The 282,065-nt window shown below is 48.3% G+C and overlaps 6 protein-coding genes, 4 long non-coding RNA genes and 2 pseudogenes across 72 annotated transcripts in view, besides 12 other annotated features; 5 read left to right on the top strand and 7 right to left on the bottom strand.

Moving 5' to 3' along the window:
• Positions 1 to 90,734, bottom strand: part of LOC105371750 (uncharacterized) — a 115,553-nt gene extending 24,819 nt beyond the window's left edge. Inside the window, exons 1-5 of one of the 3 annotated variants that reach the window (XR_007065730.1) lie at positions 90,641 to 90,734; positions 64,969 to 65,143; positions 15,185 to 15,490; positions 13,466 to 13,569; positions 5,456 to 5,508 (exon numbers count right to left, since the gene is read on the bottom strand). This is a non-coding gene — a long non-coding RNA (uncharacterized LOC105371750). Of the gene's footprint in view, positions 5,509 to 13,465; positions 13,570 to 15,184; positions 15,491 to 23,247; positions 26,103 to 64,968; positions 65,144 to 90,640 lie in introns of those variants that run through there. The other 2 variants (XR_002958156.2, XR_001752870.2) reach the window with 2 other exon arrangements.
• Positions 74,467 to 75,990, top strand: LOC105371751 (uncharacterized). Its single transcript, XR_001752873.2, has 3 exons — positions 74,467 to 74,546; positions 75,301 to 75,527; positions 75,661 to 75,990. It is a non-coding gene; the product is annotated as an uncharacterized LOC105371751 (long non-coding RNA).
• Positions 82,826 to 83,325: an enhancer, noted in NCBI's record as "H3K4me1 hESC enhancer chr17:35021739-35022238 (GRCh37/hg19 assembly coordinates)". NCBI's record gives its function as "activates a minimal SCP1, AML or CMV promoter by ChIP-STARR-seq in naive and primed H9 embryonic stem cells {active_cell/tissue: H9 hESC(naive and primed)}" and the evidence as "EXISTENCE:reporter gene assay evidence [ECO:0000049][PMID:30033119]".
• Positions 82,826 to 83,442: a biological region, named in NCBI's record as "H3K4me1 hESC enhancer GRCh37_chr17:35021739-35022238".
• Positions 83,268 to 83,442: a silencer, noted in NCBI's record as "fragment chr17:35021622-35021796 (GRCh37/hg19 assembly coordinates)". NCBI's record gives its function as "represses an EF-1alpha promoter that drives an FKBP-Casp9 reporter gene in an ReSE screen in K562 erythroleukemia cells {active_cell/tissue: K562}" and the evidence as "EXISTENCE:reporter gene assay evidence [ECO:0000049][PMID:32094911]".
• Positions 86,070 to 86,275: a silencer, noted in NCBI's record as "fragment chr17:35018784-35018989 (GRCh37/hg19 assembly coordinates)". NCBI's record gives its function as "represses an EF-1alpha promoter that drives an FKBP-Casp9 reporter gene in an ReSE screen in HepG2 liver carcinoma cells {active_cell/tissue: HepG2}" and the evidence as "EXISTENCE:reporter gene assay evidence [ECO:0000049][PMID:32094911]".
• Positions 90,609 to 91,145: an enhancer, noted in NCBI's record as "H3K27ac-H3K4me1 hESC enhancer chr17:35013913-35014450 (GRCh37/hg19 assembly coordinates)". NCBI's record gives its function as "activates a minimal SCP1, AML or CMV promoter by ChIP-STARR-seq in naive H9 embryonic stem cells {active_cell/tissue: H9 hESC(naive)}" and the evidence as "EXISTENCE:reporter gene assay evidence [ECO:0000049][PMID:30033119]".
• Positions 92,528 to 93,237: an enhancer, noted in NCBI's record as "VISTA enhancer hs362". NCBI's record gives its function as "enhancer in: limb[3/5]" and the evidence as "EXISTENCE:transgenic organism evidence [ECO:0001131][PMID:17130149]".
• Positions 94,227 to 94,724: an enhancer, noted in NCBI's record as "H3K4me1 hESC enhancer chr17:35010359-35010858 (GRCh37/hg19 assembly coordinates)". NCBI's record gives its function as "activates a minimal SCP1, AML or CMV promoter by ChIP-STARR-seq in primed H9 embryonic stem cells {active_cell/tissue: H9 hESC(primed)}" and the evidence as "EXISTENCE:reporter gene assay evidence [ECO:0000049][PMID:30033119]".
• Positions 95,588 to 95,788: a silencer, noted in NCBI's record as "peak2825 fragment used in MPRA reporter construct". NCBI's record gives its function as "represses an SCP1 promoter by STARR-seq MPRAs in K562 erythroleukemia cells {active_cell/tissue: K562}" and the evidence as "EXISTENCE:reporter gene assay evidence [ECO:0000049][PMID:32103011]".
• Positions 105,915 to 106,789: an enhancer, noted in NCBI's record as "H3K4me1 hESC enhancer chr17:34998295-34999169 (GRCh37/hg19 assembly coordinates)". NCBI's record gives its function as "activates a minimal SCP1, AML or CMV promoter by ChIP-STARR-seq in naive H9 embryonic stem cells {active_cell/tissue: H9 hESC(naive)}" and the evidence as "EXISTENCE:reporter gene assay evidence [ECO:0000049][PMID:30033119]".
• Positions 113,930 to 147,045, bottom strand: MRM1 (mitochondrial rRNA methyltransferase 1). Of its 6 annotated transcripts, none has more exons than XR_934554.2 (7): positions 146,276 to 147,045; positions 145,982 to 146,075; positions 140,826 to 140,958; positions 140,610 to 140,729; positions 116,984 to 117,084; positions 115,207 to 115,988; positions 113,930 to 114,890 (listed from the first exon to the last, which is right to left on the bottom strand). XR_934554.2 is itself a non-coding variant. In XM_011525275.3 (6 exons), exons 1-5 carry the CDS (start codon positions 146,815 to 146,817, stop codon positions 116,990 to 116,992), a joined length of 984 nt encoding a protein of 327 aa, XP_011523577.1. In that variant the 5' UTR covers positions 146,818 to 147,045; the 3' UTR covers positions 113,930 to 115,988; positions 116,984 to 116,989. The 6 variants fall into 6 exon arrangements, 4 of the variants coding, with proteins under 4 accessions (XP_011523577.1, XP_011523578.1, NP_079140.2 ...); XR_007065467.1 differs by having other exon boundaries at positions 115,207 to 115,888; XM_011525275.3 differs by having other exon boundaries at positions 113,930 to 115,988.
• Positions 121,324 to 121,824: an enhancer, noted in NCBI's record as "H3K4me1 hESC enhancer chr17:34983260-34983760 (GRCh37/hg19 assembly coordinates)". NCBI's record gives its function as "activates a minimal SCP1, AML or CMV promoter by ChIP-STARR-seq in primed H9 embryonic stem cells {active_cell/tissue: H9 hESC(primed)}" and the evidence as "EXISTENCE:reporter gene assay evidence [ECO:0000049][PMID:30033119]".
• Positions 147,046 to 147,823: 778 nt separating the features above from the next.
• Positions 147,824 to 156,749, bottom strand: DHRS11 (dehydrogenase/reductase 11). Of its 4 annotated transcripts, NM_024308.4 has the most exons (7): positions 156,472 to 156,749; positions 153,448 to 153,657; positions 150,371 to 150,465; positions 149,578 to 149,707; positions 148,865 to 148,957; positions 148,591 to 148,656; positions 147,824 to 148,466 (listed from the first exon to the last, which is right to left on the bottom strand). In NM_024308.4, the coding sequence occupies exons 1-7, from the start codon at positions 156,616 to 156,618 to the stop codon at positions 148,425 to 148,427; spliced, it is 783 nt and encodes a 260-aa protein (NP_077284.2). In that variant the 5' UTR covers positions 156,619 to 156,749; the 3' UTR covers positions 147,824 to 148,424. The 4 variants fall into 4 exon arrangements, with proteins under 4 accessions (NP_077284.2, XP_005257715.1, XP_011523535.1 ...); XM_005257658.4 differs by lacking the exon at positions 148,865 to 148,957; XM_011525233.3 differs by lacking the exon at positions 153,448 to 153,657.
• LOC107985031 (uncharacterized) lies at positions 151,614 to 153,441 on the bottom strand. Its single transcript, XR_001752869.2, has 2 exons — positions 152,595 to 153,441; positions 151,614 to 151,797 (listed from the first exon to the last, which is right to left on the bottom strand). It is a non-coding gene; the product is annotated as an uncharacterized LOC107985031 (long non-coding RNA).
• Positions 156,750 to 158,779: 2,030 nt separating the features above from the next.
• On the bottom strand, positions 158,780 to 203,709 carry GGNBP2 (gametogenetin binding protein 2). Of its 7 annotated transcripts, none has more exons than XM_005257689.4 (14): positions 203,531 to 203,709; positions 202,811 to 203,009; positions 193,728 to 193,808; positions 191,292 to 191,545; positions 187,757 to 187,855; positions 180,852 to 180,965; positions 170,436 to 170,645; positions 169,209 to 169,383; positions 167,090 to 167,284; positions 163,178 to 163,328; positions 162,663 to 162,788; positions 162,430 to 162,578; positions 161,383 to 161,631; positions 158,780 to 159,420 (listed from the first exon to the last, which is right to left on the bottom strand). In XM_005257689.4, the coding sequence occupies exons 2-14, from the start codon at positions 202,901 to 202,903 to the stop codon at positions 159,217 to 159,219; spliced, it is 2,100 nt and encodes a 699-aa protein (XP_005257746.1). In that variant the 5' UTR covers positions 202,904 to 203,009; positions 203,531 to 203,709; the 3' UTR covers positions 158,780 to 159,216. The 7 variants fall into 7 exon arrangements, with proteins under 7 accessions (XP_005257746.1, NP_079111.1, XP_011523568.1 ...); NM_024835.5 differs by having other exon boundaries at positions 170,442 to 170,645; XM_011525266.3 differs by lacking the exon at positions 180,852 to 180,965.
• Positions 173,283 to 174,206, top strand: RPS2P50 (ribosomal protein S2 pseudogene 50; annotated as a pseudogene).
• Positions 203,710 to 203,812: 103 nt separating the features above from the next.
• On the top strand, positions 203,813 to 252,992 carry MYO19 (myosin XIX). 37 transcript variants are annotated; one of them, XM_047436823.1, is made up of 30 exons: positions 203,813 to 205,502; positions 206,463 to 206,547; positions 214,524 to 214,675; positions 215,947 to 216,101; positions 220,426 to 220,564; positions 220,929 to 221,077; positions 221,172 to 221,264; positions 223,287 to 223,400; positions 232,638 to 232,770; positions 233,446 to 233,515; positions 234,080 to 234,182; positions 234,903 to 234,999; positions 235,123 to 235,199; positions 235,745 to 235,754; positions 235,849 to 235,970; positions 237,173 to 237,269; positions 237,711 to 237,882; positions 239,493 to 239,566; positions 240,704 to 240,825; positions 241,116 to 241,229; positions 241,489 to 241,665; positions 242,020 to 242,172; positions 243,224 to 243,331; positions 244,608 to 244,678; positions 245,428 to 245,531; positions 247,393 to 247,559; positions 247,669 to 247,798; positions 249,468 to 249,553; positions 250,069 to 250,362; positions 252,222 to 252,992. In XM_047436823.1, the coding sequence occupies exons 4-30, from the start codon at positions 216,090 to 216,092 to the stop codon at positions 252,375 to 252,377; spliced, it is 3,144 nt and encodes a 1,047-aa protein (XP_047292779.1). In that variant the 5' UTR covers positions 203,813 to 205,502; positions 206,463 to 206,547; positions 214,524 to 214,675; positions 215,947 to 216,089; the 3' UTR covers positions 252,378 to 252,992. The 37 variants fall into 37 exon arrangements, with proteins under 37 accessions (XP_047292779.1, XP_024306723.1, XP_047292782.1 ...); XM_047436824.1 differs by lacking the exons at positions 203,813 to 205,502; positions 206,463 to 206,547; positions 221,172 to 221,264 and adding exons at positions 213,760 to 213,867; positions 216,759 to 216,960; positions 217,561 to 217,652; XM_024450955.2 differs by lacking the exons at positions 203,813 to 205,502; positions 206,463 to 206,547 and adding an exon at positions 213,173 to 213,378.
• On the bottom strand, positions 209,325 to 213,641 carry PIGW (phosphatidylinositol glycan anchor biosynthesis class W). Of its 3 annotated transcripts, none has more exons than NM_178517.5 (2): positions 213,027 to 213,641; positions 209,325 to 211,534 (listed from the first exon to the last, which is right to left on the bottom strand). In NM_178517.5, exon 2 carries the CDS (start codon positions 211,524 to 211,526, stop codon positions 210,012 to 210,014), a length of 1,515 nt encoding a protein of 504 aa, NP_848612.2. In that variant the 5' UTR covers positions 211,527 to 211,534; positions 213,027 to 213,641; the 3' UTR covers positions 209,325 to 210,011. The 3 variants fall into 3 exon arrangements, with proteins under 3 accessions (NP_848612.2, NP_001333683.1, NP_001333684.1); NM_001346754.2 differs by having other exon boundaries at positions 213,036 to 213,641; NM_001346755.2 differs by having other exon boundaries at positions 213,574 to 213,641.
• Positions 214,394 to 215,069: an enhancer, noted in NCBI's record as "NANOG-H3K27ac-H3K4me1 hESC enhancer chr17:34889386-34890061 (GRCh37/hg19 assembly coordinates)". NCBI's record gives its function as "activates a minimal SCP1, AML or CMV promoter by ChIP-STARR-seq in naive H9 embryonic stem cells {active_cell/tissue: H9 hESC(naive)}" and the evidence as "EXISTENCE:reporter gene assay evidence [ECO:0000049][PMID:30033119]".
• ZNHIT3 (zinc finger HIT-type containing 3) lies at positions 249,316 to 261,947 on the bottom strand. 7 transcript variants are annotated; one of them, NM_001281432.2, is made up of 5 exons: positions 261,843 to 261,947; positions 261,662 to 261,693; positions 255,729 to 255,815; positions 254,622 to 254,702; positions 249,316 to 251,022 (listed from the first exon to the last, which is right to left on the bottom strand). In NM_001281432.2, the coding sequence occupies exons 1-5, from the start codon at positions 261,926 to 261,928 to the stop codon at positions 250,862 to 250,864; spliced, it is 447 nt and encodes a 148-aa protein (NP_001268361.1). In that variant the 5' UTR covers positions 261,929 to 261,947; the 3' UTR covers positions 249,316 to 250,861. The 7 variants fall into 7 exon arrangements, 4 of the variants coding, with proteins under 4 accessions (NP_001268361.1, NP_004764.1, NP_001268362.1 ...); NR_104009.2 differs by lacking the exon at positions 249,316 to 251,022 and adding an exon at positions 252,806 to 253,405 and having other exon boundaries at positions 255,729 to 255,810; NM_004773.4 differs by lacking the exon at positions 249,316 to 251,022 and adding an exon at positions 252,806 to 253,405.
• On the top strand, positions 257,306 to 257,429 carry RNA5SP439 (RNA, 5S ribosomal pseudogene 439; annotated as a pseudogene).
• Positions 261,293 to 262,226: an enhancer, noted in NCBI's record as "H3K27ac-H3K4me1 hESC enhancer chr17:34842246-34843179 (GRCh37/hg19 assembly coordinates)". NCBI's record gives its function as "activates a minimal SCP1, AML or CMV promoter by ChIP-STARR-seq in primed H9 embryonic stem cells {active_cell/tissue: H9 hESC(primed)}" and the evidence as "EXISTENCE:reporter gene assay evidence [ECO:0000049][PMID:30033119]".
• On the top strand, positions 261,949 to 272,710 carry LOC105371749 (uncharacterized). 3 transcript variants are annotated; one of them, XR_934710.4, is made up of 3 exons: positions 261,949 to 262,041; positions 266,059 to 266,167; positions 272,031 to 272,710. It is a non-coding gene; the product is annotated as an uncharacterized LOC105371749 (long non-coding RNA). The 3 variants fall into 3 exon arrangements; XR_934709.3 differs by lacking the exon at positions 261,949 to 262,041 and adding an exon at positions 262,150 to 262,238; XR_934708.3 differs by lacking the exon at positions 261,949 to 262,041 and adding an exon at positions 265,518 to 265,637.
• Positions 272,711 to 282,065: the final 9,355 nt, after the last annotated feature.

Raw genomic sequence — 282,065 nt, 5'->3', positions numbered from 1 at the left:
AACATATTTTCTACTCCAAGAACAAGCTGAGATAAAGAGAAAATAGTACGGTATGAAAAGCCATAGGATGAGCTATAGGGAGCAGAGGAAAGAAAGGGCTGCAAGGAGACGGAATACACAGCAGCAGAATGTACACCACGCATGCTGGTAGGCGGGTGCACGCACGGAGAAATCACGCTGATCACTGTATTCAACTAAAGGCTGTCTGTCTCCTTGCAGCCTCCACCACTTTCCCACTGTCCTAGTTCTACCAACTGGGTCATGCAGAGGAAGTCCTTTCCCTCTGCCCCACGGCAGCCCTTCAGGTGTTTGAAGATAGAATGAAATTCCCCTAGAACCGTGGCTGGCACCTATAAATATCCCAGCTGGCCCTCTTGCACCAAGTCTTCTCTCCCCTACCACATCTTGCCACTCCTTTTCTCCAGGACATGACTTCTCCTGCCCTCATGAGGCCTGCCCCTGAGGTCAAACGCTTCTCTTAGGCTGGGAGCTCGGAGCGGGGCCGAGATGCCTCCAGGTTGGGGGCGTCTCTGCAGTTGTCTCACACTCTCTGACTTGGACTGAGGCGCCACCTTCTTCAGCACAAACTGTGGACATCTGGAGCCTGATGGCCTCAGAGACCATCCAATTCCCACATTTTAAAAATGGGTAGGCCGGGCGCACGGTGGCTTACGCCTGTAATCCCAGCATTTTGGGAGGCCAACACGGGCGGATCACCTGAGGTCAGGAGTTGGAGACCAGCCTGGCAAACATGGTGAAACCCTGTCTCTACTAAAAATACAAAAAAGGCAGCTAGATGTAGTGGTGCACACCTGTAGTTCCAGCTACTCGGGAGGCTGAGGCACGAGAATTGCTTGAACCTGGGAGGTGGAGGTTGCAGTGAGCAGAGATCACGCCACTGCACTCCAGCCTGGGTGACAGAGTGAGACTCCATCTCAAAAAAAAAAAAAAAAAAAAAAGAAAGGAAAAAAGAAAAAGAAAAGGAGTAAACTGAGGCCTGGGACAGGGCACGGACTGGCCTGAGGTCATGGAAATGAGATCTTCCTGTGTCTACTTCTCCTTCCTCTTGTGAGCCTGCGGAAGCTCCCAGCAAGATGGAACCTTGGGCAGGCCCCTGGGAGAAGTGGGAGCAACACTAGCCAGCCTGCTGTTGGAAGTGGCTCTGCTTCCAGGATAGACAGCAACAGAACCCAAGAAAGGGCAAGCCAGACAGGGCGTGAAGTTAACTTGGGCTTGCAGGAAAGACAGAGGTGAGGCAGGCACCAGCATGCGGTGTCAGTGGGAGGGTGGCTATGCTGATGCTTGAGTGTACCGGTGTGTGTATGTGTGTGTTGTGCATGCACACGTGAGTCCATGTGGTGTGAGGTATGTGCCTGTGTAAGTGCAGGGACTCTGTGTGCATCTGTGTGTGCACATATGAGTACTGGAAAATATGCACACTGACAATGACCAGGGCGTGAGTGTGTGTACCTGTATGCTCTCTGTCTCTGCTACAGCCCTCAGCATACTGACTTGTCTGCATTTGTTCCTAAAGCTGCCTCTTCCCCTGAGCTATAAGCTGAGATTCTGCCTTTTTTAAAAAAAAATCTCCGTAGTCCCAATGCCAAGTACAGCACATGGCATCTAATAGGTGCTCAGTCAGTGTTTGCTGGACTGACCTGTTTGAACTGAATTGAACCGAACTGAACTGAATTTCCCCAGTGTGTCTCTGTGCATAGGAGTCTGTACCGGGGAGAGGGAATGAATCTGCGCCACGTGGGCAAATGCTCGTGGAGTGTCTGTGCATGCGTGTCTGGGGTGAGTCTTCACATTTACATGTAGGTCTGTGTGCATGCTGTGAACATGCCCTGGCACAAGCGAATTCAAACCACACGGAGGGAATGTGCCTACGTGTGTATGCATGTGTGTGTGTGAGTGTGTGCATGCACATGCCCACTCCCACAGCCTTCTCATACATCCAGGCAGCCCGCTGGCACCCCAGCTTCAGCTCAGCCAGCCTTCCTCCCCGTAAACCTGGAGCAGCTAAAATTAGTATGAAAATGGTAGTGTTCGGTTAAAAGGAAGGGGGGTGGGAAGAGATGAGGGTACCCATGAGTGCTATTTTATTTCTCAGTGAGAGGATAAAGTGATTTTTCCTACATAATTTTTGATGTAGAGGCTAAATTAGGCCGGAGAAGAGGGACAAAGCAACTTTCGCCCTCATTAGTATTCTGGCCGCGTTGGCCCAGGCACGGCAGTTATGTATTTTTGCAAGTATGCATATAATTTATTGTGGAGAACACAATTTACATGGTAGTCGATGCCTGTTTTATAGCCTCACAAATAGATGTATGAACTCAAGCATATAATGGCCCAACCAGCAGGCGCAAATACGTTCTAAATCTTCTAAATGTGCTTCACAAAAATGTAACTGAGGAATATAAAACAGATCAATTCTTGCATGTTATATATTGGTTTTTGATTTACAAATCTAATCTGGGACATTTCTTCAGAAATGAGGGGATTTTTCCCCCACGCTTTCCCCTCCTCTTCTTCCACAACTTCTCTGTGCACAGACCTCGCCTGCTGGTCAGGTGCCAGCAGGCATTGCCACTTCTGGGATATGCCTAGGTGCCCGTGTGTGTGCTCATGTGTGGGGGCCACGCTCTTGCCTGTCTGCCTGGGTGTGCACTCGTATGTGTGTCAGGAATCTGCAGACCTCGGGTGGAAGGGAGAGAGTGGTTTCTCTCCATCTGTGTGACCTCCCCCATTTGAGGCTGAAAATTTGGGGAGAAGGGCTGATGAGAGGACCCCATGAGGGTGTGGGCATCTCTCAGATGTGTTCCCTCTGGGCTTCTGCTTAAACGGCCTATTTTCTTCTGAGACCCAAGCTGTCTTCATGACTTATTGGAGCAGAAAAGGGAATGAGGATCCTAGGGATGAAATTAAACTAATATGTGTTGAGTTGCATTTTAAATGTGCATTTTATCAGAAATATTTTAATCAACCTATCTTTAGGTACATGGCTTTTTAAAAAGCCCATTCCATCAATAGTTGAACAGACACATAAATGATGGTGTACTCATAAAATGGAATATGATACAGCTAAGAAAATTTGAGCCAACGATTGCTTCCTACAACAGCATGGGGAATCTCACAAACAGAATGTAAAATGCAAGAAGCCGGACCCAAAAGAGGACCTGCTACTTGATTGGATTTATCAAGCACGAACTGAACCCAACTATTGTGTGTAGAGATGGCAAAACTATCAAGGAGAGCAAGAGTATTTGCCATAAAGGTCAGAATGGTGGTTTTCTTTGGGGAGGAGGATTGGCTAGAGTACAGGAGGGGCTTCTGGGGAGGTGGTAATGTTCCTCTTGACCAAGTGGTGGTTTCATGGATATTCACTTGGTGATAAATTACTGAGCGGTACTTTTTAAAAATCCACTTTTCTGTATGTGTCTTATATTTTGCAATCAAAGCATTTACAAAAATAGCCCTTAAGGACTTATAATAAAAAGCAGGCACCCCAGCTCCACCCACCCCAGCCCTGTTTCCCTGAAGGCAACTACTGGTAACCATTTCCGGATGTTCTCTCCAATCTCTAGAAATGTTGTGGAGTTTCTTTCGAATCTATCAGTGAAATTGTATAATCCTTTTTATTTCTGTAAGGTCAGTGGCAAGGTCTCCACTTCCATTCCTGACTTTAGTAATTTCAGTTTTCTCTCTCTTTTTTTTTTTCTCGGTCAGTTTAGCTAAAGGTTTGTCAATTCTGTAGATCATTTCAGACAACCAACTTTTGGTTTTGCTGATTTTTCTCTATCGTTTTTCTGTTCTCTGTTTCATTTATCTCTGCTCTAATTTTTTTATTTGCTTGCTTTGGATTTAGTTTGCTTTTTTTTTTTTTAGTAAGGTGGAAGGTTATTGATTTGAGATCTTCTATTTTAAGGTAGGTGTTTACAGCTATAAATTTCCCTCTGAGCACTGCTTTTACTGCATCCTGTAAGTTTTAGTATGTTGTGTTTTTGTTTTCATTCGTCTCAAAGTATTTTCTAATTTCCCTTATGATTTATTTTTTGACCCTTTGGTTAGGAGTGTGTCGTTTAATTTTTACATATTTGTGAATTTTCAAATTTCCTTCTGTTTTTGACCTTCTAATTTCATTACTCTGTTGTCAGAGAACATATTTTGTGTAATTTCAATTTTTCTAAATTTATTGAGATTTGATTTGTGGCCTAAGATATGATCTATGCTAGAGAATGGTCCGTGTGCACTTGAGAAGAATGTGTATTCTGCTGTTGCTGGGTGGAATGTGCTCTTCAATCGCCGTTAGAAAGCAGTGTCTGTTAGGTCTAGCTGGTTTACAGTGTTTTTAAAGTCTTCTATTTCCTTACTGATCTCCTATCTAGTGTTCCATCCATTACATCGATGAAATTTTTTCTCATCTATGTGATACTTATAAGGTACAAGTCACAGCCCTAATTTCAGGAGGTTCACAATCCAGTGGGGGTGGGGGAGCTTCACTTCTACCTAGCTGGGCCACCCCATCCCTGATCTCCAATATGGGAGGATCGCCCTCATCCCCATACTGTCTTGCAGCCTGGGGTCTTGGGCTGTGCAACTCCCCATCAGCCTCAAGTATCTCCATCTCTCCCATTCCCACGGTTACTAACCCTGGTGCAAACAAAGCAGAACTGGAAGAGGTCTCGAAGACCACGTGGAGGTCAATGCCCTTGTGGTACAGATAGGGAAACTGAGGCCCAGAGAGGGGCAAGATCTTTTTCTAGGTCTCCTGGAGAGCCAGGCCCAGTGATGTCCTATCAATCATCTGCTCAGCCCACAGCACCATGATCTAGTGGCTATCGAGAAAAAGGGACCTGTTGATGTCACCCTCTGTGTCATTTCCATTTGTAGTATGGGGTGGTGGCAGACAAGGCCAGTATTAGAGGGGGTGAGGGGGCTGTGTTGAACACACATCCCAGAGCACTTAGAAGACCTACGCTTCCATCCTAGCTTAACCACTCTGAGCTGTGTGAGCTTGAGCAAGTCACTCTCCTGCTCTGAACTTCAGTTTCCTTATATGCAAAATAGAAAACATCGTAAGCACTGCCACCATTCATTGAGTCCCTACCAAGTACCCAGTACTGTACTCATACAATTTCATTCAGTCCTCCTGACCGCCTTGGGAGAGGTCAGTACCTTTGGCATAGGAAGAAAGAGAGGCCCCATAAAGCAAACCACCCACCCAAAGCCACAGGTATTCAACCCTCACCCTCTTAAGGCTCCAAAGCTAAAGCACAGAAGCCGCCCGGCCACATGGCCCTCCATCCACCCTTGCAGTGTGGGTTTACATATTTACGGGAGGAGGCGGGGCGCAGTTAAAGAGGGACTGAGTGTCAGCTGACGCTCACCATGGGATTACTGTTAATTTCCTCAGGTGTGATCCTGGCATGGCCAGTTAGTGAGAGGTACTTACTGAAGTCATTCCACATGAAGTCACCTGATATCTGGGATTTGTTTTCAACTACCCTGGCAAAAAAAAAAAAAAAAGAGGGGACAGATGAAACGAGATGGACAAAGCTAATAATTGTTGCAACTGAGTAGTGGGTACTCGGGGTTCATTAAATGCTCTCTCCGGCTTTTAATGTTTGAAATTTTTCACAAGAAAACATTAACGAAAACCCTCACGTGTCCTGACTCCAGGTAGAACCCACCTCAGGAGAGCTGGTGGTTTTCACATAAACTTGCCCCTGCTCGGGGACCCACCCGAACCTCTCAGCGTCCCCGATGCCAGCAGGAGTCTGGTCGCTGGGTGGGGTTGGCTGTACGGTCTGGAACACAGGTGTGGCTGCGTAACCACATGTGTTTCCCTGCCTGCCCTGGTCACCCAACCGCAAGGGGACCCACCATTCCCCAGTGTCGGGACCATCAAGACAGCCATTTTCTCCCTTGACCCAGGACAGCCCTCCTGAGGGAAAATGGAAGGAACGGAAGCCTTTGCTTTAAATAATGGGGGGGAGGGGGCGTGGACGGCATGGCTCTGCAGTTCCCTTGCCAGACAAACACACCCCAGCTGGGGGTCTTCTCTTGCCAGGAAGGGGAGGCTTGAGCTGGACTTCTAGGCCTGTATTCACAGCTAGCATCTCCATGGCAACAAGCCAGTTAGAGGGGCCTCAGCCCGGGCCCGGCCCCTGGGGCCACTTATCTGCACCCACCTCAGGAGGGCGGCATTAATAGGCTGGTGCCTGCTCCCAGCTCTCAGCTCCCAGGCCTCCCTATGACTCCCATCCACACCGCACAGACACTGTCCCTGATATAAGGAGCCCAGGAGACAGAGGCCCCCTCCCTGGCCACACACACACACACACACACACAGCACACACACATTCTCTCAAACTCTCTTCCTCTCACACATACACATACACACTCACACTCTGTCTCACATACTCACACACTCAACACATACATGCACAGAAGTATACCTTTCTCTCTCACAGACACACACGCTCTCACACTCTCCCGCGTCTCTCTCCCTCTCACGTACACACCCGCAAGCACAGTCTCTCACACACATTCTCTCACACCCTCTTCCTCCCTCTCACACACTCATATATCTACCTCTCACATCACACACACCCAGCACACACACTCTCACATACACACCACAGCACACACTCTCACATACACACCCAGCACATTCTCTCACACACCATACACAGCACTCTGTCACACATGCACACACGAACACACAATACACACACAGTCATGCACACACACACTACACACACATTCTCATACTCTCACACATACACATACACTCTCACACGTAAACACATACACAGAAGTATACCTGTCTCACAGGCACACACACATCCCCATCTCCCTCTCTCACACATCCGCAAGCACACACACATTCTCTCACACACTCTTTCTCACACACCCATACACACAGTCTCACATACACACACCAGCACACACTCTCTTATACACACACACACCAGCACACACTCTTACATCCAAGCAGTCTTACACACACACCAGCACACACTCTTACATACACATACACACACCAGCACACTCTTACACACAAACATATACACAAGCACACTCTTACACACACCAGCACACCCTTACACACACACCAGCACACACTCTTACATACACATACACACACCAGCACACACTTACACACATACATATACACCAGCACCTTCTCTTACACATACACTAGCACACACACTCTTACATACCAGCACACACACTCTTACACACATACACACACCAGCACTCTCTTACACACATGCCAGCACACACTATTACACACATACACCAGCACACACTCTTACACACCAGCACACACTCTCACACACACATGCACTCACACCCTGTGGTCAGTTCAGTGGGAGGAAGGAGGAGGCAAACATTGATCCCCTACTCATACACACGCTCCCACCCACACACTCTCTCTCACATACACACACACCCCAGCACACACCCCACCCACTGGAGCACCTGCAGTGCTCCAGTCTGGGAAGCTCCTGGCTCTCATGTCCGATGCCAGACGCCCCAGTGTAAGCTACGGAACCTCTCTGCCTAGTTTCCTCATCTCTACCTTGAACATAATTAGACCAACCACCTATATCAGGTGTAAAACTTAAATTTCATCATGAGAACACAGTAGATGCCCAATAAATACTTCCTCCTTCCTCCCACTGAACGTGGGAAGATTCTGTTGTCTTTGGAAGACTCTGCTGGGCTCTGGCTTAGTGAGGTCTGGGAGTCGCACAGCTCACCAGGTGTGCAGGGCTCTGCTGTGGACCATGGGCCTGATGTGAGCAGCCAGGTGCTTTCTCGGAGCCTTAGTCTCCTCCTCTCTGGGGCCATAAGGACTAATGAGTTAAGAAGTCATTTAGTACCGTGCTTGGTATGTCCTCGATGTTGGTAGTGTTGTAGGAATAAGAATAATGACAGAGCCATGATGCTGAGAAACAGGGCTTACTGTGTCCCCAGCTCCCCACTGACACATGAGCTCGGCTGGTTCTGAAACGTCTATGTGGGAGCTAGAACATCCCGATTTCAGATGGGAAATGAAGGTTTGGAGACTAAGAAACTCATTCAGGCCACAGAGCTAGAAAGTGGTGGTGTGGGGCAGCCAGCTCTGCACCAATCTCAGGGCCACAGTGCAATCAATGCTCGGGAAGCGGTGCTACTGTCATTATTAATTAGAGAGAGCAGATGGATCACAGACTTGCTTAGCCGAGAGCCAGAGCCCTCACTTGGCAGAAGACAGGCATGAGGGCCTAAGTGGGGCAGCCCCTCACTGAGGTCACCCCTGCGGTCAGCAGAGCTCTGGGCACCACCTGGTCACATGCCCGACATCACAGGCCCAATCTCGTGTTCCTAGAGTGCCCTCCCCCAGATCGGGCTGCTGAGGAGAATTTAGCATCTGCAGTTGACTGGGACGGCAAGGGGACTGGGGGGCCTGAGTGGGCTCTCAGTGGCAGAGACCCCTGAATCCTCCCATAAATCCCCCCATATAGTCTTTCTTTTTTCCCTTCCTCCTCCCTCCCTCTCTTCCCTCTTTCCTTTCGCCTTAAATAAGTTTGAATGTTTCAGTTCCTTGTAAGCGATCTCTCACCCTCACCAAGACTGTGCCCCTACCCTGCCCCATTCTTCAAGCTGGACAGCACACAGGGGTACCTCTGCCACTTCTGCAGAATCCCTGGCCCGGCCCAAGGAAGCCAACCCCCGCAACTTCTTCGTTTCCTCCTCTGTGGAATTGGGGTATTGAGTCCTAATTCACAAGGTTGTTGTAAGGACTAATGGAGAGAGCTTAGAAAAGCCCAGAGTGAGCCGGGCACGGCGGCTCACACCTGTAACCCCAGCACTTTGGTAGGCTGAGGCGTGTGGATCACCTGAGGTCAGGAGTTTGAGACCAGCGTGGCCAGCATCGTGGAACTCCATCTCTACTAAAAATACAAAAATTAGCCGGGCTTGGTGGCAGGCACCTGTAATCCCACCTACTTGGGAAGCTGAGGCAGGAGAATTGCTTGAACCTGGAAGGCGGAGGTTGCAGTGAGCCAAGAGCATGCCGCCACTGCACTCCAGGCTGAGCAACAGAGTGAGACTCCATCTTGGAAAAAAAAAAAGGAAAAAGAAAAACCAAAAGAAAAGAAAGAAAGAAAAGCCCAAAGTGAGGTTGGGAGCAGTGGCTCATGCCTGTAATCCCACTGTGGGAGGCCGAGGTGGGAGGTAGCTGCGACTACAGGCATGCTCCACCACGCTCAGCTAACTTTTTATTTTTTGTAGAGACAGGGTCTCCCTATGTTGCTTAGCTTGGTCTTGAACTTCTAGGTTCAAACCATCCTCCTGCCTCAGCCTCCCGAAGTGCTGGAATTACAGGCATGAGCCACTGTGCCTGGCACAGTACTATTAATTACAGCCCTCCTACTGTGCAATAATAGAACACCTCCTATCTAACCATAACTTTGTATCTGTTGACTAATCTCTCCCCATCCCACCCTCCCTACCCCCAGCTCCCTGTTTCTGGTAACCACTATTTTACTCTCTACTTCTGTGAGAACAATTTTCTTAGATTCTACATATGAATAAGATCATGCAGTATTTGACTTTGTGTGCCTTGCTTATTTCACATAACATAATGTCCTCCAAGTCCATCCCAATCCATCATGTTGCCACAAATGACAGGATTTCATATTTTCATGGATTAATAGTATTCCATTGTTTCTATGTACCACATTTTCTTTTTTACTCATCCACCAATGGACACTTAGGTTGATACCATATCTTGATTATTATGAATACCCCTGCAATAAATAAAGGACTGCAGATGTCTCTTTGACATACTGATTTCATTGCCTTTGGATCCAGTAGTGGGATTACTGGATCATATTAGTTCTATTCCTTCCTGGATCATAGTCCTTTTCTTTCCTTTTTCCTTTCTTTCCTTCCTTCCTACTTTCTTTCCTTCCTTCCTACTTTCTTTCCTTCCTTCCTTCCTTCCCTCCCTCCCTCCTTCCTCCCCTCCCTCCCTCCTTCCTCCCCTCCCTCCCTCCTTCCTCCCTGTCTTTCTGTCTTCCTAGTCTTTTCTTCCTCTTTTGAGATAGGGTGTCTCTCTGTTGTCCAGGCTAGAGTGCAGTGGTGTAATCATAGCTCATCACAACTTTGAACTCCTGGGCTCAAGCAATCCTCCCATCTCAGCCTCTCAAAGTGCTTGGATTACAAGCTATTTTTAATTTTTTGAGGAACCTCCATACTGTTTCCCATAGTGGCAATACTAATTTACATTCCCACCAACAGTGTATAAGAGTTCCCCTTTCTCCACAACCACACCAGCACTTGTTATTTTTTGTCTTTTTGATAATAGCCATTCTAACTAGGGTAAGATGATATCTCATTGTAGTTTTGATTTGCATCTTCCTGATGATTAGTGATGTTAGGGCCAAATGAAGTGGCTCATGTCTGTAATCCCAGCACTTTGGGAGGCTGAGGCGGGCAGACCACTTGAACTCAGGAGTTTGAGACCAGCCTGGACAACATGGTGAAACCCTGTCTCTACAAAAAATACAAAAATTAGTCAGGCATGGTGGCACACATCTGTGGTCTCAGCTACTCAGGAGGTTGAGGTGGAAGGATGGCTTGAGCCTGGGAGGCAGAGGCTGCAGTGAGCCTAGATCGTGCCACTGCACTCCAGCCTGGATGACAGAGCCAGATCCTGTCTCAAAAAAAAAAAAAAGTGATGTTAAACATTTTTTCATATACTTGTATACTTGTTGGCCATTTTCATTTCTTCTTTTGGGAAATGTTTATTCAGGTCTGTTCCTTGATTTTTAATCAAATAATTTGTTTTTTCTGAGACAGGGTCCCAAGCTGGAGTGCAGTGGCAAGACCATGGCTCACTGTAGCCTCAACCTCCTGGGCTCAAGCAATCCTCCCTCCCCAGTCTTCTGAGTAGTTTTCTGCTACTGAGTTATTTGAGTTCCTTACATCTTCTGGAGAGTAACCCCTTATCAGATGCATAGTTTGAAAATACTTTCTCCCATTCTGTACCTCACTCTGCTGATTGTTTTCTTTGCTGGGCCAAAGTTTTTCAGTTTGATGTCATCCCACTTTCTTCTTCTGCTTTTGTTGCTTGTGCTTATGAGGTCTTATCCAAAAGAACTTTTCCCAGACCAATGTCATAAGGCATTTCCCCCATGTTTTCTTCTAGTAGCTTTATAGTTTGGGGTCATGTGGACTCTTAAGGCTAGAAAGGACCTTAGAAATCAGCTTACCCAACTCTTCACTATCCAGATGGAGAAACTGAGGCACAGGGAGGGGTGTGCTGGAAGTTACCAGCATTTAGGTGGCAGTGTTGCTGGTGAGATCTCTCAGCACAATCCTTGGATTGAGGGGCAAGGATGGGTGATGTCCTCTCATTGTTCTAAGAGGTTGCCAAAAAATCGTGCTGGGGACAGGTGAACCAAGATACAGAGAAAGGGGCGGCATTAGTTTCCTAGCACTGCTGCAGCAAATTGCCACAAGTTTGGTGGCTTCAAGAGACAGAAATGTATTCTCTCACAGTTTCAGAGTCCAGAAGTCTGAAATCAAGGTGTTGGCAGGGCTGCTTCCTTCTGGAGGATCTGAAGGAGGATCTATTCCTTGTCTTTCTCCCACCTTCTGGAGGCTGCTGGCAATCTTGGTGTTCCCGGGCTTGTAGCTGGGAGTCATTCCAATCTCTGCCTCTGTCCTCACATGGCCTTCTTCTCTATGTTTCTCTGTGTCTCAAATCTGCCTCTTCTGTCTCTCATAAGGAAACCAGCCATTGGATTTAGACCCACCCTGAATTCAGGATGATGTCATCTCAAAATCCTTAATTACATCTGCAAAGACTCTATTCTAAATAAGGTCACGTCACGGGCACTGGGATTTAGGTTTTGGCCATATCTTTTGATGAACACAGTTGAACCTGCTCCGAGAGCTCCCAGGGTCACCATGGAGGAGGGGAGAGCGGTAGCAGCCCCAGAGGCGACCGTCTCGGTGATGGCCTATCCTCCCAGGCCGGGGCATGCCCTCCTTTCTCATTCTCACCCTGCAGATGAATAAATTCAGACCTGCTGCTGGCTCCTGCCACTGGGGCCAAGGCCAGATGTATATTGGGAGCACCAGGTCTTTGAGGGACCTTTTCACGTCTTCCCACTTGAGGGGCACTGTGCTGGATGCTGGGGAGGAGCCGAGTTCCTCTTTCCGAGGCTCTCACAGTCTCCCGAGGGAGCCAAACCCAAACTCCCACATGGAGGCCTGAGACTGCGGGGCAGAGGCCAACACAAAGCTGTGGGGCTGCTGAGGGGACAAGGAGGAGATGCAGGAGGGACAGGAAGTGAAGAGAAGGATTTTGAAGGAGAGAAGTGGTGAGGAGGTTCCCATGTGAGGGCCAGGGCCCTAAGAGCCCTTGGTTCAGAGAAATGCTGCAGCCTGTGTGATTCTGGGGGCGGGTGCCTGGAGGACCCTCTGCTGGAGTGCCCAGGATGACCCCAGGGGATTCTTACCACATCTGGTGTCATGGGCTGACCCCTCTGCCAGGCTCTGAGCTCCTGAAAACAGAGGCTAGGCATTCCATTACAGCATCCCCAGCACGAGGCCTGGCATGCCCCTTGGGAACCTCAAAGTAGAGGACCACCCACCAATCTCACCTCCGACACATTATTACCCCATTATTACCAATTATTACCATCAGTGACTGACTCCACAGTGTCTTTCTTTCCATGCTTGTGTTTTCTGTTGTTGTTGTTGTTTGTTGTTGTTGTTTTTGATAAAGTTTTGCCCAGGCTGGAGTACAGTGACGTGATCATGGCTCACTGCAGCCTCAACCTCCCGGGCTCAGGTGATCCTCCCACCTCAGCCTCCCAAGTAGCTGGGACTACGGGCATGTGCCACCCACCCAGATAACTTTTTATTTTTTATAGAGATGGAGTCTCCCTATGTTGCCCAGGCTGGTCTTGAACTCCCAGGCTAAGTGATCTTACTACTTTGGCCTCCCAATGTGTTGGGATTACCAGCATGAGCCACCTCGCCCAGCCTCTTGGTTTCTTTATGTACCACCATGGATACACACATGCACACACACACACCCCCTTCAAGGATTGGAGACAGCTTGCAGAAAATGCCCAACAGGGTAAAATAAAATTTAAATAAGTGGAGGTGAAATTGGGACCAAGGGAAAATGTGGGTGGAGATACTAATATCGGCATCATGCGTTGAGTGCCTGCTGTACACAGGATGCAAATTGGTGCTTCCAATTTCTCAGGGGAGGAATGGAGCCCAGCTAGGGAGGAGACTGGTCATCTCAGGCTCCCAGAGCTTTACATTTGGAAAAGCTCCTGGAAGTGCCTGAATTCAGTCTTCTACACAAAGTGAAATGCTCTCTACTTCATTACTTCACTGCTCATTTGTTAATTTATGCAACAAATCCTTATAGAGCACCTACTGTGTGCCTGCTGATAAGCACTGGTCAGAGCCAATCCTCGCTCTTCACGAAGTGCCCTCCGTGGGTGGTCTCTCTGGTGCCACTTGCTCTGTTGCTCTGTTCTGCTGCAGGGAAGATGGACACAGGTGCAGAGATGAGGCCCAGCCCGCCAGGGCCTCTTAATAAGACAGACAGTGGAGCCCAGACCCACCTAGGTTTTCTGGAATGAGAAAGACATCAGTGCTGAGCATTCTCCTACATTGCATTTCATTGAATGTGTCATAATGAATTGTGATTCTGGGCTGGAAGCTCAGCTTCTCTGTGCCTCTGAAACCTCATTAGTAAGGTGGAGAAATGTACCAATGTTGGTTTCTTAGTTTTGAAAAAATACTATGCTGGCCGCTGACGTAAGATGTTAACAGTAGGGGAAGCTGGGTGGGGAGCTTATGGGAACTCTCTGCACTACCTCTGTGACTTTTCCATATAGCTGAAATTATTCTAAAGTGAAAAGTTTATTTAAACAATTAAAGGACCTGTCTGACACATTGGCTGTGAGGAAGACTTACTCAGAACACTGTTGTTTTGTTTTGTTTTGTTTTTTGAGATGGAGTCTCGCTCTGTCACCCAGGCTGGAGTGCAGTGGCGCTATCACGGCTCACTACAACCTCCCCCTCCCAGGTTCAAGCGATTCTCCTGCCTCAGCCTCCCGAGTAGGTGGGATTACAGGTGTGCACCACCAGGCCCGGCTAATTTTTTGTATTTTTGGTAGAGACGGGATTTCACCATGTTAGCCAGACTGGTCTCAAATTCCTGACCTCAGGTGATCCACCCACCTCAGCCTCCCAAAGTGCTGGAATTACTGGCATGAGCCACTGTGCCCAGCCCAGAGTCTCACTTTTTTTGCCCAGGCTGGAGTGCAGTGGCACAGTCTTGGCTCACTGCAACCTCTGCCTCTGGGGTTCAGGCAATTCTCCTGCCTCAGCCTCGCGAGTAGCTGGGATTACAGGTGTGCACTACCATACCTGGCTAATTTTGTGTTTTTAGTAGAGATGGGGTTTCACCACGTTGGCCAGGCTGCTCTCAAACTCCTGACCTCAAGTGGTCCACCCACCTCAGCCTCCCAAAGTGCTGGGATTACAGGCGTGAGCCACCACGCCCCGCCAGCACACTGTTAAGCATTGGTCATTGTTACTGGATTCTCACAAGCTATTGTGATGGAGATTTCTAATTCCCATGTTTCAGACTAGCCTCAGAGAAGTTCTGTGACTTGCCTGAGGTCACGCAGATAGCATCAGGCAACATCTGGATTTGAACTCAGGCCTGACATGCTCCAAAGGCCACAATTCTTCTACCACACTGTGCCCCCTTCTAGCATCTCAGTGCTTTTAGTGACAAGGACATGACCACTTTGCCTGGAACAGTTCTGTGAGGTGGGAACTGATCATTATAGTTAGAAATTATCAAATGTGCCTTCCTGTACATTTCATGTAGGCATATTTTCCTGTAGCTTTCATGGGTTGATCTTGGCTCCACTGCTTAGGATTGCATACAGCACATCTCCATCCTGTGCCCCATGCAGCCCTCAGGTGTGTTAAGCAGAATCCACATTCTATGCTGAGGTCAAGCTCCGTGGTGCGCCCCCCGACCCATAGCACAGCCAGAATGCATTGCTCAGGCCTCAGTTCCAAAGACCAAATGGATGTCCACCTTCCCCAGCCCTAGTCCCCTGAGCAGGCTCACCTCATTTGGTCAGCTTCCCTCTTTAAGTGAGGGGCTCAGAGCAGACCCAGGGCTCTGGGTGAGGCCCCCTCATGCTGAGCCATTCTCTTCCTCAAGGGATCTGAACGTCTTGGTTCTGCTCCTGCAACCTGGGAGTAAGGTAGCTTTAGAGCAGCCTTCTCTTGCTACCCAGATGAGGTAAGAAGAGCATGATCCAGGCTGCTGGAAGCTGCAAGTCAGAAGACACAAGCGTTCAGTCCTGGTGTCTCTGTGCGGTGGTGTGGTCTTGGGCGGTCCTTTAACTCTCCTAGGCCTCAGTTTCCTCATCTGTAATATACAAAGATCAATAACGATACTTCTTGTCCCCTCCTACCTCCCAAATGAGCCTGGAATGAGACAGGACGCCCAAGCTTTGGCCGTCCCGCAACCCTTAATATTTCCCTACAGATGAGCACATCCCACGAGGGACCCTAATGCCAGTTTTCTTGCATTTTTCCCCAGGAAGTGTGTGATTTCCTTTAGGGCAGCAACTCTGTTTTATTTACCTTTAGATTCCCCAGTGCCTAATAAGATTAACATCAGAAAACACTTACACAGCACTTAGTCTGGGCCATGGTCAAGCTTGTGAGGTAGATCCCATTATTACCCTTATTTTATAGACGAAGAAGCTGAGGCACAGAGAAATCCCCAGTGCTGTACCTGGCACAAACACGTGTCCAACATCTGGCTTTGTTAGATGGATGCAAGGGTGGATGGGTGAATTAATGAGGGGCCTGGTGGATGAGTAAGTGGATGAGTGGGTGGATGGAAGGATAGATGGATGGACACATGGGTGGGCAGAGGGATTAGTAAATAGATGAGTGTATAGGTGAGTGGGTGAGAGTGGGAAGGTGCGTGGAAGGATGAAAGAATGGATAGGCAGATGGATGGGGAGATGAGCGGATGGGTAAATTGATGAGTGAATGGATGAATGGATGGATGGATGGTGGCAGGCGGATGGATGGTGGCAGGTGGATAGATGGCAGATGTGTGGATGAGCGAGTGAATGGATGAGAGTGGATGAGTGGACCGGTGCATGGTTAGTGGTTAAGTTCTTGTGTTATCAAGTCCTGAGAGTGGGGAGATAATTTTGGGACCATTTAAATGGTGCAGGCATTTAGAAATAGCAAAGGAAACCTCTTCACCCTAACAGTGAGAAGACCCTAGGAGCAGGAGTTCCCCTCCCATCCGACCCATCCACCCAGCCCAGATCCCTGGGCAGGCAGCCATCTCCCATGCCTGCAGATCTCTTCTCCCCCACCCCTGACACTGCCCCCGGGCAGCCCCCCATGCCTGTGGATGAAAGGTTGGCAGAGGCAGCAGGTGGGCGGGCATCTTGTTCCCTCATTGTTGGTGGTAACCTTCCTCCCAGCTGCTTGTTCTGCGTAATGTTACACTTGTCTTCCTGCAACACTTGGATACCCGAGCCAATTTTGTTATGCAAATGAATTCAGCCCATTGTAAATCCCAAGGAGTGAGTGCGTGCCTCGCCAAGACAGCGGAGGCGGGGCTGCGCTGGGATATGAGGCTTTCCTGCTGCCCCTTTCAGGGCACAGAGGAAGGGGGTTACAGACCTTTGCTGCAGACTTCTGGCCCTTTCCTCCTAGAATCCGAGACCATTAGAGCCAGAACAGGCCTTAGGGATGGATTCTCTCCAATTATTGGTTAAAAATCTGAGGCCCAGAGAGGGCCAGTGTATTGCCCACAGCCACACAGCCCATTAGCCAGGGTTCAGCCAAGTTTCCTGACTCTCAGGAAATAACTCTCAGCCATAACTCTCTCTGTGAGGTTGAGCTGAGCCTGCCACCCTGAATCTACCCCTGCACCCAACCCAAGCTGCAGGGGAACCCTGAGACCTTCCAGGGTCCAGAACCTCCCAGTAGCTAGCTGTGTTACAGGGCACGGAACTGACATGTGGACTAGGGACAGGTCTGGCCTGGACAGCCAAAAGGGTCTAGGGAACAGTCTGTGGGTCTAGGCAGGTGTAGGTCACATCTAGGGATGTTGGCAAGGCTGGGCTGACAGGTATTACCGGTTGGGGGCGAGGGTGGAGTGAAATGCCAGGTGTTCTGCCAAGGAGGACAGGCTGGGACCAAAGCCAGGACATCACTGTCAGCAAAAGCAAGGGAGACAATGCTTGGGCACAGGGCAGATGATGAGTGACAGCCCACAGGGCTGCCTGCAGGTGAGCGCTGCCTGAGGAGGGCAAGGACAAGGTACTGGGACACACTGCCCCAGCTGGAATGCTGGCAGCCTGTGGTGGGTGGGGGAGGGAGAACTGGCATTTGTTTCAAGGCTGCGACATGCCAGGCACTTCACACCATCCCCAGATAATTCTCACAGTTATGCTTGGAGACAGCTGTTGTCCCCACTTTATAGATTAGAAAACTGAGTCCAGGGAGGTTACATGCCTAGCCCCCAAAGTCACACAACTTGAAACGGAGATTTAATTTTAAATCCATGAGATGCAGGCATTCCAGAGTCTATGCTCTTTCCGCTCCACATTCTGCCACTCCTGCCAGGCTCTGCCATCATTTATCAGCCCCTTATTGAGTTCACTAACTCAATAACAGCTGGGGACATTGCGGGGCAGGGAGTTGACAAGGGCAGTGGTCACTGGTAGAGCCCAATTTTCCAGGAGGTGAGCATTTCCAGCTATTTGGAACACTCAGGGGACCCCATTGATGCACTGGATAAAGCCCTGTCTTCTTCCTCTGGCATTTGAGGTTCTTCCCAACATGCCTCCCCCTCCCCTATGCACACACCCACCTCCTCACTGTTCCCACTCATCCCGCGCTCTTCTTTGCCTCCGGGTCTTTACACAGGCTGTTCCCTCTGCTTGGAATGCCCTTCCCCACCGTGTCCACTATCTAATCTTCCAGTCTTGACTCTACTGTCTCCTGGGCTCTCCATTCCCCACCCTGGACCAGGCTGGCTCCTCCCTCCTCTGTACTCCTGTAGTTTTCTCATTCACTGCACTGGTTGTTTGTAAGAACTTTTATTGTGTTGGTTTTCCCCACTAGTCCTACAGGGCCAGAGTGGCTCCTGTGCTCATACTGCAGATTCTGTGGTCAGCGACCCCCAGGCTGACCCTCTAGACTCCCCAGCGTCTGTCCGGAGCCCCTCTTCCAGTCTGTAGTCCATCTCCCCCTCAATCACTAAATCCCTGCGCTGTTGATGCTGCCCCTCTCAGTTGGCCTGAGCCAAACCAAATGCAGATCAATCAACTGCTAAAAGCGCTGGCATTTCCAAGCCTGGCCCAGGTCATTCTGAGGAGGCAAGAGACCAGAACAGCCTCAGATATGGGCTCAGGGTCCCTGGGGCTGGTGGCAGGGCCTTGGGTCCCCTCTTCCCCTGATGGCTGCAGCCATGCACCAGTACTCTCCTGCCTGGCCAGCCTCCCAGGCAGAAGCAACCCAGAAGGCAGGATGCTGCCAAAGAAAGCATGCAAGGTTTTGCCATGGCTGTGAGACCCGGTCCTTTGTCCAGTTCTGCCTGGAGCCTGCGGTGTGCCCTGAGCTGGGCCCTTTCTTCCCTGGGCTCAGTTCTCATCAGCCAACTGAAAGGAATGGACTCAGACAACGCCAAGGCCTCCCCTCTATGGGAGCATGTGACAAGGATAAAACATTCACTTACAGCTCAGATGCCTTTCCCTGGAGGCCCCACCCTGGGTCAGATGAAGGAAGCAGTACTGAGCTGTCCAGAAGGTCCTTAGGGCCACCAGAGGAACAATCATTATAAAGATAATAACAGGCTTACCGAGCACTTAGTGTGTCCAGGCAACGTGCTAACAAACCTTCTTCTATAAACTATCTCATCAGTCCTTTCAACCACCCTATGAAGTGGGCTACATTATTGTTCCCATTTCACAGATGGGAAAGGGGCCAGAGAAGTGTCCCCCTCCCAGGCTACACAAAGCCCAGTTCTGCTGACCTAGCCTCTAGTCTTTCACTGCACAGCTTGTCCCCATCTGGCCTTAGGCTTGGCTTGAGGACACTGTGAACCTCTCTGCCCAGGTCTGCCTGCCCCCTTTGCTGGAGAGGGTAGTTCCATAGTAGATGGAGGGAGGAGGATGGCTGGGGGGTTACACACAGTGCGCCCATGACCACAGTGCCCGCACATTCCCCAGTGCCTGGCTTCTCATGGGCACTCCAAGAAAATGTGCTGGAGGAAGGGAGGGAGGGAGGGACCCACAGGTATTAACAGTATATGACCCCTCCACATCTCCACGTGGACAGTGGACTGGGTTATGGGAGGCTCCCATCTCTCAGCCACTGCACAGGCGAGGCATGGATCTGGATAAATACCCCAGAATCAGAGGAACCTGCTCTGCCCTCCCTCAGTAGGAGGCCCCAGACACACCCCTTCCCCTCTCCAGACCTCAGTTTCCCCCTCTGTGCAATGTCAGAATGGAACCAAAGAATTGCCTGCACTGCAACCCCTCCTCATTGCTCTGCCATAAACCCCCAGAGCTCAGGGAGCCCCTGGGTGTCCCCGACTGGCACCCCTGCAGCCGACCACACTGCGGGCACCATCCAAGCGCTCCCCTCGGCCATTCATCCAGGGCCACGGGGTCCTCCAGCTGCCCGCACTCATGCCGCCGCCTTTTGCTTTTGCTGGCATAATGTATGCCCCGTGCTGCCGCCCCAGTCACTCAATCCCGGCCGGTCTGCGGAGGCAGAGATAGTCCTTAATGAGAAGAGCCTGGGCTTTATCTGCTTTCTACTTCAGCCATTATCTCCCCCAGTCTACAGACACGCAGTTACCTCTGACAATAACGCTCAGAGGCAACAAATGCTGATGAGTTTTCTATGCAGTCCGCACAATAAGTCTATCAAAACAACCTCAGAAAATTATGAACCCCCGTGACAGACAAATACAGCCGGCTTCGGCGTGAATTTAGAGCCCCAACGCTACGTTTCTTTTAATTCTTCAGGCTTCCCTTATCTCTGCTGTTCCTCTTCTGGTGAGGAGATAACAGTAATTCTTCTCTGTGCTGGGTTGTTGTTTTTTTTTCTTTCCTTGCCCCCCTTGCTTTTTTTTTTTTTTCCACCCACTGAGTGAGATGTTTTCCATGTCTTTCTGCTTGCTAAAGATAAAGGGTTAAAGACCAACTTATGTTGGGTGCTGGGGAAGGGGGGAGGGGGCAGGGGAGAGGGGAAAAAAGTAATCAGCATTCAAGAGATTGCTATCAGAGAAACCGCGCAGAGAACAGTAATTTTGCTGGCTTCGGCGAGGGTTCTCTCCACTCCACCCCCCCTTTTTTATGAATGCACATAATGCCTGGAGTGTTGGGGGCAGATAAAAGAATTAGCAGCAGCCAGGGGGACGGAGGCCTGGAGAACGGGGGAGAATTAGAATGTCTATCTTTGTCTCTTCCGGCTCATCCAACCAGCAGAGGCTCCCGGCTCGTAAACAATTTAATCTTTTTGCTACAGTTAAAATACAAAGACAGCAAGCCTCCTTCTTCCAAATGGAAAAGGGAGGAGGAGCAGGACAGGAGGAGGAGGATTGGGTTGGGGGCTTGTCGGGGGACATGGTGTAGGATGAGGGAGAGGGAGCTAGAAAAGGGCTGACACCACAAACCTTCCTGCTGCCTGCCTAACCCGTTGGCCCTTGAGACCTTAGAACTGCCAACACTGTCCCCGCTGGGGGACACATACAACCCCGGCCTGGTTGGGTCCAGCCAACCTCCCAGGCAGGAGGCTCAGCCACTGGGGGTGGGAGTCTTGCTCCTGTCAAGGGGCCCTGGTTCCTGTCTTCCTGGGAGGTGGCAGCTGTTGGCTGTCCCAGGATTCTGCCCTTGGTCATCCCACTGTCAAGGTCTGTCCTTTTTTCTCCTCCTCTTCCTTCCTGTCCCACTGGCTTGCTCTTCTCCTGAGCCTAGGCTCTGGTGAGAGCTCTCAAGTCATGCCTTCTCTTCCCCACCAGGATAGGGAATCCTGTGGTGGCTCTGCCCACATGCTCCCCACACAGGGCAAGAGTGGGGCTCACTGCATAGAATGGGGGCTCCGGCTCTTCAATTACTGCCCAAGACCCGCCACGGAGAAAGGCTGAGATGGGATATAAGCATGCATGTGTGCCTCCATCTCTCTTGCTATCTTACATACACACACAGTGGGATGGACAGAACTCGAGGGAAGAATGCCACTTAGAAGGAGGTGGAGCCCTTCTAAAGACAGATCATTTGGAGGGACCTGAAAGTTAACCAGAATAAAGAAGCCTCCTGAGGGGCCCTGCGGGTAGAAGATTAGAGGAAGGCGCACCCTTCCATCCCAGGAAGGCCCGTGGCCCATGCAATTGATCTGCTGGGCATCCTCAGGGTCGATTCTATCCCCATTGCTTGAGGTACCCCCAGAGTGTGGGTTGTTTTAGCCATTCTGGCTGGACCCTTGTCATGTGCAACATGAAAAGTCCAGTTTTCACAGGACCAAGTTGGAGGCTGGTTTCTCTTCTCTGCCCTTGGAGTGCCGAACCCAATGTATTGGCCTTGAATGTACTGCCCTCTCTTGCTTGGGAGCTCTGAAAGGTCTTCCTCACCTCTGGACACCCGAGCCTAGCACAATGCCTGGCCAAGCCTGCCAAGTGCTTGCTAGGTGAAAAAAGGTAGATGAATAGACAAGCGAATGAATGAAGTCAAATCAAACAGGGCAGGTGGTGGAGGGGTGGGTGAAAGAGGAGCTTCCTGGGGCACCAGACACACACTTGAGGAGAGACCACTCAGGAAAAGGATGAGGGCAGAAGCAACAAGAAAGGAGAGCTAAGGGACCACAAGGAGAAGGACAGGGTGTGGTCCAGGGAGCTGGTCGGTCTCTTCATCCCAGGCTCCATCGGCTGGAGCCATCCCCAGGAAGGCATGCGGGAAAATCATGAGCCTTGGGGTCAAGGAATCTGGGTTCTGAGCCACAGTTCCCCATCTGTAAAATGGAAATAGTCATGACCTCCATCTTACAGGGTTGGATTGGCACATAGCAGGGACCCAGCATGTGTTGGTCACACTAAAGAGACGATGTAGTTCCTTGTAATGACAAGCATAGCAGACTCAATAAACCAAGGATGTCAAAACCACAAAACCATCTCGAAGCTCCACAGAGATGCTTTCATTTGTTATTATTATTTTCTTAGTTATCCTTCCACTGCCCTTTACCCCTTGGAAAACAGGCTGGACTGAACCACAAAGTGAGGGATAAAGCTGCTTCCTCCAGCTCCTGTGTCTCCTCTCAAGGCTGGGGAGTGCGGAGTTCAGGAGAAGATCTTTGAGGACTCTGTGGAGGTGGAGTTCTGGCCAAAGGAAGTGGATGTAGTAACCAGCTCTTTCTATAGCTTTGCAGATCATGCCCGGCCTTCTCTCTTTCCCTTTTGGTTGCTTCATGTCTCTGATCTGGGCCAAGCTCTCCTTCCAGTCCCAATTTCAAGCCCCACTGAGACACGCACCCTTCCTCACCCTCAACTCCAATATTCCCCCATGTGGTTAAGCAGACATGGGAGTGGAACATGGCTATGAACACAGGCTTGTATAAACAATATTTAAATTATAATTGAATGTTTAACATTTATATCCTACAATCTGATATCAATTATTTTCAAATGTACATTAAATATTTATCATCTTGATCATATCCTAAGCCAGGATATCCCAAATTGTCCACATATCAGAGTCACTTGGGCAGCTTTAAAAAACATTAGTTCTGAGCCCAAGCCTGGAGATTCTGATCAGTATGTGTGTGTGTGAGACAGACTGAATTTTGGATTTGAGGGGCAAGAAAGTAGATTTCTAAAAAGATCCCAGGTGATTCCATTGAGAAGCCTGGTTTGAGATCTGCTATCTTTAGCCACAAAGAAATGGGCTTCATTTTCTGCATTAATTCAATAAATACTTTCTGAGCACCTGCTATTTGTCTTCATGTGTGTTGGGAGGGGAGGAAGTGAGGGGAGATAAAAAAAAAAAAGAAGCATAGGGTACAATAAAGCAGTCTAGAAATCTCGCTATAGATCCCCACTCCCCAGCTTCAATCCAAAAACCCCACCCATCAGTGATTTCTCACCTTCTGAAATCCACAGGGCTTGGTGCTTGTTCTCTAGTTGGGAATAGAGCAGGAACACACATTAATTAAGGATCTACTAAGTGCCAAACACTACACGAAGGATTTAACTGTACATACGATCACATTTAATCCTCACAAAATCCTTAGTTAGTAGCCGTTATTATTTGCATGTTATTAATGAGGAGATAGAGGCACAAAGAGGCTGAGGAACTCACACAAGTTCCCAAAGCTATAATATAAAGTGCAAAGGTCATCTCCGCCCTCCCCGTTCCCCTAAAATTGTATACTGCCTAAGCACAGGGCTTCTAATTCTATTTCTTTGTTATTAATCACAGTGCCTAGCATTCAGTCATCCATTCAGAAAAACTGATAAATCACCCACTGTGTGCAAGGCACTAAACTGTGGGGGATAGTTATATAAGACCCTGGCCTGAAGGAATGTAGAGTTTAGGAGGGAATGCAGGTAATTGCACAAATAACTCAGAAGCAAGGAGAGAGGCAGCAGCAAGTGATCGGAATTCGGTAGAGATTCCTTCCAGCTTCAGGGACTCAGAATCTCAGAAATCCAGGGTCCTTGGCAAACATTAAGGTCTTATTTCATCAGAGAGGTGAAACACCGCACCCAAGGTCACACAGCTGGATGCGCCATAAATACGTGATGAATTGAATGAGATTATTCACCAACTCCAATTACATCTTAACCACTAATAACTTGGCTCTGGCTCACCTAATGGGATTTCCTCCTTGGACATCAGCCTTCCCTTCCCCCTTCCATTGACATCAGCCAATTAGAGAAGGGCAGGTGCTGTGATTGGGGTCACAGTGAGAGGAAGAGAGGGAGAGGACCACAGCTCACTCCCATTCTAGGCTGAGAAGGTGATCAGTTTCGGGTGCTCACAGCCTCTTATGATGGAGAGTCTGGGAGAAGCTCACCCACGTGGAGAGGGGGCAGATTTGGAAGTCCAATTCCCCTGCCACGAATGCCCAGGAAACACCTGCTTTGGACTCAGCATCCATTATACTCTGAGACCAGCAGGCATGAGGAGAGATGTGGGGCCACATGCAGAGACATTCAGGCAGATCAACAAACCTGAAACAGACATAGACAAGGAGAGAAAAACTACCACAAGAAATACACATATGCATGGGAATAAACCAGGTATACCCCTACACAGAACCACAAAACTAGCTTCTGAGGGTCACAGAGACCCAGAAAGTCAGGCAGCCAGAGACACAGACACTAAGGGATTCTTAACAGAGCCAGATCTCCATTCATTTACTCCACAGAAATGTACTAGGCTCCTACTATGTGCACACATGGGAAGATAAAAGACAGTCTTTGCCCTCACAGAGCCCATGGTCTGGTAGGAGAATTCCAGCATGGAAATGGATATTACAATACAGTAAGCAAAAAACACAAAGATGAAAAGACGAGGCCCAGAGAAGCACAAGAAGAGAGCCAGGATTAGAAAAAGACATACAGACACCCAGAGGTGCCAAGACAGAACAAGGCAGAAGCGGAGACACACAGGTGCTCAGAACGAGAGCCACAGACAGATGTTCACAGATGCACACACATGCAGACACACACGTGCACATGCCAACACCTCTGCTGTACAGGAGAACAGAAGAAGGCCTCTTCCCAGGACCCTCCCTCAGCAGATCTCAAGCTTTCCCTTGTGGGAATGCCGGGGTTGGAGACAGCTAAGCTTTCTTCTTGAATGGTACACAGGCCCATGTGGGGCAGGAGTCAGGCCCTGATGCAGGCAAACAGATCTGGAGACGTGTGGGTAGATGACAGGAAGATGGCAGCTACTGGGGCTGCCCTCCATCTCCCAACTGTCCTGGGAGCCAAGGCCAAGGGCCCTGCTCCTGCAGACTCTGAGGCACAGCCCAGCTGTGGCTATGATGGCAATGCTTGGGCCAGCATAACCCTCCTTCAACCCGAGAGCCCCTCTGCTGGCCCCCTTGCAGAAGAAGTTACTCTCCCAATCTTAAGCAAGTCCTTAGAGCTCAAATTCTGCGGGTCTAGCTTAAAGCCCTCCCGCTGCAGCTTAAGTTCAACTCCAGCGTAAGAGTGTCGGAGCTCAAGGCCCCAGAATAGGTGCTACCAGGAGAGATGCCAGCTTCATGGTGATCCCAGCTCAGGAGCCTGGCCTGCTGGAAGGTACCTACAGCAGCACTCCCTCAAGAGAGGCGCTGGGCCCACCTCCACCACACTGAAGCTAAGTTGGGTGTGGGGATTTGCTCAAGATTCCACAGGGGTGGATTTGGAAAGGGTCTCGACTCCTCAAGCCACACGGCTTCCCCTGACAGCATCCGACCCCTGGTTCCTAGTAGAGTGGGGTGGGCCCCTAGGGGACCTGAACACAAGAGGTTGACCCCTGCCACAGCCCACACACAGGGGGTTGAAGAGGGTTTGGGTGTGGTTCTGGGAAAGAGGAGGGGGATGAGGACGTGAGCCCGCCCTGGCCACCCCACACTACCCTCCACGCCCCCAACAGCACAGGGTGGGACACCCAACAAGCTGGCCACACCCCACCTTCCACCCTGCCTGGCTGCCTCTTCTCACCACTTGAGCCCCGGGTGGCCTACTTTCCTCCGCCTCCTCCCGCACAGCGTTTCCTTCCGTCCAATACATTTGCTGGGGGGACGTCCTCACTTAGCTCAACACTGAGGTGTGGTGGTGACAAAAAACCACAAAACCTTAGGGAGCTGGCGGGCTGGCGAGGGAGGGGCGAAAGTGGCCGACCGCCAGCAAGTAACCCCACCAGTGGCTCCATCAAGGGCAGACAGGACTCGGAGAGGAAGAAGTGGCGCCGCAGGGGCTCCCCTGTCCCCGTCCTCCGTCCCAGCGTGGCTGTCCCTTGACCCCGCTGACCGCCCAGCCCCCTACGAGCTGGCCTCGCGTCCACAGCCCCGCAGGCCGCCCTGCGGCGAGCGCATGCGCGCTGGGGCCCTCCGGGCGGGGGTGCGCGGGTGGGGCGGGGTCGCACTGGCGGCCTCCGGAGACTGTGCACAGCGCGCCCGGCGTGCACCACGCACCGGGCCTGCCCCCCGGATGTTAAGTGCAGGGCCCACGCTTAAGTAGCAATTAAGGCTGCCAGGGAAGAAAGAGAAGACCAAACCGCCTGTTTATTTCCGTCCCTGACCTCCCCCATCACACACACCTCTTAGTTGGAAGAAAAGAGGGAAGGAGTGAGAGAGAAAGGAAAAAAAAAAAAGAGTAAACCAAACCTCACTGCAATTAGGAGTGCGGGCTGGGGAAAAAAAGATACGCATTAAATGGATGTTTCTGCACAAAAACCCCAGGCTGACAACATCTCTGGCCTTGTAAGGGGGAAATGACTGTGCCTCGGTGTTTACATAGCCGAAATCAGGGGGAATTATGCTGTCATACTGACAACTGTAGGAGGACAATTTTAAAATTACACCGTTCAACACCTTTAATGATTTGTAACAGAAGAGGTGTGGCTACTCCTATTAAATGTGTTGCCAAATCAATAAAAGGGATAATTGGAGTTGTTAGAGCAAATTATAGCAGCGTCTCTTCTGTTGCTGTACAATGTTCCCTTGTAAACTGCTATTACAGGCAGCGCCGTATTTCTCTCTTATTTGGCCGCTTTGTAATGAGTTGGCATTTTGCAGCATAATAGTTCCACTTTCTTTTATGGAGCTCTCACTTTAACTTTTTCTCCTTTGTGCAGCCTATAATTTCCTTGCCCTCCCTGCCTCCCTGCCTGTTTTCAGAGGTGGCCACACTGCCTGTCAGCAGCCTCTGGGTGATACTATATTATTTCACATTATTATCAGGCCTTTTCAATCGGCAGTCAGATGGGGTTGAGGGGTAGATGGGTCTGAGGGGATGGGGATACAGAAATGAGGGAAAGAGGAGACAGGGCCAGGAGGAGAACTAAAAAAATTTACAGAAATAGAAAGGAGAGGGTACAAGGGGACACGAGGTTGGCCTTGCTCCCAGGGGTGGGGGTCTGGCCCTTTCAACACAGGACTTTCAAGAGCCTTCAGAGCAGAGATTCTAGCTGTTGGTTTAGCTGTTGGGGTGAGGGGGTGTATAGTGCCCTGCCAGACCCCAGATTCACTCTCAGCACCCCAGAACCTCTGACTCTCCCTGCTCATAAAAACAAAACGGGCCGGGCACAGTGGCTCACGCCTGTAATCCCAACACTTTGGGAGGCTGAGGCTGGTGGATCACCTGAGGTCAGGAGCTCAAGACCAGCCTGCCCAACATGGTGAAACCCCGTCTCTACTAAAAACACAAAAATTAGCCAGGCGTAGTGGCATGCACCTGTAGTCCCAGCTACTCGGGACGCTGAGGCAGGAGAATCACTTGAACCCAGGAAGCAGAGGTTGCAGTGAGCCGAGATTGTGCCACTGCACTCCAGCCTGGACGACAAAGCAAGGACTCCATCTCAAAAACAAAAAACAAAAAAACTGATAAACAGCTCAAAACTAAGAAGCTGTTGATTCTCTCCGTTCCCTCAGGCACCAAGAGCTTAGGCAGAGCCACAGGAAGGGTGTGGGGCTGCACCTCTGGGAGCATCTTGGGACTCCCAGATGGATGGATCTTAGGGGATGGACAAGACATTCCCACTGCAGACAAAGCCTAAAGCCACTGGGAATGCTGAGGCACCGTGGTCCTGGCTGAGGCAGGTGATGAAGACTATCATAGGCCTGTTCCTGGTAATGTATCAGCTGCTCTAAACAGAGCACTGGGCCAGGAGTCCAGAAGCCTGGTTCCAGACTTGAAGGAGCCTCCTCGCCTCACCCACCTTCAGGGCTTGCCCCTGACTGGAAAGGACAGAACCCTTGGGCAGCTGGAGAATAATCTGGCTGTGTATATCATTCAGTTCCTGAGACAGCAATAAAAGCCCGGGCCCAGACAAACTTCACTCAGTCAGTCCCTGTGCTGGGCTGTAAGACAATCAATCTGAATTACCAAGAGGTCTCAATGAGAGACAATTGGAAAAGAAATGCCATTTTATTACTTCCATGGAGCTGCCATCCCTGGAACCCATCTGCTGCCAAGCAGCGCAGCAGCAGGACCCGCCACGATGAGCAGATAAGACTTGATGGTGGACAAATAAGATTCATTTGCAATGAGCAGCAGCAATTTGCTTGCCAACAATGAGCAAAGCCCTAATTCTCTTTGGTAGGTTCCTTGTGGCCTTTTGAGTGTCCTCTTTTTTCCATCCTTCATGATTCAAGGTAACTTTTTCCCAAGGGGGAAAATGAAGGTCAACCTGCCTGAGTGCAACCAGAGGAAGTTTGGGATTACTGAGTTTCAGTGAATACCATTTAGCATGTGACAGATTTCCAGGTACCAGTCACCAGCTTCTTAATTTAAACAATAATCAGTCCCATAAAGTCCCAGCAAAATGAAAACATATGAACAGTTCCATAGCATCTGCTTTTAAAAGGAGCTGACATTTTTCTTTATACTAGTCTATGCCAACAATGCTGCAATTCAACCAATAGTTAACTGTCAATCCCACCAATGTGTCTCCTCTGTTCCAAGCACTGTACTGAGGTGCTGGGATCCAGTGGAAAATGAAACACCATTGCTGCTCTCCTGGAGCTGACATTCTGATGTCCATCCGATAATAATAACAACGACGATAGTCATAACACAGCAATCCTTACACTAGAATTGTGTAAAAGCAACAGCAAAATGTTTTCACTCATCATCTCATCAGAGGCATTGGGGTACGGTGAAAAGAGCATTGAAGAATCAGGAAATGTGGCTTCTAGCTCCAGGTCTGCAACCTGAGGGCACCTTCCCTCTCAGAGCCTCAGTTTCTTAATTTGTAAACTGGAGGTGTACATGTTAGTCTGTTCTCACACTGCTATAAAGAACTACCTGAGACTGGGTAATTTATAGAGAGGTTTAATTGACTCACAGTTCTGTAGGCTATACATGAAGCATAACTGGGAGGCCTCAGGAAACTTACATTCATGGAGGAAGGTGAAATGGAAGCAGGCAAATGGCAGAGCAGAAGAAAGAGAGCAAAGGAGGAAGTGTTACACACTTTTTTTTTTTTTAGACGGAGTCTCGCTCTGTCGCCCAGGCTGAAGTGCAATGATGCAATCTCAGCTCACTGCAACCTCTGCCTCCCGGTTTCAAGCGATTCTCCTGCCTTAGCCTCCTGAGTAGCTGGGATTACAGGTGCATGCCACCACGCCAGGCTAATTTTTGTATTTTTAGTAGAGACAGGGTTTCACCACGTTGGTCAGGCTGGTCTCGAACTGCTGACCTCGTGATCCACCCGCCTTGGCCTCCCAAAGTGCTGGGATTACAGGCGTGAGCCACCGCACCCGGCCTGGAAGTGCTACACACTTCTAAACAACCAGGTCTCATGAGAACTCTACCACGAGACAGCACTAATGGTGCTAAACCACTAGAAACCGCCCTCATGATCCAATCACCTCCCACCAGGCCCCTCCTTCAACATGTGGAGATTACAACTTGACATGAGATTTGGGTGGGGACACACCATATCAGTGTATTTACTTATTCAACAAATATGCACTGTGGATCTACTATGTGTCAGGCACTACATTAGGCACTAGAGATGCAAAATGAGCAAGACAAGTGTAGGGTTTGCTCCTATGGATCTTACCGTCTAGTAGCAGAGACAGACATCAATCAAACAATCAGCATATAATTACAGAATATAAGATAAATGCTGGGAAGGAGAAGACACGAGCTTTTGTAATAGCTAAAACCTGGAAACAACTCACATGCCCAAAAGAGACCAGAGTGGCTGAAGTACAAGGGACAGAATGATCTTAGATGAAGCTGGAGAGGCAGGCAGGAGTCCTGGGAAAGCAGGAACAGGTCAAGGATTTGGCCCTTGATCCAAAGGGCAAGGGAAAGCTATAGAAGGGTTTTAAGCAGGAGAGCAACAGGACCAAAATGCTATGTTAGGAATACTCTTTGCTGCAGCTGTACTGGACAGAAGGGATTGGAGAGGCCCAGAGCAGGAAGAGCGAGGTTGGGTAGGAGTTCTGCACAGTGACCCATGAGAGCATAACAGTGGCTTGCAATAAACAAATGAAAGGATGCTCAACATCATTTATCATCAGAGAAACGCAAGGTACAACCTCCATGAGATTCTACTACAGACCCATCAGAGTGGTTAAATTTTACAAGACTGACCGAGACTACCAAGAAGGGTTGATGAGGTTGTGAAGCACCCGAAACTCACATACACTGCAGGGGGGAATGTAAATCAATGTAACTACTTTGGAAAAAAATATTTGGTAGTACCTTTTAAAGCTAAAAATAAATGTACTCTATGACCTAGCATAATGTCCGCTAAAAGACACAAGCTTTATTTGTAATAGCTGAAAGCTGGAAACAACTCAAATGTCCACCAGTTATAGAATGAACAAATAAATTATGGTCTATTCACATAATGGAACATTATGCAGCAGTTAAAAAGAACAAACGACTCGATTGATGCATGCTACATGGGTGAATCTCACAACACAAGGGAGGACACGCTGCATGGTGCTATTTATATGAAGTTCAAAAACAGGCAGAAGGAATCTGTAAGAATAGCAGTCAGGATAGCTGTTATCCTTGGGAGGGATAATGGCTGTAGGGAGGTAGAGGAAGCCTGCTATAAAGCTGGGAATGTATAGCTTGATCTCAGCAGTGGTTACCTGGGTGTAAAACTTCATCCAGCTGTATGCTTAGGATTTGTGCACTTCACTAAATATAAACTATACCTTAGAAAACCTTAATAAAAAAAATTGACAGTGGCTTGGACTAGGAAGATGGCAGAGGTGATGGAGAGATACAAAATAGATTTGAAAAGGTAAAACAATGCTTGCCTACCTTGCCTCAGCAGAGCGTAGTAAGGATGGAATGAGGTAATGTACAGGAAAGGCTGATGCCCCAGTGGCTTTCTTGCTGTGCATATTCCAACTAAAACAAAAATGGCTGGCTGTGGTGGCTCATGCCTGTAATCCCAGCACTTTGGGGGGCCAAGGTGGGAGGATTGGCTGAGCCCAGGAGTCTGAGATCAGCTTGGGCAACATACCAAGAACCCATCTCTACAAAAAACAAACAAAAAAACCCACAAAAATTAGCCAGGCGTGGTGGCATATGCCTGTAGTCCCAGCTACTTGGGAGGCTGAGGTGGAACCAGGAAGTTGAGACTGCAGTGAGCTATGATGGTAGCATTGCAGGTCAGCTTGGGTGGCAGAGTGAGACCCTGTCTCTGAAATAATAATAAACTGGCCGGGTACCTTGGCTCACGTCTGTAATTCCAGCACTTTGGGAGGCCGAGGTGGGTGGATCACTTGAGGTCAGGAGTTCGAGACCAGCCTGGCCAAAATGGTGAAACCTAAGTGGTTTCACTAAATGGTCTCTACTAAAAATACAAAAAAAATTTATCTGGGCATGGTGGCGGGCACCTGTAATCCCAGCTACTTGGCAGGCTGAGGCAGGAGAATTGTTTGAACCTGGGAGGTGGAAGTTGTAGTGAGCCGAGATCGTGTCACTGCACTCCAGCCTGGGCAAGAGAGGGAGACTCTGTCTCAAAAATATAAAATAAAACAAAATAAAATAAAATAAACAAAACAAAAACAAAAACAAAAATTCCAGGCTCAGAGCTGATTTATTATGAACAGCCCCGCAATTAACACTAACCTCACCACGCCCCAAAAGAAGAGCATAATGAAAGTGTTTGCCGGGAATATGGGCTATCTGGCTTTAAAGAAGGCGTAGGGTCATCCAGGAGGCCCAGTACCAGCGTCCTGACTGGCTCGGCTGAAGGACACCCCGCGCTTACTGGTAGTAAAGAGGCCACTTGCTTTCCAGCTGCAGTGTAACCACTGGTGGTAGCCCCCAGGTCCCTCTTTATCCTAATTGCATTGAATCACAGCATTTTCATGGGATAACGGGATTTCCACGGGTGACACGGGGTTGCAGCTAAGACTGGATGAGGCTGCTGCTAGTGAAATAGGATGACAGATTCTTAGGGGAAGTCACCAAGAGCTTACCAAGCGCCCTCCCCACAACCATGTGAGGCAGTTATGTCTAACGGAGGGCACCAAGGCTCAGAAAGAGGCAGTGGGTTTCTCAGGCCAGGCTGGTAAGAGCAGAGTGAAAACTGGCACCAGACTTTGCAACTAGAGCACAGTGATGTTCCCACCACATCTCAGCCACCCAGCTGGTCCACTAACGCGGCCCCTCCCTATCCCACCGCCCAAGCTCTCTCTGACAGCATCAACCATGGCAAAGCCAAATTCACTGTCCTTGCCGGGCGGAGGCTCAAATTGGCAGGGTCACTGGTAAGTAACTTCATTCAGCAGACTCCCTTCTTTTTTATCCCCTGGGGGGCCATTTCATGGCTCACTCTTTTTGAAGGTCCCCCAGGGAGCTGTGCTGCTTAGAAGGAGAGAGTCCACCAGGGCACTAACGATGCAGACATAGGCAACTCGTCATATCTGCTCTAAAAGTTTCTCAGGCCAAGATCATTCTTTCCATGGTCAATGGTGTGGAATTCTGGGTCTAAATTAGGTTCCTGGGCCAAGTGCAGTGGTTCACGCCTGTAATCTCAGCACTTTGGGTGGTTGTGGCAGGAGGACAGCTTGAGCCCAGGAGTTTGAGACTAGCCTGGGCAACATAGAGAGACCCCATCCCTTAAAAAAATATATATGTATATGTATATTTATATATATTTATAAATATATATATTAATATATATATTTATAAATATATATAAATATATATATTTATAAATATATATAAATATATATATAAATATATATATTTATAAATATATATAAATATATATATTTATAAATATATATATAAATATATATATTTAATTAGGTTCCTGTTTGAGAGCGTAATGGGTCCAAAATACCTTGGGAGGAAGCTCTAAGTTTGCCAACAAGAGGGCCCTCCTTGCCACCTCCACACACAGAAGGGGAGACCTTCCCGGTGGGGAGAACACCTATCAGTCTCCGTAACTTTGGCCTCAGGATGTTTGTCTGCTTTTCTGGGTTCCGAACTCCCAGTACCTCCCTGCCCTCAGTAGGTGGCTTAGAATTCCACACTTCCTTCCGCATGCTCAGAGGCCAGTGCCACCCTGAAATGTGTTTCTCCAGCCGAGCAAATGCCCAGATAGGGGCAGTGTAGTAAAAGTCTCAGTCCGGAGACTCTTATGATAAAACATTTTTTCTTTAATGCAATTTAATTTCCATGCTGAGTCCTTGTGCCACTGGCAGTGGAAAAAAAATTCAGTCTCAGTGATTTTTGAATTTCCTCGGAGTTCTCGTCCTTTCCCTAGACTTCCGTCTAAGTCTGGGAGGGCTTCTGTAGTGCTGGAGGCTGGGTGGGGAGAGTATCACGTGATCGTCCATGTGATCTGTTCACCCAGGTGCCTTCTAAGAGGATCTTCTTTCTTGTCCAAGTGGCACTTTCAGTTCTGTGTCCTTCCAGGTCATGATGGAAGGCACGTTAGGGGGTCTGCTCCTCCTGCTGAGGCACTGGATTCTCCATGAAGCTATCTAGATGCCACCTCTCAGCCACACCCTCTTGGCTCTCAGGGGTCTGCCTGGGCACAGGCCTCATCCTCTGAGGTCCTTTGAGGCAACGATACCGAGGGGTAAAAGGAAGGGATGTTACGAAGGAAGAAAAAAGTCAGTATTTCAAAAATTTCCCACCATAGAAGTGAGATTTAGGAAGCACCTGTGTGTAATAATAAACATTTATTGAACATCTAGAATAAGCCAAGTACTATGCTGGTGTGAATAAATAAAAGAGGGCCGGGCATGGTGGCTCATGCTTGTAATCTCAGCACTTTGGGAGGCTGAGGCAGGTGGATGGCTTGAACTCAGGAGTTCGAGAACAGCCTGGGCAACATAGGGAGACCCCACCTCTACAAAAACAAAAAACAAAGACAGAAAAATTAGCTGGGGGCAATGGCACATGCCTGTGGTCCCAGCTACTTGGGAGGCTGAGGTGAGAAGGCTTGCTTGACCTTGGGAGGTCAAGGCTGCAGTGAGCTATGATCCTGCCACTGTACTCCAGCCTGGGTGACAGAGTGAGACTCTGCCTCAAAAAAAAAAAAAAAAAAAAGAAAAAGAAAAGAAAAGAAAGATAAAATAAAAGAGGCCAGCACGGTGGCTCACGCCCATTCCCAGCACTTTGGGAGACCAAGGCAGGAGAACCACTTGAGTCTAGGAGTTTGAGATGAGCCTGAGCAACATAGCAAGTCCTAGTCTCTACAAAAAAAAAGAATTTAAAAAAATTAGCTGGGTGTGGTGATACATGCCTGTAATCCCAGCTACTTGGGAGGCTGAGGCAGGAGGATTACTTGAGCCCGGGAGGTCAAGGCTGCAGTGAGCCGTGATCACGCCACTGCACTCAAGCCTGGGTGATCGAGCAAGAGCCTGTCTCGGAAAAAAAAAAAAGTAAAAAAAAGAAGTATTAAAAAAAAGAAATAAAAGAGCCAATGAGGCCAGGCACCATGGCTCATGTCTATAATCCCAGCATTTTGGGAGGATAAGATTGAGGATCACTTGAGCCCAGGAGTTTGAGACCAACCTGGGTCATAGCGAGACCTCATCTCTACAAAAAATTCAAAAATTAGCCGAGCATGGTAGAGCGTGCCTGTCATCCCGGCTACTCGGGAGGCTGAGGCAGGAGGATCACTTGAGCCCAGGAGGTCGAGGCTGCAGTAAGCTACTGCAGCCTAGGTGACAGAGAAAGACCCTGTCTCAAAAAAAAATCTTTTTTAATAAAAATTAAAAATTAAAAAAAAAAACAAAAAACAATGTGCTGAGTAGGAGACTGGAGTGTAAAGGAAAACTGGAAGTTTGGCTGCAGACTGCTGGTCCTAATCACATCTCTGTCGCTCCAGCCCTGTGACCCCAGGCAAATTCCTCCATAAACTCTGAAACTTTAGTTCCTTCATCCATGAAATGGGTTCAACATATGGCTTAAATCCAGTACTATTTTTTAAGAGTGACTTGTACACAGTAGGTGCCTAATAAATGATGTCACTATGCAAAAGGAGAGCTCAGAGGAGGAGTGAGTGGGTTTCAGGTTACAAACAAGCAAAAAAGAAGGACTAAATGATTTTGTAAACTTTAAACATATACTTCAATATAGAGTAAAAAGTAACAACCACCCATAGTCCCACCACCTAGAATTAACCACTATTAGCATCTTGGCACAGCTGGGCATCTCAACCCAGATTTTTTTTTCTAAAATAAAATCATCCTACTGTTTTTGCAAGTATGATCCATACTTATTATAAAGAATTCAAACAATGATTAAAAATTCCAAGCTGAGTGCAAACAAATTCACCCCAAATCCCACCACTTAGATCACTGATGGATTTTGAGCTGGTGGAGTGTTGGGGTGATGATCAGGTCTGTGTAGCAGAGAGATCACTGGCTCTCAATGGAAGAGAGTCCAGGAGAGAGACCAGAGAGGTGGCAAGAAAGGACAAGGACTCACCCTAGGTGGTGGCAGTGGCAAAGAAGAGGATGGACTGGATTTCAGAGACAGCTGGGGCAGACCTTCCCATGGGCATTCGAAACCCCTTCCTTGCTTCAAGCTAAATCCCTAGAAAGCCACATACCTGGATTACATAGGTTGGATTCCTGTAGTATTGCCTCCATTGCGTTTGAGCTTTACCATGGTGCCCTCAGCTTTTATTGAGGGCAGACACAAGAAACAAGCACAGGAAGACCACGGCTGCACTTGCTGTAAATCTGCAGTTGGAGGCTTTGTCTATTATGCTGCTCAGAGTCCCTGTGTGACTGCCTTGTGTGATGATGACCTGCTTGAATGTAGTACCAAGGAACAGTTTGTCTCTTTTAGAAAAAAAAAAAAGTAGCACACATTTTTCTCCCAGATAGTGGAAATTATGTAATCTAATATATTTCCCTTTTTGCCCTGGTTGCCAAGAAGCTCAGAGCCTAAATTCATGTTACACAGGTTCTATGCCTAAACATGTTTACCTCTTTCTCATTGTTTTTCATTTTAATTTCAGTAGCTTTGTTGTAGTTATATGTTTTGAGGAAATCCTTTAGGAAAAGAACTCTCATCTCAGAGGCTGTTGAACAATAGGTATTCAGTAAGTATTTGATAGATGAATAAAGTGGTAAATTAAAAAGACAAATTTTAATTCTGCTTGGCAGCCAAGCAGGGCAGTTCAGAGACAGACACCTCCAGTGGCCGTAGGCACAGCCCACAGGAAATGGGGCATTTGAGGAATTAATGGAACAATCTCTTCTGCACTGAGTGAGCAAGACTTACTCCCGCCCTCTCTAACCCTGAATACTATTCAGAAGACACTGATCCAGTGAAGAGAACAAACAAAAACATGGTATGAGTATATATGTGTGTAACCATTGGAGTTATTCTCAGCAATAACTACACTCTGCCTATCAAATTTCTACTCATCTTGAGAGTGAAAGGCAAGTCACCCTAGATCCCCCAGCCCATAGTTATAATCATCGCCATTGCGGGTATGCAGTGCTTTACAAACTGTATACACACACAGCTTCCCATTCAAGTCTTGCAACAATCCTGCAAAGTGAGTGATATTAGCACCATCCCCATTTCACAGGTGAAAAACTTGGGGCTCTTGAGCTGTATTGTTTCTTAAGGTAATCCGCTAGGCATATGTAGCAGTTGAACACTTGAACTTGACTAGTCCAAATTGAGACGTGCTCTAAGTGCAAAATATAAAACAGATTTCAAAGATAATATCCCTCCCCAAAATGCAAAAATCTCATTAATAATCTTTATACGAATTATGTGCTTATATATTAACATCTTGATATTATTAAGAAAATAAAATACATTCTTACAATTAATTTCACTTGTTTCTTTTTACTTTTTAAAAGAGGGCTACTAGGACATTTGAAATGATATACTAGTGCTACTCCAGAGCAGTGGGTGCATAGGTCGGCAAATGTTTTCCATAAAACATTTCTGTAAAACTGGGGCTGGGCACAGTGGCTCACGCCTGTAATCCCACCACTTTGGGAGGCCAAGGCAGGCAGATTGTTTGAGCTCATGAGTTTGAGACCAACCTAGGCAACATAGTGAAACCCTGTCTCTATAAAAAATACAAAAAATTAGCCAAGCATGGTGGTACATGTCTGTGGTCCCAGCTACTTGAGAGGCTGAGGCGGGAGGATCGCTTGAGCCTGGGAGGCAGAGGTTGCAGTGAGCTGAGATCACGCCTCTGCACTCCAGTCTGGGTGACACAGTCAGACTGTGTCTTAAAAAAAAAAATTTCTGTAAAACCAATTGTAAATATTTTAGGCTTTATTGGCCATACTGTCTCTGTCGCAACTGCTCACCTCTGCCATGGTGCAAGAACAGCCATCGATGATAGTAAACAAATGGGCGTGGCCAGGATCCAATACATTTTATTTACGAAACAGTCAGCAGGCTGAGTCGTAGTTTGCTGATTCTTGCTCTAGAGTCATAGAGAAGCAGCACAGGGCAAGAGCTCAGGATTTGGAGTAAGAGAGGTTTGGATTCTGGCTGTAGCTGTTGCCAACTATGTAACTGGGTAGGTTACTCAGCTACTCTGAACCTCAGGTTTTTTGTCTAAAACATGAGGATAAGTCCAGTAGAAAGTGGGCAGAAAACATGGAGAGACAATTCGTAGAATACAAATGGCCAAGAGAAGTGGAAAATATGTTTAAGTTCCCTGCAAGGGACAATGAAGATTAAGACAATAAAGAGATACATTTACCTTCCAATTGAAAAGTGTTTTTTTTTTTTTAAATTGTAAAGTGTGCAGTTAAATATATGTCCCATACATGGTGAATGGGGATGGAAATCAATGTATCCCTACTAGAAAGCAATTTGGCAATATGGATCAAAATCTTTAAAAATGTATACCCTTTGATCTAGTAATTCCACTTGAAGAAATCTATCCTAAGGAAATAATCAGAGATGTGGACAGAGATTTATGTACAAAGATGTTCACTGTAGCATTATTTATTATATAATAGTGGAAAACTGGAAACAGCCTATATATGTCTAGCAATTAGAATAATGATTAAATATTAACACATCAATTGGATCAATACTAAGCAAATATAAAAATAGCATTTAAAATATTTAATAACATAGGAAAATGTCCCCTTTATAGTGACAAGTGGAGAAAATGGTCCAAGGCCATATATACCAGGCTATGCTAGGAATGGAGGTAGAAAGTACATATGTTGGGCCGGGCATGGTGGCTCACACCTGTAATCCCAGCACTTTGGGAGGCCAAGGCAGGTGGATCACCCGAGGGCAGGAGTTCGAGACTAGCCTGACCAACATGGAGAAACCCCGTCTCTAATAAAAATACAAAATTAGCCAGGTGTGGTGGCGCATGCCTGTAATCCCAGCTACTCGGGAGGCTGAGGCAGGAGAATTGCTTGAACCCAGGAGGCGGAGGTTGCAGTGAGCCGAGATTGCACCATTGCACTCCAGCCTGGGCAACAAGAGCAAAAGTCCGTTTAAAAAGAAAGAAAGAAAGAAAGTACATATATTTGCACAGAGAAAAAGAGTGGCAAAAATGCACCAATATGATGCCAAGTGTTATTTCTGGATGGTGAGATTATGTGTGATATCCATTTTCTTTATTATTTTTTGTGTCTTCTGATGTTCTTCGTTTAACATGTATTACTTTAATCATCAGGAAATTAATATTATAAGAACCTTAAACCCTCAACCCAATCAAGAAATGGGCAAAGCATATGCATCAATGGGTTATAAAAAGAGTAAAGAAGACAGAAAAAAAGGCAAATAAATATAAAGGTCCCCAGTCTCAGTAGTAACCAGGGAAATTAAAACAATGAAGACTTTTTTTTCATATATGAGTTTAGCAAAAATGGAAAAAAATATGCATAATAGCCATTAATGGTAAACAGATCAGGAAATGGGGGTCCTCCCATATGCCTTGGGGGGAGCATGCAGCCTTTTTGAAGGACAGTTTGGCAACAACTAGAAAAATATTAAAGGCACATTCTGTTCCATTCAGTAATTCCACTTCTAGCTGCTGAGCACATGTGCCTGAAAAGCCGGTATTAGAATACCCAAGGAAGCATTGCTCATTGCATTCAATATCAAAAAATCAGAAATAATCCACATGTCCGTCAATGGGTGAATTATGGTAAGCCCATTCTCTGGAATATTAGGTAGAAGTTAAAAGAATGAACTAGGTCTACATATATCAATATGAAAGGAGGGAAATCTGCAGAACAATACAACAGAATGATCACATTTATGAGGAAAAATCTCTCTATACATTGTCATACATATATAAAGGTTCTCGGAAAATTCTACCTCAAAGCTCTTTGAGGGGGAGGAGGAGAGTGTGACTGGGGTGCAGTATAGGGAAATTCTCCCTTGGATTCCATAAGCTTCTCTCTCATGAAGAGCTTTGGGTTAAGAGCTCTAAACCTGGAGACGGATTGCCTGGACTTAAACCATTTTCCTGGCCTCACCATTTATTACGTGACTTCGCAACTGAAAATCTCAGTTTCCTCATCTGGAAAACAGAGGTGACAATAATATTACCCGCCTCAAAAGGACATTGAGAAAATGAGATGAGAGGCTGTGTGCAGTGGCTCACACGTGTAATCCTGGCACTTTGGGAGGCCAAGGCAGGAGGATCACTTGAGGTCAGGAGTTCAAGACCAGCCTGGCCAACATAGTGAAACCCCGTCTCTACTAAAAATATGAAAATTAGCTGAGCGTGGTGATGCACACCTGTAATCCCAGCTACTAGGGAGGCTGAGGCAAGAGAGTCACTGGAGCCCGGAGGGCAGAGGTTGCAGTGAGCTGAGATTGTGCCACTGCATTTCAGCCTAGGCGATAGAAAAAAAAAAAAAGATGAGGTAATGCAAACAAAGCATTTAACACAATGCCTGGCACATAGTAGGCCCTCAAACCTCACTACCAAGACATTTAGTAGTTATTGTCATTATGGTTAGTAACACAGCACTTAAAATGCTCTCATTAAATACTTCTGCAAAAATAAAAATTACAAAAGGGCCAACACATTTATATACACCTAAGTGAGCATGAGAATCCCAAACTTGAAAAAGAATTGTGAAAAGTGGGTAACTGGCACACAGCAGATGACAAGTTTGAGGGTGTCACCTCTGGAGTCAGTCTTGGTCCCGACACAGAATCTTCCACTAGCAAGTTGTGCAAGTTCTGCGCACCTTAAATTCTCTGGACCTCAGAATTTCATTTACAGACCAGTGGGTAATAACAATACCTGTCTTATGGGGTTGTGGAATAATGTTCTTGGAAAAGTGCCTGACACAGAGTAAGCATTAACTATTGTGGCTGATGTTATTTATATTATGAGTAGTGGCGCTACTACTACTACTATTACTAAATGTCTTATCTCCTCCAAGTGGCCTCCAGACTCCTCCAGACCAGCAAAAACACCTCATTGTTGTGAGCCCCCATGAGCCCCTCACCAGTGTCTGACAGATAGTAGGCACTTAGATTTTCACAAGGTTGCTCTCACTGCTTTAGTTGGTATCATTTAAAAAATGGAGCCAGAGGCAGCCTGAAGAAACAGGAAGCCCATGAGCTGTGCAGTCAGTGGCCTTAAATCCCAGCCCTGGTTCTTACCACCTGGTGACCTCAGGCTGGCATATCATTGACTGAATCTCCCTGATCCTCAAGATCCTCACCAGTGAGATGGTTTAATAATATTATCTACCTCATAAGGCCATTAAGAAAGACAAATGAGGTAATGTACCTGACACCTCCAGCCCTCTATAGGTGCCCAACAATGTTGCATCCTTAATGATACCCCCTTGCTGACTTAATAGAGATGGCAATGGCATTTGCCTACTAAGCTCTGCTGTTTGGACCACAATTACACATCACTGCACACCTATCGCATGGTATGCCACAACTCAGGCCAAACGCCTAAGAGGAAATAGCCACTTGGAATGCAGACTTTGCAAATTTGTAGAAGAGTGGTAACTCCACAGGGGTTGGGCTGCATGGGCTGGTGGCCGGGTGTGGTGGCTCACGCCCGTAATCCCAGCACTTTGGGAAGCCGAGGCAGGTGGATCACCTGAGGTCAAGAGTTTGGGACTGGCCTAGCCAACATGGTGAAACCCTGTCCCCACTAAAAATACAAAAATTAGCCAGGCGTGGTGGCGGGTGCCTGTAATCCCAGCTACTTGGGAGGCTGAGGTGGGAGAATTGCTTGGACCTGGAAGGCGGAGGTTGCAGTGAGCTGAGATCACGCCATTGCACTCCAGCCTGGGTGACAGAGCAAGACTCCAAGTCAAAAAAAAAAAAAAAAAAGGGCGGGTAGGCCTGGGTAGAATCAAAATAATAATAGTAATAATCACAATAGCAACAGCAATAGTGTTTGTACCAGGCACTGAGCTAAGCATCTTACACGGCTCCACTTCTTTATTCTTTACAACATTCCTATAAGGTTGCAGCCCTAATATAATAAGCCCCAATTTACAGATGGGGAAACTGAATCTGAACGCAGGAAAGGAACTCTCTCAAGGTCACAGAGCAGGAAGTGGCAAAGCAAAGACCCTGTTTCTAGAACTCAAGCTCCTAACTTCTCTCGTTGGAGGGGGATAGGACATGTGCACGTGGGCGCACACTCCTGAGTCCTCAGTGAGCAAAGGTAGGTGGGTCTGCAGCACCTCAGGAGTATCCTGCCCCTACTTTGTCTTCTTTGGTGAAGAACAAAGAGGCATCACACAGTACGTCTAGGCAGAGCTGAGGCCCTGAACCCAGGGGTCTGTGCTCCTGGTTCAGCAGGAGCTGCCATTTTCCTGGCTAAACACACAAAAGTGTCTACCCCAATCCTAAAATAATAATGCTAACAATATCTCTACTTTTCTGAATGATTAAACATTTTTACAGTAAAGAAAAAAAACTCTATACAAAAACCAAAATAAAGGCTTCAAAGCGTTAGGGAGCCAGGACTCAAGTATTCACGATCACTAACCAGTCAAAGCAGAAAAGACCCACCTGTGCTGCCCTCTTGGGGCCGGCAGATGGCAGGGCGGGGGCAAGAGGCCAGGAACAGAGAGGTCCCAGTCTGATCTAAGAAGTAGCCTTTATTCTCTCAAGACTTGGAGCACACACGTAGGCCCAGTGGTGACCTGGGCATCAGGACCTCTGAACAGCCCCCTCCCCAGGCTTTCCAGACAGAGATGGGTTGGCTGACAGATTTCCTTTCTTGCAAGGTGGACAGGGTCTCGGCTCTAGGCATGAGTGCTCTTGGTATCATTGACAGAGAAGAGAAACTGTGGCCAGTGAGACCTGTTCATCGCTTCCCTTGTTTAATCGCCAGAAGCTGCGCTTTGTGAATGGGCGAGGAACCAGAATCTGACATGTCGTGCAGGAGGGACAATGTGAACTCGAGTGACAAAGCCAGCTTGTGTGTGCACAAGTCCACGTGGCTGTGTGTAAGCACCTATCTGGGAGTATACAAAGGGAAGCTGGTCAGACACTCCCGCGGTAATCTTATAGTTTTTCTTCCAGACCCGAGAGCCGGGGTTTCAGTTTCAGCAAGTGAGAAGGAGTTGGAAGGTGACACTGTGCCTGCATTCAAGGGCGCAATATGCAGCAAGGGAAAGTCTCATGCCCAAGAGTGTCACCAGGAGTGTGTGGCTTTGGGTGCCAGAGCCAGTAGGAGAGGCCACTGCTCCTTTCCTACTTAATCAAACCTCCTGGCATTGACAGAGGTGAATTGGGGGTGGAGAGATCTGCCTCACCATTATCTCTGCTCTTGTGGCACCTTCTCCTCCCCCCACTCCTATCTCTCTCCCTCCTTCTCTCTCCCTCCCTCCATCCCGGCTTTGCTCCCGCCTATGAAAAATCAGCAAATAAAAAGTTACATTAACCCCACCCTGACCTCGCCGACATAATACACTGCAGGCTGATGCGCTGCCTTCGGAGGCTCGCTGAGAACCTGTCACTCTCCAATGTCCCGAGCACAGCCTGGGGAGCATTTACCAGATAATTAATATATTAAATGCATGAAAAATAGTTACACAGACTTCCCCTCCCTGCCCAGGGAAGGGGGGTGGGATGCAAAAAAGACAGATTCAGGCTGTATACCATCAATATAAAAGCATCCCCCGAATAGCCGCCATAAAAACTGTTCATAATTTTATAGCTTCATTCCTGTTGGAGCACCATAAAGGCAAGTCATATTTTTTACACTCAGGATGCCCCATAAAAAAAAAAAAAAGAAGCGAATGAGAAAACGAGAACTTGGCAGGAGGCGCCTTCACTCTCACCTGAGGGTGAGGGAAAAGAAGGCGTCCCCCACGTTTGTCCTCTCTGACCCCCTCCTTCCACCATTTTCTTGGCCCAGCTGTGAATTCTGATGAGTCCCTCAGAATAATTATTAATTGGATGACTTTATGACTTTTTATTTGGCCTTTTTTTCTTTTTGCTGATTCCATATTTGCCTTTTATGAGGATGGAGGTGGGGGTAGAGATGGGATGTCTCTCTGTGTCTAGGCCATTCCACCCCTCTACCTTGCTTCTGGGAGATGGGGGTACAAAGAGTGGAATGAGCAGGGTCTGGTTGGACCACCTGGATCTGTTAGGGTTCAGGTGTTAAGAGGCCCAAACCAGGTGATGGAGAGAAAGGAGGAAGGGCTGGGCAGAATGTCTGTAGGGCCGCTGATCTCCCCACCTCAGCTGGCATGGGATGGGCCCCTCAGGGTTCCCTGCAGAAGCCAGATGTCCCTGCACAGACTGTCACACAAACAGTTCAGGATTGGGGAAGGGAACGCAAGATCAGCTACAGACCCAGGCCTGACTCACCCAGGCGGTGAGCAGGGTATCCAGAGCCAGAAGGAAGATTTCCTCTCCTGATCATTCTGTACTGCAGTGCCCCAAGAAGACATGGTAGTAAGATGATCTCTTCCCTGCGACATCCCCAAACGCACCCGCGGCGCGTGCACAGGCACACACACCCCCCCCTCCCCATGCCTTCAGAGACATCTGACCTGCTCTCGCTGACCTGACCCCAAGAGGAAGCCTTGACCCCCTTCCTGACCCTGGAGTAGGGGATGAGGTGGAGGAAGTGTCCCCTCTCTTGGCAGGGTCAGGCGCGGGCGCAGCCGCTGTGCGAGAAAGTCGCGAACACACTCTCCCGACGCCTCTATGAGGAGCAGCGGACGCATGGGGGAGACAGATACTCGCAGAGACGCGCGGAGGAGGCACCCCACCGCCTCTCATACCCCGGTCGCCTGCCCCACCCACACCTCCAGCCCGGGATGCCGGTGGGCCGAGGGACACGCAGAAGGGCCCGGAGGCTGGATGCCAGCCCAACCCGGGGCGGGGCTGGGGCGCGCGCCTGCGAAAAGGCCGCTGACCGTGGTGCTGAAAAGGCGGGTGGTCTCCAGGCACTGAGAAAAAGCAGGCAGCTGGGCTTCCAGCCTGGCCGGACCGGTCCAGCTTGGCACGCCCAGCCTCCCCGGGTATCTGTCACTCTGATGGGCTTGAGCCGATTTCTACCCAGCTGAGCTGAACGGTTTGTGCCTCCCCTCTTTCGGGGTTTCTGCAGTCTGCTTGCCTTTACTCGCCCTGCCATCCCTGTAAAGGGTGGAAGCTGCCCCACCTTGGGTACCATGTCTTCCCAATAAGACCATAAGACCAGGGTATCTGCCACTGCAAAGAAGCCCTCCCCGATCACACTGGCATCCCCTGAGGCCAAGGGGTCTCTCTTCCCCAGTGGTCTGGGAGCTCCCTGACGGGCAGGCTCTGTTTTCTTCCATCAGATGGGCCTTCTTTAGGCCACCCTGTTCTCTCAACAGACTGAAATCTCTTGAAAGACAGACTCTGTCTCCCCCATTAGACTGGGATTTTACTATGCCAAGTGTTATACATCCCTCTCCATATTTAGGCTCCCACAGAGCAAGAATTTTTCTCTACCATCGAACTGGGAGGCCTTCCAGAACACAGAGGCTGTGTCTCCTCTATCAGACTGGAGTTTCTGCAGGGTAAGGGCCCAGTTTCCCCAACCAGATCAGAAGGCCCCCACCCTGATTGGAAGCTGGATTTCTCCCATAAAACTAAAATGCTTCTCAGACCAGGGGGTTGGAACTCTCATAAGACTGCAGACCTCCCTGGTGGAAGGCACTGTGGTTACTCCATAAGAATGGGAACCCTCCAAGGACAGGGGTTCCAGCACCAGACCAGAAGCCCCTCTCAGATCAGAAACTGAGTCTCTTCCATAAGACTGGGAACCTCAGGTAGGAACATGACTCCTTCATGGGAGTCTGAGGGCCCCTCAAGAGCAGAGGTTCCCCCACTACACTGGAAGCTCCCACACATCACCCAGGGCGAGAGGCAAGTATCCTTTGTTCAACTCTGCACCAGAAAGAGATGCCTGGTTCCTGCTATGGTGGAGCCTGATTGCACCATCTGTGAACTGGACAAAAGGGACTAATATTATCAGCCCCTCTGTGTGCCAGCCCCAGCCCCAGCCCTTCACACCCATTATCTCATGGCTTTACCACCATTCTGCAAGGCAGATATCCTTATCCACTTTCTGCACATGAGATGAGACTGACATACAGGACTCCCACTCCAACTCCTTTGCCCCCAGTCCTGGCCTCCCCCATCCCTCCCCTCTTCCCTCTCCCATGGTTCCTGCCCAACCCTGCTGCTCCATTCCTATAAAAGCAGCCATGTGGGCCAACCCAGGGCCATAATCTCAGGGCTTGAAAGGAATCACGCTTCAAGCAATGAAGAAGCTGTACAGCAAGGGCCACTCTTCCTCTCCTTGGGTATTCAGGACTGTGGGAAGGGGATGATGAGGGCTGGGGCTGCAGATAATGAAGGACCTCTTGTTTTCTCCAGAAGCCCTGTTACCTTGGTAATTCTATGTGCACTGGGAAAGGAAGAAGTGCATGGAAGAAAGGAGGATTACTGGGATACTCTGTAAATCAGATTTTTAAATTCCACTTTTTCTTTTCCTTCTTTGTGTTTTTCTCTTTTGCTAAATGTAAACCTATGCTGTCTACTTCCCCCTTCTCATACCCAACACAGTATCTCAACATGTTGGGGTGAGAGTAGCTATTACCATCTCTGAGTTATATATTGTTCTCTCTCTCTCTCTCACTGTGTGTGTGTGTGTGTGTGTGCATGCGCGTGCATGCATGAGTGTGTTTAATGAAAATAGGTCCACCTCCTCTTCCAGACCAGAACTAAAATGGAGTGAGAGTGGGGGGATAAACATCCTCCTCCCCCAAAAGGAAAAGCATCAACTAATTTGAAAAATATTTAAGAAACTCTGGGTCGTCATCCACTCGCTTCTCCCTGCTCCATAATTACACTGCAGTGCCTGATATTTTCATGGGACATTAAACCAGGAGTCAGGTGATGGGTTCCTTCCGTCTACGCCTATCCGTTAGCCGCCAGGCCCCTGCGGACCTTGACATTATTAATAGTCCTATTCATTAAGTATTACTCTTGTAGAATGAGTAGCATAATATTGGCCTGGAGATAGGAACAGGCAGAAGGAATAAGTCAAATTAATTTTCCGGAGCAAACGCCCCGGTTCTGTAAATGACATTCTGTACTGTTAGCATTTTAAATGTGGCACAAATGGCAGGAGACACAATTTGAAAGCAAAATACTAGAAGACATGGCTCAGGGTGGAACGTGGCAGCAGGAAAATCTAAGAGCGTCAGGGACCTGGGGGTGGGAGGGTCTGGCCCATGCAGTCACAGGGAGGGGAGAATTTTTTTTAATGGGCATTTATATTAAATGCAGTTGAAGGAGGAGGAAGGGAGGAGAGTAGGCAGTGAGGTCTGTGTGTGTGACGCTGTGTGTGAGTGTGTAGAGGGGTATCTGGTGGAACAGAAAGGAGGAATCAATCACAGTTCTCCTTCTCTCCCTGCTCCTCCAAGCAGATGGTCTGGGGTTGGAGCTGAGAGGTTCTGCCACTGACTCCTCTAGGGGGATGTCTTCTACCCCTTTTAAGTCTTTCTGACTAGGTCTAGAGAAGACTAACTCTTAACCTTCTTACTTAATGAGGTTTGATCTTCAGGGTAGGTGAGGATACTCACTCATTCACTCAACCCTCTACCATCTGTTCAACAATACACGCCAACTCTGCACAAGCCTGGTGTTAGACTGTAGAGTGTGGGGCACATGCAGATTGGTTACACAAGGGCCCATACCCTTCCGAAGCTTAGAGTCTAGTGGTTGAGCCATGGGGAGTCCAGGTAATGGTGGTGCAAGGCTGTTTGTGATCAGGTCAATGAGGGAGGGAAATATGAAAACTGTAAAGTGCTCAAGACAGAGAGAGACCATTCCATTGGGTGAATCAGAGGACACTTGCTAGAGATGATGGCTTTTAACCTGGGTTTTGAAGGATGGGCAGAAGTTGGACATGGAATAATGGAGAAAGGCAATTCGGATGAAGAAAGCAGGATGAGCCAAGACAGGAGTGTCAAAAGGAGCAACATGAATTGGGGACGGTAGGGCTGTGTTCCAGGATAGAAGGCTTGGGAAGGGTAGTCATTGGCAATGATGTTAGGAAGGCTACTCTTGCACAGTCCTATACTAAAAGTTCTATACTAAAAGCATCTAAAAATTCAGAAACTAGTGTGAGAAGATGGTGCCTCCTTGAAGTCCATACTCCTGTCTCATTCTCCTCATGACATATGGACAGGTGCTTGCCAGAAACAGGGAAGAGTACTGTGGACTGCGGCCCATGCCTTGGATGGTTTGGGGGCCTGTCCCACTGCATCCCAGTCAGTGGCTAAGCAAACAGGAAGCTCAGTTTGGAAATCAGATTGTGTCTCAATGAAATCAGGCTGTGGAGTATGTAAAAAGGTGAATGGACACTCATGGGCCACCACTATTCCCACAAGGAAACCAGAAGCAGGACTCCTTTCTGTTTAATTTCACTTGCCAGTGGGCTTTTTTGGGTCTAGCAGCCATTACCACCCACTTAGGTATCTTTAAGCATTTCAAACATGCCCAGAGGACAGGTAGAACCTTCATCTTAGCACTCTGCCTGGAGCTGAGCTTCTACATAGCCGTGTTCCTGTCCTCCTTACTCTCTCCCTATCCAAGCTTTGGAAGGGTTTTTCTCCTCCACTTTGTGGAAGGCAATGTCTGAAGAACTTACCTGGATCCTGACTAGAACCTGAAGCCATTCAGGATCTGAGAGAGCCAAAATCTCTGAAGTGTGGGCCCTAGAATCTATCCTTAAGGGTTTTGGAGGTGGAAGGCAAATATAAATATATGAAAAACTTAATGCATTTCAATCTTCGATAGGGAGGCACGTTTAAAACGTTAAATCAACAATAGTTATCACTTACATGGCAATTACTACATGTTAGACACTGTTCTATGTACTTTTACATGTATTAACTCATTTCATCCTCACATCAGTCTTATGAGGTGAGTGCTGTTATTATCTCCCTTTTACAAATAGGAAAACTGAAGCGCATAGGTGTTAACTAACTTCCCCAAAGTTATACTGGTAATAAGTGGCAGGTCTAAGCTTTAAATCCACGTAGCTTGGCTCCAGAGCCCATGCTCTTAAAAAGTTTCACTATGTGAGACCATAGGTCAGCCAAGGCCTAGGGGATTAGGGGCCAGAGAGGTGGTCTGGAAGGTTCTTGGGGTCAGAAAACCACATGTTGACATCTCAGACAGAGCTGAGTGACCAAAGAATCCCTCTTACCTAAGTTCAGGGGAAAAAAATGCTATCTTGGGTCTGCCTGGGTCTGAGACAGGGAGCTGCAGAGCCAGGATTCTGATGTTTCATAGTCACTGGTTCTGATCTGACCTTGTCCATTCTACCATAAAAAAGGAAGGAGTGCAATGGAAAGGAAACAGGGCTGAGAGTCAAGAGTCCAGTCCATCTCTATGGATCTTGGAGAAGTCAATGGCCTCTCTGAGCCTCAACTCCTCATCTCTGAAATAAAGACCTTAAACTGGATGCTTTCCAGAGTCTCTCCCAGCCTCATCTCTGAAATAAAGATCTTAAACTGGGTGCTTTCCGAAGTCTCTCCCAGCTCTGACACTCTACTAAAGCGATTCTCAACTTTGGATGCACATTGGACTCGCCTGGGTAGCTTTTAAAAAATACCAACACCTGGGAGGCACACCAAGCCAAGTGAATCAGAATCTCTTGGGGAGAATAATCCAGACACTGGTAGTTTAAAAACCTACCAAGGTGATTCTAGCATGTATTCATGGTCTATAGAATCCAGGTGCATTGAGGAACTAAGGCTTCATTCTCACTCTAGCCTCATCAGTGATCTTAGAAACTGATGACCAGGACCATGTTGAGGGAGGGGAGTGGTTTACAGCTAAGGAGAACAGTACACTGGACCCAAGAATCCAAAAGTAGCCCCTGATTTTACGGAAAAGCAGCCTCTCAAAAATGACTGATTAGACTCAAACCACATATCTGTGGACAGAACTCGAAGCTGAGAATCCCTGCGGCCTCTTGGGACAGTAGATCTTGTGGACCCTTCTTACTCCTGGCATTCCAGATCCTTGGTTGTATAGCATTTCCCTTCAATTTTGGAGGTGCCTTCCCCCATAAGTTCTTCCCAAAGAAATGAGGTTCCTACCTCCCTCTGAATCTCACTGGGACACCACATCTTTTGGGGAACCAGCTAGGCAGGAGGACTTCTTCCATCCAATGCTAGAGGAGGAGTCATATCTTCCCCTCACAGAATAAATACATTTAGCAGCCTCCGCCTTTTTTTTCCCAATTTAGTATTGTTTAATATGCATTTAATCAGGCCATTCGGTATTACAGCGGCTATGTAGCGTGACTCCCCCCATGGGCACGGGGGGAGGGCGTTATAGGCCATTAGGCTAAAGTAATATGTATGAGGAGTCACTTTTCCCCAGGGCGCAGTAACTATTTTTGCTCCCCAGTCGTCCCCATTAAATCATTAAACCTCATGACTATACTTTCTGAACTCTACCATGATCTTTAAAAAGCCAAGCATTAAAGGGCAGCTGTCACCCTCCACTGCCCAGGCCTCCGCCGCTTTATGTATTCACAGCATTAAGTCCTTTGTCAGTCTATACATCATGGGGTGGGGGGTGGAGTTACAGCCCACGAGGAGTAGACATCCCATCCTCCAGCCCCCCAGCTCTCCCCTCGGGAGGGCTCAAGGAGTCTGGTGATATTTCCCCCGCACCACCTCCCCACCCACCCAAGGCTTCATAGTCTGGCGAAGAGGGGATGTGGAAACGGTGGTCTGAGAACTGTCCGTGGTTCTGAAGACCTATCCCACAGACGGACATCATCCTCTCATCCCCTCTCTAACCAACTACATCTGGCTTTCTCGACCGGCAAGCGTCATTTCATAACCAAACCCTTCCTGAAAGTCTCTGTTTTTCCTCTATGGTGAGTATGATACTGCCCAAGGAAAATTCTGGGTAGTGCAAAGATCTGTGGATTAGGATTCAGAAAGCTGCTAACTGGCACAATTTGGACAAGTCTGAGCATCAATTTCTTCACTGATAAAATGGTGCTGATAATACCTATCACACAGGATTGTTAGATTTAATAACATGTTTGTCAAAGTTATTTTCAAACCCATAAGCACTGCACAATAATAGCATATATTAATGGTTAATAAAAATTAATATGAATTTCATTTTATTCTTTAGTAAACATTTATTTATATTGTTAATACTATTTATTATTGTTGTTGATAGGTGTTACTCAATCATTTCCCAAGAACTTCCTTCTTCCCTAGGAAATCTCTACAGAGATGCAAAAGAGGACTACCACTATTAGAAAAAGAGAGGTGGCATGTTTTCATTTTATTCTACCTCCTGTGAGTTGAAGTGGAGAGGACTTTTCAGTCCCTTCTTCCATGACCCAGTCCCCACCCTGTCCCCCATCCAATCCCAACTCTAACCCCCTAATCCTCACCCTGGACACACAGGTGCTTTTCTCACTGTGCATTCCCACACCTGCCTCACCATCAAAGGGCTGGGCAGGGAAGGGTTAAGCATCTCAGCAGCCCCCAACAGGGTCCTCCTCACCGGCTGGGAAACAATGGAGCCATCAGTCTATATTTGACCTTTGCCCCTGCAGCGTTTATGACTTATTCCTCTCCTTCACTGCCTGCTGCGATTCAGCCTTCAATCTCGCACCCCTTGCCAGAGTGGAGCTGGCCCTCCCCCCAGCACCCTCCCCAGCCTCTTTGGCCTCCCTCCTTCCCCTTTTCTCTCTTTCCTTATCTCTCCTGGATTCCTTTCTGTCTTACTCCCACTCTTTTTTATTTTCGCCTTTCCCTTACTCCCTCATCATGCTCTTCACCCAACTTCCATTTCTTTCTCCTTTTCTTTCTTTCCCTTCCTTCTTTCCTCTTTCTTTCCTTCTTTTCTTTCTTTCTTCCTTTCTTTCTTTTTATCTCTTTCTTTATTGCCTTTTCTTCTCTTTCCTTCCCCTCTCTTCAGTTTTCTCCTTCTCTCCTTATCATACTAATTTATCAGCTGGCCTACCAATTTTGGGTGAGAGCCCTTGGGAAATCTCAGCTTGGTCTCCTCTTTCCATTGAACACTCTTAAACCTACAGTGCTCTCTCTGTTCTCATGGCTACTTTCGGACATTATTGTAACCAAAAGTGGTCATGAGTTGTCATAATGAAGGTACGTGGACTGGGGAAGGTACTGCATCCATTATGGGATGGGAGCCCCAGGGGGGTGGGAGCAATGTCATCCAGACCAGAGCAGGGACAGAGGGGCTCTGGTGTGTAGAAGCAGGGAAACAGCATCAGGCCTGGGTATCAGAAAGAACCAAATTCCAGCCTTAGCTCACCCACTAACTGGGCTCACTAACCCTCGGCAAGTCATTTATCCTCTTTGAGCTTCTTCTTCCCCTAAAACATGGGATTTAATAATGCCTGCCTTGACCTGGCTTGCAAAGTTGTTGTAAGGAACAAGAAATACAGAGTGTGAAAGTGCATTGTAAACTGCAGAGGACTGTATAAATATGTGGGGATTGGGAGGAAGGGGTTCTATTTTTTTTCTAGAATCTCATCTGGCTGCCCTGCCCCCATCCCATCCCTGCAACAGGACTGACAAAGCAGTGATCCCACCCACCTATATAGTACCTTCCAGTTTAAAAAATCACATTGTGCCGGGTGCGGTGGCTCACACCTGTAATCCCAGCACTTTGGGAGGCTGAGGCGGGAGGATCACGAGGTCAGGAGATCAAGACCATCCGCACCAACATGGTGAAACCCTGTCTCCACTAAAAAAAAAAGATACAAAAATTATCTGGGTGTGGTGGCACGTGCCTGTAATCCCAGCTACTTGGGAGGCTGAGGCAAGAGAATCACCTGAACCAGAGAGTCAGAGGTTGCAGTGAGCCAAGATCGCGCCACTGCATTCCAGCCTGGGTGACAGAGCAAGACTCTGTCTCAAAAATAAATAAATAAATAAATAAATAAATAAATAAATAAGCACGTTGACATCTTTTTCACTTTTAACACAGCCCCATTTCATAGATGTGGGCACCGAGGCATCAGCAAGTTTTAAGTGACTGGCCCAAAGCCACAACGCTAGTAAGTAATGCAGCCAGGACCCAAGCCTAAGTTTTCAGCCTCCAAGTTCAGTGCTCTTTCCACCATCCCCTATGGCTTCTCACTTGCCTTCAAGTGCCCCAGGCTGGAGGGCACCTGTCACACCAGCCCCTGTTCCCTCCTGACACTGTCTGTGTACATGCCCATCTTCCTTCAGCAATCGTGAGTTCCTGGAAGGGACAGAACAGATCTGGTGGGCACTCAGAAGAATGTTTTGCCAAGTGAATGAATAACTACATGCCCTTCCCCACCCTATCACACAGTGTTGCTCCTGAGTCAGTGGTATGTCTTAGAAGGTGAATTACAACTTGGTCCTCTTCTCTCAGAACTCCAGAGAGCTGCTGCATAGTCAGAGTGGTCTCTGGTCTCTGGCATGAGAGTCTCTCCTAAGGAAGGGGTCTTGCCTGCCACCCCCACACATGCACACATTGCTCAGCCCCTGCCCCCAGTCTGTGACAGCAGCCTCTGTAATGAATGACCCTGCAGTGGGGCCCAGCAAAAGGACAGGAGGGCACGAGACAAATCATAGCTGCCAGGCGCTAATCTTCCCCTGGGAAAGTCACCTCCACCCCCCTCATCCATCACTGGGCACTGGGCTGCCACCGTAACCACCCCCCCAAATACACACCCAAAACAACCACCCAGGCCTCATGGATGCATGTGAAAGTGCTCAGAGAGGCAGGTTTTGGTGTACAAGTGGGAGCATCTGCACACAGCCAGAGGAGCCAATGCAAAAAAGGCCATTATTGCTCCAGACCAGGTTCCTGCCTCATATCTCTCACCCCAGAAAAAGTCTGATGATTCAAAATAAATCCTCTGAGCCATGCATTTGTTTAATTGCCTAAGAAATGTTTGTTAAGAATCTATTTCAAGTAAAGCAATGCAGTGCAAAGGGCACAGAGATGGACAGAACAGGATCTAGTCCTGAAGGAGTCCATGGTTCAGCAGGGGAACAGAAACAGATCAAGGGAATGGGAAGGAAGGGACACAAGCGTAAGAGAGGAGGAAGATGGAGAGTGAAGGGAGGGATTTCTCCCAGTGGAGAGGTTCAGGGACAGCTTCATGAAGGAAGACCTTGAAGGATGGGTAGAGTTTGCAGAGACAGGAAGAAAGCAGTCTGGGAGGAGGGAACAGGGTGAGCAAAAGCAGACTATGGAAGGCAAAGGCATAAGACAGTGCAATAAGTTGTACAAGGAAAGATGAGGTTGACACCTGACCACTGAATGTCAGGTTGAAAAGGCCCAACATTCACCCACACCCACCCATTTCCAAAACACACATGCACGCACACACATGTGCAAAGAATTCCAGCCTCATGAAAGAGTGGAGCAGGTTCAGTCTCACCATAGATCAATTTCATGGAGATGTGTCCAGCCATGTGTACATCTTCTCCCATTGAAGAGGCTATGGAGGTAAGAACCTATATCCATAAGCCATGTCACTGTACAGCCATAGTCACCCTTCTAGCCAGCATTCATAGAGCACAGTTCTGAGAGCTTTACATGCATTATTTCCCACTAGAATGTAAGCCTCAGGCCGGGCACGGTGGCTTATGCCTGTAATCCCAGCACTTTGGGAGGCCAAGACGGGCAGATCACCTGAGGTCGGGAGTTCAAGACCAGCCTGACCAACACGGAGAAACCCTGTCTCTACTAAAAATACAAAATTAGCCAGGCGTGGTGGCGCATGCCTGTAATCCCATCTATTCAGGAGGCTGAGGCAGGAGAATCATTTGTACCCAGGAAGCGGAGGTTGCAGTGAGCCAAGATCATGCCACTGCACTCCAGCCTCAGCAACAAAGAGTGAAACCCCGTCTCAAAAAAAAAAAAAAAAAAGAATGTAAGCTTTATGCAGCATCAAATGTGTTACTGCTGAATTACTAGAGTTCAGAACAGTGCTTGGCACATAGTAGGTGTTCAATAAGCTTTTTTTTGAATGAATGATCTCATGTCCTCATTTAATAGGGTTGTTATGCTATAAGATAGGCACAAATATTATGACTACCACCCCACTGTCCCCCATTCTACAGAAGAAAAAATGCAGCCTTGGAGAGATTCAGTCATGCAACTAGTCATGCCACTGGTCATTGCGACTAGCAAGTGGAGGAGCCTAGCTCCAAACACAGCTATCAGAATGCAAGCTCTTTACCAACAGTGCTAAAGAGCAGCAGCCCTATGTCTGACTTTCATGTTTCTGCAGTCATTGTTATGCTTCAAGGTGGCACAATTTGAACTTACGCTCTCAGAATCTGCATAATCAGTAACTATTGTAGGAAGACACTAATATATACACTTCTATAGTTATATGCACTCAGTCAGTCCACTTTAGGGAAGACCAATATAAACAAAAGCACCCAATTTCCAAAGCAGATAAATCTAGGAGGGCTCATTTGCTTTACAGAAAAAGTCTTGGCCAGGCACCATGGCTCACACCTCTAATCCCAGCACTTTGGGAGGCTGAGGCAGGCGGATCGCTTGAGCCAAGAAGTTCGAGACCAGCCTGGGCAACATAGAGAGACTTCATCTCATTTAAAATTTTTACAATTATATTTTAAAAAAAGAAATAAAGAAATAAAAAGAAAAGCTATTTGCCCTCTAAAAAAGAGGATTCATCCAAGGGCTTTTTTTAAGTAGGAGAGCTTCTCTGGGCATTTCAGTGCTTAATTTAATGGGGTCTGCAGGGGGTGGAGTGAGGATAGCATAATTTATGGGTCACCTGCTGTGTGCCAAGCTCTTTATGACCCTGCAGAGCAGATATTATTATCCCATTTTATAGATAAGGAAACTGAGTATCAGGTTCAACACATTTGCTTATTCAACACTATTTATTGAGTCCTGTTCTGTGCTAGGAACCAATGCAGGCTCCAGGGAATCAGATATATATAAATAAAGTCCTTGCCCTCACAGCGCTTGCATTCTCATGGGGAGAGATAGGTAATAAACAAGTGAATGAATAAGTGAACAAATCTTTGAGAGAATGTCATGTTATAAGTGCTTAGAAGGAAATAAACGGGGTGATAAGAGAGGGCTAGGGTCCCTAATGTAGATCTGGAAGCATCTGGGGATCCCCTGAGCCCTTCAGTTAGAAGCTGATTGACTTCATCTGTGGCTTCTCAGCCCCAGTTCAGAGAGGGAGGGAGTGGGGGGAAGGGTGGGAGGAAGGAGGAAGAGAGGGAGGGGAGCATCCAGCCTGCTCTTCTACCATACTACCTTGTCAGAAATCCAGGTGGGAAGAGTTGCCAGAGAAGCAAAACTTATTAGAAGCCATTGTTCATTACAGACCCATCTGAAGTTAGCGCTGAAGCCCTGGCACAAGGTCTCTGAGAAAACAGGAATTTGATGTGTAAAATGTCAACTCAGCCAGCTTGGTAGGAGCACTGGAGCCAGGAGCACTGGGCTGTGGGTGAGTAGGGCAATGTAGGCTGAGCAAAGTGAGTTTTGCTGAGAGGGTAAGGCCAGACTGACCAGGTTCCATTTCTGGCTCAGCGACTTAAGGACATGTCGCTTCAGAGGGGTGTCTTGACCTCTTTGCACTCCAGTTTCCTCATCTATAAAGTGGGTATCAGGAAAGTACTCACCTCTGACGGTTGTGAGGAGGATTAAATGCTTCAGTATGTGTGCAAGACTTCCTAAGCAATAAAAGAGGATTGCATTTAGCATGGGTGCAGGAGTCAGTAACTCCAGCGATACAGAGTGGGAAAGAGAGCAGGAGGAAGGACTCGAGAGAAGAGAAAAAAGTGGAGAAAGGAGACACTGAGGGGAAAGAGAAAGCAAGTGTGCACATAGTTACAAGGTTTCTATTCAACTTCCCCCAAAGCTTAATAGATTTCTAAATGGGCTTATTATCACCACCTATGAATTCTTTTAAAGGACCTAATTATAAAACACCAAACTAGCTAATTAGGTTTCCTGAGCTCGCCTTGACACAGGTGCAAACAGGCTCTCTGGATGGTAGCCCTGGCAAAGCCCGCAGTGCCAGCTCCAAATCAATGGGGGGCGGGACCTGCCTGTGGTCACACAATTAGGTCTGTAATTGTGGGCCCCCTCCTGCAACTACCAGGCTGCCAGAGATGCTAGCTGTCTGACCTCTCTCACCTGGTGCATAGGAGCAGAGGCCCTGCAGAATAGGGGACCAGCCTCCTGGGACACCTCTGGGTTGGCTTGGTGCTGAGGGTGCACCGGGTGGGTCCCCCAGGATCCAGTTCAGGAGGGACTGCATCTAGACAGAGGGGTCCAGGAATTGGGTCCTTGGCACTTATCCATCTCTCTTTGGAATAGAAATGCCCAGGGGTGGGATCACCATGATGCTCAGAGAATGCACATGTCTTACACACCATTGGAGAGATGAGTGCACTTGTGGGTAGTAAAGTGGCAGAGATGGCTATGCCCGCCCCTATTGGATTAGAGGACCCTTGAGACAGGGGGCAGTGAAGGGCAGAGTTCCCGAGTCCAGAGGGTGGGGAGACTACAGGAAATCCTGTCTCTACTACAGTGATTTCCAAAGTGTGTTCCCGGAACCACTAGCATCAAGATCACCTGGGAACCTGTCAGAAATCCAAATTATCAGACACCACCCAGGGATGGATTCTTGCAATCCGTGTGTAAAGGAATCCTTGAGGCGTTTCTCAGGCGCGCTCCAGTTTCAGAACCACTGCTCCCCTGTATCCAAGAGGAGGCCATTAATCAATGCAGCTGCCAATGGTGGTGCTGCTGACCGAGGGGGGTGTGAGGAGGGATCTGTTTCTTAAATTAAACTAAACGATGGCCATTAAGGGGGCATCCCCTGCACATAATTAATTCTCCTTTTGCTGAAAGGGGCGGGTAGGAACTGGACAGCTAATGATGGTCACTGTGCGCCTCACCTGCATTCCTCCGCCCTCATTGCCTCCAGTGTCCTTGTCTTTGGGCCCACCATGAACACCTGGTTCTCTTTCCATGTAGTGGCCCCACCAGAGTCTAAAATTCGTGAGCTACATAGCACTCACTTCCCCAAACTCCCTCTCACTGCCCCCTCCCCCAAGTCAGTCACCCCTCTTGCCAGCTCTATCCCTATCCTCCTGCTCCTCTGCAGCCTTCATAGACCCCCCGTGTCATGCCTCAAGGTGGGGGCCAAGAAGCCATACTGTAATTCCCTCCAAGGAATTTTCTTCCAGTTGTTAAAGTGAGGCCAGAATGCAAATCCAACCACTCTCCCCAGATACATCCCTAGCAGCCTAATGTGTCCCAGTCATGCCTAGCCCCCAAGGCAGGGGTTCTCATATTCCGTTATCACTGGCCACTCCACTCCATATTCCATGGTTATTGCCTCCTCTCCAGCCGCTGCCTCTGCTGGGCAGATTTTATGGGATTCTCTCAATGCATTTTTACAATGCCATAGAGCCTCCAGAGCTGGCCATGCAGAGATCAAAGTCCCCACTGCTGACCAAGCCACCAGCTACCTCTTGCCTTTGACAATAGGACAGATTTCCCCTCTTAGACACCTACTTCCTAATAACTGGCCATCTCTTAGGGTCATGGTGAAGATTGACAGAGACGATATATGGGGAGCATCCGGACAGCCCCTGTTACACAGTTAGGCTGGGGACGTGATCCCCCTCCTCACCCTCTCTGTCGGTTCCATATGGCTCAAATGGGGTTCACCTCAAGGACCCAGAGATGTCTGTGGGTTGCAGTAGCCCACCCCCTCATTCCATTTATAAATCCTGGAGTCCAGGGGCTGGGTCATGCCCAACTGGGTCAGGTTGACTGCAGTTCAACAAACTTCTCCTGGGCCCCTGTTGGTGCTGGGTACCCTGATAGTGGCTGAAGATGCAGAGACAGAACAAGAAAGGACTCTACTCTAGATATCCGGTGTGGTAGGGAAGCCACATTTGTGATAATGCATCCTTAAGAAGAAGAAATAGAAGATGAGGGAGGAGGCAGAGTGATATAGAAAATAGGGTCGCTTTGGAGACAGACCTGGGTTCCAATTTTGGCTTCACCGCGGTGTGGCCAGAAAACCTTATGCAAATCACTTAACCTCTTTGAGTCCCCTTTTCTTCCCTTATAAGATAGGGGGATAAAAATAAGAAGAACTTCAAAGGCTCAGGCTTAAAGATGTTTGGGGTAAGTACCTGGGACGTTGCGGAGGCTCAAAAAATGGTGTTGTTATTATCATGAAGGCAGTGGGTTTCCTTGCACTCCAGGAGCCCACCCTGCCTCTGTGGGGTCAGAGTCTGAACAGTTCTGGCGGCCCTGGGTTTTGGGGTTAACCAGATGATCCTTTAATATACAAAGAAACCCCAAACAGCTTAACCTCAGCCGAGGCATAGAGGGCCCGGCTGCCCCATGAATACTGGCCTTGAATCCTGTGCTCCATTATTGCATCTGAAAATCCGTTAAAATTTCACACAATTTCCTGCACAGCAGTGTGCTTCATAATGCTGGGAGCCAAGCCGGCCCAGTAATTGGGACCGGAGTGGGGCAGAGTCCAAAGCAATTAATCCAGCCTCCTTCCTTGTTTGCGCCAGGATAAGCCTGATGGGGTGGAGAATAATTGGAAAGGAGCGGCCTCCATCCCCAACTCCAAATTAATATTTTCCTGCCCTGATTTAATTCCGCCCAGGAACAGTGACACAGAGACACGCCGTGTCAAGCGCTAAGTAATCCACCACGAGCCACCTGAGGAGGAGGAAAGGACTTTTCCTTTTCTTTGCGGTTGGCCGGGGGTGGAGGGAGGTGCAGCTAATAAGACAGAACCTCAGAATCAAGAGGGCCTTCCAGGGACATCCGTAGTGCAACCACCGTCCCGATGCAGTGACATGCCACAAGGAGGAGAAAAATCAGGGATCCGGGAAGGCAGACAAACCTGAGTCCCAACCCTGGCTTTGCTGCTTAGGAAGTGTATGACCGGGGGCAAGTCATTCAACCCCACCGAACCTCAGTTTTCTCATCTGTAAAGTGGAGATTATAGTACCTGCCATGAGCAATTGTTGTCAGGATTCTTTACAAAAAATACAGTAGGTGGCTGTCAATGGTGGCTATTTTTCCTGTTATTTTAGGTTTTACAACCAGGAGCCAAGCACAGTGCTAGGCGCTGAGAATCCAAAGGTAAACAGGCCGGGCATGGTGGCTCACGCCTGTAATCCCAGCACTTTGGGAAGCCGAGGCGGACAGATCATTTGAGGTCAGGAGTTCAAGACCAGCCTGGCCAACATGGCAAAATCTCGTTTCTACTAAAAATACAAAAATTAGCAGGGCGTGGTGGTGCGTGCCTGTAATCCCAGCTACTTGGGAGGCTGAGGCAGGAGAATCACTTGAACCTGGAAGGCAGAGGTTGCAGTGAGCCAAGATTGTGCCACTGCACTCCAGCCTGGGTGAGAGAGCGAGACTCCACCTCAAAAAAAAAAAAAAAAAAGTAAATAAAATGTGGGCCCCAGTTCTTAAGGAGCTTGAATTCTAGTTCCAAATATCCAGGACTGCTACACAGAAGGTGTTTAATATTGGCTAGCTCCCTGCCTTCTGCCTACAGCGTCCCTGGACAGGCAATGATTCAACCTCTGCCTGATCACTTTAATCACTGGACCATCTCCTGCCAGTTCTGTTGGTGCATTTGCCTGTGTGCAGGCTTCCTCTCCAGCATCTAGCTGCACCCTGAAACCTCATCCCACCGGTTCTAGCTCCACTCTAGAGCAAGCTGGAGAAAGAGGTCCAGGTGCAGGAGTCAGGACTCAGGAATCTGCAGATTTCTCTCCCTGTCCCCACCGAGCCCTGCCTCTGTTGGCTCAGCAGCCTTATAATAGGAGGAGGGGTCCTAACTTGATCCTCTCTCACCCCGGGGGGTTCAGGCATGTTGAGTAACCTGGAGAACTGGGGCAGGATTGAGCTCAACAACTCACAGTGGTAACCTTCCCGGTCTCACTTCCCATTCCTTCCTGGACTTTCTTTCAACTCCCAAATAAACCACCTCCCTTGAATCCTTATAACAGGTCTGATTCTGGGGGACATCACACTAAGACAACCAGGTGTCCGCAAGCCCTGAGGCCTGGACAGCCTGCCAGGGGTGCCTCTAAGCTTCACGGCTGAGCAGCGCCAGCACCTCAGGATTCCAAACCGTTGGCAGAGGTGCTTGGTGGGCAGGCTGAGGTTACCCACCTGCAGGGGCAGACTTATTCATGGGCACCTGAGGCCCCCACCCACCCGGGACACTTGGGAATAATTGAAGGCCACATGGCAACAGGAATCCCACAGGCTCAGGCAGCGGGTGGCGAGAGCCAGGGAAGTCTCATTATTTATGTAGCCCTCTCCCCAGTAGGAGGAAGAACACAAACTCCAGGGTGAGGGAGGAAGAAGATGCCTCAGTGAGTTCAAAACTCCCCCAAAGAAAACCATTCAAGCCAAAGCAGGGAGTTGCCAGCAAAACCCCCATGGGTGTTCGACAAAACTGCAGGGAAACACTATGCAAATGTCAAACTGATGAGGAGAGCGGGGGAGAAAGGGACAGGAATAAACCAAACATTAAATCAAATCAGTAGGAGAATAAGAGCTAAACTCCTTGCTTGTAGCACTCAATTCTGTAGTCAATACGGTCAGGAATGAATGAACGGCCTGCTCAGAGCCACATCTGAATTCAGTGTGTGTAGCACCCTAAACTACGAGGAGAATCAGCCAGCCAGGTGTCATCCTGCCCCATGCCCAACCACAGGGACAAATGGGCTTGGGGAGGGGACCTAACCTAGGCCCTCTGGGGGCAAGGCAGGGAGGAGCCCTGCCCAGGGGCTGGGTGGCATGGGGCAAGTCCTGTCTCCTCTCGGAGCCTCACAGCACCCACATGGAGGGCAGCTTGAGGAAGCTGTTGTGTGTGCAGGGCACAGAGGCCTGCGTGAGGATAAAATGGTTGGCCATAATAAAAAGATGGGGATAAAGGAGGTTGAATGAGATACCGGTGGAGCAGGAGCCCTGTGGTCTGTGTCCTATCCGGCTTTGTTTTGCTTCATTGGGGATGTAAAATGAGGATTTGGTTTTGTTAAAGAAACTGGGATTGGAGAGGAGGGGAAGAGCACTGCCTGGAAGAGAGATGACGAAGGAGAGAAGGGAGAAACCCAGGGCTGCTGTGATTAGGCTGGAGTGTGCTGTATGATGCCATCTGCTCCCCTGGTTTCCCAGAAAAACTTCAGTGAAACCCGCAATGTTCACCCACACGTTGGGAACTGGCCGTGTGTGTGCTGCATGGCTATAGGGTGGGCGCAGGGGTAGGACAGAGGCTGAAGGGGCCCAGCTATGTTCAGGTCCTACGTGGGCAGACATGCTGTGTGAAGGATCCCATCTGCCGCTCCCTGTAGCTCCATTCCACAGCCATTCGTGGATTATACGGCCACGCAGCAGGCACAGTGCCAAGACTGGGAACAACCGCAAATATGACGTGGCCCTGCCCTTGATCAAAGACTAGAGGGGAAGACACAAGCCAACATGTTGGTTCAGGGGATAAGCTTTGCATGCCAGGGTAGGTTCTAGCCCCAGGGCATGTGAGTCTTGCCTGAGCGCTCTCTGGAAGCCGGGGTGGAGCCAGCACTTACATTTTCACACTCGACCCTCAGAAACTCTGCTCAGAAACAGTGGGGGACTGGCTCATGGTCACACAGCTGCGAAAGGGTGGAACTGGCTGTGAACCCACGTCTGTACCTTCAGAAACCAGTTTTGCTCATGGGTCACCTGGTTGAAACTTCACCAGCCAGGCTTTTGCAGAAATGGGATGCCGACAGTGGAGTGGACACTCTTTCCCTTCGCCTAGGGCAGCCTCGAGGCTACATGGCTGTCTCCAAGCTCCCCTGACATGTGGTCCCTCACCCCCAGCTTTGGGCTTTATCTCAGCTGTCTCCAAAGTTCCAGATGTGACTTAGAGCCCCTTCAATAACTTCTCCTTTTGGCTTAAGCCAGTTTGAGTTTGGGTTTCCATCAGCATCTTTCTCCAAACTGAAAAGAGTTAGGACTGTATAGGCCTCAACATCTGGTGGGAATTGTGCCAGTGTGTTCACCCCTGCCCACTCCAATCCCAGGTAGATTGAGTTTAAATTCATCTTTGACGGTGGAAGAAAATGGAGTCCCAGATAAAAGAAGTAGCTTATGCAAGACCACACAGCCAGTTAGGGGCAGGACTGAAATTTGAACTCAAACCTTAAGACTTGCACTCTGCTTCCCTTCTGGATCATTGTGTTATCCACTTTGTCTGGTTCTGAAAAGATTTGTATGCAGAGTATGTGAGTGTCAGTGTGAGTGTGTTTCTATGTCCTCAGAGAGATACTGAAGTCCCCTTGGGTCAAGCTTGTGCCACTGACGTCCCTGACATCTCCCAGACCCCAGTAAGAGCAAGTGGGTCCCCCACAAGTGGTCCCTGGACTTCAAGCGTAAATGGGCTTCCAGAGGAGGCTGCCCTGGCATGTCCAGATCTGGGCAGCAACATGGCTCTGGGAATGCCATGCTGTGTGTCCAGGGGAAGACATCAACCTTTCTGGGACTCAGGCTGATGTGAAATTGAATCTGATAAAAAAAGAATACCAGCAAAAGACATAACTGGTGTGAACCATCTCTTGTGAAAAAGTAAAACACTTGCTAAAAAGAAAGCTACCGAACGCATTCCACTTTAAGAAAATCCAATACGCAAAATCTAAATTTACTCTCTGAATTTAGATAAAGAACAGTTTGACAAAAGAATTCTAATTGTCACAGCAGTTCTATTGAGGAACCAGGGTGAGTGTTTCCAGGCCTCCCCAGCATGCAGGCAGAAATGCAAGAAACAGAGACGCTTCGAGCCAGAGGGCCGAAGCTTTGCCCACTGAAGACCCCAGGAGGATGGCCAGGGTCTCAGAGGGAGTAGAGGAAGGGGTCAGTAAACAGTTGCTATGGAGACACAGGGATGTGTCGAGTGGAAGTACAAGACCCCGAACTCCAAATTCCAGGGCAGCTTGGACCCAAGACCAAGCCCAGAAGGGTGTGGTATGACGTGTTAAAAAATCCACTCCCTTCTCTCCCAACCCATCCCTACAGGGCCTCTCCCTGGTACCCATCCTTGTGGGAGAATTGTACTTCCCATCCTACTGTTGGACTTGGCGATAAGACTCCTTTCAGCAAATGGAATAGGAACAGGAGGGACATAGACCATGCCCAAGCTAAGGCCTTTGGACCTCACGTTTCCACCATCTTTCTTGCTCTTCCCCTCTGCCACCAGATTGAAGCTGCTTTTTCAGCCCGAGCCCCAGAATGAAGACACATGGAACAGAGTCACAAACAACCTGCAGCAGATATGTATGATGAACAAAAAAAAAAAAACTTATGTTGCTATAAGCCATTGAGATTTTGGGATTGTTCATTACTACACCATAAACTAGCAAAAGCTGACTAATATAGAAGGCAATACTCACAGCTTTAAGGCCACCTCTGACAACCCAATGGGATAAGTGGCTCAGATGTGTCTCTTCAGATCAGCATTTGCAGTGCACGGGAGTCCCGTGGGAACTTATAAAACAGATTCCCCCTTCTTCTTTTTTTTTTTTTCCTTGAAATGGAGTCTCACTCTGTCACCCAGGCTGGAATGCAGTGGCACAATCTCGGCTCACTGCAACTTCTGCCTCCTGGGTTCAAGCGATTCTCCTCTCTCAGCCTCCCCAGTAGCTCAGACTACAGGCGTGAGCCATCATGCCTGGCTAATTTTTGTATTTTTAATAGAGACAGGGATTCACCTGTTGGCCAGGCTGGTCTTGAGCTCCTGACCTCAGGTGACCCACCCACCTCAGCCTCCCAAAGTGCTGGGATTACAGGCGTGAGCCACCGCAACTGGCCCCAGATTCCCCCTTCTGAGAATGAAGTCAGTTCATCTAAGGATGAGGCCCAGGAATTGGTATTTTTGACAAGCTGTGAAGACGACAGTGGCCTGTCCACAGACCATGCTTTAAGAGGCCCTGATCTAATGAGTCCACTGTTTTTGCTATCCACAACAATGTCCAGAGAGGCACAGCAACATGCCAAAGGTCACACAGCAAGGGGCTACACAAGAAATGAATCTCCACCTCATTTCCCTGAAGCACACTGTCCTTCCCCAGAGAAACGGTGGGGAGGTGGAAGGGGAAAGAGAGACTCACAGGTTGAAAAATGCAGCTCCAGAGAGAAACCAGTGGGAGGCCAAGGAATTCAAGTTGAGCCAGGGTCCAGGTTCCAGCTAAGAAGGGAGTGACCTGTGAGTGGATGAAGAGGCGGCTCCCCGGGGCCTTCGCTGGAAGAGGTGGGGAAAAGGATGTCAGATTACAGAGCAGGAGGCTGGAGGAAAGAGAAAGAAAATAAATAAATAAAAATAGAAAAGGGAAAAAAAAAAAGCCCTCCAGCCCTGGTGAGCCCAAATATCCCCAGCCTCGCTGCAGGCACTGCCCCAGCCCTCTTCGATTTTGATGTACAGTTTGAAGCAAATCAATAGCAGTATAATAATACTCAGCACGCTGTGTAATTTTTATATCATTAGTTTTCATTTTCCGCTCCCCATGCATCAAAAAACTTACAACGGGCTCGTAAAGTTTATTTAGTATTCCATGAATTCCTAATCAGTTTCATTTCATAATGATTCAGGAGCCGCCCGCTGCCTAGGCCCCTGTGTCAAAAAATCGATAAAACCAACACAGTTTTCCTGATGGCGGCTGAAAAAGGATCTATTGTAGGGGAATTATGATTTATGCCCTGGCCTGAACCATGAGCAGCAGCCTCCACCCGGCGGCTCAGGGCTGAGGTCTTCGCCAATAATGATTTATGCACCTCTGAGGGCCCCACCCTAGTTCCCTTCCTGCCCTGGCTGGCCCCTGACACTGGGGGCAGCGGGGAGGGCCCAGTTGGGAGGGAAGGAGGAAGGAGAAGGCACAAGGGGAGGGCCTACTAATAGTCTGAGCATCCCTGCGTAGGTCCAGCATCTGCCTCTAAGTCCACCCACCATCCAGGAAGGCCTGATCAGAGTACAGAGGGATTTAGGGAGCCCTACCTGGTCCCAAAGAGCTGCAGAGGGAACATTCTGAACACAGGTGTGTGGGTGGAGCTGGGGTAACTCCAGCTCTCCATCTGTAATCCTCATTCCCACTCAGCCTCCGTTCTGACCCCACGGATGAGTTCTTGGCCCCTACCTTGCACCAATGACAGTCACCTCCACCTCCCCTGTCCCTGCCCCAGTGGCTCTGAGAAAGCTAAATGGGAAAGGGGTCCCAAGGGTCATGGTGGCCAGAGGGCCTCAGTTAGACCCCATGGGATGCAGACACAGCAGGCTTCCAGGAATTCTGAGGCTGTAATGAATGTTTCCAAGACTCCCAGGAGGAAACAAGGAGTGAACCTGAGAGGTTGTTCGGAGGTTCCAGCAGGCGAGTCGAGCTCCTGGTATACCCTTGACCAAAGAACAGTCCTCCTCTATCAGGGAAGGTCATCCTCTCCAAGTGTGCAGCTTCAGCAGGGACACACATGGAGCAGTGAGGGAGGACGGGGACACCCGCCTAGCCAGCCAGATCACCCAAATCAATCCTGGTGATCAACGGGGTGACAAATGTTGCAGCCAGATTGCCCTCATATCCAGGAATGAACTTGCCCCTTCTCTTCTCTGTGAGGCAGATTGGCTTGGTTTTCAAACCCCTGCATCCCCACCCAAAGCTCCTGTGCCCTTCCTCCACTGGTCATAATTAATAGATCTGGGAGACATGTTAATGGGATGGGTATTAAGTCCAACAATTGGTTTAATTAAGAGCAACTAACCTAGCTGGGATAGAGAGATCTCACGGTGACTTCATATGGGAGGGGATGCCCTGGTGTGACAGGAAGCCAACTGGGGCCACCAGTATGTCCACCCCCACCCACCATCTATCAGTGGGTTTCTCGGCCTCCACGTGGTGTCTGGGGAAGACTGGGGCTTCATTTAAGTGGGTTGAGAGAAGCAGAGGTTCAGGGGCTCATCTCCGCAGGACCTGTCCTGAGGCACCGTTGGCACTCCAGCCTTTGACTCTAGTTAGAATAGGTGGGCTTCTGGCCGGGCGCGGTGGCTCACGCCTGTAATCCCAGCACTTTGGGAGGCTGAGGTGGGCGGATCACAAGGTCAGGAGATCGAGACCATCCTGGCTAACATGGTGAAACCCCGTCTCTACTAAAAATACAAAAAATTAGCCAGGCGTGGTGGTGGGCGCCTGTAGTCCCAGCTACTTGGGAGGTTGAGGCAGGAGAATGGCGTGAACCCAGGAGGCGGAGCTTGCAGTGAGCTGAGATCACGCCACTGCACTCCAGCCTGGGTGACAGAGCAAGACTCCGTCTCAAAAAAAAAAAAAAAGAATAGGTGTGCTTCCTCCTGACACCTTCATTTGTTTTTCATTCATTCACTCATGAAACATCAGGGAGACACCTCGAAGCCGCTTGCTTTATTATGCAAAGAGAAGAGAAGGGACTTGCCTGGCGCCACGCAGATGCAGAGTGGCAAAGCCAAGATTCCAGGCAAGATTCGCCAGGTCTGACAACAAGCAGTGTCTGCCCATCCCGTCCCAGTGAGCCCCACAATCTCCTCACCGGCTGCCTGTGCTCCTCTCTCCAGCCTACTTTGAGGGGTTGGGGGAACAGAGCATGACAGCCGCTCTCCTTCCATGTCCATCCATCACCCCATGCACATGGCAGTTTGGAAAGAGCCCAGACTTTGGGGCCAGACCTGGATTCGAATCCTGGTTTCCTCCACTCACCAGCTGAGTGACCCTAGACAATTTAATTAACCTGAGTCTGGCTTTCCTCACGTGTAAAATCAGAGTCATAATTTCTGCCCCACAGATGGTAATGAGTCAAAAGAACAGCAGATATAAAATACCCACCCCCATGAGGCCCCTGATAGATGCTTCCTGCCCTTCCCCCGCTCCCTCGTTGCCTCTAAGCCTCACTTCTCCCCAGAGAATCATCTATCTGGTGCTGGGAGTGAAAAGGGGGCCTGGGTCTGTCTCCCCTCCTCCCAGGATTAATCAGAAAACCAAAAACCGGCCAGGATTTGGCATCAGTGGGCTAGGGCTGTGCCACTGTTCATTGCACTGTGGCAGAAGGAGAGGAGCCCAGCCTCATCTACACAAATCTGAGCCAAAGCCCCTGCCAGCACCTCGGTTTCCCCATCTGTGAGACAGAGGCATGATTCCTTCTAAGGCTGAAGCCTGGCAGTTCACTGACCTGGGAATCGTGTTCCAGGAACCAGCAGCTTCTCCCAGGTCAGGAGTCAGAGAGTAGAGGGGCTGGGGTGAAGCATGAGACTCCCTGGATGTGGGGTGGGAGAAGGGGAGGGCCCCTGGCCTGGGGAAGCTCTAACTGCCCCCTCTCCATCCCCAAAAGAGACAGAGGCCTGCTCCCCATGAAGCAGAGTCCAAATTCTTCCCCCATGGAAATGGAGGCCCTTGAGGCTGGCTGCCACTCCAGAGCAGCCCGGTCAGGATCTGCAACTTCAGACTCAGCCTGTCTCCCTGGGCTCCTTCCTCCACTCCCTGCTCTGTCTCTGTCTTCTCTAGTGAGTTTCCTGTCCTTCTGTCTCTTCCCCTCTATTCCTTCCCCACCACCCGCTTCCCTCTGGGGAAAATAAGCACTTGGTTGTATAAGGCCAGAGGGGTTCTAACACCGCTCCACCAACTGGCAGTGCTGAAAGCCCTGAGATTTACTGCTCCCCTTTCTGCTGCCGGGTCCCCAGTTTGTCCCTCAGCTGTTCCATCACCCCTGGGCCTAGTGACAGTCCTACTGGGAAGGTAGCAAAGTGCGGCAGGAAGCTGATCAGCGGCCAGCTCAGGCCCACAGCGGGACATCCATTAGGATCCAGCACTTCAGGGTGAACCCCAGCCTGTCTCTGGGAGCCGAGGGATGGGGACCAGAAGCACCAATCCATCTCTCTGTTCCCTGCGCCAGACCCTGCAAACACACATAGGCTCTGCAACCCTGAGGCCAGCTCTGCTTTTGAGCTCTGCTTCCTGCTCCCTCTTTCTCTGTCCCTGATCTCACCTCTTATTCTACTAGAGACAGAGCCAGCCAGGCCCAGGGGGCCATGTCAGGGACTTGGTCTCAGCTGCTCCAGCCCCTTGATGAAAGGGAAAGGGCCCAACTCAGGCATCAGCTGTTTCACCTGTGAAATGGGTTCAATGAGAGTTTACGTGTCAGAGGAAAAGGCCACGGTTGGACAATGTGCCGGAGGATTGTGACTCCTTATTGTCACTGCACAGACCTCAGTCCCCAAGACTGTGGGCCCAAGCAAGGACTCTCCCAGGGTGACTACACCTTACAAAGCTCCCCAGCTGGCAGAGTCCCTGATGATCAAGACCTCATTCAAGGGGCACAGAGGGTCTCAAAGGAAACAGGAAAACAGAGAGTAGGACCCAAAGGCATCGTGTCCCATGGTGGGAGGGTGTCACTGAGGCAGGAGGGAGCCGGGGTTCTGGGGTCAGAGGAAACTGAGTTTGGAGGGGATGTGGCCACCTGCCAGTGGAAGGGCATTGGACCAGGAATTTAACCTCTGGGGATCTCGGTTGCTCATTTGCAGATATGACAATACACATGAGATCCCAGGAGCGCCCTGTGGAATCACCAGCAAGTGACAGCATGGAAGGCACAGGAAGGGGTTTGGAGGCAGAAGCAGGTGCGTTTGCACTGCAGCTGGTTGACCGTCTTCCCACGTGACCTTCAGCTAGTTACCTCTGGGCTCAAAGCTGCGTCTTCTTCATCTGTAACATGGGAGTGATTGTCACATCTCTCTCACAGGGTGGTTTGTGCAGGTTACAGATGGTTGTGCATCCTTTAGAACACAGAGGTGGCACCCAACAAGTGTTCCTTGTAACTTCCGTGGCCTGGGCACAGTGCCTTGGCACAAGAGAGGGGTTCAATAAATGTTTTTTCAGGCCAGGTGCGGTGGCTCATGCCCGTAATCCCAGCACTTCGGGAGGCCAAGGCGGGTGCATCTCCTGAGGTCAGGAGTTCGAGACCAGCCTGACCAATATGGTGAAACCCCGTCTCTACTAAAAATACAAAAATTAGCCAGGCATGTTGGTACATGCCTGTAATCCCAGCTACTCTGGAGGCTGAGACAGGAGAATTGCTTGAACCCAGGAGGCAGAGGTTGCAGTGAGCCAAGATAGCACCACTGCACTCCAGCCAGGGCAACAGAGTGAGACTCTGTCTCAAAACCATAAATAAATAAATGTTTTTTCAGTTTATTATGGGTGTGGGTGGGGAACAGGTTTATTATGGGGGACCCATGAGGTAACCCAACTGAATAGTGAAGGGTGGACTCTATCTGCTCAGGCCAAGAACATCTGCAAACACATTTGTAGACACCGATCATTTCTGGGTCCCCAGAGAAGAACAGGGACTTGGGTCTCCATCTGGCAATTAAAGAAACTGACACCTAGAGAGGTTTGGTGAATTTTTTTCAAGGTCTCCCAGAAAGGGTGAGTCAGAAATGTCAGAGGCATGTGAACCAGAGCAATTCCATCTTGAATAGGAGGTGGGTAAAAGGAGGCTGAGACCTACAGGGCTGCATTCCCAGATGGTTAAGGCATTCTAAGTCACAGGATAAGACAAGAGGTTGCTACAAGATACAGGTCATAAAGACCTTGCTGATAAAACAGGTTGCAGTAAAGGAGCTGGCCCAAACCCACCAAAACCAAGATGGCAACAAGAATGATCTCTGGTCGTCCTTACTCCTACACTCCTAGCAGCGCCACGACAGTTTACAAATGCCATGGCAACATCAGGAAGTTACCCTATATGGTCTAAAAGGGGGAGGCATGAATAATCCACCCCTCGTTTAGCATATCATCAAGAAATAACCATAAAAATGGGCAACCAGCAGCCCTTGGGGCTGCCCTGTCTATGGAGTAGCCATTTTTTTTTTTTTTTTTTGAGATGGAGTTTTGCTCTGCTGCCCAGGCTGGAATGCAATGGCATGATCTTGGCTCACCGCAACCTCTGCCTCCTGGGTTCAAGCTATTCTCCTGCCTCAGCCTCCCAAGTAGATGGGATTACAGGCATGCGCCACCATGCCCGGCTAATTTTGCATTTTTAGTAGAGACGGGGTTTCTCCACATTGGTCAGGCTGGTCTTGAACTCCCAACCTCAGGTGATCCGCCCGCCCTGGCCTCCCAAAGTGCTGGGATTACAGGCGTGAGCCACTGCGCCCGGCCTGGAGTAGCCATTCTTTTATTCCTTTACTTCCTTAATAAACTTGCTTTCACTTTATGGACTCCCCCTAAATTCTTTCTTGTGTGAGATCCAAGAACCCTCTCGGGGTCTGGATTGAGACCACTTTCTGGTAACAAAACTAATGCCAGACCACCCAGTGCCACCCGGTTGGGACTCCAGGCTCTGGAGCAAGCTGCCCCCTCCTGCCTTCCCAGACAGTTCATGATAGCAGTCACCACTTACTGTGTGAGTCCCTATGCCCGGGGCTTGGCTAAATACTATAAAGCGCTTATCTCATTTAGCATGCTCACTGGCTATGAAACAGCTTTTTCCTCACCCTCATTTTACAGATAAGGAAACTGAGGCACAGGGCGTTAAGGGGCTTGTCCAAAGTCACTCTGTTCACAAGTGACGGGGCCTGAACTATAAGCTCTGATATCTGAAGCCTGTGAACTTGATCTCTAACTGCACCAGCAGAATCAGAGGTAGTCTGTCCATCCAAACACAGGCTGGTGGTTCCCTGCATTGGTCAACCTGCCAATCCCCCTGCCTCGCTGAAGGGCCAACCCTCAACTCTTCTCAGGCTCAGGCCTACCAGGTGTGAAGGGAGCCTCAGCTCCTGACCAGCTCCTGAGTGTCCCAGGGAAGAAGGCAGCACGGGCTCCCTGTGTCCTGCCACCCTGGGCTTTCAGAACCCGCATGCTTCCCACAGTCTAACCTAAATCCTTTCGCTTCAGGGGCAGTCCTGGGCACCTCTCACTTCCACCATCATTCTTGTCATCCACCCCTAACCTAGTACAGCCTCTAAGAAATGGGGCCAGTGGCCCCACTGGGAGAAGGTGCCTGGTGCAAGGACTGGACCTCTCCCTGCCCTCGAGTCCCCACAGTAATGCCCAGGCTTTGTAGTCACTGGGCCGGAGCTCCCACCCTGGTTCCATCTGCATTCCTTAGCCCATGTGACACTGAGCAAGGAGATTCCTTCACCTTCCTGAGCCTCAGTTTCCTGCTCTGTAAAATGGCACCAATCATCCTTATTGTCATGAAACTCAGACGTCACAATGGGCTGGAAGGTCTGAGCAGAGTGCTCCTGGAGCACATGGCAGGATCGCAACCAATGCTGCTCTCTGCCTTCTCCTCTCCCTCCTCCTCCTCCTCCTCTACCTCCTTCTCCTTCTCTTCCCATTGTATTTCACCCACCAAGAAACTCCAAACCCAAGCATCTTTGGGCATCAAGCTCCTCCTCCACCCTACATCCTCCCTGATTTCTCCCTGCTAGGGAGGGCAAAGGCAGGTGTGTGGTGACCCTTTCTTTTCTTCCCACCTTCCCCGGAGGCCTCAGTGGGGGTAACTGAGGGTGAAGTTGGTTCCAATGGAACGGAAGGCACAGCCTTGAGGATTGGGCTGTGTTTGAGGGTCAGAGGGTCCCTCTCCTAGGCTACCCAGCAGCCTGACAGGGGCTGTGGTGGGGAGACACAGTATGTCACATGCAAGAGGTGGTAGATCATTTGCTCCTCCACTTTATAGATGAGAAAGCTGAGGCCTAGCAAAAATAAGAGGCTCAGCCCAGGACACACAGCTGGGAGGAGTCTGGGCTCAGCTGGAGCCACCAGCCTGCCTCAGCGAAAGTAGAAAGTTCTTGTGCTTCCTGCTTCAGAATCAACATCTTTACTCTCCAGTGTGGAAGACCAGCTCCTCATCCTGCCAATCTGAGCCAGCTGGCATTTCAGAGGCCAAGACAACTGGCCTTAAATCGTAAACCCTAATACAGCCATGACTAAAATTGCCCTCCACCCAGTGCAGACCCTCCTTCAGGTCAGGTCCTGCAGAGGAAACCACACATTTGATTGCTCTCCTGTATGCACAGCTGCAGGTCAAATTGCATTACGCCAAGAGCCATTATAACAAAAGTGACAGGGCTACCAAAACTTTGCCAAAACCAGCCCAGGAGGCATCCACCAGCTCCAATACTGCCTCCTTGAAGTCTCGGGAAGAGTGCTGATCTGCAGGTCCCCATATGGGAGCTTTATGGCTCAGAGAGGGCACACAGAGAGGAAGTGGTGAACAGCCCATGTGACTCTGGCCACAAAACCTCCAAGGCTCCTTCCATGCCCCAGTCCTTCTTGAGCCACACCCTGACACAAGTACCTGGGACAGAGGGACTGATGCACTCCGAGAGGAACACACAAGGTGGGCGGGGCTTGTACTTATGTGCCCTGGCAAATGTGCCCTGGCAAATGTTACACAAAAGTGGAACACGGCGCCTCCATCAATACACACGCATGTGGCCTGTACACAGGCACACACTGTCATGCACACACAGGCATTAGGGCAGCAGTTCTCAACCTGGGTGCACACTAGACTACTGTGGAGCTTTAAAACACACCTGTGTCCAGCCCCACCCCCTGGGATGCTGATGGAATGAATGTGGGTCAGTTACCTATTGCTGCATACCAAATAACCCCCCAAAATTTAGCACCTTAAAAGAACAACAAACATTAGCTCACACGGTTTCTTTTTTTTCTTTTGTTTTTTAAATTATTTCAATAGTTTTGGCAGAACAGGTGGTGTTTGGTTCCATGGATAATTTCTTTAGTGGTGATTTCGGAGATTTCGGTGGATCCATACCCCGAGCAGTGTACACCGCACCCAGTGTGTAGTCTTCTATCCCTCATCACTCCCGCCCTTTCCCTGAGTCCCCAGAGTCCACTGTTTCATTCTTATGCCTTTGTGTCCTCATAGCTTAGCTCCCACTTATAAGTGAGGACATACGATGTTTGGGTTTTCCACTCCTGAGTTACTTCACTTAGAAGAGTGGTCTCCAATTCCATCCAAGTTGCTGCGAATGCCATTATTTCTTTCCTTTTTATGGCTGAGTAGTATTCCATGGTGTGTGTGTGTGTGTGTGTATATATATATATATATATATATATCTCACATTTTCTTTATCCACTTATTGGTTGATGGTCATTTAGGAGCTTACGTGGTTTCTGAGGTCAGAAATCCAGGAGCAGCTGAGCCAGGTGGTCCTGACTCAGGATCTCTCCTGAGGTTGGAGTTCAGACGTCAGCCCAGGCTGGAGCACCTGCTTCAAGATGACTCAATGCCACCAGCAAAAGGCTTCATTTCCTGGCCACATGGGCCTCTGCACAGGGCTGCTTGAGTGTTTTCATGACCCGTCAGTTGGCTGCCTTCTGAGCAAGAGATCCAAAGCAGTGCAGAGAGGAAGCCTCAGTACCTTCCCTGCCCTAACCTCCTAAATCACACCACTTCCGCTGTGTTTGTGTTTTAGAAGGAGCCCACACTCTAGGGGAAGAGAATTAGACTCCATCTTCAGAAGGGAGGAGGCTCAAAGGATTTGTGGATCTACTTTAAAACCATCACAGCATGTGAGGTGAGGCCAGGGCACTGGGATTTTTAAACACCCACAGGTGACTCCAGCGTGCAGCCAGGGCTGAGACCTACTGTCTTGCAAAGTCACCAATCAGAGGTGGAGACTACAGATTCAGCAAGACATGACTTCAAGGTACGCCAGCCACCCAGGCCCTCCATCCCCAGGGAAGCTCACTTCAGTGGCCTCAGCCCAGCTTCCATCCTTCCCTGGCCCTTCCCTGACCCCTCGCAGCTCACATCTCCTGGAGACCTTCTCAGAGACCCCCACCCCCAGGCTCCAGGCCATGTCCCAGCCCAGCAACACCCCTGCACTAGCTGTTCCTAGGACTGGTTTCAGGCCTGTGCGCATGTGTGGGTTTGTGTGAGTGCCCATGTATGCACACGTGTATATGCATGTACCCACACAGGCCCATCTCCTCACAGGCCAGGACTCCCTGACAAGGTGACCACATCCTCTCTTCTCCTCACCCCTCCTCTGTCTTCTTCTCTTCCTTCCTTTTTTTTTTTTTTTTTTGAGATGGAGTCTCACTCTGTCGTCCAGGCTGGAGTGCAGTGGTGCGATCTCAGCTCACTGCAACCTCCACCTCCCAGGGTCAAGTCCACCTCCTGCCTCAGTCTCCCAAGTAGCTGAGATTACAGGTATGCGCCACCCTACCTGGCTAATTTTTGCATTTTTAGTAGAGACAAGGTTTCACCATGTTGGCCAGGCTGGTCTTGAACTCCTGACCTCAAGTCATCTGCCTGCCTCGGCCTCCCAAAGTGCTGGGATTGCAGGCGTGAGCCACCACACCTGGCCTCTTCCTTTCTTTCCCTTTCTCTCCCCCTCCTTCTCTTCCCTCTCCTTTCTTTTCTCACTCTTGACTTTTCCCTTTCTCTGTCTCCCGCAGGTCTCTCCTTTCTGATCTTGGGATCTCACACCCTCATCCTCTTGGCCGCCAGGAGGCTCCCCGGCTCATCTGTGATGATCCTGATGCTGTAACATGCACAGGAGCAACTCAGAGTGACCAGGGAGTGGACTGGGACCTCCCTGCCTGCTGACCTCCAAGGACTTTCCAGGCCCACTCTGCTTGTCCTCCAGCCCCAGCCACTCCTCCAGGCCACCCTGGGGTCTCAGGTAGGGCCACCTTCCTCCTATATCACCTGCCTCACCCAAGGCCCCCCACTCCCAGGAAGTCAGGAGCTGAGGGGCAGTGGCAGGAGCCGGGAGAGGAGCCAGTCCACTCCCAGACGCCTCTGTCTCTCTCTAGGGTCCTGGCCTGCCGGCTTCCCACGTGCTCCTTCCTCTCCATATTCCCTCTCTCTCTGTTTCTCTCTGTCTTTCTGTCTCTGTCTCCATCTGTCCCTTTCTTTGGCTCCAGCTTTCTCTTGGAGATCTCCTGGCCAGAGCTCCTAAGGCTGCAGAAATCAGAAGGCTGCCCCTCAAGAGGACAGCAGCTCTGCCCTAGTAATGAGGAGGAAGGATAACTCTTCTCAGGAATTAATGAGACCACCAAGAACAAAAGAGGCGACCAGCAGAGGCCAGAGAGGCAGGGCCGCGTTAAGCCATCCCCGCAGAATCGCATGCCAGCAATAATAGAGTCAGGAAAAATGGAGTCGAGATCCCTGTGGTAAAAACTATTAGAGGAGGCGAATTATAAAACTATTAACCAGAATGTAACTCCCAATTAAAAGATGATTTAACACTGGAACCTGATGGATGAATTTTGATTAAATGGAGAACTATTAGGAGCCCAGGGATAAGGCTGTTCCTGCCAGTTCTAAAAGTTAAAAGGCAGTTTGATATAAAAATTTATAAATTAAGGTTAATTACTTTAAATAACACGGCTGGAAGCAATGAAAGGAAATTTGTCAGAATCTCCAGAGTTTGGGGCAAGATGGATACAGATGTCTGGACTGGCCCCAGGGAGCCTGGAGGTCAGGGCAGGGATGGTCAAGGCCAGCAAAAGGGCAGGTGACGTCCGTGCTCCTGCAGAACCCCACCAAGAAGTGAGGGGCTGGCTGAGGCACCAGACTGGGGATGCCCCCAATATTCCCCACCAGACCCCACCAGTGGGAATCTCCAGGCCTTGCCCCAGGATTTCCTGAGCACTTGGCATGGGTGGTGGGCAGGTCACTCTGCCTCAGTCCTGCCCCAGCTGAAGAGGCGTCACCACCACCCCCATGCCCAGCCATGTCCTGCCAGGCCTGCTCCACACCCTCCATTCCGGTGACACTGGCCTGCAGGATGAGGAGGATCTGCAGGGGGCAGGCTGCTCTTCTCTGATGCTCCAGGGCTGTGGGCTATGACCACCCCACAGGGCCATACTCCTGCCTCCACGGCGCCCTGCACCAGAGTCCCAGATTCTCCCTGGAGCTGCAGATCTGTGCTTCAGAAGGCCAGGGCACTGCCCACACTCGATATCTGACCCTTTACAGGTCAAGGCTCTGCCTGGGTACCTCATCCCCTTCCCAAAACCCCATCCCTGCCCCTAGGCGATTTCTCAGCATGCCAAGGGGTGGCCCTGTGGTTGGCCTGGTCCTGTCCTAGCAGTTGGGAGAGAACCATACTTGGCTCACAGCTACAGCCAGACCTCAAAGGGTCCAGGAGAAATTGATGTAAGGCTTGCCCAGTGATTAGGGCATGGGCACTCGAGCCAGACTCCTTGGGTTCAAGCTCCAGCTCCAACCCTTAGCAACCTACGTCTTCAGGACTTGCAGTTCTTCATCTGTAAACTGGAGATAATACCCTCTCCTTGCAGGATGGTTGTGCAGATGAGAGGTAAAGCCCTCACAGGTAGTATGTGCTCAATAAATGGCAATGATTCTCACCATCTGTGTCTCATCTTAGTAAGAAATGCAATTGTCTGCCAGGTGCCACTGAGAGCTTCCTGCATGCAAGCACATGGTAACCACGTGGCAGGCATAAGGGCAAAATACCTTATTTCATCTTCTCAGCACCCTTTGAAGTCAGTCATGTCATAATTCTCATTCACAGAAGAGAAAACTGAGGCACAGGGAGGTGTGGTCACAAGCCTCAGGCCTTGAAACTGGCAGCGGCCAAGCCAGGACTTGGGTCTTTCAGCTCCTGACCCCATCGCTCCTTGCCTTCTAGGGCACTGTTTGGCAGGCATTTACATTTACTCTGGCTGTGCCTCTCACTATAAACCCCAGATGGTATTTGGAATGAGAGCCAATAGGAAAGAAGGGAGACATAAAGGGGTTAGAGGAAGGAAGGAAGGAAGGGAAGGGAAGGAGGGAGGGAGAAGGAATGATCTGTGCTTCAGGAGGCCTGGGCACTGCCCACACTCAACATCTGACCCTTTACAGCTCAAGGCTCTGCCTGGGTACCTTGTCAGAGGAAAGAGGAAGGGAGAGAGGGAAGGAAAGAGGTAGCCAGGCTTGGTGGTGCACCTGTAATCCCAGCTACTCAGGAGGCTGAGGCAGGAGAATTGCTTGAACCTGAGAGATGGAGGTTGCAGTGAGCCAAGATCATGCCACTGTACTCCAGTATGGGTGACAGAGTAAGACTCTGTTTCAAAAAAAAAAAAGAGGGAAGGAAAGAGGAAGGAAGGGAGGGAGGAAGGAAGGAATGAGAAAGAGCAGGGCAGGACGGAGGGAGGAAAGGGAAAGTCTTGTGGATTGGTTTGTATGTTTTTAATAAATCTCTCTGAAGGTGTCATGTTTCTGAGACAGGTGCTAATAACACAGATATTTTTATTTTGTAAAAATTCATCCCTCTGTGTGTACTCACTCATGCTCTTTTCTTTATGTAAAATATTGATTATAATAAACAGTTTTCATATAAATATAATGGGTGAATTTTATGGTACACAAACTATACCTCAATAAAGCTGTGTTTTAAAAAATAAATATAGTACACCAAAAAAAAAACCCAACCCTTTGCACAGTATATAATATAGACTAGGTATCAAAAGACCAAGAGAGGCCCCGAGTAGCTAAGTGGTTGCCCTGGGATGAGGCCATCAGAGAGGGTTTCTCAGAAGGGAGGTCTATAGAGCCAAGCCCTGTGGGAAAGGAGGCAGGAGAGGCTGGGGCAGGGCATACCACATGCCCCTGGCCAAATCGCTTCCCCTCCAATCCTCTCTCACTTTCCTCCAAGAACAAGGCTGGGAAGGGGAGAAAGGGAGGACAACCTGAGAAGGACAGCCCAGGCAAAAGGTTGGAGCAGAGAACAGAGGTGATCCAGGCACAAGGAACGTGAAACCTAAAGGCTTAAACTGCCCTGAGCACAAGAAAGGAATCAGGGCACTTAACATCGGGGGAGAATGAGGAGGGCAATGTCCTGAAAAAATTCCCAAATAACATAGGCAGAAAGTAACATTGCAATTGAGGCAAAGCTTATAATGATAATGATGGTGATGATCCCTTTTTTTTTTTTTTTTTTGAGATGAAGTTTCACTTTGTTGCCCAGGCTGGAGTGCAGTGGTGCCATCTCGGCTCTCTGCAATCTCCACCTCCTGGGTTCAAGTGATTCTCCCACCTTGGCCTCCCAAGTAGCTGGGATTACAGGTGCCCACCACCATGCTCAGCTAATTTTTGTATTTTTAGTAGAGACATGGTTTTGCCATATTGGCCAGGCTGGTCTGGAACTCCTGATCTCAAGTGATCTGCCTGCCTCGGCCTCCCAGAGTGCTGGGATTAGAGGCATGAGCCACTGCGCCTGGCCCCCCAACCCTTTTTTTTTTTTTTGAGACAGGATCTCACTCTGCCACCCAGGCTGGAGTGCTGTGATGCGATCTTGGCTCACTGCAGCCTCCACCTCCTGGGCTCAATCAATCCTCCCACCTCAGCATCCTGAGATGTTGGGACCACAAGTGTGCACCACCATGCCTGGCTAATTTTTAAATTTTTTGTAGAGACAGGGTCTCCCTATGTTGCCTGGGCTGGTCTTGAACTCCTGGGCTTAGGCAATCCTCCTGCCTTGGCCTCCCAAAGTGCTGAGATTACAGGCATGAGCCTCTGCAACCAGCGGATGATCCCATTTATGATGTTAGTAACATTGCTGCTGTCTTCATGATTGTTGTTGTCAGAAAAGCAGCAGGATGAAGTACATTTCCCAAAGTGAGCTCCAAGGAACACTTCTCCCCCAAGATTCTTTCTCCTCAACTAACTTGTTCACAGCAAAGATTTTGTTCATACTAACTCTGCTCTGCTCTTGGGACTACCCAGTGTGCAAAAGTATAATAAAGGCTCTGATAAGTTCTGCAGCAAATAGTCTGTTTAACTTTGTTGCAAACAGCCTTCCCTAAGCAGAGTTGATCACAGAAACCTCCTTTTTCATACTTATTATCACCCCAGGAATTGAGGCTTTGTGGCTCACACTCTGAGGAAGGAGGAGGAGAGCCTGAGCTCTGAATCAGACAGGCTGGGTTCCGTTTCAGCCTGTTTCACCGTGGCCTTAGGTAATTTGTTTAACCCCTCTGTGCCTCAACTTCCCTGGCTGTAAAATGGAGGAAATAATGCCTGTCTCATAAGGTTATGGTGAAGCTTCAATTAAATTTGGCACATTGGCCAGGTGCAGTGGCTTGCGCCTTAATACCACCACTTTGGAAGGCCGAGGTGGGCGGATCACTTGAGGTTAGGAGTTTGAGACCAGCCTGGCCAACATGGTGAAACCCCGTCTCTACCAAAAATACAAAAATTAGCTGGGCATGGTGGCAGGCACCTGTAATCCCAGCCGCTCTGGAGGCTGAGGCAGGAGAATCACTTGAACCCAGGAGGTGGAGGTTGCAGTGAGCCGAAATTGCGCCACTGTACTCCAGCCTGGGCGACAAAGCAATACTCTGTCTCAAATATACATATATGGCACATGACAGGTATTCAACAAATGTTTGTTCACCCATTTTACAGATGAACTCACTTGCCAGGAATGCATAAGCAGCGAATAACAGCCAGGGCTGGGATTCATGTCTAAGTTTTGCTGTTTGGTGGGGAAGGTGGGGACCCCTGCCTGCTGTTGGATGTGGGACTAATGAGTCTTTGTAGCCAAGGAGTCACCCTCTGAAGCATAAAGGATTCAGGATTACTTCCTGAAAGCATAACACAGCACAAGCCCTGGACCATCGGGGACTGAGTCATGACTCTGCCACTTACAAGTCACTTAACTGCTTAAGAAAGGTCACTTAACTCCTTGGGTTTCTGATCAGTAAAGTGGGGATAAAAATAGTACCTTTACATGGAGTTACCGTGAGGCAGAAATGAGTCAATGCAGGTAAAGTGCTTAGAATAGAGATTGACATGTGGTAAACCCTCAATACATGTGAGCTTTTGTTATTATTTCTGTTACTATTCTTTGTGGGGCCCCCAGGCAATTGACGGGAGATAGGGATGCAAAATATTCTTTTTCCCAAGGGGTCCTGGAAAGCAGGCATGACAGTCCCTGTCTGCTAGGATCCTGTCTCCTGGCTCCATCCTTCTACAGATTCCAGCCCTGCCTGAGCCCCTTCCTTCGGCTATGGGGATCTCACTAATGACATCTACCCTGATGGGGCTGCCCACACCAAGCATGAGCATATTAAGCCATTCTCGATTTGCTATAAAAAAAATACCTGAGATGGGGTAATTTATAAAGAAAAGATGTGTAATTGGCTCAGAGTTCTGCAGGCTGTATAGGAAGCATGGTGCTGGCACCTGCTCAGCTTCTAGGGAGGCCTCAGGACACTTACAATCATGGCAGAAGGTGAAGGGGGAGCAGGCACGTCACATGTGAAAGCAGGAGCGAGCCAGAGAATGGGGTGGGGGAGGTGCCACACACTTTTAAATGACCAGACCGCACGTGGACTAACTGATCCAGAGCTTGCTTATCACCAAGGGGATGGCCCAAGCCATTCATTAGGTATCCGCCCCCATAATCCAAACACCTTCTACCAGGGCCCTATCTTCAATACTGGGGATTGCACTTCAACATGAGATTTCAGCAGGGACAAATATCCAAACTATATCAGTGAGCCTGTGACTGGCCCGTCCTCAGAGGCTTCATCTCGCTAAAGAGCTACTGACCCCATTCTCACCTCCAGCTTGCATTTGAACAGTGAACTTGACCCTTCAAATCACTGTCATGTCTGCAGCATCCTCTGAGAGGAGCAGAATGGGCATTTGCATCCACAACTTATGAAGGAGAAACTGAGGCACACAGTGACGTTCAGGGACTCCCCTGCAGCCAAATGGGGCCTAGAACCCAGGTTTCCTGACCTGAAAGCCTGGGCTGCTTCCCACCGTATTATGCTGAGCCAAGCCCCACCCCTCACTCACTAAATGAAGTGATTCTTAGTTAATAAAGGTGCCCACTTCCCAATAAGGCTACCCATGCCAACGGGAGGAGGCTCACTGGTACAGCAATGGAGGTCATCCATGGTGACAAGTCCTCATGGTCAGCAATCCAATGGCCCCGGCCCACCCTGCTGCACGTCTCCCAGACCCTCCCATTCCCTCCCATCTCAGGCTTCACAAGAGGGCTTCCCCAGGCTAACGAATCAAACTGTCATCTGGCTCCTAATAGCTACAGAGACCTTGGCCTGGGTCACCTCTGACCCCAAGGACATAGCTAAGCTGATATACTCATTTTCTAGCCCAATGAGCCTACTACGTCTCCCACAGCAGGGCACTCAATGGCCATGGTGGCCCCACGCTAAGATGTAGCTCTCAGATTAGAGGTCAAGAGTTACAGTTCTGAGTCAGGGCCAGATCTACCTTTTTCCCTCTCTTCCTCCTCCTCATTCTCTCCCTTCGGTGTTCCTAAATTCTCTGAAGCTTAGTTTTCTCATCAGTTCAGGTGGCATCCAGTTCAGGTTGCTATGTGTAAATGTAGCTCCTGGCCCAGGGCAGGCATTGGCCTCCCCTGGCAGGCATTGGTTATGCTCAAGTGACAGCATAACCTGTGTAGTTCTGGGTCACCCTGTGGCCAGTCTCTATATGGTGCTGCATTCAGAGAAGACATCAGTCCATCACCACAGGACACTGAAATGCAGCTCCAGTTCTGACCAAAGCATCTGTAAATGGGCATTTACATTCCTAAAACAAATCCCAACTTCTTAGAGTCCTATTTTTCCATCTCCTGCTCCCTCTGGCAGCATGGCCACGGTGTCTCAGTCTCCCCACAACCTTCACCAGCCTCAGCCCCAACAGCGGCCTGGTTCTCCCCGCGCTCCCTTCTGCCTTTATCCACTTCTATCCTTTTCACCTGGGAGAAATACTCTGCTTTGCCTGATGGAAACTAATCTGAGATTTGGGGGCTTCTTTCAATTTTCCTCCCTCCCCAGCAACTGGGGCCCACAGCAGACCAAACACACAGAAACTTCCTTGGAGGGAGACGCAGCACAAAGGCTGGGAATCCTTGGATGTGAATTGTTTTGGTACTGAATAGGTGGTTGTTATTAGCAGGCACAGACACACACTTATCGCTGCCATCCACGATCTCCTCCTCCGGGAGCTTACAGTCGAGTTGAGGAAAGAACTTGAAATAATTTGACAACTTGGAACTCTGAACTGCACATAACAGACACGCCTCTGGAAGGAGTGGTCAGGGAAAGTGCTCCAGGCTGGGAAAGACTTGAGCTGAGTCACACACACACACAGTAGGCATTCGACTGGGGGTTGAGTGAGGGATTCATGGAGAGGGCACACGCAGATGAGAAAAGACACCAGGAACAGACTTGAGAGGCAAGGCCAGAAAGGACGGCTGGGATCAGATCACATCGGGGCTGGAGAGCAGCCTTGAGATCTGGGCTGCTGCCTGGCGGGGGTCACGCAGAGCCATGGAAGGTCTTGGAGCACAGGAATAAAGCAATCGAATCTGCTGTAGGAAGCTAACTGGTGGCCAGAGGAGGAAGGTGGGAGGCCGGGTGAGGGGGCTGAAGGCCAGCTGAGGGCAGGGCTGTGGGGCTGGAAGTGAAGGACTGGGTTCAAGTGTTGACCATGACCGGACAGGGACAGAGGTGGGGAAGGGAAGGGGGAGACCTGGTTCTAGGCAATGACTGCCCCTGCCCACCTGCCTCTGTCAACTTCTGTGGCCCCACTTCCTCAGTCCTTTCCCAACTCTAGCTAAACCCTCTAGACCTGTGTGCTTCTCCCACCCCCATCTCTCCCTTGGGGACCCCGGGTACTTGTCAGTGGCCTCACTCCTCACCACACTCCACACTCACTCTTTACTGCCTTGAAAGCTCCGAGGAGTTTCTCCAAAGCTAGCGGCGCCCAGGCTGTTGGAGCTGGCCATGAGGTGCTGCCCCTCCAAGTCATGTGGGGAAGCTGAGCCCACCCAACTCACAGGTAATCAAGGCCCGTGTATGAGAGTTCAGGGGTGAGACCATGGGCTTCAAAGCCAAACCACCTACGACTGGGTCCTGACTCTGCCAACTGCTAATTATGTGACCTCAGACAAACTAATTAACCTCCCAGACTCAGTTTCTCCATCTGTACAATGGGGGCAGTGGCGGTTCCTGACTCAAAGGGCTGTTGTAAGCACTGAAAGAGTTAATAACATGCGAAGCCTTTAGCACAATTCCAGGCACGCAGCAAGTACTCAATAAATATTGACTCCTTTGTTGGTTTTTTTTTTTTTTTGAGACAGAGTCTCGCTCTGTTGCCCAGGCTGGAGTGCAGTGGCATGATCTCGGCTCACTGCAAGCTCCGCTTCCCCGGTTCACGCCATTCTCTTGCCTCAGCCTCCTGAGTAGCTGGGACTACAGGTGCCCGCCACCACGCCCGGCTAATTTTTTGTATTTTTAGTAGAGACGGGGTTTCACCTTGTTAGCCAGAATGGTCTCGATCTCCTGACCTCGTGATCCTCCCACCTCAGCCTCCCAAAGTGCTGGGATTACAGGCGTGAGCCACCGCGCCCGGCCTAATATTTACTCCTTTGTATAGAACAAGTCCCGTGACAGACACTAGGGAGACACAATGTATAAAGCAGGTTCCCTGCTATCATAGAACTAACAGGACATGCAAAGAAACAAATGCCTTGCAATTTGGAACAAACGATGAGAGAAATAGGAGATATCAACTCACCCTCAAGGAATCCCCAGTCTTGGGAGGAGGGTGTGCACAGGGGCTCAGCTTCTGCCTTTCAAATCTTAGTCTGATGGGAGAGACACACCCTCCTCCCTGACCCAGGGAGCTTCCAGCCTGTTGGGTAAGGATGGACTCTCACACATCAAGGTGTCTCCTCCCAGGCTGCCTCTTCCTATTTGACTACCTGAAATTCCTACTCTTTCTTCAAATGTCACCTTCTCCAAGAAGACTTCCTTGATCCCCACCAGACAGGGAGCAGCCCATCCTTGACACTCCGAGAGCACTTTGCTCCCTCCTCCATCAGAGCACTTCTCACTCTGCACTGAAGGAGACTGTGTGTGTCTGTGTGTGTATGTCTCCAGGCCACCTACCCACAAACCCCACATTTGTGAAGGTGGAGACCAGGTCTGACTAGTGAGAGCCAGGTGCACAGCACGTGCAGAACAAGTGTGTGCCGGCGAAGTGATGAATGAAAGGATGGACCGGCTGGTAAACAGAGAGACAATCTGGAGACACTGGTCTGTTAGGGAAGACGGACACCGGGACAGGCTATGTCTCTTCGTCATAGAATAGGATGATGACAACCTCGCTAGGGCCCCAGAGAAGCTCTGGGGGGGCACGAACAATGGGGATTCCAGGGAGCAACCCTGCTTCCCAGCCTGCACAGCACCAGCCTGCCCTCTGTTACCCACTCTCAATGATCACAGCAGAAGCCAGGCACGGTGGCTTACACCCATACTCCCAATATTTTGGGAGGCTGAGGCAGGAGGATCACCTGAGCCCAGGAGTTCAAGACCAGCCTGGGCAACATAGTGAGACCCCATCTATCTTGAAAGAAAGAAGGAAAGAAAGAAAGAAAGAAAGAAAGAAAGAAAGAAAGAAAGAAAGAAAGAAAGAAAGAAAGAAAGAAAGAAAAGAAAGAAAGGAAGGAAAGAAGGAAGGAAGGAAGAGAAAGAAAAGAAAGAAAGAAAGAAAGAAAGAAAGAAAGAAAGAAAGAAAGAAAGAAAGAAAGAAAGAAAGAAACGAACGCAAGAAAGCAAAGAATCATGGGAGCACCCTCCGTCCCTGGGACTGGCTGTCTTCCCCACCTGGGCAGCATGCCCTGGAAAAACACCACAAACATAACACAAACCTGTTACTACACCAGAAAGTGGGGGCATATAGCCAGAACATCACAATGTCTGTCCCAAAACCCTCTAGATGCAAGCCAGGGTCTCTCTGCCCATACCTTGGTTGGTTTACTCAGGCCAAAGCCAATGGCAAAGTGAGTGTTCAAAACATGTTGGACAAGTAAACGTCTGAGCATCCAGGGGACAGAGAGCTGGCTGTGCTCCCTTCCTCCTACAGGGGCTTCCCCCAAGAGCCCAAAGAGCAGACTCTGGAAGTGCCGGGTTCACGTCTTGCCCGCTGCACGATCCTGGGCAAGACATTTGGCCTCTCTGAGCCTCAGGCTCCTCCTCTAGAAAATGGGTACGATCAGAGAAAAAGCTTCATAAAGCTCTTCCAAATGCAAGTTCATATTTTGTTCTCACTTCTTGTGTGTGAGAACAAAATATGAACTTACATTTGGAAGAGCTTTATGAAGAATAAAGGGCTGCACAAACAAGGGACTTGGAGTATTTGCATTGTTTTTTGTTTTGTTTGTTTGTTTGTTTTGAGACAGAGTCTCGTTCTGCCACCCAGGCTGGAGTGCAATGGCGCGATCTTGGCTCACCGCAACCTCCGCCTCCTGGGTTCAAGCAACTCTCCTGCCTCAGCCTCCCAAGTAGCTGGGACTACAGGTGTGTGCTACCATACCTCGCTAATTTTTTTGTATTTTTAGTAGAGACGGAGTTTCACCATGTTAGCCAGGATGGTCTCGATCTCCTGACCTCATGATTCACCCACCTCAGCCTCCCAAAGTGCTGGGATTACAGGCATGAGCCACCGCACCCGGCCTTGTATTGTTTTAATATTATTGTTATCACAGCAAAAGAACAGAAACTCAAGCCCTTGACCCTGGATCAGTGCTGTGGCCCTCTAAGGCATCCTCAGCATCTGCTCTGAGCTGGAATTTTTGATTCAAGGTCCAACTGAGGCATGGAACAACTGGGGTGAGGAGAGGAGAAAGGTAGGTGTGTATATGTGTATGTGTCTGTGCAGGTGTGCACTTGCACGTGTGTGTGCCTCTGCATGTGCATGTGTGTGTCTGGGTGCACATTTGCGCGTGTGTGTACATGTGTGTGTCTCTGCATGCACATGTGTGTGGGTCCACATTTACATATGTGTGCATGTGTGTGTGCCTATATGTATGCATGTGTGTCTGGGTGCACATTTGCATGTGCACGTGTGTGCCTACGCACGCACATGTGTGTGGGTGCCCATCTACATGTGTGTGCACGTGTGTGTGCCTACGCATGCATGTGTGTGTCTGGGTGCACATCTGCATGTGTGTGCCCACGCTTATGCAGGTGCATGTGTGTGTCTGGGTGCACATTTGCATGTGTGTGCATGTGGGTGTGTGCCTGTGTGAGTGTATCTGTGTCTGCCCTGGGGTGGGGAGAGGTGGGGACAGAGGGAAGAAAAGGGGAATAGAGGAGAAAAGAAGAAAAGCAGAAAAGCACGGGGAAGAGGAGGACTGAGGTATTCGGTTACATGATCTAAATTCTAATCAAACATCATTTAAAGCGTGTTTTATTTCAGCCTCGGGAGAGCCGGTCCCTCCTGGCTGCTCACCATGGCAACGGGCCGCTCATTTCAGAAGTGTCATGCCACATTATCATCCTGCCGCCTCACAAGCTCTCGCCGCCTGACAACTTCGCTCTGCCCCTTGCGACAACCATCCCCGCTCCGCCGGTTTATTTTTGGTGTCAGCCGGCCCCCCCTTCCCTGCCCCCTCCCCATCATCAGTGGATTGAAAGACAACCTCAGCCCTCCAGCCGGTGAGCATCGCAGCCTGTTTGGTGATAAGAGATAATTTGAGAAGATATTTGCTTACATGTGTATGAACAATTTGCTGCATTAAGACAATTCTGCCTGGTGCGTGGGGATGGGGAGGGGGTGGCCAGTGCTTCAGCTGACAACACCCCAGGAAAGAGGAGGGACAGTCTTGTGGGAGCTCTATGCGATGATCATCTGGCTGCCTCCCCCAGCATCACCAGGAGACAACAGGCCGGCCACCAACTGACTGTGACCTTGTGCAAGTCACTCCCCTTCTCTGTGCCTCCCTTTCCTTATCTATCAGAAGATGGGGTCAGAACAGCTGGAATCTGAGATCCCTGCCAAGTGTGGCACTGGGTGAACCAATGATTCTAAGAAAGGGGGCAGCAGACGGCTGAGGACCCAGAAAGAGGATATTCCCCCAGTCCTGTCACCACTGTGAAGACAGATGAAGGGAAAGAGGTTCGCATCCCACTTCTATCCATATGACAGTCCCAGCTCAGAAAGGGTGGGAGTGAGGAACCTGAAGCTCCCCACTCTGTGAAGGCTGGAGAGATCCCTGACCTAGGATCGGAGCCTGTCCTGGGAGGGGTTTCCTAGGACACCCTTCCCTGCTCTCTGCCGGGCCTTCATCACAGAATGAGACATCTCTGAAGTCACCCACTCCACCTCGATCATGTTCACATACACACATGTGCCGCTACAGGCATCTTTCCAAGATCAAGGGCCAAGATGGAGGCAGAAAGGCAGATTCCGAAGAAGCTGGGAGGGAGGTGTGCCCTGAGGCCCCCAGGTAAGGAGATGGGATCCCTGGCTCTCAGAGCCAAGCAAGGAGACAATGGGTTGAAAGGCAAGTTGGCCCCAGCCTGAAGCTCTACACACTAAAGGCCAAGAATAATGACAAGAGTTTCCATCTGCTGAAGACTTCCAGGTGCCTGGCCCTGTGCTGAGATTAAAAGGGTTGGAGCCCCCTCCCCAAACGCTGTGCCCTCCTGACCCAGGTGGGTGGAAGCGGGCCTGGGAGAGGCTCAGCTGATGGGAGCCTGCACCTCTGTTTATTCATCTGTCAAACAGGGTTAATAAAAGTTCCTACTGGATAAGATAGCTGTCAGCGTTAAGAGAAGGCTTAGCACAGTTGGGGCATATAGTAGGTATTCCATAAATGTCAGCTATGAGAAGTGAGGAACTCAGGCTTTCTGCACCACTCAGCCTGCTAGGCACCTGGGCCCTGTGGCCTGTTTGGCTCCCACGCAGGGGCCCTGTTCTGGGGAAAGGAGACTCTACATCTGCCTGCAACCCCTACTTAGTTTCTCTGGCCCAGCCAAGGTTTCTTCAGGTCATGAAGGATGACCTCTCTCCCGCCCCTGACAGCCTCCTCTGGTCTTCAGGCCATGAAGGATGACCTCTCTCCCGCCCCAGACACCCTCCTCTGGGACCCTCAGACCCCAGGAACCTTCAGGTCACTGCCCACAAAGTGACCCTCTTCCGTCTGCCTTTGACTCCTCTCTCTGCCCATGTTTGGGGGTAACATGGGGTGAGGGGCCCACAGAGCCCCTGAAATTAGAAGACCAGCTGAGAACTTAGACCTCCACTTACCTCACCCACCATCCCCTTCTCTAAGCAGGGTCCCGCCCCCACTCCTCAGGAGAATGGTCCCAGGAAAACCACATCGATGCGGTAAAGGCCAGTCTCCTTCACCATCCAACTCCAAGCAGGCTCCCCCAGGCCTCGGCAGACCCCTTTTCTCCCCCAGGGCACAGACAGTGGAATAGAGAGACAGTGGCTGCAGGAAGAAGAATCTCTTTAGGGTCAGTGGAACCAGGGTCCAATCCCAGCTACACCACCTCTCAGCAATGGGGTCTTAGGCCAGGGGGCTGACCTCAGTGTTCCTATCCATAAAATAGGGACAACGATACATACTTCATAGGGCTGCTGGCATGATTAGAGGTACGCCACCCACGTAGTAGGTTTCCAATAAAAAGCAGCCATTATGAATAACAATGACCAAAGATGCCCCAGTGGAGCCAGGGAACGATTTCCCTTCCATCTGCTGCAGGCCTCCGTGTAGACTGGCACTGGCTGGAGACTTCCATGGCCAGGACCTTGTGCCCTGAGCCCCTCCACCCTGCCTTGTTCTGCCACCCTGCTGGAGCCTGGAAAATGATGGGCTGGGGGCTATCGTGCCATGCTATGCCTCTGCGCAGGCAATGTTTGCGTGCCCTGGTATGGCTCTCTTTCTTTTTTCCTCTCTTCAGCAACACAGCGAAATGAATCGAACAATTCATCTCAGCATTCCACTCACATCTGCTTTACCTAGAACGGGAGGGGTCAAGGGGCTCAGCACCTGGCAGGAGGGGCAGGGCCTCAGGAAGGAAGCTTTGTCCCAAAGGAGAAAGGGTTCTCAAATCACATCCACATTTCTGGATTTTTTTTAATGTGAAGAGCATGTATTATTATTTTTTTGAGAACAGGGCCTCACTCTGTTGCCCAGGCTAGAATGCAGTAGCATGATCATGGCTCACTGCAGCCTCCACCTCCTGGGCTCAGGCGATCCTCCTGCCTCAGCCTCCCTAAGTGCTGGAATTACAGGCCTAAGCCACCATGCCTGGCCATTGTATTATTTTTATAACCAGGACTTCCACACACAACAGTAGTGAGGTCGGCCAGATGCCAACCTTTCCCACACCCACAAGCACCCCCCACCTCACCCCACTCCAAACCTCTTAGAGGCAATAGAGCACAGGAGGCTCAGGGGCCTGGGTCCCCAGCCTCCTCCACCCCTTCCAGCCGCGTGGCCTTCTGCAGGTCCCTCGAGCTCCCGGGCCTCGGCTCCTAATCTGCACCATGGGGATAAGGCAGGCCCCGCCTCAATGGACCCTGGTGAGGAGTAGAGGAGGTGACCTGGGGAAGCTCCCTGCGCGTGGACTAGCACCCCGGAGGTGCCGCCGCCCACCCTCTCCTGAGAGAAGGTGGCGCCCCCAAGTGCCAGAGGCTTTAAGCACTTGCTTCTCAGCTTCCCTCTGGAAGCAGCTTTGGGAGGAGGCCGGGGCGACGGGGAAGTGAGGGAAACAGCCCCCCAAATAGGAAGGGGTCGGGAAAGGCAGCTCTAGGGGTCTTGCTCACCCCGCAGCCCGGCGCAGCCCTCCTGTCCTGCACCGTGGGGGCGCCGCCCTCCCAGGCGGGCCTCGGAGCGGGTCAGAGAGGGGAAGCAAAACTCCCGCCCGCACCGGCCCGGGGCCTTGGGGGAAGGGCCAGGGCGGGCGCCTCCGGCTCACCTCCCGACGGTGAAATGTGGCCATTTACCTTCACGCTCCGGTGCCGGCACCTAAATCACTGTCTCCGCGGCCGCGCTCAAGGTTGCTCCCGAGCCGGCCGCCGCCGAGCAGCCGCGGGAACTCCGGCCGAGCCCCCACCCCGAGCCAGGCCGGCTCCGCAGGCCGCCCGCTGCGTCCTCCGCCCCGCGTCCCTTCCCTCCCCTCCCTTTCCTTCTTCTTCCTTCTTTCTCTTTTTTTGGCCCAAGGACTTAACTCAGGGAGTAAGGAGGCCACAGTCCCGGGCCCAGACTCACCGAGAGCCTCCAAGGCCCGCTTCTGTCGCAGACTGAGGTCGTTAGGACCGCCCCTGAGGGAAGAAGGCTCCGTGAGGCAACTTTGAACTTGGGTCCCTCTGCCCAGCTATGTGCCCCGAGAAAGCAGGACAAGAGTATTTCAATCCTGTGACTCCCGTATGACTGGTACGCAGAATGCATCGTGTGTGTGCGCGCGTGTGCGTGTGTGCATGCGTGTGTCCGTGTGTGTGTGCGTGTGCGCAGTGTGCGGCTGTGTGCGCACCTATGTGTGTGCGCGAGTGTGTGTGTGTGCCTGTGTGTGCGTGCGCCTATGTGTGTGCATGCATGTGTGTGCGCAAGTGTGTGTGTGTGTACCTGTGTGTGTGGAAAGTGCTACTTTGTAGAAGGTAAACACTCGTCTGCCCTTGTGACTTGTGACTTTGGCACCCTTTCATCAGGCCCTATGCTCATCCTTCAGCTCCTTCTGCCTTCCTGGTCTTTCTCCTTCCTCTCCCCCAGGGACCCCCACTTGTCACCTGTCCAGAGAGGAGGAAAGAGAGTCCCAAGGCCGCTGGAGGCTTCTGTGGAAAAGGGGGAGCCGGCTGGGGCTGTCAGCACCAAGAGGAGAAGGTCTCTACCTCTGCCCTGGCCAGGGTGTTTCCCTCCGCAGACTGGGAAAGGGGCAGCCCGGGGGAAGTTCAGAGACCACACATCTAGGAAGGGAGAGAGAGGCAACGAACAGGGAGGGACCCCCAGTCTGGCCCTGAGGCCCACGCAGGCCAGGGCTGATTCTCCCCTCGTGCTCTGAGCTCACTGTCTGCCCTGTGCACTTGCTCTGCCTGCCTGTCATTCATTTGCACCTTATTTCTGTTTTCCCTGTGTGGATCGGTGTCTCCCTCATCTGACTGAGGGTTCCTCCAGGACAGAAGTGACGTTTTCTTCATCAGACCAGAGACTCTCTAGAGCAAAGACATATCCCTCCCGTCAGAGTGGGTGCTCCCAAAGCAGGAGCTCTGTCCCCCATTTGCTGAGCTTCCCTTGGCAGAGGATCTGACTTCCCATCAGACTAGGGCTTCCCAGGTTAGAGGTTGGAGCTCCCTCAACAGACTGGGAACTCCCCTAGTGCAAGGCTTGTGTCTCTCCCAACAGACTGGGGACTCCCACAGGTCAAGGGCTGTGTCTCTCAAGGGCTGTGTCTCTCCCCTGCAGACCAGGAGCTGCCCCAGGACCCTGCTGACGGCATCTGACTTAATGTCCAAAGCTCCAGGGTCCTGCCCCACGCTCAGCCACTGTGGTTTAGGAGCTCTCGGGTCTGGGTGTAACCACAGCTTCATCATATCATAGCTCTGTGACCTTGAACAAGTTGCATGACCTCTGGGTTGAATGCTGCCACTACTCAGGGTCTTTGAGGCTCCAGTGAGACAGCATTTGGTGAAAAGGCCTAGCCCAGGGCCTGGCATATAGTAGGTGTTCAATAAATGCCTGTCTCATTCCCTTCCCCTCATTAGACAGAGAAGTATATTCCAAACCTGCTCTTCCAGCTTGGACCAAGGAGACAGAGGGGAACCAGAGTTGGAAAGGAGTGCCCACAAAACACACACACACACACACACACACACACACACACACACACACACACAAGCAACTGGGTAGTGGCCTCCTTCGCTAGGGGATAGGGCGGTGGCAAGGAGTTAAATGTATTAAGCAATTTACAATTAATATAGAAGTCATTCCAGAGATAGCTACTAGAAGGAGTACAACAGGGCAATTAACCCACTAATACACTAGGCTATTACATCGCTATGTCTCTTATTTTAGCCCGAGGTGATTTGAAACGCATTGGATTAGAGGATATTACAGGAGATAGCATGAAAAATAGCTTAATGTAATGAGCCATCCCGTGATGTCTGCTATTAAAGATGATTTGCAGTTGAAAACTACAACATACAGTAGTTCAGCTATTTGAGGACCGAGAGGGTGGGGGCTGGGGTGGTGCTGTTAACCCTTCCCTCCTTCCAGCTGCCCCCACCCCACCAGGCCCTCCACCACCTTCATGCCAAGATTATCAAGTGCATCTTATTAGGCGACAATAGCTTCGTTGGGAGATTGGAGATTGGGGCCTGAGGTTGATAAAGAACCAATAATCTGCTAATAACCTTTAAAAAATAGATTCCCCCAGGGAGCTGTACTAATGGGCTGAGGCTGGGGAGGGAGGCTGATTGGCAACTGGATGTGGAAATGGGTGTGGGATTAGGGTGGAGGGAGACTTCCCTTGATAAGGGGAAGTTCAATGTGACAGCCCCAATCCCAGCTCCCCTGAGTGAGCAGGCAGGCAGGTGTGTGCGTTATGGACTGCTTATTTAAGAGGTATGCCTAAGTATGTGTGTGAATAATTACAATACACAAAACTTTTTTTCTATTTAGCCAAGCTTCATATAGTGCATCACAACTTTCAAAAGGTATTTCAGGCCAGTTGCCATTACTCACACCTGTAATACCAGCACTTTGAGAGGCCAAGGCAGGAGGATCACATGAGCCCAGGAGTTTGAGACCAGCCTGAGCAATATAACAAGATCTCATCTCTGCAAATAAATAAATAAATAAATAAAACTAAAACATTAGCTGAGCATGGTGGCACATGCCTGTAGTCCCAGCTACTCAGGAGGCTGAGGTGGGAGAATTGCTTGAGCCTGGGAAGCGGAGGTTGCAATGACATTGCACCACTGAACTCCAGCCTGGGTGACAGAGTGAGACCCTGTCTCAAAAACAATAAAAATTTTAAAAAAGACTATTTCACATGCATTAGTTCTCTGAACTTTACAGGCATCCAGAGAGGTAGGTAGTATTATACCTTCATTGTACAAGAAGGCATATGAGCTCAGAGAAAGTAAGTAACTTACCTAAGTTCAATGCAGCCAGTTATACAATAAGACAGGAATCAAAGAGATGTTTTCTGATTTCAGAGCTTGTGCTCAATGATATGCAATTCCAGCCTATGACTATGTTCTACCCAAGAAATCTCTGCCTACCTCAAGATCCCAAAAGTCTTCCCCCATGTTTTCTTCCAGAAGTTGTATTGTTTTACATCTTGAGTTAATTTCTGTGTATGGTGAGAGGTGAGGTTTGGTGTTCATTATTTTTGGTTGGACTATGAATGCATTTGCACATCCATGTGTTTGGCTAGGTGTAGATGGAGTAGAGTACACACTTATGAGCTGGCTGCCACATAGAGACAGTGGCCTCTATGCAGAGGTCATCTGAGGCAGACACACGTAGAGTCACACTGAAGATGGTGGATACATCAGCACGGTGGGCTCGAGGAGTGGGTATTGTACACTGAGGTGTGAGTGCCTGGGGTGAGCGTGTGAGTGCATGCTTGTTTTGGTGAGTGACACGTTTGTCACATGTGTGTGCCGGTGTATGTCTATCACTGTACATGCATATTGGTATATGTGTGTGCAAGTGAATGTGTCCCTGCGCCTGTATCAGGCTATGTGTATGTTCACAGCTTTGGGTGTCACCCAGCATGTATGTTTGTGGTTAGCATTTGTGGGCATGTCACTGTTGCAGCTAAGTCTGTGTGTGCATGTCACTGTGTGTGTGTGTGTGTAGCTGTTGTCATGGATGGTACTGTGTGTCTGTGTCTGCATCTGTGTGTGTATGTCATCGTGCATGTCGCTGTGCCCGTGTGTTGCTGTGTGCCTGCGCCTCCCCTGGTGCGGCAGGGCCAGCCGGGAGCAGCCCCCGCGCCCCCCTCACCGCTGTCTTTTATCATCATTTGCAGCGATAGGGAGCCCAGGAGGATGGTGATAAATAAGGGCCACTTAAAATACGAGACGACCACTCTGACTTTGGGGAATATTTCTTCTGTGGAGCAGCTGGTGCCGCCTCTGTCCTTGTAGAAAGGGGTCCCAGGGGCCGCCAGCCCCTGCCCAGCTTCCTTGGGCTCCCTCTCCTCCTCCCACTCCCCCCTCCCCTGCCGCTCTCCTACCAGCTCTGGCTTGGAGGCCTTAGGAGGCCTGGGGAGGGAAGCAGAGGGGGCCCCACCTCAAGGCCAATGGGGCAGGGCAGGGCCCTCTTCAGGGTCTCCATGGAAGATTGAGTATCATGGTGAAAGAGCTATGGACCAGGAAGAGGCTGAGAGGAGACTGGAGGAGATAAGCCCTCAGCCCTGTGGGATTCCCTTCTAATTCCCTCTCCCTTCTAAGCTCTGGGGAAGGAATGGCTGGGGAGTGCCAGAGAGCCAAGACGCACAGAGAGACACACATAGACACACAACCCAGTCACACCATCTTGAGCACCTATGATGTGTCAATCCCTGAAAGAATGCCACGAGAACACCCATCCCATGTAGCAATAATAATGTACACACATACTAAGGCTGCTACACAAAGACATACAAAGGCATGCAAAGAGACTGGTGTGTAAGACTTGTCACAGTGAGTGCTGGGAACAGGAGGAGAAAGAAGGAAAAGGAATTGAAAAGGGAAGGGAGAAAAGGGGGAAATATACACATGTAGATGTGAGGGATACACAACAGCATCAGTATAGAATGGCCCCTCAGTGGGAGGAAGAAGAGGGAAAAGGGGTGGAGGACTGCCCTATATGGGTGTGCAGGTTGCTCACTGCACAAGGAGGAAAGCAAGGGCTAAATCCACCCTTTGCTCCACCAACTAACTCGTGCCCTGGTATGAGGCTTCCCCATCAGAAGGAAAGATGCCTTTAATTGTTCATAGAAAGCACCATCAACCAGCCACACCCTGTACCCACAGGGCAAGGTCCTTCCAGTAGGTGCCTAATTCTCACACAGGTGCCTTAAGAGCTAGCTAGGCCCTGGGGGCCGGTTGGGGGAGGCTCTTGAAGTCTGTCTGTAAGACATTATTTCCTTAAAAATAAAAAAAGAGGGCAGGGCATGGTGACTCATGCCTGCAATCTCAGCACTTTGGAAGGTGGAGGCAGGCGGATCACGAGGTCAGGAGTTAGAGACCAGTCTGGCCAACATGGTGAAACCCCATCTCTACTAAAAATACAAAAATTAGCTGGGCTAACCCCTGTAATCCTAGCTACCCAGGAGGCTGAGGCAGGAGAATTGCTTGAACCCAGAAGGTGGAGGATGCAGTGAGCTGAAATGGCACCACTACACTCCAGCCTGGGCGACAGAGCAAGACTCTGTCTCAGAAAATAAAATAAAATAAAATAAATAAAATAAAATAAAATAAAATAAAATAAAAAAATAAAATAAAATAAAATAAAATAAAATAAAATCATAAATAAGGCCCAGTGCAGTGGCTCATACCTGTAATCTCAGTACTTTGGGAGGTCAAAGTGGGAGGATCGCAGAAATTCAAGAGCAGCCTGGGTAATGTAGCAAAACACTGTCTCTACAAAAAATTTAAAAATTAGCCAGGCATGGTGGTATGCACCTGTAGTCCCAGCTACTCGGGAGGCTGAGGTGGGAGAATCACTTGAGCCCGGGAGATCAAGGCTGCAATAAGCCGACATCGTGCCACCACACTCCAGCCTGGGCAACAGAGCAAGACCCTGTCTCAAAAAAAAAAAGGGAAAAGAAACAGAGGAAAGGAAGTAGAAACTAAAACAGAAGAGAAGGAAGAAGAGAAAAAAGAGGGAGAGAAAAAAGAGAAAGGGAAAGGAGAGAAAGATTTGAAAGAGGAGGGAGAGGGAAATTAAACCATAGAAAGAACTTGTCACTGTCACTCTGCTAGTTGAGATGCCAGGACTAATCTGGGTCCCAGGGCAGGGGGTGGTGGGACAGGCGAATCAGGAATAACAGGTCTCTCTCCTTTCCTCCCTACTTTCCTCCTTCTCTCTCTCTCTCTCTCTCTCTCACACACACACACACACACACACACACACACACGCACCTCCTATGCCCATCCTGTCTCCATTCTCAGCCTATCCCAGGTGGCCAGGGACCTGTCACGTCTCATTTCCTTCTCCTAGAACCAGTGATGAGGAGCTGGGGGAGAGGTAGGTAGGGGGACCACCTGAGCTGACCTTTTCTCCTTCAATTTCCCTCCCAGGCTCCTTAGCCATCAGCCATGGGTGTGCTGACACCCTCATTTCCTGTGACCTCCCCAACACACACAATGTCATGTCCCCACTCATCCGGGCTTAGGGTCCTAGGACCAACCCATACCTTCTCCCATTGAGCTGCAAATCCCTGGGCACCTTCCCTGGCCCCATTCCTCCCAAACATTCTCCAAGCCCCTGGGACATTTTTCTGCCCCGCCCACCCTGTGGGAGAAGAAGGAGAGAAGAACTAACATTTTCTGAACACCAATTGTGCGCTAGGGACCCTGAGCCCTGGCTGTATCATTTGATGCTCACAAAAACCCTTTGAGGTGAGTTTTAACTCAGAATCTCCAATTGACAGAGGAGGAAAGTTCAGGCCATAGATGGGAAAGCCTCATGGCTCATAACTAAGGCTGCAGGAAAATAAACCCGGGCTCTTGACTACAGATCCTGCTCTTTCCACTACAGCATCAGACGCTTTTCTTGAAATCTCGCTCTATCCAATCTTCTCAATTTGGTTATCGAGGGCATACAGTGTGCCAGGCACTCTGCTAAGCACCATGCCACATTATCTCATTCAACCTCACACCCACCTATGGGGAAGATTCTATCATTACCCCCATTCCACAGATGGGACAGTTGTGGCTCAGGGAGGTTGAGCGACTTGCCCAAGGTTACACAGCCTTGGGAAAGCAGAGCCAAGACTCAAATAGGGTCTCCTGCCTCTTAACACACTGCCCAATGTGATGAGATAACACGGATTCCGCCGCTATCGCCTGCAGCCCGGAGCCGGCAACAAGACCGACAGTCCAGGCCTAAAGGAGTTGAAGGTGGGGTGCTTGGGCGCAGCAGACAAAGAGGGTCGAGAGCTGCACATTCTCAGTCTTCCCAGGAGCACTGACCCCATTGTCCCCACAAGTGCCCCCAGATTGTCAGAGCCAGGGCCTCATCTGGCCCTCAGAATATATGGCTGCAGAATAATATGACAGTTGGGGGAGGAAGGGTGGAGGCTGGAGTGGAGGGGCAAATGAAGAAGGCTCTGCACAGCCCCCAGAAGGAAACTTAATAGTCTAGGGGCTCCCTTGGGTCCTTCTCATTAAAAAAAAAAAATCTCTATTTAAATGCAAATTTGTGCTGGAGCTGCGATGGGTTGGCAGGAGGAGGCAGAGAAGCATCTAGACACTGATGACGTAGACCAGCCATTGGACCCCGCTCCCTGGCTTGCCTTGTAATCTGGGATTCTGCTCCTGGAAGTTAGCTTTATCCTCAAAGATCGCCCCCTCCCCACTCTCTGCAAAGCCCCCTCCAGCTTAACCCCTCGCTACCTGTCTCTGCCTGTGTGCATCTGTCTGTCTCTCACACACACACTCACTCTCTCTCCAGACTCTGTGTAGAAATGTGTTGTGGGGTGAGCTGGCAGCTGTAAGCCGCGGTAGCAGTTTCCCTCCTGTGTCTAGGAAGTGGGGGTGTCTGACATGACACCCCTCCTCCACATGCCCTCCTCCAAGGAAAGAACTGAAGTTAGAAGAGGGAGAAGAACCTGAAGTCGGGTACCTGGTTTTGACCTACCTCTCCCCAAACTAGAAAACCCGTGAGACACACACACACACACACACACACACACACACACACACGCACACAACCAAGTTTCAAACCAGACAATAGAAGACAAACTGGCCTTCAGGTTGGATTCTTGAGAGAAATCAGACTCCAAGCCAGGAAAAACTGCCACACATAATCCCCTCCTTCCCCTCCCCCAGCCCCCAGGTCAGACTTCCAATGTCACTGTGGGAAAAGCAGACTGGGATGCGGGGTTGACAGCTGAGACCCACACCTGCCCAGCGCCCACATTCTGTCCCAGCCCACCTCCCACAGTGGGGGAGATCCCTCTGTTCCTCTTCCTCAACAAATCCCTCGGCCTGAGCTCCCCTCTGCCCCTCAGTGCCCCCCACCACCTCTCCAAGCCCATTACCTCCAGGGATAATTATGTGGGTGATTCGCTGGCCCTGGAGAGCTCTTCAGTGGCATTAACTCGGGATGAGGGAGAGAAAGGAGGGTTGCCCCTGGTTACCACCCTTCTCCCCCTTCTTCCCAACCCCCACCATTGAGGGTGTTCATTTAGGGGGAGTGAAGAATGAGATGTTGTGAAAATCCATCTAGGACACAAATACAAACACCTGTCTCAAAACTTTCTACTTCCATTTCTGGCTTTGTCAGGGGAAACTGAGTCAGGAGCCTTGTCCTCGGGGACAGATGGTCTTGGGGTTAAGAATGCCAGCATTCTGGCTGGGTGCAGTGGCTCACGCCTGTAATCCCAGCAGTTTGGGAGGCCAGGGTGGGTGGATCTCTTGAGATCAGGAGTCCGAAACCAGCCTGGGCAACATGGTGAAACCCTGTCTCTACTAAAAATACAAAAATTAGCTGGGCCTGGTGGTGGGCACCTGTAATCCCAGCTACTCGGGAGGCTGAGGCAGGAGACTTGCTTGAACCCCGGAGGCGGAGGTTGCAGTGAGCTGAGATCTTCCTACTGCACTCCAGCCTGTGCAACAGAGTGAGATTCCATCTAAAAAAAAAAAGAATGCCAGCATTCCTACTGGCCCTGCCACCTCGGCAGCCACTCATCTCCTCCTTCCTGCTCCTCTCCTTCAGCCAGCCCCTTGGGCCTTTACTGATCTCATACCTTTATGGTTCCAGTTTGGCTGGGATGAGCCATCTTTGCCATTGCCTATGGAGATCTGCAGGGAGAGGGTGTCTGGGATTTGCAGGGGTTACCCAGAAGACTCCTTAAAGCTTTCCATGCAAACCCAAATTCCAGGCTTGCTGAGAAGAGGGCAGAGCCATGACCGGCTCACCGCTGCCTGCTTCCCATATTTGTGGCCTGAACTGCGATGGCCTCTGGACACTGCAGGACCTTAGCATTGTGAAGAAAGGCCTCTGGACCGAAAGTGGTTAGAGGAAGCGTGGGGACCTTGAGTGCCAGGAGACAAAGCAGGGGCTAGAGGTCAGGAAGAAGGAGAGATCCCCTTCGTGCCTCCTTCTAAGAAACCCTGAGTGAGAAGACCATAACCGCGAGAAGGGAAGGTAGAACTCAGAGAGACTTGAGGCCATCAGAGCTTCTACCACGAGAGAGACCCACAGCCTAGAGAGGGTGTGGAGTTGCCTCAGCTCACACAGATTAACACTGGGAGAAAGCTGGAACCTGGGCTCTTGACTCTGAAGCCATAGGCTGACTTCAATTGGAGGGAAAGAGTGGTATTTATACAAATATAAAATCAGTTTGTGGCTGGGCTCGGTAGCTCACGCCTGTAATCCCAGCACCTTGGGAGGCTGAGGGAAGATTTCTTGAGCCCAGGAGTTCAAGACCAGCCTGGGCAACATGGTGAACCCCCATCTCTACAAAAAATACAAAAATTAGCTAGTGCGGTGGCGTGCCCCTGCTACTCAGGGGGCTGAGGTGGGAGGATGGCTTGAGCCTGGGAGGTGGAGGTTGTGGTGAGCTGAGATCACGCCACTACACTCCAGCCTGGGCAACAGAGCAAGACTCTGTCTCAAAAAAAAAAAAAAATCAGCTTGCGACACCCCATGTGCAGCAGTGTGCCTACAGTGTGCACAAGTCTGCATGCATTTGTGCACACAAGTGAGGTAGTGTCTGCATGTGGTAGTTTGTCCACCTACAGGTTTGTGATGTCTGTGTGTGCAAGCACATCTGTGCACATGGGGGTGGGTCACACACATAGGCACGTGTGTGCCAAAGGGCAGGCACATGCTACTGCCTGTGGGGCTGGTTAAGGAGCAGAGGCCTCCCTGGCCACACCTGCAGGGGTGTCTGTGTTCAGAGCTGCCCTCACGAGGCAGCTGAGCCACGTGGGCCTGGGACTGACCCCACACCCTCAAACAAGCCCAGCCTCTGATGCTGAGCAGCTTCCTTCTGGAGGATCCTCCTGGAGGTGGCACTGCTGAGGCAGGAGGCAGGACCGCAGCCCCCTCCCCACCCCTTCCTTACAAGCTCCTGATGTGATGATAGAAACAATTAACTGGAAGAGACAGCTAATACCCAAGGGAAAACATTTCTACATATGATATTACAACCTTGCTTCAAAAATGGGACTTTACCATGAGGAAATACAGTTTATTATTAGACACATTTTCTTTAATTTAATTATATAAGCTTTGACTTAAAAAATAAAAAAGTATATGGAAAGGGGGAAGGGCTGAGATGTTTAAATCAATCCACTGCATTTCCCGTGCACTCACTGATCACCCGGGACAAATGGCTATACATGGGAGGGTCACTCGGGAAGTCCTGGGAACAGGTCAGTCCCAAACCTATCTTCCAGCCCCCCATAAAACGTGGTCACAGGAAAGGCGACTTCAGGAACCACCAGACAAGAGAACCTGGAGGGGTGACCACAGGCCAAGTTCACTGCCACCTTCAGGGGCAGCGGGGACCCAGGCCTGCATCAGGCAATCCATCTCATCCACCAAATCAGCCATGGCACCCTCACAGTGCTACACTCTGCCTGACATGCACACGTACACACACTCTTACACACACAACATCACACACACATTCACAGAAACTTACACCAGGGAGTAGCCACATAAGCCAGACAGATACCCAAAAGCCAGACCCCAACCCTGTAAATGGCCCCAGGAGAAGAAGGAAAATAAGGCTCGCTCAGTTGACCACCCATAGTCTGCTTGGCTTTGGGCAAATTGCTGACCTCCCCGGGGCTTCAGTTTCCCCATCTTTCAGGGAGGTGAGTGAGATGGTTTCTAAGACCCTTTCCAGCTTTAAACTCTTCTGCCTTAAATCACCATCCTCGCTACCTGCCTCCTTTCTCCTATTCTTCCTGAGGGGGTGAAAAAAGCAGGTTCTGGGGTCGGGGGAGCATGGACTTCAATCCCCACCTGCCCCTCCCTAAAGATGTGACCCAGGGCAAGTGGCCAAGTCTCTCCATGCTGCCATTTCCCCATCTGTAAAATGGGGAGAACAACCGTGCTATCCACCACACCCCCTGCCCATGGTAAGTGTGAAATTCATGGTTTCCATCATAGTTATAAGTCCCTAAGAGAGACTGTGAAAGGCCCATGCCTGCTTCTCAGGAATGAATCCCTGTGGGTAGAGACGTCCTCACATGCTGGCAGGAAGCAGACACATTAACAGATCCCCATGTCCTCCTCAACCCACTGCTCAGCTGTGCCCTCTTCCACCCTCTTCCCCAGGACCACTGACCCTATGGCCAACTGCAGTCCCCTCCACCATGTCCATCCCCCTCCCCAGGTCTATGGGCCAAGACTACCAGACATTAGGGGACACAGGGGTGGCCACGGAAACCCAGGTATCCGTGTCTGTGGCCCAGTGTGCCTGGTGCTGCCCAGATGGAGCGGCCCCAGGTGGCAGGGTAGCTACAGCAGCAGCAAATCTCCGCACTCAGGTACTAATGCAGTAAGTCCTATCAAGACACAGTGAAATGGGGCATAATTTTTGCGGAAAACAATGTGGGTGATGTATGCCCACGACTGGCACACAATAAAACTGTAGTAGAACGCAGAAAAAATGCACCCAGTCAATACAATAAAATCAGCACAAATACACTCGTGTAAGGCAAATAAATCTCCCAATCCAAATATTTTACAGCATGCGTACAAGGAGGAAGTGGAGAAGTATGTGTCTGCACCATTCAAGTTTTCCTCAGAAATCTCTAGGGGAAATAAACAAAACGACCAATGAGCCCCTCCTGACCCTCCAAATAAATAAATAAATAAATACCAAGGATCGGGGGCTGGTTTGCATTTCTGGCCTCAGATTTCTTTTGTCGAGGTGATTGGGGGCTGGAGGCCCCCAAATTACCATTCACCTAGCCTTGTTGTGGAAATTTTCAAGGGATTTGCAGTAATTATATGACAAAATGCTTGCAAATCTCACTCATTGCTGAACAGAAACAGGCGGGTCAGGGATTGAACACTTTCAGCTGGGTAATTTGTAAATGTCAATCAGGCAACGGGGCAGAGAGAGAGAGGGAGAGAGAGAAGAGGGGGGAGTGGAAGCCAGGAAAATACTGTAGCAACCTCAGTGCAAGAGGCCCCTTTATCCTCCCTTAACCCAGGAATGGAAAGGCCCAGGCCAGAGGCCAGGGAGGAGGGAGGAGAGAGTGGGAGGAGGGAGGGAGGAGGAGGACTAAGAGGAAAGATGGGGAGGAAGGGGGAGAAGGAGGAGGAAAGGGACGGAGCCCAAAGCAGACACAGAAAGGAGGGTAGGACCAGAGGGGAGGGGGCAAAGGTGGGGGGAAATGGAGGAGGAGGGGCTCTGGATGGAGAAGTGAAGAGAGTGAATCAGGAAAAACAGTTTAAATAAAACGAGAGGAGATTAAATTAACTGATACATACGTTCCAAGAGGTAGGTCGCAGCAACAGCAATAAATACCAGCTCCCTATCTCCCCTGCTCAAGACAGCGGAGAGAGCGAAATAAAATTAAAAGATATAACAATAAAAATTACAAATGCATCTTGAGGGTCCTGCACTCAAGGCCCATAATGGAGGCTCCGAGCAGAGTAAGCATGGGGCACAGCTCCCATTCAGGCTGGGGAGCCAGGCAAGGTAGGAGCCAGCAGGGACTGTTACATTTTCTGATGGGCTGGGCCAGTTGACTTGCAGAGAGCCCACTGCATGTACGTAAAGAATTTGATGGCTGATGCTTACCATTGTGACAACTGATTTGGCATTCGCTAATTAACAAGCTTTTTCCTGGTCATCATCACCCCTTGACAGAGATGGTTTTACTTCACCTATTTTATAGGTGAGGAAACTAAGACTTAAAAGAGGTCATGGTTTGGCGCAAGATGTCTCTCTAGTTCACAAGTAGAGCAAGGGTTCGAACCTAGGCCCCCTGACTCCACACCCTTTCCACCACTGCCTTCCTGCAGTCTCATCTGAGAGACTGAGTATACTTTCTGATCACATATACAACATACCATCACCACACCATGTGAGTAGTTAACCTGGCAGTTGTGAACACACGAAGACAGCATCCTCTAAGCAGGAGTGTCCAACTCTCCAGATTCCAAAGATCCTTTTTAGCATCCAAAAGTTACTCACTACCCCACCAGCCACATGCAGTCACCTGCACACTAGTGGTTGTACTTCTAACATCTGTTGATTGAGGAAATGCCTGATGACCCAAAGCTACAATAAATCCAGGAACACTTTTAAAGAATTTTAATTTACTCTTCACAATAGTCTTGGAAAAAATAAAAATAAAAACACAGACATCAACACGACAGGGCTTCTGTTGGTCTCCAAGTATAGTTAGGCAGACCTAGTGGTCGAAAGACCTCCATGCAAGAATTCCAGGGCCCCCTCCCGCATGAGGGTCTGCAGTGCAAGGGTCCAGGAACCTCTGATTGAGACTGATCCTTTAAGTAACAGGATCAGGGGGTTATGGATTTGTCAAGGTTGGCCCAGGAAGACTCCCTTAGAGAGGCAAACCCTGAGAAGGGCTGGCAAGGGGAGCAACAAGGCCTGTGTGGGACAAGGGCTAGGGGGGAGGGGGCAGGCTGGCCACAGCACTCCGGCCTCAAAGCCACCAAAGGCCCCAATTTATCCTTTTACCATAATCTCCAAATGGGGTCTGTTGACAGCCACAGGGATACCCCAACAGGGTTGAAAGAAGGTGTTTCTCCCATAGGTTTAAGCTGGAGTCTCTCAGCCCATGCTAGAGTGCATCATTCACTCATCAGAGCAGCAGCCAAGATGATGGGGCACCTCCTGCGTGCCAAGCACTGCTCTAGATGCGGGAGCTACAGCAGGGACCAAGACAGGGGATGAGTACACCTGCTGCCCTGGAACTTACCTTACATTCACCATCTTTTAAGCCTTGAAATGATCCTGTGAGTGGTACAACTATATGCATCGTCTATTGTTGAGTTAAAAGTGTTAACTTGTGGAATGCAAATCAGATGACACTTTTGCAACCCTGCCTGGTATCTCTTCATTTTTAAATGTATTAGAGTCTCAGAAATAAAAGAGGTCTACAAGCCCCTGGAAGGCTCTGAGCAGGGCAGGGGTTGGCACTTGATTAAAGTTGCCATCTATCAGTAATCACTACCATCCTGGATGCCAGAAAGCCTGAGGGCAGCAGAGACACTCGTGCCAGTGCCCCCACCATCCTCTCCACCCACAGCTGACCCACATCCCCTTCTGCCTTCTCCCACTCTGTCAACCAAGATCACAGCTCTGGAATTAAGAGCCCCTGCTCTGTTAATTTATCCTCTGGACTATTTGCTCTTCCCACCCACCTCCTTCCAACAAAAAAAGAATTCTGAGAGAGAGAAGTCATCAGGAAAATGTGCAAATAATCCGCTTAGCTGTGACTGTGGTCGCAGAGTACCACAGATGAGGTCACCACAGAGTACAGTAGCCTTGAGTCTCTCCACCCCAGCACTGCCACTTATTCTGCAAATGGTTTCATCTGTTTGTGCCTCTGCTGCCTCATCTGTAGAATGGTAAACACTAGTAGCTACTCTGGCAGGGCTGTTGTGAAGATTAAAGAACATAATTGTGTGTGTTCTATCAATATTAACTATTATGATGATGATACTCTTCCCTCTGAGACCATAACAGGACATTAAATTTGGAGGCAGGAAGGAAGCTGAGGGCAAAGCTAGAGTCTGCGGCCATTGCCTGGAGACAGCAGAGAGCAGTGGAGTGAAGCGGTCTGCCTGCCCCTGATTCTGGAGTGGCACCTCTCTGAGCCTAGGTCTTCCCATCTGTGGAGTGAGGAGGCTGGACTGGGACATCTGGAAGCGTTTCTGATTCTAGGAGTTAGTGTTGGAAAGAACCAGAGAGGAAGGGCAGCGAGGGAACTGGGGACAAGCCTAGATCAGACACAGTCTGTCACCAAAAGTGGGCCGCTGCCTGAGAAACAGCCAGGAATCTCTGAGGCAGGTTTCCCTGCAAATCCCACATCCCAGATGAGAAAACTAAGCCAAGATCACCCGAGAGACACCGTGCCTCCGCCTCCACCACCGCCGCCACCACTACCACAGCCACCAGCAGTCATTAAAACGCCCAGTAACTGAGGAGGGGCAGAGGGTGGAGAGAGTGGCACCCCGCCTGCTCCCCCTGCCATCCTGGAGTCGGGTATCTGCTCCCGTCATGAGCTCCACCCTCAGCTGAATTTAATGAATCTGAGAAAAATTATGAAGTCCCATAAAGCCACAAGTATCATAAAAAGTATAATAAAATTGAGAAAAGCTATTAAGTTATAAATACAACCAATGCATGCAACATCACTCAGTCGGGGAGGAAGTCGCTATAAAATAAAGTCATTCCACAAGTGACTAAATCTCTTAATTCACAAGGTACACGCTCCCCTTTCCGCTGTCACCCCAGGAGTTTGTGTCACGCGAAGTTTCCGCGGCGGAGAGCGCTGCGCGGGGAGACAAAGGGAAGGGACAGGGATCGCAGGGACAGGGACAGGAGCGGCTGCCGGGCTCTGGGTCCCCGATCGCCACCAGACATGTCTCCGAGCAGCCGAGGCAAAGGGAACGGATGGGAAAGGAAAACAGAGGAGCGGCCCAGAAGGGCGGCTCGCTGCGGTGGTGGGGCGCGGACTCGGGAACTCGGGGCGGGCAGGGCACGGGCGCACCCCCTCCTCTCCCCTCCCTCGCTCGAGGCCGGCAGCGCCCCCCGCCCCGCGCCATGCACACCCATTGTGGTGATGAGAGCTCGCGCCCCGTGCCCGTCACGGTCACTGTGCGTCCAATAAAAACAAACACTGCCGAGGAGCCGCCGCGATGCGGGGCGGACGCGCGGCCCGGAAAGGGGAGGGGGCCCTAGGAAGAGCTACACCCGCGAGCCGGGCCTGGGCCAGGGGCGAGGGGAGAGCGCCAAGACTGCCCCGCCGCCGAGGGCGCCGATGGAGGCACAGGGGTTCCCGTGGGGCGCCCCGAGAGACACCGTGCCTGGCCGGCGGGACGTGGGCTGGCTTCTCACCCGACGGAGAGAAGCGGCACTCTCATCTTCGGGCACCGGGTCTGGGCTCCGAGCGGGGGCTCCTGGAACACAAGGCAGTGGGGGCAGACGGGCCTGGGCCCACCCCAGGCTGGGAAGGGGTCTGAGCGGGGCGTCCTGACTGGACCCGGCCCTGGCGGACCGAAGGCTCCAAAAGATCTTGCATTCTCAAAGACTTCTGCAGATCGTCACCGCCTAAGGCGCCCCAGGCCCGGCTCCACTCATGGGAAGGGTAGGAAAGAAAGCTGGGAGCGCTCTGGGGCGCGGGGCAGAGACAGCGGTGTTGGAGGCGCGCTGTGGAGGCGGCGGGTTCCAGAGGGGAAGGCAGGCCGAGCCAAGGAGAAGAGCCAGGTGACAGGGCAGGATGTCGAAGTGGGAGGTAAAGTCCACCCAGCGACCTACTGGGAGCCCAAAATAACTTTAGTGGAAAATGGGGCAGACAGAGGTTAGGGAAGATACGCTTCCCTAACCTCTGCCTGCCTGGAATGAGAGCACCAGCCAGGGAAGCCCCCTCGCCCTCCGCCCCCCGCGCATCCCTGAGGGTCAGCATTCTCACAGCCTTCACCAGTCTGGAAAACTGAGTACCCAGAGCTTAAGGAACTGTCTCAAACTGGGTTTATCTGGGGAGCTGTTAATGGGATGGATTCCTACGGAGTCCAGAGCCCAGGGGAAGGAGCCTTTGCACAAGTGATTTGACTGACTGAGGTGGCGAGGCCAGGGTGGCTCTTCAGGAAGATGGGAATGACGCCGGGAAGCACCAGACCTGAGGTCAGAAGTTCAAGACCAGCCTGGTCAACCCTGGTGAAACCCTGTCTCTACTAAAAATGCAAAATTAGCCGGGCATGGTGTCGGGCCCCTGTAATCCCAGCTACTCAGGAGCCTGAGGTAGAACTGCTTGAACCCAGGAGATGGAGGTTGCAGTGAGCCAAGATCGTGCCACTGCAGTCCAGTCTGGGCGACAAAGCAAGACTGTCTCAAAAAAAAAAAAAAGAAAAGAAAAGAAAGAAAAATACAGATTTCTTATGTTCCTGCTAAGACTTGCACAGAATTTTCAGAGCAGCATTATTCATGATAGCCAAAAAGTGGGAGCAACCCCAAAGTCCACAACTTTGGGGTGAATAGATAAGCAAAATGTGGCACATCCATACAGTGGAATACTATTCAGCAGCAAAAAGGACTGAACTGATGATGTATTGTTACAACATGGATGAACCTTGAAATTTTGCTAAGTGAAAGGAGCCAGTCACCAAAGACTGCATGTTATATGATTTCTCATTTATATGAAATGCCCAGAATCTGTAGAAAAAGAAAGTAGATTTGTGATTGCCTACGACTGAGGGGGCTAGGGGAGTTTGGAAAGAACAGCTAAGAGGTACAGGGTTTCTTTTGACAGTGTTCTAAAATTGGTTGTGATGATGGCCACACAACTCTGTGAATATAAAAGCCGTTGAATTGTGCATGTTACATGGGTGAATCGTATGGTATATGAATTACATCTCAATAAAGCTGTTAACAAAACTTTATTCTAAGTGAAAGAAGCCAGACCCAAAAGATCATCCAGAAAAGGCAAATCTATAGAGACAGAAAGTAGATTGGTGGTTGCCTAGGGCTAGGGGACGGGGAGGGGACTGACTGTAAACTGACCCCTGGGATCTTATTGGGATGACAGAAATGTTCTAGAACCGGGTTGTGGCAACAGTTGCACAATTCAATACCTTTACTAAAAACCATTGACTAGTATGCTTAAAACGGGTGAATTTTATGATATGTAAATTATACCTCTATAAAGTTGTTTTTAAAAAACACAATGGGTGGATTCCACCCCCAGAGTTTCTGATTCAGTAGGTCTGGGGTGGCTAGAGAATTTGCATGTTTAACATGTCCCTGATGCTGCTGGCCAGGGAACCACACTTGGAGAACCACTGGCCTATGGAGGTGAAAGGCCAAAGCCAAGAAGAGGGGAGTGGCCTGTTTAAAAAAAATAAACCACTTTGGGCACCAGCTCTCCACACCCACCCACCACCCAATCCTCCAGCTAACCCGGGCAGGTAATAGGGTGAGGGGCTGCACTGGGCAGCAGGGAGCCGGCTGCTCTCCGTGCCTGGCAGACATTCCTCTGCATCAGACAGCAGCAGAGTTAATTTAAAGGCAGACTTTCCAACATCAACCGAAATTGGCAGCATAAATAGGAACTGCTGTTTATTTGCCACTTACCTCTGTCTTGTTCCGCTTAAATACTGAGGGGAAACCAGAGCCATTAGGGTCAGAAGAAAATTACAAACACATAGGGTCTCTGTGGGCGGGTGAAAATGATATTAGAGATGGGGGCGGCGGTGGGAGAAGCAAAAAAAAATAGAGGAAGAAAGAAGGGAGGATGGGGGAAAGAAAAAATGCCTTGTACCAAGAGTGCATGAAATAAAATAAAATTAAGTAAAGATCTGTTTGGCGGGTGGGGAATCTTCATCCCAAGAAATATGGGTGGAGTTTGGGAGGAGGGATTTCTGGAGTTATTTTTAAAGCTAGATCAGGGAGAGTGTGAATTCTGATTTCTGTTTTCTGGCCTGATTAGCATGGTTGGGACTGATTCTCTTTCTCTCGGCCATCAGGAAACGAGTCCAGGGAAGGGACAAAAACCAAAGCTAGCATCACTTCCACCATGAGGTATCTCCCCCACCTCTGAGGTCTTAAAGCATCCCTCTTCCTGGGGCTTCACATCCAGGGGCAGCCACCTCTTCTCTACCTACCCCCGCCCCCTGGAAGAATTAATTGGAGGCAAGAGGAGCACCACATTTATTACCTCCCCTCCTGCTCCACACTAAATCTTGTGGCAATGCTTCTAAAAGTCAATAAAATGAGAAGGAAGATGCGATAAAATTAAGGTGGAAAGTGCGATGGGGAGAGGAAATGGGAATCTTCTTTTTAATTTAGCTTTAATTTTAATTTTTTGTCACCTCTCCAAGCAGCCTTCGTGCTGCTGCAATGGAGAGGGAGCTGGGGGGAGGGGCTGGTTCTTTTTAAGGACTGGGTGAAGCCACACACTGGCCTGGGTCTTGGTGGCAGGGGTCACGTCTTGGGGGAGCCACAGCTGGGAGCCGGCATGGAGTGGAGGGGCTGCCTGTCAAAATTCTACTGCACTCCCTTCTTTGGAGCTCCCAGAGAAAGCAGCTGATTATGCACTCCCTGAAAGCAGGGACTGTGTCTCGGCCTTCACTTTACCCACAGTGCCTGGCACACAACAGCAGGAGTAGCAGTAATGATGATGATGGTGGTGATGATGAGAGCAAATAGATACCAAGCACTTACTATGTTTCCAGCATTGTTCAAAGCACCCTACACTTACTATTTCTTTCTTTCTTTCTTTCTTTTTTTTTTTTTGAGACAGAGTCTTGCTCTGTCGCCCAGGCTAGAGTGCAGCAGCACGAACTCGGCTCACTGTAACCTCTGCCTCCCAGGTTCAAGCGATTCTCCTGCCTCAGCCTCCCGATTAGCTGGGATTATAGGTGCTCACCACCACAGCCCACCAATTTTTGTATTTTTAGTAGAGACGGGGTTTCACCATCTTAGCCAGGCTGGTCGCAAACTCCTGACCTGGTGATCCACCCGCCTCGGTCTCCCAAAGTGCTGGGATTATAGGCGTGAGCCACCATGTCCAGCCTACTATTTCATTTTACTTGTTACATTAACAATATTCATTAACTTGTTGCATTACAATAGACCCATTTTACAGACGAGGACATTGAAGACAGGAAACTGAAGCACTTTGCCCATGGTCACAGAGCCAGTAGGTCAAATAGGCAGTGGATACTTCTCATGTATCGAGAAATAGACAGTGGATACTTCTCATGTATCGAGAAATAGACAGTGGATACTTCTCATGTATCGAGTGGATTAATAAACGAATGGATAAAAATTGCATAAGAGGGGTGGGGTGGAAGAAAAAAATGGCATAAGAATGCCGACAAAGTGACAGCTATGTAGGTACCAGTGATTCTACGGTGCCCCATCTGCCATCAGTCCATGAATGCAGAGGGGTGCTTAGCAATGCTGAGATAGGGGAAGGTGGGCTTAGTAGGAGGCAGTCAGAGTCTTCCTGGTATTGGTGGGCAAGCCCTTGAAGTTAGACCATCCTTTCCTGTCATGTGATTTCTTTCCCATTTTTAGGAAAGATGAAATCACACACACTCCCCCATCTCCACCCCCAAAACCAGAAGATGTTCTCTCCAGAGTGGCTCAACCATGACATAGAGGGTCTGTGGCTCCAGCTGTGACCCCTTCCCCAAGAACAGGGCCCTGAGGCAGCAGCAGCACTGACCCTCCTTCACCCCAGCACTAGCCAGGTGTCCTGAACGTCTGTAGCCAGACCCAGCTTGGCCTATCAGAGAAGTGCAGATCTGGGAGCTCTCAGGATACTTAGAGATTGCCGAGTGCAGCCCTGCAGTTTACATGCAAGTCTCGGGCAAGAGGACAGGGCTTCCCTTGGGTCTCACAGGTGGCCAGTGGGAAGGCTAGGTCTCTTGGCCTCTCTTCTGTAACCCTGAGGTCTGTCCCATTTCTTTCTACCTGATGGGAGCTCCATCTTCAGTATTTTTTGACTTCATACGTGGGCTCGTATCTCAGTCCTTGATGACAGTCCACCAGGAGGTGAGCAAGAGATAGTTGCTGCTTCCTCTGCATACAGATGGGGAAACTGAGGCTCAGAAGGCTTCAAAGATGTTTCTAGGACCATGTACTAACACCGGTATCAGGCTCTAACCATGCCCAGTGAAGGATTCTGGCTGCTGTCCACCCTCAGCTGAGTATGAGGAAAAACTGTTTTCAGTAGACATTTTCCTCCATCAAGCTCAGGTTCTGAAGCAGTCCTGCCCCCTTCTCTGCCCCACTTCCTGACCACAAGGACCCACCAGGTAACCCGCCCCACCCCAGCATCACCTTCCCGAAGACCTTGCAGCGTTCCTAACTGGGGGAGGCAAGAAAGGATGGACTTCTTTCCTAACAGAGTCCCCATTGCCCCAAATAATGTTCCCCTCATTAAAAAGCCATATTCTCAAAGACCATTTAGTGCCATGGAGAAGAGCACATGAAGTATCTGTAAGTTAGAAAAAAAAATGCAAGTTACCAAATGCCATGCAGAATACTATCCTAATTATGTTTTGTTTCAAATACAGTTCATAGGCCGGACACAGCAGCTCACGCCTGTAATCCCAGCACCTGGGGAGGCCGGGACGGGAGGAGTTCTTGAGCCTAGGAGTTTGAGACCAGCCTGGGCAACATAGGAAGAACCATCTCTACAAAAAAATCAAAGAATCAGCCGGGTGTGGTGGTGTGTGTCTGTGGTCCCAGATACTCAGGAGGCTGAGGTGGGAGGATTGATTGAGCCTGGGAGGTTGGGGCTGCAAGGAGCCGTGATCTTGCCACTGCACTCCAGCCTGGGTAACAGAATGAGACCCTGTGTAAAATAAATAAATAAATACTGTTTATGCCTATATTTATGTATGCATGGAAGAAAAGTCTGGAGCATATACACCTCCAATGTATATTTGTTTACAATATACATTGTTTACAGTGTTTACAAAATGTTTACAGTGTTTACAAAATGTTTACAGTGGTTTCTGTTTTCTTCCTTATATATTTGTATATTTTCCAGAGTTTCTGCTGTGAATGTGTCCTTTCACAACGGTATAAAAGGAAATTATTATTATTATCTTTTTTTTAGAGATGGGGTCTGGCTCTGTCGCCTAGGCTGGAGTGCAGTGGCGTTATCATAGCTCACTGCAACCTCTACCTCCTGAGCTCGAGCAATCCTCCCACCTCAGCTGCCCAAAGCACCGGAATTACAGGTGTGAGCCACTGCACCCAGCCAGGAAATTATAAATGAATTTTTAAATTCGGCCTTATTAGGTTTTATATTAAAAAAATACAGACCCCCTTCTAGCTTGCTGGTTCTGCTGCCTTGTAAGCAGCAGCCAGGAACGATTCATATAGGAGCAAGTGTGTGTAAGTGTGTGTTGGGGGTCCCAGCTCCCCCACCCTCTCCCAGTGACTGCTGTTCATCATAACCAGGACAATTAACCATCCCCTTATTATTCACACGTCATGATTACTAATCACCCTTATTAATATCCATGCTTTGCGAAACCAGGAGGCAGCTTGGCTCAGATGCTTGGAACTCCACAGGAATCCAATCCTGACCCCAGGCGAGTCCCTTCCTGCTCTGTGCCTTCACCTCCCCCTGGATCAGGAGGATCTGCTGCTTCCTCATCCCTTCAGTGACCAGGGCCCTCTGCTTCCCTCCTCTGCCAGCTCTTAGAGCCCCACATCCCCGGAAGGCCATCTGAATTCCTAACTCCACTCGCCACCTGCGCCACCAACCTCCCTTTACACTGGAACTGAAACAAGGGTCTCCTCCTGTCTTTGATCCTTTTTCCCAAATTACTCACTTTGTTCATAAAATGTACGCTTTCCACCAAATAGAGATGCTATGGCTAAAGACTGAACTTTATGGTTATAACATTTAGTCTATTCTCTAAGCCTTGTTACTTGTTTTGAGAAATCCATTAGCAGTTTCTGTGTTAAGCCAGTTAATGATAACATTGGCCATTTGACTAATATTAAATTCCCTGGCTAATGTTTGGTGCAGATTTATACTACGGGTCCTTTCACCCCCCAGATTTTGTGGTGGTGGTGGCTCTGAGTAACATTGAAATAAACCATGTTATGTATCAATGAAGTGGGTCCAGACTTTGCCACATGTGCACATGGAGAATTTACAGTGCATCAATGTGCCAGCCCCTAAAGGGGGCATTGTAGCTTCTTCTGGCTGGAGGTGAATCCAAGGCAGCCCCAAGAGGTGGCTGCCACCCATCCCTGCTTTGATCATGTTCTGGGTCAGTACGCTAGGTACTGACCACCACCCCAGACCCTGTTGAGACAAAGAGTCCTGGTTTCCATTCCTGAACGTACTCGTGGAACATACAGGGGATGAAGATAACAACAGTAATTTGAACAAAATACAGCAGTTGCATTTATTATAGCAAGAAATTAGACACCTCACACATATCCAACGATGAGGGAGTGACCAAACAAAATGATCCATCAACATGATGGAATGCCATGTGGCCATTAAAACGACAAGACAGGAGGCCCTGCCACCCCGAAAATGACCGTGTGAGTCGATGTTAGGTAAAAGCAGGAAACCCAGTGGAAGGGCAGTGACACTGGAGACATATATCCCAGGGGAAACAGCTCTGCACCAGCACAGGGGGAACCAGGTTCAAACCTAGGCTCAGCTGTTAACATGCCTTAGTTGCCCCATTTGTAAAAGAAAATCAACACCCCTGGGCCCAGTGTTGTGGGAGGGCTACAGCAGGTCGCAGATGTGAAAGCCAGTTCATAGCACTCAGGATCTTTCAGACACCTGGTAACAAAAATGCCCGGAAAATCCAGAAAGAACTGATCAGAATGGAAACATGTACAAGTTCTTTCGCTCCTTTTTGGAGTAAGTCCATGTAATAAAAAAGACAGGAAATGGTTTGGGAATAGGGGCTCTAGAGCTTTGAAGATTCTCCATGGAGGATGTAGTTGGTGGCCCATGGAGGCTGGCTGGGCTCTAGAAGAATGGGGGAGAGAGAAAATGTGGGCTCCCCACCCACCCTAGGGCCCCAAAGAGGACCAAAGCCACATCTAAGTAACTGGGGGCTGAGAAATCCCAAGCTCAGTCTACAGTGAGAAGGGACAAACATCACCCCCAGCGCGCAGCTCCCAGGAAGCACAGTGGAGCCCGGAGAGTCACCTGGAATTCATCTCCTTCAGAGACCATGAGAGAGACAGAGGAGGAGAGAATCAGAGGCAGAGAGATAGAAGGAGGCACAGCGGAATCAGCCAGGGAAACAGGCCTAAATTATCTCCTCCTTCGGCCCATGTTCTTCATTCCTGCTGCTATCGGGGACTGCTCTGCCAGCCTGCTCCAGGAGCAAGAAAAATAAAATAAGCAGCTCTGACAGCTGGCTGCCTACGCCTCCTCCCTCTCCTCCCCTCCTCCTTCTCCCCTTCCTCCTCCTCCTCCTTTTCCTGCTCTTTCCTCCTCTTCCTCCTCCCCTTCTCTTCTTCCTCTTCCTCCTCCTCTTCTCCTCTTTGTCGTCTTCTTCCTCTTCCTCTTCGTCCCCTCCTCCCTCTCCTCTCTCCCTCCTTCCTCCATCCCCCTGCCCAAACACCATCTCCTGGTATCTGTTCTTCGAAGGAAGAGGGTGTGAGCCGGATGTAATGCAAATACTCTACAGGAATGTTTCTGGCAGGGAGCAGAATCCTCTTCCCTCACGGACCCAAGGATGAAACAGGGCCCCAGACGCCAAGCTGAGGCTGCTCCTCCCTTTCTCTGAAGACAGTCTGGGGACCTCAGATAGGGGGCTCCCCCTCCAGTCTTCCTCCAACACCACCTTCTTCCTTTGAGGAGTGGGAGTGGGGTTAAGGAGGCAAAGTGACGACCTGAGGGAGAAGGGGAGACGGGAGGGGCTCTTCTCTGGGGACATTCCCCTCAGGGTTTCTGAAGCCTGTGATCCCCGCGGTGAAGGAGAAAGGAGGCAAGCCACCCACAGGGAGCAAAGCAAATCGGGGATTCAAGGGAACAGTTTTGTAATTATCCAAATAATTCAGCCTCCTACTCTTTTCCCAATATATCCCGCTTTTGTTTTAATAATCCAGGAATTGGGAACAACGCCCTTTCCGTTTTACCGCACTTACCCTTTGCTCTAGGAAAGCAGCCTATTCACAGCCATTTTACGGCTGTGTGCCCAGCTTTCTCACTGAAGGCCTTTGCCCATGCCATTCCTCCCACCGCATCCCCTTCCCTTCTCCACCTGTAAGTCTGAGCCCACTGAGAAACTCGGGTTAATGCTGCTCCTTCTTCACAAAGCCTTCTTGGAATCTCCCAGCCAGAAAAGCTCTTTTCGTCTCTGCTGTCCTGGAAAGGACATTTACTCTGGGATTTTCAGCTCACACCATATCTCCAACTGGATGGCATCCTCTCCATGATCCTTTCACCCAATCAATCAATCAATGAGCTGAGAAAGAATTGGGGTGGGGAGATGGCAGTGGGGGGGAGCACAAAATTGCCCAAATCCTCGTTAACTGAGACTTGGACAGGCTTGGACTCACAGTTGGAGGCACCTGACACAGATTATCCCATGAAGGTTGCATGCCCACCCCACAGGCTAGGTCCTCTTACCATCCCATCTTGCCCCAGACACCCCCAGCTAGTGAGGATTTGAACCCAGCCTGGCCAAGTCCAACACCCACTCTCTTTCCACTCCACCACACTGCTTCCTACTGCCCCTTTCCTGGGGAAGAGAGGTTAGAAATGGGTATATGGCCGGGAGCTGGCTCTCCTGGCTCTTTGCTTCTTCATCCTCAGGCCCAAGCTGCACCCTGCCTGGCTCCACCCCTCAGTCAGCTGGTTGGGGAGATGGGGCTGGGGAGCCCTGGGCACTAACAAGTATTCATGCAGGTAAGCAGGTACCAGGAGCCAGGAGGGGCACATCAAAAACCTCTAGAACAGGCCAGGTGTGGAGCTGTAATCCCAGCACTTTGAGAGGCCAAGGCGGGCGGATCACCTGAGGTCAAGAGTTCGAGACCAGCCTGGCCAACATAGCAAAACTCCGTCTCTACTAAAAACACAAAAATTACCCAGGTGTGGTTATTTTTCCCTGGGTTGTTCTGTAGCTTGGCAGCAGGAATTAAGACTAACAGGAAAGGGGTCAGTTGTGGAGAGGTGCATGGAGAAGAGGATGTTGGAAGAGGGGAGCAAGGACCCCCAACCTCTGCAGACAACCTTGCCCAGCCCAGAGTTGAGGTAGGGGGAAGGGTTGATCCCATCTCCATCTCTGAGAAAGATTTATTTCTTCACTTCCCTAAGGTCTTTGGAGAAATGCTGCAACTCTCAGCCTGGCCCTCATCTCCACACCTCTGCCAGCACCTCAGTTCCAGCCCCAGGGCTCCAGGGACAGACTCCTAACATGAACTGCCAGGATACCATATATCCATCCATCTGACAGCTTACCTGAGCTCAGACGGCCTGCAAACTGGCAGGACAGGAGGGATGCCCCGCGTTTGGTGTGCTGAGTGCCTTTGTGTGTGTGATCTCATTCAAGGTTCCCAACTCTGAAAGCAGACATGATTAGCCCCTTTCACAAAAGGAAGCAGAGGTCTTAGTGACTTGCCCAAGGTCACATGCCTAAACAGGGACACAAACCCGCAGGAAAGATGGAGCACAAATGCTGGGGTCTCTGATAGTGGTGCACACATGCACACATGTGCACAAATACATGCACACATGTGTACCCCAAATCATTTAAATGGACCATTCCCCTCTGTGTGTGATGTAGTTTACAGATCCCCTGTGCTCCCATGCATTATCTCAGTTGGTTTAACAACAGGGTCCCGTGGTAACAGGCAGGGCAGATGTCATGAACCCATTTCTCAGATAAGGAACCCAAGGTTCAAAGAGGGTGAGCAATCTGCTCAAGGTCACAGTCTCCAGAGCTTTGATCACAATAATACTGACAAACTCCACCTCCGTTCACGTTTGTTAAATGCAGGAGCTGGGTGCTAAGCACCTTCCATGCATCTAACATTCATGGTCATCCCGTGGGGGAGACATTGTTATTATTCCCATCTTACAGATGATGAAACTGGGACTTAGAGGTGTTAGATGATATGGGGCAGCCACATAGAGTTAAGCCCCAGCCAGCCTGATTTTTACTCCAGGAAACTCGCCCAGGACGGGAAGCTTATTCACCTGGGCCCCCGAGTCCCAGCACCTAGACCAGTGCCTAGCCCACATGAGGTTCTCACTGAGCGTTTGTGGAACATTTGTTAACCAAATAAATCTGCCCCCAATGCCCTTACCCTCAACTTCCTCCTCCCAGACCTTTCCCTGCCCATCTCCTAACTCCTCGAATGTCTCTAGCGAACCATTCGAGACCTCTCCCCCAGGAGTCGAGGGTTACAGACCCCCTCAGTCCCTGCAATGGGACCGGGAAGTCAATTCACCACCTCACTCTCCTATCCCTATTAGCATTCAGGGATTTGTAGTTTGTCCTTAAGGTTCTCCCTTGCCTCAGTTTCCGCCCCTGGCACCAGATGTGAGGGAAGTAGGCAAGCAGACTGCTGGAGAAGAGGTCCCCTGAAAAGCCCACCCCTCTGCTTTCTTGTCCCACAAGCAAGTGCTGGGGATTTCCTTTCTTTCTCTCTAGATCCCGCAGAGCCCCAGACAACGGACGAGACAAAGAGCGGGCAAGCGGAGCAGTCAGGCCCAGCTCCAAGGCATGCATTTCCAAACAGGGAAAATGTGGACATCTGAGGACGGGGTCTCTCAAGGATACTCCCCCAAGTACAAGGTTTGGAGGCCCCTTTTGGAACACTGCCAATTCCAGCTGCCTCCACCCCCAGGCACCAATCACTCAACAGCACTGAGTGTTTACTGGGCCTGCAGGCAGGGAAATAATGCAAGATGCCACTTCCGCAAACTGGCAGGACAGGAGGGATGCCCTGCATTTGGTGTGCTGAGTGCCTTTGTGTGCATGATCTCATTCAAGGTTCCCAACTCTGAAAGCAGAAACGATTAGGAAGCAGAGGTCTTAGTGGCTTGCCCAAGGTCACATGCCTAAACAGGGACACAAACCTGAGGCCTTTAGGTCCTGTGCCTGGGTCTTGCTCTCCAAGCAAAGCTGATCCTTCAGTCACATCTGCCAAGGCTTCCTTTCCTACCAGCTGCAGGCATTGTAAACAAGCCCCCATGCCTCTTACCCAGCCCCCTTGTCCAAGGGCAAGGCAGATGGCCAAACCACTCCTGGGAGACCCCAGGTCTACAGCCCTAGGCTTTAGTGGTCAATGAGAGGACAACCTTCCCCAGGCCCTTAACTGGCTGAGGGGTGCCGGGCTGCCCCACCAGGGCCTGCTGATGTGCCCCCCCCCACCCCATCCCTCCCCTCCAGCTGCCCTCTGGTCCCTCTGCTCCTCCCACTGCCCCGCTTTCAGCCCCGACCCAAGAATGACCAGGAGTCACGGGTGGAGGAGCAGAGTTCCTGGTCCCCAGCCTGGCTTCTGACATCTCCGGCGCCCCTTGGCCTACCCTAGGTCGGGGTGTCAGGTCCAGTGAGACCAGCCTCCCCTCAAAGCCATCCAGCCCTGCCCTCTGGCCACTAGGCAGCCACATGCTCAGAGGATTGTCCAATGTCAGAGCGCCATCTAGTGTGAATGATGGGCACTGCACCCCTGCCTGCCGCCGCAGCTCACCCACTTGGCAGGACCTCTCATGGGGGTGGCCGGGTGCAGAAGGGGAGACGCCCTCAGACTCACAGAGGGCGCCAAATCTAGACTTCTGACATAGTGTCCAGATGACACTTTTCCTCCAGTCATGGGAGAGACCCTAGAATCCAGCGAGGGCAGTCCCCTTGCAGTGTGAGAATGTAGGATGACACTGCCTGCAGGGCCCTGTCACTATTTGAAAGGCTTAAAATGACCTTTCGAAGAGCCTAATCTCTTTGCACTATTTTGTGTGCACTGGTGAAAAGTAAACTTTCTAAATCGGCCATAATTTGGGTGACCTCTTTTTGGCAAATCTTAAACAAGAGCCTCAAAGAACAGGGGCTAAGGCATTGTCAGACCCAGAAGAGGCCCCACCGTGTGCATGAAGCCTGCACTCCATGCCTTGCTCAATCTGTTTCATGGGTCTCTCTCTCTCTCTTTCTCTCTCTCACTCACTCTCCTCTCTCTCTCTCTCCATCCTTGATCAGCCTGATGGAGTCAAAAGACCACTAAGTCCAGGCAGGGAGGTCAGGCTGATCTGGGTTTGAATCCTGGCTCTACATGAGCTGTGTAACCTTGAGAAATTCACTTGAAATTTCTAAGCCTTACTTTCCCCATCTGTAAAATGGGGTTGTGATGAGCATTGTGTGAAATAACAAGTTTGAAGCACTCAGCAAAGTGTCAGCTGCTTATCAGAGGCTCAGTAACTGCCAGTCTCATCCTCCTCATCTCTCTCAGGGCCTCCATCGCTGAGTCAGTGTCTCTCTGGGGGTCCGCTTCTGCAGCACCTGGCACAGGGTCTCCATCATTCTCTTGGTCTCGGAGCACTGGCCACACTGCACCTTGCATCTCACACTGCATCCTGCATGTCCATTTTCCATGGTTATATCCATCTACTCCCACCCACCTGATCCATGACTCGGAGCTTCCTAGGGTCTCTGTTTCTCTCTTCTTCCCCTCCGGAAGCCCAGCCCAGTTTTGAGCCCATGGCAAGTGTGTATCTGCCTGCAGCTGAACTGAATGTTCCCAGGCACAGTTAGAGAAGCCTGTTCTGCAATCCAGGAGCTGAACCAACACATGTTTCTAGCCCTGCCAAAACATACATTTTGGCCAGGTGCAGTGGCTCGTGCCTATAATCCTAGCACTTTGAGAGGCCAAGGCCAGAGGATTGCTTGAGGCCAGGAGTTTGAGACCAGCCTGAGCAACATAGGGGGACCCAGACTCAAAATATATACATACACATTTTCTCTCTCAGTAAAATGGTATTGAAGCTCCTGACTTGCACAATTGTTAAAGGGATTAGAGAGAGGGCATTTGCAAAGGCATTCATAAAGAGTATAAAACACAGTAGGCCCTCAAAAAATAGAACTTATTACTATAACAGCTAGGGAGGCCCTGTTGATGTTCAAAAATATGTCCAGGCTGGGCGCAGTGGCTCACACCTGTAATCCCAACACTTTGAGAGGCTGAGGTGGGCAGATCACTTGAGGTCAGGATTTCAAGACCAGCCTGGCCAACATGGCGATACCCTATCTCTACTAAAAATACAAAAAAATCAGCTGGGCGTGGTGGCGTGTGCCTGTAATCCCAGCTACTCGGGAGGCTGAGGCAGGAGAATTGCTTGAATCCAGGAGGCGCAGGTTGTGTGAGCCAAGATTGCACCACTGCACTCCAGCTTCAGTGACCAAGCTGGTCTCAAAAAAAAAAAAAAAAAAAAAAAACAGTGTCCAAAGAAGACAGGATGAGTAGTATAATCTCAATTGTACAACTTCAAAAGAGACACCAGGGCAAGGAGGCAGAAGGCAAGAAGGGAATGGTGGGACACGATTAATATTGGCCAAGATTATAACCCAGTCAGGGTCTCGTCAACAATTTAAGAGTAAGGCATCCCACAGGCCAGGGGTAACCAGGTGGAGAGAATCCTCTTTCCACCGGATAGGGATGGGAAACAGGCAAAGCGGGATGGGGAATGAGAGGCGAACAGCCTCTTTATTAACACAATTATTTTATTTGCCGAAAGGTAATCATCCTAAGTGAGGTCAACGGCGGCTGGCACAGGACTGGCCCTGCAGGCGGCTGGGCCACGTTGCCATGGTGACGGAGCCCGCTCACTTCCAGCAGCTGCAAGGGCTGGAGAATCCTGAGGAAGGAGACCCCAGGTCTCTTTTCTTTCCCCCAAAAGGGGCTGAAGGAGACCTGCAGGTGTTTGCATTCCCCGTCCCAGCCCCCAAGAGACAGACTAAGAGCCCCTGGGGAAATGTCCCAGCCCAGGTTCGCAGGGGGTCCATCCTGGAGCACAGGGGTCTCTGCGGGCATCATCTCATTCTGTCCTACAATAACCCTGTGAGGAAGAGGCTACGCATCACCTGACCATTTCACAGAAAGCTGTGGCTCAGACTGTCCGCAGATGCGCAGCATGTGGGGATTTGGGGGCTGGGGTCTGAGGCCTGGGGCACCATTTACATTTGCCTCAGAGTCAGGGCTGTGACAATGACAGAATTAAACCTACATCTTGAATAATCAGAAAAACTGATGTGGAGAAAAACACACTCACCCGGCAGTCAGAAAGGCCTGGGTTCGAGTGTCAACCCTTCCCCTTACAGGCCACGTCACCCTCAGCAAATTTGCTCTAAGCCTTAGTCTGTCCAGAGCATTCTGCACCTGTGACTTTCCAGTCTCTGAAAGACAGAGCCATGATCAAGGTGTGCTTCCCCATCTGTAAAATGAGCCAACTCAGTTGGGTGCAGTAGCTCACACCTCTAATCCCAGCACTTTGGGAGGCTGAGGCAGGCGGATCACTTGAGGTCAGGAGTTCGAGATCAGCCTGTCAACATGGTGAAACCCATCTCTACTGAAAATACAAAAATTAGCCAGGTGTGGTAGTGGGCGCCTGTAATCACAGCTAGTCAGGAGGCTGAGGCAAGAGAATCACCTGAACACGGGAGGTGGAGTTTGCAGTGAGCCGAGATCACGCCACTGCACTCCAGCCTGGCAACAGAGGTAGACTCCATCTCAAAACAAACAAAAAAAGCCACTCAACCCTGCCCTGGGGACCCAGAACGTCAACAGTGACTGGGAAACTCACGCACTACACAAACAAGAGCAGCTGGCTCTGTCATTTCACCCAAATCTTCAGGGATGGCAGCTCTGCAGAAAAGGGACACAACATGCACTGTCCCCAAGTCCTCCAGCCCTGAAGTCCAGCGGTGAGGATGCCAGGCTGGAAGTCCAGGGGACAGCATAGCAGAGGCAGGATGGGTCCGGGGGCGGGGAGGGGAAACGCAGCCAATCCTGGGGCCATTTTGCTTGTGCCCGCAGTGTCTGTCGCCCTCTGGTGGACGCACCTGACACAGACGCAAGGAACAGCTGTGCAACCAGAGGGAATTCAGGTTGGGGGGTCGGCGGGGGGGCATGGCTGGAGGAACTAGGAGCATCAGGGGAGGCTTTAGGGGGTGATGAGATTTGAGCTGGGCCTCCCAGAAAGTGGCTGTGGGGAGGGAGTGGGAGGGAAAGCATGTCAGAAAATGGAAATTGATCCAATAAAAGCCTACAGATTGTCAGGTGTTGTGGGAGTTTGGGGAACAGGGCATCATTTGGGTGGGTACAGCAAAGGGACTTCAAGAAGCCCAAAAGGGGCCGGGTGCAGTGGCTCACACCTGTAATCCCAGCACTTTGGGAGGCCAAGGCAGGCAGATCATTTGAGGTCAGGAGTTCAAGACCAGCCTGACCCACATGGCGAAACCCCAACTCTACTAAAAATACAAAAATTAGCCAGGCGTGGTCGTGGGCACTTGTAATCCCAGCTACTCGGGAGGCTGAGGCAGGAGAATCATTTGAACCCAGGAGGCGGAGTTTGCAGTGAGCCGAGATCTTGTCACTGCACTCTAGCCTGGACAGAGTAAGACTCTTTCTCAAAAAAAAAAAAAAAAAAAAGGAGGAGGAGGAGAAGAAGAAGAAAAGGAGAAGGAGGAGGAGGAGGAGAAGAGGAAGAGGAAGAAAGAAGACGAAGAGCGAAGAGGAAGAAGAAAAAGAAGAGGAAGAGGAAGAAGAAGAAGGCGAAGGAGAAGGAGAAGGAGAAGAAAGAAGAAGAAACAACCAGACTGGGGCCAACTGTGGACAGTGTTGACCATTATGCTCTGTACTTTATCGTGGAGGCAATAGGGAGTTATTGAAGGTTTCTGAGCAGGGGTAGGCCATGATAGGATTTACATTTTAGGCATATCAGGTGGAGAGAGAGCAGAGGTGAGGAGCCTACTGGAACTCACTCCTCCAGCACATTGTTACTCACTAACAAGAGCAGCACTTCTGACCTCGCTGGAGACTTTACAAAGCCTTTTTCTTACCTTTACACACCAGACTTCAAGCTAGGTGGGTTCCCTGACTCAAGCAGCTTTGGGGTGAGGTGAAGCTCTGGGCTCTGGTTCCCACCCCAGCTTCCTTCACGTCAGCATCCTAGCATTGATTAAAACAGTGTGCAAGTCCACCTGAAGGGTGGAGGGGTGGGGAGCTGGAAGGAGCAGGAGTGGGGAGGGGAGGGTGCCCATGTACTCAGAGCCTGCTCAGTTCCTAGCCGTTTCCTGCGCTCCTCACTGTGAAGGAATTATCCCTATGCTACAAGAAGGAAAACGAGACCTGGGAAAAGAAGAGCCCAGGACCCCCAGGGCCGGGACACAAGTCTGGGTGTGTCTGACCCCAAAGCTCCTCATCCCAAAAGCAAGAAGAGAAGCAGGCCTCAAAGAAGCCACACCCCTCATCTCTGAAGGAGACGCTGAAGGCCCCTGTCCTATCCAGCATCCCCTCCACCAGTCACAGCAGACACCGGCCTCCTATGACATGCGTGCTCATGGATGCTCATGCTTTGAGAGACCCGGTTGTACTGATGACATTCACAAAGAAGAAGTTCATCTAACGTCCCATTTTGGATTCATCAGCCTCATCTGAGACTGTCAATCAGAGTCTCCATCCTGTGGCCAATGACACTGAGCAAGTGGCTGGAGATGGCAAGGGGTGCTCAGGGTGGGGTCTATGCACAGAGCTGCCTTGGGGGACCCCAGGTGGGGCAGCTGACAGTCAGGAGGACTTCTGAGGAAGGGGTGGATGGCAGAAGGTAGAGTTCTTGGGAAGGTGATCACCTCTCCCCCGTCAGCTGGTCATACCAGGTAGGCCCCTGAAGGGTGACAAGGGCAGCAGGTCTGAGGGAGGCTCCAGGACAGGGGAGAGACTGGACACAGAATCAGAGACAGGGTGAGAGACAGAGAAAGGGAGGTGGCGGTGCTTGTTTCACAGCTGGACTTGGCGGTGGTGCCCAGGGTGCTGGCCACACTCCAGCAGGGTAATAGCATCAGCTCCAGCCTAAACTTTAATCAATGAATCCAAGGCTTGGCCACAATCAGCAGTGAGGAAGATTAGCAGAATCCTGGGAGGGGAGAGGGACGGAAGTGCCCAGCCAAGGAAGACGGTGCATGGGATCTATTGCAGGTCCGAGCGGGGGCTTCCAGTGCCCCTTCCCACCGGGCATGAAGTGGAAGCAGAGGTGGGAGTCAGACAGCTACATCAACAGCAAGGGAATGAATCTGGCCCACTGAGGCTCAGCGAGACCCCAACACAGGCTCCAAGCCACTCTCCCCCAATCCCAACAAGCCTCAAGTGAGACACCAAGAAGAACTTACCAACCAGGGAGCCCCCAGGATGCCTGAGCAGGGGCAGCGCAAGGTGTTCACATCATCCCTACCTGGGCAGGGGTCCCAGCATAGGAGCTGGAGTGCCCCCACCCTCCCCTTCAGGCTGGGCTGCACAGAGGGATGAACTGAATGGGTCACATTCTTACCCCTCAAGTGCTTTGGAGAGAGGGTAGAAGGAAGGAGGAGACAAACCAGTTATCATCTGCCCTACATAACTTATTAGCATCCAGGCGAGATTAATCAAGCCCAGAAACCTCGAGCACACCCCTAATTAGTTGCTGCTGATAACTATATTTGTCATGCTTTCCAATTATTCCACTGTAAATTTCAGAGTTTAATTGCACCTTGTTCTTCATTGAAGTGTCACTGTTTGCACACGCTCCCCTAATTCTTTAGCAAATTTGACAAAATTCAGCATTAAATATAGATTATCTTTAGATTTCCATAATTAACACAACCAAACTGTCTCAGGCCTAAATATTTCTCCCAGTATCATAAATCTGGCCTGTCCCTGGAATCCGAAGGGCTGCTTCCAGCTCCCCGGCAGAGGCTGCAGGGAGAACACACATGCACAGCCATGAACTCACATGACACGCCTGTGCAGGGCTGGGGCAAAAGGCGGCAGTGATACTTCATTGAGGGCACACAACTGGGAACATACCCCGTGCCCCATATCAGTAGGGGCTCCATCAAGATGCCCACCCTGGGGCGTGGGGCAGTGTCCCAGGGCTTGGAGGGCCAATTCAGGATCGCAGCTGACCTCTGCGCCTAGCGAATGGGCTAGAGGGAAGAGGCTCGGCCTACAACCAGATCACAAGCCTCCCCACCCAACAAAGGCCAAAGGGCCCCTTCTGTGACTTTTTTTTGTCCCTGTCAAGGCTGACCTTGATGTTTGACATTACCCCAGGAGCATGACCCAGGCAGACATGAATGCCCTCATGCCATACCCCTGCAGGGCACCGCCACTGCCCAGCCTTCTCTCTTAGTCCGCTCTCTCCAGACTCACCAGGCAAGTATATGTCCATCCAACTCTAACTGTCCCCCACCTGGGACCCTTTAGTTCAGATTAGGGGATGAAGGAATCCGACATCAGGTTTGAAATGATGCCCCCATATGAGGTTTGAATTTTTTTTTTTTTTTTTTGAGACGGAGTCTTGCTCTGTTGCCCAGGCTAGAGTCCAGTGGCTTGATCTCAGCTCACTGCAACCTCTGCCTCCTGGGTTCAAGTGATTATCCTGTCTCAGCCTCCTGAGTAGCTGGGATTACAGGTGCGCACCACCATGCCCAGCTAATTTTTGTATTTTTAGTAGAGATGGGGTTTCACCATGTTGCCCAGGCTGGTCTTGAACTTCTGACCTCAGGTGATCCACACACCTCGGCCTCCCAAAGTACTGGGATTACAGGTGTGAGCCACCACGCCCAGTCTGAAGTCTCTTCCACCAGCCCCCAAAACCCCAAATCTAACATCGCAAGGAAATCAGCAGGGTGTCCCATTTCCATAGGGACAGGAGGGGGCAGGAGGCAGCAGGGAAGCCTGTGCCCTTTTCAGATCCCAGCCCAGCCTCTGGCCCCTGGTGGAGGAGAATCATATCTTGGGTTTATCCCAAGTCAAGCCCCTTCCCCAGGCTGGCTATCTCATGGGCAGCAGAGCATCCAGAGTTCAACTGCAAGCCCAGCCCCCCATGCCCCCTGCAGTCACGCAAACACACCTGTACACACAGAGGCAGATGCACAGATGCAGAAATGGAAAGACACAGATGCACAGAGACACACCACAGAGATACACACAAAACACAAACTGACACACAGACAGATACACAATGCAACACACAGCCCAAGCCCTGTAGGAAGACGGGGATAGACAGACGGGGAAATACTCCCTCCCCAGAAATCAGTGACATACCCAGGGTCTTGCCACATTGAAGGGCCAAGGGGGGCTGGGGGCCCCCTTGCCCTCCATGCCACCTGCCAACCCTGACACCCCTGTTTCCCCGGCGTAGCTGCAGGGGTAGTTGAGGGGCTGAGGTGGGAGCAGGCAGGAATACAGAAGAGCCTCAAAGTGTACTCACAGCAAATTTGGAAGAAAATCGATGGCCTTTAATGAGATTTGATTTTTTCTCCACAATGGGCTGGGCTGGTGGTTGTGGGGGGATCTCTGGGTGCAATGTGCAAGGAAGTGAGCAGGGGCACAAGGTGCAGGGCTGAGAGGGACTGGGAAGCCGGGAGTGGGGAAACACCAGGGTCAGCAGCTACAGGGACAGGAAGAGGCAGAGGATAGACAGACAGGCAGGATGTCAGTGTCAGGCCGTCACTTAGCCCCACCTGTCAGAACAAGAGAGGGGCCCTGAGCTGGCTTGGGTGTATACTGTGGCCCTGTTGGGTTCTAGATGCGGAGTCTGCACTCCCAGCCCTCAGTAGGAGATAAAAGGCTGAGGTTCATCCAGGTTATGAGGCTGGCAGGGACCAAGCCATGGGGAGCAGTCACAGGATGGGGTATGTTGGGGGTGTGGCTGGCTTGGGTCCTTGGCTTCCAAGGGTGCTAAAAGGAAAATTGTAAGGAGCTTAATTCTGATCAGTGCAGTTAACTGAGCACCTGCCAGGCTCCAGGCCCCTGTTATTGTTATTCTGCAGGAAACCCCACAAGAGAGGTGACAACCCCTTGCTCCCAGATGAAGAAAATTAGGATCAGAGACATTAAAGAAATTGCCCAAAGCCACTCAGCCAATGGCTGAGGCAGCAACTGAACCAAGGTCCACCAGATTCTAAAGTCTGTTTCTTCCGTTCTGCCTGCAAGCAGCACCTGGCAGGCGATGGAGGCACATCTTAGTCTCTCTTCCTCTCTTCCAGTCCAGGTCTCCAAGACCTATGGATGGGTTGGGCCAGGGCTTGGGTTCAGGCTCCAGGGTGATGGCAACTTAAGGGAATCTCCTGCACAGCTAGGCTTCAAAGCACAAGACTTCCCCAGGCACAGAGGAGGGCATACCTATCAGCTGCAGCCCCGTCCATCCCACCCTGCTGGCTGAACCTTTGAGCTCCCTCCTTCCTTATGGAATCATAGAAGGGATCAGAGGCCATCAACCCCAAACATATCTTCTGTCTGAAGCCCCTGTGAAATATTCTGAGTGATCAACTGAGGTCTCGCACAACTCTAGTGACAGGGAGCTCACTACCTCCAAGGTATCCTCTTCCACTTCTGGAATCTTGCTAGATTGAGCTGCTTTTTGCCTCCCTGGGCCTCCTACTGGTCCTGTTTCTGCCTTCTGGGTCATCACTCTGCTCCACGAAAGCCCCTCTGTAACTGGAATACCACAATCACTGCCTTCCCACCACCTGGGGGCTTCCATGCTCCTGGCTAAACACGTCATCATTCCCTCAACTGTTGCAATAGTCCCTGACCATTCCCTCCCACCCACCCAAAGGCAGAATTATTGACAGCATAAAGGAGTGGTTTGGCAATGATTTCTTATGACATCAAAAGCACAGGTAACAAAAGCAGAAGTAGAAAAATAGGATTACATCAAAATGTAAACTGTGCATCCAGGAATACAACCCGCAGAGTGAAAAGGCCACCTACACAATGGGAGAGAATACTAGCAAATCTTATAACTGATAAGAGGTTAATATTCAGAATATATAAGGAACTCCTACAACTCAATAGCAAAAAAGTAAACAACCTGATGTAAAAATGAACAAAGAGCACGAATGGACATTTCTCCAAAGACGACACACAAGTGGCCAGCAAGCCTATGAAAAGATGCCCGACATCACAAATGACCGGAAAAACGTAAATCAAAACCACAAGGAGATGCCGCCTCGCATCCATTATGATGGCCACCATCAGAAAGACAGAAAATAAACAGTCTTATTGAGGATGTGGAGAAACTGGAACCCTTGAGCACTCTTGGGGGCAGTGTAAAATGGTGCAGCTTCTATGGAAAACAGTATGCAATTCCTCACAAAATTAAAAATAGAATTATAATCGGATCAGCAATCCCACTTCTGGGTATATATTCGAAAGAACTGAAGGCAGCGTCTTTTTTTTTTTTTCTTTTTGAGACTCACTCTGTCGCCCAGGCTAGAGTGCAGTGGTGCGATCTTGGCTCACTGCAACCTCCGCCTCCTAGGTTCAAGCAATTCTCCTGCCTCAGCTTTCCAAGTAGCTGGGATTACAGGCATGCGCTACCACACCTGGCTAATTTTTGTATTTTTAGTAGAGATGGGGTTTTGCCATGTTGGCCAGGCTGGTCTTGAACCCCTGACCTCAAGTTATCCATCCACCTTGGCCTTCCAAAGTGCTAGGATTACAGGCATGAGCCACTGCACCTGGCCCAAGGCAGGGTCTTGAAGCGATATTTGCACACCCATGTTCCTAGCAGCATTATTCAAAAAAGCCAAGAGGCAGAAGCAACCCAGGTGCCCATCGATGGATGGATGGATAAACAAAATGTGGTGTACACAGACAATGAAATATTATTCAGTCTTAAAAAGGAAGGAAATTCTGTCACATGCCACAATATGGACAAACCTTGAAGACATGATGCTAAAATAAGCCAGTCACAAAAAGACAAATGCTGTATGATTCCACTCTATGGGGTATCTAAAGTCATCCAATTCATAGAAACAGAACAGAGAATGGTGTTTGCCAAGGGCTGGGTGGTGGATGGGGAGCTGCGGTTTAAAGGGTAGAGTTTCCGTTTTGTAAGGCAAAAGAGCTCTGCAGAGCTGTTGCACAGCAATGTGAATATACTTAACACTACTGACTGGTACACTTAAAAACAGCTAAGACAATAACAACAAAAGCCACAATTCTGGAGTCAGACTTGGGTTTGAGTTCCAGCTCTGTCACATGGCCTGGGGCAAGTTGTCAAATGTCTCTAAGCCTCAGTCTCCCCAGCTTTACAACAGGGTAATGATAGAACCTAATTCACACGATCTCATCGACAAAGCAGGTGAAGTGTCTGGGACCTGGTCAGTTGGCTCTGGAACCATGTTCTGGAAGCTACCCTTGTACGGAGGCTGCGCAGGTTGGAGTTGGGCAGCTTCCAGCCCTGGGCTGTCCGCTCCCAGTGGCACCCAGCCTCTATTTCCGTGACCTCTCCGTCTGTCCCATTTCCTCTCACTGTCCTCCCTCCTTACCTCTCTCCAGCCACGCTGGCCTAGAGCACACCAGGCACACTCCTACCCAGAAGCCTTTGCACTTAGAGTTTCCACTGCTTGAAATGCTCTCAGGGACTCACTTCTGCCCTTTCTCCAGGTCTTTGTTTACAGTCCCCCTGTTTAAAATTGTGCCCTCCCCCAACCACGGGGCTCTATGTCCCCTTCCCCTGCTCTACTTTTCTTACAACATACTATATAATTTTACTTATTGGTTGTCGCTGACTTGCTCACTGCTATATCCCCAGCTGGCACAGAGTAGGTGCTCAATAAATACTTGATGAATGACAGCCTAAGCTAAGCCTTGGCGTTCTGTCCTTAGAGGCCCTCTGCCCCCAGCCCCAAATTTCATCATTGTGGTGTCTGCCCCCTTAAGGACTCCCACTCCCAGGTCCCCTTAAGGACTCACACTCCCAGGTCCCCTCAAGGACTCCCACTCCCAGGTCCCCTCAAGTGTGGGGGGAGAACCCCACTTCCCCCTAAAGCCCCAGGCTGCCCAGCTGCTGCTCCACTGGGACCTCAGCACCAATTCTGCCCATCAATATCAGCCTGCAGCAGTCACACTTGAACACCCACCCCAATCGATAACCAGCGGCTGCTATCGATCAGCCCCGAGGGCACAGGAAGCCGGTGGGGAGAGGGAAGGAGAGGACCAGGCATGGTGTGCGGACACAGCCTCAGAGAGGGAGCAACAGCAAAGAGCCCCCAGTGACCCGGCCAGGGCAGGCAGACAGGACAGAGCTCATCAGAAACCAGAGGCAGAGGTGAAGGGGGAGGAGAAGCCAGACCCCAGGCTAGGAAGGGCAAAGGGGCAGACACAGAGGGAGGCTGCTGAGAAGAAGGAAGAGGCAAGATAGGAAGGGTTGGCCAGGCGCAGTGGCTCATGACTGTAATCCCAGCACTTTGGGAAGCCAAAGCGGGTGGATCACTTGAGGTCAGGAGTTCGAGACCAGCCTGGCCAACATGGTGAAACCCCGCCTCTACTCAAAATACAAAAATTAGACAGGTGTGGTTGTGGTGGGAGCCTGTAATCCCAGCTACTCGGGAGGCTGAGGCAGGAGAATCACTTGAACCTGGGAGGCGGAGGTTGCAGTGAGCAGAGATCAGGACACCGCACTCCAGCCTGGGTAACAGAGCGAGATTCCGTCTCAAAAAAAAAAAAAAAAAGACGGAAAGGAAGGAAGGGTTATTGAAGGTCTACCATATGCCAAGGGCATCATCTCTCAAGCCTCCCAGCACAACCGTGGGTGAAAGCAGTTATTGGCTCTATCTTACAGGGAGGAAACTAAGCTCAGAGGTTAAGAAACTCACCCCAGGCCTGAGCCTTCAAATCTGGGAGCAGAGCCAGGATTTGAACCCATGTCTGGAGTCTCTGTGGGGCCAAGGCTCTTTGCAGCACCCCACAGTAGCTCTGAGCTGTCACTTCTGGGCTTCCAGCCTGGAACACCACCTAAAGCCAGTGGGAAACTGGATGGAGGTGCCTCCCAGCACCTCCACTGGAATGTCCCACTTAGAGCTTGTCAAGGTAGCTCGGAAAGCCTGGGCGGTGGTTCATGCCTGTAATCCCAGCTACTCGGGAGGCCGAGGCAGGAGGATCACTTGAGCTCAGGAGTTCAAGGCCAGCCTGGGCAACATAGGGAGATCCCATCTCAACAACAACAAAAACGTTTTTAATCAGCTGGGCATAGTGGCTAAGGAGGCTACTCAGGAGGCTGAGGTGGGAGGATCACTTGAGCCCGGAGTTGGAGGCTGCAGTGAGCTATGATTGCATCACTGCACTCCAGCCTGGGCAACAGAGCAAGACCCTGTCTATAAAAGAAAACAAACAAACAAACAAAAAGTATGGTAAGGGAAACAAGATGAGGCATGTAAGCCCATGGTAAGTGCATAACAAATGCTAGTACCATCATCATCACCACATCACTCCTCCTCCTGTTCCAAGCACACGGCTTCCAGGTCGCACACTCACTGAAGCGAGACTGTTGTTAAGAGTGTGTGTCGGCCTCAGGGCTCTGATTCAGACAAGATCCAGCCCCATGCACAGTGCCTGACCCAGGCTAATACCTGTATCTATGCAAGGGGCTGTCGACGGAAAGTCTGGCACAGGTGGGTCTCTGCAGAGCTGAGGGGCTGAGGGAGGCTGTGAAGCATCTCCTCAGCCTCAATTAGCTCCCTTGTTTCAGAGAAGCAAGACCAGCTGTGGCTGGGGATGATTTCTGACTTGCCTCCTCTGACACTGCTTGAAAGTGGAAGGTCAAGGCCGGCTGGAGGCGTGCTCAGGGATCTGCCCCTCCAGCCCACTTCAGAGAAGAGGAAGAGGAGGCAATCAGCCTCCAACCTCAGGACTTATTCACTTGTTCATGCATCATTGTGAAACACCCAGCACGTGCCTGGCCCTGTGGTGGGACCTGGGAATACAAAATCAGTAAGGGTGATTCCTGCTTGAAGGTCTAAGTGGGGCAGGGATATTCCTAGAGGGCGGGAGGGGCTTATGTGTCTGCGGTTGTAGGGAGCAGGCGGCCTGCAAGAAAGTTTTGTTGTCGTTGTTGTTGTTGTTGTTGTTGTTGTTTGAGACAGTCTCACTCTGTCGCCCAGGCTGGAGTGCAGTGGCGTGATCTCAGCTCACTGCAACCTCTGCCTCCCAGGTTCAAGTGATTCTCCTGCCTCAGCCTCCCGAGTAGCTGGGATTACAGGAATGCACCATGCCCAGCTAATTTTTGTATTTTTAGTAGAGATGAAGTTTCACTATGTTGACCAGGCTGGTCTTGAACTTCTGACCTCAGGTGATCCACCTGCCTCGGCCTCCCAAAGTACTGGGATTACAGGCATGAGCCACCACGCCTGGCTTAGTTTCCTCTTTCTAAGGGGAGCTGTTTAGCCCATGAATTTTTTTTTTTTTTTGAGACGGAGTTTTGCTCTTGTTGCCCAGGCTGGAGTGCAATAGCGCGATCTCAGCTCACCGTAACCTCCGCCTACTGGGTTCCAGGGATTCTCCTGCCTCAGCCTCCTGAGTAGCTGGGATTATAGGCGCCTGCCATCATGCCCAGCTAATTTTTGTATTTATAGTAGAGATGGGGTTTCTCCATGTTGGTCAGGCTGGTCTCAAACTCCTGACCTCATGATTCGCCCACCTCGGCCTCCCAAAGCGCTGAGATTACAGGCATGAGCCACCGCGCCCGCCAGCCCATGGATTTTTTTCTCAGGTTGCAGATAAACCACAAAGGTACTGCTTCTCATGGAATCTCCCTTCTGATGCCTACAAACCTTACCAAGAAAGCTGGAGCCCGAAGGGGGAGAAGGGCCAGACTGCAGAGAGGGCAGGAGAAAGACAGGCCCAGCCCCTCCTCCCCGGCCCACAGCAGCTGGTGAAGGGTGTCCTCTGAAATGGAATACTGTGACCGAGAGGGCACATGGCAGGGGCGAAGGACAGGCATTTCCATAAAAATCCTTGGAGTGCAGTCAGGAGGAGTCCTGTTTCAAAGCAGCCTTTGCAGAGCCTGAGGTAGAAATCTCCTGGTCCTGATTCAAAGAGCAGCCCCTCTCCCTTTCCCAATCTGGGGAAGGAGCTGAGCCAATTAACTGGGAGGCAGAGCTCGAGCCCTTTCCAGCTTCTCTGGAGGTGCTAATGGTCCTCAGGGCTCTGGCCCTGCTCCCCTTCCACCCACCCCCAATGGGCTACATACAGTTCTGCGATTTAAGAACATAGTTTTGAGAGCAGTTGTTTTGCCCATAAAATAACTACAATATTTGAGCAAATAAATATTTTATTTGCCCATAAAATAACTACAATTATTGAGAGTTTACAATTTACTGGGCACTGTGCTAACCCCCTGTGAGGTATGACATCCTCATTTTACAGAAGAGACAACTAAATGTCCTAGAGGACAAGCATCTTGCCTTGGGCATCCAGCTAGCAAGAGATGGGTGGGATGGGAACCTGAGACTGCGCCCTGTTCACAGGGGGATTCTGAAGGAAGGGAAAGTGGCCATGTTGGGGTGCCCAGGAGATGGGGGATTAAAACCTATGGATTAGAGGTTGAGGGAAGAGGATAAAAGGAAGGATCCGCTCCAGGTGCTTCGTCCCCTGACCAGGTTTCCAGGACCCTCAGGAGAGGGGGACAGTGACAACCTCTGGTCAGCGGCCAACATAAAACTGCCTCTATGTCACCTGGCGCACAGGCCCAGAAGTGAGAGGCACTGAGCTCTGGGCTGGGTAGGAGGCCGTTAGAACTTTCTGGAGCACCTCCCCCAGCAGGATGAGCTGAAGACCACTAGGGAGGTGTTAATGAAACAGGGAAGCTGCAAACAGACCCAGGAGTGATTCCAATCTGACACCTCCCCCTACGCAGCCCCCACCAGTAATGAGCTGGGACTTGCCCTTCCCCCCAGAGAGCAGGGTGAGGGGAGGAGGAGGCGTTCTTGGGCATTTTTTTTTAGCTTCAAAAGCCTCTTTTCATCATCATCGTCATCATTGTCATCGTCATCATCGCATTGAAAAGCTCACATTTATTGAACACCTACTGTGTCCCGGGCACTGTGCTAAGTCTTTTTCATGTATCCCATCATTAATCCTCACATACAAACCTTAAGCCTACATGGTAGGTAGTATTCTTATCTCCATTTTGCAGATTAAGAAACTGAGGCTCAATCAGGGTAAGTGACTTGCCTAAGGTAGGGCCCACATGTGGAGCCGGCACTGTCTGACATCCTGCTTTTGGTACCGGACTTCTGACCCACCGAGAACTCCTGCAGGGGGACATGTTTGTGTGGCCTCAGGGCTGCAGCTGAGTGGTGAATAAAGGCAGCGCGCCCAGTACACATCCTTGAAGTTCAGAATTGGGAAGAAAGACACTGGTAGACTGAGTCGGTGGGACAGGGATGAGTAGGATCCTGGCCTTGCCGCCAAGCCTCCCTGTCTGCTTTCCCTGCTCTCCGCTTCCACATGTGTACACTGAGAAGGGGCCAGGAAGCTCGGGGAAGGAGGAGGAGGGACCTCTAGCTCTGTTCACTGCCTGGGGAAGGGGAGGCAGAGGGGTTCTGGCTGGGGAGGAGGCCTGAAGAAGTGGGGAGAGGTTGCAGGGAAGACCCCTGCCTCAAAACCCCAGGAGGGAGTGGCTGAGCGGCTCTGCAGTGGAGCCCCATGTTTGTAAACACCATTAATCAGGGATTAGCAGATGGGCATGCTAATTGCACCTGTGGAAGTGAGAAACCTCAAGGTTGATTACATTTACAAACTGTGGGGATCCCTGGCACCTGGCCCTGCAGGAGTCGGTGGTGGTAGTGGTGGTGTGTGTGTATGTGTGTCGGCAAAGCGGGGGTGGGAGGTGTGCTGTCTAATTCAGGACCCCAACCTAGGGGGAGGGGGATTGACAATTTAGCCTCCTGCCAAAAAAATATTCCAGGCCTGCAGCAGGGATCTGGGGTGCCAGCCTTGATTTAGCTGCTCCGAGAATACCAAGTCACTGCCAATTCTTCTTAGACCCTTTCCATCTCGGCATCTCAGGATCTTGGAGCCCTGACAAAGGGGGATCCTACAAATGTCATTCCAACCCCTCTCCTCCCTCAACTCCCTCCAGCAGTTCCCAGTGGTAAATCATTGTGCACTGCAGATGAAAGGGGCCAGAGCCTACAGGAAAACGGAGGCCAGGTTGGTTGGGAAGCACAACCCAGCACCCTGACCTCTAAATCTGGCCCTAGAGGCTTTGAGGAGCAGCTACCATGCTCCTCCAGGCATGGGGCTGAGGGTTTTACATGTATGACCTCTTTCAATCCATACCACCATCCTTTGAAGTGGACACCACTGTCATCCCCATTTTATAGGCGATGAAAACTGAGGCTTGGAATTTAAGGGACATGTCCACATTTATACTTCTAGCAAGCCACAGAGTTGGAACTCAAAGCAAGCACTGTCTAGCAGCCAGGCTCCTGCTCTTAACCACCACTGCTCTCTCCTCTGACTTCATTCCAACTTTGCCCTGCAGGGGATGGACCCCCACCCAGCCCCTTCACACCCACAGCCACAGCCTCCCCAGCTCCCGTGTACTTAACCCACACTTGCTGAGCAGTGTCCACTCAGTGTATAGGCACCGCGCCAGGTACCAGAGGCTGCCTAAAGGAGAATCAGGCCTCATCCTCCTCATCCTTAGGACCTCAGACCCTTCCTCTTTGTTGGGGGACTGCCTGTATACCAGAAATTAGCACACACCTGTGTGTGTATGGCCTGTAATTTAAGCCTCAATCCCCTTTGGTTTAAGTGAACCTGTCTTCCCAGAGGCCAGCCAGCCTGCTGCCCAGGGAGTGAAGCAGGGAGAAGCCCCCTGTACCTGACTAAGCCCAGGAGAGTCTTCTAGATGGCCCAGACCACTGGGACAGGGAAAGCTGATGAACAGCATGTCCAGGGCAGGTTAGATCGGGTTCCAGCCACCATGGAGGAGTCTGTGGGGGGTGGGGTGCCTAAGTAGCCCCTACTCCAACTTCTAAATTCCATGTTGGGCTTGGTTCTAGAGAGCAAGCTGAACCCTGCATCCCATATGCAGGGAGCACTGGGACGCCTACATTCATTTTCATCAACTGCATTAGGTTTCTCCAGAGAAACAGAAACAACTGTGCGTGTGTTCAAGAGATTATAAGGCATTGGCTCATGCAATGATGGAGGCGGGCAAGTCTCAAGACGTGCAGGGTGAGTCAGCAAGCTGGACGCCCAGGAGAGCTGATGGTTTCATTCCAGCCTGAGTTTGAAGGCCTGAGCACCAGGAAAACCAATGGTATCATTTCCATTCAAAGGCCAGCACGCTTGAGATCCAGGAAGAGCTGATATTTCAGGTCTAGTCTGAAGGTAGGAAGGATTCTCTGACTTGGGAGAGGTCAGACTTTTTGTTCTATTCAGGCCCTCAACTGAATGGATGAGACCCACTCACATTAGGGGTCTGCTTGACTCAGTCTACCAATGTAAACGTTAATCTCTTCCAAAAACAGCCTCAGAGAAACACCCAGAATGTTTGACCAAACATCTGGGCAACCCATGGCCCAGTCAAGTTGATACACAAAATTAACCACCACATCAAAGTCTGTATTATTGTGCGCTAGTCCTGGGGTGCAGTGTCCTCTGGTTTACAGAACATCTTTTACCGATACTCTCATTTTATTTTTATAACTTCTGTTGAAAAGGAAGGGGGTAGATAGGGCTGGTAGTAATGGTACTATCCCCAAGATGAGGAGGCTGAGAAGCCATCTAAGTGGAAAGCCATGGAGCCAGGACTGGAATGAGCACCTTCCGGAACCTGAGGGACAGATGAAAGCTCACCCTCACCTAAACTTTCAGGCATGAGCTCAAAAGCACAGGTGTGCATGGGAAGCAGTTTCTTGGACATGAGTGAGTGGCTCAAAGGCCACTGATTCTTGAACCTGGTCACACAATGAGATCAACTAGTAGCTTTAAGAAATATCGGCTGGGCATGGTAGTGCACGCCTGTAATCCCAGCACTGTGGGAGGCCAAGGCGGGCAGATCACCTGAGGTCAGGGAATTTGAGACCAGCCTGGCCAACATGGAGAAACCCCATCTCTACTAAAAATACAAAACTTAGCTGGGTGTGGTGGCACATACCTGTAATCCCAGCTACTTGGGAGGCTGAGGCAGGAGAACCGCTTGAACCCAGGAGCCAGAGGTTGCAGTGAGCTGGGATTGTGCCACTGCACTCCAGTCTGGGCAACAGAGCAAGACTCCGTCTCAAAAAAAGAAAAAATAAAAACCAACACATGGCTCCTTCTCCAGAGATTCTGATTTAATCAGTCAGGTGCCTCTGGGCTTCTGAAATATTAAAAATATTCTCCTCCTTGACCCCAATGACAAGCCAAAGTGAAACATCACTACACTAGGCACTTGGCCAAGAATGAAGCAGGGATGGGTCAGAGCCTGCGTGGCAGTCAGGGACAGGGAGCTCAAGGGGGGCAGAAGCTGATCAGTGCAGTTTATGAAGGAATTCTGTCCTCTTTCTTGAGAGGAGTAACTTTGACTTTAAAAAGATCTTAGGCCGGGCGCAGTGGCTCACGCCTGTAATCCCAGCACATTGGGAGGCCGAGGCAGGTGAATCACGAGGTCAGGAGATCGAGACCATCCTGGCTAACACGGTGAAACCCCGTCTCTATGAAAAACACAAAAAATTAGCCAGGCTTGGTGGCGGGCGCCTGTAGTCCCAGCTACTCAGGAGGCTGAGGCAAGAGAGTGGCATGAACTCGGAAGGCAGAGCTTTCAGTGAGCCGAGATCGCGCCACTGCACTCCAGCCTGGGCAACAGAGCGAGACTCCGTCTCAAAAAAAAAAAAAGATCTTAGGCCCTTTTTAGGCCAGGTTCACACCTGTAATGCCAGCACTTTGGGAGGCTGAGGAGGGCAGATCACCTGAGGCCAGGAGTTTGAGACCAGCTTGGCCAACACAGTGAAACCCCATCTCTACCAAAAAAAAAATATAAAAATTAGCTGCGCGTGGTGCACGCCTGTAGTCCCAGCCACTTGGAAGGCTGAGGCAGGAGAATCACTTGAACCTGGGAGGCAGAGGATGCAGTGAGCCAAGATCGCGCCACTGCACTCCAGCCTGAGCGACAGAGTGAGACCCTGTCTCAAAAAAAAAGGAGCATAGGCCCTTTTTAAACAACTTTAAGTGTTGCTCTAAATTGGCATTGCCATTATTAGAATTGAGACAAATCCAATGCAGATGGATTCCAGAGAAAAGTGGAGTACTATTTATTGAGCACCTAATACATGTGAGTTCCTATTGCCCTCCATATTCTCCCAACAATCCAGGAAGGTAGGATTATTCCCCTTTCGCCCAGGAGGGCACCGAGGCCCAGGTGGGTAAGGAGCGCCCCCCCAAGGTCACATAGCAGTCAGGATTGCAAGTTCGGGGTTGCTATCCTCCAAAGCCATGCTCCAGGAGGGGAGATTTTTGTCTCTTAGAAGCCATCTGGCAACGTCTGGAGACATTTCTGGTTTCATAATGAGAGGTCATGCTACAGGCATCTAGTGCGTATAGGTCGGGGATTCTGCTAAACATCCTACAGTGCACAGGATGGCTCTCACAACAAAAAATTATCTGGCCCAAAATGTCAAGGGTGTGGAATTTGAGTCCACCTGCCCTAGTGGTGATTCTCAGCCTTGGCTGCACATTAGACCAATGGTGGCGCTTTCGAAAGCCGGATGCCAGGTGGCGCCACACCCATCATGTCAGACTCTCTGGTGTCAGTGTTGGGTTTTTTAAAGCATGCCAGGTGGTTCCAATGTGCCACCAGGACAGAAACACTTCTATGCTCCTCACACTGCTGGCTCCTGCTGCTTTCCTGGGACCCGAGGGGAGGAGTGCCAAATCTGTCTCGGTTGTACAATCAACGGCAAGCCTGCTCCCAGTTCCTCCCCTTGAAGGGAACTGACTCAGTCACCCGTGGGGGGCCCCCGTGGGGTGGGAGGTGTTTGCTAATTTCCCGTCGCCTCTCATGGGGCTGCAGCCAGGAGTCTCCCCGCAAGGAGGCTGTGGAAGCTGCCTGAAGACTGGACCGAAGAGCGAGGCTGCCACCTAACGGAGGAATTGGCCAGAATCTCCCACGTGCTGAGTGATGTTTTATTTGAGCCTCACAACAACCCTGTGAGGTAGGTGCGGAGTCCCGCGGCACAGAAAGATGAGGCCTGCGCTCAAGGCCCCAGGGCGGGGCCGTGTGTGGGCCTGAGGTGCGCACTGTCTACTCCACATCAGGGCCCCGCCCTCCACCCCCCACATTCTCATACACACATTTGCCACAGGCAATGACTGGTTCAAGAGGAACGGGTCCCCTGGGCTGGGCTGCCTGCCTCTCTGCAGATGTCTAAACTTTCCCTCAACTTCCAGGCAGGGCCTGGGAACAGATTCCCTCCATGCTAGGCCATCATGGCTTCCCATGGAAATTAACAAATCACCATGTCCTACTACAGGTCCAACATCACAACAGGAAACAGCTTCCTCTGGTGTCCACCGCAGTCCCCTTCCCCCCCCCCCAGACTGTGGTCAATAAACATGGGCCTGGTGCACACTCAGGCAGAGGCTCCCCGCACACTGGAGCCGGCGGAGGCAGGTGCGGCCGTCCCTGACTCCAGCACATGAACACTGTGGACAGTCCACGTCAGCCCTCATTTTGCCTCTCTTTCTCTGGGCCTGAAGACAGCCCTGGGTGCTGAGCCATGCTGAGCCCTTCAGACCTGGCTGAGGGTTCTTGGGGGTCTTGGAGAAGCTGCCTTCTCTCCCCCTCTGTGGGGAAACCCTTCCTCTGGCTGCAAATGGAGTGAAGAAGAATTCCTGCACAGACACAAGGACAAGGGAAGAGAGGACGGAGGAGAAGGATGATGTTTAGAGACCTAGACATTCAGGCAGCCCCTCATCTCATCAACGGGATGTAATTTCCCCATTTTGTACATAAAGCAACTGAGGCACACAAACAGCCAGCAAATGGGATTAGAGGGCATCAAATCCCACCTGCGTGATTAGAGGGATAGAGGAAAGGGAAAGGGGAGTAGACTCACCTGCAGCCACAGAGACGTTCAAGGACTCAAGTCCAGGAGGCAGCTGGCGCCGGGGCAGGATGGTGAGGAGAAGCTGGCAGGAGGCCTGCACCTCCTGGGATAGACCTGAGCCCTCATTCCCTGCAGGGCGTGGGGCTGAGGGTTAGGGTTGCCCAGCTGGACACCCAGTTGCTCGGGAAATGTAATCTGGGCACAAACGCAGGGACATCCACCTACCCAGCACAAGGAGAGTAGGCCGTTCCCAGAGGAACTCCAAGCAACTCATGATGGGGATCTCGGAGGACTGGGGATCCTCTGTGCTTGGGCAGCCCACCGTGCCGGCCACGAGCCAGCCCTGCTGGGCTTTGGTCTGAAAGGGGGAAGAAGATATGTTCTAATTCTTTTTTTATTTTAATTTTGAGATAGGGTCTTACTCTCGCTCAGGCTGGAGTGCAGTGGCACGATCACAGCTCACCGCAGCCTCAACCGCCTGGGTTCTGGTGATCCTCCCACCTCAGCCTCCCAAGTAGCTGGGACTACAGGCACTCGCCACCCCACCCGGCTAGTTTTTGCATTTTTTTTTTTGAGATGAGGTTTTGCCATGTTGCCCTGGTTGGTCTGGAACTCCTGGCTTCAAGCGATCCTCCCACCTTGGCCTCCCAGAGTGCTAGGATTACAAGCGTCAGCCACCATGCCTGCCTCTCCTATTCTAATTCATCAAATCTTCATCAGAGGCTGTATGCAGTGGCTCAAGCCTGTAATTCCAGCACTTTGGGAGGCTGAAGCAGGCAGATTACCTGAGGTCAGGAGTTCAAAACTAGCCTGGCCCAGGCACGGTGGCTCACGCCTGTAATCCCCAGCACTTTGGGAGGCCAAGGCAGGGGGATCACCTGAGGTTGGGAGTTCGAGACCAGTCTGAACAACATGGAGAAACCCCGTCTCTACTAAAAATACAAAATTAGCCGGGCATGGTGGTGCATGCCTGTAATCCCAGCTACTCAGGAGGCTGAGGCAGGAGAATCGCTTGAACTCGGGAGGCAGAGGCTGCAGTCAACCGAGATTGCGCCATTGTACTCCAGCCTGGGCAGCAAGAGTGAAACTCCATCTCAAATTAAAAAAAAAAACAAAAAACCAGGCGCAGTAGCTCACGCCTGTAATCCCAGCACTTTGGGAGGCCGAGGCGGGCGGATCACCTGAGGTCAGGAGTTTGAGACCACCCTGGCTAACATGGTGAAACTCCGTCTCTACTAAAAACACACAAAAAATTAGCTGGGTGTGGTGGCACATGCCTGTAGTCCCAGCTATTTGGGAGTCTGAGGGAGGAGAATCGCTTGAACCCGGGAGGCGGAGGTTGCAGTGAGCTGAGAGCACACCACTGCCTCCAGCCTGGGCAACAAAGCGAGACTCCACTCTGTCTCAAAAAAAAAAAAAAGACTAGCCTGAGCATCATGGTGAAACTCTGTCTCTACTAAAAATACAAAAATCAGCCTGTAATCCCAGCTACTCAGGAGACACGAGGATCTCTTGAGACCAGGAGGCAGACATTGCAGCGAGCTAAGATTGCGCCACTGCACTCCTGCTTGGGTGACAGAGTGAGACCCCCATCTCAAAAAAAAAAAAAAAAATTATCCATCAGAGCCCTGGCCAAGGAAGAGCCCAGCCTTGCCCATACATTCATTTATCTGCTGATCCAGTCAATTAGTCAATAGTTATTAAGCACCTAGCATGGGCTCTGTTCTAGGCACTGAGGACAGGGCACTGAACAAAACAAAACAGACCAAAATCCCAGCCTTGTGGAAGGGCAGGTGGGGATGGACTCACTGAGGTGACATTTGAGTGCAGACCTGAAGGAGAAGGAGGAGCACCGTGCAGACATCTGGGGCAAGAACATTCTAGGCAGAGAGATCAGCAAGCACAGAGGCAGGTGCCTCCCTGGCATGTTTGAGAACAGTAAGGTGGCCAGTGGGAAGAGAGGCGTCAAGACAGAAGAAGGAACAAGAGCCACATGAGGTATGGTCTCCAGGGCTACTGGAAGGACTCTGCCTTTGAATCTGAGCGGTACAGAGGCTTTGAAAGGTTTTGAGCAGAGAAGTAACATGGTATGACTTCAACAGAATCACTCTGCCTGCTGTGCTGAGAGCCAAGAGCAGAAGAAAGGAGGCCAGGTGGGAAGTTTCTGCAATAACGGTCAACAGATGATGGTGACTTGCTTGGGCCAGAGTGGTAGCAGTGGAAACAGGCAGAAATGGTGATAATACGGAAATAACTTTAGTTAAGGATGATGCCAAGGTTTTTGACCTAAACAACCAAAGGGATGGAGTTGCTCCAGAAGGAACAAGCGCTCAGTTTTAGAAATGTTAGGTTTGAAATGCCCGCCTGACAGCAAAACAACAACAACAATAACAACAACTGTGCAGTAGGCAACTAGATGAGTGAATCTGGAATTCAGAACCAAGGTCCAGGCTGGAGTATACACTTGGGCGGGAATTTGAATTCAGATAGTATTTAAAGCCATGAGACTAGATGAGACCAACAAGAAATGAACATATACAGAAAAGAGATCCAGGACCAGGTGAGGTGGCTCACGCCTGTAATCCCAGCATTTTGGGAGGCTAAGGCAGGAGGACTTCTTGAAGCCAGGAGTTTGAGACCAGCCTGGGCAACAAAGTGAGACCTCATCTCTACAAAAAAAAAAAGAAAAAGAAAAAAGAAAGAAAAAAATTAGGTGAGATGGTGTGCACCTGTATCTCCAACTACTCAGGAGGCTGAGGTGGGAGGATGGCTTGAGCCCAGGAATTCGGAGGCTATACTGAGCTGTGATTGTGCCACTGGACTCCAGGCTGGGCAACACAGCAAGACCCCATCTCTCTCTCTCTCTCTCTCTCTTTTTTTTTTTTTTGAGATAGAGTTTCACTCTTATTGCCCAGGCTGGAGTGCAACGCTGTGATCTCGGCTCACTGCAACCTCCGCCTCCTGGATTCAAGCAACTCTTCTGCCTCAGCCTCCCGAGCAGCTGGGATTACAAGTGCCCGCCACCATGCCCAGGTAATTTTTGTATTTTTAGTAGAGACAGGGTTTCACCATTTTGGCCAGGTTGGTCTCGAACTCCTGACCTCAGGTGATCCACCTGCCTCAGCCTCCCAAAGTTCTAGGATTATAGGCGTGAGCCACCGTGCCTGGCCAAGACCCCATCTCTTAACAACCGCTCCCGGCCAAGACCTCATCTCTTTTTTTTTTTTGACACGTCACTCTGTCACTCAGGCTGGAGTGCAGTGGCACAATCTCGGCTCACTACCACCTCCACCTCCCGGGTTCAAGCGATTCTCCTACCTCCGCCTCCCGAGTAGCTGGGACTACAGGCACGAACCACCACACCCAGCTAATTTTTTGTATTTTTAGTAGAGATGGTGTTTCACCGTGTTAGCCAGGATGGTCTTGATCTCCTGACCTCATGATCTGCCTGCCTCAGCCTCCCAAAGTGCTGGGATTACATGCGTGAGCCATTGTGCCCAGCTGACCCCATCTCTTAACAACAACAACAAAAGAGATCCGAGGACTAAAATCTGGGAAATGCTAATGCTCGGAAGTCAGGGGGTTGAGGAAGAACCACTAAAAATGTCTCTCAGAGAGGACATGGTGAAGCAGAAGGAAAGCAGGTATAGTGTTTCAAGGAGGAAGGAGTGGTCAACTGTGCCAGCTGCTGCAGATGGGTCAAGTCAGAAAAGAATTGAGAACAGACCCTGGAATGCAGCAACATGGAGGCCACTGGTGACCTTGATGAAGCCTTTGATTCAGTGTGAGAGGAAGAGCTGACTGGTGTGAGATCAAGAGCGTGAGAGGGGAATGTTTGCTTGCATGCTGAAGAGAGTGTAAGAGAAAAGTGGATGCTGCAGGAAGAGGAGGAAAATTGCTACAGCAGTGTCTCTGAGTACGCAGGAAGGGATGGGGCCCCAGCACAGGCCCCTGCTTGGGGCACCTCCAGCTCTTCCACAGCAACAGGCGGATGACACTCTCCAGGTCAGATGCTGATGACAGTAGGGAGATGTGATGCCTGGAGCTTAAGTGGATGTTCTGCAGTGTTTCTGTGTTTTCAGAAGCTACCTGTTCAGGGGCTGGAAGTGATGAGTGGGAACCTCATCTCCTATCAGGCTTGGAGAAAGGGGCTCTCTACAAAAAAGTGAAGCCAAAAAATGCTTCTAGATATGTGCTGTTCAATATAGTAGCCACTAGCTACATGTGGCTATTAAGCAATTGAAAGGTGGCTAATTCAAATCGAGGTGTGTTGTATGTAAAACATTTTTTAAAGGAATGTAAAATATTTCATTAATAATATTTTTTAAAGGCCAGGTGCGGTGGCTCATGCCTATAATCCCAGCACTTTGGGAGGCCGAGGCGAGTGGATCGCTTAAGGTCACGAGTTCAAGAACAGCCGGACCAACATAGTGAAACCCCATCTAAATACAAAAAAAAAAAATTAGCTGGGCATGGTGTGTGCCTATAATCCCAGTTACTTGGAAGGCTGAAGCAGGAGAATCACTTGAACCCAGGAGGCAGAGGTTGCAGTGAGCCAATATTGCACCACTGCACTCCAGCTTGGGCAATAAGAATGAAACTCTCTCAAAAAATTAATAATATTAATAATAATTAAAATGATTACATGTTAAATTGATATTATTTTGGATATACTGGACACAATTTATTTAAAATGTCATCTCTTTACTTTTCAATGTGGCTACTAGAAAAGCTAAAACTACCTATGTTTCTCACACCATATTTTTATTGGACAGCGTTGTTCTAGACAGGTCCCAGAGCTCTCCCCCTTCTTAAGAGGGAAATTTCTCACCCTGCAGTTGGGGTGGGGGTTGGGGGGGGTATGGTCAGAGGGGATTCCATATGCAGAGCAATACTGCCTCCTTGTGTCCAGCAAGGGAAGCACAGCTGAAGACAAACGGATGGGAGAGGGGTTTCCAAGGTTTGTCTCTTGCTAGATACTAATGGCATAAAGATCTTCTTGTTCAAACATCCTTTCAAGCTGTGCCCTATTCGAGGAACTCAGGTCTCCTGTACGCAGCTCCCCACAGCTGAACAAAATGCATTTACTGAAGCCCGACCTAGTAGGCAAATAGACACTGAGGCTGACTTACAGAAGAGGCAAAGTGGTGCATACCTGGGGAAGGGGTGCAGGAAAGGGTATAACGCTAGGAAGAATTCAGCTAATGCTCCATTTGCCGTTTTAAAAACTCCAGGACCCTTCCATCCCCAGAGGGATTTAGAAGGCCAAAGGAAGCGGTGCCAACATGCCCCTTTCTCTCCCTCGCCAGGGGCTAGCTTCGTCCCCTTGAAGAGGCTGAGCTGGGCTCACATCTGTTCCTTCCCCTCTTGCCCCTCATTACCTGTAAAAATCCGGTGAGGTCATCAGTGGAGAACACGTCCATCACCTCCATAGCCCCCGCGCTGGACTTGCTGACTACTGGAGTGAGCGGGCAGCTGCAAGGTTTCCCCGTTCCCCGCATTAGGCTGGGCCATCTCAAGCCCGGCTCCCTACCCTCCCAGGGCTCCCAAGGGCTAGGGGGATGAGAGTTCTGGGACAGGTAAGTCTGGCTAAGGGATCACCCAAGGGCCAAGGTGCTTAGGAACTCGGCTGCGTCTCCAAGTTGGGGCACATAGAGAATGAGGGACGTCCGTGCCTGTTTCTCCGGCTGGTGATGACCTTATCCACTCCGAGGAAGTGTGCGGAACGCAGCACAGCCCCAAAATTCCGGGGATCCTGGATCCCATCGAGGACGAGCCACAACTGCTGGGGGTCGTCGCCTGGGCTCGCCTCCCCGGCCTCTCTCCAAGGCCGGGGCCGCAGCGGGCTCACCTCCATGCAGACACCCTGGTGGACCTGGTAGCGGCACATTGTGTCCAGTTTCTGCCGTCTGGGCCGCAGAACTGGAATGTCCCGCGCCTCGGCCATCCGGAGCAGCTCGGCCCGCTTCCCCTGCAGCCCAGCTTTACCCGCCTGGAGCAGGAGCCGGGCCACAGAGCGGCGGGCGGCCTGCAGAGCCAGGAGACACGGGGTCATGCCAAACAGAAGCTCCAGCCGAGAGGTCGGCACCAGGTCATCCAGCAGCAAGCGGCTTAGCTCCTCCCCACCAGGCCGCTCCCCATGCCGCGCTGCATGGGAGAAATGACGGGTGACGAGGCGACCCCAGGTCGCGCCCCGGACGGTCGAGAGCAATGCCATGGCGCAGCTCCCGCCAGGGACTCGATGCCCCTTGCTGCGTCCCCGGGAGCGGTAACCCGCGCCGCAGTTCGCTCCCAGGCTCCCAACACCGAGGTGAAGGGTACTCGACAGCCGTCTCCGCCGAGCTCTCTCGGACAGGAACAAACAGCCCCGATTACCCACAACTGGACTACCGAGCTACGACCACCCGCTCCCAGGCTCCCACGTGGGTCCCTCGCTTCCGGGTTCGGGAGCCCGCCCCTCCCCGGCCCCTTCCTGACGGTGTTTTGCGCATGCGTGGCTGCCAGGCTGTCCCCCACAGCGCCTCCCTCAAGGCTAGAGGAGCGGCGAGCTGAGCTGGCCGTACTACCGGCTGCGTCCTGTGTTCCTCGAGGTCCCAGGAGGCCGGGGACCGCATTCACCCACGCACCAGTGAAGGGCCCTTTAAGGAGATGGGTTGGCCTTCCTGGTCAACCAATTCAGTCTTGTTGCCTCCCTCCCCACATCCCGGCGCTGGTGATTTTTCCCAGAACTTCTCACTAGCCCATCACCAGCCAGCAGGACCCCAACAGTCACTTCCTATCCCGGGCCGCTGATTCTCTTCCTAAGTGACTCTGAGCCTGTCGTGTTCCTGCTGACAAGCTCACTAACGCCCCCGTCCCACAGGTAATGGCGAGACTCTTGCGCAGCACTCAGCCCCCCAGCGATCCAGGAAGGCAGGAAGGAGCTGCCTCTTCAGCCCCATCTGGCTCCTTGCTCCTGTGCTTAAGTTCTGAGCTGTTCGCACAGCACTGCATGCTCTTCCAGACCTCTCAGCCTTGCACACCTGTCTTCGCTTTGTCAAACTCCTACATGTTTTCAAGGCCCAAACAAACCCATTCCTGCTACCTAAGGTAATCCATACTCCCATGAGTGAGGCCCCCAATCCACCCACCTGGGACCTACCTGGAAGAAATTCTGAGACACAAGCACCCCTGATCACAGAGAAGGGGAAAGAATGGAAAGACACTCCTGAAGCCAAGGCAGATTGGTTGCGATTTTTCTTTTTTAATGATCACCATGAAATCCACTGGGCCAGGCCCTGGTGTTCTGCTGCCATAGTCAGAGTCAGAGTGGAGGGATGACCCCAGGAGGGGACAAGAAGCCAAGACTGGGCTGGGGAGCCGAGAAGGAGATAGATAAGGGGGAGAGGGTGCAGTGGGGCAGGCAGAGGAGGAAGTCTGGAGCCCTGGATAACAACACAGATATAAGGTGAAGGCCTCCCTCTGCCACCCCAGCCCTGAGCCACAGACGTTGAGGTGCAAGAAGATGGGGATTTTGGCCACAACTCCTTTCCCATGTCAAAGGGAAGACACTGAGAGCAGACAAAGGCCAAGTGCCCAGGGGCACAAGAACAAGTTAACAAGTAAAACAATTAGGGACACCACCTCCTTTCCCCAGCCCATTTTTCACATTTACAACTGAAGCAATTTGACAAGATGATATAAAAATCTCAAACAAATTTTCTAGCCCCTGGTCGGGGTGTGGACAGGAAGTGGTATCCCGTGATCCAGAAATCAACACCTAAAATCCAGAGGCAGGAGGCAAGCCATGAAGGGTGGGGAGGGAAGGAGGAGCTCCCACAGTCACTAGGTCACCTGCTCCGTGGGCCTCATCTGGATGTCTCCAATCTGTGGAAGGTACAAGGCATGAGGCAGCTGTGACACTCTCCCCTGGCCCTGCAGGGCTCCCTGCTCCCCTCCTCTGGGGCTGGTTGGGTTCCTCCAGTGAGTAGACAGTCAGGGCCAGACTCACCTGGATGTGTGCGGGGGTGCTGAGGACGTAGATAACAGCCTCGGCCACATCCTCGGGTTTGAGACACTGAGAGCACCAGGGGAATGGGTTGAGACAAGGACAGAATGGACTCAAATTCCCTCCCACCACTGAGCTTCTCTGTGGCATCCACACATCCACCCCAACCCTCCAGGAGGAGCCACAAAGGCTGGAAGAGTGGAGTCTGAAGGCCGAGCTTCCCTCTGCCTTCATTTAGGGAGTCAGTGGCTTCACCAGGCTCAGAGGGAGGCCCCACCTTCATTTGCTCATAGGTGGCAGCTGCCTTCTCAGGGTCCTTGTCGTGGAGTTTGAAGGCGAATTGTGTCTCCACCACACCTGGAGAGATGCACTGGGCCAACAGAGAGGGCCTTCTCAGGGGCTGAGCTTTGCCAGGTCTTGGGGAGGTCGAGGGGAGAGGATGGAGGCCACAGAACCCCAGCTTCACAGTGATGGCTGCCTGATATCCGGCAGCGGCCTCCTCCCTCCGAAGCTGCCACTGGCAGTGACCACAATGATACCTACCATCTACAGAGCCTTTCCTATATGTCAGGTAAACGTTTTACAAAAAAGTGTCCCTGAAAAGCTCATCATCTCCTTTTCACAAGTGAGAAGGCCGAGGCTTAGGGAGGTTCAGTGACTCGCTCACGATCATGCGGCCTTCAAGAGAAGAGCCCAGAGTCCCGGTTTCCAGCCACTGTGCACCTGGTTTCCCACAGTCCCTTGCTTTCCCTCAGGTCAGCCCCCTCCCAGCTCAAAGTCTAAGTCTGGTCGTTGGCTCCTGGATCAGTGAAATGAGGAAATGAAGGGCTGCATAGGGCCATGCCTGGAGCAGCAGCACCCAGTTCTGTGCCCAGTCCACTCCCAGGAGCTCTGAGCGGCACATTCTGAACATGGGCTTCCTGAACGGTGTGTGTGGGTGGGGAGGGCCTGCGCCACCCTGTGCCCACCAGGGCTAGGCCACAGCCTCACCGTGGCTCGGATGTGGGTCTGGGCCTCCCGAAGCTCTTGCCTCAGTCCCTCTGTCAGCGCAGTGACGGCATACTTGGTGGCACTATAGAAGTGGGTCACAGACAGGGGTAACACTCGGTGGCCAGACATGCTGGGTGGGGAGAGGAAGGGGAAAGAGGAGAGAATGAAGTTCCAGGGAGACCAGTGGTGCTCCTGCCGTACCCGGTCAGCCCCACCACCCAGATGCCCATCGGGAAGACTTCTAAAGGGGACCTCTACTGGCCATCCTACAGCTCACTAATCTAATTTTGGTTATTCAAACAGCTTTGGAAAACCCTCCTTTTCCTGGAACTCATCCCTAAGCTGACGACAGAATGCACTCTCCTGGTGGTGCAGAATGTCAGAATTCTCTCCATCTAATCTGTATGTTCACTGATACGGTTCTATTGGGACATCTCAAGGCAGGCAGAGGCCATGTCCCCCCTCAGACTGGGGCTCCCCAGTGGCAGACACTGTACATAGTACTCTTTGTGCCATGAGGTGGGGTTCATCCCCAGGCCTGAGGAATCGAGGCACTTAGTCCCAGGAGAGGCCCCAGGCTTCAGCTGTAGAGGGAAGGGGCTAAGCTGCCCATTCCAGCCAACCAGGGGCTGGTACTTGACAACATTATTCTTTCCCTCACCATAATTGTGCCATTCAGGTATTAAATCTGTATTTTCCCACCAAGGAAACTGAGGTCCAAAGAGGTCAGGTGAGCTGCAGCACATTACCCAGCCTGGTGGGTGAGTGGTACCCATTGGCCACCTGCCCTCACCTATTGATGTTAATGATGTGCCCATCGTCCACATTCCGCTCCTTCATGGACTGGTAGGCTTCCCGTGTGCAGATGCTGAGGGCCAGCACGTTCACCTGCAGGCCAGGGAGGGCAATGAGGTGTCTCCACTCCGGCCCAACTGAGCAAGTGATGGAGCCACAGAATGCTAGGGGGGAAGGGGGCAGTGTGGCATTCCAAAACAGTGTCCAGGTCCCCCCGGAGACCAGCCACAGGCACAGAGCATCTTGTCTTCTACACGAGATGCCCCTCTCCCTAAAGCCGCAACCCCCAGTTGATAACAGAGGTAGCTCCTCACCTGGCTGACCCCCCAAGTTCCTGCAAACAAGAATGGAAACCCTTCAAACCCACTCCTGACCCAGGAGACTCTGTCTTGGCCATCTCCTCTATGAACAGTAGCACAGACCCTCTAATTCCATAGGGAATCATTTCCATTTCTTCCCCCAAATACCCTACTCTTCTCTTCTCTGTGACAGTCTCTGGCCCTGCTCCCTCCTAAACTGCTCAAAATCCTTACCAAAATGGCTTACAAATCTCTCTCCTCCGGCACACAGCCTAGCCTCTCCCTACCTTCCTCAGCTACTCTCTGCTCCTTCCCCATCCCCTCCCTTGAGATGAGTGGAGAAGAGAAGGCCTGACCCTCCTTTCTATGCCTTCCTTTAACGTGGGTTCCATCTACAAGACTAGGCACGGAGACTCTAGAGGGTCAGGTAACTTGCCACTCCTACTCCCTCTGGCAGAGGTGACCCCCACATCCCCACCCTTCAGGGAACAGAGGTCTGAAGGCGTGTCTGCTGTAAAGCGCCTACACTGCCCCACCCGTTGGCCCCACTCATTAGCCTCACCCGGAGGACAAGCAGAGATAAAGCTTTCAGCAGGTCCTCAGGCCTCTCCTCTTAAGAAGAGAGGGAACCAGCAGGAGATTAGATGTTTCTCTTAATCAGGTGGCAGAGCCTGCCATGAGGAACAGAACACCTTTGGTGTGAACCTGTCTTGGTGTTCATGGCAGTAGGAAGAGATGGGTGCCAGGACAGGGAGGTTTCCAGCCGTGTTTCTCATCTTCTTGGCAATGTGGGCTTGTGAGGCAGAGAACTCAGCCCCTGGCAGGTAGAGTGGGAGAAATAGATCCCCTGGGACCAGGTGAGTAAATCTCCCAGGTCTAGGGTATCAGGGGCAGGGAAAGAGAAGATGCCTCATAGGATGATCCTAATAGACTCAGATAATGTTCAAGCTGAAAGGAGCTGTAGGAATTTAATGTAAGTCCCTCATTTTACAGATGGGCGAGTTGAGGTCCAGGTTTAGAGACCCATGTGCTGTGGGTGAGGACCATGGCTCTGATCTCCAAGAAGGCTGAGGGCTTCATTTTCATGGCTTCATTTCCAGGCCCAAGCATCTGTGAGGTGCTAAGTCTACTGTCAGCAGATGGGAAAGGATTGTGGGGAGAAAAGAACACCCCATTCACACACTGCTTTCAACTTCTCAGGATACTTTTATACCCTACTATCACCCCATCATACCATCCAGAAGTTGAAAACCCATGTCCTGAAAGTTGGGTTTGGCCTGTGCACAGTTTCAAAACATTTTAAAAACCCTTCCAACATGTACTGGAAAGTTTCATTTATTCAATAACTATCTTTTCAGTGCTTATGGGATCAAGCCATACCAGAGAATAAAACAGATAAAATACTTGCCCTCATGGAGCTGTCATTTTAGTGAATGGGAGTGGGGGGGTGTCACATAAAATCAGACTCCCCACTTCTCTCAAAGAAATCATAAGATCAGCTGGGCGTGGTGGCTCACACCTGTAATCCCAGCACTCTGGGAGACCAAGGCAGGCGGATCACGAGGTTAGGCGATACAGACCATCCTGGCCAACATGATGAAACCCCATCTCTACTAAATACAAAAAAAATTAGCTGGGCATGGTGGTGCCCGCCTGTAGTCCCAGCTACTCAGGAGGCTGAGGCAGGAGAATAGCTTGAACCCAGAAGGCGGAGGTTGCAGTGAGCCAAGATCACGCCACTGCACTCCAGCCTGGTAACTACAGAGCAAGACTTCGCCTCAAAAAAAAAAAAAATTTCATCAAATCAGGCCACACTGGGCCCACACCACCATAGAGCAACTATGCAGGATTTGAGCAGTGGCTGTGTGCTTCCTCACACACCACAGACCCCTCCTAACCTCCCTCACTCCTTTATGTACCTACCTGGCCCCAGGGGACATTGGAGCTGTGACCCCAGATATTGATGATAGAGGTGTGTTCATCCCAATTAATTGTGACAAGACTGAAGCTCAAGGAAGGTAACCAACCTGCCTAAAGTCACATAGTTACTAGTGAGGCTAGGTAAGAATATCATCACTTGTCTCTCTCTTCCTTTTCTTCCCATAACATCACGTTCCCAAGCACCCAGGCACAGGACTGACAAGTGGGAAACATTCAACAGGCAGCAGTTCTCTCCCCTAACAATCTTTCTTCTAACACAAGGAAATCACTCTAGACTTTAAGAACTACCTTCAGGTCGGGCGTGGTGGCTCATGCCTGTAATCCCAGCACGTTGGGAGGCCAACATGGGCAGATCACCTGAGATCAGGAGTTTGAGACCAGCCTGGCCAACAAGGTGAAACCCTGTCTCTACTAAAAATACAAAAAAATTAGATGGGCATTGATGATGGGTGCCTGTAATTCCAGCTACTCAGGAGGCTCAAGCAGGAGAATCGTTTGAACCTGGGAAGCGGAAGTTGCAGTGAGCAGAGATCATGCCACTGCACTCCAGCCTGGGTGACAAAGCAAGACTCTATCTCAAAAAAAAAAAAAAAAAAAAAAAAAAAGAACTACCTCCAGGGGCTCAAAGAAGAGAAGAGCTGATATGGCCATTCATCCACTCTCTATCCCTCTGGTAGGGCAAGAAGCCAAGAGAGAGTCAAGATGCCCCAGGTGGGAACCCGAAGCTCCCTCTTCCTAGATGTCCCGTCCCCAGCAGCACTCTGGTTCACAAACCCCTGGCTCCCCTCTCTCCTCCCCACCCTCCACCTGGAAGATGGAGGCTTGGAGCTCTTACATTGAACATGTCCTTCCAACCACTGGTGCTGCCTGAGAGCAGGGTGTCAGGCCGGGCCAAGCCAGCATTGTTGATGCAGATGTCTACACCGCTGTGCTGAGAACGGATAGCTGAGAACATGGAGAGGATGTCCTCTTCATTTGATAGGTCACATCTGTAGGGGATCAAAGTCCCGGGGTAGCCTGCACTCTTACATTCAGCAGCCAGCTCCTATGAAACCCAACAGGGGTCTGACTGGGGTGAGCAGCTCACTCCCACGGCTCCCTAGCCAGCCTCAGACCCCGACCCCCGTCACACTCATAAAACATGCTCCTTTGGCAGCTGACTTTCAGCCACGAAGATGTTGGACTGCCCATCCCCTAAGTCTGTCCTCTTTGGTCAAAGTCTAAGGGATGACAGTGCTCCCCGAGTGATGAAGGGAAAAGGCTGTTATCAATGGAGAAACCTCACTATAAACTCAAGTCCTGGCTGGGCGTGGTGGCTCATGCCTGTAATCCCAACACTTTGGAAGGCCAAGGCGGGTGGACCAGTTGAGGTCAGGAGTTTGAGACCAGCCTTGGCTAACTTGGTGGAACCCTATCTCTACTGAAAATACAAAAATTAGCTGGGTGTGGTGGCTACTTGGGAGGCTGAGGCACAAGAATCACTTGAACCCAGGAGGCGGAGGTTGCAGGAGCTGAGATCACGCCACTGCACTCCAGCCTGGGTGACAGAGCAAGACTGTGTCTCAAATAAATAAATAAATAAATAAATAAACTCAAGTCCTGGGTGGAACAGGGGCCAGGGACCTAGAGAATGGAGTGCTCTCTCTTTTCTGCCTCTTCCTCAACAGGAACACCTCTTCTGCCCATAGGTAATATGCGCCTCTCCACCACTTCATGCTTCTACACCAGTCCCGAGAGTCACTGGGCTGGTTAACCCAGCTTCTTCTGCATTGTGTCAGCCAGTCCCTCATCTCTGAACTATTCCCCTCCCCTCGCAAACTGCAGCCAACTGGCTCAGAGTTCTCAGACATGCCTTTCAACCAAGCCCAGCTGCCAATCTTCTCTCCCTACCTAAAGGAGGGGTCAGAAAGTCAGGACAGATTCTTTCTCTCTGAGCCCTGGTGCACCACCCTCCCCTCTGAGGTTTCTCAGGAGACTATGAGGCAATTCAGGTGGCAGGTGCCATTGAACACCCCCTGTGCATCTCCAGGCCCTCAGCATGCCAAGAAAGACCTGAGAAGGCAGAGCCACTGAGAGGCAGCCCAGGGGGAAGCTGACATTCAGAGGCAAGAAGAAAATACGTTCTGTGGCCTTCTTTGGAAGCCAGTGACTGGGCACTTGAGCCTTGTGATGGTGACTGTGTAGACGTGGGCGAGGGGGAAGGGGCGTGCGGTGCCCTAGAGGAAGGCCAGCTTGGCCAGCTGCCCTGGCCTGGAGCCCCTTCCTCCTCCCAAGCTGAGCCAGGAATAAAGGACAGGATCGGGTGTCTTGGGACATTCTTTTCTGCTTTGACTTTCTGTGAGTTCAAAAGGTATAGTCCTCTGAGAATCAGAAACCCCCCTTCACCAGATTTTACCCACATTTGATCACTTCAGGAAACAGGAGTTTTCTCTGTAGGAAGCTAGAACCCAAATTCTGCTTTAACATCAATGACTGAATCAATCAAAGCAGACTGTGGGCAAGGAAGACTGCAGCTTTCCCCTCCCCTGGTGTACATCTTCCCGCTTCCTCCTCTAGACTCAAAATTCCTGCCACAAGAAAACCAGAAGGGATGAGCTCAGAATGTATTTCTCCCTGTCACTGCCTTCCTGTTGCCCCACCTGTGCCACCTGATCTCCCTACCTCCCCTCAGTAATGATCTACAACATCATGTCACCCCCTCACAACAGGGGCATTCTCCTCTCAGACATGGAGTCACCCTGGGACTGAGTGATCAGCCTGGGGATCCCCTTGGGGCTCAGGCCCCCCCTTCCTGGCTAGCTTGCGGTAGGGGAGTAGGTGAGAAGGCAAGAGTGGCTTCAGAATTACAGAATCCAGTTGTTTAATCCCTGGCCTGATCCTCTGGGCTCCAAGGCTGGGGCTGGGTCCTGAGCTCCTCAGAATAGGATAAAGGGAGGAAAGAGTGGGGCAGTGATGGAGCCAGGTGACCTTGGGATTATCTGGGTTATAAAGCATACCTTTGGTCAGCAGCAGGGGAGGGGACAGTCCTCCTTCCTGTATACCTTCTCCCTCTGCCCCCACCCAAGGCCTCCTTACCCTTTCCCTGCCTGAGGACTTTGAGCACGGTGGAGATAAAGCCCTGCAGCTAAGCACTAGCCCGACACTGAGAATGAGCTTACAGGGCACATCCAGAGAGAGCCTAGCACAGAAATTCCTCCCTGCTCCAAAATGGCCATCTTGATTTTTCTCTGAGCTCTGAGGGCTCCCAACCCCACGTCAAGAGCAGAGTAAGGAGTTCCAGGTTGCTTTATCCTCTCAAGGTTTCCGCCCGATTTCACCCACTCTGTTCGCCCCAGGAGAGTGGAGGAGGGCCCACTAATGAATATTCCATTCATTCCTCATGCCACTGGGCATGAGTTACCCCCGAGGTGAGGGGGCGGGGCTGAGGCTCTTCAGTAAAGCTCCCACCCCAACCCCAACCTCAGTCCTGGCTCCTGCCCATCTGGTTGGCCAGCCACCTTGCCCTGCGTGGTGGGTGACTTCTGGAGATTAGAGGCACTTGGCCGCCGGGGGCGAGAAGGCCACAGGGGCGAGACCACCACCCCCGACCTCCGGCTTCCCCTTCCTCGGGCCAATACCCTGGGGAGACCCGAGGGGCGGGTGGGGAGATGCCGGGGTCGGAGATTCGGTAACTCGAGCAGGGGCTGTCAGGGCAAACGGCTCCTTCAAAGATGAGACTTAAGGGGAAGGGAGAAGCCTGCCTTAAGGGATCCGAGAGGCCGCCCCGACTAGAGCAAAGGGCCCCGGCGTGGCGGGCAGGTGAACCCGACTCCGGGGAAACGACCCGCCCGCGACGTCCCCGCCCTCGGCCCGGCCTCACCTCGATGTTGCCCACAGTGCGGGCGCAGCCCACCACCTTCAGTCCCTGCTGGACCAGGGCCCGGGCCACGGCCGCGCCGATGCCCCCCGAGGCCCCCGTCACCAGCGCCAGCCGGTCGCGCCACCGCTCCATGCCGGGCCTGGCCATGGGCCCACGCCGCCCGTCCGCCTCGCTGGACTAGCCCGACACGGGGGTCGAGGAGCTGACGCCCGGCCGCTCTCCTGCCGCCGCCGCCGACCTGCTTGGGTCCGATCCGCGCCTAGACCCACCAGAGTCCCGGCCTGCCTCCGGCCGGGACTCCACCCTCAGGCCCCCGGCGATCCGCCGTATCCAGTCGGAGGCCGCCGCGGCCCGGCCGCCCCGCCCCTTCCGCCCCTCTGCCCCGCCCCGGCGTAGGGAAACCGGGCTGCGCGGGAGCGTCCTGGCAGCTGGCGGCGCCGCTTCCCCAGTGAGCGCTGCCCTTTGGGGTCAGGGAAACCGAGGTTTAGCGGGGAGGTTCCTTCAGCCCCAAGGGCGCATACTGAAGCGTCCCGCTTAGTCTCCCTTCTCTACTCCTGAACCCTAATGCCAGGATGAGGAATTAAGGGCACTTAAGGTGACTCCAACACTCTTCCACACCCTCCCAAACCCGCCGGTGGCTGATGGGAAGGGATTCGGCCCAGAAAACGCCGAGTGTCTCCGCCATCAATGCTAGGTGACCTTGGGAAGGACTCATTCACCCTACCTGATCCCTTGGCTTTACTAGCCACGGAGAACTGAAATACTCCTAAGTACACGTGTACTGGGGTATTCTGTCCCTAAATGGCCCACTGTGTCTAACTGCCCTAGACCCCCACGCTTACCCCTACCCCACTGTAGCAAATGTATCATGATATATGCCAAAGATTAAAACAGTATCTAACATTTGCTGCTTATGGTGTAGCAGGCATTTTAAATATAGTAACTAATCTACACAACCGCGCTGAGATGGCACATATTAGTATCTTAATTTTAAAGATGAGTATACTGACGTGGTGAAGCATGGTTTGGACCACAGGCAGTCCAGTCTTACGCCAGGGATGTGCTCCTCAACTGTCTTCACATCATTATCGCTTCTCGGGTTGCTGGTTTTGTTCAGAGTAGAGCTCGCTTTACTAAAAGTGCTGAAAACTGCGTACTTAATATAGCCATTCTCTTAAAGAAAAAGCATCTTTGAATAACCACCTGACTCCCTTCCAGCAAGCAATGGAGTAAGCGGTGAATGTGGCTGGTTTATTCATTCAAAAACACTCATTTGCCTATCCTGTGTTTGGCCCCAATGGCAAAGATTAAAACTAAACTAAATCAGCCTTTCCTTTTAGGGATCTCAAAAGAACATTTGACTCTTAACAGTGGTGAAGAGGGGATTCACCTCTGAGCCAAGGGCTGTGGGAGACCCACAGTCATTTTTTAGATTCTGGGATGAAATCAAAAAGGGTCCAAGAGGAGTCCTTTTACCTCTGCCCCATTCCTATACAACATTTAGATTTGAAAGACAACTCAGGAGGTGGATCCAAGAAATGGCACTATGAAAATTCAATCTAAGTTTCTGCTGCTGCCCACTTGAAATCTAACTCAAAATCTGATTAAAAGCACATAAAATTCACTCCACCTCCATTGCACAGAAGTACTGATTGTCCCATGATTTTATGCTGCCACCAAGTATTATAAACATGTAGACACAAATCTCTAAGCATCATGTGTCTACGGAGCTATTTGACTGGATCTTTTAAATGGCAGCAAAATGCTACTCCTGGGGGGAACTCTCTCCTTTAGTACTCACAGCTGTGACAGGAGTAAACTGTAAGACCACAGTGACTTTGTTACTGGATACCAGATAAGGCTGAACCTCACATGCATTTAAACAGCCCACAATGTGGTTAGCTCTCAGTGCAGCCTTCTGAGCCCAGTCTTACATGTTGAGCAATTACTTATCGGGCAACCCTTGGTTGAAATTCTGCCAAGTTTTGTTTTTATTCTTCTAGGTCAATATGAACCTCTGAATTTAAGAAGTACTTTGTATTATGTATTAGGGAACCTTTAATAATAGCAATTAAAGTCTCATGGGAAAGTAAGATGGTAGCAAGTATTTAAAGTATCTCCTCAAAAGAAAAAGACTGGAAAACTGCTTTTCTCAGTTGTCAATTCTCATCAAAGGAAGATTTTTGTCTTCAACAATCTGTATCTCTGTCCTTCATCCTTTCTAACATCAACACTGGCCAAGCATCAAGTCCACAAGTGGCAAATACTAAAGTACTGCCACATATTAAGTAGAAACATGTACAGCAAATTTTACTGTGCGTATTAATAAATATTCTTTATTTTAAATTTTGCACATTGCGCTTTAACATTACATCCAAACATTTTGCAAGTGGATGTCTACTTTGTAAAACCATATATTCAGCTCATTGTCATTTCTGTACAGAATTATAAGTACAACATTACTTTTTGCCACTAAGTTGCTTTAGTAAGTCTCACAGGAAGAGAAACATTTAATGAAAAGAGATGGCTTAAATCATATGGCAGGCCTGCGCAGCCACGCAACTAAAGACACAAGCCTGAAGAAAGAACTAATGAGGATACCTCCACCGTCTCCCAAAACAAGAAAGAATCACATTGATTTAAGATAAAATTTTGCCATAAGTCACTAAATTAAGAGTTTTTCGAAAGAGAAGGCGCAGTAGTCATCGTGAGTGTTTCATTGAAAGACAGAGCTATTTTATTTATTTAATTTGCTCCAGCCGTTGTCAACCAGCCACTACAAATGGGCCTCTTGTGATCATTTAACCGGCAGTATTTATTAAATTTCTCCTTCAGATGCTGTCGGTATTGTTCTCTATTGCTGTAGAAAGACTGGTTATTAGCCATAAATGACTGTATTTCATCTTGTGAGATAAAGATTTCCTCATCTGAAGTACATTCAGACTCATCCTGCAAATTAAAGCAGTAGTTAAGACTATGACTTAAGAATGCAAAATGTTATGTAATGGAGGAGGACAGCTAAAAATTAAACCAGTCTAACTTTTTAGTTTCACATCAGTCACATAAAGCCTTTAATTGGAGTGTTTGCAGAATAAGCATCATGTCATTCTGCCTAAGAAAGTAGTGAGAATAAAATCCAACTCCTTGAGTTGAAACCTTGAATCTATAATTTCTCCTAGAAGCCTATGAGCCTAGCAAACTACCACCATACCTTGGCCTTGAAAAAATAACTAATTAAAGATGTTACAACTAGTTACCATATTTTAAGTAGCCAGACGTATCTCCAGTTAGTCCTATCTTGAAACAGTCATCTCTACAAACTAAGTAAAAGATAACCATTTTCTACTTAAGAAGTAAACTTTTACAACCATTAAAACTTTTAAACATTAAACTTATACAGGTGGTGGCTCACACCTGTAATCCCAGCATTTTGGGAGGCTGAGGCAGGAGAATCACTTGAACCTTGGAGGCAGAGGCTACAGTGAGCCAAGATCGTGCCACTGCACTCTATCTAGCCTGGGCGACAGAGCGAGACTCCTCAAAAAAAAAAAATAAATAAATATTAAAACTAAACTTTACAACCATAAAAAAGAAAAAAACTAGCTGGGCGCGGTGGCTCACGCCTGTAATCCCAGCACTTTGGGAGGCTGAGGTGGGCAGATCACCTGAGGTTGGGAGTTCGAGACCAGCCTGACCAACATGGAGAAACCCATCTCTACTAAAAATACAAAATTAGCCAGGCATGGTGGCACAAGCCTGTAGTCCCAGCTACTCGGGAGGCTGAAGCCAGAGAATCGCTTGAACCTGGGAGGCGGAGGTTGCGATTAGCCGAGATCGCACCATCGCACTCCAGCCTGGGCAACAGAGCAAAACTCCACCTCAAAAAAAAGAAAAAGAAAAAAGCTAGTATTCCGAAGGATTTGGTTCCATCAGGACTCTAATGAAAAGGACACCACTCTTCTTCCTCCCCTCCTCCAAGGGCCACCTATACTACGCACTGGGTCAGTTGGGGATCAGGTAAAAAGTCTCAGGACTGGAGTCTTACCCTACATGACACCTAAAAGAAGAAAGCAACCTCTAGTTCAAATTGTATATTCTTTCTGGTATGGAAGGGTGGCTACCATAACTTGCCAATCAGAAAGGCAAAGTTTGCTTACAGTAACCTACTTCAAGGAGGCAGACTACTGAATACAATGCTACCTCTATCCTTTCTCCTAACTACAGATGGTCCTGACTTAACAATGGTCAATGGTTCTACTCAGGTTTTTTTTGAGACAAAGTCTCACTCTGTCGCCAGGCTGGACTGCAGTGGCACGATCTCAGCTCACTGAAACCTCCGCCTCCTGGCTTCAAGTGATTCTCCTGCCTTAGCCTCCCGGGTAGCTGGGACTACTGGCACACGCCACCATGCCCAGCTAATTTTTGTATTTTTAGTAGAGACGGGGTTTCATCATATTGGCCAGGATGGTCTTGATCTCTTGACCTCATGATCCACCCACCTCGGTCTCCCAAAGTGCTGGGATTACAAGCATGAGCCACTGCACCCAGCCTTATTTGGGATTTTTTTTTTTTAACTTTACAAAGGGTTTATTGGGATGTTGAATGTATTTTCAACTCGCAGTATTTTTGAGTTATAATGGGTTTATTGGAATGTAACCCCACTGTAACTCAAGGAATACCTATAATGTCTTCTACTGAGACAGAGGCGGCCATGGAAACGTGTTCCAGAGTAGTTGCATAAACCACGAGTGGAAGGACAGAAATGAAGTCCCCAAACAATAATGAAATACTACCCTTAATTTCTCATAAGCTTCCTTCAACTACCTACCTTAAGCCCTCAAATACTATCCCCTCCCACATCCACCCCGTTCCCAAACAGTTATGTACAGTAAGACCACATGGAATACTTACAAGGAGTTCAACTAAGCTCTTGGCACCTTTTCCGGAATCGGGACCAAACAACGTTTCTGTAGGTTCTGCAAACTGTGGTACATTTTTCCTATGCTCAAACCAAGGCAATGGCTGCCCACCCTTTTCAGAGCTGCAACAGCTTTCAGGATGTGTATCTTTGGTCTTGTCACGGTGAAACACTGTGTGCATGGTATTTCCTGAGGTCTCTCGATTACCTGGATCTGTAATACAGCTTCCAAGCTTCTGGATCTGATACCACAGCAAAGGATTTCACAGGTAAAAAGGCATGATATAATAGCAATTATTCTTTAAAAAAAAAAAAAAAAAAGCGGGGCACGGTGGCTCATGCCTACAATCTCAACATTTTGGGAGGCCGAGGCAGGTGGATCACCTGAGGTCAAGTGTTCAAGACCAGCCTGGCCAACATGGTCAAATGCCATCTCTACTAAAAATGCAAAAATTAGCCAGCCATGGTGGCATGCGCCTGTAATCCCAGCTACTCAGGAAGCTGAGGCAGGAGAATTGTTTGAACCTGGGAGGCAGAGGTTGCAGTGAGCCAAGATTATGCCACTGTACTCTAGTATAGGCGACAGAGTGAGACTCCATCTCAAAAAAATCCTGACATAGTATTAAACCTTTAGAAGGAATACTAAGTAATAGTAGCAGCTGGCATTCATTTTATTTTACCAGGCACTTACTATGTACTAGACACTATGCCACACCTGCCAATATACATTCACTTCACCTTCATAGAACCTAATATGATAGGGACTAAACAAATTGTTTAAGATTACACAGCTTATAATTTTAAAAGTATAAAAAGAACAATTGAATTTCTGACTCACAAGGACTGTTGCACAAATGATCACATCTCTCTCTGCCCCCAACCCACACTCTCACACGATGAGCACCCAATGGAACTGCATAAAGAACTCATTCTAAAAAAAGTAAATCCTAGCAGCTAAGCTGCACATATGCCACTCCAAGGAAAACACGTGTTCTGTCCTCAACAGCAAAGGTTTAAGAATTACAAGTTATGACACTTACATGTTCATCACATTTCAGTATCTTGCTTTTCTTCTTCTTCTTTTTATTTTTTCCTTTTGTGTCGTTCTCTTCAGAATTTGCCCAACATTCAACACAACTATCACCATCATCCTCTTTGTCTTCACAGTGATGAACACAAGAGTCATCACCTGCAGAAATCAATAATCCTTCTTATTTATGTTCTTAAGTCAGCCATGTAGTAGAAATAACTGGGAAACTTAATGTGAGCCTACCGTGTTCATCATGATTACAAATGCCTTCAGTGCAGGCAACATCCGAACCCTCCCGAGAACCTGTTTCACTCCCTTCCATGCTAGATGAATATCCACAATCACTACCATTACAGTGTGGAGATAAGCCTGAGAATAAATCAAGTGAGAGTTACTATTAACATACCAATAAGTATATTAGGACAAAGAGTGAACTCTTTGGGGACCACAGAAAAATCTCATAATTAATGGCTTATTAAAAGTAGAACATTTCCAATGAAGGATTTTTTTTTTAAGTAGAAAGTAAATTAAATAATGAAAATATGATTAGGAATTTACCATTTTTCGTTTTTGTCAAAAATAAGTCAAAGAACATAAAGAAAAAGGAAATATTAAGTATCTGACTAAATTATATGATATTCTTGGAACTATAAAGCAGTTTTAAAATTCTAGCTCACAGAATCTCTAAAAGCTCTTACATTTAACAGTAAGAAAGAATAGAGTTAAGAGTTCATTTTAAAAAGAAATTATTTACTTACCTTTCTTTATTTTAGGGGACCCCAAAAGATTGCCACTGCTAGGACAGGTACATGATGTATTTTCATTGGTAACAATTACTTCTACACAAGTATTACCATCTTCAGTGCTGCCACAGGCTTTGCAGCTGCTATTTTCTATGAAGTCTGTTTCCTTTAAGGATCAACATTAAGAGAGAGTCAAGAGCTTTACTCCATAACAGCTACATTTTATTCCCTAGATCAAAACTATTTTCATCCTAATAGTAAGATGTGGCATTTTCACTGTACTGACATTTACACTGACAGTACAAAAGTAATGGTGGGTAAAGATATTAGTCCTTAGCACAAATCAAGACAGTACTAACCAAAGTGTGCTAAGAATCACTGTATTCTTCAACTGTCAAGCGCTCTCACAAAAAGATATTTCACTTATGAATGTCTCTGAGGAAGCTGTAAAAATATTAATTGTATCAGATATCAACCACAAATACATATACTTTTTCCTTTTTTTTTTTTTTTGAGTACGGTCTCCCTCTGTCACTTAGGCTAGAGTACAGTCATACAATCATGGCTTACTGCAGCCTCAAACTCCTGGGCTCAAGCAATCCTTCTGCCTCAGCCTCTCAAGTAGCTAGGACTACAGAAGCACACCACCAGGCCTAATTTTTTTATTCCTTTGTAGAGACAGGGTTTCGTTATGTTGCCCAGGCTAGTCTTGAACTCTTGAACTCCTGGCCTTAAGCAATCCTTCTGCCATGGCTTCCCAAAGTGCTAGGATTACAGGCATGAGCCTCCACGCCCTGTCAACAGAAATCTTTTTGACAGTCTATGTGGGGCCAGGTGCAGTGGCTCATGCCTGTAATCCCAGCACTATGGGCAGCTGAAGCAGGTGGATCACTTGAGGTCAGGAGTTCAAAACCAGCCTAGCCAAGATGGTGAGACCCCGTCTCTACTAAAAATACAAAAATTAGCCGGGCAAGGTGGCAGGCGCATGTAATCCCAGCTACTCAGGAGGCTGAGGCAGGAGAATTGCTTGAACACGGACGGCAGAGCCTGCAGTGAGCCAAGATCACACCACCGCACTCCACTGTGGGCGACAGAGTGAGACTCCGTCTCAAAAAAAAAAAAGTATGTGACAAATGGGAAGTATGCTTAAAGCATTTCTATTGCAGCTGTCTCAAGGAAACGTACTTGTGCCACTTTTTGAGGTGCAAGCTGAACTTTTTTCCTGGAACATCAAGTTCACTTGAACGAATAAATGAGAGACAAACTGAGAGACTTGGATATTTAGCAGGCATTTTCTCAAAAATGAATGAAGTCAATCTGTTACTTCAAAGGAAACAATGAACAACAACTGTTGTCAATGACAAAACTCAAACATTGAAACAACAATCAGAATTTTGGCCTTGCAACCAGCAGTGCTATGAACTTGAAGCTTCCTAATACTTGGACTTTTCTGACCTGCATAATTCAGTGAACTTTGAAATAAATTCCAATGCATGATGTTACAAAACAATGCATGAGTAAAAGATCTATTCAAAGTCCAATATAGTCCAACGGATTCTAATTTAACAGAGTACAAAAAGGTCATTGATAAGGTGCCAGATTCCATATTGCAATGAATCTTTTAGAAACTACCACTGGTCAAAGTGTAGTATTGAAGAATATCCACAACTATCTGAAAAGGTTTATATTAAAATACTGCTCCCAGCCAGGCACAGTGGCTTATTCCTGTAATCCCAGCACTTTGGGAGGCAGAAGCGGGCAGACTGCCTAAGCTCAGGAGTTCGAGACCAGCCTGGGCAACAAGGCAAAACCCCATCTCTACTAAAAATACAAAAAAAAATTAGCCGGGCATGGTGGTAGGCGCCTGTAGTCCCAGCTACTTGGGAGGCTGAGGCACAAAAATCGCTTGAACCCAGGAGGAGGAAGTTACGGTGAACCAAGATTGTGCCACTGCAATCCAGCATGGGTGACAGAGCAAGACTCTGCTCCAAAATAAAATACTTTTCCTACCATATAATATCTGTGTGAGACTAGACTTTCTTCATATGCTTCAACCAAGCCAATAAATGGAAACAGATTGAATGCAGAAGCAGATATAAGAATCTAGTATATTCCGTCAGGCGCGGTGGCTCACACCTGTAATCCCAGCACTTTGGGAGGCTGAGGCGGGCGGATCACGAGGTCAAGAGATCGAGGCCATCCTGGCCAACATGGTGAAACCCTGTCTCTACTAAAAATACAAAAATTAGCCGGGCATGGTGGCACACGCCTGTAGCCCCAGCTACTTGGGTGGCTGAGGCAGGAGAATTGCTTGAACCCGAGAGGCGGAGGTTGCAGTGAGCCGAGATCATGCCACTGCACTCCAGCCTGGCAACAGAGCGAGACTCTGTCTCAAAAAAAAAAGGAATCTAGCTTATTCCTTTTAAGATGAACATTAAAGATATTTGCAAAAAATATATATAGTATAATACCATTCTTCTCACTCTCATTTTATTTAGAAAATAGTTATTTTTGAAAAAATATTTAGTTAACATTATTTTTGAAGGAGTAGCTTAAAATTTATCATTTAATTTCTAATACAGTAAATATTGGTAAGTATAACCCACATAAACAAAAGCTCATTGAGTACCTTAATTTTTAAGAATGTAAAGGGATCCTAAGACCAAAAACTTGAGAACTGCTCTAGGTCATGCACAGAGGTGGCTTTCTATATTTTGACTTTGATCTAATAATACATTAAAGTCAGGTAAAGAGATAACTACTCAACATTGTCTTAATAAAACATAGACATGACATTAAAATTCTGGCTTATACAGACTACAGTAGGAAAAAAGCTGATATAAAAACTGCAGGAGCTCACATCTGGAAAAGCATAGTAAAAATGCCCAAATCTAGCAAAAAGCCATACAGTTAACCCTCCATATCTGTGGGTGCTGCATCCATAAATTCAACCAAGAATCGAAAATATTTGGGGGGGAAAAAATCAACCTGCATCTGTACTGAACATGTACAGACTTTTTTCTTGTCCTTATTTTCTAAACAATACAGTATAACAACTATTTAAACAGTTTTTATTTATTTTGAGAGAGTTTCACTCTGTCGCCCAGGCTGGACTGCAGTGGAGCGATCTTGGCTCACTGCAACCTTTGCCTCCTGGGTTCAAGAAATTCTCATGCCTCAGCCTCCCAAGTAGCTGGGATTACAGGCGTGAGCCACCATGCCCAGCCTTACATAGCTTTTACATTGCATTAGGTATTATAATTTAGAGATAATTTAAGAATACAAGAGGCCAGGCACGGTGGTTCATGCCTGTAATTGTAGCATTTTGGGAGGCTGAGGTGGGAGAATTGCTTGAGCCCACAAGCTGGAGACCAGCCTGAACAACATGGTAAAACGCCATCTCTACAATAAATACAAAAAATTAGCTGGGCCTGGTGGGGTAAGCCTGTAGTTCCAGCCACTTGGGAAGCTGAGGTGGGAAGATGACATGAGCCTGGGAGATGAACGCTGCAGTGAGCCATGATTGTGCCACTGCACTCCAGTCCGGGTGACAGAGTGAGACCCTGTCTCAGAAATAAAAGTATAAGGAGGATGTGCATAGACTATATGCAAATATTACACCATTTTACATCAGGGACTTGCACATCTGCAGATTTTGGTATCTACAGGAAGTCCTGGAATCAAACCCCACAGATACCAAGGGACGACTGTACTTTTTATTTTTATTAAAAAAATAAAATAAAATAAATAGAGATAGAGATCTCACTATCTTGCCCAGGCTGGTCCCAAACTCCTAGGCTCAAGTGATACCTCCACCCTGGGCCTCCCAAAGTGCTGGGATCACAGGCGTGAGCCACCACACCTGGCCTGTACTTCTATCTACAAGCAATACATACACACTTAAGAGTTGATATTAAGAAATATTACCTTCTCTTGGCTTACTTCCTTTTCATCTGCTGTTTGTAAGGGAGTAGGAATATCACACACACACTTATTTTTTCGTCTATTCTTCCGTTTTTGGCGTTTCTTTTCTTGCTTGAGTTCTCTTACTCGTTCCTCTTCTGAAAATTCCTCACAAAGTTGTTCCAATCTGCTAATACCCTGTACTTTTTCCACGGTCATCTATTATAAAAATAAGGTTGAGGGTGAATATTGGTCAGAACTTCTTTTCTTTTTTTTTTGAGACGGAATCTTGCTCTGTCGCCCAGACTGGAGTGCAGTGGCATGATCTCAGCTCACTGCAAGCTCCACCTCCTGGGTTCACGCCATTCTCCTGCCTCAGCCTCCTAAGTAGCTGGGACTACAGGTGCCCGCCACCACGCCCGGCTAATTTTTTGTATTTTTTAGTAGAGACGGGGTTTCACCGTGTTAGCCAGGATGGTCTCGATCTCCTGACCTCGTGATCCACCCGCCTCAGCCTCCCGAAGTGCTGGGATTACAGGCGTGAGCCACCGTGCCCGGTCCCTTTGTTTTCTGTGGTAATATACACACTCCTATTCCAAACCAGCAAGATTCTAGTTTTAAATTTCAGAATTTTTTTTTTTTTTGAGACAGAGTCTTGCTCCATCGCCCAGGCTGGAGTACAGTGGCACCATCTCAGTTCACTGCAACCTCTACCACCCAGGTTCAAGCGATTCTCCTGCCTCAGCCTCTCAAGTAGCTGAGACCACAGGCATGCGCCACCACACTGGCTGATTTTTGTATATTTAGTAGAGACAGGGTTTCGCCATCATGGCCAGGTTGGTCTCGAACTCCTGGCCTCAAGTGATCCGCCCACCTTGGCCTCCCAAAGTGCTGGGATTACAGGCATGAGACACCATATCTGGCCTAAATTTCAGAATTTTAACACAACAAAAGTAAACATACCATTTACTGACATAATGAAAAAACTATTTAACCTGATTAGATGATCTAGTCTCTGAAGGTACAAAAATACAAAGAGAAAACGAGTAAGGGCTGGGCGCCGTGGCTCATGCCTGTAATCCCAGCACTTTGGGAGGCCAAGGCAGGCAGCGGATCACGAGGTCAGGAGATTGAGACCATCCTAACTAACATGGTGAAACCCTGTCTCTACTAAAAATACACAAAAAATTAGCCGAGCGTGGTGGCGGGCGCCTGCAGTCCCAGCTACTCGGGAGGCTGAGCCAGGAGAATGGTGTGAACCCAGGAGGTGGAGCTTGCAGTGAGCCGAGATCATGCCACTGCACTCCAGCCTGGGTAACAGAGCGAGGCTCCGTCTCAAAAAAAAAAAAAGAAAAGAAAAGAAAAGAAAGAAAGAAAAATAGTCCTTATACCATGGCATTCACACAGCATTTACTTCATACTACTGGACATTAGCAGGCAAAATGAAACTCACTGAAGGTTTTAACATTTCCTGCTTAATCCTTGGGGGCATTTAACTTTTCACTAGTTATGTGTGTTTTTTTTGTTTTGTTTTTGTTTTTGTTTTTGTTTTGAGACGGAGTTTTGTTCTTGTTGCCCAGGCTGGAGTGCAGTGACGTGATCTTGGCTCACTGCAACCTCCACCTCCCAGGTTGAAGCAACTCTCCTGTCTCAGCCTCCCAAGTAGCTGGATTACAGGTGCCCGCCACCACGCCCAGCTAATTTTTGTATTTTTAGTAGAGACGGGGTTTCATCATATTGGTCAGGCTGGTCTCAAACTCCTGACCTCAGGTGATCCGCCTGCCTCGTCCTCCCAAAGTGCTGGGATTACAGGCGTAAGCCACCATGCCCAGCCTCACTAGTTATGTTTCATAGCAGCATCTTATTAAACATCTTCAGTTTTCTACTCTGAGAAAGTCTAAAAACCAAAGCTAGCAAAGTTAACAGGATTAAAAACATTTTTTTAAATCCATCAACTTCTTCTAAATCCCAGTTCCCTAGACCACCCCCACTCCAACCCAAAGCCATGTAACAATATCCAGCCAAATCCATGAAGCTCTATCAGTGATGGACAGTCCTTTTAGGCACTGGTGGCTTACATTAAGATTCAGTCCAATAACGTGACTAAGCAATCTGAGATACTGGAACAGCCCACTGTTCTTACCTCAAAACTCTTGCGTAAAGCATCAACACCAAGATAGAAAAGCATCTGCCATGTCTGCTCTTCTGCCCGTAGCTTCTGCCAGATTCGATGCAGTCTTTCATAAAGATGAATTCCCAAGCAGGTCAGAACTTCTTCTTGAGCTATATCTATTGTCTTTGCATGCCTTTCTCTTCGCCTATAAAAGGGAATAATCACACACTAATACCTTTAACTGAAACAGTAAAAGATGGATAACACAGCTGCAAGTTCAGGTTTTAAACACAATGTGCTTACCTAGTAACAAGACAGTTATACATTTACACTCAACGTATATGTTGCTATACAAGCATGCATGTCCACAACCAATGAGAAATACACATGCAAGTAGAATTTAGTCCTCGTATTGCTAAAAATAAAGTAATTCAGGAACTGGCTCTAAAAAGATGGGTTTTAGGGCACAAAGCAATCACATAGAAGTGTCCAGCTCATAGTAGACACAACAGTTCCTTTTACTTTCCAATTATAGCAAAACATTTTTTCCTTCTTTAGGTTTTTTGTTTTGAGGAGGAATTGAGAAAGGCAATGCCAAAGTGATTCATCATGGGCAAGAGTCCTCCACCAGGCCAGTCTTTACAAGTGTTCACAGAACTTTGGCGATAAAAAAGCCCTTTGTATTCTAGCAGAAAGTAGGCACTCAAATGAGGGTTGATACCCTAAATACAAAAGGAAATGCATTTGATTTATTCTATTAACATCATCATCTGATTTTATTTTTACAACAAAGCCAGAGATACTACTTTAGGTTTCTGTGTAGTAATAATAATATAATATACACAGTTCGTGAATTACATTCAATAAGGCATTTCTTAATCCCCTACTGCAAAGATCTGACTTATGCAAAAACCATTATTGTGAATAAAATTTACACATGATAATGCATGGATAGAGGGAGAAAAATCCCTTCTAATCATTTTCAAATGAAAATGATAGTCTGTAACAATGAAAGCCAAAAAAGCCTGCCTCCCTTCAAGCAAGAACTAGCAGAGGACTGAACCAAACACCAGAGAACAGTTTTTCCCTATTTTCAGTCAATTAAGAAATGCATACTTTAAAGAGAAGCAAAATCTTTACAGGCATACTTTAATTTATACATATATCATATGTACTGAGGCAGAAGGTGATGAAAATAAACTTTCAGTAATAAAATGAAGCAAAGCGCTAGATAGCCCATTCTAGCAAATTACATACTCATACCCTCCTGCGAACTCTGGCTCAGCACGACCCAAAAGATGTGCAATGAAGTCTGTTTCACAGCAAACATGTATGTGTCGTTCATGTGGACAGCACCGCAAGCCTTCATAAAGTGCAGCACAGTAGCCCTTTTCTTTGCTGCAGTCAAGTTCACCAATAAGGATATTGTATGCTCGGAGGACTTTATTTTTGCAATCAGTGCAAAACCTGTTGAAAAGAAAAACCTTAAAATTAAGAAATGGCTGTGCAATTATTTCTTGTGGCATATAACAGTGTACTAGATGATGGCACTCTCTCCCATCTACAGCATCCAAAATAAGCCTCCATACACACATTTAAAACATACGCACATAAGGTAAATACAAATTTAGGGATTGCATAAATACAGATAGACCTTCATTGGCAAATTATTTTTAAACTAGAGAAACACATAGCCTAAAAGAATGAGGCAGATACATACCTATTATTTCATAAAATGCATGCCCAGAAAAGTATTAGTTGCCAAGAACTAGCATATCTCCACTTCAAAAGCTATTTGCGCAGGTCAGAAATAAAACAATAGAGGCAACAAACCAATGACTCTTGATTGGTTTGTTCTCTCTCCTTCCAGTCTCTGAAAATAGATGGTCTCTTCAGCAAGGAGACCTTGACTCCAATTTCTATTACAACATTTTAATATTTCACTAGCTAAGCATTTGAGGATAGGGGTAGGGGTTGGGGTGGGGAGAAGAATGGGAAAGTGGTGTGTGCATTTTTTAATTTTCTGATTATTTCCAAAATGCCAAATTCTTTCTTCCCAAAAATGCCTATTTCTCAATAACAAACATAATATAGACAAAATATACATGGAAACTGGTTTAAACTTAAGTGTATAAAATGTGGCAAAAGAATAGAAGAGTTTGTGAATGTAGAGAAGGAAGAAAATTTCTTTTAGAAACCAAATATCAATCAATCAGAAAGAAATAATAGAGCCTGGTTTCTTTATCTTTGAATTCCTGGAACAAGAAGAACTTGGTCAGGTGGAAAAGCCAGGCTCACAATAAGAGTAAATGGCTAAGAAGATTAGTTAAGTGAAACAAGGAAATTTTGATCTCTTTGATTTAAATTCATCTCCCAGATGAGCTCATCTATGCGTATGGCTTCAACTAACATGTCTATAAAGATGACTTGTGACTCTACAGCTCCATTCAAATCTCTGCTATTGCCTGAGGGCCAGACCCATATCGAAAAGTGACAAGACATGGCAGATGTCCAATAGGCAACACCTTAAATTCACTGTCCAAGGGTAATGCTGTTCTATTCCTATGTGCCTTCTCAATCCCTGTTAATAAGAACACTGCCATTCACAGCCATTCAGAGTCACCCAGGCTGGAAATCTGAGTTAATTCCAACTTCTCCCTGGGTCTTCCTATTGAGTAGAGCCAACTAGTATTCATTCTTTCTTGTTTCTCCTGTAGGTCCCTATTTTCAATTCCCTCTGGCATGGTTTAAGTTGCCTATGCTATATATATATATATACACATATATATACATATATATACATATACATATATACATATACACACACACACACACACACACACACACACACACATATATATATATTTTTTTTTTTTTTTTTTTTTTTTTTTTTTTTGAGACAGAGTCTCTCTCTGTTGCCCAGGCTGGAGTGCAGTGGCGCCATCGAGGCTCACTGTAACCTCTGCCTCCTGGGTTCAAGCGATTCTCCTGCCTCAGTCTCCCGAGTCGCTGGGATTACAGGCGCCCACCACTACACCCAGCAAATTTTTTGTATTTTTTAGTAGAGACAGGGTTTCGCCAAGTTGGCCAGGCTGGTCTTGAACTCTTGAACTCAGAGGATCTGTCCGCCTAAACTAAGCTAGAGTGCAGCGGGACAATCATGGCTCACTGCAACCACCGCCCCCCAGGTTCAAGCAATTCTCGTACCTCAGACTCCTGAGTAGGAGGGATTGCATGCGCCCACCACCACACTGGGCTGATTTTTGTGTTTTTAGTGCAGATGGGGTTTCACCATGTTGGCCAGGCTGGTCTTGAACTTCTGACCTCAAAGTGATCCCTCCACCTCAGCCTCCCAAAGTGTTGGGATTACAAGCATCAGCCACCACGCCCGGCCTAGACTTCTTACTATAGTATTTACCCTTCTACTGCCATATCTTTGTTTCATGCACACACGTTTTGCTGGACCAATAGTAGATAACAATGTTTCTTAAAATGAAGATATGGGCTGGGCGCGGTGGCTCACGTCTGTAATCCCAGCCCTTTGGGAGGCAAAGGCGGGTGGATCATCTGAGCTCAGGAGTTCGAGATCAGCCTGGCCAACATGGTGAAACCCCGTCTCTACTAAAAATACAAATATTAGCCAGATGTGGTGGCATACACCTGTAATCCCAGCTACTCAGGAGGCTGAGGCAGGAGAATTGCTTGAACCCGGGAGGCAGAGGTTGCAGTGAGCCAAGATCGCACCACTGCACTCCAGCCTGCATAAGAAGAGCGAAACTCCATCTCAAAAAAAAAAAAAAATATATATATATATATATATATATATATATATATATGTTACATTAGAGGCTCTAAGCCCACTTGGTAAACAGAGGCAACAATGCTGACAAATAATGTTAAATTATGTTATTTCACTAAAGTTTTAAATATGGGCAAAAATATACAAAAATTAACACAAAATGGATTAAAAACTAAATGTTAACATCTGAAAACCATAAAACTAGAAGAAAACATAGGGGAAACTCTTCATGACACTGGACTAAGTGATGATTTCCTGGCTATGACACCAAAAGCACACATGCACAACAAAAACAAAAATAGATGCTTCTCTGAGAAAACACCAAATGGCAGATGATGCTGGTGGCAGCCGGTGGTGGGGATCGCCTGGGATGGGGAAATGCAGTGGCTTCCGTGGAGGTTTCGGCAGTGGCATCCGGGGCCGGGGCTGGGGCTGAGGCCGCGGCTGAGGCCGCAGAGCTCATGGAGGCAAGGCCGAGGATAAAGAGTGGATGCCTATCACCAAGCTGGGCCGCCTGGTCAAGCACATGAAGATCAAGTCCCTGGAGGAGATGTATGTCTTCTCCCTGCCCATGAAGGAATCTGAGATCACTAACTTTTTCCTGGGGGCCTCTCTCAAGGACGAGGTTTTGAAGATTATGCCAGTGCAGAAGCAGACCCGTGCCGGCCAGCGCACCAGGTTCAAGATGTTTGTTGCCATCGTGGACTACAATGGCCACATCGGTCTGGGTGTTAAGTGCTCCAAGGAGGTGGCCACTGCCATCCACGGGGCCATCATCCTGGCCAAGCTCTCTATTGTCCCTGTGCACAGAGGCTACTGGGGGAACAAGATCAGCAAGCCCCACACCATCCCTTGCAAGCCGACAGGCCACCACGGCTCTGTGCTGGTGCGCCTCATCCCTACGCCCAGAGGCACTGGCATCGTCTCAGTGCCTGTACCCAAGAAGCTGCTTATGATGGCTGGTATTGATGACTGCTACACCTTAGCCAGGGGCTACACTGCCGCCCTGGGTAACTATACCAAGGACACCTTTGATGCCATCTCTAAGACCTACAGCTACCTGACCCCCGACCTCTGGAAGGAGACTGTATTCATCAAGTCTTCCTGTCAGGAATTCACTGACCATCTCGTCAAGACCCACACCAGAGTCTCCATGCAGAGGACCCAGGCTCCAGCTGTGGCTACAACACAGGGTTTTTATACAAGAAAAATAAAGTGAATTAAGCCTGAAAAAAAAAAAAAAGACTACAGTCGTGTCACTTAACAATGGGACACATTCTGAGAAATGCATTGTTAGCTATTTTGTTGCTGTGCGAACATCAGAGTGTACTTACACAAACCTAGGTAGTATACATATTTTTATTTATATTTTTTTCACATGGAAAACCAAATGTCCCAGCACCATCACTGAATATTAATCATTTCCTCTACTTGATCTGCAACGCAGTATGCTCCATTATAATCTTACGGGCCCACTGTCATATATGTGGTCTATCACTGACCAAAATGTCATCACATAGCACATGACTATGCATTAAACTTAAAAACGTTGGCACAGCAAAGATGATCAACAGAGTAAAAAGGCAACCCAAAGAATGGGAAAAAATATTTGCAAACCATATATTGAATAAGGGGTTAATAGCCAGAATATAAAGAACCACTAGAACTCAATCACAAAAAAAATAGCTTAATTTAAAAATGGGCAAAGCCGTGATCATGCCACTGCACTCCAGCCTGGGCAACAAAGAAGATCCTGTCAAAAAAATAAAATAACTTAAAAGTAAATAAATAAATGGGCAAAGCATGAATCGACATTTCTCCAAAGATTATATACAAATGGCCAGCAAACATATGAAAAGATGCTCAACATCACTAATCATCAGGAAAATGCACATCAAAAACACAATGAGATATCACCTTAAACCAACTAGAATGACCACTATCAAAACAACAACAACAACAAATAACAAGTGTTACTGAGGATGTGAAGAAATTGGAACCCTTATGCACTGCTGGCAGGAATATAAAACGGTACAGCTGCTATGGAAACCGGTACGGAAGTTCTTCAAAATAAAACTACCATACGATCCAGGAATCCCACTTCTAGGTATATATCCAAAAGAACTGATAGCAAGGATCTTGAAGAGATATTTGCACACTCATGTTCACTGCAGCATTTATTGACAACAGGCGAAATGTGAGAGCAACCTTCAATGTCCATCAATGTATGAATGGACAAAGAAATGTGAATAGCCAGGTGCGGTAATCCCAGCACTTTGGGAGACCGAGGCGAATGGATCACTTGAGGTCTGGAGTTCAAGACCAGCCTGACCAACAAGGTGAAACCCTGTCTCTACTAAAAACACAAAAATTAGCCAGGTGTGGTGGTGTGTGCCTGTAATCCCAGCTACTCAGGAGGCTGAGGCAGGAGAATCACTTGAACTCGGGAGGCGGAGGTTGCAGTGAACCGAGATCAAGCCACTGCACCCCTGCCTGGGCAACAGAGCGAGACTGTCTCAAAAAAAAAGAAAAAAGAAAAGTGAATAATATCACATATACTATGACACTGCCCATTTTTAAATAATGTCACAGTATTGTGACATTATTCAGCTTTTAGAGGGGAATCCTGTCATATGCTACAACATAGATGAATCTTAGACATTATCTAAGTATTGTCTTAGATAATGGCTAAGTAAAATAAGCCAATCACAAAAATTCAAGTGCTACATTATCCCATTTATATGAGCTATCTAAAATAATTAAACTCAGAAACAGAAAGAAGAATTGTGGTTGCTAGGGGGTGAGGGGAGAAAAAAGGTGTTGTTCAATGCGTATAGTTTCAGTTGAGATGAAAAAGTTCTAGAGATCTGTTGTACAACAATGTGCATATAGTTAACAAAATTATAATGTACACTTAAAAACTGTTTGAAAGGTAAATTTATGTTTCACGGTTTTTTGAGACAGGGTCTCACTCTGTTGCCCAGGCTGGAGTGCAGTGGCATACTCTTGTCTCACTGTAGCCTCAACCTCCCTAGTAGGCTCAGGTGACCCTCCCCGCCTCATCCACCTGAGTACCTGGGACTACAGGTGTGTGCCACCACGCATGGCTAATATTTGTATTCTTTGGAGAGACAGGGTTTGGCCATGTTGCCCAGGCTAGTCTTGAACTCCTGGGCTCAAACAATCCGCCCACCTCAGTCTCCCAAAATGCTGAACTGTGAGACACTGTGCTTAGCCTTATTTTGTGTTCTTTTAAAATATACACATACGCGCGCAGGAACAGAAAGTCTCTCCTTTAGGAGAGAAAAAACGGACACAGAAATAACAACAAATACTTCCACATTTTCAGGTTATAAACAGCAAGTTCACATTTTCAGGTAATTAAATGGTCAAATATCAAAGAGAACAATAATAAAACTTGAAATATTTTCCCCCTATTTTACTGCTTTATACTCTCATAGTAGTTTAATATATGTTTGATTGTACAACTATAAGCATAAGTAAATAGCAAGTTAAAAATAGGATATAAAAGCCGTAAAAGCTTTTTTCCCATTTGCAAAAGCAGCATTGCATATGACTTTTTTAAAACTTTTTTTTTTCGAGACAGAGTCTCACTCTGTCACCCAGGCTGAAGTGCAGTGGCATGATCATGGCTCACTGCAGCCTTCAACCTTCCTGGGCTCAAGTGATCCTCCCACCTCAGCCTCCCGAGTAGATGAAACTGCAGGTGTGTCACTACGCCCAGCTAATTTTTTTATTTTGTTTTTATATTTATTTATTTATTTTTATTTACTATTATCTTTTTTTTGAGATGGAGTCTCGCTCTGTCGCCCAGGCTGCAGTGCAGTGGCGCAAACTCGGCTCACTGCAAGTTCCGCCTCCTCGGTTCACGCCATTCTCCTGCCTCAGCCTCCCAAGTAGCTGGGACTACAGGCGCCCGCCATCAAGCCCGGCTAAATTTTTTGTATTTTTTAGTAGAGATGGGGTTTCACAGTGTTAGCCAGGATAGTCTCAATCTCCTGACCTCATGATCCGCCCGCCTCGGCCTCCCAAAGTGCTGGGATTACAGGCGTGAGCCATGGCACCCGGCCTGTTTTTTTTGTGAGATGGAGTCTTGCTGTTGCCGAGGCTGGAGAGCAAATGGCGTAATCTTGGCTCACCGCAACCTCCACCTCTCAGGTTAAGTGATTCTCCTGCTTCAGCCTCCTGAGTAGCTGGGATTACAGGCACACGCCACCAAGCCCGGCTAATTTTTGTATTTTTAGTAGAGACGGGGTATCACCATGTTGGCCAGGCTGGTCTTGAACTCCTGACCTTGTGATCCACCCACCTCCGCCTCCCAAAGTGCTGAGATTAGAGGAGTGAGCCACCACACTCAGCCTTTATAAATGGGCCTCCCTATGTTGCCCAAGCTGGTATTGAACTCCTGAACTCAAGTGATCCTCCTGCCTTGGCTTCCCAAAGTGTTGGAATTATAGGCTTGAGCCACAATGCCCAGCCTTAAAAAACCCTTAAGGCAGAGGTTTCAGTTTATTAACACCTCATTTCTAATGATGTTCTATCACGTCTCAGCCTTTTGACTAAGATCAAGTGTAGTATCTGCCGATGTTCTACCGTAATACTTTTCTTTTGAGACAGAGTCTCACTCTGTCACCCAGGCTTGAGTGCAGTAGCACAATCTCAGCTCACTGCAAACTCTGCCTCCCAGATTCCAGCAATTCTCATGCCTCAGCCTCCTGAGTAGCTGGGATTACAGAAGTGCACCACCATGCCTGGCTAATTTATGTATTTTCAGTAGAGAGGGGTTTCACCATGTTGGCCAGGCTGGTCTCAAACTCCTGGCCTCATGTGATCTGCCCATTTCAGCCTCCCAAAGTGCTAGGATTACAGGCATGAGCCACCATGCCCGGCCTCTACCGTAATTCTTTTTTTGTTGTTGTTTTTTTGGGAACGAAGTTTCACTCTTGTTGCCCAGGCTGGAGCGCAATGGCGCGATCTCAGTTTACTGCAACCTCTGCCTCCTCCTGGGTTCAAGCGATTCTCCTGCCTCAGCCTCCTGAGTAGTTGGGATTATAGGCACCCACCACCACGCCCAGCTAATTTTTGTATATTTAGTAGAGATGGGGTTTCCCCATGTTGACCAGGCTGGTCTTGAACTTCTGACCTCAGGTGATCCACCCGCCTTGGCCTCCCAAAGTGCTGGGATTACAGGCATGAGCCACTGCACCCAGCTGCTAATTTTATTTTAATTTTTATTATTTTTGAGATGGCGTTTCACTCTGTTGCTCAAGCTGGAGTGCAGTGGTACAATCACGGCCACTGTGATCATGGTGCACCTTCAACCTCCTGGGCTCAAGTGATACTCTCACCTCACCCTCCCCAGTAGCTAGGACTACAGGTTTGTGCCACCATGGCAGCTAATTTTTCTGCTTTTTTGTAGAGACGGGGTTTTACCATGTTGTCTAGGCTGGTCTAAAACTCCTGAGCTCAAACCATCTACCTGACTTGGCCTCCCAAAGTGCTGGAACTACAGTTGTGAGCCACCATGCCCAGCCTATGTTTGTTTTAAAGAAGACAAAAATTGAGGCACAGAAAGTCAACTAACTTGTACAGTTACAATTAGTAGAATCCAGATGCAATACAATCTCCCTAAATTCATCACTCACTGCCTTAATTATTATTACTCTCAACCATACTTTCTCACAACCGTTAAGATATCTGTAAAATGGACTAAAATCCATCTAAAAATGTTAAAACACTAACCCTAAACATAGGAAAATCTACAAAACCATTATAAGAAACTCCAAAACATGTGCTCTAATAACTTGTCATTTATCACCTGCAAAAACTATCTTTTGGGAGGATCAATTCATATTTAAAGAGGAAGGATATATGTTTTGTGTCTGTATAGTCCCTGTAAAACTCCAAGTAAGTGACACATTCTCTACTCTCTTGGGCATAATCCACCAAAAAGGCAAAGAAAGAAAGTTTTTAATTGAAAAAAGAAAAACACCAATAAACTTGGTATGCGGGCGAAGTCATTAGCTTACTGCCACATAAAGTAATGACACCAGTTTTTATCATTCACTTGATTTTTAGAGGCACTCCCAAAATAATTGTGTATATCTGCCTCAAAGTCAAAGGACATACAACCACAAACGCAACTTGTAACAAATTTAAACAGTAGAACTGCCCCAAGAACACCATCTCTAGATGCTGTTACCTTACCAGTTGCTTTTTCTTTTTTTGAGACGGAGTCTTGCTCCGTTGGAGTGCAGTGGCACGATCCTGGCTCACTGCAACCTCTACCTCCTGGTTTCAAGCAATTCACCTGCCTCAGTCTCCCAAGTAGCTGGGACTACACGTGCGTGCCACCATGCCTGGCTAATTTTTTTATTTTTAGTAGACACGGGGTTTCGCCACGTTGGCCTGGCTGGTCTCAAACTCCTGACTTAAGGTGATCCACTTGACTGAGACTTCCAAAGTGCTGGGATTACAGACGTGAGCCACCGCACCCTGCCCACCAGTTTCCTTTTCTACTGGAGTCTCCTCCCTATGAATTTCCAAATGTTAATGACACTTAGAAGATTCCTTTGTAGGCCAGGCACGGTGGCTCACACCTGTAATCCCAGCACTTCGGGAGGCTGAGGAGAGCGGATCACAAGTCAGGAGACTGAGACCATCCTGGCAAACATGGTGAAACCCCATCTCTACTAAAAATACAAAAATTAGCTGGGCACAGTGGTATGTGCCTGTAATCCCAGCTACTTGGGAGGGTGAGGCAGGAGAATCTCTTGAACCAGGGAGTCAGCAGTTACAGTGAGCCGAGATCGAGCCAGCGCATTCCAGCCTGGCAACAGAGCGAGACTTCGTCTCAAAAAAAAAAAAAGAAAATTCCTTTGTAAAAGTAGTGTTCTATAAAGAAAAATCTGAAGTTACTTTTATAGTAACAAAACACATGAATATCAACTCTCTTTTGGGGTCCTGATAATGACAGAAGAAATACTTCAAATATTAAGTAAAAAGCTACTAATTTAATTTTGAAAATGCCATTATAGGCTGGGCACAGCTCATGCCTGTAATCTCAGCACTTTGGGAGGTCGAGGCAGATGGATTACCTGAGGTCAGGAGTTCGAGACCAGCCTGAACAACATGGCGAAGCCCCGTCTCTACTAAAAATACAAAAATTAGCCGGGCGTGGTGGCATGCGCCTGTAGTCTCAGCTACTCAGGAGGCTGAGGCAGGAGAACCGCTGGAACGCGGGAGGCGGAGGGAACAGTGATCCGAGGTCTCGCTACTGCACTCCAGCCTGGGTGACAGAGTGCAACTCTGTCTCAAAAAGAAAAAAAAAAAAATCACAAAATAGGAGATGCTGGCTTAACACAAGAAGGCTAACCCTGAGAGTCATCCCATAAAGCAACTGCTTTGGCCAAGCGCAGTGGCTCATGCCTGTAATCCTAGCACTTTGGGAGGCCGAGGTTGGTGGATCACAAGGTCAGCAGATCTAAACCATCCTGGCCAACATGGTGAAACCCCATCTCTACTAGAAATACAAAAATTAGCTGGGTGTGGCGGCGTATGCCTGTAATCCCAGCTACTCGAGACGCTGAGGCAGGAGAATCTCTTGAACCTGGGAGGCAGAGGTTGCAGTGAGCCGAGATCGCGCCACTGTACTCCAGCCTGGCGACAGAGCTAGACTCCATCTCAAAAAAAAAAAAAGGAACTGCCTACTCTAATATTAAGCTCCGCCTAGTGCCAAGTATTAAAGGGAAGGCTAGAATGCTATTATACAAAGGAGTTCAGTGACAGGCCACTCTAGGTGACTGACACATAAGGCACCTTCCACATTATACTGGAACAACCATCAGACTTACCTGTGTTTTCGCAGATATGTTTCTAGTGTTTCTAAAAGACAACTCGAGTCAATTAAAACTACTTCATCCCTGCATTCCTGCGACATTAGTTCCCATACATCCATCCAACAACCTCTGTAGAAAGAACAAATATTAGTGAAAAGGGAGAATACAGAAGGGTAAAACCTTAAAAAAACAAAAAACAGATTAAAGTATTGCTTGTTTTTACCTGGCTGTTCCCTGGAAACGTCCATAATGGAAAATGATCCTATACTTGCCGTCCTTCCTGTGGCCTTCACTATTTCTCATCTGTACTTAACTTCTCTGAACTGACACTGCTACTGCTCCCTTCACCGTAGTATAGTACAAAGCTTAGTGACACTGAGATAATCTGAAGAAATAATTTCTATAGTCTAAATTAAAATCATGAACACTTTAATGATTAAGATATTAGAACATGTTTACAAATTATATGATTACATACTCACTTTATATTAATATAACGTTCATTTAAATGTGTGCTCATATCTTTATATAAAAACTTCTGCTTGACTATCAAGTTTATCTGATACAATTTAACAACATCTGTAGTTATCAAGAGAGCAACTGGTTAATAAACTAAGTATTCTATGAGCAAATATAGTTGGAATGTTCTAAAGTCAAAATGACCGAAAAAATTATCAAGTATTTTCCCTTTTAAACACAGACCAATCTTCCACAAATTGAAAATTCTAAGAAGTTTTGATCTACTTAATGAGATCATCATCAAGTAATTTTTTTTTTACTTTTATTTTGTAGAGACAAGGTCTCTACTATGTTGCCCAGCCTGGCCTCAAACCCCTGACCTCAAGCCATTCTCCCACCTCAGCCTCCCAAAGCACTGGGATTACAGGTGTGAGCCACCATGCTCAGCTCAATTTTTTTTTTGTAATCACTCCTTTTTAAAGCTAAACCATGGTAACAAAACTATCATCTACCTTCACATGTATAAGTAGCTGGGAAGGTCATAGATTAATTACAGTGAATAAGTTTTACATTTACTAAAAGATAGTACACTAAGACGAACACTTTATACAGCCTAAATTAATAAGAACTATGTGGTAATTTTTTTTTTTTTGAGACAGATTCTCGCTCTGTCACTCAGGCTGGAATGCAGTGGCGTGATCTTGGCTCAGTGCAACCCCACCCCTGCAGGGGCTCAAGTGATCCTCCTACCTCAGCCTCCCGAATAGCTAGGACCATAGGCGTGTACCACCACACCAGGTTATTTTTATTTTTTTATTTTTTGTATTTTTTAAGTAGAGACAGCAGGGTCTTGTCATGTTGCCCAGGCTGATCTCCGACTCCTCAGCTCAAGCAATCCACCCACCTCAGCCTCCCAAAGGGCTGGGATTACAGGCGTGAGCCACCAAGCCCAGCCCTATACAATTTTTTAACAAACTTACTAAAAACTTCCCACTCTCCCTCCCCAACAGGGTTCAACTTCAGTATGAAAATTGCCACACATTTTGCTTTGTTGCAGCACATTTATCTTGGACCTGCATTCCAAGGGAAATGTGGGTTTACACTCCATTCAATCACAGCCTTCTTGATTTTTCATGATTCTGAACAACTGGCTCCTGTCTGTTCTTCTGCAGGTCTCAGTACAGTCCAAGGAATTCATTACACCTTGGACGCCAGAGACGGAAAAACCTCTGAACTTTTAACTTACTCTATGTAGCTAAATGGGTATTTCTCAACCCTCTGCCTAAAATGTAAGTTATCCACACAATTCAGCTCTGTACTCCCTCTCACAAGGGCTCAGGCCAAGGTTTAGCTCCCCTTATTTGTGACAACAAAAACATCATCTGTTCCACTTTCCATGCTACATCCTTCTATTCTCAACTCTGATATTTCCTTTTTGAGACAGAGTCTCACTCTGTCGCCCAAGCTGGAGTGCAGTGGTGTGATCTCGGCTCACTGCAACCTCCGCCTCCCAGGTTCAAGCGATTCTCCTGCCTCAGCCTCCCAAGTAGCTGGGACTACAGGCGTGTGCTACCACACCTGGCTAATTTTTGTATTTTTAGTAGAGACGGGGTTTCGCCATATTGGCCAGGCTGGTCGCGAACTCCTGACCTCGTGATCTGCCTGCATCGGCCTCCCAAAGTGCTGGGATTACCAGTGTGAGCCACCCCGCCCAGCCCCTTTTATTAACTATACTTGATCAGTATAATGCATAATTTCCCAGAACTGAAAAACTCTCAAACTCAAGCTCTCATAATTGAGGGAAAGGTTCATAAAGAGAAATCAGCTAAAGAATGATTATTATATCATTAGAATGTGAAGGCATTTTTTTTTTAAAAAAAAGCTCTATAAAAAAAATCTGTATCTCAAATCAGGATTTTATTTATAAACATTCTAGACCTTATGCCTTCTATTATTCTTTTAAGATCAAACTTTCCAAAAAAATAACCTTTCCACTTTCTGATTCTGCTCCCATACTCTCCATTCACAGCTTAATCCATGACAACCTTACATTGCATTCACTTTTCAATCATTGCAACCTGGATTCTGCTTCCACTCAATCACTAGCTCAGCTCTTCAAGATCACCAATTATCTCATTGTTACTAAATCCAATGTCCACTTTTGGGTCCTTGATAACTTGGCCGCATTTAATATAGTTGATCAGACTTCCTTGGAACGCTTTTACACCTTGGCTTCCTTCTACCTATCTGGCTACTCTTTCTCAGGTTTCTTTACTAATTTCTTTTCTACCATTAAATTCCTCAGAATTCTTTTACTCTCTTTCCCTTTAGGTGATCTTACATAACATTCTCTAAGATAAACTACAGGCCTACAACTCCAGCCTAGATCTTTCTTCCAGATCTCAAACTTACTCCCAGACAGACAATAACCTGGGTTTACTTGCATAGATGAGAGAATACTCTCAGAAAGGCTGACCTAGATTTCTATTTATTAGGCTAAAACCTAATCAACTGTATTATACTTTCTCTGGAAATAGACTAAACAAATTAAAAAAGCTATGGGGGGTGGGGATGTAGCAGCAGGAGGGGGAGTGGAAATACATAAAATGGAGAATCATAGTAGCATTTAATAGTGGTGACCATCCAAGGGAGAGGGAGCCTTGGCTAAGCATACTGTACTGCTTAGCCTGCTATTCTATGTGGCCTGTGGGAATAACTGAAGCTACCTTAATCAAGAGACAGACACCACTTAAGATCAATTAAGTCCATTCACACTGATTCCATACTCAGCAAACAGCCTTCTAAAACATATGACTTCCCATGTAGTGGAACTGTAGCTAGAAGGGGATGTAAAATCTGTGGAGGTTTGTTTTGTTTCTTAAGCTGAAAGATAGGAAAACAGAGCTGAATGTAAATTTAACAAAAGTAGGTAACTGAATAAGCAAAGTGATTGAAAACAAAGAAAATGGAGTGCAGAGCAAGAGTGGAAGGATTGGTCTTTGAAGGAAGGCAGCAATGAACACAGATGCATAAAATGCTGGGCTACTTGCTTCTCAGTTCATCAACAAAGAATATGCTTAACAGAAAAAAAGCACCAGAAGGCAAGCTCTTTACTGTATCATACCACTTTAGGCCTTCAGCCAACAGGTCATCTCTAATGTGAAAAATTAGCCTGTACTCTGCATTTAGAGTCAGAAATTCTCTGAAGCTACTGACAAATCTGAGAAGGAAGAATGAGCTGATGAAAAAATAAAAAATAAAAAATTTTTAAAAGATACTGACAAATTGGGCCAGGCGCCGTGGCTCACGCCTGTTAATCCCAACACTTTGGGAGGCCAAGGCGGGTTGATCACCTGAGGTCAGGAGTTCGAGACCAGCCTGGCCAACCTGGTGAAACCCTGTGTCTACTAAAAATACAAAAATTAGCCGGGCATGGTAGCAGGTGCCTGTAATCCCAGCTACTTGGGAGGCTGAGGCAGGAGAATCACTTGAACCCAGGCGGCAGAGGTTGCAGTGAGCCGAGATCGCGCCACTGCACTCTAGCCCGGGTGACAGGGGAAATTCCATCTCAAAAAAAAAAAAAGAATTTGAAAGAAAGAAAAAAAAAAGATACTGACAAATCAAGCAGCAAAATAACAACTATCCTTAAGAAAACTTCTTTTCTTCAGGCTACAAGAACATAATGTGTGGTTCTTGTTTGGATCCTGATTCATACAAACCAACATTCAAAAAAAAAAAAAAAACCAGAAACAGGTAAAATCTAAGTATGAACTGGGTATTCGATTGTTACACTTAATTTTGTTAGGTGTTATGATGGCAATGTGTGAAAAAAAATGTCCATATATTTAGAGATGCATGTGGAAGGATGCAATAGAGTAACACGAAGCCTGGGACTTGCTTTAAAATACAAAGAAAAAGGTGGATAAATGAAGCAAGTGTGGCAACTCTTGATTACTACTAAATCTTGGTAAAAGTGCATGGGAGGTTCAATCATTGTATTTTTTACTTTTCTATGTTTGACAATTTTACTAATAAAATTTATTTTATTTATTTATTTATTTATTTCGAGACAAAGTCTCACTCTTGTCGCCCAGGCTGGAGTGCAATGGTGCGATCTTGGCTCAATGCAACCTCTGCCTCCTGGATTCAAGCGATTCTCCTGCCTCAGCCTCCCAAGTAGCTAAGATTACAAGCACCTGCCACCACGCCTGGCTAATTTTTGTATTTTTAGTAGAGACAGGGTTTCACCATGTTGGCCAGGCCGGTCTCGAACCCCCGACCTCAGAGAATCCACCCAACTTGGCCTCCCAAAGTGCTGGGATTACAGGCGTGAGCCACCACGCCCAGCCTTTTTTTTTTTTTTTTTTTTTTTTTTTTTTGAGACAGAGTCTCGCTCTGTCGCCCAGGCGACACGATCTCAGCTCACTGCAACCTCCACCTCTTGGGTTCAAGCAATTCTCCTGCCTCAGCCTCCTAAGTAGCTGGGATCACAGATGTGTGCCACCATGCCTGGCTAATTTTTATATTTTTAGTAGAGATGAGGTTTCCCCATGTTGGTCAGGCTGGTCTCGAACTCCTGACCTTGTGATCTGCTCGTCTCGGCCTCCAAAAGTGCTGGGATTACAGGCATGAGCCACTGCACCCGGCCGATAAAATGTTTTAAATATTTTTTGTTGCTCGGTATAGGGGAAAAAAACTTAATAGATTATTAACATACCACTGCCTGGTCATCCAAGTCTTTGTGTCAGGGAGGAAAATGTCTATACAATAATGGTGTAACTCGGAAGTTCAGGTCAAAAAAAAAAAAAAATCAAAAAAAGGTGACAATGACACAAATGAGATATTTAAAAATTAACTTTTCAGAGGCCAGGTGCAGTGGCTCACGCCTGTAATCCCAGCACTTTGGGAGACCAAGTCAGGCAGATCACTTGAGGCCAGGAGTTTGAGATCAGCCTGGGCAACATGGCGAAACCCCGTCTCTATTAAAAATCCAAAAAAATTAGCCAGGAGTGGTGGCGAACACCTGTAATCCCAGCTACTCAGGAGGCTGAGGCACAAGAATTGCTTGAACCCAAGAGGCAGAGGTTGCATGAGCTGAGATCGTACCACTGCACTCCAGCCTGAGTGACAGAGCAAGACTGTGTCTCAAAAAAATAATTAAAAGATAAAATTAATAAAGAAGTATAGTTTTTTAATATCCCATTCTCTCCAAAACTAAAGTCACGTCTTAGAAAGTCCCTTCACACTCCATGGCTTCGCCTCACTATCCCCACCCCCAGGCAATTTTGTAGGGGACAACTATGGCACTGTGCTGGGAGAAAGTGAAAAAGCAGCCTTGGACACTATAGCACTTAATCAAGAAGAAAACTACAAATTATTATCAGGCAATATTTGCTTAAAAAATAAAATAGGCCGGGCGCGGTGGCTCACGCCTGTAATCTCAGCACTTTGGGAGGCCGAGGTGGGCGGATCATGAGGTCAGGAGATCGAGACCATCCTGGCTAACACGGTGAAACCCTGTCTCTACCAAAAATACAAAAAATTAGCCGGGCTTGGTGGCACGCACCTGTAGTCCCAACTACTCGGGAGGCTGGGGCAGGAGAACAGCTTGAACCCAGGAGGCAGAGGTTGCAGTGAGCCGAGATGACGCCACTGCACTCCAGCCTGGGCGACAGAGGAGACTCCATCTCAAAAAATAATAATAAATATAGAAAACTACAAATTAGTTACATAAATACATATTGTCATAATATCGTCATAACTACTTTTTTTAAAACCTTGGTAAATTACAGCTAGAGACAAGAAAGATAAATAATTTATACATTATGACTATTCTGTAGATCAAATAATGATTACCACTACTTTGAAAACGTTCATATTAGCTGCATACATTTCCATAAAGACTTCAACCGGCCGAGTGTGGTGCCTCACACCTGTAATCCCAGCACTTTGGAGGCTGAGGTGGGCGATCACCTGAGGTCAGGAGTCCGAGACCAGCCTGGCCAATAGGGTGAAACCCCATATCTACTAAAAATACAAAAATTAGCCAGGTGTGGTGGCACGCACCTGTAGTCCCAGCTACTCAGGAAGCTGAGGCAGGAGAATCATTTGAACCAGGGAGGTGGAGGTTGCAGTGAGCTGAGATTGTGCCACTGCACTCCAGCCTGGGAAATAAAGGGAGACTCCGTCTCAAAAAAAGAAAAAAAAAAAGACTTCAACCTCCCTCCTCTAAAACATATTTAACATAAAAAAATTTTTTTAAATCAGATCTACATTGAGACTTTATATATATCAAGGCAAAATGGCCAACATAACAAGAGGATCTATTTATTTTGACCTATGTCATAGAGTATAACCAATTAATGAATTAAAGCAAACAGTGGGTTTATTTCTTTTACTAAATATGATCAAATATATAATCTTAACAATGACAAAGCCTCTTGGTATTCAATTCTACTTACCCCAAAGGTTTTGGCTTGTGCGTATCTAAGGAGTGCAACTGACATCTCTTATTCTTCTTACTTTTTGGAATAGCATCTATCATGTCATTTAGTTTGGACCTAATTAAAAATAAAACATATTAAGGGTTTAATTCATTTTACTTTCAAATTTTAAAATCTCTATTTACTGTCTTTTAGAGAGAAGTCTCAAAACAAAACACAAAAAAACCACTTTTCTCTATCCCCACTGTATCTAGCAGTGTGCCTGGCACTCACGTTATTTCAACACTGACTGCTACCTGACTCTCAGCCATCTTCCCTTGCCCAGCCATTATGTAAATACACCAGTTGCAGAAGCACACACCTGTAGTCCCGGCTATTTGGGAGGCCGAGGTGAAAGGATCACTTAAGCCCAAGGGTTTGAGACCAGCCAGGGCAACATAGTGAGATCCCATGTCTTTAAAAAATATATAAAAACCTCACAAAACATTATGTAAACACAATACATCCTTGAAGAGGAGTCATCAACAGAACTTTTATGCAAATATGGAATACACACTACTACTATCCGCACCTTCCATCCAACCAATGAGCAAAGTTTGCCAATTCTACCTTTTAAATATTATCTAGAATCAGGCCTGGTGCAGTAGCTCATGCCTATAATCCCAGCACTTTGGAAGGCTGAGGTAAGAGGATCACTTGAGGCCAGGAGTTCAAAGCCAGCCTGGGTAACATAGCAAAATTTTCATCTCTACAGAAAATTTTAAAATGAGGCCAGGCATGGTGGCTCACACCTGTAATCCCAGCACTTTGGGAGACTGAGGCCAGGAGTTAAGAGACCAGCCTGGCCAACATGGAGAAACTCTATTTCTGCTAAAAAAAATACAAAAATTAGACAGGTGTGGTGGTGCACGCCTGTAATCCCAGCTTCTCAGGAGGCTGAGGCACGAGAATCACTTGAATCTGGGAGGCGGAGGTAGCAATGAGCCAAGATTGCACCACTGCACTCCAGCTTGAGACAGAGTGAGACTTTGTCTCAAAAAAATTAATAAATAAGATAGAATAAAAGCTAAATAAAAATTAACCAATCTAGAATCAGATCACTTCTTATCACCTCTACCATTATCATCCCTGTCCAACCCACCAATCTCTAGCTTAGTCAACTGCAATAGCTGGCCTCCTAAATGGTCTCCTTGCTGCACCTTCTGCCCTTTACATTCCAGGCCTCACTCAGCAGCTACAGTGATCCTTTTAAAATATGAATCAGATTACATTATTCCTCTGTTCAAAAACACTCCAAGGCTTATTTTCTCAAGCCCAGGCACAGTAAATATCAAAAGTCCCTACCACCATCTCTAAATAGGAAAGCCTCGGGTTTACTTTTCAGACCTCTTCTTCTTTTCCTATTTATATTCACTAAATGAGACAAATTTACATCTCTAACCCAGACCTCTCTGAATTCTATTTGGATGTCTAATCGCTATCTCAAACTTAGCACACCCAAAGATGAGCTCTGTTACATTTCTCCTCAGTCTCGTCCCTCTCGGTAAATGGTAACCATTTGCCCATTCTTTTTTTTTTTTTTTTTTTTTTTTTGAGACAGAGTCTCGCTCTGTTGCCCACGCTGGACTGCAGTGGCGCAATCTTGCCTCACTGCAACCTCCGCCTCCCGGGTTCAAGCGATTCCCGTCTCAGCCTCCTGAGTAGCTGGGATTACAGGTGCCTGCCACCACGCCCGGCTAATTTTTTATTTTTAGTAGAAATGGGGTTTCACCATGTTGGCCAAGCTGGTTTCAGACTCCTGACCTCTGGTGATCCACCCTCACCGACCTCCCAAAGTGCTGGGATTATAGGTGTGAGCAACCACGCAAGGCCTGTTGTCCATTCTTTACATCACAAATCTGAGAATCATCTTTGATGGCCTCCCTCACAACCAATCTATCCAAAAAATCCCACTGGCTCATTCCTCAAAATATATCCAGGATCCTTTATAACCATTTTTCACTACCTCCAAAGCCGTCATTCATTCTCAATACAGAGGTCAAAGTAAGCCAGATTTCATCAGACTATGCCACTCTTCTGCTCAAAACCTTCCCAAAGCTTGTCACCTCACTCAGAGTAAAAAAAAAAAGACCTCAGCCAGGCACGGTGGCTCACGCCTGTAATCCGAGCACTTTGGGAGTCCAAGGCGGGCAGATCGCCTGAGGTCAGGAGTTCAAGACCAACATGGCCAACATAGCGAAACCCTGTCTCTACTAAAAAATAAAAAAAAAGTCAAGCGTGGTAGTGGGCACCTGTAATCCCAGCTACTTGGGAGGCTGAGGCAGGAGAATCGCTTGAACCCGGGAGGCAGTGGTTGCAGTGAGCTGAGATCGAGCCATTGCACTCCAGCCTGGGCAACAATAGTGAAACTCTGTCTGAAAAAATAAAAATATGACTGGACCTTTTATTACCTTTTTTTTTTTTTTTTTTTTTTTTGAGATGGAGCTTTACTCTTGTTGCCCAGGCTGGAGTGCAATGTGCGATCTCAGCTCACTGCAACTGCCGCCTCCCGGGTTCAAGAGATTCTCCTGCCTCAGCCTCTCGAGTAGCTGGGATTACAGGGACCCGCCACCACTCCTGGCTAATTTTTTGTATTTTTAGTAGAGACTCGGTTTCAGCGTGTTGCCCAGGCTAGTCTTGAACTCCTGAGCTCAGGCAATCCAACTGCCTCGGCCTCCCAAAGTGTTGGGATTATAGGCGTGAGCCACCGCGCCCAGTCGCTCTTCTTTTTTTCTTTTTGAAACGGAGTCTCGCTCTGTCGCCCTGGCTGGACTGCAGTGGCGTGATCTCGGCTCACTGCAACCTCTGCCTCCTGGGTTCAAGTGATTCTCCTGCCTCAGCCTCCTGAATAGCTGTGATGACAGCCATGCGCCACCATGCTCAGCTAATTTTTGTATTTTTAGTAGAGATGGGGTTTCACCACGTTGGTCAGGATGGTCTCGACCTCCAGACCTCATGATCTGCCTGCCTTGGCCTCCCAAAGTGCTGGGATTACAGGCGTGAGCCACCGCGCCCGGCCTTATTACTCTGCTGACCCCATCTTTTATTACTGTTCCCTTCATTCATCTGGCTCCAGCCACAAGGGCTTCCTTACTATTCCTCAAACATGCCAATAAAACCCCAACCTCAGAACCTTTACACTAGCTGTCCCTTCTCTGCCTTCCCCCCAGTTTTCTACAAGATTTGCTTGCTCACTTCATTCAAATCTATATTCAATGTCATTTTATCAGGGAGGCCTTCCCTGACCATCCTCCACAATAATTCTACCCCCACTCCATTCTCTACCTCCCTTACTGATTTTTCTAACTTATCATCCCTGACAAATTGAATATTTGCTTTCTGTCTGCCTCTCCCCACGTGGAGAGTTGAAACTTTACATCCACTGGTACATACAACTTACTCAATAAAATTATTAAATCAGACTCAATCTTTCCATCAAGAAAATAAGCTGCCACTGTCACCAAGCTGTTTTAAATTTTAACAAACCCATTTTCTCCTAATTGATTATACTTACCCATGTACATAAAATAATGTATAAAGCTTCTTTGCATCAGTCATGCAGCTTCTAGTTACAGACAGGACTCCCTTGGGCCCTACTGTTAGGGGTTCAAGAGCAGGATTTCCAGACTCTACAAGCTGGGAAAAGAGACGCTCCACACTGCGACGACAACCAACACATGGGACAAGCTGAGAAAGTGCACTCAGGACTTCGCGTGATGTCACCACCATGGCAATACTTAGATCCTGTTGCTTAAGCATACCATGTCGCTGAAAGAGGGAAAGAAAATGAAAGAGTGTCCTTTAAAAAGACGTAAAATTACACTTTCACTACTACTGGTTCCTATCCTTGTGCAGTAAAGTACAACCTGGCCAGGGTTTACCAGCTCTACCTGCAACTGAGTCAGAAAGGCAAAGTAGTCAGCTTTGTCCATGCTGTACGGAATTTCCTCCACAAACCCCCTTGCTCTAGAATCTAGGGTATATAAACAACTCTGCTTAGGATGCCAAAAAGCAGTACTGCATCTGGAAATGTAGGGCTGGTTCAGTGAGTATTAGGCCAGTCCTCTCACAAAAAAAAAAAAAAAAAAAAAAAAAAAAAGCACAATACAGCTGTACCTTTTTTTTAAGTTTGTTTGTTTTTGTTTTTTGAGACGGCATCTTGCTCTCTCGCCAGGCTGGAGTGCAGTAGCACAATCTCAGCTCACTGCAACCTCTGCCTCCTGGGTTCAAGCAATTCTCCTGCCTCAGCCTCCCGAGTAGCTGGGACTACAGGTGTGCACCACCACGCCCGGCTAATTTTAGTATTTTTAGTAGAGATGGGGTTTCACCATGTTGGCAAGGATGGTCTTGATCTTTTGACCTTGTGATCCACCCGCCTCAGCCTCCCAAAGTGCTCGGATTACAGGCGTGAGCCACCACGCCTGGCCTGTTTTTTTTGTTTTGTTTTGTTTTGACAACTTTTAACAACACACTTACTATCACTATGTTTAGCTACAGGAGTCAAGTTAGGATGGTAATCATATGGAGCAGCAATTCCCAATCCAGAGGCATGAACAGGTATATTACGAATTAATGGGAGAAAACATGGCCTATCTTCCTTATGTAGGGAAGTAACTAGCATGCTGCTGCTTATGAATTGTATCTGCTGGTTATGACAAGGTAGAAAAATAACTGAGAGCTACTGTTGCAGAGAAATGAGCAAACTCTAGTAAGTAACTTCTACCTGATGGAGTTATAGTTAACTGCAGTTAACACTTTCAGATTTGCCAAAAACGGATAGGAAAGTAGGACAATTCCCAAGAAGCATTTTCTCACATTTACCATTACCCTTCCATTCAAAGTTTTCCTAAAAGTAGAAATAAGAGTTCTGAAGTAAACTAACAAGTCATCTTCCAATATCTTAATTACAGTCAGCCCTCCATATCCATGGGTTCTACATCTGTGAATTTAACCAACCAAGGATCGAAAATATTTGACAGGAAATACTAAACATGTACAGACTTTTCTTCCTTGTCATTATTCCCTAAAGATGCAGTATAACTACTATTTACACAGCATTTACATTGTATTAGGTACTATAAGTAATCTAAATATGCTTTAAAGTATATGGGAGGATGTGCAGAGGTTACATGCAAATATACATCTTATTTTTTCTGAGACAAGGTCTCACTCTATTGCCCAGGCTGGAGTGCAGTGATGCGATCTCAGCTGACTACAACCTCTGCCTCCTGGGCTCAAGAGATCCTGTCACCTGAACCTACGGAGGAGCTGGGACCCCAGGCACATGCTGCCATGTCTGCCCAACTTTTTTGCATTTTCTGTAGAAACAGGGTTTTGCCATGTTGCCCAGGCTGGTCTCCAACTACTGAACTCAAGCGATCCACCTGCCCTGGCCTCCCAAAGTGCTGGGATTACAGGCATGAGCCACCATGCCTAGCCCTTACTATATCATTTTGTATAAGCATTGTGGATTTTGGTTTGCCTAGGGATCCTTGAACTATCCCCCACGGATACTGAGGGACCACTATACATTGCATTTAAGTGTATTTATAAAGCACTATATTTCTCAGGAATTAAACAAACATCAGAAAATTCATAATATAGGATTACTTTGTCTGAACAAAACAATTAGTACAGCAGAAAACCAACAAGTTTTTAATGAAAAATTATATACCTTATCTTTTAAAAACTAGGAAAGATGGCCTGGTTTTAAAATTAAAGTCTTATGGACATGTAAAATATTAACACACCACCACCAATTCTTTTTCACATGGCAGTTACATAAATCATGTAAATAACTATGCATGCTTACTATAGCAATGGTGAAAGAGCAATTCCAGTGCAATATTAAGACCTAGAGAATCCTATATAAAATTAATACAGCTAAATTTTAAATGAGTCTTTAAAATACACATACACCATTAAAAACACTGATTGAAAAAACTATTACCTGAATGAACTGCTTTAGCTGTGCACCATTATTCTGATGTCCATCGAGATTTAACACATTATCAGGAAATTCCATCACCATCTTAAAATGCAAACAGAACGGAAATCAATTACTTTACCCCTCTGAGAACAGGATACAGCCTACAAACTCCAGAAATAGACCCGTGAAAGCCAGATTTGCACCCATCCCTAGCCCCTCAAAAAATTTTGTTAAATCCAAGTACATGGCCTGGTGCGGTGGCTCACACCTATAATCCCAGCACTTTGGGAGGCCAGTGGGGTGGGGGGCGGCGGATCACCTGAGGTTGGGAGTTCGAGACCAGCCTGACCAACATGGAGAAACCCCATCTCTACTAAATACATAAAATTAGGCAGGTTTGGTGGCGCATGCCTGTAATCCTAGCTACTTGGGAGGCTGAGCCAGGAGAACCACTTGAACCCGGGAGGCAGAGGTTGCAGCGAGCTGAAATCGCACCACTGCACTCCAGCCTGGACAACAAGAGTGAAACTCTGTCAAAAAAAAAAAAAAAAAAAAAAAAAAAAAAAAAATTCAAGTACATAAGACAAGTTTCCATTTTTTTTTTTTTTTTTTTGAGACGGAGTCTTGCTCCGTCACCTAGGCTGGAGTGCGGTGGCATGATTTAAGCTCATCACAACCTCCACCTCCTGGGTTCAAGCAATTCTCCTGCCTCAGCCTCGCGAGTAGCTGGGATTACAGGAACCCACCACCAAGCCCAGCTAATTTTTGTATTTTTAGTAGAGATGGGTTTTCACCATGTTGGCCAGGCTGGTCTCGAACTCCTGACCTCAGCCTCCCAAAGTACTGGGATTACAGTCGTGAGCCACTGTGCCTGGCCAGAACAGTACCTGCCTGGCACATAGTAAATGTTTGCTCTAATTATGAACAAAAAGGGCACATTGATATACTTATTCAATTATCAAAATTCACTACCATAGGAAGGCATATGAAACTTAAGGAGGCTTCACTATGTCACATAATGGGAATGTGTAATTAGTACATTTTACTGATCTGTTGTCACACCACAGATTTTTAGTACCATAGTTATGTATCACTACAAGCCATTTTTACTATAAGATGTCATCAAATTCAAGCAGCATCCTGATTTCAGGTATTAAAATGTGGGGGAAAAAGATATGCCTTCAAAACAATGAAAGTAACACATGTATATCTTAACTAAAACATTGTTAAAGATCAAACATATCGTACTAGGACAAACTATTTCCACATTGCCACATAACAAGGACCACAAACTCCTACAAAATCAAAGAGTGAAGTCAAGAGAAAAACACCGATTTAAGGCAAAAACAAAATATCCCTACCCAGTTGAATGCGATCTTAAAAAGATCACTCCCTTCCCCAACCAGCACCAGAGACCTGCTTCTTTAATAGATGTAACCATTCCTTTCCTTCCATATTAGAGAAATTTAAAACATGTTTGTTCTAACAGCAAAATGAGGCCTCATTAACAGCTAAGTCAAACGTAAGCAATAGATTTAAGAGTTTTTCTTGATAACGGAGGAATATGAGATATATGAAGTACAGAGACAAATAGATACTAAAGGATAGACTATGATGCAAATACTAACATAATCCAGACTGCATGTGCAACACACTTCAAATTTTCAGTGTGTATACTTTATCTTTCAAAAAAGGAAAACATATTAGATGTGGCTATCTCTAGGTAGTAAGACAACTTTTTCTGTATGTGTTCCTATATTTCCCAAATGTATTACAATGCATATATACTATATATTATGGCAGGGGAAGAGTTAATGCTCCTTGCTTCCAATTCTATATTCACTATACCATGTTTAGAGACATGCTTCCATTTCAATAGCTTTTTTTTTTTTTTTTTTTTGAGACAGAGTCTTGTTCTGTCACCCAGGCTGGAGTGCAGTGGCACAATCTCGGCTCACTGCAACCTCCGCCTCCCAGGTTCAACCAATTCTCCTGCCTCAGCCTCCTGAGTAGCTGGGATTACAGGCACCTGCCACCAAACATGGTTAATATTTTGTATTTTTAGTAGAAACAGGGTTTTGCCATGTTGCCCAGGCTGGTTTCAAACTCCGGAGCTCAGGCAATCTGCCTGCCTCGGACTCCCAAAGTGCTGGGATTACAGGCGTGAGTCACCACGCCTGACCCATTTCAATAGCTTTTACCATTCTGAAAGTTTTTTCTTCCATGCATACAGATGAAATGTCCAAATGTCAATTATCCAATTTTCAGGTTTATCAACCCTGACATCTTGTTTCTAGTTTTCCTTCTCAGTCTTATTAATACCTCTAAAGGGGGGTAGCAATAAGTAATAATAAAGACACTTCATGTGTATTAGACATTGTTATAAGCACTTTCATACATTAACTTTATCAACAGCACAAAGCAAAACTGAAGTCAATGGTCTATTTTAATGCTGTAGCTATCAATAATCTGGTGAGGATGACTGAAAAGAGCAAAATATCTAATGAACCATACTGCCTATTGTATTTATTCTAATTAACATGCTCTACTCAAATTTAAAAAAATAATAATAATCCTGGTATTGGAAATCCTGGTCCAGAAAACTATTATAATAAAAGCAATAAAATAGTTAATAGTTCAATTAACTCATATTTTCTGGAATCATCAAAAGGTTTAAGACACACAAAAATTTAACTGTCAAGTCATTAAAAAGGTATAAACTTTTAGAGCCATGTAACTCAACAGAATATTGGAGGTCACTCCAAACCTACCATTTAAGTAACTAATACCTTGATTTATATTTTCATTTGCTTGATACAAATATACACCATTTCACCACATACCAATAGCCGTAATAAAAAATGACAATTATCTATACTGTTTAAAGATCAAAGCTATCAATTTAAGAAACAAAGAATATTCCTTATTTAACCAAATCAAAATCTCTCCAGTCTGGTTCTTAGGCAAAATCCTAAATTCTGACTCAGTATGTATTTATATTCTGATCAACTGTTTTAAAAATTGAAACGGAGATCAAAGAACACATCTAATAATACTGAGACCTGCGAGCTGATTTGTAAAATTTTTTTTTTGAGACAGGGTCTCAACTCTGTTGCCTAGGCTGGAGTGCAGTAGCTCAATCTCGACTCACTGCAGCCTCTGCCTCCCAGGTTCAAGCAATTCTCCCAAGTAGCTGGGATTACAGGCGTACCACCATGCCCAGCTAATTTTTGTATTTTTAGTAGAGACAGGATTTCACCATGTTGGCCAGGCTGGTCCTGAACTCCTGACCTCAGGTGATCCACTCTCCGAGGCCTCCAAAAGTGCTGGGATTACAGGCATGAGCCACCGCGCCCAGCCTAAAATATTTTAATTATATGGATAATACCTGATTTAGGAATTCTTTCTAAGAAGTCAATAAAGAAGCCGGTGGCTCACGCCCGTAATCCCAGCACTTTGGGAGGCCCAGGCGGGTGGATCACCTGAGGTCGTGAGTTCAAGACCAGCCTGACCAACATGGAGAAACCCTGTCTGTACTAAAAATACAAAAAATTAGCCATAGTGGCACATGCCTGTAATCCTAGCTACTTGGGAGGCTGAGACAGGAGAATCACTTGAACCCAGAAGGCGGAGGTTGTGGTGAGCCAAGATCGTGCCATTGCACGCCAGCTTGAGCGACAAGAGCAAAACTCGGTCTCAAAAAAAAAAAAAAGTCAATAAAGAACACGGTTATTTTTAAAAACAAAACTTGTTTCCAATCATTTCATTTTCACCTAATTAGTAGCAAAAATACTAAGATCTAATCTATTTCTATCTTTCCTGGTTTCATCAGCTTGCATACTACTAAATTTTCTCTTGTATTTACTCACTACTCTGGCTGGAGACAATGCACTCAAACTAAATACTCTGTCCTCGCCTTTCAAACACTTAGGACAATGGCTTTTTACCTTACTGTTTTCTGGCCAATCACTATATGCTGTTCAGTGTTTTAAGAGATGAAAATAAAAAGGGGAAGGCAAAGAGGCTAGTAGCACAATTTGTTCTTCATTCTTTAAAACCACTTCCTTAACTTAATCTTGAGATTCTAGGTTACCTAAAGGAAGACAGTCCTGTAAAGTATTTCAGGTGTGGTTTTATAGAGGCATCATTAGCATTCAGCTTCATGAAGAGGTTCCCTACCCATAGCTAGCAACAAATAGAACAAGTCATTGTGCTGCAATTACTGCTTTATAAAGTTTATTGAATCAATTACCCACTTTCACTCTTAAGTATCTGTTCTGGTTTCTCCTGACCACAAAAAAAACCTGTTTTTAGCGCATTCTCACAAGTTCTAACCAACAATATACTAAGTTTGCATTTATTAAAATCACTGTCATTTTGGTTTTACTCCACACAGCTATTTGTAACATCTATCACCCTCAGTAAAATTAACTGTTAAAAGTTGAAAGAAAACATTAAATGCTAACTTTTAACAATTACAAAACATCTAATTCCCAAGTGGATATGCCACCATTTATCATTTTTTTAAAGTGTAAGACATTAAGAACTCTTACCAGATTAATGCTGTACATGCAAACAAGAACAAAAAGAAAAAAAAAACAAAACCCCAAACTCTTATCAGAGTAGTCTATTTAGATTGGTTTAAATTAGGAGAGTAAACTGCAATGCAGAAATGTAACAATCTGGCCGGGCGCATTGGCTCACGCCTGTAATCCCACCACTTTGGGAGGCCGAGGCAGGCAGATCACTTGAGGTCAGGAGTTCGAGACCAGCCTGGCCAAAATGGTGACGCCTCGTCTCTACTAAAAATACAAAAACTAGCCGGGCATGGTGGCGGGCGCCTGTAATCCCAGCTACTCAGGAGGTTGAGGCCCAAGAATCACCTGAACCTGGAAGGCGGAGGTTGCAGTGAGCCAAGATCACACCACTGCACTCCAGCCTAGGTGACACAGTGAGACTCCATCTCGAAAAAAAAAAAAAGAAATATCATAGCAATCTGACAATATGTACCTGGAACTTTACAAAAGGTTCTTATCCTTTGATCCAACCAGTAATTCCACTTCCAAAAGCCTGAGAAAACATTTTAATGCAAAGATTTTTGCATTATTTATGTTCTTACAGTTTATTCATAGCAAAAACTAGAACAACCTCCATGTCCAACAGTGGAAAAATAATTACAGAATGTCATACAACGGAATATTACACAGCCATTAAAAATGTTTAAGAATGACAAGAAAAAATGTTTTCAAAATTACATTTAGTGAAATAAATAAGGACAAAAAGTTACAGAATATATTAACTGTATCTGTGTGTCTAGGACTGAAATTACACCAAATGTGCTTATCCCTGAGAAGCATGACTAAGGGTAATTTGTTTTGTAGTTATTTTTCAAGATTTTAGAAGGAATATATATTTTGGCCGGGTGTGGTGGCTCACACCTGTAATCCCAGCACTTTGGGAGGCCGAGGCGGACAGATGACCTGAGGTCAGGAGTTCAAGACCAGCCTGGCCAACATAGGGAAACCCCCATCTCTTCTAAAAATACAAAAAAATTAGCTGGGCGTGGTGACACGCACTTGTAATCCCAGCTACTCAGGAGGCTGAGGCAGGAGAATCACTTGAGCCTGAGAGGCAGAGGTTGCAGTGAGCCAAGATCAGGCCACTGTACTCCAGCCTGGGCGACAGAGCGAGACTGTGTCTCAAAAAAAAAAAAACTTTAATTCTTCAGATTTCTCTAAAATCAAATATGTATTCTATCTGTTATTTTATAATTGTAGTAACACTGAACAACATTTTAGCCAGAGTATAAAACTTTCTTAAATATTTCACCATTCCACCAACTTATTTGGAATTTTCTCAAGTACACCTACATCAGCCCTATCCTATACTCAGGTGTTCAAACTCACTGAACTACCATGGGAATCTTCTAAACATGGACACAACATATCACATAAAAGAAGAGGCTATTTTTTTTTTTGAAACGGAGTTTCACTTTGTCTCCCAGGCTGGAGTGCAGTGGCGCAATCTTGGCTCACTGCAACCTCCGCCTCTGGGGGTTCAATCAATTCTCTTGCCTCAGTCTCATCAGTAGCTGGGTCTACAGGCACACTCTACCACACCCACTGATTTTTTTGTATTTCAGTAGAGACAGGTTTTTACCACATTGCCCAGGCTGGTCTCAAACTCCTGAGCTCAGGCAATCTGCCAGCCTCGGCCTCCCAAAGTGCTAGGATTACAGGCATGAGCCACAGCACCGGGCCTAAGGCTACTTTTTTTTTTTTTTTTTTTTTTTTTTTTTTTTTTTTTGAGACAGAGTCTTGCTCTTGTTGCCCAGGCTGGAGTGCAGTGGTGCGATCTCGGCTCACCGCAACCTCCACCTCCCGGGTTCATAGGATTCTCCTGCCTCAGCCTCCTGAGTAGCTGGGATTACAGGCACCCACCACTATGTCTGGCTAATTTTTGTATTTTTAGTAGAGACGGGGTTTTGCCATGTTGGCCAGGCTGGTCTTGAATTCCTGACCTCCAGTAATCCACCTGCCTCAGCCTCCCAAAGTGCTGGGATTACAAGCGTGAGCCACCAAACCCAGCCTAAGGCTACTTCTTTACATACAAGTTTGTTAATTTCATTTTACAAGTCCAAATTACAACTGCCAGTTTAACTAAGGGTAAAGTTTCAGCATCCCAACTAAAATGATAAAGTCTGCAACTGCCTGTAAACATTGTAACTATATTGCAACATTTAGCTACTATCAAAATCCTAAGACTACTATTTGAAATAAGTTCAAACAATGTTTCCTCAGTGCATTACCTACAGACCCTAGGGACAAAGACAAAACCTAAGGTTAACTTCAGGCATCCACTGCCATCTATCAAAGGAACAATGCAGAGCATAAAACTCTGATAGGGGCATCTTCCTTCCCTCTTCCCTTTTCCCCTTCTCTCCCAACAGGTGTTTTGCTCTGCATTCTCCCTTTCAGTAGTATTTGGTAGAATATCCTGAAAGAAACTTGTTTCCCTTGACAAGAATTTTCACTAACATTCACTCACAGCATTCAATGACTGTGCAGAAGTCCCAGCACAAATAAATGTCTCACTCATTCCTTTGTGATAAAAACCCATTCTGAAGCAAAGAAAAACTGCACCTTTTCCTAAATGTTATTTTGAGATATTTAAATTAAGTGAGCTTAAGTTTTATTTGCCTTAGTCACAAGTCCACAGTACAATAAAAGCAAAATTCAACCGCCAGATACAGTGCAAAGTAAGTTCCATACTAAACCACATTGCAAGGTTACATCTTTTTCAGTGGAAAATTTTGGAAAGTCACATCATTGTGGAGAGAATACAGTATAAAAGCACTTAAAAAGTTGGCCATTTTAAAGTGCTATATGACAGATGTATTAATGTGCTGCATTCACAAAGGTGGTTATGTGAATATACCAAGAACTAGTGTCTTTTGAAGACTATTTATGTTGGTTTTCCCTATGTTTTGATATGTTTTCCTATGTTATGATTATTCATTAAATAATAATCTTATATCCAAACTCACTGAATTTTTTTTTTTAACTCCACAGCCATTGTGGGACAATAAACCTTAAAGGCTGATATCATAACTATATGCTTCAGAAAAGTGTTTATGTTAGCAGGGGAGAGAAGAAAGAAAATATCAACAAATGAATCCCTATCTGAAGTCCAAACTGAGAAATGCATTATTTAATATGATCACAGTGCTAGTTTCAACTATTTAAAAATACAAGTCCATTATACTTCTAATGCAAAAAGTACAGAAATCATAATCAAGACACACAATTTCTAATGCATCAACACTATTTACTTTATGTCAGAACAAATCATTCTACCTTTTTTCATGAAAAATAAATGCACTTGAATAATTAGAAATGCTGTCACTTAAAAACTTCTAATAAATTAAGTCATTCAATAGCTCTTCTAATCCTTTTTAAAGTACTGCAGCTCAATCAAGTCTTAATTGAGACTGGCAAGCATAAAGGCATAGACTGGCATCTCTACAATGACTTGCATTTTACATAAAATTTGAAAAAACTTCGGTAGATATTTGCAAAAAAAAATATTGAGGAACAAAACTGATCAACTGCCTTTGATAGCAAAAGAATACTGATGAGATGAAGAGACTTAGGTGCACCTTATCGAAATAAGCAAATGTATAATCCAAAGCTTCAGCATCATCAAAACGCAGATTTCAAAAGATATTCGGAAAAGGTTAATTTCATTTCTTAAGTGGCAAGCAACTGCACTCATTTCCTGTTCAGATTCAATTCAAATTTCAGCCATTTCCTTTTAAAGGAAACAGTACAGCAACATAGGGCAGAGGGTCGATAATGCTACACTACCAAATCTAAAGAATAAAGTACCCGGAACTGGGTCTTGACACTCAAGATGAGCAATCAGCTTTTTATAGTACTCTTACACATTCAATAATTTGGCTTCCTTTAAAAAAAAAAAAGTCCACCTGTAAACTAAATAATGCGAAGAAAGCCCGTTTTGAAGAAAGGGCCTAGCAATACAATCATTTCAAGAGTTTTAATGCATTAGGCAATACGAGACTATTTACAACGAAATCAAACCATTTTAGTGGAATCTTGACTGTGCACGAGCATGTCACTCTGCCCCCAGTAATTAAGCTTATGTGGTGAGAGCTACCAGTATTAAAACAGAAAATACACAGGTAGCAGTGCAGCTGCGACATTACCAGGTAATTAAGCCTCCCCGAGGGTAGGTGGTTTCTGTATGGGGTAGGCCCTAAACGCCCAAGATCCTTCAACCCCTCTCTGAGATGTGTGCTTTGACAAAAGCAGCGTCTCCTAAAGGGAAAGGGTCAAGGAATAAGGTTCCAAAAGAAGGAAAATCTGGAGAGAGGGAGTGCGTACGGAGCTCTGGGCTTGGGGCCGACAGAGGTTACCGAGCCACCCACTGCAAAGGCGAGTTTGTGGGGCCTGCTGAAGAGAAGGCCTCGCCTAGGAGTTGCAACACACTCTTTCTCCAGTGCGCAGCGCTCGGCCTGGGGGAGGGGGAGGAGGGGAAACAGCTGCCAGGGGAGCGGCGGGCCCAGCCCGGCCCGGCCCGCTCACCGTCAGGGTGTCGTCTATGTAGAGGGGAATCTGCCTCCTCTCGAAGGGGAACTCCTCCTCCCCGTCCCTGCACACTGCCACGAGTCGCGCCATCGTCCCCGACGCTGCCGTTGCCACCGTCACCACCTCCTCCCAGCTGCCGCCGCCGCCGCCGCTGCTGTTTCTGCCGCCGCCGCTGCCGCCTCCTCCCAGCTCCTGCCTGCAACAGCCAAACCCCGCGAGCGTAAGCACCCGCCGCTGCGCAGCACATTCGCCACGGGGGGCAGGGAGCGGAGCGGGAGGGTACGGGAGAGCCGGGCTGCGTTTCCCATCACCCGATTCCACACACGCTCAGCCAATCAGCGCCCAGCGCCGCCGGGACCCGCCCCCCTCGCGCCGCGCTCCCTCCCTCTCTCCCGCCCGCCCGCCCGCCCGCCGGCCTCCAGTCAGGGTCCAAAGGAGAGGCGGAAGGGACCGGCCTGCCGGGGGCTTCCCCGCCCGCTGCAGGAGTCCCGGCCCCAGGACCCCACCCCTGGCCTGGGCCCCGCAGCCTGTTCCCCGCCGCCCGCCGCCCGGGTGCCCTCTGCCCCCAACTGACCCCTTCTCCCCGCTTCTGGGCGCACCCCGCCCAGTCGGCCCCAGGACTGCAGTTGCCCAGCGCGACCCCGCCCCTGGGAGGGATCGACCCCGCAGCGGCTCTGCGGAGTCCAGGGAACGGGGAGGCTCAGACCCTTTCCTCACCCTTCTCGGAGGAGGCTGTCGGTTCCGACCTTCACCGTTTTCGTGGTCGCCTCGCTAACTCCCACCTCTGCTCCCTGTTACTGGCTGACGAGGCCCGCGTCAGGGCCGGCGTGGGCGGGAGCGCAGCTCCGAATGTCGTTTCCTCTACGGGCAGTCAGCCGCTCGCGCCGCGGGGAGTGGAAGAAGGAGGGCGGGGGACGAGGGGAAGGTGGGGCCGGGCGGGGTCGGGCGCCGGGCGGGACCCACGTCCTCTCGCGAGACTGGGGCTGGCCGCGCTGGGGACCCCGCTGGAGAAATTTGCGCCCAGAGGGTGCGGGGCCGCCCTGGCCGTCCCGCCCGTGGGCCCGGCGCCCTTCTCGGAGCCCAGCCATTCCGCTAGACCCGAACTAGGACTGGTAGGAGGGGTGATCGGCCCAACCTCAGGCCCCAGCCGCGGGCCGGGAAGGCTTCCCCACGGACGAGGGGCAAGCCCCTCGACGTCAGGGTGTCGTCTATGTAGAGGGGAATCTGCCTCCTCTCAAAGGGGAATTCTTTCAGCGAGTCAAGCCCGTCTGATTCGGGGCTGACTCAGGGCAGAGGCCCAGAGAGGACCTGGATAGGTTGCGAGAAGTCGAGATCAGAGGGGGCGGAAGGCAGTGAGAAAAGGGAGACGAGCATCGGGGGGTGAGAGACAAACTCAGGTCTGGCTCTTGGCCCTTGACGCCACTGAATTCGCTTCCCACGGTGGGAAGAGGAGAAAAGGGCCCTGACACCGCGGCTCGCCAGGGGCCCGCTGCGTAGCTGCATCCCGATCCCGCTGAGGGGACAGCAAATAGTGAAGTGCTGATAGCTTGTGGTTGTCGTTACACTGGAAGGAAATAGAAAACCGGACAGTGGTGTGTGTGTGTGCGTCTTGGCCAAAGGAACTTCTTGGGCTGGGTTAATGTGAGCAGGTACTCCCTTGGGCGAAGTACTGGCACTGGCCAACGGCCTTTCCCTCTGGCCGTCTCCGAGGAAGCAGAGCTGCTGTGAAGACAGTTCCTCTCGCCACCGTGTGTTCAGTTCTGACCTTGAAGGTTTTGGAGGTCTGTTGTGAAGATATTTAGCCTATGAAAGTCCTGGTGATCTGAAGGACAGATCAATTTACTGCTCTATTTCCTGGAGCTGTGATACCTTTAAAAAAAGTATTTTGGGTCGGGCATGGTGGCTCACGCCTGTAATCCCAGCACTTTGGGAGGCCGAGGTGGGTGGATCACCTGAGGGTCAGGAGTTTGAGACCAGCCTGACCAATATGATGAAACCCCCGTCTCTACTAAAAATACAAAAATTAGCCGGGCGTGGTGGCATGTACCTGTAATCCCAGCTACTAGGGAGGCTGAGACGGGACAATCACTTGAACCCGGGAGGCGGAGGTTGCAGTGAGCCCAGATCGCGCCATTGCACTGCAGCCTGGGCAACAAGAGCGAAACTCCATCTCAAAACAAAATAAAGTATTTTGGTTATCACATGGAGTCTTAGAGATTCACAACAAATAACCCATAGTGCACCCTTAGCCATGTTGACTTAGTACATTGTGTGGTCATTGTTAGGGTCGGTGACATAATAAACGAAGAACCATTGTTCATTCCCGAAGGTGTCATTACCCGGCAAATATTTATGTCTTCTGGGCCGGGGTCATGGCTCACGCCGGTAATCCCAGCACTTTAGGAGGCGAGGTGGGTGGATTACTTGAGGTCAGGAGTTCGAGACTGGCCTGACCAACATGGTGAAACCCAGTCTCTACTAAAAATACAAAATTAGCCGAGCGTGGTGGCGCACGCCTGTTATCCCAGCTACTCGGGAGGCTGAGGCAAGAGAATCGCTTGAACCCGGGAGGCAGAGGTTGCAATGATCCGAGATCGCGCCATTGTGCTCCGGCCTGGGCGACGAGTGAAACTACGTCTCAAAAAAAAATTTTTTTTATGTCTTCTGGCCATGTTAGCAGAGTAGAAGAGTGAGTATTAGCTTGAATCTAATACGTATGTATGATGTTCATATACATAGCCAAAATTTGGACATTTTTAGAGAATCTTGCGTTTTATGTAAAAAACAAAACAAAAACCAGGACGGGGGCGGCGGCTAACACCTGTAATCCCAAGACTTTGGGAGGCCAAGGCGGGCGGGTCACTTGAGGTCAGGAGTTCGAGACGAGCCTGGGCAACATGGAGAAAACCTGTCTCTACTAAAAATACAAAAATCAGCTGGGCGTGGTGGCGAGCACTTTTAATTCCAGCTACTCCGGAGGCTGAGGCAGAAGAATCGCTTGAACCGGGAAGGCGGAAGTTGCAGTGAGCCAAGATACTGTGGCCTTCAGTATCTAGAGGTGCTCCTACAGTGGTACATCAATTAATGTACCCACTTTAAACCTTTTTTTTTTTTTTGAGACGGAGTCTCACTCTGTCGCCCAGGCTGGAGTGCAGTGGCGCTATCTCGGCTCACTGCAAGCTCCGCCTCCCGGGTTCATGCCATTCTCCTGCCTCAGCCTCCCGAGTAGCTGGGACTACAGGCGCCTGCCACCACGCCCAGCTAATTTTTTGTGTTTTTATTAGAGACGGGGTTTCATCGTGTCAGCCAGGATGGTCTTGATCTCCTGACCTCTTGATCCGCCCGCCTCGGCCTCCCAAAGTGCTGGGATTACAGGCGTGAGCCAACGTGCCCAGCCTAAACCTTTTAGACTTCATTAGGATTCTGGTTGGTAAAGAACATTAAAAATGACAAGCTCATTATATAGGTGCTAATTTTAATTACTTTGACTACTGAACACACGCCAGGTACTAACAAAGAAGGGAGTATTCACCCTGGGGATTTAAATCTGTGAAAAGGTATTAAAACATATATAAAACATAATAAAATGAAATCCCAAAGGTCTCTTTCCATCTGAGCTTACTTTCCCTAATTTGGGTTTGTCTCTTAGGTCCACCGGGCATACTTAGTATCTTTGGACAAATAGGAATTCAATGAAAACGTATTCTTAAAGGCGAAAAAGGTGGATTTGCTAGGTAAGTTGCTGTTTCTCAAGGAGGTAGCCTGGGTGCTATAAATCCAATCCAATCTAATCTAATCTAATACCATACAATATAATACAATCGATACAATAAAATCAATATCCCAAGGAAAACGCTTAGAAAATTATTTCATGGCAAAATAATTTTTCAAAGTTTTCACTGTGCATCTTCCTGGTTTTAGAGTAGGCACTTATTTTTATTTTCACTATTGCTCTATTTTTAGCCATAACCACCAGTACTGCAGCAAATACTTCTTGAGAATTATCCTATGTACTTTAAAATGAAAAGTATCTGCTTTTAGAGAGCAAACCTCTAATTGACGAAATATATAATTGCTACATTAAAAGACAGTTGTCTGTTGCCTATTATTTCATTTTGATATTGGCATTGTGAAATGCAAGTTCAAAGGATTTGAAAGGCCAGGAAAGTAAAGGCAATCAACAGCAGAACACATTTTGCTGGTACCTAATAAAGAACAGTTGGAGGGACGGAGCTGTAATAAATTATCAGCAAACTACCATTCTTTTTCTTAGGTCCAAATGTGTGAGACGCTAGCCACAAAATGCAGGCATAAATGAGATCTATCTGTTCTCCAGGCTACCTAGGTTTAAAAAAAATGAAAAGTACCAAGGTATTCCTTATTATGTCTTAGCTTCATAGACTATATTTAAACTCCTAGGGAGGAACATAAGGTTCTTGTATGATTTATATAAATACATTGGACATTTATGCTCAATAAAAATAAAACTGGTTGTCATCTTCGGCACACAAGAGCTACTGGGGCACGTGTAGTAGACATCCCCAGTTTATAATTGTGTAAAATTAAAATTGGCCGGGTGCGGTGGCTCGCACCTGTAATCCCAGCACTTTGGGAGGCCGAGGCAGGCGGATCACGAGGTCAGGAGATCCAGACCATCTTGGCTAACGGTGAAACCCCGTCTCTAATAAAAATACAAAAAATCAGCCGGGTGTGGTGGCGGGCACCTGTAGTCCCAGCTACTCGGGAGGCAGAGGCAGGAGATCGTGCCACTGCACTCTAGCCTGGGTAACAGAGCAAGACTGCGCCTCAAAAAAAAAAAATTAAAATTATGGGAGTCACTTTCTGAAGGGCATAGATAGGCTGAGGTCCTGGACAGATTATGTTCTTCTTACTCCTCACTTTGTTATCTTTCCCTCTCCTCTGCCCTCAAAAATTGATAGTTGCAAGGAAAATGATAGTTGATTAGAAGACTTTTTGTTGTTTCATTATAATAACCACAGTTTTATGTGGTAAGACAATCTATGGCCACAGAATGTTATTTAAATTACCATAGTGACCTAAACCTGAGGATCTGTGGATTGGGTTTTCTTTTTCATGAGCTGACACTGGGAAGTTCTGTTTTATCTGTCAAAAATAAACACACCTGGTTGGGTGCGGTGGCTCATGCCTATATCCCAGCACTTTGGGAGACCAAGGTGGGCGGATCACTTGAGGACAGGAGTTCGAGACTGGCCTGGCCAACATGGTAAAACCTCATCTCTACTAAAAATACAAAAATTAGCCAGGCGAAGTGGCGTGTGCCTGTAATCCCAGCTCCTCGGGAGGCTGAGGCAGAAGAATTGCTTGAATCTGGGAGGCGGAGGTTGTAGTGAACCAAGACTGTGCCACTGCACTCCAGCCTGGGAGACAGAGCAAGACTCCATCTCAAAAAAAAAAAAAAAAGACAGTAGAATATTAAACGTCATTATAGGCCAGGATCACGACGCCTGTAATCCCAGCACTTTGGGAGGCTGTGATGGGAGGATCACGTGAAGCCAGGAATTTGAGACCAGCCTGGGCAACCCCATCTCTATTTTTTACAGATTTAAATTAAACCTTAATTTAGCCATAGTTTTATTAAATTACACTGGGTACTTGATGACTCTCATCTTTCTTATTGGTTCTCCTTTCCCTTAGCATGGTAGGTGAGGATGCCTGATGTGGCCCCTGCCTGCCTCTCCAGCTCTCTGCCCATGCTCTTCCTTCTTCTGTGTTCAGCCTTCTTTCAATTCCATTATGTGCTTGGTGCCCTCCCAACGTAGGACTTTTGCTGAGGGAGTCATCCATCTATAATGTTCTCTGCCATTTGCCCCCCAGCCCCCAGACACATAAGACTTTATAACTCCTCATCCCACTAATCAGCTCTAGCTCAAAAAAAAAAAAAAATCTGTGGGGAAAACTTGACTCCTTACTAGGTCAGTTCTTGATTTGACACTCTTGACAACCTATGCTTTTTCTTCATAACTTAGCATTTCACAATAGATGTTTAATGTCTGTTTCCTCCACTAGATTGCAAGCTCTGAGGTATCAGGAAATTTGTGCTGTGCTTCTTAAATCCCTAGCATAGGGTAGGCTAAAAGATGAATTAATCCCAAAGCAAAACTTTGTCTCGTAATTATTATGTGTATAAGCTATAATATAACATCCAATTCAGTCTATTTTTTTTTTTGTAGACAGGGTCTCACTGTTTCCCAGGATGGTCTTGAACTCCTGGGCCCAAGCAATCCTCCCACCTCAGCCTCCCAAAGTGCTAGGATTACAGGCGTGAGTCACCATGCCCAGCCTTCCATCTATTCTTTGGTGCATTTAACTGTCTGACTTCATAGTATATAAGTATTTTATTTTTAAAATTTTTCTTTTTATATCCACCCATCTGCACATTGGAGTGTTTGATTTTAAACACTTGCTTCTTAGTCCTAGGTTTTATTCAAAAATTTAAATTGAGCAATAAACAAGTATTGACAATCCACAGTTCACACTGAAATGTCAACATAAACATTTCATTTTATATTTATTGTAAAAGCAATATACAGTAAAAATACAGAATAGCATAAGGTTACATTAAGATGGAAAGTAAAAATTTTCCTCCCCCCACCCCAACAGTCTTTCAATGTCACAACTATAAAGTTTCTTTAAAATACTACTTAATACATTCTAACAAGTCAAAAGGCTTTGTTTCTTCTTGGTTTTATTGTTGAGATACATTAAAATATTAAGCATTGGCCCAGTGTGGTGGCTCACACCTGTAATCCCAGCACTTTGGGAGGCCAAGGTGGGTGTTATCACTTGAGTTCAGGAGTTTGAGACCAGCCTGGCCAATATGGCAAAACCCCATCTCTACTAAAAATATAAAAATTAGCTGGGCATGGTGGTACATGCCTACAGTGCCAGCTACTCAGGAGGCTGAGGCAGGAGAATTGCTTGAACCCGGGAGGTGGAGGTTGCAGTGAGCTGAGATGGCACCACTACACTCCAGCCTGGGTAACAGAGCAAGACTCTGTCTCAAAAAAAAAAATAATTAAGCATCACTGCTGTTTAGATGACTGAAACTATTTTATAATAAAATATGGTTAACACTGTTGCCAAAAGCACAATTTCTTTACAATTAATATTCCTCATTAAATATTGCCCAAATACTTATATATCCTACTCCTGCTGATCACCAAAATTGTACAGTCTTATCTTGCAAATATAGTACATATACAATTAAACAGTTGGAAAACATATAGAGATTGACCACAAATAAGGCCCACAAGGTACTGCTGTGTAATGTATCTACCATCAGGTTGATCAGGCCAGTTGTTATATTTGACAGCAAGAAAAATATTAACTGTTTTCTGTTTAGAGCTGTGATTAAACAAAGACTGGGTTCCATTCTTTCGGCTTCAGGGACTAGAGATTCTGAATGCTTTTTATTTGTAACAGGTGACTGGATAAGTTTCCAAGAACATGGTACTAGAGCTCCTTTAATTAGAAATTTGGCAAAACTCAAAATTATATCACCCAGTAATAAACTACTAAGAAGGATCAGGCTAGAAGCAACTATCCAAATACAAAAGGCTAAATTTGCCATTCTTCGAGATACTGCTTCTACATTTACTTGAACTACGTAAAGAGATATGAAGAGGCTAATAGCTGCCAGTAAAAGAAAACAGGCTACTTTTATCAAGTCTTTGATATGTGATCGGTTCTTATGCATATATAACCCTGTTTGCACACCAGCCATGTGTATTGCCACATACCCCAGGGTAGAGATTATTCCTTCGCGGTTGGCATTTAATAGACCAACCCGTGTGCCACTACCATCAGTGCCATATAATATTAACCTCTTCAGTGAGGTAAAGTCAAGGGCTAGCTGGTATAATACAGTAATGCCGAGGGCAATAATCCAGGACTTATTTAGGGGAAAAATAATCAACAGCAGTGGTGTTATCAATTTCACAACTATTATGGTAAAGAAAAAGTTCCAGTGAACTCCATACTCTGTTAAATGTTCCTGATAGCCTATTGATTTTATAATGGCTAATCGTCCGATTCCTAGGAAGACTAATGGCCAAACAGAGTACAATGAGTTTGTAAAGTAATGCAATTTGGACCCTTCCATATATTTTCTCCTCCTGACCTCTAGACAAACCATTGCAGACCCAAAAACAAAGCCACCTACTCCAAAATCCATTGCTCCTGTCCCATAGAGCTCAGTTTTGGCAAATCTTCTGGGAAAAAGTGGGAAGTCCACAGCCAAAATAGCAATAGCAGTAAACGCACTGGTAATTACACGGAAACAGGAGATGGCTGGATTGTATTCTGATTCTAGACTGATGTTCAAGAATTTTTCAAGGATTTTTAGGAAAGGCAGTCTGGCATAGCAGGTCCTCCTTCGGTATATTTGATACAACAGCCCTGCCCCAAAGATAATTACACCGAGAAGCTCAAGGAGGATAAATGAAGCCCAAATGGTCAAAGTGGCTACCATGGGAACTATTAGGACAACAAAGTCAGTGAGGAATCTAGTTTTCCAGGTAGGTGAAAAAGAACACAAGTACTGTGAGAAAATGATCAGGAACCCTCTGCACAGGATACAGAATGCAGGAAAGCACAATCCCTGGGTGATTTCCAGCACGGTGGTTCCATTGAGGTTACTGACAAAAGCTTCCTTCATCTGCTTTTCAGACATTTTTCTTCCTGTGAAAACAAGAGCAAAGGAATGGATTTGTGAAAAGCAGCATTCTTGTGTAATTAGCATACCTGGCTTAATTTTACTCTTATTACTAGATTTCAGAGCAGAACTTTGGGCCCTAATGAGTTCACCTAGGATTTGTGATTCCCCTTCCAAGGATTGTGGGAAGAAGCTTAACACTAATGTGTTCAGATAGAAATGTCATACTAATAATATTAAATTATTGGTTACAAAGCTTCAGCTATTCCCTGTACAAGACAGACTCACAAAGAAAGTGAATTTGGGGCCAGGCGTGGTGGCTCACACCTGTAATCCTAGCACTTCGGGAGGCCGAGGTGGGAGGATCACCTGAGGTCAGGAGTTCGAGACCAGCCTGGTCAACATGGTGAAAGCCCGTCTCTACTAAAAATACAAAAATTAGCCAGGCGTGATGGCACCCGCCTGTAATCCCAGCTACTTTAGAGGCTGAGGCAGGAGAATCGGTTGAACCGGGGAAGCAGAGGTTGGAGTGAGCCATTGCACTCCAGCCTGGGCCACAGAGTGAGACTCCATCTCAAAAAAAAAAAAAAAAAAAGGAAAAGAAAAAGCAAAGGAAAAGAGAGCGAATTTGGGATATAAACTCTGAGAATGGCATCATAGGCAGATGGGAATTTCTATTATGGAGCACAGTACGTATCATGAAGATTCTTTGATGCAAATTGAATAGGATTTACTAATGACCTTAAAGCAAATTCAAACGCTAGGGGCCAAGTACATTTTGAAGTTGGGGGCCTTGGTTCCAGTTCAGAGCCTCTCCAAACCTACTGCCTTGGTACAAAACGTGACCCCTGCAGTGATTTCTGGATCCCCAGGCTGCTCCTTTCCTCATTTACAGACAGCTATGTTTTCAGGTTAGGATGGAAGTAGGTACGGTGGGTGCATTAAGAATGGATGTATAGCACATACTAGTGTTAGTTGCTCTTTTATTAAGGGTTGTAAAACACCTCTGAATGCCACACATCATTGTCTGAAAAACGGCATACTGGAAGAACACATTTGTTGGTTAAACATGAACCTAGAGTTTCTAAATGTACCATGAGCTGAATAAGTAAGTGAATGCATGCGTGCATTATGGCCTGTCTGGAACCTGTGACAATATCTCACAGTAACCAACTCAAATCAGTTGACCATTAAAAATAAAAGTCCTAGCCGAGAGAAGTGGTTCATGCCTGCAATCCTAGCGCTTTGGGAGGAGAGAGGATCGCTTAAGGCCAGGAGTGAAAAAAAAAAAAAGAAAAATTAAAAATTAGCTGAGCGTGGTGGTGCGCGCCTGTAATGCCAGGCTGAGGCGGGAGGATCGCTTGAGCCCAGAGGTGGAAGGCAGCAGTGAGCCGAGATCGCGCCACTGCACTCCTACCTGGGCGACAGAGCGAGACTCCGTCTCTTAAAAAATAAACATAAAAATAAAAAGTCTTTTTCCTAACAGACGCCCGACCTGGCCGCGCCCTACCCGTATACCTCACGTACTCCAAATGGTGCCGGCGCCCCCAGCAGACGGTCTACGTGGGAAGGGCAGCCGGACTGCCGCTGCACCCGCCAAACCACGCGGGAACCAGCCGCTTCCGCCTCCCGCGCGGCACTTCCGGCCGACGCAGGCAGCTGGCACTTCCGGGCCGGCCGATTCCGCGCGTCTCCGCCCATCATGGCGCTCGTGCCAGTGTCCCGTGGGCTACCCACTCCTGTCATGTCCTTTGGGCTGGTGCAGGCCAGATCTTCTAGGGCCGTAGCCCTGAGAGGAGCGCCTGGAGAGGAAACGGCGCGCCATGCACCTCACACGGCCCCTCAGACCTCACGGCGAGGCCCTATCAGGGTAATGGTGTCCGCCGGCCTCGCACAACACTCCGCCGCACTCGCACAAGACTCCGCCGCGGCGACCTCTACTGAAAGACCCCCAGTCCTGGTGTCGCCCGAAGGCCCAGGAAACCGTGCTTCCGCGCTTCTCCCCCAGAACGTGGGAAGCTGCCGCTTTACCCTCATTTTACCCCAGGGTCGCAAAACATCTCACCGTAGTTGAAGCCAGCAAGCCGGACCAGGCGTCCCGGCCAAGCCACGTGCGCGCCCCGCGCCGCGAGTGCTCGCCCCGCCCCTAGGGAGGAGCCGGCCGACCCCCGGCCACTTAGCAGTGCCGCAGCCGACGGGGTGCGGTTCGGCGCTCCCAGGTTCCTTTCCTCACTGCACGCTCTTGCCCCTCCTCTTTTCTCTCCTGCCCGTGTTCTTCCCGCCGCCTGACCTGGCCCGCCCGCCTTTCCAGTCTGGCCGGGCGGGGGCCTGAAGCACGGCGGCTCGGGCCGTGGGACCGGTGAGTGTCAACCCGAACCTATATCTGAAGCCCTTCAGACGCGGAAGGGGCTTGGGAGGCCAGTTTGCCCCGCAGCGGTGAGGAAGAAGTAGGCGTCTCCACCTCCCCTTCCAAAGCGCCGTTTCCCTCCTTTTTGCCTTTTCCTTTTGACCCTCTTGTGTCTCACGAGGGGGTAGCCCAGCTCTTGGCTCTTGCTTGAAACAAGTCTTTCTTGATCACCCTCCACCTTTCCACCTGGCCGGCAGGGGGCGGCCTGGGGGGAGAGGGTCCTTGCTCCACTCTTCGCCCAGCTGAGGACCCCGGGAGGGGGCGGCTGGTCCCGGGAGGTGTCAGGGCAGCTGCGCCCTTGGCTGGGGTCACGTCCACCTTCCTGGGAAGGACATACTCTCCCCGTGCCAGGTGCTTCCGGAACGGCATCCCAGCCCTGGGTTTGCGGCACGACGCCCGGACCTTGAGTCCCCGGTTCCCGCCGGGAACCTGGGGGCGGAGCCAGCTGGACTGATGAGATCCTTACCCAGCGCTTCTCAGCGTCTGCCCTCCCACTGTCCTCCATGCCTAGAAAGAAACAGTCTGAGAAGGAGGGACTGGTGATCAGGTTGCCACTTGCCTTGATTCGGTGTTCCATTTACTCATTACCGTCTCCTTTCTGCCCACAGTGTTCACACCCTTTCCAGAAATTCTTGGCTGGTAACCGCGAAACCGACTGGAGCAGGAGCTGGGAGAACTGGAGAAAACTGCTCTAATCTCACTTGACTCCAGCTAGGAGCTGATGCTGCATCGTAATAACATTTGCAGAGCGCTTTCACAGGTATTAGCCCCTTTAACGCTTCATTTAGCCCCGTGAGATCTGGATATTATCACTCCGTTTTGTAAACGAGGAAACAGAGTGAGGCTTAGTTCTTGGGTTCTGTGCCAGGGGCCTTGGGTTTTGGATTCAAACCCCAAACCTGTTGTGCTGCCCCTCTGGACCTATTGCTTGAGATGAGTTCCCAGTTGAAAGAGCTTTGTTCTCTGGAGCCCTCTGCATGGCTGTCCCTTGGATGGGGTACAGTCAGTGTCCAGGGTCAGGATCTTTTAGGGCTGTAGCACCACACCTTAAGTGGTCCAGCACGGTCCTGATACCTGTTTCCGCCTCAATTGTCCTTTTTCCAGCTTCTATGGAAGTCCCTATCCCTGGGTTCTTTAAAGACTTGATGTATTCAGAGCCTCAAGAAAGTCTCCACCAGGGTTAATCCATTGCAGGCACGCTTCACCCTCAGCCTCATCTCTCCTTGCTAGGGGTGGTGCCAAGGCCTAGAAAATTCCAAGTCTGAGGGTCACTTAACCATTCTTCAAAGATTGGCTTAGGCCCAGCCTCACAACACCCCACCTCCCAGATGGATTCATCTCCCTGAAATCCTCACCTTCTTGAAGTTGACACTGGACCGTTCACCTGATTAGCGCTCCCAAATGGATCATCAACCCTTAGTCGTAGTGCTAACAGTGTTTATCCTCTGAGTGAATACTCAGATTCGTACTTTGTGTGGTGCTGTCAAACCATGACCTCATTGACCTTCACAACCACTCCTTATGAGGCAGATTTAACTGTCCCCATTTTCAAGGTAAGAAATTGAGGTAGGTGATGTGCCTGACCCAGGATCACACACCCAGTGAGTGATTGAACTGTGATATAAACTACCACACCACACCTTTCCTGGAGCAGCGAGAGATGACTCCAGCCTCTCCTCCTCACCAACGACTGAAATAGGATATTTCTGTCTAATGTAGAGGATAGGGCACAAGGCTTCTCTGTCTCCCCAGTGTCTTACTCCTCCTCCATGGCACACTGACCCAGAGGGTTTGCAGCCCCACCCCAACCCAAACCCTAACCCTGTAATAAAACTGGCCCAGGGAGCCTCTGAGGCTCTCATAAAAGTTTCCCTGTCTCCTAATTGGCAAGGGAAAGGACAGGCCCACTCTCCGCCCAGGCCTGCCTTGCATCTCATTTTGGTTGCTTCTGCTAGGTGGGAAGGAGTGAGTGAGTCACTCCAGAAAAGCCCTCACCTGTGTGTGGTCCTTGTCTTCTCTCTCATGCCACAGGCGCTGGAGTGACTTGTCTGAGATTCCTCCAGAACTGAGCCCTTTGTTGGAACCATACCCCAGCCCATGGTCCCATGACTAGGTGGATAGTACTCCTTGTACCTCCTGCAACCCAGAACCCTGGCTGACCACTTTGAAGGAGGATGCTCCAGCAGGTAAAACCTCAACCTTAGATAACCCAGGCCCTCAAGCACCTGCAGCATCTGTTGCTAGCCCTAACCTGGAAGGAAGGGAAAGCCCCCTTAAAGGTCTCTTTTCTCTCCTCAAATTGTCTCTCCAGTGCCTTTTACTCATCATCAAGAAACTCTTCCTGATACCTAATTTGAATCTGTCTTGTGGTTTTTAGCTCCTTTCTTTGGGATAGGTAAGGTGGGATGGGTAAGGGAATCCTTAGGGCACTTTGGGGATTCTGCAGAGGAAGTCCTGAGAGATGTCCCTGCCACCTGAATTGTTGAGGCATAGTAGAAGCCTGGGGCTTCCAAGAGGATGTGTTCCTTGAAGCTAAGCCTTAAAGAACTAGAAAGAATTAGCCACTTGGAGAAGGAAAATAAGCACTCCAGGCAAAGAGGTCAGCCTGTGCAGAAATGTAGGAGACTATGAGGAAATATAGAAGGATTCTAATGAGTGGATCATGGGTTACATGATCCCCATGTCTCTGCCTCTCTGAAAAGGCTACTGTTGCCCCAGGCCTGTAGGATTCCAAATCACCTTTTACAGCGGAGCTCTCTCTCATACCCATATCATCCTTCATGTGTAACTCTTGGTCCTGAGAGAGTGCCAGTACTTATTTGCTGACTTTTTATTTTACCAAGTGTTGCCAGGCACTGGGCTGAGGCAGATGTTGAGGTTGGTGCTTGCCCTCAAGGAGCTCAGAGTCTAGTGGAGTCTTGGGTAGGTAAGTGCCTGACATCAGCAAGGTAGCAGCCAGGTGTGGGGCCTGCCAGCATCAAGGGAGCCATAGTAGACACTGCAGCTTGACCTTCCAGCCATATGGCTCCTGGAACAGGTTTGAAGGTAAGAAGTGGGCAAAACAGTTGACTGCTCTGGGCTTTTTTCTTGCTTATTTTTAAACTTTTTTTTTCTCTTATTAAAAAAAAGGTATATCAATACAATGGAATAAAGCAAGTTACACAAAAATATAATACTTTTCAATGTTTTTAAAGTATGTAGGGGAAAAAACCTATGATATTCTCTAAAATATTGGTTATTTCTGGGTAGTATGATTATGGATTTTTATGCTCCTTTTGCTTATCTCTATTTTCCAATTTTTTTTTTTTTTTTTTTTTTGAGATGGAGTCTCACCCTGTCATCCAGGCTGGAGTGTAGTGGCTTGATCTTGGCTCACTGCAATCTCTGCCTCCCAGGTTCATGCTATTCTCCTGCCTCAGCCTCCCGAGTAGTTGGGACTACTGGTGCTGGCCACCACGCCTGGCTAATTTTTTGTATTTTTTAGTAGAGATGGGGTTTCACCGTGTTAGCCAGGATGGTCTCGATCTCCTGACCTCGTGATCCACCCACCTCGGCCTCCCAAAGTGCTGGGACTACAGGCGTGAGCCACCGCGCCCAGCCTCCAAATTTTTTTTAATAATTTTTGTTTATTTATTTTTATTTTAGAGATGGAGTCTCACTCTGTAGACAAGGCTGGTCTCAAACTCCTGACCTCAAGTGATCCGTCTGCCTCAGCCTCCCAAAGTGCTTTTACAGGGGTGAGCCACCGCACCCAGCCGTGAGACCCTGTCTCTTAAATAAATAAATAAATAAGGCCAGGCACGGTGGCTCATGCCTGTAATCCCAATACTTTGGGAGGTCGAGGCGGGCAGATCACCTGAGGCCAGGAGTTCAAGACCAGTCTGGCCAACATGGCAAAACCCCATTTCTACTAAAAATACAAAAACTAGCCAGGTATGGTGGTGCATGCCTGTGATCCCAGTTACTTGGGTGGCTGAGGCATGAGAATCACTTGAACCTGGGAGACAGTGGTTGCAGTGAGCCGAGATTGTGCCACTGCACTCCAGCCTGGGCGATAGAGCGAGACTCTGTGTCAAAAAAAAAAAAAAATACAAAAGCCACTTTTACGCGTGCCTGTAGTCCCAGCTACACAGGAGGCTGAGGCAGGAGAATGGCGTGAACCCGGGAGGCGGAGCTTGCAGTGAGTCGAGATCGCGCCACTGCACTCCAGCCTGGGCGACAGAGCGAAACTCCGTCTCAAAAAAAAAAAAAAAAAAAAAAAGCCACTTTTAGAAGAAGAATAGCTAACCCCTTTTGGCAGATTCCAGATGGCCTTTCTAAATCCTTCGTGTGTTTTTGTGCTTGTGAGTATCTGTGAGGTAGGTACCATTATCCCATTTTACAGAAAAGAACTTTAAATAATTATTTAGAGACAGGGTCTCACTTTGTTGCCCAGTGCAGTGATATCCCCATAGCTCACTGTAGCCTCGACCTCCTGGGCTGAAGCAACCCTCCTGCCTCAGCCTCTAGAATAGCTGGGGTTACAGGCACATGCCATAATGCCCAGCTAATTTTTAAATATTTTTTATAGAGACAGGGTCACCTTGGCCTCCCTAAGTGCTGGGATTACAGGCTTAAGCCACTATGGCCAGCTGGAAATTTTTCTATTTTTATTTTTTACTTTAGAGACAAGGTCTTGCTCTGTTGGCCAGGCTAGAGTGCAGCGGTACAATCATAACTCATTGCAGCCTCGAACTTTTAGGCCCAAGTGGTTCTTCTACCTAAGCCTCCCAAGTAGCTGGGATTACAGGGACCAGATGAGGAGAATTGAGGCAGAAAGAGATTAAGAAATTAACATAAGAGTATATAACTGTAAGAGATAGAGTCAGGATTCAGAGCCAGACAACTAACTTTCAAGTCCAGGTACTTGATCACTATACTCAGATGCCTCTCTGGTTGGATCAGAACTCTTCATAAATTGTGTCTGTGTTTGTGAATGGTTTGTGTAGTGGTGGTTTTTTTTTCCCCTTCATAAAAGGAGAGGGATATGCATAGATATAGCTGTGCTCTGACCTCCGCAGTTACTCTGGAGGCCAAGAGCCTACCTTGTGCATTATAGTGGGCCCAAAGTTCAGAGAACAGGCAACAGTTTTGGAAGAAATGCATTACTGGGCCTCTTGGAGGAAATTTGCCACCATGGCTTATTTCTATGAGAGATTTGAAATTTTAGGCTCACCATTCTCATTGGAAATTCACCTGTTGTATCACAGACCTCTTCCTTCAAAAGCACATTTCAGCAAGATACCTGTCTTCAACCCCCACTCTGTCTTTCCTGCATCCCCAAAGGAGACAGTAGGAGAAATGGGACCACAGGAGGAAGTGGAGGGATGATACATCAAGAATGGGCAAAGGAAGATAGGGTGACTCATGCCTCTAGTCCCAATTACTCAGGAAGCTGAGGCAGAAGGATCACTTGAGCTCAGGAGTTGGAGGCTGCAGTGAGATATGATCATGCCACTGCACTGCAGCCTGGGTAGCAGAGCAAGACTCCATCTCTTAAAAAAGAAAGGAAAAAAAAAAGATAGGCAAGGGAGGAGAAAGGACCTGTTCCCTTGGTGCTTATTCTTGACCTCAGACAGCCGTCTGAGCCAGGCTTTCTCTCAAGCAGACTCGGGCCAAGGGAACCAATTCATTAGCCAGCCTAAATTTAAGCCACAAAAGGCAGGTGATGAAGACATGGGGCTACCTCTCTCAGAAGGTACAGCTGTTTTACATCAAAAGCTGAACTGTCTCTTCCCAAAAAGGCCTAACCCATGGTTCTTTTCCTTTGCAACATTCCTATAGCCTTATTTCTAATAAGGCTAGTAGCCTGGAAGTGCTACTTGCAAGTGGCCGGAGCTCTTGGCAGAAGAGATAGCATTTGTTGAGTACATGCTGTATGCCGGGCACTGACTAAATGCTTTGTATATCTCTTCTTTTCTTCCCAATAACCTTGTCAGTTGAGTTTATTTTCCTTTATTTACGAATAAACAAACTGTGACTCAAAGAGGGTAACTTACCCAGGCTCACAGGGCTACTAAGAGGCAGAACTGAAATTTGAACCCAACCAGACTATGATACCAGAGTCTCCTTCTACTATACAGGTTCCCACCCTTCTGTAGCTGCCAGCTGTTTTGAGTACCAGCTGTCGCGGCCTTCATGTTTTTTGGTTTTTTTTTTTTTTGAGACAGAGTCTTGCTCTGTCGCCCAGGCTGGAGTGCAGTAGCACAATGTTGGCTCACTGCAAGCTCCGCCTCCCGGGTTCACGCCATTCTCCTGCCTCAGCCTTCCGAGTAGCTGGGACTACAGGTGCCCGCCACCATGCCTGGCTAATTTTTTGAATTTTTTTTAGTAGAGACGGGGTTTCACCGTGTTAACCAGGATGGTCTCGATCTCCTCACTTTGTGTCCTGCCCGCCTTGGCCTCCCAGAGTGCTGGGATTATAGGCATGAGCCACTGTGCCTGGCCTCACCTTCACGTTATCTCTTCCAGGTCAATGGCCACAATCCGGGGTCTGATGGCCAAGCCAGGGAGTACCTCAGAGAAGACCTGCAGGAGTTCCTGGGTGGGGAGGTCCTGCTGTACAAACTGGATGACCTCACCAGGGTGAATCCTGTGACACTAGAGACAGGTATGGGCCTCCCATTCCTCAGGAGTATCATCTCCAGGAGGTTGGAGGTGTAATGAGAGTAGTCAGCACAGCTTCTCCAGGTCAGACGGAGGTCGGCAGGACTCCTGATCTGGAGCCAGGTGGGCTGCTCCAGACCTCCGCCTGAGGGAGCATGACAGCTGCACCTGGGCTCCCCAGGGCATGCTTTGCTTCAGATTTGGAGCTCATCTTAATTAGATCTTGTATCTTTTCTTCAGGGAGCTGCTGGGATTTAATGATTCTTGGCTAATTGCAGAAAGAGGGCTGTTACTTAAGTAGATGTGTGTCTGTGTGTGTGGTTTGACTATATTTGAGCCCGAGTTTGCTAAAGGCATCTCTGCCTCAGTCCTGAGGTGCCTGCAGGCCCGGTACATGGCAGACACATTCTACACCAATGCTGGCTGCACCCTGGTAGCCTTGAACCCCTTCAAGCCTGTTCCTCAGCTCTACTCGCCCGAGCTAATGAGAGAGTACCATGCTGCGCCTCAGCCCCAGGTAAGGCTCTGCCGCTGCCTGTGGCCTCAGGGCTCCTCTACCTCCCGCTAAACCTCTTTGCAGTTACCCCTGTCCTTATTCATCTATTCACCAGCAATGTGGTCATTCAGAGTCTGCTAGTGCCACGGCCTGCCCAATAGGAGCTGGCAGAATTTTGAACCATGAAGAACTGACTACAGGACAGAAGGTGCAAAGTGGGGAATAAATAAATATTTGTTTAACTGAGTTTGGAACCTAAAATAAGAGACATAAGAGAAAGGATTTTTTTTTCTTGTTTGCGGTTTTATTAACAGGAAAGGATTTATAAAGGTATTATATATTTGTTTATTTAACAAACTACCTTTTTATTTTTTATTATTATTTATTTATTTATTTATTTATTTTGAGATGGAGTTTCAGTCTTATTGCCCAGACTGGAGTGCAATGGCATGATCTGGGCTCAGCGCAACCTCCACCTCCTGAGTTCAAGCAATTCTCCTGCTTCAGCCTCCTGAGTAGCTGGGATTACAGGCATATGCCACCACACCTGGCTAATTTTGTATTTTTAGTAGGCATATTGGTCAGGCTGGTCTCAAACTCCTGACATCAGGTGATCTACCCACCTTGGCCTCCCAAAGCGCTGGAATTACAGGTGTGAGCCACTGTACCCGGCCCTATTTATTTTGAGACTGAGTCTCTCCCTGTCACCCAGGCTGGAGCGCAGTAGTGCGATCTTGACTCACCGCAACCTCCGCCTCCAGGGTTCAAGTGATTCTTGTGCCTCAGCCTCCCGAGTAGCTGGGACTACAGGTGCCCACCACCATGCCCGGCTAATTTTTGTATTTTTAGTAGAGATGGGGTTTCACCATGTTGGCCAGGCTGGTCTCGAACTCCTGACCTCAAGTGATCCACCTGCCGTAGCCTCCCAAAGTGCTGAGATTATAGGCATGAGCCACTGAGTCCAGCAAAACTACCTTTTTAGGAAAGAATGAAATTATACACGATAAGGATTGCCCTGGAAAATTCAGCATATGTTTATCTCTGCTGAGGAAAGTAACTTATTCTTTTACTGAGAAAAGGATAAGTTATTTGGGGTGGGGTGGTGGAGGTACAGACAGATAATGAGCTTGTTGGTGTAAAAGTGCATGATGCATTCAGGGAGAGGTGAGAGAAAACTTGCTGGCAGGAGGGAGGTCTTGGGGGCAAGAGGGAGTAGATGAGAGCAGGAAGACGAGAAAGCCAGGGTTGTTTGTGAAGAGTCTGAAGCACCATAGCAGGCAGAGAGAATCTGCAGAGCATCTTCATCCAGGTAGAGGTGGGACTGGGAACAGAACCCACTAGACGAATAATTACTGTGGGAGTTGGGTTCAAGAAGGTGAGGCAGGAGGCAGAGACAACAGTTGGAGGCTTTGTATCCCTCCAGGTGATAGGTGGCTGGGGCAAGGGCAGGTGTAGAGAGGAGTGGCTCTGACGCCATATGGAACAGTTGCCTTCTCCCTCAGCAAGCTGTGGGTAAGTGATCACTGCTGGCTGGGTTAGCTAGGCATTGTGGAGATGGCGTGGCCCTCCAGAAGTTCATGCGTGATGAGGTATCCAGTTGGAATCCAGGGGCAGTCTGTCCTGAGAGCCCTGTCTGCTGTCTGCCCTGCCTCCGGAAAAGTAAAAGCCAAGTCGTAGTCCCCTATGTTTCCTCAGCATCCAGCTTGATTGATGCCTAGTACATTGAAGACAGTTAATAGTTGTTGAAGAAAAGGGGAACAGTGGCTTTGGAATTTAAATCACATGGATATACTTACTTGCTGAGTGGCCTTGCAAGGTTATTTAACTCCTCTGAACCTCACATTCCTTATCTATAAAATAGGGTTATATTTCCAATTAGTGGACAGGCTTCTTAGTAGTTTATACGAACTTTGCAAATTGCAAATTATAGTAATATGAAGTAATAGGCAGAAGGATAAGACAATTAAAGCAAGATAAGATGGGGGTATAAAGTGTTAATGTCATAAACTGGTCAAGGCTAGCCCTGCTTCTAGGCTGAGAGAAAATGAATAGGTAAAGCCAACATAGGGGTTCTAAAGTTGGGCCTAACAATGTGACATCCAGAAAATTTTTCTGGAGGAAGCATCCCACCACTGCTATTGGCAGCCTCCCCATCTCAGTCATCATTGGCTCAGTCATCATTGAAAAACAGGCATTCCCTCACATGACCTTTCACTCCTTGATGTTCCAGAAACTGAAGCCCCATGTGTTCACTGTGGGTGAACAGACCTACAGGAATGTCAAGAGCCTGATTGAACCAGTCAACCAGTCTATTGTTGTCAGTGGAGAGAGTGGTGCTGGAAAGGTAGGAAGACGTCTTTCCCATCCTGTCAACTCACGACTGGCTGGGTGGACAGGGAGGCAGGGGTCATTCCTTGGCCTTCCTTGTGGAGTTGTTTGCTTCCTAATCATTCCCACATAGGCTGGCTGAAGCTGGGGTTGGTGCACAATGGTGGGCTAGCACTGAGCCGGAAGTCAAGAGACAGGATACCAGTCCAGGCTCTACTGCAAGCTCTGCCATCACCCTGGGTGAAATAGGAATGAAGTTTCCTTTCTAAGCCTTATTTTCTCATCGAAAGTGTCTCCCAGCTCTTGACACTACTGGAAACAAAAGTCAGCTGCTGGGGATTCCAGCATAGTGGTTAAGAACACATCAGAAAAGTACGTAGCTTCTGCAAAGCTCTCAGTTCTTCCACTTGTAAAATGGAAGGGAAGGGAGGACCAACACCTGACTCATAGGACTTCTGTGAGAGTTAAATGAGTCACTGTACATATGGCACCTGGTGGCATGCTTGGCATGTGGCAGTGCTCCTCCAAAGTAGCTGGGGTTCTTGTGGGAAAAAGTTTATTGGAGTAAACCACCTGAACCCTCTGGGTTGCGCATGGTGGCAAGGGCAGTATATTGGGCCAGGTGTTGGGGAGGACAGAAGCTCCTGGTATGGCCACGTGGCCTTCTGGGTAGCAAAACCACAACAGGTGAGACAGGATGTTGCATACAGATGAGTGGGGAGTTGCACAGCTAGTCAAAGGAGACTATTGGCCAAGGCCTTGCCACCTTCTTGACAAGCCTCACCCAGCTGCCTCGCCCTTTCCACAACACTTTTACCTTCATGAGGAACTCTTTGGACCATAAACTCCTTCTGCCTTCACTCACATATGAGAATTGCTGAACACTGAGAACTTGCCAGGTTCTAGGCTTCTGGCTGGGCACTGAGGGGTGGCAGGGGGATGAAAAATGCAACATGTAGCTTTCAGGGGGCACTTAGTCTGCTGAGAGACAGATAAGAAAACAAAGACAGTAAGTTGCAGGGATGAGGGCTTGGACTTGGGTTAGGAGGGGATCTCTAGGAGCTATATCAAGGTGGCTAGTGAAGTGGCTTATGCCCAGCTTCTCAACGAAGCCTTGTCCCCCAGAATTGCTCTGGGGAACTGAAGCTGAACCTGGTCCAAGACTCATTCAACCAGAGAGCTAGGTAACCCTTTATTGAGCAGCCACTGTAGCCCTGGGCTGGGCCTGGTATATTTTCAAAAATTTATTTTTAATAAATAGTAATGTAGTTACATAGTTCAAAAAATCAAGCAATACTACAAGGCTTATAAAGAAAAACAGCAAACCTGCTCCTTGTCTTTCAACCTTGTTCCCTGTCTCCAGATGCAGTTACTTGCACATCTTTTATCAGTTTATTTGGGTGTTTACATCCGTATTTTTAAACTACTGCTTATGTTGTTACTGACTTTTTGGTTTTGGACCTTATCTGTTCACTTCCTACTTTGATGAGGATTTAACCCTTATTTCCCTGCCCTCAAAATACATATTCTGTATATAATTATTTCATAATTTCTAATTAAGTTAATAAGCAGTATTTACATGGTTATGGTCATGTGTATATGCATAGCAGAGCCATATAATATACTATATATTCTTGCATAATTTTTATTTTCCCTCTGTTTTCCCTGTTTAATAGTGGTGTACAAAAACTAAACCAGTGAAAAAGTGGGGCAAGTAAAATAAATAATAAATAAATAATTGCCCCATTTTTTCACTTGTTTAGTTTTTATATACCATTATTAACTCATTACCAGACTTGTCACCAAATCTGGAAAACACCTGTCAAACTGGCAAGCAAATCAGCTTCTTTCATTGGAGATACCCTTCCTAGAGCTCTCAGACCATATCTTTTCTTCTGTCTGGATTGGTGCCTGCTGAGGGCTGCTGCCACACAGCTGTTGCATGGAAGCTTCTTTGCTTCTGCACATCCCCAGATTCCCATCTGTCCTAGGATAAATCCCCCATGGCAGGAACCCATAGCGTTCTCTTTATTTTGTTTTTGTTTTTTTTTTTTTTTTTTTGAGACAGGGTTTCTGTTGCCCAGGCTGGAGTGCAGTGGCACAATCTCAGCCCACTGCAGCCTCCGCCTCCCCAGTTCCAATAATTCTCATGCCTCAGCCTCCCGAGTAGCTGGGATTACAGATGCATACCACCACACTCAGCAAAGTTTTTTTTTTTTGTTTTTTGTTTTTTTTTTTGAGACGGAGTCTTGCTCTGTTGCCCAGGCTGGAGTGCAGTGGCACAATCTTGGCTCACTGCAACTTCTGCCTCCCGGGTTCACACCATTCTCCTGCCTCAGCCTCCCGAGTAGCTGGGACTACAGGCGCCCGCCACTACGCCTGGCTAATTTTTTGTATTTTTAGTAGAGACGGGTTTCACTGTGTTAGCCAGGATGGTCTCGATCTCCTGACCTCGTGATCCACTCGCCTCGGCCTCCCAGATTGCTGGGATTACAGGCGTGAGCCATCACGCCTGACCTGCTAAGTTTTATATTTTTAGTAGAGTGGGGTTTCACCAAGTTGGCCAGGCTGGTCTTGAACTCCTGGCCTCAAGTGATCTTCCCGCGTTGGCCTCCCAAAGTGCTGGGTTTACAGGCATGAGCCACCACGCCTAGTCTCCATGGCTTTCTTTTTCTTCATTTACTGCCTTGTTTTGTTTTTATGAACCATATTCTATTTTTTTTTTTCTTTTTTTTGACCAAGTCTCGCACTGTCGCCTAGGCTGGAGTGCAGGTGGTGTGATCTCGGCTCACTGCAACCTCCGCCTCCTGGGTTCAAGCAGTTCTCTGCCTCAGCCTCCTCCCGAGTAGCTGGGATTACAGGCGCCTGCCACCAGGCCCGGCTAATTTTTGTATTTTTAGTAGAGACGGAGTTTCATCATCTTGGCCAGGCTGGTCTTGAACTCCTGACTTCGTGATCCACCTGCCTCGGCCTCCCAAAGTGCTGGGATTACAGGCGTGAGCCACCACGCCCGGCCAAACCATATTCTTTAGTGGTTTCCTGAACAAGGTACCTGGAGGGCAAATTGTTGCACATCTGAAAATGTCTATTCTGCCTCAAATCTGATGGATATTTTGGCTGGGTTTTATAATTCCAGGTTAGAAATAATTTTCTTTCTGAATATAGAGACTTTATTTTCTTTTTTCTTTTTCTTTTCTTTTTTTTTTTTTTTTTTTAAAGACAGTCTTGCTCTGTTGCCAGGCTGGAGTGCAGTGGCACAATCTTGGCTCACTGCAACCTCCGCCTCCCGGGTTCAAGCAATTCTCCTGCCTCAGCTTCCCAAGTAGCTGGAACTACCAGCATGCACCACCACACCCAGCTAATTTTTGTATTTTTAGTAGAGATGGGGTTTCACCATGTTGGCCAAGATGATCTCGATCTCTTGACCTCGTGATCCACCCTCCCCGGCCTCCCAAAGTGCTGGGATTACAGGTATGAGCCACTGTGCCTGGCCGAGGTTTTATTTTCATATATTGCTGTTGAGAGAGCCAGTCCATAATGGTGATTTCTTTTTTCCCCCAAAGGTTTTAGGTATTAAAATTCACAGTGCTGTGTTGTGGTATAGCCTTTCTTCACTTATTATGCTGGGTACTTTGTGTGGGTCTTTTTAACTTGGAAACTCATGTCCTTTTGTTCAGGAAAGTATTTTTGTGTTATATCTAATAATTTCCTCCCCTGTTTTCTCCTTCTGGAACTTCTGTGAGGAAATTTGGTTAGTTGTGTAATCATGTTTTTCTCACCTATCCTCCTTTCTCTTTATTTTTTTAATCTTCTGAGAGATATTCTTTTCTTTACCTTCCAATTCTTTGGAACTTCGAATATTTGTTAAAAATTTTAATTCTACATTCTAGTTTTTTTCTAACATTTATGATATTTGTCATTTCACGTAAAAGAGGCTTATGAAATAATGATCCTAGAGTGTCTGTTCATATTTAAAATAAGGCATTAAACAACTGATTAGAATCTGTGTTTACGTACAAGATTGTCAACCAATGGGGCCTCACTGTAAGTAGCTTTTTAAACTTGTGGGATCCCTGAATGGCCATAACTTTTCCCGTGAGCTTATTGGTGTCTCCAGAAAAGATTCCTCCAGTCTTTCAGCAGATAGGTGGAAACTATAAAGAATCAAATGGAGATGATAAAAATTTAAAACATGATAAATCTTTGGGCATATCAACAGACTAGACATGCAAAAGAATGCATTAGTGAACTTAACTGTTGGTGAATAGAAATTATCCAAATTGAAAAACAAAGAAAATTGCATCCAAGAACTGTAGTACAATATCAAATGGTCTGCCATTGAACAATGCAGAGGTTAGGGGCACCAACTCCCCACGCAATTGAAAATCTGCATATAATTTAACTGCTGATTAACTACTGTTGACTGGAAACCTGACAAATAACATAACAGTCAGTACGTATTTTGTGTGTTATATGTCTTATATACTGTATTCTTCCAATAAAATAAGCTAGAGAAATGAAATTAAGAAAGTCAGAAGGAAGAAATATATTTACTACTTAAGTGAAAGTGGATCCTCATAAAGGTCTTCATCACTGTCATCTTCACTTTGAGTAGGCTGAGGAAGAAGAGGACAGTCTTGCTTGGTCTTGCTGTCTCAGAGGTGGCAGAGGTAGTGGAAGTATAATAGAAGGGGAGGCAGGAGAGATTTATTGAAAAAAAACCCACGTATAAGTGGACCCATGCAATTCAAACACGTGTTTTCAAGGGTCAACTGTACTTGTAATTGGTGTCCTAGGAGTAGAGAGAGGACATGGGTCAAAAGTAATATTTTTACAAAATTAACCAAAGATGGCAAGCACAGATCCAAAAAGCTCAAAAATTGCCAAGTAGAATGAATACAAAGAAAACACATTTAGGCACATTATGGTCAAAGTGCTGAAAACTAAATATAAGAAAAAAATCTTAAGGACCAGGTGCAGTAGTTCACGCCTGTAATCCCAGCACTTTGGGAGGCTGAGGCAGGCAGATCATTTGAGGTCAGGAGTTTGAGACCAGTCTGGGTAACATGGTGAAATCCCGTCTCTATTAAAAATACAAAAAATTAGCAGGGCATGGTGGTAGGTGCCTGAAATCCCAGCTACTTGGGAGCTGAGGTGGGAGAATTGCTTGAACCCAGGAGGAGGAAGTTGTAGTGAGCCAAGATCATGACAGAGTGAAACTCTGTCTCAAAAAAAAGGAAAAAAAGTATCTTAAAGGAAGCCAGGAAAATAAATATTACATAAAAATGAACAAAGATAAGAATGACCATAGGAATCTTGACAAAAACTGTAAGCCCACAGATAAAAGTGACACCTTTAAGGTGCTGAAAGAAAAAAATCTGTCAACTTAGAATTCTGTTATCAGCAAAAATATTTTTCAACAATGAAAGTGAAATAAAGACTTTAAGACAAATAGAAGTTGAGGGAATTCATTGCCTGCAGACTTGCACTGCAAGAAGTGATAAATTCTTTAGTGCAAAAGAATATGAAAACCAGATAAATATTTGGATCTACACAAAGGGGTAAGTTTCAGCATCACAGATGTAAAATCTTTTTTTTTTTTTTGTCTCTTTAGAAGATAATCACTATAAGGCACAAATGGTAACAATGCTTATATGATAGAATGGAATCATTAAAATGCCAAATTTAATCAAAGGCAATAAGAAAAAAGGGAACTAAGATCACATGGGACAATTTAAAAAAATAAGATGGTAGATTTAAACCCAGGCATAGTGACAATTACGATAAATATAAGTGGTCTACTCGTGGATAAGTTCAAACTAAATGGATGGGAAAAAATATAACATCCTAACATTCATAAAGGAAAGCTGAAGTGGTTACATTAGAACAAGCAATGTTGCTAAGGATAAGATGAGACATTTCATAATGATAAATGGGTGAATTCATCAAGAAAACAGTTCTAAACAGGTGTGTACCTAATTACAGTTTCAAAATACATGAAGTAAAATCTGCTCTCATTGAAAGGAAAAATATATAAAATCAAAACTACATTTTGAGGCCAGGCACAATGGTTCACACCTGTAATCCCAGCACTTTGGGAGGCCAAGGCTGATGGATTGCTTAAGTTCAAGACCAGCCTGGGAAATGTGGGGAAAACCCATATCTACAAAAAAATACAAAAATTAGCCAAGCGTGGTGGCTTGTGCCTGTAGTCCCAGTTTACTCACACAGAGCAAGCAAGACTCTGTCTAAAAACAAAAAACAAAAAGATTAAAATGATACAAACTATGTTCCTTGAGCTGAATAGAATTGAATTAGAAATAAACAACAAAGACACCTAGAAAATCCTAAAACATTGGGAAATTAAACAATGCACTTCTAAATATCCTATGGGTAAAAGATAAAATCACAATGATACTATAAAGAAAAAAAATCTATCTATCTGTCTATCTATCTATCTCACTATGCCTGGGTTTAAATCTACCATCTTATTTTTTAAATTGTTCCGTGTGATCTTAGTTCCTTTTTTTATTGCCTTTGATTAAATTCAGCATTTTAATGATGCTATGCTGTCATATAAACATTGTTACCATTTTTGCCTTAGTGATTATCTTCTAAGGAGACATATATATACATACTTTTATATATATATACATACTTTTATGTATATACATATATATACACATACACATATATATATATATATATATATATATTTTTTTTTTTTTTTTTTTTTTTTTTTTTTTTTTTTTTTCCTCTGAGATCCTCTGGCCCAGGCTGGAGTACAGTGGTGTGATCTCAGCTCACTGCAACCTCCACCTCCTGGGTTCAAGTGATTCATTTGCCTCAGCCTTCTGAGTAGCTGGGATTACAGGTGCATGCCACCACACCTGGCTAATTTTTGTATTTTTAGTAGAGACTATGTATTTTTAGTAGAGACGTTATAGTTTCACTATGGTGGCCAGGCTGGTATCAAACTCCTGGCCTCAAGTGATCAGCTCGCCTCAGCTTCCCAAATTGCTGGGATTCCAGGCGTGAGCCACTGTGTCCAGCCTTGTCTGAAATTTCATTACCAAGTCGGTATTAGAAAATATTTTGAACTAATAAATTAAAATGAAAGCACAACATCTTCATTACCTCTTTTTTTTTTTTTTTGAGATAGTTTCGCTATTGTTGCCCAGGCTGGAGTGCAACGGTGCGAGCTCAGCTCACTGCAACCTGCGCCTCCCGGGTTCAAGCGATTCTCCTGCCTCAGTCTCCCTAGTAGCTGGAATTACAGGTGGATGCCATGACACCCAGATAAGTTTTGTATTTTTAGTAGAGACAGGGTTTCACCATGTTGGTCAAGGCTGGTTTTGAACTGCTGAACTCAGGCAATCCACCCACCTCAGCCTCCCAAAGTGCTGGGATTACAGGCGTGAGCCACCGCACCTGGCGTCATTACCTTATTTAATCTTAATTACCTCCCGAAGATCCCTTCTCCAAATGCAGTCACATTGGGAGTGAGGGCTTCAAAATATGAATTTGAGGGGAACACAATTCAGTCTGTGGCATACCTTAAGAAGCTAGAGGGGAACAGAATAAACCCAAAGTATGCAGAAGAAGGGAAAAAGTAAAGATGAATAAAATAGAAAAATTAATGAAATAAAAGACTTTTCTCTGAAAAGATGAATAAAATGATAACTCACTGGGTGCAGTGGCTCACGCCTGTAATCCAGCACTTTGGGAGGCCAAGGTGGGTGGATCACCTGAGGTCAGAAGTTAGAGACCAGCCTGACCAACATGGTGAAAGCCCGTCTCTACTAAAAATACAAAAATTAGCTGGGCATGGTGGCGAGCGCCTGTAGTCCCAGCTCCTCAGGAGGCTGAGGCAGGAGAATCACTTGAACCCCGGAGGCAGAGGTTGCAGTGAGCCGAGATCGTGCCACTGCACTCCATCCTGGGTGACAGCAAGACTTTGCCTCTAAAGAAGACAAACAAACAAAAAAATGATAACTCTCCAGTCAGACTTATAAAAAGAGAAAAAAGATGTAAATCACCAGTATCAGGAATGAAGGAGTAGACATCAATATAGATCTTACAGATTAAGATAATATTTTGAATAACTTTATGCCAAGAAATTATACAATTTAGATGAAATGGAGAAATATTTTGAGAAACGCAAACTGCTGAAGATCACACAAGAAGAAAAAGAACCTGAATAGCCCCTATTTCTGAAAGAAATTGAAGTCATAGTTAAAAGCCCTCCCACAGAGAAAGCTGTAGGCCCTGGTGGCTTCACTTGTGAATTCTACCAAACATTTAAGGAAGAAATGTTACCAGTTCTACATAAAGTCTTTCAGAAGATAGAAATATCTCTGATCCCAAAGAAAAATCTAAAGAATCTACAAAGTAAGTTGCCACCTTACTGCAACTAAAAAGTTGTAGAGCGTTTAGTGAGGTGATAGGATACAAGGTCAATATGTAAAGACAGTGTATTTCTATGTCCTAGCCACAAACAATTAGAAGTTAAAATGAAAGTATACCTCACTTCAGCTGATTAAGAACAAGAGTATGAATTAAAATTAGACTGCTTGGGGCCAGGTGCGGTGGCTCACACCTGTAATCCCACTTTGGGAGGCCAAGGTGGGCAGATTACGAGGTCAGGAGCTCAAGACCAGACTCACCAACATGGTGAAACCCCGTCTTTACTAAAGATGTAAAAAATTAGCCAGGCGTGGTGGCGTGCGCCTGTAATCCTAGCTACTTGGGAGGCTGAGGCAGGAGAATCGCTTGAACTCAGGAGGCAGAGGTTGCAGAGAGTTGAGATTGTGCCATTGCACTCCAGCCTGGGAGGCAAGATGAGACTCCGTCTCGGAAAAAAAAAGTTAGACTGCTTGGGTATAAATGGGAGCCCTGTCATTGAGTAGATGCATGATTTTTAATAAATTTTTAAATTTCTATGCTTTGGTTTTATTGTTTATAAACAATTGTATAATCACACCTTTGCAGAGTTTGCAAAAAAAACATACACAGAAAGCCTCGATAGCTCAGTGTCTGCCACAGAGCTGAGAGAAACAGATGTCTACTCCCATTTTACAAACAGAGGTAGAGGAAGTGCCTTGCCTGAGGCCAGGGTTGAATTCTGCCTTCACCCATTTTGTCAGCAACACACTGGTGGAGAAGAGAGCTCTGGTGGGCACTGTTCTCTCAGGCAGGCTCAGAAGTGGGCGGGAGCATAGATACAGCTCCCACAGGGCTGTTTCTGCCACAGACATGGACGTCTCGCTGCCTAATGAAGTTCTATGCTGTGGTGGCCACCTCACCTGCATCTTGGGAGAGCCACAAGATTGCAGAGAGGATAGAACAGAGGATCCTGAACTCCAACCCTGTCATGGAAGCTTTTGGTGAGCTTGGGCTCCTTTGCACAGTATCTCAGTCCCATTTCCTCTGGGATTTTCCACCTTCCAGGGAGAGGGACAGTGCTTTGAGACCCTCTCTTGGGTGGGGGTGGAGGATGAGTGTATCCTTCACTGCCTCAGATCCCCAACCTCTCCCTGGTACTCCTTAGCATCATTCTAACAGAGGTCATGTCATTCAGTCCTCTTCCTCGCTCCAGCCTAGGCACACATAACAGTCGTGCTGGAGAAGACCTGGTGGCTTAGCTCGTCCAAATTCTGTCTTTCTATCCAGTTTCCTGATGGTTCAATGAAGGGTACTTGTTAAGGGATACAAGGTGATTAGTGTTTGTGTTGGCACTGGAACCCAGATGTGCCTTCCTGTCTAAAGTCAGTAGTGACAGCTGATTGTTTTTGACCTTTCCCTTCAAAGAAAGGTCCCTGACTGCCTAGGCTTGCTCATTCCAATTTCTTGCCAGGAATTTCTTCTAACTCCCCTGAATCCCACTTGCTAAAGCATGAGGGCCCATTTTCTAGTCCTGTCCCCTATGACATGAAAACCAACAAAGGGGCCTTTAGGTGACTTGAGCACGGGAACATGACCTCCAGAGACCTGCAGCCACCTTGGCTTATGAGGACTCTGCAAACCCAGGGGAGTGAAATAAACATAGGTGTGATCTGTAGGGAATGCGTGTACACTGAGGAATAACAACAGCAGTCGCTTTGGGAAGTTCATCCAGCTCCAGCTGAACAGGTAATAGCTGCTGTTGCCCTGGCTAGTGGGAGGATGGGACTGGGGAGGTTGAAAGTGGCTGGGGCAGTATCTGGCCTGGGCCACCCCTATGGGCAAAAACCCTGCTCCTCCTGGTGCATGCCCTTTACCTCAGGTGTGAGCTCTGAGGGTGATCTTTGCACCTGGAGAACTATAGCTCCTCTCCCCTTGGGGAACCCTGGGGCAGTGCGCTTATTCAGGCCTGGGTTCCTCCTGGCTTTTACTCTTGCTCAGGGACTTCAAGCTAAATTGCCACCTCTTTGGACCATATCCCTGAGCTTGAGGCTGAGACTTCGACTCCTGTCTTGGGGTAGAGCAAAGTGATGTGCAGAGGCCTTGGCCCTGCCCACCTGAGCTAGATGCAGGGGAATATTCCAGGACACCCAAGGACATTCTGAGTGGTCCCCACCCCTCAGTGCCCATTGGCTAAGTGGAAGAGCTTGGCGGGGAGTTGCCAGGTAGCAGGCAATCTGGCACACCCAGATTGCCAGACATGGCTATGGAATGAATGGGCAACTAACGGGCTCTGGCCTGTGTGTGTCCCAGGGCTCAGCAAATGACTGGAGCCGCAGTCCAGACCTACCTCCTAGAGAAAACTCGAGTGGCCTGCCAGGCTTCCAGTGAGAGGAACTTCCACATCTTCTATCAGGTTTGTGCCAAATGGGGCCACAGCCCCCCAGATGCGAGACAGGGATGGGTCCGTGTTTTTCAACCCCCCACTCCCCAGAATGCTCCATACCTGGTTCCTTCACCTAGCTTTTGATGGAGCCACCACTTTATCCTGCAGACTTTACATGCAGCACTTCTGCCTCACACTGCGCCTTGGCTCCCAGCACAGTTGTGGCCTGGGAGTATGTTTTACCTCCTCCATCAGACCAGAAGGTCCTTGAGGCTGGGACTGTATCTCTAGGGTGGAAGCCGTGTCACTCTTATCATTTTAAGGGCTCTCCTAGAATGGCATCTGTCGCTAACAGAACAAGGGCTTCCCTAGAGTTGTGCCTTTTCCATCGGACTGGGAGTCCCCCAAGGCATGGATAGGATATCTCCCTTTCTCTCAAAATCGGAGCATCCTTAGGTGATGGGTATGCCTCCCACGTCAAGACGACGGACTCCCTGGGCAGGAGTTGTCCTTTTTTCACCAGACTGCAGGTTTCCCTAGAGCAAGGTTCTTTTGCATCAGGTTGGAGACATCCAGGGCTATGTTTACGGCATCTTTTGCCCCCATACCTGCCGTGGGCTCTCGGAAGGGACCTCTGAGCCTTGTGATGTTGCTACCAACTCTCCTCTTATCCCAACCCCATGCCTGCCTATGCAGGCCTGGGCTTTTCTCAGACCCCCTACCCAGCCTCCCACCTACCCTTCTCCACAGATTTGCAAAGGAGCCAGTGAGGACGAGAGGCTCCAGTGGCACCTTCCTGAGGGAGCTGCCTTCTCCTGGCTGCCCAACCCAGAGAGGAGCTTAGAAGGTAAGGGGAGCCCCATCCAGCACCTTGCGCTGACCCAGCATCACCCACCCACTCTGTACAGAGCCTGCCTCCCTCGCATCTTGCTGCTGCTGACCTCTGCCCCGAACTTGGATTCTTTTTCAGAGGATTGTTTTGAGGTGACCAGAGAGGCCATGCTCCATTTGGGCATTGACACCCCTACCCAGAACAACATCTTTAAGGTCAGAAGAAAAGCCACGCCACTTAAGTTTGGCAGAGATGACGGGCAGCCCTTTGCATAGAGCTTTTCCCTGGACTTGGAGTTGGTCTTTCCCTGAGGATCTAGGACTTTGGGCCCTTCTGTGCTACCTCCAAGGAATCAGTCACCTCTGTTCTGCTGAGTCTGGAGACCAGGTGGTGGGGTGGACGGGGCATAAGGAAGAGTGATGCATACACAGTGCTAGAGTACAGAATGCAGTAAGTGATCCATGGGGGCAGAGAGCAAGGTACCGCATGATCAGAAGAGAGAACTAGTGCTACCGCCTTGCTTGTCTAGTACATTAAAACTTACAAGTCATGTTCACACTTCTCTGCTCACTTAGTTTTTTAAACAGTCCTCTGTGTGTGTTTATTTCCCTTTATGCCTGAGAAAACCAGAGAGGTAAAGTGACGTGCCCAAGGTCAGATACCACTAAGTGGTGATACAGAGTACCAGACATAGTAATTCCAAGTTCCTACCCTCTCTGTCTTCCCCCAACCCGTGCCCCGTCGTCCTCTGGAACATGAGACTGCCCCAGGTGAGCTGGGCTCCTCTCAGTCACACTAGGGGGGCCTCCCTTCTGTCTTTGCTGACAGAGCTGACTACCTCCTCTCATCTTCCTCACCCTCTAGAGCAGCAGGAGGGGATAGATAGGATGGCCTGGCAGTCGAGAAAGGGAGGCCACTTCAGGGAGGTAGCAATGCAGTGGAAAGTGACCCTCACCTCCAGATGGGGGCTGCTCAGACACTGCCAGGTAAGAACTTGACAGAAGGACAGTACCTGGGGACAAGCCCAGGATAAGTGGACAACACTGGGAGTCGGGGCAGGAGTGCTTTGGGGGTGGGCATGACCCTCTGCCACAGCCCTTCTGCCTGGTGGGCATGGCAGTCTTCTGGAGCAAGTTGTGGCCGGAAGACCAGTAGCACATGGAGGCACCCTGCCTGGGACCATATAGGAATGGTGGGTGGGGTCCCTGTGTCAGGTCTGAGGGTGGTGGTTTTTTCTTTTTTTTTTTTTTTTTTGAGATGGAGTTTTACTCTAGTTGCCCAGTCTAGAGTGCAGTGGCACAATCTCAGCTCACTGCAACCTCCTCTTCCCGGGTTCAAGTGATTCTCCTACCTCAGCCTCCGAGTAGCTGGGATTACAGGCATGTGCCACCACACCCAGCTAATTTTGTGTGTGTGTGTGTGTGTGTGTGTGTGTGTGTGTGTGTGTTTATTTTTAGTAGAGATGGAGGTTCACCATATTGGTCAGGCTGGTCTTAAACTTCTGACTTCAAGTGATCCACCTGCCTCAGCCTCCCAGAGTGCTGGAATTACAAGCGTGTGCCACCATGCCTAGCTGGGTCTGAGGGTTTTGAAGTTGCTGGGCCTTGGTGGGGTGAGGGGAGCTTCTGTCTATAGCCCCAGGGGGCTTGTCGGTGTGGAACATTGAGTACAAAGGCAAAGGGGCACCCATCGGACACAGACCAAGGTCACAGTGCCTCCAGCAGGCTGGGCTCTCAGAAGCCTGACAGTGGGAAAGGGCTCAAGGAAGCAGAGACAAGCCTCCAGCAGGCACACAGAAGCAGCCCTGCCCCCAGTCACCAGTCTATTCCTAGAGAGCAGGGGGCAGAAATGTAGAGGATGGGTGGGCATGGAGGCCCACAGGCTGCCCCAGGAGACATCTGAAGTCAGCCTGGGTTCTCATCCCACCTTTCCCCTCAGGAAGCACGTGTCCTCAGTCTCATCTCTATCATAGGCAGTGGCGTAGCACATACCTTACAGGTTGTTGAAAAGTTGCAATGAGGCGATGCATGTAACTTGTATAGAATTGTGTCTGGCAGAGATGGGCACTTGGGCCATGATTGGGAGCTGCCCTTCTGCTGTCGTGATTGTACTCAGCAGAACGGCCCTTCCCAGAGTAGGCCCACGTCACGCCCTCTCCTACTCCCACCCATCCTTTTCTTTCCCCCAGGTCCTAGCTGGACTGCTGCACCTTGGCAATATCCAGTTTGCTGCCTCCGAGGATGAAGCCCAGCCCTGCCAGCCGATGGATGATGCCAAGTGTGAGGGTCAGGGTGTAGGATGGGGCAGGCCCTGTCAGGAAGGTAGCCAGCATTGCTGGGGTTGGGTGGAAGGCTGGATGGTGAAAATTGGAATCTGATGCCCTTGCTTATGCCACCCACCATAGGGCCTGGCCCTGGATCATTTACTCCTCACCCTGTCTGGTGAGGCAGACAGTATCGTCCCCATCTTAAAGATGAGAAAATGAGTCAGAGGTTTGTAAAGTGATTTGTCCCATACATGGCAGCATGGACTGGTACATGAAAGTGCTGGGTTTGAGTTCTGACTGCTGTTTATGGAGTCCTTTGGGTGAGTCACTTCACTGATCAGAACTTAGGTTTCTTCTGTCCAGTTGGGCAAGTCATGGTCCCGCTGTGATGACTTCACAGTGCCTCGTGAAGAGGACTGGATGGAGAGTGATTTGCCTAAAGAGGATTTGCCCCTCCCAGACTCTGTCAGGACGGCAGCCTCGCTGCTGGGGCTCCCAGAGGACGTGCTGCTGGAGATGGTGCAGATTAGAACCATCAGGGCAGGCAGACAGCAGCAGGTGTTCCGGAAGCCCTGCGCCCGAGCCGAGTGTGACACCCGTAGAGACTGCCTGGCCAAACTGATCTATGCGCGGTGAGCAGTTACTCTGGCCCCTTGTTGGGGAGGACCCCGACAAGTGCTCTTCCTGTCCGGGGTTGGGCCAGACAACATCAGGCAATAGGCACAGGCCCAGGGTGGGAGATAAGACAGACTGGTTCCTCTCCCTGCTCCTCAAACCCCTGGACACATCAGGGCACAGCTCCCAGGTTTCACCAAGCAGCGTCTGTGGCCTCTTTCTGAGTGGGAAAGTTGCTACATTCCTGGCCAGAATTCAGCTCATTATTAAAGTTCAGGAGGCTGCTTTAGCCTCAGCAAGGTGAAGAGAACCTGCTCAGCTGTCTGCTGGCAAGGCAGGCCCCAAAGGTGATCTAGAGCCTTCGCAGTTCCTGCTTCAGATCCTTGGCTGAATGGGCCTCTCTGTCTCCCTGTGCCTTTGTACATCACCTAGGAGTTTGATAGATTGTGGTAAAGCCAGAGGCTCAGCCCACAGCATGTAGCACAGTGGTGAAGGTGGGGTCCTGGCCTTTTCTGGTAGATTACGTGGGTACCTCCACCCTCTGGCCATGTGGTTAAGGATGATCTCTCACCTTGAGTTCTGAGATTCTTCAGCAGGCCTTGTAAGGGCTTCAGGGGCCCAGAATCCTCTGAGATGAGCCAGAATGAGTGTATGTGTGTGCATGTGCACATGAGACCTTGGGCACCTTTCTGGGGAGAGGGTCCCCTGCTTTCATAAACTCCACAAAGAGCCAATAGCCTGAGAAGCTCTGCTGGGGGAACCAGATCGTCCGAGTTGAAAATGGTCCAGGGCAGCTGAGGCCAGACTAAATCCATTTCAGCAAGAGACTAGTTACCACTGCCTCAAGCTAATTTCAGGTCACAATTTGAGGTCAAAGGCTTTTAAAGCCTTTGCCTACAAGTCACTCCAAGATGAGCAGATAAAGTGTGATGAACACAGATAGAGTGAGCTTCTGACCACAGGACATTTGCACAGCCCCTGTTGCAAAAAGAGCCAGTTTATTTACTGAAGGGAAAAAAGTTGCAGAGCAATTACTTTAAGAAAAAATGTGAGGAAGAAACCCCTGTATAGTGCTGTACGTGTCAGCGTCTTGTGTGGTAGTCTCATCTTCTCTGGGCTGGGGCCGGTTCTAGAGTGGAGGATGCCATTGTTGACCTCGGGACTGGGGGCCCACTTGTGCAGAACTACATCAGGGGGTATGGTGGGGCCTTGAGCTCTGGGCTCCACCGGTAGAGTTTTGCAGGGGTGTTCAATGAACTCAGTTATTTACAAACCACACCCAGGCCCATCTGCCCCTTCCCAAGACACTAGCTGGGTCTCGAGCCATGTGACTGAGCTCGACTGATTCCCTCCCCAGCCTAGGAGCTGAGCTTGTCCTGTGCTCAGTCTTCCCATAAGGACATGCCAGGTTTGTGTGTACCTGGCAACATGCATGCCCATAGCCTGCATCTGTAGTAGGTCAAGACGTGATAGGCCGGAAGCAAGAGGAGAGGATTTGGTCTTTGACCTGTCAGGCTCAGAATACAAGGGCCCCCCAGGGTGTAGCACCCTGATGGGGGGAGCAATTTTACCACCCCTTTGACTCAGCCAGACCCTCTTACCAGAGTCCACTCTCTTCCCCCAACAGGTTGTTTGACTGGCTGGTATCAGTGATCAACAGCAGCATCTGTGCAGACACCGACTCGTGGACCACTTTCATAGGTAGCAAGGCCTCACTGTGCTGGGAGCACTCCAGAAAAAGAGCAATAAAGCCCTGGATGGAGAGGCAGGAGCCCTGGGTCCACTGTGTGACTCTGGGCAGTTCCTTTCCCTTTTTTGTCTCCTCTTGCATCTGCCTGCCAGCATAGAGCGAGATCTCTGCATAGGGTGAGATCTCTGCTCTCCTGCACCCACATCTGAGCAGTCCATAACTCTCCAGACAGGCTCAACAGTGCCTTGTCTGAAAGAGCCCTTTACCTCCCCAGAGACCCAGCTCTAATTGTGGGAGAGTAGTGGGGGTTGGGGAAAATAGCTGTATTAGAAGGGACTTTGGAGGCTGGCACCGTGGCTCACACCTGTAATCCCAACATTTTGGGAGGCCAAAGTGGGAGGATCACTGGAGGCCAGGAGTTGGAGACCAGCCTGGGCAATATAGCAAGACCCCATTTCAAAGAAATTAGCCAGGCATGGTGCTACATGCCTGTAGTCCCAGCTACTCAGGAGACCGAGGTGGGAGGATCACTTTAGCCCAAGAGTTTGAAGCTTCTGTGAGCTGTGATCACACCACTGCACTCCAGCCTGGTCAACAGAGCAAGACCCTATCTCAGGGGGGAGAACAAAAAAAGACTTGGGGGACATGACTGAGGGAGGTCAACACGGTTGTAACTAGGTGGGACAGTCAGTTATAGGAGGAAATAAAGCTTAAAGGTACAAGTGCAGTTTGCTCATGGAATGGTGGAATTCTAGGCACCAAATTGGCTAGTGAGACTAATGCCCTCCGAACTAGATTTAACACAGAAAATGTTCCCTGGGACCTGGTTTCCTCATAGGAGGTGCCTATCAGAACCAGAGAATTCAGACTCAAAAATGGGCCTGATGCTCTGGGCTGTCTTCACACTTCATTTGGGTTTCCTGCTTGCTCTGAGCTCTACAGGGGAATGGGGTAGAGATGGGAGCCACCTTGGGTGGAGGGTGGGGAAGGTATGTTCTGCCCACCACAGGTGTCATGCTCACTCAGCCTGATGCCCAGGCTGCCAAGTATAAGGCATTGGCAGGGGCCCAGCCACCCTGGGTTCCTTGGTCCCCTATTCCCCATCTGCTCCCTGCAGTGGCCCCATGGGTTCTCTGCCATCTTCCCAGGCCTGCTGGATGTGTATGGATTTGAATCATTTCCTGACAACAGTCTGGAACAGTTGTGCATCAACTACGCCAATGAGAAGCTGCAGCAGCATTTTGTGGCTCACTACCTAAGGGCCCAGCAGGTGAGGGATGGGGTGAGCAGGAGGCAGGTCCTTCTTTTGGATCCTCAATCCCTTCCTGACCTTCCAGCCCCAGTCCAGGTTCTGATTAGAAGCCTTTTGTTCCTTCTTATTTTATTTTTAATTGACAAATAATAATTGCACATATGGAGTACAATGTAATGTTTTGATATACTTTTGTTTCTTTGATGCTGTTCTGGAATACGCTGTGGTACCGAGGCCAGCCGTGGATGGCCCGTCAGGACATCAGACCACAGCTGCCTTCTCCCACCTCATCCCACCTTGTTCTTTAGGAGGAATACGCAGTTGAGGGCCTGGAGTGGTCATTCATCAACTACCAGGACAACCAGCCCTGTTTGGATCTCATTGAGGGAAGCCCCATCAGCATCTGCTCCCTCATAAATGAGGTGGGGAGGTCAGCTAATGAGCCGAGCACCAGAGTTGGCCTTTGGGTTTTCTGGGGCCTTGATGATTATCCTGTTTCCTCTCTGTGCCTCTCTCCTCCCAGTCTGCCAAATAGATCTGCTAATTGCTATATTTTTTCTGTTGGGGACACTATGATGCCTGTGTGATGTCTGCTGTCATGGGGTCCACAGGGTGGGGACAGTGAGGGTTGTGGTGAGACACTCTCATGTTGGTGGCTGACCCCCTGTTCCCATCCCACAGGAATGCCGCCTCAATCGACCCAGCAGCGCAGCCCAGCTCCAGACACGCATTGAGACTGCCCTGGCAGGCAGCCCCTGCCTGGGCCACAATAAGCTCAGCCGGGAGCCCAGCTTCATTGTGGTGCATTATGCGGGGCCTGTGCGGTACCACACAGCAGGCCTGGTGGAGAAGAACAAGGTACGGGCTGGGCCATGCCCTGTGGGGCCTGCGAGAAACGAGATGCTGGGTCTTTGCTATGCAGACATAGTAGTTTCCCATCGTGAGTCCTTTCTCTCCTGAACCTCCTCCCAGAATCCAGAATCACCATCTTGGGCCCACCTGTCTGAGGTCTCCACTAATCAAGCATGACCTGCCTGGAGATAACCCATGTTAGACTGGGTCTCCAGGTCTCTGGTTGTCCAATGGACCTTCTCTTGGACTCAGGCCCTGTCCTACCTGGAAGCCCCGTCATCTGCGGCTTGGGTGGGCAGTGGATGGCCCTGAGCAGAAGCTCCACCTGCCCTCACTGCTGCTCTTGCCATTTCCCAATAGGACCCTATCCCACCTGAGCTGACCAGGCTCCTGCAGCAATCCCAGGACCCCCTGCTCATGGGGCTGTTTCCTACTAACCCCAAAGAGAAGACCCAGGAGGAACCCCCTGGCCAGAGCAGGGCCCCTGTGTTGACCGTGGTGTCCAAGTTCAAGGTGGGTCTGATGTGCTGATGGGAGGTGCTTGGTTCAAACTCCACGGTCTCACAAATATTTATTGAGCACCTGCCGGGATCGGTGCTGTTTGTTGGGGAGCAGTGGCAAGTCAAGTAGATGTGGTCCCAGTCCCCTGGAGTTTATACTTCAGTGTGGAAGACAGAAACAGTAGACAAATAGGCTATCAGGTATAATATGATGGGAAGTCTAGGGGCCTATGGGGGCACTATGCAGCCTCTCACCCCCTGCCACTGGGGTGCTCATGGGAAGAGGATCAGCTACATGAGCTTCTTTGACCTGGCTCATCTCCAGCTGTCTAGCTTCCTGTTCTAACCCTACCCTCACTCACTTCTCTCACATCGTCTGCTTTCTACCACCTCTCAGTCCTTGCATGTACCGCCCCACCTTCCTGGGATACTCTTGACTACTGCCCCATCAGCTCCACCTCACTCCCATCCTCCACGCCCCTTTTCCTAGTTTAGTCCTTCTCATCCTTCAGACTTTAGCTTTATCACCACCACCTCGAGGAGGCACCTGGAAAACCAGGTTTGATTAGCACCTTCCTACCCAGCCTCAAACACACCCCCGAGGGTGTTCATCCAACATGTGTGGCCCATTGGAGTGAGCTCTGACATGGCAGCAGGCAGCCTGTGGCACAGCCTCCAACACACAGGATGAGCTGAGTGATAACAGTTGTTGCTGGACGAATGGCAAGAAGTTTTGAGATTGTTCTTTTCTAAGAAGATTGCTCTGGGGAGAAGTGGGGAGGGGAAAGAGGAGGAGATTGGATTCAGGGAGAACAGTCAGGGAGGATCACAGGTTTAGAAGGGTCCCTTAAGACAGAGGTGAGGAGCATGGGAAGTTGGGAGAGGAATGTGCTCTGAGCCTGCTCGTTGAGAGCCTGCAGCAGTCATCCCTGCACAGGAGATTCTTGGTCTCAGGATCATGGAAGGGCCCGCTGGAGGCATTTGATGTAGTTACTAACCAGAGCCCAGTTGATGGCCCTGGGCAGCCCCTCTCCCTGCCTAACCCCATGGTCTCTCATCTGCAGGCCTCACTGGAGCAGCTTCTGCAGGTCCTACACAGCACCACGCCCCACTACATTCGCTGCATCAAGCCCAACAGCCAGGGCCAGGCGCAGACCTTTCTCCAAGAGGAGGTAATTAACACCGGGCCAAAGCTGCTTCGCACCAAACCCCATCTGGCCAAGGCCCTGGAGAGATGAAGGGCAGGACATCTGTTCCAAATGGAGTGCACAGAAGTGGTCTCTCCGGCCAGGCCTGACATGAGAGAGGACCCATCTCCCTTGCTGTGGCAGGGCAGGCATGTATGGTTGTGTGGTCTGTGCATAGTAGCCTAGCCAGGGAGGCAAGTTCCAGTGCATCTTGTTTTTTTGAGCCATGTACCCTGATGAGAGACTGAAACTGCCCAGAGGAATGGGTGTCTCGTGATTAGCTGAAAGTCTACATCACCACACAGTCCCCGCACAGTGCAGCCATTTCTCACTGGAGGTATCATTTTTTTCTTTTTTTTTTTTTTTTTTGAGACTGAGCCTCACTCTGTCACCCAGGCTGGAGTGCAGTGGTGCAATCTCAGCTCACTGCAACTTCCGCCTCCCGAGTTCAAGTGATTCTCCTGCCTCAGTCTCCCAAATAGCTGGAATTACAGGTATGCACCACCACACCTGGCTAATTTTTGTATTTTTAGTAGAGATGGAGTTTCACCATGTTAGCCAGGCTGGTCTCAAACTCCTGACCTCAGGTGATCTGCCCACCTCAGCCTCCCAAAGTGCTGGGATTACAGGCATGAGCAGCCACTGCACTCAGCCGGTATCATTTTTTTCTAATCTAACAAAAGCACTCTAGCCAGCAGCTGCCCTTTTCTTGGGATTCCAGGTTCTGAGGGATGTGGATGAGGGGTGAATGCTGGGCACTGCTGAAGGTGTGGCCTGGTAGATGTGGCCTTCCGGTTTGTAGCCAGGACAACTCAGCTCTGTGGTAAAGACCTGGGTTCAGGTCACAGAAGAATCTTCATAGTATAATCTTCCCTGCCTCTCAGCTGTGAACCACCCTCTAATGCCTGCAGACAGTGAAAACAATCCAAACTGGAAATTTGCCTGGGCTGGGTTGTGTGGTAGTGAGACTACACTGAGGGCAGGGTGAGACGGAGCCAGGACATCACTTGCTTCAGCTGTATCAGAAGCCATGCGTCGGATGAGGGGGACTTGGGACCACCAGGACCCTTTCTAGTGGGAGATTTGTTTTCAAGGTCCCTCGATTTCTCACAGCCCCAAGGAGATACCCCCATTAGCCAAGCCTTGGGAGAGCCTGCAGCTTGGCACTGGCCAGGGTCTAAGAAGAAGGGCTGAGAGAATGGCATTTCTGGCCTGCTGGCCCCATGCTGCAGGTGCCTGCCCTGTCTCCCCACCCTTGCAGGTCCTGAGCCAGCTGGAGGCCTGTGGCCTCGTGGAGACCATCCATATCAGTGCTGCTGGCTTCCCCATCCGGTGAGTGGGCTCGATCACGGCACAGTGCAGGGCCAGTACAGAGTGGGGCTCAGGACTCTCATTGGGCAAGAGCCTGCCCAACCCAGAGTGAGATGTGGAAATGAAGAGAAAGAGGCTGGTCTGTAGAAGTCAGCTGGGAACTAGGGAGCAGCACCCATTCGTTCATCCATTCACTTATTGTGCACTATTTTGTACCCAGCTGATGGCTGTGACAAAAGCCACACTGGTACAATGTTGGGGACAGAAGCCAGACTCAGGAGGGCTGACAAGCAATTGGGAGGAAGTGCAGATATCAGGTGCCAGCAGCTGTCTGAGAAGTGTTGCCTTGATGAGGAGCAGGGAGATCTGGGGGAGGCAGAGGAGACTGTGGGGTCAGAGAGGTCAGAGGGGAGATGTGGCCAAGCATGTCTGCGTCATAGGACTGGTCCAATTGTTTGGGGAGAGGCCTGTCAGCCCCTTTGGAGGGAGGCAGCCCGCAAATCCCCTGCTAACACAAGAGATGCTTTGTGTTGGTAGACCAAGGCAGCAGGGAGAGCAGACCCATTTTAAATAGTCTTTATGGGTTTCCAACTAAGTGATCCTAGAAATCGCTTCAAAACCACATTCACATTCAGTGGGGATACTCGGGGAGGGCAGCACCGTGCTGTGTTGTTGAGCAGATTAAATAGAATAACTTCTGATGAGCCCTGAACCGTTAACCTGGCTCACAGATGAAGTAATTCTCTACTTCTGCCTGCTTTGGCCTCCAGGGTCTCTCACCGAAACTTTGTAGAACGATACAAGTTACTAAGAAGGCTTCATCCTTGCACATCCTCTGGCCCCGACAGCCCATATCCTGCCAAAGGGCTCCCTGGTGAGTGGGACCCATGAGTTAGTCATTTGTGCAACCACAGTTTACTGAGCATCTACCCTGTGCCCTGTCTTAGGGCTAGGGGCTGGGGCTTACTGGTGAATAAAACACAGCCCTGGTTTTGGTTCAGTGGGGGAAACAGATTCAAAAAAGACAAATAGCATGGAAAGTGGAAAAGCAGAGCTATGAGCAGGATGCTGTGGGTGGTGCTAGGGAGGTGTGAATTGGGGAAGGCTTCCTGGAAGAGGTAGTATCTGAGAATAAATTGGATTAGCCAGGTGATGGGTGGTCCACATGATAAATGTAATCTGAACAAAGGCCTAGAGGCTTGAGGCAGCAGTGTGGGTATGAGGAACTCCAGCCAGTTCTGTGTTGCTGGTTCATTGAGGCAGAGAACTGGGGCAGGTGAGGCTGGAGTGGCAGGTAGGGCTCCATCAAGGAATCTGGACTTTATTCTCTGGGCAGATGAGCAGGCACTGCAGGGGAAGGAGCAAATGACTCTTATCAGCCTCACACTTTCTGGAGACCACTCTGGGGGCACCATGGAGGGCTGTGGGATTGAGGCTGCAAAGTTGCCCCAATAGAGAGAAACAAGAATTGTGGGCACAGTCGGGAAATATTTGTTGGAAGAAACTGGTCAGTCTTGGTAGGGGCTTGACTAGATGTAGAGGGAGAGGAAAGGAGTAAATTAACTTAGCCTGGGAAGTGAGGAAAAGCAAGAGGAAAAGAGGTTCAGGGAGGCTGAAGAGCCCGGGCATGGGTGACTTGTCCTGCAGGTCCAGTGAAGAAGTCTGCAAGGCACTTAGGCAGGCTTTAGTCTCAAAGGAAGGATCTGGAGGCCCTCATATGGGGGTTGTCGGCATGCAGATAAAAGAGAGGCTGTGGGAGCCACAGGGCCCAGACACAGGCAGAGGGAGAACAGGCCAAGGACAGGCTGCCGGGGGGCCCCGCCTCGGCAGGACCCCAGCCCAGCACCTCTGCCCCTCCCACCCAGCCTTACCCTGGGCCCCTCACAGCCATTGGGGCAATCCTGCTTTGTTTCCTCCCCTCCTGGGCAGTTTTCACTTTCCTTTCACCCTTTCTCCTTTCTTCTCCCTCTCCATGGTTTGCTGTCCTGTTCCGTGTCTCTTGCCCATAGCCCTTCTGGCCCCTGGTTGATTTTGCTGCTGTTTCTCATCTGTGGTGTCTCCTTTGGCAGCCTCTGTCTTCAGAGAGGCACTGGGCATCTAAGGTGGTCAGAGCCCTCAGGTAAATCCTACCTCTCCAGGAGTCAGCTCTGCGAGCTGCGGGAGGGCAGGCAGTGGGACACGGGACCTTTGCAGGGCTGGGATTTTTTAAATTTATTTTTTAATTTATTCTTTTTATTTGCAGTAGAAGATTCCCAAACTAAGGGCTGGGATTGGATCTCCCTTTTCCCATACATGGTGGGGAGTTGAGGGGTCGGGGCTGAGGGAGTGGCCTATAGCTGCCCTATTTGGCCCTCAGGATGTGTGTTTGGGCCTTGGAAACAAATGCTGGCTGAGCAGCCTGGGATTCCAAGCTTGGAAGGAGTCACCCTTCCAGGTGTCAAGCACCCTCTGCCAGCCTGCCCAAAGGGACTCATGGCAGTAGAGGCTGTGGGACACCCCAGGACACACAGGCGCAAGTGGGTATTCCAAGGCTCCACGGAACAGCTAGCACCCTGAGGGACAACAGAGAGGCTGTTTGTGGCTTCCTCCAAAAGAAGAACAAGGAGAAAATGGCTAGAGCCAAGAACAGCAGGAAAGAGACCTGTAGAGTGCTAGGGAGGCCAAAGCCAGTTTCTTCAGGCCACAGAGGCATGTAGAGATGACCATGCACTGATGGGGCCATCTCCCTCCCCCAGAATGGTGTCCACACAGCGAGGAAGCCACGCTTGAACCTCTCATCCAGGACATTCTCCACACTCTGCCGGTCCTAACTCAGGCAGCAGCCATAACTGGTGACTCGGCTGAGGCCATGCCAGCCCCCATGCACTGTGGCAGGACCAAGGTGTTCATGACTGACTCTATGGTGAGCTGGTTTGGGGATGAGGAGGTTACAGAGGCAAGCTGTGTGCTCTCCTCAGCAGGAGGGGGCAGGGGGAGAAGAGGCTGCCCTCAATGGATGCCTTTTCTCCCAGCTGGAGCTTCTGGAATGTGGGCGTGCCCGGGTGCTGGAGCAGTGTGCCCGCTGCATCCAGGGTGGCTGGAGGCGACACCGGCACCGAGAGCAGGAGCGGCAGTGGCGGGCCGTCATGCTCATCCAGGCAGGTAGGTGGGCAGGTCACCTGTCAGCACTGCTCACAGACCCCACAGGATGTTGGTTTCCTTTGAAACATAGCTCGTCGAGTCCCCATCTCCTGAAGCTGTGTCCCAGCCTGAAGAGATGTCCCTGTGGTGTGCTGGGATTCAAATTCCCTGTCCCCCTCACTCATAACGTCTCTCCAGTTCAATGGAAACCAAGTCACTCCACAAACAAAGGTGCTCTGTAAGAAGTGGAGGCTAAGCGTTGTCTAAGCGTTGTCTTTAATTCCTTTCTCAGACCCTGACAGCTGTTTAGGCCAACTTTTTTTCCCTTTATGACAACTCAAACCATTACCTGCTGGGCTCTAGGGCTGGAATGAATTTAAGGAGAAGGTAAAAACCAAAAGGAGTTCATCAGATGAAAAGATGTATTAACCAACATGTTCATAGTGGTCTTATTTTGAAAAGGAAAAGTGTTGGAAAGAACCCAAATATCTAACAGTGGTGACATCATGGCCAAATGATGGACTGGACCATCCCTATGATGCAGCTAAGTGTTTTTGAAGAATATTATAAATTTAATGGAGAACCACTTCCAAAATGATATTCATACCTAGATGTCAAACTACATATTAAGGGCGATGCCCTCCTTTTAAGGTGTGTTTGTGTGTGTGTAGGCATTAAAAAATTGTATAAGGAAGCTGGGCACAGTAGTTCGCTCCTGTAATCCCAGCATTTTGGGAGGCTGAGGTGGGAGGATCACTTGAGCCCAGGAATTTCATACCAGCCGGGCAACATGGCAAAACCCTTTCTCTACTAAAAATACAAAAATTAGCCAAGTGTGGTAGTATGCACCTATAATCCTAGCTACTCAGGAGGCTGAGGCAGGAGAATCACCTCAACCCAGGAGGCAGAGGTTGCAGTGAGCTGAGATTGCACCATTACACTCCAGCCTGGGTGACAGAGCAAGACTCTGTCTCAAAAAAAAAAAAAACAACAAAACATAATTAACCGTGCCTGGTGGCACATGCCTGTAGTCCCAGTTACTCCAGAGGCTGAGGCAAGAGGATTGCTTGAGCCTGGGAGATTGAAGCTACAGCCTTACGGAGGCTACAATAAGCTGTTCGTGCCACTGCACTCCAGCCTGGGCAAGACCCTGTCTCAAAAAAAAAAAAAAAAAAAAAAAAAAAAAGAAACAAAAAGAAAAAGAATATGCTGAAATTGCAGAGAAGGGAATAAAAATTACCACCATCTATTAATTGTATCAGTGTTTGGGTATATGGTGATGTGAGATCAGGGATGCATAAAGCGAACAAATTCAACTGAGGATTAAAAACAAAACAAAAAAAAAAGTTTTTAAAGGCACAGACAATCCAGACCCCTCCCATTCCCTGGGTGCTGACCTGGACCCAGCCTGAGACGGGAAGTGATTGCTGGGCCCTCAGCCAGTCCTTCTCCCCAGTGCCCCTTCACTGTGTTGTGTAGGTGTATTCAAGTGTGTGGGCAGTGTAAGGAATGTTTAAAAGCCAATTTTGCCTTATGTATTGATTTTAGAACCTTATTTGTAGCAATTTATTGAAAAAAAAAAAACGTATTTGAAACTTTGACAGCAACTGTGGTGCTGCTGCAGCGAGGTCACTGACAGCTCTAATGGCCCCTTTATTATCTCTTTCCTGTTTCTGGGCAAACCTCTTAGCCATTCGTTCCTGGTTAACTCGGAAACACATCCAGAGGCTGCATGCAGCTGCCACAGTCATCAAGCGTGCATGGCAGAAGTGGAGAGTAAGTAAGACCCAAGAAGTCGGGGTGGGCAGTGGATCAATTTTGGGGACCAGATGGACCCGAGTGGGAATGCTGGCTCTGCCACTGCAATGCAGGTGGCCTTGGGCAGGTTGTTTAGCCTCTCTGAGCCTCATATTCCTCATGTATGCAGTGGGCACAGTAACACCTACCCTGCAGGGTGGTTATGTAGGTGAAGAGTGGTATAAGCAACTCTGGGAATATACCAAACTCTGGGATGTACACTTTAGAAGACTGGGTTTTATGGCATATCAGTTATATCTTGATGGACTCTTATCTTGTTTTCAAGTAGCATATGTAAGGCCTAAGCACAGTTGCCTGGGGTGTATAGACTTGTGGCATATGGAACCAGTTTGGTTCAGGGCAGCCAGCTGTTTGCAACCAGGTGCCTTCAGTTCACCTTGTTAAGATGATTTGTTAAAGATAGTTTTGATTTCCATTTTCTGCTAAGAGGGCTAGATAAATCTAAAGCTATAAAGGGATATTTGCTTTTTAAGATCAGAATGGCCTGCCTTGCTGCTAAAGAGCTGGATGGTGTGGAAGAAAAACACTTCTCTCAAGCTCCCTGTTCCCTGAGCACCTCGCCGCTGCAGACCAGGCTCCTGGAGGCAATAATCCGCCTCTGGCCCCTGGGACTGGTCCTGGCCAATACGGCTATGGGTGTAGGCAGCTTTCAGAGGAAATTAGTGGTCTGGGCTTGCCTCCAGCTCCCCAGGGGCAGCCCCAGTAGCTACACTGTCCAGACAGCACAAGACCAGGCTGGTGTCACGTCCATCCGAGCGCTGCCTCAGGTACGTTGTGTGTGATGGCCATGACAGCTTTGTTCCTGAGAACAGCAGGAGCAAAGCCTACAAGTTCACAGCGGGAATGAGACTGAGGCTGGGACAAGATCCATCCCTAACCCTACTGGGTAAACCAGAGGGCTGCATGTCCCAATCAGCTGCAGGTTTGGATTATTTATTTTGTTATAACTGGGAATCTTCCAGAGCCCTTTATCTTTTTAAAAACTGCTTCTAATTATTTCAGCATCTCTAAATCTTCTAGTCCCATTTCCAAATGCAATGCTGCGTTTCTAGCAAGCTCCCAGCTGATTCTGATGCTCCATGAACCACACTGTGAGAACCAAGGCTTTAGATGAGTCAGGAGCAGGAGGTGATGAAAGTTTAGCTTAGGGCCTGGAGCGGTGGCTCACGCCTATAATCCCAGTACTTTGGGAAGTCGAGGCGGGTGTATCACCTGAGGTCAGGAGTTCAAGACCAGCCTGGCCAACATGGCGAAACCCCATCTCTACTAAAAATACAAAAATTGGTTGGGCGTAGTGGCAGGCGCCTGTAGTCCCAGCTGCTCGGGAGGCTGAGGCATGAGAATTGCTTGAATCTGGGAGGGAGAGGTTGCAGTGAGCCGAGATTGCGCCGCTGCACTCCAGCCTGGGTGACAGGACGAGAGTCCATCTAAAAAAAAAAAAAAGTTTGGTTTAGGGTAATAATAGGTCAATTACAGAAAAGAGGAAAAATTCACGAGACATAGCAAAAAAGAAACTACCCAAGACTTGAGAGCAAATAATCTAATTAGTCCCACATCACAACTTGGGTTGTGAGGAGTTTGTTACCTCAAATGGCACTGGATTTGGCACCATGTTTTCCCCAAATTGTATTGCTTGGTTTTTTCCTTTTCTGGCTGACGAAATGACAAGCAGGGTCAGTGGTCCAAGTTCTCTGTGGGTTTTTTTTTTTTTTCATGTTATTTAATTTTTTGAGACGGAGTCTCACTCTGTCGCCCAGGATGGAATGCAGTGGGTTTAAGCGATTCTCCTGCCTCAGCCTCCCGAATAGCTGGGACTACAGGGCATGTGCCACCATGCCTGGCTATATTTTTTTTTTTGTATTTTTAATAGAGACGGGGTTTCGCCATATTGGCCAGGCTGGTCTCAAACTCCTGACCTCAAGTGGTCTGCCTGCCTTGCCCTCCCAAAGTGCTGGGATTACAGGTGTGAGCCACCGTGCCCAGCTGTTTTTATATAAGCATCCAGGGAAAAGTCAGCCAGCACACTCAGGAAGTCATTGTCACTCAGGGCTTTGTGAGTCACCCCAGTAAGCCAGGCCTCATAGAATTAAAGTGGCCGAGGAAAGGTGAAAGTATGTTGCACTGGGAGGTAGAACCCCAGGGTCTGGATCCTGGTTCTGCCCCATTCACTGGATGATCTTGGCTAAGACACATTTTCTCGGAGCCTGTCTATAAAATGGGCTAATACTCAACCTACTGCATGGAGTCACAGCAAGGAGTAAGTGAAATGACAAGGCAGAAGGAAACACCAAATTTCCATTCAGAGGAATAACTATAGGCCTTAATCTGGATGAAGTCTCCCATGAAAACACACAGGCCTGCTAAACAGAAGGGTAAATGTTTTGCCCTTCTGGCTTTAAGCAGTCATAGGAATGTGACAGACATTCCTCTTAGGGAGCGCCTCCTCCTAGGGTTTCCTCATCTGTCTCACACTGAGTGGATGTAATGCTATTTTAATCCTGCTGTGGCCCCCAATACTAGTACTTGTCCATACCTTCTTGCATTTTTAGCGTCTGCTCTGTGGGGTTGTTAGGCCCTGGCACTCCCAGGAACTAGTGCTAAAGCTGCATCTCTCTCTCCCCTCTAGGGATCGATAAAGTTTCACTGCAGAAAGTCTCCACTGCGGTATGCTGACATCTGCCCTGAACCTTCACCCTACAGCATTACAGGCTTTAATCAGATTCTGCTGGAAAGACACAGGCTGATCCACGTGACCTCTTCTGCCTTCACTGGGCTGGGGTGATCCTTGGTGCCTTTGTTTCCACAAGGCCTTTTCCTGCCCCCTGCCTTGCCAAAGACATTTAATCAGCACACAGCTGCCAGACTATTCCCACAGTGCTCCAAATGCACATGAACAACAGTGACGGCTCCAGCCTTCGACCCAGAGCCCCGTGCCCAGTGCGTCAGTGGGCCTGGGGTTCCAGGCTACATCAAGCACTGATGGTGTCAGGGCTGGTAGTTACCAAATCAGGGTTAAGAAACATCAGGGCCACATTTCACTACCTTCACAGATCAAACTCAGCAGCAGTCATGACTGTCTGTCACTACACTGGGGATCCCAATTCCACATAAGCACTTTTGGAAGAAAACAGCCAAAGTTGGCCTAAAATTGGCGCTGGAATTTGGGCTGGGAAAAATCTTGTGGTTATTTCCTTTAAAAAGGAACAAAACTTTAGTATTTAATTAGTTGATTTATTTAATGTAATTTCAAACAATTAAATTATGAATAATGCAATGTACAGTAGAATCACGTTTTGATTTTATTAACACTGACCAAGTTTAACTCCATATGAAGTGTAAGCTTGATATCGTTTATGATGTCTATCAACTGTACCAAAAGTAAAACATTTAAAAACAATCATCTGAATGTCAAGTTTTCTCTCCATAAAGGACTTGCCACCTTAAGGACCCCAAGTCTGCCTGAAACATGAGCCACATCAATGCCGGTAAAGGCCTGCATGACCTAATCTGCATCCTGGAAACCTCTTTTGCCTGAGCTCCCCAGCCCCAAACTAGCTGGTCTGGGAGAGGGAGCAGGCAGGTTCCAGGAGTCAAGCACACGCTTGAGCAAGCAGCACAATAATCCATCTTAAGACTCCTCATTCTGGGATGGCTCCACAATTCCTAAACAGCAGTCTGCAAACTCCACAAACAAAGGCTCTTGCATGTAAGCTCTCATGAGCTTTGCTTTGTCTTCTCCCTGATCGAGGTTGACCATCAACTGCCTGAGGTGTGGATTGAGCAATAAGCTTCTTAATGTTGCAGATTCCCCTAAAAATTAACAAGAAAAAAAGCCAGTCTGAGTTCAAGTGGAAACACATGGAGATGGCTGAAAAGTGAAGAGCTATTTCAAGTGTAATAAAACTATCAGCAAGGTGTGGTGGCTCATGCCTGTAATACCAGCAACTGGGGAGGTCAAGGTGGGCAGATTGCTTGAGCTCAGGAGTTCAAGACCAGCCTGTGCAACATGGCGAGACCCCACCTCTATAAAATGAAAGGTAAGACCAGCATATCAAACTATTTCCGCATTAAATGCAGTAACAGATACCAGTTCTTGGTATCTTTGTAAATATTGTAACTTCGTGCCACTTCAGCTAAGAAAAAAATGCTTTATCAGCACAATCACAAAGCAAATAGTAGCATTAAGCTGCTGGCATGTTTTCTTTCTTTCTAGCCATAAAAGTTGCCAGTGGTGAAGACGGCTATACGAAATAATCTGAATGATGTCTAAGCATGCCATTTGGCATGCAGCAGCACCAGTAGCAGGGAACCAACAATAATACCTGCATGGTACTTCACAGTCTGTAAAATTTTTCACACCTATTACTAGCTCATCTCCAAACTCAGTCTAACTAATCATTACCATGAGACTAAGTGCAAAACATAACCTTTTAACATGATTCTGTGAAATGGGAAGAATGAAATTAACAGACCCCATGCACATGTAACAGAATGTTGTAAGGACTGAATAAGCAGTGCTACAAAAATGGCAACACCTGTTTCCCCCTAAATCAAATCATGTGATAACCAGTTTGTGTTAAGGGCTGGACTGTGAGCTGAGCACTGGGGATCTGGGAATACAGGTCCCTGCTGTACAAATCGGTATGTGAGAGACAAATTACCATGAAATGTAACAGTGATTTATTACTATTAAGTCCAAGTTGCTATGGGAAACCAAAAAAGTGCCTAATTCTGAAAGAGACACAAAAGGTCAAGAAAAGCTTAGCTGAGTGAAGAAAACTTGAACCAAGGCTTGAAGGAGGAGCAGAATTTTGCCAACCCACAAGACCAGCAGGATTCCAGGCAGAAGGAATGGTGTGGGCAGGCTGGGAGGTGTGAAACCCTGTATGTTTACAGATTATGTGGCTAGATAGTAAGAGCCCTACATGCCATACTTATTCAAGAAATTAAAAACTTTTTAAAAAATCACAATCCTTACAACACAGTAAATGTATCTCAACGATTGACAAGCATAGCACAGACTTACCTAAATTCTTTAAATTCTGCAAAGAAACTCTGTCTTCTTCCTCATCACTATTGAGAAAATCAGCTATAGAGTCATCATCATCTAAGGAATACAAAACAGTCAATGGCTCATGGCTAAAAAGGAGGCCTGGGCACCAGATTTTAACCACTACTTGAACAGGATAAAAATGTGTGCACGCACATGTGATAGTGATAGGGGTATTCAAGCAGGTACAGACAAAAATCCTCTTCTCCGGAGTCTGTGACTATACTAACACTCCTTTTTTAGAAGAGGGAGGCTAAGTGAAAGAATTGGTGATTTTAACAAATGCACTCTAGTGTTCACATCCTTACTGTATATGTGGTCCTGTGGTCTTTAGGCTTAGACCCCGGTTGTCTAATAACTTAATACCCATCCCCACCTCAACATGGCTCCAACCCTGTGATGGGCCAATTAACTGGATGCTCTGTAAAAACCAGCCAAGTAGAATCTCCTGTGCTTTCAGCATGGGCAGAAACTGCTGGCATTGCCTGAACCCAACCTGGAAATTTCTCAAAGGGCAAAAATGGGCCATGCCTTTGGAGTGAATGTTCAATACCTCTTTGGTGGCACCAGAGGGGCTGCTTTCAGAGCCTGGCATGGTGCTTGACACCCAGGAGGTATTAAAGAACGTTTAGATGGCTGGACGGATGGGTTGACAGCCCACTACTGCTGTGAGCTCTGAACCCCCAGCAGCAGCGAGATGATCTAGGACAAAGAAAGCCTCCTGCCTGGGCTGAGTTCAGGTGAACTGACAGTCCCAGCCAGATTCATGGAGGGAGACCAGCAGCTATGGGCTAGAGAAGGCTCCTGCCAGCAGGGCCCACCGCAAACCCCCAAACCACAGCCATGGCCTTTCTCATCTCTGTCTTCTGCCCATTTTTCTTCTCCTGAATACTGCTTTCAGGCTGTTGCCTCAATATCACCCATGATGACATGGCCCCACTCCTGATGCTCAAGGCTAAGGAAGCTGTTCCTTCCCAATGAAGCTATTGTTCTGGATTCCCTGACCAGCCCCACTCTCCCCTTTTCCTTCGACTTATTCTATGTGAAGTCCCTTGTAGATTTGTTTGAAGTCAACCAACCCACCTTTGTTTTCCACAGGCTTTACGGTTTTGGTAGGAAGAGCTGATCTTATTTTTTTCTCAACAGGACGAGTTTCAGGGTTGCACTGTTCTGAAAAAGACACAAATCCCAGGCCCACATTACCTCCATTTCAGCGACAAGGCTGCACCTCCCTACCAAGGTAGCATCTAGGTAGGAAGCAAGTGTCTGGGGTAAGGGATGTGGGTGGGTGCCCAGGAATGTGGAAGAAGTGAGAGATCAAAGCAAGAGAGAGATTAAGGAAAACCGCCAGCAGGCTGAGAAAGCAGGACTCATTCATGCACCCCAAGAACCTGTCCCCATCCTCCCTACCCTGCCGAATCTTACAAAATTCTCACCACAATTAACTGAGGTGTTTGAAATAGCTGCTGTAAACCAGATACCAGATGGGATAAAACTAGGGGCAAAACCACCAAAGAACTTACAGAGTCAACAGAAGGCCAGCTGTGCTGGCTCACGCCTGTAATCCTAACATTCGGAGGCCAAGGTGGGAGGATCACTTGAGCCCAGGAGTTTGAGACCAGCCTGGGCAACCTAGCAAGACTATGTCTCTACAGAAAATAAAAAAAATCATCCAGGCATGGTGGTACACACATGTGGTCTCAGCTACTTGGGAGGCTGAGGCAGGAGGATCCCTTAAGCCCAGTGTGTCAAGGCTGCAGTGAGCTGTGATTGTGCCACTGCACTCCAGCCTGGGTGACAGTATCAACAGAGCATGAAGTCACAGGAAAGGGTTCTGAGGACATAAAGGCAGGACCAGATTGTAGAGACTTAAAATGTAGATTTGACAATATGCTACGGAAAGGTTCTAGTCATGTAGGTGGCAGTTACAACAGCTGCCAGTGACTAAGTGCCGAGCACTGTGCCAGGTACACAGTGAGATACATAGTGGCTCAATGAACCTTTACGAAGCCCCCATGACATGGAGACTGTTAATTCCACTTACAGATGAAAGGATTAAATTTTCTTGTAATAAACTTGTCCATTGGGGTCCACAGCTAGTAAGTAGCAGAGGCAGATTTGGAATCCGGGTCTAACTTTACGGCTATGCTATATGTGTAAGGAACACAGCAGGAGGGACTGAAGGAGAGGTGAATTTTCTGGGTTGTACCTGACCCCAAAATACATTTGTGTCTAAGGTGCTCAAAAAGAGGCTGGAGCTAAACAGTTGGATGTCAGCAAGAAAAAAAAAAGTTTAAAGTGAAAGAGAGATCACCTACCTAGGAATAAAAGTCAAGGACCACATTTCAAGAGAGAGATCTAGCAAAAGGAAGGAGAAGCTGGGCACAGTGGCTCCTGCCTGTAATCCCAGCAATTTGGGAGGTTGAGGCAGGAGGACTGCTTAAGCCCAGGAGTCCAAGACCAGCCTAGACAATACAGTGAGACCCTGTCTCTACGAAAAATAGATAAAGTTTGTCTCCGTTACTCAGGAGGCTAAGGTGGGAGGATCACTTGGGCCCAGGAGGCCAAGGGTGCAATGAGCTGTGATCACACCACTGCACTCCATCCTGGGCAAAAGAGCAAGACCCTGTCTCGAAAAAAGGAAAAAAAAGAAAACGAGAGTCTACAGCTAAGCCACCCTGAATGCACCCTATCTCATCTGACCTCAGAAGCTGTAACAGGGTCAGGCCTGGTTAGGACTTCGAAGGGAGAAAGGGAGGAGAGAATACCACAGAGCGGTATCTTCCCAGCCTCCAAAGAATATCAAGAAAGAAAAAGCCAAACACAGCAGATATTCATGGGAATCAAGAAAGATGACAGGCTGAGCATGGGTAGCTCACGTCTGTAATCCCAACGCTTTGGGAGGCCAAGGTGGAAGGATCACTTGAGCCCAGGAATTCAAGACCAGCCCAGGCAATACAGTGAGACTTCATCTCCACAAAAATTAAAATTAAAAATAAATAAGCCAGGCATGGTGGCACACGCCTGCAGTCCCAACTACTTGGGAGGCTGAGGTAGGAGGACTGCCTGAGCCCAGGAAGTCAAGGCTATAGTGAGCACCACTGCACTCCAGCCTGGGTGACAGAGCAAGACTTTGTTGCAAAAAAATAAAAAAGACAAATGAAAAGTGTACAACAGATGTGGCTATTAGAAATTTCTGATAAAAATTATTTATTAAATACCACTTTAACACTGCCTATAGCAGCAACAAAGGCAAAATTAATGTAAATATCCACCAATAAGAAAAATAAATATTAAAATGACCATACTACCCAAAGTAATCTAGAGTCAATGCAATCCCTATCAAAATACCAATGATCCTGTTCACAGAAATGTCAAAAAAAAATTCTAAAATTAATATGGAACCACAAAAGACCCCCAATAGCCAAAGCAATCCTGAGCAAACAGAACAAAGCTGGAGGCATCACCACTACTTGGCCTCGAAATATACTACAAAGCTATAATATCTAAACAGCATGGTACTAGCATAAAAATAGACACATAGATCAATGGAACAGAATAGAGAACCCAGATATAAATTCACACATTTACAGCCAACTGACTTTTCACAAAGGCACCAAGAGCATATACTGGGGAAAAAAGCACTCTTCAATAAATGGTACTGGAAAAATAGGATAACTGTAAGAATAACCATATGCAGAAGAATGAAACTAGATCCTTATCTGTCACCATATATAAATATCAAAATGGATTAAAGACCTAAATGTAAGACCTGAAACTACTACAAGAAAACACAGGGGAAATGCTTCAGGACATTGGTCTAGGCAAAGATTTTATGAATAAAATCTCAAAAACACAGGCAAGAAAAGCAAAAATAGGCAAATGGAATTCTATTACACAAAAAAGCTTCTGTACAACAAAGGAAACAATAGAATGAAGAGACAACCCACAGGATGGGAGAAAATATTTGCAAAATATTCACTTGACAAAGGATTAATATCTAGAATACACAAGGAGCTCAACAGCCAAAAAAAAAAAAAAAAAAAAATTAAGTGGACAAATGGGCCGGGCATGGTGGCTCACCCCTGTAATCCCAGCCCTTTGGGAGGCCGAGGCAGGTGGATCACCTGAGGTCAAGAGCTCAAGACCAGCCTGGCCAACATGGTGAAACCTTGTCTCTACTAAAAATACAAAAATCAGCCAGCAGGCACCTGTAATCCCAGCTACTTTGGAGGCTGAGGCAGGAGAATCACCTGAACCCTGGAAGCGGAGGTTGCAGTAAGCAGAGACTGCGCCACTGTACTCCAGCCCGGGCGACAAGAGCAAGACTCTGTCTCAAAAAGAAAAAAAAAAAAAATGGGCAAATGAGCCAAACAGACACTTCTCAAAAGAAGACATATAAATGGCCAACAAGTACATGAAAAAATGTTCAACATCACTAATTATTAGGGACATGCAAGTCAAGACCACAATGAGGTATCATCTCACCACAGTAAGAATGGCTATTATCAAAAAGAAAAAAACATGTTGGCAAGGATGTGGAGAAAAGGGAACTCTTATACACTGCACTGTTATTGGGAATGTAAATTAGTATAGTCATTATGGAAAACAGCATAGAGGTTCCTAAAAAAAAACTACGAATAGAACTACCATATGATCCAGCAATCCCACTACTGTATATATATCCAAAGGAAATGAAATCAGTCTGCCGAAGAGATACCTGCACTCCTGCGTTTACTGCTAGTCACAACAGCCAAGATAAGGAATGAACCTAAGGATCCACCAACAGATGGATAAAGAAATGCGGTACATATATACACTGGATATTAGCCATAAAAAACCATGAAATCCTGTCACTTGCAGGAACATGGATGAGCCCAAAGAACATAATGTTAAGTGAAACAAGCCAGGCACCATAAGATGTTCTTGTTAACATGTGGATGCTAAGCAAGTTGATTTCACAGAAGTAGAGAGCAGAATAGTGGTAACTGGAGGCTAGGAAGAGTAGAGTGTAGGGGGCTAGGGAGAAGTTGCTTAATGGATACAAAATTACAGCTAGATGGGAGGAATAAGTTCTAGTGTTACACAGTACCTTAGTGTGACCATGTTGGCAGCAATTTATACTTTCAAATAGCTACAAGAGAGGATTGCGAGTGTTCCCAACATGAAGAAATGATTATTTGGGGCGAATATGCTAATTACCCTAATTTGATCCTTAAACATTGTATACAGGTATCGAAGTATCACACTGTAACTCAAATTGTATGCAATTATGTGTCAATTAAAAACAAATATTAAAAAGAAAAATCAACCAATAGGAGGCTTTATATAAATAATGGTCGTACCAACTATATAATGAAATAACATACAGTCCTTTAAGTCAGTGAGCTAGAACTTGTATGCACTAGTCTTTATTTTTAATTTTTTTAATTTTTTTTTAGATGGAGTCTCACTCTGTTGCCCAGGCTGGAGTGCAGTGGTGCAGTCTTGGCTCACTGCAACCTGCGTCTCCATGGTTCAAGCAATTATCCTGCCTCAGCCTCCTAAGTAGCTGGGATTACAGGCGCGCACCTCCACACCCAGCTTATTTTTGTATTTTTAGTAGAGATGTGGTTTCATAATGTTGGCCAGGCTGGTCTCGAACTCCTGACCTCAGGTGATCCACCCACCTTGGCATCCCAAAGTGCTGGGATTACAGGCATGAGCCACTGCGCCCAGCCTGTATGCACTAGGTTTTAAAAAGTGCCCAATATATAAACTCAAATGAGGATGTTGGGTACAGTCTCATTGCTGAGATTCTAAAAGCTAAAAAAAAAAGTTCTATATATTGGTACAAGAGTGGAAATAAGCTGAAAGAATCTACATCAAGCTTTTTTTTTTTTTTTTTTTGAGACAGTCTTGCTGTCTCCCAGGCTGGAGTGCAGTGGTACGATCCTGGCTCACTGCAACCTCCTCCTCCCAGGCTCAAGCGATCTTCCCACCTCTGCTTCCTGAGTAGCTGGGACCACTGGCACAGGCCACCACGCCTGGCTTTGTTTGTTTATAGAGACGGGGTTTCGCTATGTTGCCCAGGCTGGTCTCAAACTCCTGAGCTCAAATGATCCGCCCGCCTCGGCCTCCCAAAGTGCTGGGATTACAGGCGTGACCCACCGCGCCCCACCTACATCAAACTTTTTTTTTTCTTTTTTTTTCCAGACTGAGTCTGGCTCTGTAGCCCAGGCTGGAGTGCAGTGGTGCGATTTCGGCTCACTACAACCTCCGCCTCCCGGGTTCAAGCGATTCTCCTGCCTCAGCCTCCTGAGTAGCTGGGATTACAGGCGCGCACCTCGCCCGCCTAATTTTTGTATTTTTAGTAGAGACGGAGTTTCACCATGTTGGCCAGGCTGGTCTCGAACTCCTGGGCTCAGGTGATCCACCCGCCTTGGCCTCTCAAAGTGCCGGGACCACAGGCGTGAGCCACCGCGCCCGGCCAGGTCACTTCTTTTTAACTGTACAAAAGTGTGTTCACATCATACACAGAACTTACTTGGTTCTTTTTTTCTCTTAACAAATCAAGGACGTCTCCTTGTATTGTACATGGACTTACCTCTTTGTTTCTAACAAGACATTATTTACACGAGTGAAAATACTGTTAAAGTTAGCGCAGTTTCAGCCAAATGGTGAGGGGCTACATCAGAATACTGAGGAAGAAACTGCTAGGGTAGACCTCGGTGGGAAAAGCAATCGGAAACTATTTCTAAGCAAAAAAGAGTAACACGCAGAAGGAGAAGCGGGGTAGAAGAAAGGCTACTGACCAAAACCCTGAGAGCGATTACAGGCAGGGACAACAGAGGGAACTGTCCGACACACAGAGACACCAGGGACCAAGTCAGAGGAAGCAAGGTTCCTGCAGAACCCGCGGAGACCCGAGGCGGGAAAGGAAGCGCAGCCCAAGGGTCCACGCCCCCAAGACGGAGGCTGGACGTGGGGGCTGCCCCGTGCGCAGTGGTACGAGGGCTGGCGGGGACGGGGCTCACCTTTGTGCTTCCGGAAGCAGACTACCGAGCAGCTGTAACAACAGAGGCCACAGGCCGCGTCAGCCCCGAGGGTCCCCGGCCCCTCCAGCAGCCCGCCCGCTCCCGCCCGGCCTCCCGGCCTCCCGCCCTCCCGCCATGGCCGGACACCCGCGCCCCTGGACCCCGCGACCTCCCCGCTCACTAGGGCACGCGGCAGGCTGGACAGCGGTATTTGGGCTTCTCCAAGCAGATCACGCAGACGACGGTGCTACATTTGAGCGACGCCATGGTTTTGTGGAAGGAGACTGTTCACTGCGCCGCCGCGCGCCTCTCACGCAGCCGCGCCCGCGTGCACGCCCCTTTTTCCGTTTCCTAAACGGGGACCAATCAGCGCTCAGCAGGTAGGCAAAAGCAATGGACTGATCCTGCTCACTGTTCCAGCCCTCGTACTTAGAGCGTCGATACACTCGATGCGCATCTATTAGCTGCGTCCCAGGTTTTCCTTGATTAGATCACAGCGTCGAAGAACTTGTTATGTAGCCCAGTCCCTGTCCCTATGCGGCCGTGTGGCTTGGAGCAAGCCATCGACACTGTCCAGGTGTGTTGCCCCGCATGTAAAAAAGAAAACAATACATGGAACTAAACGTCCTTTACTTTCTGGCTGGGACTTCCTGAATCTTGCAGGGACATTGGGGTTCATCCGCCCATCTCATCTGCTTATTCTTGGCAAAGGACAAGTCCAGACATTGGGCGAACCAGAATCGGTTGGATCACGCAGTAGACAGGAACCTGCCCTTCCCAACCTAGACCATTTTTCACTGGGGAAAGAAAGATGAGCCTGAACAGTGGCAAATGTTTGAGCTCCAACTGTGAGCCCTTCCGGGCTGGGGACCCCCCGGGGTCTTCTAATGAAGAAGTCGTCTCTGTCCCCTGGGAACTAAATGCTTAGAGTGAAAGTAGGACGGGGAAACGGGGAGGAAAGAGACTCACTCTTAGAGTCCTGCCGTCGCTACCCTGCACCTGCACGCCCCTGAGACTGAGTGCTTCTTAAATTTTGCACTCTAGGCTCCTCACACCTCCCCCTAGTCCCGGAAGCTAATTGACCAGGAAGCAGGCCAGTGACCACTAGTCCCAAGACGGGGATCCCAGGCAGATGAGTCTGGATAGATGGGCTATGATGGGACTTGAATGCCACCACAAACTTTAGGTTTAGAAAAAGTAATGTTTTTTGTTGTTTGTTTTTTAAGGAAATTTGCTTGCAGCTAGGCATGGCCCAGCCTTACCTTAGCTCCCATCCTACCTGCACTGGGCCCTCCCAGGGCCATAAATCACCCTTACTCCCAAGTGCCTCCTCTTCTGTGTTGGCCGTTCAGCCTTCAGGGTCCCTCTTCAATAAAGGTGTCTGCAGGGATGTATCTGCAACAACCGAGGCAGTGGTTTGAACCTTGGCTCAACCCCCTCCCTGGCTGTGTGACCTGGAGGGGTTGGTTACCCCCTCTGAGCTCCCTCATCTATTAAAGTGGATGTTTGGGCCTACTTTCCTGAGCTGTTGTAAAGCAGAGAGGAGACCATGTGCAAAAGTTTTGTAATCAGAAGTGCTACCTGATATCTAGAAAGAGTCTTAACTCTCATGGATCTCCGTCTGGACCGCATGAACATAGGTCCCAGGCCCCAAGCCATGCTCTCCAAAACAGTTCTGCCGCCTGCTTCTTGAGTGGGAGGTGAGTAATTATCCTTCCTTTGGGCGTGGCGACCCAGTCCAGTCCTCAGTGCTGAAGCTGCTGGGCCCTCTGGCCACCTGCCTGTCCTGCTTGCAGCTGCCCCAGCCTCCAACTTCTGCCCAGGACCCAGCTTAGAATCCAAAACGGGTCCACACAGGCCCAGTAACCCGCAGCGTTCCTCATATTGTTCAACAGTTGTACCACTGATGATTTGAACTTGAAGCATCCCAGAAAGTCCAAGCTTACCTGGGAAGGCCAGAGAAGGCCAGTGACTTGTCCAGGGCCATATTTAAATCCTGTGCCAAGTCGGGCATGGTCGCATCAGCCTGTAGTCCCAGCTACTTAGAAAGTTGAGGCTGGAGGCTCACTTGAGCCCAGGAGTTCAAGGCTGCAGTGAGCTATGATTGTGCCACTGCATTCCAGCCTGGATGACAGAGAGAGAGAGACCCCGTCTTAAAGACGAAAAATTTAGGCCAGGCGCAGTGGCTCACGCCTGTGATCCCAGCACTTTGGGAGGCCAAAGCAGGCAGATCACTTGAGGCCAGGAGTTCAAGACCAGCCTGGCTAACATAGCAAAACCCTGTCTGTACTAAAAATAGAAAAAATTAACTGGGTGTGGTGGTGCACGCCTGTAATCCCAACTACTAGAGAGGCTGAGGCACAAGAATCGCCGGAACTCTAGAGGCAGAGATTGTAGTGAGCCAAGATCATGCCACTGCACTCCAGCCTGGGCGACAGAGCAAGACTCTGTCTCTAAAAATTAAAAAAAAAAAAATTTAATTTAAAATCCTGTGCCCCACCAGGTAAGGTGGCTCACGCCAGTAATCCTAGCACTTTGGGAGGCCAAGGCGGGCACATGGCTTGAGCCCAGGAGTTCAAGACCAGCCTGGGCAACATGGCAAAAACCCATCTCTACCCAAAAAGATACAAAAATTAGCGGGGGGCAGTGGCTTGAGCCTGTAATCCCAGCTACTGGGGAGGCTGAGGTGGGAAAATCGCTTGAGCCCAGGAGGTGGAGGTTGCAGTGAGTGGAGATCACGCCACTGCACTCCGGCCTGGGTGACAGAGCAGGACCTTGTCTCAAAAGGAAGAGAGAGAGAGAAAAAAAAACAAAAGATCCTGTACACTGTCTGGCACGGGTAGAAATTTGCCCACTGTGGCGGACTCACCACTGTCTGCTTGATTTGTCCTGTGATGTGTGTACCAAGGCTGAGGCCAGAGACAATCCTAACCATTTTCAGGGGCTCAGTCCCTCCCACCTGCATACAAACCACGCTGACTCCCTATCTGCGAGTGGAGAGATGATGACTCCAGAAAAAAAAAAGAAAAAAGAAAATTCGGCCAGGCGCGGTGGCTCACGCCTGTAATCCCAGCACTTTGGGAGGCCAAGGCGGGCAGATCACGAGGTCAGGAGATCGAGACCATCCTGGCCAACATGGTGAAACCCCCGTCTCTACTAAAATACAAAAAATTAGCCAGGTGTGGTGGCACGCGCCTGCAGTCCCAGCTACTAGGGAGGCTGAGGCAGGGGAATCCCTTGAACCCGGGAAGCGGAGGTTGCAGTGAGCCCAGATCGCGCCACTGCACTCCAGCTTGGTGACAGAGCGAGACTCCATCTCAAAAGAAAAGAAAATTAAATTCCTGGAATCCTTCCCATGCACATCCACGCAGGGAAGAGGCCCCTCCTCTACTCTGGATATCTGGATGCCCCCAGCTTTCCCCGACCTTCGCACCCCTCGTCCTCTAATGTCCGGGAAAGGAGGTGGGCTCAGCCGCGATGGCGGTTAGGTGGTGGCACACTAAGGCGCACAGCGCAGCTCCTCCGGGCAGTGGCCAGTTCAGACAAGAAAGGGGGCTGTGACCCCAGGCCCAGCAACTAGATGTCCACACTGATGTCCCCTCCAGACCCGTCCTAATGGCCACCCAGGGCTGTCTTGGGCCTCCTTGGCGTCAGCCTGGGACGCAGTGCGGGCACTGAAGAGAGAGGCGTCGTTGTCGAGGTTTTCAGAGCTCTGCCTCCTGGCAGCGCTGTCCGGTGCGTTGAAGGCGAGTCCGGGCCAATCCCAAGGCTGGAGACGCGCAACGCCGCGCACCGTCCCGCCAGAGGGCGCTCCAGGCCCGCACTGCCCGGGTGGAGCGCGCTCGCCCGGATTCCCGCGCAGCTGGCGCCCCGCCTGCGCCCCACCACGTGCGGGGAGGCTCAGCGGTCTGGTAGCGCTGGGAAGACCAAGTCCATGCTCTGATATGCACTTCGGACATCGCCAGGCGGCAGGAAAGTGCGTCTAGAGCGCGGGGGCGAAGCGGGCGACCCGATGCCCACGAGTGTTCCTACGGGAAAGCAGGGCCTGCGCTCTCCGAGGTCTCCGCGTGCCACTGGCTGTCCGGGGGCTGTTCCCCGCGGTGCCCACCGCCCCGCGCTTGCGGACAGCTCCTGGGGGCGGAGTGCCCGCTGACAGCTGGCCGGCCGCCCGCAGTAGCCTGGTGAAAGTTGAACCACACTTCCAGAGCATGTGGGTTGCTCGCTAGGGCGCGATCCGCTGCCTTCCACCCTCCTGGCCTCCCGCGATGAGGCAGGCAGATCGGCCTAATCTCCCCTACGTGCTGTGTGGCCCTTGTTAGAGGCGGAGGTTGATAAGGGCGAGCCCTGCTAGATCTCAGCTCCTTTCCGCAGCTCTGACACTTGCATTTCTCCCCCAGGGCACGGATGAGCCAGGGCCAGCACCAGAAGTGACTTTTAGGGACTGCTGCCACGTTCTCACCTGCATGCCTCCGTTTCCCCTCTGGTATCTAAGAGAGAGTAATTCAGGTGTTAAAGTGAGTGACGTTGCCGGTGGGAGTCAAATGAAGGAGACCTGAGTTCTGGTGGAGTGGGTGGGCCCAGTTGGTGTCCAACAACTCTGCATATTATTTCATACTCATGAAATTATATCCATCCTCCAACTCTAGACTAAATGACAATATGACCTGCAGTTAGACTTCACGGAGAACTTCCAAAATACAAAAGGGATACAGAACAATTGCATTCCCCACAATCCCAGAACTGTTGGGAGAGCACAGACAACAGAGGTCACCATTGCTCCCTGAACACACCCTACCAGCCACAACCCCACATTTTTCTTTTCTCACACTCACTCCCATTTGCAAATGCACATCGATCTTCCACCTGACATTCCCAAGGACACACAGAGATGCGAGGAGTCAGAGCTACCCGACCAGCTTCCCCAAGAAGCCTCTAAAGGTGCCCTGTGGAGTGGGCGTGCAGCGCGTCAAGCTTTTCACAAACCTCTGAACCCATCTCCACCTCCCACATGGCAGCAGTGCATAAGAACTCTGCTCAGTGAGGGGCGGGGAAGAGGAACTGAGACCCCAGGTTTATTTCCTTATCATTTAAAAATGAGGACAAGAAACAGATTTTTTTAGACAAAACCCAACAGGATTCTTCACTAGCAGATCTACGCTACAAGAAATGTTAGTTATTCGGGCAAAAGGAAAATGACATGAGATGGAAATTTGGATCTGCACAAAGGAGTACCAAAAATTGTAAACCTATAGGTAAAATCAAAAAAACATTTTTACTTTTTGGGGGTTTTTTTTGTTTTTTTTTTTTGTTTTTTTGAGACAATGTGTCATTCCGTCACCCAGGCTGGAGTGCAATGGCGCGATCCCAGCTCACTGCAACCTCCGCCTCCCAGGTTCAAGCGATTCTCCTGCCTCAGCCTCCCAAGTAGCTACGACTACAGGTGCCCGCCACCACGCCCGGCTAATTTTTGTATTTTTAGTAGAGACGGGGTTTCACCATGTTGGCCAGGCTGGTCTCGAACTCCTGACCTCAGGTGATCCACCCGCCTTGGCCTTCCAAAGTGCTGGGGATTACAGGTGTGAGCCACCACGCCCGGCCCATTTTTACCTTTTTAATCTCTTTAAATGATAACTGGTTCAAGCAAATATAACAGTACAGTGTGGAGTTCTTAGCACATGCAGAATTAAATATATGAAAGTAATAACATTTTCATAAAACATAAAAATGATGGAGGGAAATAGAAGTTACTAGGTAAGACTCTTACACTATATGTGACATGGTCTAATATTATTATCTCCACTGTGGAGGTAAAATGGCATCGGGTACTTAGTCTCAAAGAAGGCAGCATTGTGGAGTAGTACTTCAATAAAAAAGAGAGGAGCTAGCAAAAAAGAAAAAAAGAACAAGCAAATGGGATAAATAAGAAGAAATAGCAAGATGATAAACCTTTCTGTATCAACATATTAAATGTAAATGGTTGCCCGGCGCTGTGGCTCACGCCTGTAATCCCAGCACTTTGGGGGGCCAAGGCAGGCAGATCACTTGAGGTCAGGAGTTCAAGATGAGCCTGGGCAACATGGTGAAACCCCGTCTCTACTAAAAATATAAAAATTAGCCAGACGTGGTCGTGGGTGCCTGTAATCCCAGCTCCTCAGGAGACTGAGGCAGGAGAATCACTTGAACCCGGGAAGCAGAGGTTTCAGTGAGCGGAGATTGCCCACTGCACTCCAGCCTGGGCAACAGAGTGAGACTCTGTTTCACAAAAAAAAAAAAAAAAAAGGAAATGGTTTCTAAACACTTACTTAAAAGACAGATATTGCCATATTGGATTAATCCTGGCTAATTTTGTTTTTTTAGTACAGACAGGGTTTCACCATGTTGGTCAGGCTGGTCTTGAACCCCTGACCTCAAGTAATCCACCCGCCTCGGCCTCCCAAAGTGTTAGGATTACAGGCATGACCCACCACGCCCAACCAGAATATAAAAACCTTGAACAACGCTATCAACCCACTTGACCCAATTGACATTTATAGACAACTCTATCCAAGAATACGTTATTTTCACGTGCACGCTGAACAATTCCCAAAATAGATCACATGCAGGACCATAAGACACATTTCAACAAATTCAAAAGAATTGAAGCCATTCAAGTGTGTTCTCTGACCACAAAAGAACTAAATTAGCAATCAGTAACAGGAATATTTCTGGAAAATCCTCAAATATTTGGAACTAAAAAATACACTTACAAATAATGTATGGGTCAGCCAGGTGCGGTGGCAAACACCAGTAGCCCCAGCTACTCAGGGAGGCTGAGGTGGGAGCAACAATTCAGCCTGGGAGTTCAAAGATAGCTTGGGTAACATAGAAAGACCCTGTCTCTAAAAAAATAAAAGTTTAAAAAAATATAGTATTGCATGTGCCAAGGAGGAAATCGCAAAGGAAACTAAGAAAAAATTTTCAACTAAATGAAAAAAATGTCAAAATTTGTGATACACAACTGAGGTTTCTATCATAAAATGCCTACTATAGCAGTCATTCTCAGCCAGGAGCAATTCTCCCATGCCCAAGACATTTGGCAATACATGAAGACACTTTTGGTTGTCACAACTGGAGAGGGGTGCTGCTGATATCTAGTGACTATAGGCCAGGGATGCTACTAAACATCCTGTCGTGCATAGGACAGTCCCCCAACAATTATAAAGCCCCAAATGTCAACAGCGCTGATGCTGAAAATACTGCTAAATTAGAAAAGCCTCAAATAAATGATTTAAGCTTCCTCACTAAGAGACTAAATAAAGAATACCAAAGTCAGCAGAAGAAACAGATAAACGAAAAGCAGAAATCAATAAAACAGAAACTATAGAAAAGTAATAAAACAAAAAATGGTTCTTAGAAAAAATTCAGTAAGATTGAGAAATCTCTAGTCAGACTGATGAAGAAGAAAGGGGTGAGGAGGGAGGGATATGACATACATGGATCAGATGATTCTATATGGCTAAGATGTCAGTTCTCCCCAAATTGATCTGTAGAACAATGCAATCCTTATCAAAATCCTAGAAGGCTCTTCTGTTGAAACTGGCAAGATGACTGTAAAATTTAAAGGAAGTTCGGGCACAGTGGCTCACGCCTGTAATCCCAGCACTTTGGAAGGCTGAGGCAGGCTGATCACGAGGTCAGGAGATTGAGACCATCCTGACTAACAGGATGTAAACCCCGTCTCTACCAAAAATACAAAAAAATCCCGGCGTAGTGGCACGCGCCTGTAATCCCAGCTATTCGGGAGCCTGAGACAGGAGAATCGCCTGAACGCGGGAGGCAGAGGTTGCAGTGAGCCAAGATTGCGCCACTGCATTCCAGCCTAAGCGACAGAGTGAGACTCTATCTCAAAAAAAAAAAATTAAAGGAAATGCAAAGGATATAGATTAGCCAAATCTATTTTATAAAAGAAAGAAAAAATTTGAGAATGTATATTACCTGATTTCAATACTCTGAAAAGAATACAGTGAAGAAGACAGTATCGTGGTTTTTTGTGTTTTTTTTTTTTATTGCTGTGGTTGTTCTAAGACAGACGGTCCCAGCCAGGTGCAGTGGCTCTCATCTATAATCCCAGCACTTTGGGAGGCCGAGGCAGGAGATCACCTAAGGTCAGGAGTTGAAGACCAGGCTGGCCAACATGGTGAAACCCCATCTCTACAAAAATACAAAAATTAGCTGGGCATGATGGTGGGTGCCTGTAATCCCTGCTACTCCAGAGGTTGAGGTGGGAGAATCACTTGAACCCAGGAGGCAGAGGTTGCAGTGAGCCAAGATCACACCATTGCACTCCAGCCTGGGCGACAAAACGAGACTCCATCTAAAAAATAATAATAATAATAAGAGAGAGGGTCTGTGTTGCCCAGGCTAGATTTGAATTCCTGGGGTCAAGTTTTCCTCAGGCCTCAGTCTCCAGAGTAGCTAGACTACAGGCATGGACAGCATGGTATTGATGTGTGAATAGACATAAAGGGACAGAGAGGAGTCCAGAAGTAGAGCCACACCAGTATGGTCAATTGTTTTCAACAAAGAAGCCAAGGTGATTCAATAGTTGCTTCAACAAAAAATGACTGAAAAATTGGACTTCATAGCCAGGCATGGTGGTGCACATCTGTAGTCCCAGATACCTGGGAGGTTGAGGCAGGAGGATTGCTTGATCTCAGGAGTTTAAATTTACAATGAGCTGTAATCGCACTACTGCACTCCAGCTTGGGCAACAGAGCAAGACCCAGTCCCCACTCCCCCCAAAAAAAGGACTTCCATATGCAAATAATAATAACTTGAAATGGCTCATAGACCTAAATATAAAAACTAAAACTAAAATTTCTAGAAAAAAATGAGAGAACATCTTTGTGACCTTGAGTCAGGCAAGCATTTCTTAGGTTAGACATAAAATCCACAAATCACAAAAAACTAGTAAGTTGAACTTCATCTAAAAAAACCCACAAACGCCAAACTTCTATTCTCCAAAGACACTGTTAAGAAAAGGAAAAAAGCCACAGACAAGAAAAAATATTTGCAAAAGACATCTTAGATAAATAACTTTTGTCTTTTACCACCAAAGAATATATACAGATGGCAAATAAACACATCAGTAGATACTCAGCATAAACAGCCATTAGGGAAATGCAAGTTAAACTCACAATACAGCACCACCACACATCTACTAGAATGACGAAAATTAAAAAAACTGACAATACCAAGTGCTGACAAAGAGGCAGAGCAACTGGATATCTCATATATTGCTGCTGGAAATGCAAAATGATTCAATCACTTTGGAAAATAGCTTGGCCATTTTTTTTTAATGAAGTTAAACATGTACTTATCATCCAACCCAGCAAACACAGTCCTAGATTTTTAGCTAAGAGGAATGGAAATGTATGTTCACACAAAGTCTTCTCTGCAAAAGGTTATATCAGCTTTATTCCTAAAAGCAAAAAATTAGAAACAACCCATTTGTCCATCAACTGATAAGTGGATAAACAATTTATGGCAGATTTATAGAATGAAATACCTCTTAGCAACCTAAAGAAACAAATCACTGATAAAAGCAAAATCGTGGATTAATCCAAATCATTATGTTAAGTGAGAGAAGCTAGATACAAAAGACTACATACTGTCTAATACTTATATGAAGGTGTAGCAGCCAGGCACGGTGGCTCACGCCTGTAATCCCAGCACTTTGGGAGGCCAAGGTGGGCAGATCACGAGATCAAGAGATCGAGATCATCCTGGTCAACATGGTGAAACCCCGTCTCTACTAAAAATACGAAAATTAGCTGAGCGTGGTGGTGTGCACCTGTAGTCCCAGCTGCTCAGGAGGCTGAGGCAGGAGAATCACTTGAACTCAGGAGACGGAGGTTGCAGTGAGCCAAGATCGTGCCACTGCACTCCAGCCTGGTGACAGAGCAAGACTCTGTCTCAAACAAACAAAAAAAAAGGTGTAGCAAAGGCAAAACTATGGTGACAGAGGCTGGGGTGGGGGCAGGGTGGGGGTTGATGGCCAAGTGGTATGAGGAAATTTTTCAGGATGCTGGAACTGTTCTATATCATGACTTCAAAGCTGGATAAAGGTCAACCGATGCCTTAAACACAGCCCAACAATGATACCCCCTTGGCCCTTTCACTGCCTGAAATAAAGAACTTAGGGGTCCCTCACACAAAGCATCTGATGAGTTAACACTAGCCAGATCCAGGCAGCTATGTTTGCATTGAATGGAAGCAAAACTTTCCTGCCTTGAGACAGAAACAAAGGTGATATCTGATGACACCTTCAAATCAAAGTTTTTAACTACTCACTTACCAGCCAAAGACAATTGTTTTTATTCTTTTGCAGATTACAGTTGAACATGGCAAATAAAGACAATTACCAAACAAACAGACGAAAAAAAATCTGACTAAAGTTGAGTGTAGCTGTGAAAAGTTAAGGGCATGACACCTAGGGTAGGGGTGGAGGGGATGGACAGTCTGTAGTGTCCCCTTCCCTTGGTCCCCTAAGCAAATTCCTTTTTAACTTAATGATTATCCAAGGCTGCATGGCTTTTATCTTTTTATTCCGCCTCTCAGATCCATAGCTCTAGTCCTAGTGATAGTGACAAGAGGCAGAGAAATTCTAGGCAGAGAGGGGTGGATCCCTGGTGAAGCCCCACCCTCAAGCCAAAAAGCCTGAGACCACAGCCCAAAGTGAGAACTTATATCCCCATTTTCCTGCTTGAATGTTGCCTTTTCCTAAACTACCATGGTCCTGCCCTGCCCCATCCTGTGCCTATAAAGACCCCAGACTCAGCCGGTAGAGAGGAGAAGCAGCTGCATGTTGGGGACTATGGCCAAAGTCAGAGAGAACCAGCTTGACTTCAGAGGGACAGCTTGACAGTGTAACTTCAAAGAAGAATCTGGCCAGAGACTGCTGGACCTCAGGGGAAGATTACCTACATTCCCTGGCCCCTTTTCAACCTCCCTTCCCTCTGAGAGCCACTTTCATCAGCAATAAAATCCTCCACATTCACCATCCTTCAATTCATTTGTGTGACCTCATTTTTTCTGGATGCTGGACAAGAGCTTGGGGGCCACAAGTGTGGATACAAAAGGCTGTCACACTGGCCCTTTGCCCTCACTAGTGGAAGGCAGCCATCCCACATGAAAAGGCAGAGGGCCCACTGAGCTGTTAACACTTAAGCTGTCTGCGGATGGCAGAGCTAAGTGAGCAATGTAACACGCCCTCTGGGGCTTCAGGGGTCACAGGCACCCCCACCCTAGATGCTGCCTGGGACCTGCACAGCATTCGCTACTGCCAGTGCCTAAAAGTGCTCATGCTGGCTCCTGCACCTGCTCACCTGCACGCTCCCTCCTGTGAGTGGTGCAATACAGCCAGTCTGAGTGAGTGGAGTTTGCTGCTGCCAGTGCCAAGGTGGCCAGCTGGTTCCAGCACTCATGCACTCCAGTTCCTGTCTCATTCACTCCCACACTCCCTCCTGTGAGGAGTTGAGAGCTGCAGGCTGAGTAAATGAGGCACCCTTGTTGCAAGTCCCTTGAAGGGGTCAGGGAAATAGCCTGCTTCCACAGGGCCTATCCAGGATTTCTCAGAAGGGCAAATAAATGCAGATCTGCCATATCTGTCTCTTCACTTTTTTCCTAAGACTTCTTGTCCTCAGACTTTCCTCTGAGCTATGCCATTTGCAGAGGACAGGATGCAATCCTGCCACCTATCTCTTTGTTTCAGGTGAAAGGAATGTTGGCTCTGTTTCCCTTCAAAGAGGTCTAGCCATCGGGTGGGACCAGAATAAAGTCCTGGGGCAACTGAAGGCATCTGGAGGAGGCCACTCCTTGGTGTTGCCAGAAGGCCCCTAAACTGGATCCCATCCCCGATAGCACTTAAGGCGTTGACCAACACCCCTGGACCTTTCTATGGTATCTTTCCCTTTCTTCTTTCATGGTTAAAAATGGCTCCTCTCTCTCCCTTTATAATGATAAGGGTTTTGCTGCAAACTGCAGAAATGTTACTAGGTAGAATGAGCATTTGGCTCAGCCACCAGATATGCAATTCAGAACAATGTGACTTCCATTTGTTCTTAGAGGTGCGACCCCCACGCCCAACCCCAACAGCCACAAAGGTGTGCAGCACGTGGCTGTTCCCCTCCTCACCCTTCCCTCCCAGCTACGGCACCTGGGCGTGTCCACAGCATGCACATGAAGTGCCCAAGGGCAGGGTGGGAGAGAACTGTGGCTGCTGCCCAGGCCCCAGGGCAGTCTTGGGGGCCAGGGGCCCAATGCAGCCAGTTGGCCAGCATTTCCCACTCACCATCCCCTCCTTCCACATGCCCACAGAGTCTTTCCTCCCCCAGACAGCCGAGGGGTCCAGCTCCGTCCAAACCAGAGGAAGGATATAGTGATTAAAGGAACCCATTTACAGAGAGCAAGAGGTTCTTCCCCCTCTTAAGCTGTTTTGTTTTTTCCCTCTTTCCTTTTCTATGCGAGGAGGTTCTTTTCCTACCTCAGCACTCTGCTTATGATAGAAAAGCAGTGGAGGAGCGAGCCCACTGGCTAATAACTGCAAATTTGGCAAGGCCTGCCTGGGACTTAATCTAAATGAATCCATGCACCCCCGAGACACCTTTTCATCCCAAACTCATTTTTTTTTTTTCTTGAGATGGAGTCTTGCTCTGTTTCCCAGCCTGGAGAGCAGTGGCACAATCTTGGCTCATTGCAACTTCTGCCTCCTAGTTCAAGCAATTCTCCTGCCTCAGCCTCCGGAGTAGCTACGACTACAGGCGCCCGCCACCACGCCCAGCTAATTTTTGTAGTTTTAGTAGAGATGGGGTTTCACTATGTTGGCCAGGCTGGTATCGAACTCCTGACCTCTTGATCTGCTCTCCTCGGCCTCCCAAAGTGTTGGGATTACAGGCGTGAGCCACTGTGCCTGGCCCAATCCCAAACTCAATTCTAAACTTCAGGTTGAAGCCCTAGAAAGGAAAATCAGATCTGAGGGATTCAAAGCCAAGCAACAGGCACAGTATCAATGGGCAGGACTAATTCCTGCCAATTAAGCCCCTGCTTCATGGAAGGAGGCCACACTCCATGGCATAGATAAGGCCCAAGGAACCCAAAGGTTGCCGACAGTAGGGGGCATGGAGGCGTAAGTGAGTGCAGATAATTCCTATTCTCTAGGCCCTCCCTGCTTCACGGGTACAGGCCACAATGGCACCTATGGATGGTGTCCATCTAAGGTTGCCAGAACTCGGGGATAAACATATAGAAGAGAAAAGGAGGACACCTGTTTTCTCTTGGGGAAAGAGGGAAAGAAAATGAGCGATGCCTATTTCCCTCTCTTTCAGAATGGGCACCAACTACTTTCACCATCCTCAGTCTATACGCCTCTGGAGTGTATCCTGAATCACTGGGACTGCTTTAACCCTCAGACTCTAGAGGGAAAACACCTCATAGCCCTTTGCACAAAGGTTTGGCCAAATTATGATCTGTAGGAAGGACTGGCGTGGCCTCAGGAAGGAACCATTAATTTCGATAACCATCCTGCAGGTGGACCTTTTCTGTAAATGTGAGGGCAAATGGTCTGAGGCTCCATATGTGCAGGCCTTCTTTACCTTGCAGGGCAATCCAGACCTTTGCTGACAGTGTAGGATTGCTCCAGACCTCTTGTTTGCCATCTCAGAGAACAATACCAGAGAACTAAAGAAATGAACTCCAGAGGCACCTCCAGCAAGGGAGCCAGCTCCCACTGGCCCTGCTCCTCTGGGTCCACCCCATCCTGCCTACCCAGTTTTTCTCTCACTTGGCCCCTCCTAGAACTCCTCACCCTAGACAAGCCCCAGTCTCATTCCTGCCCTCCATCAGATGCTTGGTGAATTTGGCCCCCTGGTCCAGGTCCCCCTTCTCTCTACAGGACTTAAAGCAAATTAAGGGGGATCTTGGCAAGTTTTCAGATGACCCTGACAGATATATAAAGGCTTTCCAGAATTTAACCCAAGTATTTGAACTCTCCTGGAAAGACATTATGTTACTTTTGAATCAAACCTGACTAACACTGAGAAGCAGTCTGCTCTGCAAGTGACAGAGAGATCTGGGGATGAGGTTTGTGTCACATATAGTGTCAGGGAGGGGGTCAAACTTTATCCAACTGGAGGAGAAGCAGTACCAATGAATGACCCTAAATGGGATCCCAATGACAAGACGGGAGAATGTAAGAGGAGACAGTTTCAGGTGGGCATAATAGAGGGCTTATGTAGGACTAGAACTAAGCCTCTCAACTATACCAAGCTATCCAGGATGGACCAGGGATTCAATGAGCATCCTACTGCCTTCCTGGAGAGGCTAATAGAGTCTTGGTAAAGCACACCTCACTAGCTCCTGATTCCATCAAGGGACAAGTAATCCTAAAGGATAAATTTATTACTCAGGCAGCCCCTGATATCAGGAGAAAGCTGCAGAAACAGGCCCTGGGACCAGATAGTACCTTAGAGAATCTCCTGAAAGTGGCCACCTCAGTCTTTTGTAATAAGATAGGGAGGCCCAGAAGAGAGAGAGAGGAGACACAGGCAAGAGGCAGAGGCTTTAATGGCCACCATGCAAACCCACAAACTCCAGAATCCCCAAGCTACACCTGTTAACTGCTACAGATGTGGTAAGCCAGGGCATTTTAGGAAGGATTGCCCAGGCAACATGAGGAAGCCACCCCAACCCTGTCCAATGTACAATGGGGACCACTAGAAAGTGGACTGTCCCCGGGGGCACTGGTCGCCAGGCCCAGAGCCAATCTCCCAAATGGTCCAGCAAGACTGACAAGTCCTGGGGCTCCTCTCCCTGGCTCCGGTGGTCCAGACCACCATTACCATCCAGGAGCCCCAGAATTTACAATTCTGGATATGGAAGGGAGGAAAGTGGACCTCCTTCTGGACGCTGGGGCTGGTCTCTCGGTTTTCATCTCCAATTCAAGCCCCCTGTCCTCTCTTAGCATGACTGTGAGGGGCATCCCAGGAAGGCCTTAAACCCAATATTTTTTCCAACCCCTTAGTTGTAGTTGGGGAGACCTCTTGTTCACCTGTGCCTTTCTAATTGTGCCTGAAAGGCCAAATACTCTGTTGGGTAGGGGTATTGTGGCCCGTGTAGGAACCACCATCCTGATGGCCCCAGGACAAACTCTTTGTCTCCCCTTAGTGGAGACTGATTTTAACCCAGAAGTTTGGGTAACTCAAGGGAAAATTGGCAGAGCCACAACCACCATACCAGTCTGAACCAGACACAATAGCCCCTGAAACCAGAAGTTAAGAAAAGACCAGAAGCCATCATTGATAACTTAAGGTTGCAGTACCTCCTCAAACTCTGCAACAGCCCTTGTAATACCCCAATATTGGGGGTACAAAAACCCAAAGGGGAATGGAGACTAGTTCAGGACCTTCATCTTGTTAATGAGGCTGTGGTTCCAATTCACCCAGTGGCTCCCAATCTGTATACCTTGCTAGCTCACATACCTGAGGGAACTAAAAGGTTCACAGTCCTGGACCTAAAGATATAATGGTATGCTTCTTCTGCATACTGTTATATAAACCCCCAGTATTTGTTTGCATTTGAGGATCCCTCTAACCAGACCACCCAGTTAATCTGGATAGTGTTACTTCAGGCATTCTGAAACAGCCCCCACTTTTTTGGGCAGGCACGGTCAAGAGACTTCTCCAAGTTCCTTTATCCTCAGGTGAAAGTTTTACAATATGTAGATGACATTCTCCTCTGCACTCTAACTAAAAAAATCTCTCAGGAGGGCAGTAAGGCTCTTCTTAATTTTCTGGCTAACAGAGGATGTAAGGTTTACTAATTAATGAGATAATTCCTCGCTTTGGACTCCCTAAGTACCTCCAGAGTGATAATGGCCCCTTGTTCAATGCGGCTGTCACCCAGGGGATCTCAAAGGCACTAGGCATACAGTACAATGAAGATGGTTCTTCATTGTGCTTGGAGACCACAATTCTTAGGAAAGGTAGAAAAGACAAATGATATTATCAAAAGACACCTCAGGAGACTCACCTCCCCTGGACTACCCTTCTGCCCATATCTCTACTATGTATTAGAAACACCCCTTCAAGGCTAGGTTTGAATCCCTTTGAAATGATGTATGGATGGCCTTTTCTCACCAATGATTTCTTGCTAGACCAAGAAACCTTTGATTTGGTTAAACATATCACTTCTTTGGCCCATTTCCAACAGGAACTGAAACAACTGTCAGAGAGGCACAATCCCATGAACCAGGACCACCTCTATTCAACCCTGGGGACCTAGTACTGGTAAAGGTACTTCCTTCCCTTTGTCCCTCTATAAGCCCAGATTGGGAGGGACCTTACACTGTACTTCTTTCTACTCCTATGGCAGTGAAGGTCACTGGAATAGATTCTTGGATTCATTATACCCTAGTAAGGGCCTAGGAAGCTAATGGAGTTACCTCCATTAACCCAGAAGAGCACTCAAAGTACCAATGTGAAGAGATCAGGGACCTCAAGCTAAGAATCACAAAAGATAAGTGTTAATAATTAACCTTCCATGGATATCTTCCTTAAAAGTCTTGGCTATGCTTGCTGTTCTTACCTTTGCTCTGTTCTATACCACAGGATATAATGTTGTTTTCAGAATAATTTGTATATTTTACTTCTTATTTCTGTAAACTTTGCCACTAGATTCTTTCCTTTTAACCCCTTTTTGTATAATACACATATTTGATTCATGCATACTTAACCTTGTAGAACTTGTTTCTTCTCACCTAGAGACCATCAAACTCCAAATGGTCAAGGCAAGCAGAGCCCTGGATGATGGCTCCCTTTTGCTGGGGACCCTTAGGTAGACCTCTGGGAAGAATCTGACTGCTCTTCTCCCCAAAACAATGCCCCCTCTCTGCAGGAAGCAGCTTAGATCGGTCATTGTCTGTATCCTAACAGCAGTTAGATGTGCATCTTCAGAGGGGGGAAATGATAGCTACAGGAGGCCGAGAAATTCTAGGCAGACACGGGGTTGGCGGGGGGGTCCCCGGTGAAGCCCCCCCGACTCAAGCCAAAAAGCCTGAGACCCAAAGTGAGAACTTCTATCGATGTTTTCCTGCTCAAATGTTGCCTTTTCCTAAACTACACATGGCCCTGCTCCACCCCATCCTGTCCCTATAAAGACCCCAGACTCAGCCATCAGAAAGAAGGAGCTGGACATCAGGCACTCTGGCTGAATGTCAGAGAGAAATGGCTTGACTTCAGAGGGACGGTCTGACAGCGTAACTTTGGAGAAGAATCAGCTGGAGATGGCCGGACTTCAGGGGAGGATCACTTACACCCCCCTGACCCCTTTTCAGCTCCCATTCCCACTGAGAGCCACTGAGGGCCACTTTAATCAGCCGTAAAATCCCCGCATTTACCATCCTTCAATTCATTCATGCAACTTCATTTTTCCTGGATGCTGGACTAGAGCCTGGGAGCTACGAGTGCAGATACAAAAGGCTGTCACACTGGCCCTTTGCCCTCGCTGGTGGAAGGCAGCCGCCTCATGTGAAAAGGCAGAGGGTCCACTGAGCTGTTAATGCTTAAGCCATCCATGGACAGAAGAGCTAAAAGAACACCGTAACACGCCCTCTGGGGCTTCAGGGGCCACAGGAACCCTCCTGCCTAGATGCTGCTGTGGAGCCCACACAGAGTTTGCTCCTGCCGGCGCCCAAAAGCACTCTCCCCAGATCCTGCACCCACTCACCTGTGTGCTCCCTCCTGCAAGGGGTGGTCCAAGTGAGTGAAGATCGCTCCTGCCAGCACCGAAGTGGCCAGCTGGTTCCAGCACTTGTGCACTCCAGTTCCTGCCTCATTCACTCATGCATTCCCTCCCACGGGATGTTGAGAGCTGCCGGCTGAGTAAATGAGGCACTCCTGTTGCAAATCCCGCGAAGCGGTCAGGGAAATACCCTGCTTCGCTAGAACCATCTGTCCACATTTGGGGTTCGCTCTCCTCTCTATTCTCCTCATCCTCCCTACTTCCTAGTGTGTAACACAGCCTTAGAGTTAGACCTGGGTTCACAGTCTGTCTCTGACACTTTCTAGCTGTGGAGCTTCGACCAGTTTCTTTATTCCCTGAAGCCTTTGTTTCCTCATCAGTAAGTGGAAATAATACCACTGTCACAGGCTTTTTTGCAAGAATTAAACGAGACACTATGAATAAGTGCCTGGCTGTTAGTAAGTTTTCAGTTATTGGTAGCTGTCCTCACCAACTCCCTGGTTAGACCCCTTTCCTTCACTTCTCACATCTGATTGCTTCCCAAGTTTTTTCAAGCCTGTCTTTCTTCAATCTGACCCTTCTCTGTTCTCAGAGACCCTTTCTAGGTCCTCAACCTATTGTATTTTGCTCATTCTCCTTGGATTTTTTTTGCCTTTGGTCTTATCCACTCCAATCTCTCTCTTTTTTTTTTTAATTTGTTTTGTTTTGTTTTGTATTTAGAGACAGAGCCTTGCTCTGTTGCCCAGGGTGGGGTGCAGTGGCATGAACGTAGTTCATTGCAGCCTGGAACTCCTGGGTCAAGCAATGCTCCTGCCTTTGCCTGCCAGGTAACTGGGACTACAGGTGTGTGACACCCATCTGGCTACTTAAAAATTTTTTTTGTACAGATGGGGTCTTGCTTTGCTGCCGAGGCTGGACTTGAATTCCTGGGCTCAAACGATCCTCCTGCCTCAGCTTCTCAAAGTGCTGGAATTACAAAAGCGTGAGCCCCCACACCTGGCCCCAATCTTTGTTTTTGCAGCAGTAGTTTTCAATCTTTTTAAAATTAATATCTCTAGATAAATCTTTAAACAGAAGAAAGCACTCTTCTGTAATCAGGGATAGGATATGGAGTCCCAAACACCTCCCTGGATCCCTCATTCACTGCAGCCCTGCGAAGCTCCACCAGGATCCCTTAGGGCATTGAGAAAGTCATTTTTGCCACCCTATTGCTGCCAGCGGTGATGTTTCTGAACATGTGGATCTGACAAGTTCACTCCTCTGGTGAATTTCTCCAGGGTTCACTAGCACCTCACGTAGAGGTTCCTAACCTGGGTATTGCCCTCTCTAGTCAACCTCCAACTTCACATGATGTTGTAGATATATATTTTTTAAACATGGCTCTGATTGTGTCACCCATGGCTCAGCATGGCGGTAAAGGCCCTTCACAGTGTGGCTCCAGCCTCTCTTTCTGCAAGGCACCTCTACTTCACCCATGCCAGGCCTGGCACTGCTTCCCCACTGCCTTTTTTCTTTGCCCTTGCACCTCTTTTTGCTGCATGCTAAGTCACCGCTTGTGTCCTCCTGCCTGAATTCCTCTTTTTCCCAGGAGACTCAGGCTAGGGTGGGGAGAGTCTTGCTAAAGCCCTAAGCAAGGAAGATTGATTTCCAGGAGTGTAGACAGGCTAACATGGGCAATTCAGGCCTTCACCTTTATCTGTGTAGATAATGTTTCAGACACACGGAATAGTCCAGGTGTCAAATTCCTTGTGGAAAGAAAACTTGACATTGATCTACTGTCAAATGGTTGCTTTGGTTTTTCGAATAGTTAAGATAGACATAATCAAAGATCACATCATTCGGCAAATTTTTATTTATTAAATACCAAAATTTGGTTCCCTTTTAACTACATGCCTAATCCTACTTCCTTTCTCAGCCAGAATTGTAAACCTTATTTTATTCTGGCTTTGCCTGGGTAGTCCCACCATTGTCTTCCAACATTCTCAGGGGAATCTGTAAGATTGCTATCCGAAAACTTTGTGGGGGAAATTATACAACAATTTGAAAAACTTTAAAGAGTACATAAATGATGGAATGTTAGTCCTATGTACTAAAAATGCCAATTATCTTGTAATTCATTTAAACAGTCAAAGAGATTCTAGTCTAGGTGCAGTGGCTCATGACTGTAATCCTAGAAGTTTGGGAGGCCAAAGCAGGAGGATCACTTGGGCCCAGGAGTTAGAGACCAGCCTGGGCAACATGGCAAAACCCCGTCTTTACAAAAAATATATAAAAATTAGCTGAGTGTGGTGGTGTGTACCTGCAGTCCCAACTACTTGGGAGGCTGAGGTGGGAGGATAATTTGACACTGGGAGGCAGAGGAGGATCACGTGCAGTGAGCCATGATTGTGCCACTGCACTCCAGCCTGGGCGACAGAGCGAGACTCCGTCTCAAAAAAAAAAAAAAAAAAAAAAAAAAAGTCTTTAGCCAGAATGGATCACCATTGAATGGGCCTATATTTTCCAAGCAGGATTTGATTAAATCTGGTCACACTTTAGGCCTCAAATTCAGAGATGATGTAGGCAACGCTCAGTGGAGACATCCCATAATGGAAGTGGACAGAAGTCCAGGAAGAATGACCTGACTCTG

The sequence above is a fragment of the Homo sapiens genome, chromosome 17 (genome assembly GCF_000001405.40).
Source record: "Homo sapiens chromosome 17, GRCh38.p14 Primary Assembly".
Taxonomy (NCBI): Eukaryota; Metazoa; Chordata; class Mammalia; order Primates; family Hominidae; genus Homo; species Homo sapiens.
Note: the sequence above shows the minus strand (reverse complement) of the source record. Positions and strands in the feature narration are given on the sequence as shown.

Bases quoted from the DNA above. Each gene is read 5' to 3' on its own strand.
- PIGW (NM_178517.5), bottom strand. From the start codon at position 211,526: ATGTCTGAAAAGCAGATGAAGGAAGCTTTTGTCAGTAACCTCAATGGA.
- DHRS11 (NM_024308.4), bottom strand. From the start codon at position 156,618: ATGGCCAGGCCCGGCATGGAGCGGTGGCGCGACCGGCTGGCGCTGGTG. The intron at 150,466-153,447 runs GTAAGAGCTCCA...CCTGGCCTGCAG, and splicing joins GTTGGAAGGACATGTTCAAT to GTGAACGTGCTGGCCCTCAG. The intron at 149,708-150,370 runs GTGAGGGCAGGT...CTCCCCACCCAG, and splicing joins CACATCATTAACATCAATAG to CATGTCTGGCCACCGAGTGT.
- ZNHIT3 (NM_004773.4), bottom strand. From the start codon at position 261,928: ATGGCGTCGCTCAAATGTAGCACCGTCGTCTGCGTGATCTGCTTGGAG. The intron at 255,816-261,661 runs GTGAGCCCCGTC...TGTCTTTTTCAG, and splicing joins CTGCTTCCGGAAGCACAAAG to AACAGTGCAACCCTGAAACT. The intron at 253,406-254,621 runs GTAAGTCTGTGC...GTTAATTTTTAG, and splicing joins GCAGAATTTAAAGAATTTAG to GGGAATCTGCAACATTAAGA.
- MYO19 (XM_047436823.1), top strand. The intron at 220,565-220,928 runs GTATGGGCCTCC...TCTCTGCCTCAG, and splicing joins TCCTGTGACACTAGAGACAG to TCCTGAGGTGCCTGCAGGCC. The intron at 233,516-234,079 runs GTAATAGCTGCT...TGTGTGTCCCAG, and splicing joins ATCCAGCTCCAGCTGAACAG to GGCTCAGCAAATGACTGGAG.
- MRM1 (NM_024864.5), bottom strand. From the start codon at position 146,817: ATGGCATTGCTCTCGACCGTCCGGGGCGCGACCTGGGGTCGCCTCGTC. The intron at 146,076-146,275 runs GCACGGACGTCC...GAAACCTTGCAG, and splicing joins ATCACCAGCCGGAGAAACAG to CTGCCCGCTCACTCCAGTAG. The intron at 140,386-140,609 runs GTGAGTCTACTC...GTGTCTGTGCAG, and splicing joins GAACGTCTCTGTGGCTGCAG to GAATTCTTCTTCACTCCATT.
- GGNBP2 (XM_005257689.4), bottom strand. From the start codon at position 202,903: ATGGCGCGACTCGTGGCAGTGTGCAGGGACGGGGAGGAGGAGTTCCCC. The intron at 167,285-169,208 runs GTAAGAACAGTG...TTTTTATAATAG, and splicing joins CTTTACGCAAGAGTTTTGAG to ATGACCGTGGAAAAAGTACA. The intron at 162,579-162,662 runs GTAGGCTCACAT...TGATTTCTGCAG, and splicing joins TTGTAATCATGATGAACACG to GTGATGACTCTTGTGTTCAT.